The sequence below is a fragment of the Humulus lupulus genome, chromosome 8, assembly GCF_963169125.1.
Source record: "Humulus lupulus chromosome 8, drHumLupu1.1, whole genome shotgun sequence".
Lineage (NCBI taxonomy): Eukaryota > Viridiplantae > Streptophyta > Magnoliopsida > Rosales > Cannabaceae > Humulus > Humulus lupulus.
In genome coordinates, this window is record NC_084800.1 from 21,527,151 (window position 1) to 21,815,508 (window position 288,358).

The following is a 288,358-nucleotide window of genomic DNA, read 5'->3' on the forward strand; positions in this document are numbered from 1 at the left end:
CTAATTAGCCAGTACCATGCACAGGTAAGCAATGCCATCAATGTGTATCATATGCCAATTATCCAAGAATAGGGCATTCAGCATGCTTACTAAACAGTTGCTAGCATAATTATAATCACGCACAAACGCAGAGACTCAAGCTCTGACCAATCTCATATTCATCATTCATGGCATGCCCTAATCACATGTTTCTCGTGCCTCACATGCATCACATATAACCAACCAGCACGCCTTAATAACAACCATATGCAAATGGGCAAGATTTCCAAGCATTCTTTATGCTATCAATGTTTACATTTAAATATCTAACATGCATCAATCATAACCATGCATGTCACCTATGGGGTGCAGTTTTCTTACCTTGGGTTCGAGCGAGAATTAATAAAAGAAACGGCCTTTGAGAACGATAAGCTTTTAGTCCTTTAGCGGTCACCTAGTCATAACCAAACATATAGGATACCATTAATAAAAATGACCAACATAGGTTCCCAAACCAATATCTAGCCTCCGGGACATCAATCCACACTTAACCGGGTAGTAAGATCAACCCCGAGGCCTATGGCAAGCATCCCCAGGCCAAAAACCTATTTTTGGACAAATCTGCCTTGATGGGCCACGGCTCACCATAGCCATGCCGCGGCTCACCCTCAGACAGAAGCCTAAATTTACCCAGAAGCACACTCAGGCCACGGCACACCATAGCCAGGCCGCGGCACATTACCCTGATCAGCCCAAAAACCAGCAACGCACCAGCAAACTCCCCTACGTTTTTCCCTTGGAACCAGCCCCTTAAACTAATCCAAAACACCAACCTAACACCCAATTTAACCTCTAAACATCACCCATAACTCACCCACATCAAAACCCAAGTTAAACACCAATTAAACTCCCATTAATTCCAACTAACCACCAAGAAATCACAAGCTGAAACTTAAAAGAAAACAGAGTAAAACCAGACTTTCATGGCTAAGTTTCCTTACCTCAAGCTCGGTTTTCAATCCCCTTCAATGGCTAATTCAAGTTCCTAAGCTCAACCCTTGATTTCCTAGCTTGTTCCTTCAAATTGGCTCTCAAAATTCCAAAGGAAGAAAGAAGGGAAATGATGTACGGCAAAGAGAGAAGGATGAGGATGATGATGCTCTGTTTTGGTTCTGTTTTAATTCCACATGCTTCTACAGCCAGCAGCCAATTTAAGTCATACAAATCCAGCCCTAAATGACCAAAATACCCCTAAGTCACTTAAAGCCTCTAAAACCACTTCAAGGGTAAAATTGTCCTTTCCAACCTATACCGTTAATCATAATTAACGCTCTCCAATTCCCGCTATTCTCAATATTCTCAAATACCAATAAGTCACATCTCATTATCCCTTTAATTCCCGATAATGTTCTAATCATCAAAGTGACCCCGAGACTCACCCCGAGCCCCGAACTTAGACCCATTATGACTAGACCGAACACTTACATTCCCATGATCGTCTCATGCTGAATGGCTCGAACCAATCCACATATAATGTGGTAAAATTATAATTCACCCATATGCTTAAAATTACACAATCACGCCCCCAACGACCAAATTACCAAAATGCCCTTGCATTTAAAATATGAGCCCATATGCATGCATTCACCATCATATAATAATATAATTCACATAAGCATGCATATAATCATTGAATATCATAATAAATCAATTATGGCCCTCCCGGCCTCCTAATCAAGGTCCTAAACCTTATTAGGAAATTTGGGGCATTACATTGAAGCCCCCAAAGTTCCGACTGAACCTCCTACATCGGCAGCTCCGCTCGCCTCTGTCCCAGGGTCTTCCAAAAGGGTCCGAGCTTCTCCATCAGAGGATGTCTCTGATCATGGCCGTGATCCTGCCAAAGCCCATTCTGATTCCTCATAGTCACCTGATGTGCTTGCACCCAAGAAGAAAAGCAAAGGTTGGTTCCATGTCTCTTCTTCTTGAAAATCTCCTCGTTCGAAAGGGCCTGATCCTTCTGATTCCACGCCGAAAGCTTCATCTCTCGTGGGTTCCACTCCTCGTTCCAAGTTTAGGTCAAAGGTAAAGAAAATTCCTCCACCTTGTTCTTCTTCTGAATCTGACCCTTCTTCAGATTGTGTACCCTCTGATGAAGATCCCCTTGAAGACGAGCCCTCTCTTGAGGAAAATGTTGGGTCTGAAGAAGAATCTGACCCATCAGAGGACCCTCCTGTTTCACCAAAGGGCAAGAAATCTGTGAAAATTCCTGAGATTCGCACCAAGTCTCCTTTGGGTCCCAAAGTCTCTCCAGGTTCTTCCTTTAAGGCTCACTCTCTGAATTTTTGTTTCAATGACAATCAGAAAAATATGAAGCATTATGTGCATCGTGATTTTATCTGTGAGAAATTTTTTTCATTCTCGGCCCATAGAGTGTTTGGGGTCATAAAAAATATTGAGGATCGTGGGTGGTTAGGTTCTTTAACTGGGCTGGATGGTTTTGTTCCTAGAGTTGTTCAAGAATTCTATGCCAATATCAATGATGATCTGTTTGATAGGAAGTCTTTTATGTTTGGACAAGTTTATGTCCAAGGGAATTGGTATTTGTTCAATGCTGCTGAAATTGCCAAGGTTCTTAATTTGCCTCTTTCTGTTGATAATGTTGTTGTGGAGTTTAACAAAGATAAGGTGCTTTCGGAGTTGGTGGGACAAAATATGGTTTGGGAACCTCACTCTGTTCTCAAAGTAACCGATCTTACTCATTACTTTGCTGTGCTTCACAAATTTGCCACCTCCAATTGGATTCCCACTACTCATACCTCCACCATTACTTTTGACACGGCCTTCTTTCTGTACAAAGTTGGAACTGGTCTCCAAGTTGATCTTGCCTCTCTCATTTTTGACCAGATCACTGCCTTAGGGAATGCCAAAAAGAAAGGTCAATATTTGGTGTTTCCCCATTTGATCTACAAGGTGCTTGATTCTCAAAAGCCTCTTCGCTTGGAATATGAGATCTTGACTCCTCCTAGTGCCGGAGCAGACTACAAATTCAAGAAGAACCATCATCTGTTAAAGCAACTAAAGGGATTGCTCTCAAGGCTGGCAATGCTGATTCTGTTGCTGCTGAATTCGCTGGTGTCAAGGCCACCCTGGAATCTGTTCAAACAGAAGTGATCAGCCTCAAGAGTTGTCTCTCCACCATGGTGTCTCACTTTGCAGCCGGTCCTTCCAACTGAGTCCTTTTAGTTTTATTTTGCTCTTTTCTTTTTTTAATAAATTGTAAAAGAACGCTTTCTTAGTGTCTTTTTGTTTTTGGGTTACTCCTTTGGCTTCTTGCTAGACAACAAGGGGGAGTAATTGTGGTTCATTTTGATCAGTTTATCCTATTTTAAACTATTGGTTCCTGTTACATTTGAATTGCTTTTCGCAGGGGGAGTCATGCTATAATTTTTTGATCCTTGTTACATTTGTGATAATTTTTGTAGGGGGAGCAATCCATTGCTATCTTGCTATTTTCTCTAACCTATCTTGTCTTGCAGGATCTTTTCAAAATAAACACTTAAAATATTCTTGTCTATCAAGTTGCCAAAGGGGGAGATTGTAAAATCCTTTTTTGGCTAAACTTTAATTTAGACAAAATATTTTAATTGTTTAAAGAAAAATCAGTAGCATATCTCCATATTGATTTTCGGTTTTATTGGCAATATTTTCAGCTGGTTTTGTAATGTGAAAAGATATTTAAGTGTGAATATATTTGTTGCCTTATTTATCTCAAATAATCAATTTTTGGTAAAAATATATTGTGCAAATATCTTGAGATTATTTTCAGGGATTATATGGGATTATGTCTATTCTGGAATTAAAGAAGGTGTCGAAAATGAACATGGTCAAAAGAAATGACCATGTTCATTTTGCTAGATAAAACTGATTACGTTGCTGACTCATCAGTTTCATTTTCTGTCGATATAGAATCCATCTGGCTGACTGTATTCCTAAATCAAAGGAATTCGCAAATTGATTTCAAAGATACCAGAATATGATGGCCTTGGATGATTTCCCTGCCTATAAATATCTTGCCAAGGCCTTTGGAATTTTCACCTCTTCCATTTTGAATATTAGTAAACGTTATGTTATTTTGAAGAGTGTGTTTATTTGTAGAGATTAAGTTTGTTCACCTTAATCTTTGTGAGAGTGCTGAGTGTACTTGTGGATATCTATCTAGACCATTGTAATCAGATAGTGTCTATTGTGAACGTGTTCATAAGGATCTTCGGGAGAGGATTCTGTCTAAGTCTCACTTCGGGAGGAAGTGTGCACTCGCTATTCTTTGAAGGGAGTTCAAGAGAATCAACGTTTCATCAAACCAGATTCGTAGAGAAGAGTACAACAAGATTGCGACAATAGTTTAAGAGGGAGTCTTACATTGTTTAAGTCAATGCTTTTGTACACTTTGTTTCTTTACTAATTGGTTTATACTCTGGGCGTGGCCCCAAGGAGTAGGTTATCCGAAAGGGTTTCTGAACCTTGTAAAAATTCGTTGTGTTCTTTAATTTTTGCACTGTGTATTTTTTATGTTCAGTTCTATCGTGACAAGTTCGGATTCTGTCCCGACACAACTGTTTCTGTGTAAACAACTAATTTCCATTCCACATTTTAATTAATTCGGTGTTTAATTAATTTGGTAATTACTAAAAACAAAATTTCACAATGAAACAACACAATCTAATGTAAAACACATACAGCAGGGGAAAAATTAAAGAAGTTAATGTTAGTATGAAATTTTGTAAAGATCCAAGCTTTTTTTGATTGGTCGGCTTCAATTAGCATTTCCATCATATTATGTCATTATGCTAATTGAATAAGTGTTATGGGATTCATTAATTTAGTGGTGGCCTAACACAAAATTTGATAGTTACTTCACAAATTAATTCGTGACGACGTGACCAGATAATTGTTGCTAAAAAAAATTAGCATCTAATTCATTACATACAGAAAGAAATATCAAGTATGCAGCCAGAAAAAACTAGTGCATACAGGGTGGCATGCTTTACTAGACTATATGATCACAATTATCTTCTTCTACATATCCATGGAATTTGAGATGGCCGAAATCAGTAATGCATATATACATACATGTAACATTCATCTAATGAGGAAAAAAGATATAATTTCTAATATAAACAAGAAAAAAAAAATCACAAAGAAAAGCAAAACAGAAAATTGAATGAAATGATACAAAACCCCAGTACCTTAACAGAGGAAACCTGATCAATATTCGCAAGTGCATCAATGGAGCATTCAAAAAGTCCGTGCATCGAGTCCTGCTCAATTTCTTCCGTCTACAACAACAATTATCTAGTTTTAGTTTTGTAGTGATAACTAGATGTATAAATTTATAGCCTGCTAGTACTAGGATAGATCACCAAATACCTTATAACCAGCAGAAAGATCATAAACAGCTCCAAGCAATAGCACAACCATGTGCTCATTTAAAATGGAAGACTCCTGCATGTAAACAAACCAGTTAATATAACAATGAAGTTAATATAAAGCAGTCAATCTTAAGGTTTGTAACAACAAAATCTATCAGGATAAAAATCCAAATGTGTACCTTATTTAAAGAGGAAGAACTAGATGAAATTGCATCCTCTAAATCTAGTAGCAGTAACACAAAAGAGAGTTCTTGCAAACTCCTTTAGATACAAAAATATAGAAACGTATGAGCTCACAAAAGAAAGGTGGAGATGGAGAGAATTTGAAAAGAAACAAACTATTTAATACCTCAGAGTCCACAACAAACCATCATAACCTCAGAGTAGTCACTATCACAAGATTTCATTCTATAGTTGCTAAAATCATAAATGATGTTAAAGTGGTTACAAGATACTCTACAAAGATTACTTACAAGAGTCTCTATCAATTATGTTTTATATTAAAAAATATGATTTAAATTGTTTTTTTTGTGTTTTATTTGATACTTTTCAATATTAAATTGATATTTCTGACATTTCATCAATGTTTCCACAATATTTCTGCTATATTTTGACAGATAAAGTTTTACACTCAGAAAAATATCAGAACCTTGGAAAATTCAGATATTTCGACAGATTTCAAACTTTGAGCAACTATGCCTCAACTCAGAAGAAAAAAAACATGACCCAAATGATAGCCAATACTATTATACTATTGGACATATAACAACAACACACCTGCATGAATTAAAAAAGAAAATAATATATTAAATATATAATAATACCAATCTAAGCACTTATACTTGTAAGCAACAATAGACCTTTTTACAACAGAAGTAATGAATTAAAGAGGAAATGGATATTCTGGTTGGCCAGGTCGAGACCAACAGCTTAAAAAACTAGTTTGGTATAACTAACTTCTAGATTGAATTACTATTGGTTTGAATCAGAAGACCATATCCTACTTGCATAGAGTAAGCAAAGAAGGTTCTAACTTCAAAGATTTGGAAGTCTACTAACATAAAAGAGAGCATGCTATATCCAAAATGAGCAAAAAAAAGCATAAACACGATTATATTGAAACATACTATACAGGCTACAAGCATAAACACGAACCAAGACATAACTACTTATACTGATCAACCCAAACCTTCAATTATATTGAAACATACTATACAGGGCATTAATCAGTATTATTCATCGACAATTAAAATGACAATAATAACAGATTAATTCTTATGGATGCTTTGAGCAACCTGTAGTGATCTAATCTCATCTAGTTGGAGAGCATTGATAATAAACAAATGTTGATAATTAAAGAATATCTGAAACTAAAGAATAAAAAACTTTAAAGTAAATAATAACACTAATCAATATACTTATAAGAATGTGAAATATAATCTCACCTATAATGGTAGAACCTTTAAGGTTGCCCACACTCTAAAATTGCAACACCGTTTCTTTTAGTAATTTAATCCAGCCCTGAAACCACATCAATTTGTCATAAAACAATGATAAATAAACTGAGAACTTTTGATATTGAAAAAGACAAATAAAATTTTACAGCTTTACAAGACTTACTGATCATTTCATGACAATCTGTTTTAATACTTATCTATATATATACACATGTAAGACATGAATTATACTATGGAAAAAATAAAGATAAAGGTAATATTTAATTTGCTTTGAACACGCAAACAAGTATTTTTAAGCCAACACAACAGAGAGTAGAAATATTCATTGGAAAGAGAAAGGGAATATACATGAGCATATGTGCTAATATAATATATTAGCATGTGTGACATGGGAATATGTAGGCCAAGAATTTTGGTGATGAGAACATACAACAAACATATCATCATGTTAACAAGCATTTATATTTAGACACATGAAAATATAAGAAATCTGTATAGGGGTCGGCTGCATGGCAAATATTTCATTTCTTGCCCCCTGCACAACACAGAACGTCAATTCTGAAACAAACTAAACTGACGCATCAAGAAAAAAAGAGCAAATTCATACTAAATCTTAATAATTATGTTTCAAGGTTCTTTGACCCAATGTCACTCACTGGCTAACTCAAGCTATACTATACCTTAGTATAACCATTAAGATTGACAAGGATCTGTATTTTATCCTCGTTAATCATCCTGGCAATCATATCAGATGACATGGATGAGACATCTATAAAATGCTCCACTTCTGATTGGATACGCAGCCTCCATTCAGATCCATCATTTGCACTTAAAGCATAGCAAAAGACCTGCCAACAGATTTGTTTAAGTTCATGGTAGTTGAAGGAAATGGGTAAATTCAATAATCTTTGGAACAATCAACAAACCTCAAGATTCTCTCTATCGTGCATGCCAAAGACAGAACCCATCAGATGAGACAGAGGATGGTTACCAAAGTCACTGCTAACATACCTGAATTCAAAACCAGTAACATCGAATGAAAACAGACATAGGCAGTATGTACATACAAAGGAAGAGAGAATATATATCTCAAACTTACCCGACCCTTAGCCTTTTACTGCCACCTTCGCTCTTTATGGGCAAGGCTGCTGGATAATTGAAGGAAGGAAGAGAAAAATGAGATGCAATGACAAAGTAGTGTGCAACATATTTACGACCACAAGACCAAAAAGACAGTAAATTAAGTGAACATACTACTACAAGACCAAAAAGACAGTAAATAAAGAGAACAAACTAATGCAATATATAGGCAATAGAATACTTACCTTTTCTCCAGTGCAAGCATTGGATCAATTGGATAGGCTATTGCATGGAAAGGTTGCACACTAGGAATAAGAGACATCTAATAGCAAAGATTGAGTGATTTAGAGTGGAACCTGACTGGTAAAGTGGCAATTAGCATCAAATTAAACAACACTTTACCTTTATTTGTCTTCTCAGAATTCCTTCAACTTCAATAAACTTATTTTCATGATCATCCCAGTCACAAACACACTGGAGAGTAGCACAAATGCAAATATCAGATTAGATAAACCAACAGCAAAATTCCTGTATCTAAATTCATTCCAAACCTCTATTAAAAAAAAATCATACCAGAATTCACAATAAGCCATCAAAACTCCACCAAAAACTTGTTCAGATCTAAATAAGAAATAATCAAACAATGCTTCATTTCCTTACACCCTATTACACAAAGAAACACCCTACTACTAAAAGATACAGGGTAAATTTATTAACAAGAGGGACCTGAAATTCAAATTTGGGTACTGTAGTATTAAAAGACACCATCACAATTAGACTTTTAAAGTCAAAAGACTACATGACCTTTTCGATAATATTGAAAATAAACCAAGCAAGAAAGAGAAAAAAATTATTTTAAAAAATTTGCAATCATTTTCGTACTTGTTTGTTAATTTCCATTAAGAACTACTGGCTCAAGAGTCAGCAACAGGCTACTATTCCAACCATAACCTTAGCCCTTAAATGACAGGAGTACAGGACTAACAAACCAGATCAATGCAATCATTTATGGTTCACCATCTAAATTCATTTCCAGACAACAGTTTTTCAAAGAAGAAACCAGGATAACACTCAGGAACAATGAAGAAAACTTAATGTTTGGCAATTCATGTTGCAAACTAAATGAAACAAGCAACGAGTACAAATGTCAAAAATACAAGAATCAAGATGAAAGTATAAACAACACTAACATGAGGTTTATGCATAAGAATTTACTACAAGAAACTTAGAAAAGAACTCAAACAAAGCTAAGCTAACTTTTACAATGTTACCTCAACTCTAACTCTTATTTACAGTAGAATGGCTATCATAAATAAATTTCATAACAAAATTACCTTAAATTTCTCGTGGTATTTGAAATGCCTAATTATGAATCCATCAAGTTCCTTCCTTATAAGATCTAGTCCACCTACATCTTCCAATTTTACATTAGGAATGGCAGAAAACCCTTCTCTTCTAGTAGAAGGTTGGACAGTTTTTATAGCTTTCTGCAAAATACCACACAAAATTAAATTATTCATGCTAAAAAAAATCAGACACTAAATGGTAACCCGTTTTAATTGGCTATGATTGCTTTTAAATATATTAACAAAATATGAAGTATTTCATCACTATGACATTTGTATAATAATAATAATAAATAAAAGAGAAAATTGTGCCTACAAAAGGAAGTTAATTACAAATTTTGTCCTCTAGTATGCTTTGGGTGCGTACAACACCCAACTGATTCATAGAGATAATAACATTTAGTAAAATAGTTTCAAATAAATGGTGCATGGCTATTGGATGCAAATAAAACCTTCTTTTGGTAGTGAATATGAAAATGAAGAAGCACACAAATGAATTCTGTATAATTTTATAGGACTGAAGTCAGAGGAACAAATTTTGAAAGCAACAATGCCTAGAGTTTTTACCAAAGAAAGAGTAAGCAATAAAGAAACAAACAAACAAAGTACAAATACAACCAAGCTGAGTGAAAAAGAAAATGTGAGATCAAATGTGAAACACTTCAAGCTAGTTCTTAGAATATTTTAACCAATGGTCATGGCTATCACAAAATGTATCAAATTGCTTGGGGTAGAAAGAGGGTGGGCAGAAAAATCATCGTTGACTGAAAGCTCGTCTAAAGATGAAAGGTGTATAACTCTATGTGTGTGTTCATATAAATGAAAAAAAAAATGCAGGTATGAACTTTTAGATAGTGATAGAAAGAAAAACACACTGGCATCCACACAGATTACTCATGTCCTTTTTACATTTTTTCCCGATACATTTATAATTTAAATTTGTCTGACCATTGAAAGAAGTGACAAATTAGCTAAAACTTTAATTCCTTAACATAAATTTCTTCACGTTTCATCACAAAACTTTAATCTATCCTTGGTAATTACTCAAACATGAATGCAAACCTACACAAAGCAAAGCATTCCCAATAATATCCTTCCAGGTTAGTAATCTTAAGAGTACATTCAACATTTCACATATTCATTCTCCAAATTTTAAATCTCAACATAGTATCTAATAATCTCAAAGAACAATTGTCATTTAATCTCAATGAAAAATCAGTTCAATTTAATAAAACATGTCGCTGACCAATATGTACGATAGCCCAGCCCCAATACTTCTCATGTGAACTGTAACGCCCTAAACCCCAGGGACTGTTACGGTGTGCCTTGTAAACAGTGCTAAACTCGCTAACCGAGTCATTTGGCCAAAATTGTGAACTAAGTAGGATTAGCGGTTTAGGGATTAAAAACTTTGGTTAAGATGTAACGTTTCACTAGAACGTTTAGTTTATACATTGGGATCCCGAAAATAAAGTTTCAGAGTTTATTACAGAAAATATTTACAACAGGCCGAACTAAGCGGCAAAACAGGGTTCAACCCTAGTTCCACTTTAAACCTCGTCCGTGGCGGACGAGCAGCTGCATATGTACACATCATCACCTAAGCTCTCCAACTCAAGGATGGTCCAGCTTCCTCTTGCCTTTACCTGCACCACGTAGCACCCGTGAGCCAAAGCCCAGCAAGAAAACACAATAGAGCATGATATAATATCAACAACGATCATAATAACCATTCAGGACTATCAGTCCAAGCCAATAGGTGACAATTGCCAAAAGTCACAATAATGAGCATCGCTCCCTCTAGCCATGTGACGATAGGGTCACCAGGGCTTAACCGATAAGTGATTCTCTCTTAAGTTTGATTAGGACAGGTGCAAGGTGATTAGTCACCAACATAACCTTCCTCATGACTCTAGAGTCGAAACTATGGACAACATCCCTTAGCCATGTGACAAACGGTCACCGGGATCATATACCTTGGCTGAAAACATCTGGTCTTAGACCAGGCAAGCGCTTATAGTTCTCATTGACCTTCCGGTCGGTCCAGCATTAATACCCCATATGAGTCATTCAATGCCGACCTCGATTAGATCTAATCTTTACTTGGCCCGGTGTTCACAACGCACTGCCACCTCTGACCCTTGGGTCGGTAAAACACGACCAGTGCACAGCCCGTGGTGAACTTAACTAATAAGTCACAGCTTCACAGACGGATCTGACACCATTGTCGATTCTGACTAATAAGTCAGCGCCATACACAGGTAAGCCATGCCACCAAACACATATCACATGTCCAATATCTATAAACAAGGTATTCAACATGCTTACTTAACAGATATTAGTACAGTTAGGACTATGCATTAACACAGAGGCCCAATCTCTGAGCGATATCACACCCAGTATACAAAGCATGTCCTAATCACATGTTTCTTATGCATCATACGCAATATATCCACAAATCCAACATGCACCAATAACAGCCGTGCATGTCACGTTTAGTAGTCAACCAACATGCATCAAGAACAGCCATGCATGTCATGCATAATAATCAACCGACATGTATCAATAATAGCCATGCATGTCACAAATACACAGGGTGCAGTTTTCTTACCTCCGGTTCGAGTAGAAGTTAAAACAAGAACGACCTTTGAGAACGATCGATCCTTAATCCTTTGACGGTCACCTAGCCATAACCAAAACGATCTCCAATTAATGAAAATTACCAAAGATAGGGTCTTAACCCAAACCCCACTCTCGGGACCTCGAAACATGCCCTCACAGTGAGTAGATTCGACCCCGGGCCTTAAGGATTGAAACCCCAAGCCAAAAGCCCTTAAAAACACCCAAAACAGGGTTCTAAAGGAACAGGGAGCGCTACAGCACTGCCCTTCTAGCGCCCCAGCGCTCAAGACAGAGTCACAAACCGCCCAAATGAGCCCTGTGTAGCGCTATAGCGCCCTCTAATGGGCGCTGTAGCGCTACCCCCAGACAGCACCATCCCTGAAACTTCCTTCTTCGACTTTCTCAATTCTAACTCGATTCTAATGCTTCCAAATCCCATTTTTGGTGCCAAATGAACCCAAAAACCATCCCCACATGTCCTAGGGACCACAACCCCAAGAACCCTAGCCAAAACTCCAACCAATTCCTAAGTTTCCAACTCAAAAACCAGCTGAAACTTAACATAGAAAACAGAGCAAAACCAAGAGTTCTAATGGCTAGAAACTCACCTTAATCTCAACAACACACCCTCTTCAATGGTGGAGCACAACCCTAGCTTGGCGAAGCTTGGCTCCTTGGCTTAATTCCTCAAACTGAGCTTGAAAATCCAAAGAGAAAAGAGGAAGAAAATCTATCGGGAGAGAAGGAAAAGAAGCTCTGTTTTTGTTACTCTTCTATAGCCTTAATGGCTGATATATATCTCTTAGGGTAAAAAGACCTAAATACCCTTAGGTATAAAATAAAACCTTAGCAGCCACCAAGGGCAAAACCGTCCTTTCGCACCTATTTCATTAATCACAAATAACACCCTCCAATTCCCGCTATTCCCAATATTCTCAAACACCAATAAGCCATATCCCATTACCCTTTACTTCCCGGTAATGCTCTAACCATTAAATTCACCCCGAGACTCACCCCGAGCCCCGGACTTAAACCCGTTATGACTAGACCGAACACTTACATCTCATGATCGTCTCATGTCGATAGCTCGAACCAATCCACCTTATAATGTGGCTATATTAATTAATCACAATCATGCACCCAAAATATACAATTACGCCCACAGTGGCCAAATTACCAAAATACCCTCACAATAATAAATTCTCCCATACGCATGCACTCACCGTCATATAATAATATAATCCACGTAAATATGCATATATTCATGAAATACTATAATAAATCAATTATGGCCCTCCCAGCCTCCTAATCAAGGTCCTAAACCTTATTAGGAAATTTAGGGCATTACATGAACCGTCCTTGAAGACATTGAAACCCCTCCTCTGCAAGGACTACAAAGAAAACCCAAAAACTTATAGAAAATAAATTAAAAAACACCTATATATATTTTTATATATATATTACCTAATATAGAGAGAATGAGGTCTGACCAAGGGTTTATTGGGAGGTGACGACGATAGCAACGGGAGCTGCAAGGGAAAAAATCAAGGTTGGGTTGCGACGGCTTCGAGAGGCTGAATGCAACGACTTCGTGAGGATGGCCTTTAGGTGGATTAGAAGCATGAACAACCCTATTAATTAATAATTAGTAAAGAGAGAAGCATACCTAGCAAAGGATAATGGCAATCCACCGAGAAGAAGCCCAGCACCAAGTTCGAACAGCCTTCTCGACCGCCCCATGACCGAGATCAAAAGTTTCAGGATCAGGATCACCATTGTTATTAGAAGAAGAAGAGGAAGACGGTAACCTAACTGGGTATAGCTTGAGGGATGGTCAGAAGTGTTTAGAGGTTTGGAAGTAAAAAAGTAGAGGCAAATAAAAAAGTAAAAAGTAGAGACGCGGGCTACAAAATTTTGTTGCCGCCAATTTTCTTTCCCACATATTATTTTATTATTTGATGTATTATAATACTTTTTCAATACTATTATATTTATATGTTATAGAAAGGGGTATTTGGTGTAGTGCAACTTTATTGCATAGGACTGCAAGAAATTAGCCACGTGGTTGTCATTGGATTGTATAATTAATGGCATGTAGAGAAGGAATCCTAGTCCAAGTTTGTAATAACTCCATATATGTGAGGGTAAGTTAGAGTCAGAACAACTCCTGCGTAAAAGAGTGCTATTTTGGCGCCATTTTGTAAGCTACTCCATCAATTAAGCACCTTGTTCCAGCTGAAATTATGGGTATGTCAGTCTCTCTACAGTCCTTTCCCCGAAAATAAGGAATTACTATTTTTTTAGCTTCACGTTTCCTATTTGCACTGGTCTATTTTCTTTCAAGATTTGTGTGTTAGTATAAGCTTGTATTCGTTTCACACAAGAATAAGGTTATTAAAATTATGTAGCTAAACTTGCCTAACAAGTTAATTCCTAATTGTTTGATATTTAAATGGCCACCCCTAACCTAGTTTTCTTTATGTTCCATAACTCCGTCTATTAATCACATCCTGAATTTTTTTTTTGCCACCCATTATGAATAAGATAAGACGGTAAAATATCATTAGTTAATGTTGTCAGTTTTGAGCTCTTTCTCATATACCACTCTAATTTATTAAATTATTATGAATTACTTTAATGCTTGTATGTAATTTTTTAATTATATGTATTGAAGTAACCCCTGTTAATGGACAAGTATTTTAAAAAATCACAGTGTGCATGCACTAATTAAAAGACCTCTTTCTCCAAATTTGTTGTTTATATTTTGTTCTTTATAATTATTAATTTGAACGTGTTTTCCAACAAATGATTCAAGCTTCCCCAACCCTTTTATTCAACTGATTCCAAAATCTTAAGACTCACTTTCCCATATTTGAAGGAGTTGAAGTGGAAGGTGGAATTATATCAGTTACTGTACCAGTTAAGCTTGACAAAATTTTGATGGGACTATAATAATATCCAGTTTAGATGGTATGTTGATGGCACTATAATAATGTGTATAGAATGTACATAAGTGAAAAATGTCAAGTTGTGAAGTTCGTCTTCAAGTTTTGGTCTTCTAAAGAATACATAGAAAATTACTTAAATTTCTTCAAAATTTAGGGAATTCTTAGCCATATGATCAACAGGTCTTCTAGAGTATACATAGACAATTACTGAAATTCAAAAGTTGTGAAATACTCATCCACATAGTCATGTAGGAATGAATTGTCTGTATGCTCAGTTTCCAGGTGTGTTTTTAGTACACCTTTCTTTTTTGGCATGTAATTTCTTAAATCATTCAACAACCAGACTATTTCAATGATCACGACAAAATAATATTAACAAAATCTATCATCATAATTCATAAAATACAACGTCGATTGGTGCTACTACATTGATGAACAATTTAGTAGACACCTTTCATTGGACAGTTGATAGTCCAACCCCACCTAAATAAACCTGACCTATAGAAAGGTGAACCTCCAATCCATGTACTACATATTATGTGGTTGCAATGAACAAAACTGGATTGATAGAATAATATAGAGTGCTTCATAATAGTACTTGTATATTATATTACCAGACAATGGTAAGATTTTAGTAACCTAAGCTAGGTTTCTTGGATTAGTTAGGTGATGCGCATATGGTCTTGTCTCCTTATTGGTTTAGTTAATCAATATTGATGACCTCATTTGGCTCTTCGCTATCTGTGGCTTGATCAAAGATCTCTCCAGCAAGAGTTTTCATTCCATCAAGAATAATACCAGACTGATCCAGTAGCTGACGAATCTTAAAGTTAACTGTTCGAGCATCGAGAGCAAGACAGCGAAGCCTTTCTGTCTTAGTTGACACATTCCGCCTTATGAATTTTAGTGTCAAATTTTCAGCTTGTTCTCTAAGGAAAATTTTGCATTTCCCCTTACTATTTGATATTCTTGGACATCTCCCCTGGGTGGACTTGCTACCTCCAGATGAGGTGGGTGAGTTATTTTCCTTTTTCCCAAAGGATTGAGATTCAGGTAAATGTGGTTCTCCCTTAACCATGGAAGAGGAATGTGTTATGGGTGATGGGGAGATGTGGATACTCTTATATGGGGGGTGCAGGGTTGGATACACATTAGGGGGAAAACCATCTCCTGACAGATTAGACATTTTTGGATGTGTACAAGGATGTTTTGTGTACTAAAGGAAGATTTTGAGTGGATGTGGGAACTGTGTGATGTTGGATTCCGCTACTATCCCTATTTATAATTGTTTTAGAAACATTTAATCCACTTGTTGCCTTAGAAGTCGTTATTACCTATACAAATGCAATTGGTAAGCCCAATTTCCATTACACACGTGTTGTTTAATATGTGAGAACATATTTTTAAGGACTTGTATCATCAGCAACAATCCTTCCATTGAATTTAGTTAACAATTTCAGAGTTCTGACTATTCCGTAACAATTTTCAGTCAATTTCATTATGAATTGTGATTAAACTGACACAAAAAAGTTAGATTTCATTGAGGGAGACACATTCTATTTTTTGTCATAACTAGAGAATGTTATATAGCTAACTATGACTATGAAAAACTCTCGGCAAATGAACAGGTATGTTGCCGCCAAAAAAGTTCCTGTTAAATAACACATTAATCAATGACTTCATATGTAAAGTATAATATAGAAGAATTCTTAAATATGGTCAGCTTGATTTAATATGTTGTTTCTCCTGCAATAATTAACAACTAACATTTTCAACTATCTACTTTATTGAAACGTATGGATGTCTGTTGTCCGGTTTAAACTTTAATGTTCTCCTATTTACATAAACATCATCATTTAAATACCTTGCTCTTGACAGTTTATACAAACAATAACTTTGTTTTGAATAAACTACCATCCAAGATCCACCACAGTCTGATATGGCCTTGTTTTATCCATTTAATACTGTAATAGGTAAGCGTATATATTATTTCTGGAAGGTAGATTTACCAACCAAGCTAAAAATCATTAATTGAAATTAATAATGACACCAAATGTCTTTATAAAATAGGAAATACTTATGCTGGGGACTCTCGAAGATTAAGCACGGTTTCTCTCAACAAAGACATATTTTAAAATTTCTTTTCCTCAAAAAACTATTTCTGCCAAATATGAAGATATGATAGTGTTGTAAGTGGTCGAGAGGAAGAGGATATGGAATCTATTTTGCAGCAAGTGAGTGGAGTAGTCAATGCAATATATCCAAGGTTATACTCCAAAGGTTCAAATTATAGAGGCCAGTCATTATTAGGGAAAAAAGTTACTTTAGAAAACAGTTTAATGAACTGATTAATGTGTTTACGCTATGTATTTCAAATATCCCCTCCCCAATGTGCCTTAAATGTCCTACCTAAGTTCCTTAATTACGCTTATTATGATATTAAAAGGTATTGTTTATATTTTCATGACTTTGTACCCTGTCGTTTAAAGTTTTCTTTCTTCCCCATGAATTTTATCAACCATGTTCTTGTCCTTATCTTCTTATGGTCTTTCTAAGAATATAATATTGTCTTTCTAATTTTCAGGGAAGGGATATTATTATTTTTCTATAGGAAGTAGGTGTTAGTAAGGTGACCCTAATGGCTCAGCCGAAATATAGTGTTCATCCATCAATTCAAATTACAATCCAATTAGAAAAATAAAACACATGAAATAGTTGTTTATTTGTCCCTATAATGATGGTTCATAGATCAGTGAAATCATTTCTCAGAACCATGCTTGGTCATAGGCCTATCCCTATCGCTATATTCATTGAAACAACCAATGTGTGGTGTCGTGTGTAATGCCCCAAATTTCCTAATAAGGTTTAGGACCTTGATTAGGAGGCCGGGAGGGCCATAATTGATTTATTATGATATTTAATGATTATATGCATGTTTATGTGAATTATCTTATTATATGATGGTAAATGCATGCATATGGGTTCATTTAATTATAAGGGCATTTTGGTAATTTGGCCCGTTGAGGGCGTAATTGTGTATTTTCGTGCATGTGGGTGAATTATAAATAATACCATATTATATGTGGATCGGTTCGAGCCATTCGGCATGAGACGATCATGGAATGAAAGTTTTCGGTCTAGTCATAACGGGATTAAGTTCGGGGCTCGGAGTGAGTCTCGGGGTAATTTGGTGATTAGAACGTTGCCAGGAATTAGAGGGTAACAGGATATAAATTATTGGTGTTTGAGAATATCAAGAATAACGGGAATTGGAGGGTGTTAATTATAATTAACGAGATAGGCAGGAAAGGCGGTTTTGCCCTTGGTGGCTGTTAAGGGTTTTAATTTGACCTAGGGCAAAAATGGTCTTTTCACCCCTAAGATATATATCAGCCCTTTGAGTTTAGAAGGCTGTGGAATTATAAGAAAACAGAGCATCATCCTCATCTCTTTCTCTTCTTCCTGTACATGTTCTTCCCTCCTTCTTCCTTTCAATTTTTGAGAGCCAATTTGAGGTAGCAAGCTAAGGGAGCAAGGCTTGAGGGATTAGGACCTTGGTTCAATCATTGAAGGGGATCTAAATCAAGTTTGAGGTAAGAAATTCAGCCATGAAAACCTTGTTATACCCTGTTTTTTTCTAATAAGTTTTCAGTTGAGGATTTTGATGTGTTAGTTGGGAAGTAATGGAAGTTCTTGAGTTTGGTTGCTTGGGTTTTGATGAGGGTGTGATGTAGATGAGGTTTGGGGGTTGAATTTGATGTTTTGATGATGTTTGGGATTGATTTGGATGCTTGGTTTTCAAAGGGGATCGCAGGGGAGAAGACCAGAATTTTCTCTAGTTTGCTGATGGCGCCTCAGCGCTGGGCAGGGCAGATTCTGGGGTTCTCTGACTTTGTGGCAGCGCCCCAGTGCTAGTGAATTTTATAGCAACCTATTTTTAGGGCTCGGGATGACTTTTAAGGCTCGGGGGTTGGTTCCTTTACCTCGTTTGGGTAGATTGAGTGTCCCGAGAGTGCAGGATGGATTCCAGGAGTGTGGTTTTGGATTATAAATCTTTTTATGATTTATTTTATTGATGGGATTCTATATTTGGTTATGAATATGTGACCGCTAAAGGATCAAAGGATTGATCATTCTCAAGGGTTGTTCTTTTACTAGTTCTTGCTCGAACCTGAGGTAAGAAAACTACACCCTATGTATATGTGACATGCATGGTTATTCTTGATGCATGTTGGATGTCTAAATGTGATGCATGTAATGCACGAGAAACATGTGATTAGGGCATGCTATGAATATTGAGTATTGAGATTGTTCAGATCTTGAGCCTTTGTGTTTATGCATGATCTTAATTGTGCTAGTAATTATTGAGTAAGCATGTTGAATGCCCTGTATTTGGATATTTGACATATGATATATGTTTGGTGGCATTTTTTACTTGTATATGGTACTGACTAGTCAGGGATACTGATCTGAGAGTCAGAAATGGCATAAGCGTCCTGAACGCAGGGCCAAATGAAGATTAGATCTAATCGATATCAGTGTTGAATGACTCTAGGAGCATTAACGCTGGACCGACCCTAAGGTCGATGAATCCTATAAGCGCTTGTCTAGTCTAAGACTAGTTACTAGAGCCAGGGCCTAAGGCCTAGGTGACTGCTTGTCACATGGCTAGGGAACAGAGTTCCATGGTTATGACTCTATAGTCATGAGGAAGGTTATGTTGGTGACTAGTCAACATGCACCTATCCTGTTTAAGCTAGTGAAAGGCTCACTTATCTATAAAGCCTTGGTGACCCTATCATCACATGGCTATTGGGAATAAACCCACCTTAGTGACTATTACAACTGTCACTCTTCTATTTAGGGCTAAAAGCCCTGAATGATTATTATGATCATTGGTTGATGTATTATACTCAACAATACGTGAATCCATTTGCCTGCTTGAATATGGCTATATCTACTAGGCGTGTGCCTTATGATTTGATGACATGTTATTACTGTTCATGAGCATATTAAGTTTTCTTGCTGGGCTTCGGCTCACGGGTGCTATGTGGTGCAGGTAAAGGCAAAAGAAAGCTTGAACATCCTTGAGTTGGAGAGCTTAGGTGATGATGTGTACATATGCAGCTGCTTGACCACCACGACCAAGGTTTGAAGGGGAACTAGGGTTAAACCCTGTTTTGCCACCTAGATCGGCTGGTTGTAAATATTTCTTGTAATAGACCTTTAAATTATATTTTTGGGGTCCCAATGTATATAATAAATGTTCTAATGAAACATTACATCTTAACCAAAAATTTTAATCCCTAAATCGCTAATCATACTTAGATACACGATTTTGGCCAAATAACTCGATTAGCGAGTTTAGCACTGTTTACAAGGCACACTGTAACGGTCCCTGGAGTTGGGGCGTTACAACTTTGGTATTAGAGCGAGCCAAGGTTTATGGTTCCTGAAGACAAGCTGGGCATGTACTCCCGTCACTGAAGATAGCTTCACTCAGGGAATGGTAACTATTTCTGTAGTTAAGTGCTTAACTGCTTAAATAGAATGTAAATGCTTTACCTGCACATTGTATTAGGGAGCATGAGATTCTGATAGAGCCTGGCTCTTGACTAAATGATTATATGCTCAGTGAATATATATATATATATGAATATGATCATATGATTACCTGCTCCATGAATATATAATTGTGATATCTGCATGCTGGAGTTGGAGGCATGGTTTGAATATTGGAAGAGCAGGGATTATGATTGATGTATGAATGTTATGGGCATGTTTTTAGCACTGTAAGTGGTTTGAGATTGTGGTGTGGTAAGATTGATCCCGTGGGGAAAACTCTTGATATGCTCATCATGTTTAATGGGTCAAGTTATTGACTGCAGATTCAATCAGCAGGTTTATATCCAAGGCAGATTATGAGGCCTGGTGGTGGTTATACAGAGGCTGGGAGTTATAGCCCGGGTATTAGTTTTTCATCTGCTCCTTTGAATTTTCAGCAGATAATCACAGATTTTCAATCAAGGTTGCAGAGGCATGAGGAAGAGATTAGGAGTTTGAAGCAACAATGGAATCTGTTGGGGAGCACCTCTTCCTTTGTTGTGCCAGGAGTGGTGTAATTCCCCGAATTTCCCCGATGTGTTTAACGGCATGAATAGTAGGCCGGGAGGGCCATACTTGCTTAATTGTGTTATTAATTGATAAAATGCATGTATATGTTGATTATATTATAATATGATGTGAAATGCATGCATGTGGGTCCATATTTCTAATTACAGGGGTGTGATGGTAATTTGGCCCGTTGAGGGTAAATTGTTTATTTGGATGCATGTTGGTGATATATTTTGAGACCACATTATGATGTGGGTTTGTTCGAGCCATTTGGCATGAGACGATCATGGTGTGTTAAATATCGGTTTGGTCATAACGGGCTTAAGCTCGGGGCGAGGGGTGAGTCTCGGGGTGTTTTAATGATTAGAGTGTTACCAGGCATTAAAGGGTAACATGATGTGAATTATTGGTGTTTGAGAATATTGGGATTAGCGGGAATTGGGAAGCGTTAATTATGATTAACGGTGTAAGTGGAAAGTACCAATTTTACCCTTGAAATGGTTTTAGAGGCTTTTGATGACTTAGGGGTATTTTGGTCATTTGGGGTTTGGATATATGTGAAGTTTGGATGGCTGTAGAAACAGAACAAAAACAAAGTAAGAACTTTCTCCTTCCCGTACATCCATTTCTCTTTTTCCTTCTTTGGTGTTCTTGAGCTTAAAGGGTGGAATCAAGCTAGGAGATCAAGGGGCTGAGGTTTTAGGCTTGGTTCAGCTATTGGAGAGGATTTAATTCCAGGTTTGAGGTGAGTTTATCCATTGAGTTTCTGGTTATACCCTGTTTTCGTTTTAAGTTTTCAGCTTTTGATTTCTTGATGGAAGTGTGGATTTGAGGAGGTTTTAATTGATGTTTAGGTTGGGTTATGATGAGGGGAAGTTATGGGTGATGTTTAGGGGTTTAAATGGGTGTTTGGAGGAGGTTTTGAGTTGGTTTGAAGGGCTGGTTTGAGAGGAAAAATACAGGGGAAAAATTGAGTTCGCGTGCTGTCGTGTTGCTGGTCTGGGCTGGGCGCCGCAGTGCGGCTGTGGAGCGCCGCGACCCTTGGCATCTGGCAGGGGAGACCCTCTCTGTTTGAGGGGGCGCCGCGGCGCAGTTGAGGAGGGTCGCGGCCCTTAGGGAATTTTTGGCCAAAATGGGGTTTCTAGCATGGGGATTCAAGCCTAAGGCCTCGGGGTTGAACCTACTACCTAGTTGAGTAGTGTTTGATTTCCCGGAGGTTAGGTTTTGGTTTGGGAGCATTTTATTATTCATTTTATTGATGGAATCCCATAATTGGTTATGACCAGGTAACCGTTAAAGGACCAAAAGGTTGATCGTTCTCAGGGTTGTTCTTTTATTCATTCTAGCTCGAACCAGAGGTAAGAAAACTGCACCCCAAGTGTGACATGCATGGGTATTCATGAGGCATGTTGGTTGTGTAAATATGGACTTGGATTGAATATAGAATGTTTAGCATATGTTGCTCACTTGTGCATGGTACTGACTCATTAGTCAGATTTGGCAAAGGTGATAGTATCAGTTGTGAAGCTGTGGCTTATTAGTCAGGTTCGGTAGTGGTACTAGGCACTGGTCACGTTGAGCTGACTCATTAGTCAGGACGGCCTTTGCGTGTTAATGCAAGCCAACAAAGATTAGATCTAATCAACTATCAGCATTGAATGACTCAAAGAGCATTAATGCCAAGTCGACCCCGAGGGTCGATGAATGAAATAAGCGCTTGGAGGCTAGTGGCTTACCTAGCAGCCACTCTCCCACTTGAAACAGTGACATGCTTGTCAGTCACTCAGTATGGTTTACCAGAACCTGTTGAAGGCTAGTGGCTTACCTAGCAGCCACTCTTCCATTTGAATTAGTGACTTGCTTGTCAGTCACTCAGTATGGTCTATCAGGACCTCGTGTGATGTTCACTCATTTGTTTGAAAGCTTTATGCTCAGTGTGATTATAATGATAATCATTTGATAATGTTATTGAATAGTACTATGTTTTCTTGTTGGGCTTTGGCACATGGGTGCTATGTGGTGCAGGTAAAGGGAAAGAAAAGCTCACCTAGCCTTGAGTGGAGAGCTGAAGTGGTGATGTGTACATATGCGGCCGCTTGACCACCACGACCAAGGAGTTCTCAGAGGAACTAGGGGATTTACCCAATTTTTGTCGCTTAGGTCGACGGGATTGTAAATTTGAAACAGTGGTGACCATTTTGTACTGAGAACAACTTGTAAACGTTTTGTTTAGCTCTGCAGAGCAGTTTGTAATGAAAATCTCCATTTCCTTTTTATTGGTTTTATACCTTAACCTGTTAATTATACTTAGAGCACGTTTTGACCAAAGGACTCGGGTAGCGAGTCAAATTTCCGGTCCACCGTTCACCATAACTGTTCTGGGGTAGCCAGGGTGTTACAAGTCGCACCAGCTGTTGTTTAAAGTCGATACGCAAGTGCACGCAATCGTGACAAGTAATAATGAGTAAATAAGATCGTTCCCACGAGGACTGTATACTAAGTACCAAAACTTAGTTCCTATTTCTATTTGGCTTACGACAAATAAGTCTCAAGAATTAACTAAAATTGCAAAACCAAATTCTAAAATTAACTTCAATAACTGAAAATAAATAACGTTAAGAAAATTCAATGGATTAAAAACTAGGGCATAAAATTTCATCAACCATCCTCTTTAATTCTTCTTAACACAAATCTTACTATTCAATTTCTCTCTTGTGATAGCAGGTCAACAATAATAACTTATATTCATACTAGGATATATAAGTCTCAATCTTATGCAATTTTTCTACATCTCTGTGATTAATAAACATAAAATAGGCATTATGATTAACAACCCTAAAACTACACAGATCACACAGGTACTCTCGTCCTAATATGAAATCTATGTTTATTCAATTACAGCATATTCAATTCTCACTTTTCAGATTTCGAATCAAAATCATATATTTCATGTTAATGGTGATCAATCAGTCACAAGCATTAGAATCAAATTGAATAAATCACAAGATAAAATTGAAATCATAAAACTTGCATTAATTTAAAATAAAGGTTCAGGAGAATCCATTAACACCCTAGAAAGATAGTTTAGTTCATGATTAAATCCATAATAACCATAGAAGAAATAAAAGACATCCAAAATACACAAATTCAAAGTAGAAAAGAAGAAAAACTGTGATGTATTCTTCAATTCTGCTTTGCGATCCTCTCCAATGTGCCTTCAGTCGTCTCCTAGGGTTAATCTTCTTTCTAAAAACGTCATTAAGAAAGCTTTTATAATCCCTAATTAATTATGTGCGAAATGACAAAATTGCCCTTGAAAAATGCCCTAACTTTGGCTTCCGTACGGACAAGCGCCGCGGCGCTGATGAATAGAGCCGCGGCTCAAGTGCAATTCGCGATCCAAATTTCCTCTCTGACTTCGAGTAGCACCACGGCCCCAATTGATAGAGCCGCGGCTCAAATTGCCTTTCAATTGCTGCCTTCTCTGTAACTCTCAGGGTCGCGGCGCTAGTGCATAGAGCTGCGGCTCAAATTGCAAATTTCTACCAAATCTTCAATTTGACCCCCGATTTCACTAACTTCCATTCCTTAGCCCGTTTAACACCTTCTCTTCAAGAATTAAGCAATTTTCCTTCAATTTCAAACTTTTTCCTTCATAACCACACTTAATCCTGAACACACAATAAAAACCGGCATAATATCGCACAAAACCAAATAAAAGATTAAAATTGCCTCTTAAAACATGTCCTAAAACCATACCAAAACTAGTCCTAACACCAACTTTGGCTCAGCCTAGGGTTGAGAGCAGGTGGGAGTTTCTTTGTGGAAGATTCTAGGAGTATTACCCTCCAGTCTTCAAGGGAGGCCTAGATCCATTCAGAGCTAAGCAATGGATGGGCATGATTAGTTCCATTCTTGATAGTATGGGGCTGGTAAGTCACGATAGGGTGGCTTGTGCGACATTTGTTTTGCGGGATGATGCCCGGACGTGGTGGGAGGTAGTATCCCATACTCGAGACACAATTGTGATGGATTGGAAAGAATTCAGGCAGCTGTTTAATGAAAAATATTATTGTGATGCAGCTAAGACTGCTAAGATGAACGAGTTTCTGAATCTCGTTCAGGGTAATGCAACAGTAACCGAGTATGTTAGCAGATTTAATGGGTTGGCCAAGTTTTCTTTAGACATGGTACCCACAGATGTAGCTCGAAAGGAAAAGTTTGTCCAGGGATTGAATCCTGGAATAGCTCAGGGCATTAGAGTCGCTCCAGTGTATGAAATCTCTACCTATGCTCAGGTGGTAGAGAAGGCTCTTGCTGTTGAGAGCATAAAAGATGAGAAGAAGAGTGCTAGGGAGCATGGAGCTCGGATAACGATACCTCCACTTATTGGAGTACGTAAGAAGGAAAAGCTAGAAGACTTACCCAGAATGCGCTCAATGGCAGGAGAAGTGATTGCTTATGCAGCATGTTGGTTAAAGGATCTAACCAGAACTAGAGTAGAGTTTCTGGTGGGCCAGGTGGCCAGTTTTATGTTGGAGATTATCATTTCAAAAAGGATTAAAAAGGACAGATGACTAAGTGAACTACAGATAAGAAATATTGAGTGGAAAGTCTTAGCTGGATTAGCTAAGAGTTATGCAATGTCAGATATGAATTTATTGTAGTATAAGGTTGGATTTGGGATTGGCGTTGGCTAGAGTTAGTAAAAGAATTCGCCGATCGCCCGGCAGCTTTCAGTGCCCCTCAGCAAATCGTGGATCGGCCAGCTATCGAGATGGGTTTCTGCCCCAAGCTGGGGCAGGACACGGCCCCGTTCGCTGCAGATCTGCTGGATCAAGTGGGGAACACCATGTCTAATCTCCAATTGAAGTGATATGCCACCATCACCAACCCGGACATGTTGTTCATTTCCCAAGCTCTCTACCACCAAGCCACCACTGTAAGTTTTCTTGGCATCTTCTCTTTCTCCTTTTCCTTGTTCAGTAAGGACTCTTCTAACTTTGCTTTGTTCCATGATGCTGTTAGGAAAGTATGTATTTTTCCTCAATGGAAATAATAATAAATTACAACTCTATGCAATATATTACAAATAAATAATGATTGATTAAAAAGAGTTACAACTCTATAACTGAAAATTGCAAATAAACAAAGAAAATGAAGAAGATGATGAAGGAGAAGAGAATACTAAAATACAACTCTAAGCAAAAGGTTACAAATAAAGTAAAGTATTTGAAACAAAAGAAAAGAAAAGATTACAACTCTTGAACAAGAAATACAAGTAAATAGAGAAGAACAATATGAAGATGAAAATCAATAGAATGAAAGAAAGGAACAAGAAACAAAAGATAAACAACTCTCACTCACACTACCAAAGTGAAGAGTGTTGGAGATCACCAACTTGAACAAGGTTTGAAACCTTTGTCCAAAAACTTATTTCCCCCTAACTCAAGCACTAAGGGATCTCTCACAGATTATAGGAAATGCTTTATGGAATTATCAAGCCTCAAGGTGTTTCTAGCCAAGTGCTCTAATGGATAGAAATCCTGTGTCTTACAAGTGAGTTATAGGCTCCTATTTATAGAGTTTAGAGACACCCTTTGAATTTCAAATTCCACCAACCCTCATGGCTATTACCAATGTTTAATTGAATTAATATGGAATTAAAAATGAGGTTTGGGAGTTATTTGAGTTTTTTGAGCCGTTCAACAAATATTGAAAAAACTGAAAAATTTGTCAGTTTTTGGCCTGTGGCCGCGGCCACCAACATTCAGTGGCTGCGACCACCAACCAATTTCAGCACTTAAAAATGTGCTACTTTTCCAAACGGTTCCAAACCCTCCCAAATGATTTTGTAACTCCCAAAACACATTATTGGGGTTAAAATCATATCTCTAACAACCATTTCACATATGGCTTTATGAAATTCATCTCAATATTGTGTAACAACAAATTTACACAATAAAGGGTAATATTTGGAAGTTACAAATTTGTAACACCAAACATGTTACATTATTTGGATATATCTCATATATCTAAATATTGTAACTCTCTATTATATGTTACAATATGTGACACTCTTTGTCACATTTATTTAATCTAAAACATTATATTATAATATAATATAATATTACATTATATTATAAAATAATATAACAGATGCTCTATTATCCCATCGGAATGCCGACCTGGTGGGCGAGGCAGGCATGGAGATGGAGACGCTCTAGCTGGAGCTGGAGGCGGCCGTGAATCAAAGAGAAGCCGCCAAGGAGGCCTTGGCCAGGGAGACAGCCCAGGCCAAGGAGTCCCTGGCCAAAACTGTTGCTCAGGCCAAAGCAGACCGCGCGGAGTTCGACCGGGTCACTTTCCGGCTTGAAGAGGCTATGTCTCGAAAAGAAGCCGAGGCTGGTGAGAAGATATCCCTTATGAAGGCGGAGCTTCTCAGAGTAAAGGCCACACAGGAGGCGGTCGTGACTCAGTCCATCCAGGACCGGGAGAGGGTCAAAGGCTTGAAGGCCCGGATCCATGAGCTGGACGGCTTGCTTCACAAGGAGGTGAAGGCGCATGAGGAGACCCGCCGCAAAAAGGAGCAGGTGGAGGATTTGGTGGGCGTCACCTTCGAAGAGGCCATCTACATGGCTTGGCTCCGAGACAAGAACATGAACCTCCTGGTTTATCCTGATCCTGATTCAAAGAGAGCCAAATTTGAGGCCAAGGAGAAGGCTGACGCGGAGCCCCTGGATGATGAGGAGGTGGACGGAGACGTCCCGGGGCTACCAAGACCTGGCGAAGCCTAGGCCTAGATCTTCATATTTTTTTCCTTATTTTGTAACAATATTTTTACGGATGCGTATGCGTCTCAGACAATTTTTGGTGTTTTATCCACTTTATTTTTTGCCTATTGCTCTCTCGTTTTCACCCGCCAATCTTTCACTAAGTGTTTCACCACCGTGCATGAACGAGCTGAGTGTTTGGCCCCGGTTCCAACGGCCTGGACTAGATTACTCCTGACTTTAATTTATCAATTCACTTTAATCCTGTTATTAAGGATCCAACGGCCTGGGCCATTAGGGAGTTGATAATCATCGTTGAATCTACTGGTCCAGTCCCCAACTTCGAAAACCTGACGGCCCAGGCCATCGGGGCTTTTCGATTAACTTATTTTGAAATCTAGATGTTGAACCCCAAAGAGGGTGTTTTAATAATTATACTCGCAAGTGCACGAATCGTTTCGGAATATAATGTTCATGTAAGTACGAGGTCGAACCCATGGGAGTTGACTAACATCAAAAGAAACTATTTCAAACAAAGCAAGAAGATTCTAACCTAGTTCCAAATATTTGATGAGATTTTGCTTTAGAAAAATAAAAGACAAGTAATAAAAAGATTAATGATTAAATAGAAAAATGGTGTTCAAATGAGATATGTAAAATAAGATTATTAAGATATTAGAATCCACAAAATGTAAGTTCAATAATATTTATAAGTATATTGATTCCCAAGTTTAGATATAGTTGAAATAAATCACACTATATTTTTTTCAAAATACATTTTCTATTCAAGCACAAGTTACTTTTTAAAAAATGTAGGATTTTTCTTCACTTATATAAGATATAATTTCTAAGCATTAGTTGTGTTACAACCTAATGAAACTACAAAAAATCAAAGAGATTATGTTTAGGCAAAATATGATACTTATGCTCTAAGAATTAGATGTGAACAATTTAATGAAAAACATTTAATCAAAGAATATCATATTTTTGCATAATGAAGAACTAAGTGTAATATGCTTTAACAATCAATAATAGATGAAAAATGCATATCTTTGATAGAAAAATCCATAAACAATGTTGCACAAATGGGAAATCAACATACAATAAAAAATACTATCTAGTTACATTTTGCTTCATCATCATCTTAATAATCTTGAAAAAGATTAGAAGCTCATAACTAGATTGAAATAAAAATTACAAAATAACATACTTGATGTTGCGAAAATTATAGCAATTAAAATACGCAAGTATACGTAGCCGCACAAGTAATATAATGTAAAGTGAGATCGTCTCCACAGGGATTTTAAACTAAATTATTGTAAAATCAACTAAAAACAATTCAAAAAGACAATAACCAATTCAAGGGAATAATGGGTAAATGAATCTGGAATTAAAAGTATATATGCAGAATTAATTAAACTAAAATAATGGAACCAAGAGAAATCAATTCTGTGAGGAAATTCTATGTGAACACGTGATCTGGGTGGTTAATCCCCCTATAATTTCTTTCCAGTTGTTATAGCATAAGTTCAGCAATGGCTCAGCAATTACATCCAGAGTTAACAGATTTCAAAAACGCCCAGTAAGTCTTTTCCAAAACCCACTGTATAATGCTTACAACCCTCTCAACACACTCCTGTATTAAACCAGATTGCAAATAATCTATTAAGCATCAAATCTTGTGTTATACAAGATTTTGAACCTAAGTTTGAACCTAAGACTAGACTTGGGGTGTACCACCCCCTATGCAAGAAAATACATTGGCCTTCTTTCTCATGATCTAGTCAGTTTTAGAAATAAAAATAGCAAGAGAATTGAGCTGTATCAACTTCATTATTGTGGGTTAAGAGTGAAATCTTGGGTGAGAGCTTGAGAGAGAAATAAAAGTCCTTGATAAATTGAGGTGGTTAGGTTGTAAGCTAGTAGAAATATTATCTTTTACCCTACCCTAACCTAAGCCCCACATTATAAGCCTATTAAAGTCCTTTTGATCGAGGGGATAAGACTAGACTACATTAGTGGAGAGGAGTGCACTAATCCAACTTATGGGAGCAATAGTTAATTTTGAGGATCAAGGGGCAGTTGTTAGAGGAATTAAAGGTGTAGGTGGGAAGCATTTGTACATACTATTGGCTAGGTGACTTTAGGGAGGTATTAATGATATCCTTAGCATTGAAAATGAGAAATGCAGCATATAAAGTCAGGGCATATTCACTACCATCATTTCAATCCATTCCACGTTTCTAAGAGCAATTATTTTCACTAAGCCGTATTGGATTATTTAGATATCTCTTTCATGTGCAAGTTGTGTCTATTTTTATGTTTTAGTTGTGTGTGTTTTTATTTCTGTTTTCATCATTACTCGAGGACGAGCAATAGGTCAAGTTTGGGGTGTTGATAACTCTAGGATTTAGAGTTATTCTTATAATCTTTGAACTTGCTTTTCAAATTAAAAAGAGTAATGAGTCATTGTTTATTGTAAATTTGTTAGTTTTAGTGTATTATTCTCGGTAGTGAGTCCATGTAGGAATTAGTTATATATTGTAATATTTTTCAGTGTTTTTATGTAAATTACTGTGTTGTGTTCATCAGGAAAGGAACCTTAAGAAAATATATGAAAGGGAAAATGCTGGAAGCAAGGGGAAAACAAATTCTGAAAGGGGCGTGTTGCTACTTCAATGCTGCAAGATCAACACACAGCAATTCAAGGGATCAGACAGGTGACGGGGCAAGAGGCCAGCTGGACTTAATGAGTGATATCAGCGCCTATGTGGCGAGAATTTTAAAAAACTTAAGTCAGCTGGGTGATGTGGCACGTGGAGGACAAGGTGGGAATTGACTTTCCTATTAGGGTAAAGCAAAGTACCCTAAAAAGGAGGGGGGCAGCCGCAACATAGGGGAGACCCATATTTTTCTAAAAAAAGAAATATCACCATTTTTGAGAAAAAACAAGTACAGGGAGAAAAGCTGAAGAAAACTGAGAGAAAATACAAAAAGGAAAGAGGACCACGGCTAACGCCAAGGAGGATTTCAGCTCATCAACTCATTCTACTCTTTATTTCTTCCTTTTAATTGTGTATTATATTTTCTCTCCATCTAATTTGTGAACAAACTCCATGGATTTGCTAATGGCTACTAGTTTTGTATTTCTATTATTAAACATGAACTAATCCTTAGAGGTTTGGGTGGTTATGAACCCTACAATATTAATTAATGTTTTGATGCATGATTAAAGTAATTGTATCCTTGTTCAATTAAGTGTGACTATTGCTATTGATTGTTATTTACTGGCCATAATTAACAATTACTGAGCTAAATCTAAGTTTGGAAAAACTTAAGCTAGCTGAACCCATTTAATTGATGCAAGAAACTTGCCTATTTGTAGGTAAATTTTAGTGGTGAAATAGGGATATTTTGCTGCCTTGTATAACACAAGATTTGATGCTTAATAGACTGTTTGCAATCTGGTTTAATACATGAGTGTGTTGAGAGGGTTGTAAGCATTATACAGTGGGTTTTGGAAAAGACTTACTGGGCGTTTTTGAAATCTGTTAACTCTGGATGTAATTGCTGAGACATTGCTGAACTTATGCTATAACAACTGGAAAGAAATTATAGGGGGATTAACCACCCAGATCACGTGTTCACATAGAATTTCCTCACAGACTTGATTTCTCTTGGTTCCATTATTTTAGTTTAATTAATTCTGCATGTATACTTTTAATTCCATATTCATTTACCCATTATTCCCTTGAATTGGTTATTGTCTTTTTGAATTGTTTTTAGTTGATTTTACAATAATTTAGTTTAAAATCCCTGTGGAGATGATCTCACTTTACATTATATTACTTGTGTGGCTACGTATACTTGCATATTTTAATTGTTATAATTTTCGCAACAAGTTTTTGGCGCCGTTGCCGGGGATTTAAAATTAAATTCTGTTTTATCAACTAATTTGCAATTTATTTCTGTTGTTTTTAAATCTGTTTGTTCTGGCTGTATACTTTCAGGTTCTCTAGTGTATGAACAAACAAGAAGACTTTGAACTTGCTCCTATTGACCCCGAGATCGAACGTACTTTTAGAAAGAGGAGAAAGGCTCAAAAGGCTAACAGCCGAGGTACTATGGCTGAGCATGTTGATGAAGAGGGGGATGGCCAGCAAGTTACTAATCCCATTGTTTTGGCGGATGACAGATCCAGAGCAATACGGGAATACGCTGCCCCCATGTTTAATGAGCTAAATCCAGGCATTGTGAGGCCAGAAATACAAGCACCTCAATTCGAGCTCAAGCCAGTGATGTTTCAAATGCCCCAAACCGTGGGGCAGTTCAGCGGGATGCCAACGGAGGATCCTCATCTCCACCTCCGTTCATTCTTGGAGGTGAGCGATTCCTTTAAGCTTCAAGGAGTGAGTGAAGAAGCATTAAGGTTGAAGCTATTTCCATTCTCGTTAAGAGACCGAGCTAGATCATGTCTCAACACTTTTCCTCCTGATTCCGTCACAAATTGGAATGATCTTGCTGAAAAGGTTCTGCGCAAATATTTCCCTCCCACCAGAAATGCAAAATTTCGAAGTGAAATCATGTCATTCCAGTAGCTTGAAGATGAATCAACCAGTGATGCATGGAAGAGATTTAAGGAGCTTTTGCGGAAGTGTCCACACCACGGCATCCCGCACTGTATACAGATGGAGACCTTCTATAATGGCCTCAATGCAGCTTCTAGAATGGTGTTAGATGCCTCGGCAAATGGTGCTACCTTGTCCAAGTCTTATAATGAAGCATTCGAAATTTTGGAGAGAATTGCAAGCAAAAATTATCAATGATATCCTAGCAGTTCAACAAGCATAAACAACACATAAAATCCAGGCAGCATACACAAATGGAGTGAGCGGAAAAAAATCATCATCGAGCAGACACTAAGCCAGATTAAATCATCAAATCTCTCAAACACACATTTAACAAACACACAAAAACAGAACCACAAAAACAGTTATTGGACAACTAGATAACGAACAACTAGCAGAACACAACATATATACAAAACACAGTGCAGAAACAATAAAATAGATTCAGGGAAAGGAAACCCCCTTCTACTCGGAGTCCTCATCAGGGACGTCCGCATTTGGAACCGAGGAAGCGGTCCACGGGTTGAGGATTTGCTGGGGGAACTGAGGGAATTGGGGAACCACTCGGGGTGTTAATTTCTTCAGCGTGCGCTCCAGGATCACGTCACGATGTTGTTCATACGACCACAAAGACTGCAGTCGGCCACACATTTCCTCCTGCCTCCGATGCATTTGTTGCTGCATCTGCTCGAACTGAGTGAAGCGTTCCAGGAGGGGATCACTGCTAGAGGTAGAGGCGGAGGCAGGATAGGTCTTAGGAGCTTGGGCAGGTCCGAAAATAATGGGACCTTTGGTATGCAACAGCCCCTCTTCGGGCCACACAGGGACGCCTGCATCCCTGCAGATGGCTGTGACAGTTGAAGGCAGAAATAACTTCCCCTTTCCGCGATGGGCGCACTCAAAGATTTCCTGGGCCAATACCATGCCAACATCCACAGGGAGCCCTTTCTTCAGACAAAACAGCATCCAAGCGCGGTCGCGGTTGACTGTGGAATCATGAGAAGTGGGGCACAAGGAAGTTTGGACAAAACTGTATAAGCATTTCAATTCATGGTCAAGATCGGTGCGACGAAAATGAAGATTGCCATGGATGTCCAAATCCCATTCCGACTCAGGTTTGGCCAAGTCAGGCATGATATCTTGTAGGAGGTCATCGGTGACTTGGCCTCGATAGGCAGTGAAGGAACACTCAACCGCATCCAGCAAAAAGTAGTTATTTATCACCTCGGCAGAAAAGGGGACTTCCACCCCACGTACAATGATCTCGGCAGGCCACTCATGTGCAAGAAAATTGGCGTAGAATTCTTTGACTAGCTCCATAACTACGAGTTCGGGTGGCTGGCAAAAAACTTCCCAATGCCGGCCACGAATAATATCTGCCACCCAATCGGGCAGCTCAAAAAGTTTCGTATTTTTATCCATGAGGCCCCTTTCCATATAGAAATCACGGTTGGAGATGGTGGTGCGGTATTTGGCCTCTGCCGTGTCACAGTAGAACTTGGGCACTTCGGCAAAGGGCTTTCGTGGAGCTTTGTACGCACACTTCTTGACCCTCGGCATTGTTGTAGACTAGGAGTGAAAATTTCTGGAGGTTGGGTTGCGGGGTTGTTGTGGTTTCTGGGTTTTGGGTTTCGGCGTGAGCGGGTGCTGCGTGCGGTGTGAAGGGTTCGACGGCTTGTAGTGGTAGGGTTTTGATGGTGGCGGGCTGACAGAAAGGGAAGGCAAATAAAGGAGAATGGGGCCTAGCTGATTTGTTATTGGGGCCCAGTAAAAAAAAATTGTGCTGAAATGGGGCCCCATGATGTATACTGGCCCGCCTGTTGGGCCCACAAAGGGAGAATAATAAAAGGGCCCAGTGGTCTGTCTGAGCAAATGGGAGTGGACCTAATGATTAATTTTTTTTTTTTTTTTTACAGTAAAGAGATATATATGTATATACAGCAAGAGAAATATGAATGTTTTTATGTGAGCTCATTCCCACACACCCCAAACTGAAATCCCAACATTGTCCCCAATGTGGCTGTACAAATAAAACTAGGAATTGCTCACCACACTGTGCTAATTATTTCCTCACTTCCCGACCCAACAGTACTTGATTTGTCCTTGATAAATTGCAGCAATTAGGTTCGGGTAATGAAGGATGAAAATTTTGGGTATGGGGGTATATGAAACAGTGATGGGTGTTAAGAAAAATTAGGCAATTCAGCTCAAATGGGGGTGACTATTGACAATCATATTTCTCGGGTTAGCTTGAAAGGCTCAATCGTCCAAAAATGGCCTAGATCATTTCTAAAGGATAAGACTAGCTAGGATTTCGCCTCAAGGGGTGCACTAACCAATTCTAGAAGCGTAAAATTTCACAAACAGCAGTTATTCGAACAATTCAAAACATTGTGGAATAACAAAAGTACATCACTATTGACTAGTGCCTAAAAGGAAACATCAATGATATCCTAGCAGTTCAACAAGCATAAACAACACATAAAATCCAGGTAGCATCCGAATCTATCTTGGGGGGGGGGGGGGGGGCAAGGAGCAAGTTCCAGCAACGCACCAGCACAAGGGAAGCAAGCTTATCCACCAGGTTTTCTCAGCAGCCAAGGGCTCCACAACCGCAACACCCTCAAGGCTCTCAATCCAATTCTTTGGAAAGTCTAATGAGGGACTATATGGCAAAGAATGATGCAGTGATACAAAGTCAGGCAACATCGCTTCGTAATCTTGAAATGCAGCTGGGGCAATTAGCCAATGATCTGAAAAATAGGCCTCAAGGTTCTTTGCCTAGTGACACAGAAAATCCGAGAAGGGATGGGAAGGAACATTGCAAAGCCATTAATTTACGAAGTGGAAAAATTCTGGAAAATGCTGAGGACAAAACAAAGGGCAGTAGGGAGCCCACTTCAATCCAAATAGAAGGAGAATCTAGTAAAAAACCAGTAAGTGAAGCTACTGAAACTGGCCCAGTTGATACAGCATCAGGTCAGCAATCTGTTCCAGTAAAGTCTATACCAAAACCGCCCCCACCATTTCCTCAGCGGTTTCGAAAACAACAGCAAGATGGGCAATTCAGGAAATTTCTAGATGTTTTAAAACAGCTCCACATCAATATTCCCTTAGTTGAAGCATTGGAACAAATGCCAAACTATGTCAAGTTTTTAAAAGATATTTTGACGAAAAAAAGAAGGCTGGGAGAGTTTGAGACTGTTGCTCTTACAGAAGGTTGCATCGCCATGTTGAAGAGTAAAATCCCTCTGAAATTGAAGGATCCTGGTAGTTTTACAATCCCTTGTTCTATTGGGGGACGAGATGTTGGAAGGGCATTGTGTGATTTGGGCGCGAGCATTAATCTCATGCCGATGTCGATTTTTAAGAAACTTGGTATAGGTGAAGCAAGGCCTACAACTGTGACATTGCAGCTGGCAGTTAGATCTATGGCCCATCCAGAAGGGAAAATTGAGGATGTTTTAGTGCAGGTAGACAAATTTATATTCCCAGCTGACTTTATTATTCTGGATTATGAAGCTGATAGAGAAGTACCAATTATTTTGGGGCGGCCGTTTCTTGCTACAGGGCGAACATTAATTGATGTACAGAATGGCGAACTCACTATGAGGGTAAATGATCAGCAAGTTACATTCAGTGTATTCAAGGCTATGAAATTTCCTGATGAAATTGAAGAATGTTCTAGTGTGGATGTGATTGAGACGCTTGTGGCTGAGAAGTTCAGTAAGGAAGTTGATATGGCTGAGTTGGGAGTTCAGATTTTTGAAGATTCTGAAGACTCTAGCAGTGAAGAAGAACCTCAAGTTACTTGGGTAGACTCATGTAAACCAGCCAGAAAATTCAGTAAATATTTTGAAGCATTAAATCTGCCTGAAGGACATTTTAAGCCACCAAAACCGTCCATTCAAGAACCACCTCAATTAGAATTAAAGTCGCTGCCCAGCCACCTAAAATATGCTTATTTGGGGGATAATGACACACTTCCAGTAATTATTTCTTCCTGTTTAGAGGCTGATGCTGAGGGGTCTTTGCTGGAGTTATTAAGACGACATAAGAAGGCAATTGACTGGACTATGGCCGATATATAAGGAATTAGCCCAGCTTTGTGCATGCATAAAATCTTGTTGGAATCTGGCTGTAGCAACTCTGTGGAGCAGCAAAGGAGGTTAAATCCAGTGATGAAAGATGTAGTCCGAAAAGAAGTGATCAAGTGGCTAGACTATGGTATTATTTATCCGATTTCTGATAGTTCGTGGGTCAGCCCAGTACAGTGTGTTCCAAAAAAAGGAGGGGTTACAGTGGTGACAAATGATAACAATGAATTGATTCCTACTCGCACAGTGACTGGATGGAGGGTATGCATGGATTACAGGAAATTAAATAAAGCTACAAGGAAGGACCATTTCCCGTTGCCGTTCATTGATCAAATGTTGGACCGCTTGGCTGGGAAAGAATTTTTCTGCTTTCTTGACGGTTATTCTGCCTATAATCAGATCTCTATAGCCCTAGAAGACCAAGAGAAAACCACGTTCACCTGCCCCTATGGGACGTTCGCTTTTAGACGGATGCCTTTCGGTTTGTGCAACGCACCAGCCACCTTTCAAAGGTGCATGATGGCAATCTTCTCGGACATGGCAGAAAATATTTTGGAGATTTTTATGGACGATTTTTCAGTCTATGGCGATTCTTTTGAAGGCTGTTTGGCGAATTTAGAGAAGGTTCTAACAAGATGTGAAGAGACTCACTTAGTACTAAATTGGGAAAAGTGCCATTTTATGGTACAAGAGGGTATCGTGTTGGGCCACAAAGTTTCTAGAAAGGGGATCGAAGTAGACAAGGCAAAGCTGGAAGTCATTGAGAAGTTACCAGCCCCTGCTACAGTGAAAGGAATAAGGAGTTTTCTTGGACACACTGGTTTTTACAGGCGCTTCATTAAAGACTTTTCTAAAGTGTCTAAACCTTTGTGTACCTTGCTGGAACAAAACCGCACATTTGACTTTACTGCTGAGTGTCAAGAAGCATTTTTAAAGTTAAAAACAGCTCTCATAACAGCCCCAGTAATTGTAGCACCCAACTGGTCTTTGCCCTTTGAACTCATGTGCGACGCCAGCGATTTTGCTATTGGAGCAATCCTTGGACAGCGGAGAGGAAAAATCTTTCATTCCATCTATTACGCAAGTAAAACACTAGTTGATGCTCAGATAAATTACTCCACCACCGAGAAAGAGCTGCTGGCTGTGGTCTTCGCTTTTGAGAAATTCAGATCTTATCTAGTGGGTACAAAGGTTATTGTTTACACTGACCATTCAGCAATCAAATACTTAATAGCCAAGAAGGAGTCTAAACCAAGGCTAATCCGCTGGGTCTTGCTGCTGCAAGAATTTGATCTGGAAATACGCGATAGGAAAGGTACTGAAAACCAGGTGGCAGATCACTTGTCAAGGCTGGAAACCAGCAATCACAGCAGCATCACCAGTGAGGCAGAAACACAGATTCAGGACTCTTTTCCAGATGAGCAGCTGCTAGTTTTGGACCAGGAACATGTCCCATGGTACACAGATGTGGTAAATTACTTAGTCAGTGGAGTACAGCCACCTAATTTTAACAAACAGCAACTGAAAAAGTTCCTCCACGACACCAGATTTTATTTTTGGGATGAACCATACTTGTACAAACAATGTCCTGATCGCATAATGAGGAGGTGTGTACCTGAAACTGAAGTTGCTAGTATATTAGAACACTGTCATTCAGCTCCGTATGGTGGTCATTTTGGGGGACAGCGAACTGCAGCCAAGGTTTTTTAGTCTGGTTATTATTGGCCCTCCATTTTCAAGGATGCTCATGAATTTGCTCAAAAGTGTGACCGTTGCCAGCGTGTCGGCAATATTTCAGCAAGAAATGAGATGCCGCTGAATTGTATCTTGGAGGTAGAATTATTTGATGTCTGGGGCATCGACTTCATGGGGCCATTCCCTCAATCTTTTGGGAACCTCTATATATTGGTGGCTGTTGATTACGTATCAAAATGGGTGGAGGCCGTGGCTAGTCCCACAAATGATGCCAAAGTTGTGATGAAGTTTCTGCACAAGAATGTGTTTACAAGGTTTGGGGCGCCACGAGCATTAATCAGTGATGAGGGAACACACTTTGTCAACAAAATCTTGGCTGCTTTGCTAGCTAAATACAGTGTAAAACATAAGATAGCCACAGCATATCATCCACAGACCAACGGGCAGGTAGAGATTTCAAACAGAGAGATAAAAGGAATTCTTGAAAAGGTGGTGAACCCAAGCCGCAAGGACTGGTCTCAGCGGCTGGATGATGCACTTTGGGCATACCGGACAGCTTTTAAAACTCCTCTAGGCATGTCCCCTTATCGCTTAGTCTTTGGGAAGGCGTGTCATCTTCCCGTGGAGTTAGAACACAAAGCGTTTTGGGCATTGAAGAACTTGAATTTGGATCTCTCAGCTGCTGGAGATGCCAGAAAACTGTAGTTAAATGAGCTAGACGAGCTGCGATTGTTTGCCTATGAAAACGCCAAGTTGTACAAAGAAAAAACGAAGCGGTGGCATGATAGGAGAATCAAGGAGAAAGTGTTTGAGAAGAATCAAAAGGTGTTGCTGTTTAATTCCAGGTTGAAACTGTTTCCTGGAAAGCTTAAATCCTGTTGGTCTGGTCCGTTTACTGTAGTGGAAGTTTATCCTTTCGGAACTATTACAGTTAAAGAAGAACAATCCGGAAGGGAATTCAAGGTCAATGGACAACGACTGAAGCATTATTGGGGCGGAGAGGTCGATAGAGAGAAGACCTCTATCAGCCTGAGGGATGTTTGAAGAATGAAGTTTGGGGTTGCCTTATAATAATAATAATAAAAAAATAAAAAAAAAGGAGAAGGAAAAACAAAAACAAAATATAATAAAGGCAACCCAGAAAAGAAAAAAAAAAAAAAAAGAGAAAATATACATATAGTATAGTTATCAATAAATTTGTCAGGATGAAACTTAGAAATTGTTTTGTTCTTTGCAGGTCATCCAGTTGCTTGATAAACTGGAAGGAAGTTGAGAAAATACATCTGGGCAGAGGCGTTATTTTTCGGAATTGGGGAAGTTTGCCCAGTTGATACAGCATTCATTTAGCAATTTGGGGGCAGCAATCATTCGGGCACGGTGCTATGCTGAGGCCTTGCTATATCAATTGGGCCTAAAAAAAAACACGGAGATTTCGTATCGGGGCTGAGAAAGAAAGTCAAGTGGTCCAAAAAAAAAAATATCATTAGATCCACTCCCATTTGTGCTGAGAAAGAAAGTCGAGTGATCCAAAAAAAAAAAAAAATCAATCATTAGGTCCACTCCCATTTGTGTCTGTTTTTATGTTTTAGTTGTGTGTGTTTTTATTTCTGTTTTCATCATTACTCGAGGACGAGCAATAGGTCAAGTTTGGGGTGTTTATAACTCTAGGATTTAGAGTTATTCTTATAATCTTTGAACTTGCTTTTCAAATTAAAAAGAGTAATGAGTCCTTGTTTATTGTAAATTTGTTAGTTTTAGTGTATTATTCTCGGTAGTGAGTCCATGTAAGAATTAGTTATATTGTATATATAACTAATTCTTACATGGACTCACTACCGAGAATAATACACTAAAACTAACAAATTTACAATAAACAAGGACTCATTACTCTTTTTAATTTGAAAAACAAGTTCAAAGATTATAAGAATAACTCTAAATCCTAGAGTTATCACTTGACATGCTCTTCAAAAGATGAAAATGGTAGAGAGAAAATAGTGAAAAGAAGAGAAAAAAAATATGAAGTGTAGGAGAGGTTGAAAAGATGAAGAAGAGCCCCCCAAATGGTCTTACAAGACTCTATTTATAGGCAAAATATGGAGATTAAATTAATCAAATTAAAATAAATAAATTGATTAATTTAATTGTGTTGGGAAGTGGTAGGATAAATAGAGTAAGTGTAATGGTATTGGAAAGGTGAAATATTTGGTTGGATGGAAGATTAGTGAAAAACTAGGGTTAAAAAAATGAATTAGGAATGTTTATTTAGGTAAGAAAAAATAGGGAAGAGTGAATTGATATTTTGAGTGAAAAGAAAAAAACATTGGGAAGAAAAACATTGGGAGTGAATGCAAGGGCAGCAGCTGGCGGTTGGCTTCATGAAGGAGTGGCGTTGGGCCTGAGGTGGAGTGATTCGGTTGAGTTTGGAGCAGCTGGGGAAGCACTTGGCGTTGGGCCTTGGCTGAGGTCTTCAGGCCGTTGTGAGGATGCAGGAAGCCCAAGTGGGCGTGTGGGAAGCTGGATTGGGCCTGGGCCCGTGTGGCTGGAAGGAGCAGCTGGGAGAGGCAGGCTTCGGGCCTAAAGGCTGGCGGGCTGGGCCTGACGCGGGCCCAAGGGGGCTGGTGGTGCTTTTGTCTCAAAATTGCCATTTTTTTTTCTTCACTCTTTCTTGGCTCTTCAAGAACCAAAAATAAAACCATTTTCTACAAAATAAATATACATTAAGTCATGATAAAATATTTTTAATTATAAATAATGCATATAAATTTTTTGAAAATATTAATTATAACTTAATTTAAAATTTAAGTTCAACAATACCCATTTATTTATTTATATAAACAAAAAATATATAATATTTTACAACAAAATAATTATAAAAATACATAAAAAAATCTATAAAAATTAAAATGAAGCTAATAAATTCAAAAAGTAACTAAAACTTAATAATTTAATTAAAAACTTAAGAACTAAATCATTTTTAGCTTAAAAAATGTGGTAAAATAACTCTAATTTCTAGAGTTATCACACCCCCAAACTTAGAATTTTGCTAGTCCTCAAGCAAAAGAAAAATAAAAAACACACACATTTTTTTTTATTTGGTGATATCAAAAATGTCCTCAAAGATTGCACATTGAAAATAATTTATAAAAAATATGAATCAAAATTAACATTATGTAATTAATTCCATAGTCAATCTTGCTTTGAAAATATATTTTAAATTAGAAGTCCAAAACTATTTATCAAGTTATTATGTGAATTTTGGAAAAATTGTTGTAATAAACTATTTATTTCACATATTGTGATGAATAAATTTTTTTCAAAATTTCAATTTTTTTTAGCAAAATTGACCCAAGAATTAAACACAAAGCTTAAGAAAGATTCATATATTTTTTTAAATTAAAATCAAACTCAATCAAGGGTATTATCATAGGAAAAACAGATATCACCAAAAGGGGGGTTTTTTTTTTTTTGATAGAAAATAAAGTATAAAAGCACAAAACTATATATATATATATTACTAGAAAGATAATATTAAACATATATAAATATTTTTTTGTTTTTATAATTAATATATAAAATAGATACTCTACCATCCAATTTTTTGTTTTTTTAAAAAAAAAAAAAAAAAATCTACCATTTTCAAACACATGAAAGAAGTAACCATATAAACCCACTACCCCCAAACTTAATTTATGCATTGTCCTCAATGTATCAAAATACAAATATAAATTGAAGCGTGAAAGAGTTTAGAGTTTAGAATGGTCGTACCTCATCATGGAGCATTGTCAAGAGTGCAACAAAAAGGAAACAAAAATCAAAACAAGAAGTTAACCTAAACATAAATAAAACATACATTTACCAATAATTGATGAGAGAGATCAAGGACCATGGTAAATAGGATCCTCAAGAAGGATTTCATCCACTTTAGCAGTTTTCAATTCTAAAAATGGTTTCAATTTTTGTCCATTCACTTTGAATACATTACCATTATTAGGATTTTCAATTTCAATGGCTCCATGTGGAAAAACAGTGTGAACATGTATGGACCTACCCACCTAGAGCGTAACTTCCCCGGGAAAAGATGCAAACGAGAATTGTATAAAAGGACTTTTTGACCGGGAGAGAAATCTTTCCGCAAAATATTTTTGTCATGGTAAATTTTCATTCGATCCTTATATTTTTTGGAATAGTCATATGCATCATGTCTTAGCTCTTCTAACTCATTTAATTGAAGCTTTCTTCTCTCACCCGCTTTGTCTAAGGAAAAATTCAATTGCTTAATTGCCCAATAGGCCCTATGTTCTAGCTCAACGGGTAAGTGACATGCCTTTCCATACACAAGTCTATAGGGAGACATTCTAATGGGTGTTTTGTATGCAGTTCGATATGCCCATAATGCATCAATGAGTCTTAAGGACCAATCTTTCCTAGTTGGATTGACAGTTTTCTCTAAGATGTGCTTAATTTCCCTATTTGATATTTCAACTTGACCACTAGTTTGTGGGTGATAAGGTGTAGTGACTTTATGTGTAATACCATATTGTTTCATTAATTGCTCAAAAGATCTATTACAAAAGTGTGTACCGTTATCACTAATGATAGCACGTGGTGAGCCAAAACGGGAGAAAATATTTTCTTTCAAAAACTTAAGCACAACTTTATGGTCATTTGTGTGGCATGCAACAGCTTCAACCCATTTTGACACATAATCAACACCAACAAGAATGAACAAGTTACCAAAAGAGTTAGGAAATGGACCCATAAAATCAATGCCCCAAACATCAAATATTTCAACAATAAGGATAGGATTCAAAGGCATCATGTTTCTTCTAGTTACACTTCCTAACTTTTGACAACGTTCGCAAGATTTGCAATAAACATAAGTGTCATGAAAAATAGTAGGCCAATAAAATCTACATTGTAAAATTTTCAAAGCAGTTTTCTTACCACTAAAATGTCCACCACATGCATAATCATGACAAAAAGATATGATTTTAGTTTGATCACAATTTGGAATTCATCTCTTTATTATTTGATCAGGGCAATATTTAAACAAATAAGGATCATCCCACATGAAATTTTTCACTTCAGAATAAAATTTAGATTTGTCATGCTTAGACCAATGAGAAGGAATTTCACCAGTGACCAAATAATTCACAATGTCAGCATACCAAGGCAAAGAAGATATATGCATGAGTTGTTCATCAGGAAAAGTTTCAGTTATAGTGGTGGAGTCATTATTAGTCTCAACAACAATTCTAGACAAATGATCAGCAACAACATTTTCAAAACCTTTTTTATCTCGTATCTCTAAATCAAATTCTTGTAAAAGCAAGATCCAACGAATTAAGCGAGATTTAGCATCTTTTTTCGACAAGAGATATTTCAATGCAGCATGATCAGAATAGACAATTATTTTAGATCCTAACAAATAAAACCTAAATTTCTTCCATGCAAACACAACAGCAAGCAATTCCTTTTCAGTTGTAGAATAATTTAATTGAGCATCATTCAAAGTTTTGCTAGCATAGTAGATTACATGAGGTAACTTGTTAATTCTTTGTCCTAGAACAACACCAATAGCATAATCAGAAGCATCACACATTATTTCAAAAGGAATATTCCAATCAGGAGGGCGAATAATAGGTGCACTAGTCAAAAGGGATTTCAATATTTCAAAGGCAACATGGCAGTCATTATCAAAGACAAAAGCATTTTCTTTTCCCAGCAAATGACATAATGGGCGTGAAATTTTGCTAAAGTCTTTTATGAATCTTCTATAAAAACCGGCATGGCCTAAGAATGATCTAATTTCATTTATTGTTTTAGGTGGGGGAAGTTTTGAAATAAGGTCAACTTTTGCTTTATCAACTTCCATTCCCTCAGATGAGATTACATGACCTAAAACAATTCATTTTTTAACCATAAAATGACATTTTTCCCAATTAAGAACTAAATTCTTTTTTTTGCAATGAATTAAAACAAGAGAAAGATGGTGCAAACAGTCATCAAAAGAATTTCCAAACACAGAAAAATCATCCATAAACACTTCAAGATTTCTTTCAACCATATCAGAAAATATTGCAATCATACATCTTTGAAAAGTTGCAAGAGCATTACAAAGACCAAAAGGCATGCGACGATATGCAAAGGTTCCAAAAGGGCAAGTGAATGTAGTCTTTTCTTGATCTTCAGGGGCAATGGGGATTTGGTTATATCCCGAATAGCCATCAAGAAAACAATAATATGCATGGCCAGCTAAACGTTCAAGCATTTGATCAATAAAGGGTAAAGGAAAGTGGTCTTTTCTAGTAACATTATTTAGCTTTCTATAGTCTATACACACTCTCCACCCCGTTTGTACTCGAGTAGGGATTAATTCATTTTTCTCATTTTCAATAACTGTGATCCCAGACTTTTTAGGCACTACTTGGACTGGACTAACCCATTGACTATCAGAAATAGGGTAAATGATACCTACATCTAACAGTTTAAGTACTTCTTCCCTAACAACCTCTTTCATATTTGGATTTAACCTTCTTTGACATTCCCGAGAGGTTTTAGCATTTTCTTCTAGATGGATTCTATGCATGCATATGGATGGGCTAATTCCCTTGATGTCTCCAATAGTCCAACCTATGGCTTCCTTATGTTTTCTAAGGACATTTAACAATTTATCTTCTTGTTCTTTATCTAAAGCAGATGCTATGATAACAGGCAAGGTTTCAGACTCTCCTAGAAAAGCATATTTTAAATTTTCTGGCAAAGGTTTAAGGTTTAACTTTGGAGACTCGGAAATTTATTGAACATGATCTAAGGATGAAAAGGATTCAACTTTGGTTTCATTTAAGGGTATAGACTCTAACAAAGAATTCACATCATCATTAAAATCATCATTATGCAAGTTCATACCAAAGTATTTTTCACAAAAATCAAGTAAGTCATTTCCATCATCTTCACACATACTCTCTATCATGTTAACTCCATGCACTTCCTCACACTCAATAGATTTAGAAACATTAAAAACATTTAATTCAATAGTCATGTTTCCAAAAGATAATTTCAATACACCATTACGACAGTTGATAATTGCATCAGATGTAGCTAAAAATGGTCTACCCAGAATGATGGGTATTTGAGCATGAGCATTTTCAACAGGTTGAGTGTCAAGAACAATAAAGTCCACAGGGAAATAGAATTTATCCACTTTAATTAAAACATCTTCTACAATACCTCTAGGGATTTTCACTGAACGATCGGCTAATTGAAGTGTTATAGAAGTTGGTTCTACTCTCCTAGACCAAGTTGCTTATACACAGAATAAGGCAGTAAATTCACACTAGCTCCTAAATCAAGTAAAGCTTTGTTAATAAAATGATCGCCAATGATGCATGAAATTGTTGGACAACCGAGATCTTTATATTTCACAAGGCTTTTATATTGAATTATGGAGCTAACTTGTTCAGTTAAAAACGCCTTTTTTGGAACATTTGTGTTTCTTTTAACAGTGCAAAGCTCTTTTAAGAATTTAGAATAGGCAGGAATTTGTTTAATGGCATCTAAGAAAGGAATGTTGATGCTTACTTGTTTGAAAACTTCTAAGATGTCACTATATTGGTTGCCTTTCTTGAGTGGAATTAATCTTTGTGGAAAATGAGCTTTTGGGATGGAAGGAAGGATTTGAGCATCATCTTTTGAAAGGTCATTTGTGTTGGAACTTTGAGGTTGGCTTTGGTCTTTTTCAACTTGAGGTATGTAATCGGGTTTGACAATTTGTTTTCCGGACCTAAGAGTTGAAATAGACTTAGCTTCTTCTTTATGACTAGGAGCTCCTATTTCATATTGGCCTTTAGGATTTGGGATGGGTTGGCTAGGAAATCTTCCTTTTACTCTCTCTGTTACAGCATTAGCAAGTTGACCCAATTGTGTCTCAAGTTTGGCAATGGATTGAGACTGATTTTGTAAGATTTGTTGGGTGGATTGCATGAATTGTTGCCAGGTGTCTTCTAAGGAAGGTTTTCTTTGTGGAGGGTAAGGTTGACTTGGTTGGGCATGATTTGGATTTGGCATGTGGAATTGGTTTCCTTGATTCATTTGTGGTTGGTTTTGTCTCCAGGAAAAATTAGGATGGTTTCTCCAATTTGGATTGTATGTGTTGGAAAATGGGCTATCAGAATAAGGTTTTCCATATGAATGTAAAGCATTAGCCTCTTCAGAAAATGTTTCAATAAAAGAAGGACATGATTGAGCACTATAACATGAACTAGAACATAAAGAACAAACATCTTTTTTAGGTTGCACATGAGAATTCATAGATTGACTTATTACTAAGGCTTCTACTTTTCTTGCTAATTTATCAAATGATGTTCTTAAATCACTTTCTTCTTTTATTTCATATTTTCCTTCTCTTTTCGGTGAAGGGTTGGCTCTAGACCTAGGCTCAGAATAATTCCATTGTTGTGAATTAACAGACAATTCTTCAAGAGTGTCCCAAGCCTCTTGCCCTTGCAATTTTAGAAATTTTCCGGTATGCATAGATTGAATCATTTGTCAGTTGAAGGGGTTAAACCATCATAAAAATATTTTACAAGTCTCCATTTTTCAAAACCATGATGGGGACATTTTAATAATAGATCTTTAAATCTATCCCAACATTCATAAAATTCTTCGTTATCTTTTTGATAAAATTCGGAGATTTCTCTTCTTAAACCATCAGTTTTGGACATGGGGAAAAATTTAGCAAGGAATTTATTAAAAAGTTGATCCCAAGTAGTTATGGTTCCAGTTGGAAGTGAGTTTAACCAAGCTTTGGCTCTATCTTTTAAAGAAAAGGAAACAACCTAAGTTTAACCGACTCATCTGAAAATTTTTGAAAACGAAAGGTTGAGCAAATTTCCAAAAAGTCTTTTACATGCATGTATGGATCATCTCTTTCTAAACCATAAAATGATGGTAACAATTGAATGATTGATGGTTTAAGTTCAAAATGAGTGGCATTAGTAGTGAGCAAAACAATGCATGACAGAGCATTAGATAAAATAGGTGAAAAGTATTCAAGAAGAGTTTTTTCTTGCACAACATTAGGTTATTGTTCCATTATGCTTAAACTTTCAAAAACACTTTCAATTTCACGTAAAGACACTAATTTTTTCACCAAACGATTTTTTGAATTACGATGCCAATGATGCATACAATGTCACAAATTTCACCAAGTAACACAAACAATCACAAGAAAACAAATTTCTGATGTGGAAGATCAGTTAGAACCGCAACCACAGAGCATACTTATAACAAGAAGAGATTATAATATTTATATATTTTTTTTTTTGTTATGGTTTTTTTATTTTTTAAAATTTTCTTTTTGGTTTAACTTGTTCCCAGGCCTATTTGATTCCACTTACTCACAACTTAATAACAACTCCCCGAGCTTAATTAATAAGCGTGGATGGGAACTTTGCCAAATTTCCTTTAAGTAAAAATTGCTTATGTTGAAAAAACAAGCTTTGTTTTTTAGTTTTTTTTTTCAAGTATTTTCTTAAATAATAAAATTACAACTAATTAAATGCGATAATTAAGAAAAAAAATGACAATAGCAATAGTCAATAGTTATATAAAAATTATGAGGCACTAATGCCATCAACTAAATGATCAACAAAAAATAAAAGCAAGGAGGCACTAATGCCATCAACCAACACTAATAATAATAATAATGATAATAATAATAAAACTTAGGAGGCACTAATGCCATCAACTAAGATAATAAACAAAAATAAAAGCTAGGAGGCACTAATGCCATCACTAGAGGAGATAGATTGTTCAAGTATGTAGGAGGCAAAAAATGCACTCAACTATCAAGTATGTAGGAGCCACAAATGCACTCAACTAAAAAACATAAAAAGTAGAAGAAAAAGAAAAAGGGTTAGGAGGCACAAATGCACTCAACTAATAAGTATGTAGAAGGCACTAAATGCCATCAACTACCAAGCAATATATATAATATAATATATAACAATATAAATAAATATATGTATAACTTTCTTTTTTTTTTCTTTTTCAATTTTTACTCTTTTTTTTCGACTTTTTTTATAGAGATATATATTTTTTACTTTACTTTTTTTTAAGATGATAGTGCAAATAAAAATAAAATAACTAGTAGAAGAATGTTACTTACCTTGTAGAAAGATCGTTTCTTTCTAGCAACTCCCCGGCAACGGCGCCAAAAACTTGTTGAACCCAAAAGATGGTGTTTTAATAATTATACTCGCAAGTGCATGAATCGTTTCAGAATATAATGTTCATGTAAGTACGAGGTCGAACCCATGGGATTTGACTAATATCAAAAGAAACTATTTCAAATAAAGCAAGAAGATTCTAACCTAGATCCAAATATTTTATGAGATTTTTCTTTAGAAAAATAAAAGACAAGTAATAAAAAGATTAATGATTAAATAGAAAAATGGTTTTCAAATGAGATATGTAAAAAAAGATTATTAAGATATTAGAATCCACAAAATGTAAGTTCAATAATATTTATAAGTATATTGATTCCCAAGTTTAGATATAGTTGAAATAAATCACACTATATTTTTTTCAAAATACATTTTCTATTCAAGCACAAGTTACTTTTTAAAAAAAGTAGGATTTTTCTTCACTTATATAAGATATAATTTCTAAGCATTAGTTGTGTTACAACCTAATGAAACTACAAAACATCAAAGAGATTATGTTTAGGAAAATATGATACTTATGCTCTAAGAATTAGATGTGAACAATTTAATGAAAAACATTTAATCAAAGAATATCAGATTTTTGCATAATGAAGAGCTAAGTGTAATATGCTTTAACAATCAATAATAGATGAAAAATGCATATCTTTGATAGAAAAATCCATAAACAATGTTGCACAAATGGGAAATCGACATACAATAAAAAATACTATCTAGTTATATTTTGCTTCATCATCATCTTAATAATCTTGAAAAAGATTAGAAGCTCATAACTAGATTGAAATAAAAATTACAAAATAACATACTTGACATGCTCTTCAAAAGATGAAAATGGTAGAGAGAAAATAGTGAAAAGAAGAGAAAAAAAATATGAAGTGTAGGAGAGGTTGAAAAGATGAAGAAGAGCCCCCCAAATGGTCTTACAAGACTCTATTTATAGGCAAAATATGGAGATTAAATTAATCAAATTAAAATAAATAAATTGATTAATTTAATTGTGTTGGAAAGTGGTAGGATAAATAGAGTAAGTGTAAGGGTATTGGAAAGATGAAATGTTTGGTTGGATGGAAGATTAGTGAAAAACTAGGGTTAAAAAAATGAATTAGGAATGTTTATTTAGGTAAGAAAAAATAGGGAAGAGTGAATTGATATTTTGAGTGAAAAGAAAAAAACATTGGGAAGAAAAACATTGGGAGTGAATGCAAGGGCACCAGCTGGCGGTTGGCTTCATGAAGGAGTGGCGTTGGGCCTGAGGTGGAGTGATTCGGTTGAGTTTGGAGCAGCTGGGGAAGCACTTGGCGTTGGGCCTTGGTTGAGGTCTTCAGGCCGTTGTGAGGATGCAGGAAGCCCAGGTGGGCGTGTGGGAAGCTGGAGCTGTGGGCTGGATTGGGCCTGGGCCCGTGTAGCTGGAAGGAGCAGCTGGGAGAGGCAGGTTTCGGGCCTGAAGGCTGGCGGGCTGGGCCTGACGCGGGCCCAAGGGGGCTGGTGGTGCTTTGGTCTCAAAATTGCCATTTTTTTGTCTTCACTCTTTCTTGGCTCTTCAAGAACCAAAAATAAAACCATTTCCTACAAAATAAATATAAATTAAGTCATAATAAAATATTTTCAATTATAAATAATTCATATAAATTTTTTGAAAATATTAATTATAACTTAATTTAAAATTTAAGTTCAACAATACCCATTTATTTATTTATATAAACAAAAAATCTATAATATTTTACAACAAAATAATTAGAAAAATACATAAAAAATCTATAAAAATTAAAATGAAGCTAATAAATTCAAAAAGTAACTAAAACTTAATAATTTAATTAAAAACTTAAGAACTAAATCATTTTTAGCTTAAAAAATGTGGTAAAATAACTCTAATTTCTAGAGTTATCACTAGACTAGGTTCCCACGACCTGGGCTGTTAGACACTATTGCACACACCTGGGACCCGCACTATAACAGTGGCGAGATATCATGGGAGCGACGCGGATGGGTACGCGGTTGCTTTTTATCATGCCCTCGGACATCGTTCACCTGGGTGGGACCAGCCTGAGGCTTGGTCCTTTTTCTTATACCCCCGGACATCGTTCGTCTGGGGCGGGACTAGCCTGAGGCTTGGTCCTCTTTGCTATACCCCCGGACATCGTTCGTCTAGGACGGGACTAGCCTGAGGCTTGGTCCAACAGGGTTTGTATCCCCCAGACCTTGTCGGTCTGGGTTGGGACTAGGTCTGAGCCTTGCGCCCCGCCTGGTATTTGTTCATACCGGAGATACCCCCAAGTGAGTGGAGACTTGTCTGGGGTCACTTGAGTAGAATTTTCATTGTCTGATAATATTTCTTTATGGCGTTTTGTACACGCCATTTTGATTATTCAAGGAATCGCTCTGAGGCATACATTATTTACAACGAAAATATAAAAATGGAACATGTTCTCCTGACTACTGATAGTATTTACGGAGATGCTCCGCGTTCCAGGCTCTTGGGACTTCCGTGCCATCGAGCCGTTTTAAACAGTATGTTCCGAGGCACTCTTCGTGCTGGATTTCGTATGGCCCTTCCCAATTCGGGCCCAGAACCCCTACTCCCGGGTCTTGGGTAGCAGGGAAGACTCTTCACAGGACCAGATCGCCAGTTTCGAACCTTTGGCTTTTTACTTTTGAGTTGAAATGTCGAGCGATCTTGTCTTGGTACATCTTCAGTTGTACTTGTGACTCTTCCCGGATCTCTTCGATGAGATCTAGGGATTCCTGGAGTAAGGCGTGGTTCTGGGCGGGATCGTACGTGTCTCTTCGGTGGGACAGGATGGTCATTTCAATGGGGATGATGGCTTCACATCCGTAGACCATGGAGTAAGGAGTGTGCCTAGTAGATGTCCTTTCGGTGGTCCGGTAAGCCCATAGCATGCGGGGCAACTCCTCGGGCCACTTGCTCTTGCATGCTTGGAGATTTTTCTTCAATGTCCCTTTCAAGATTTTGTTGACGGCCTCTGCCTGCCCGTTGGCTTGAGGCTTGGCGACTGCAGAGAAGCTTTTGATGATACCATGCCTTTCACAGAAATCCGTGAAGTGGATGCTGTCGAACTACTTTCCGTTGTCGGATACAATCTTGTAAGGGAGCCCGTACCGACACACGATATTATTGATGATGAAATCCAGGGCCTTCTTCGAGGTGATTGTACTCATGGGTTCCGCTTCAACCCATTTAGTATAGTAGTCGACAGCCACGATGGCGTATTTCACCCCTCCCTTCCGGGTCGAGAGCGATCCTACCAAATCGATTCCCCACACCGCGAAAGGCCAAGGACTGGTCATCAAGGTTATTTCTCTTGGAGGGGCTCGCGGGACCTTCGCATACCTTTGGCACTGCTTGCACTTGCGGACGTAATCAACACAGTCTTTCTTCATGGTTAGTGTAACGCCCCAACTCCTGGGACCGTTACGGTGTGCCTTGTAAATAGTGCTAAACTCGTTAATCGAGTCATTTGGCCAAAATCGTGATCTAAGTATGATTAGCGGTTTAGGGATTAAACATTTTGGTTAAGATATAACGTTTCACTAGACCGTTTAACATATTCATTGGGATCCCGAAAATACAATTCAGAGTTTATTACAGAAAATATTTACAACAGGCCGTTCTAAGCGGCAAAACAGGGTTCAACCCTAGTTCCACTTTAAACCTCGGCCGTGACGGACGAGCAGCTGCATATGTACACGTCATCACCTAAGCCCTCCAACTCAAGGATGGTCTAGCTTCCTCTTGCCTTTACCTGCACCACATAGCACCCGTGAGCCGAAGCCCAGCAAGAAAACATAACACTTTTCATAAACATTATCAAATAATTATCATTATAATCACACTGAATATAAAGCTTTCAAACCAATGGGTGCACATCACATGATTCTAGCGGGAGAGTGGCTGTTACATAAGCCACTAGCCTCCAAGCTCTCTTTTCTAGCGGGAGAGTGGCTGCTAGGTAAGCCACTAGCCTCCAAGCTCTGTTTTCTAGCAAGAGAGTGGCTGATAGGTAAGCCACTAGCCTTCAAGCTCTGTTTTCTAGCAAGAGAGTGGTTGATAGGTAAGCCACTAGCCTTCAAGCTCTGTTTATTCATCGACCCTCAGGGTCGGTCAGGCATTAATGCTCCTTGAGTCATTAAATGCTAGTAATCGATTAGATCTAATCTCTGTTGGCTTGCGTGATTCACGCTAAGGCCGTTCTGACAAGTAAGTCAGCGCTTCCTGACCTGTGTCCAGTATCACTACCGAACCTGACAAGTAAGTCACAGCTTCACAGCTGATACTAACACTTTTTTCGATCTGACTAGTTAGTCAGTACCATACACAAGTAAGCAATGCTATCAATATGTATCATATGCCAGTTATCCAAGAATAGGGCATTCAGCATGCTTACTAAACAGTTTCTAGCACAGTCATGATCATGCACAAACTCAGAGACTCAAGCTCTGACCAATCTCATATTCATCGTTCATGGCATGCCCTATCACATGTTTCTCGTGCATTACATGCATCACACTTAATTATCCAGCATGCCTCAACAACAGTCATATGCAAATGGGCAAGATTTTCCAAGCATTCATTATGCTAACAATGTTTACATTTAAACATCCAACATGCATCAATCATAGCCATGCATGTCATACTCAATAGCCAATCAAAATGCATCATAATAGCCATGCATGTCATGCTCAATAACCAACCAACATGCATCCATAATAGCCATGCATGTCACATATACACAGGGTGCAGTTTTCTTACCTCAGATTCGAGCTAGTACCAATATAAGAACGATCCTTGAGAACGATCAACCTTTAAGCCCTTAGCGGTCACCTAATCATAACCAAGTATGAAACACCATCAATAACATGATAATCAAAGGTTTCACACCAATATCTAGCCCCCAAGAGATCAATCCAAACTAATCCAAGTAGTAGGGACACTCCCGAGGCCCATAGCTAAGTTCCCGGGGTCAAAACGAGCAAACGGGGTGAAAACAGGGCAAGGGCTGCGGCCCTAGCACCTTGGGCCGCGGCCCCTAGGGTTCTCTAAGGCAAGGGCCGCGGCGCCCTCCATCAAGGGCCGCGGCGCCCAACAAGGCTCACTTCCAGACACCTGCTTCTTCGAACCAGGGCCGCGGCGCACAAGAATAGGGCCGCGGCCCCCAACCCTGGGCCATTCCCAAATGCGTTTCAAGCACTCCAAATCCTCCAAAAACATACCCAAACATTCTCCAATCATCAAATCAAAGTTCCCAAGCTTCCCAATACTCCAAAACCCCCAAAACCCAAAGCTCAAACCGACCAAAAACTCAACAATTAACAAAGTCCAATTCTAAGCTTAGAAACTTTAGAAACTTAAAACCTCAAACTTAGATTACCTTTGATTGGGTTATTTCTCATCAAATCCTTCGATTAAGAAGCTTCTAATCTTCCCTAGGATCGCTATGCCTCGACCCTCGCTTGATTCCGACTCCCAGAACTCAAGATTCTCTCAAAAAGGCTCAAACGGTAAAACAGACTGTTTTGAGAGAGAACGAGAAGTTTCTAACGTATGTTCTTATCTGTAAAGCTACTTCAAGCTTAAGTAACCTCAAATAAAACCTAGTGCTTGGGGTCCCGAAAACACCCCCGGGGACACTATAGTCAAAACTTCCAGAATTTCACCCTGATCTCAAATATTCCCAATCTATCACCAAACAAACATTCCTATTACCCCATAATTGACCCCGTTATGATAAAACCGCTAGCTCATAATCTAAGATCGTCTCATGCCGCATAGCTCGAATATATCTCCATACTAACGAAATCTCATTCACATATTACAATATGCACCCAATTTTCAAATATGCCCTCAGCAGGCCAAATTACCAAAATGCCCTTATCATTAACATATAAGCCCATATGCATGCATTCACCATCATATAATAATATAATTCACATCAACATGCATATAATCATTAAATACTATAATAAATCAATTATGGCCCTCCCGGCCTCCTAATCAAGGTCCTAAACCTTATTAGGAAATTTGGGGCATTACAGTTAGCCAGAAATATCCTTGACATAGGATCTTTTTGGATAGACTGAGTCCAGCTGTATGGTCTCCGCAGAAGCCTTCGTGCACTTCGTGCATGATTGCGCTCAGTTCGGTCCCGGACACGCATCTAAGGTAAGGCATGGATAACCCCCTGCGGTAGAGTTTTCCGTCCATCATGACGTATCTGTGGACCTGGCACTGAAGCTTCCTGGCTGTGGCCTTATCTGCTAGTAACCTACCCGTTGTCAGATAGTGGATAAAGGGCCCCATCTAGGACGCAGAGTGGTCAACAGCGTTGATCGCGGAGACTCAAGATCTTGGTTTGGAAACTGGTATGCTCCTGGTCTGCTACATTCATAGAAATCTGATTGTAGCTAGAGTAAGCGTCCATGAAACTCAAGATCTCGTACCCGGATGTCACATCCACCATCTGATCGATCCGGGGGAGCGGGAAGCAATCTTTAGGGCAAGCTTTGTTGAGATCCGTAAAATCGATGCACATCCTCCAAGTCCCGTTCATCTTTGGCACCAAAACTGGGTTGGCTAGCCATATGGGGTATACAGCTTCGCAGATGAAGTTGATCGACGACAGCTTTTCGACTTCCAGCTTGAGGGCCTCGGCCCTCTCCGTTCCCAAGGGCCTTCGTTTCTGTCGGACCGGGGTCGCGTCTGGGTCGATGTTCAATGCATGGCAGATGATGTTACAGTCGATCCCCGTCATATCTGAATGAGGCTAGGATATCCTAGTTCTTCTTTACTTGGGCAATGATGGCGGCTCGGACCTCTGCTGGCAGATTTTTCCCAACTTGGATTACCCTGGTCAAAACGGTGTCACTAATGCACACCTCCTCAATCTCGTCCATGGGTTCCAGAACGCGGTCGTTTCCTATCCTCGGGTCCAGCTCGTCCTCCGCCTGAACCATTCTTCCAGCCAGGGGAGGAGGAACCGGGCCGACGACTTCCTTGAAGGGTTCCTCCCAGACCATGTAGATTGGTCGGGCGGACACGTGGTAACATTTTCGGGCGCTCTTCTAATCTCCCCAGACTGTTCCCACCCTTCCGTTATCGCAAGGGAATTTCATGCAAAGATGACAGATGGAGGTGATCACCCCGAACTCGACTAATGCGGGCCGACCGAAAATGACATTGTAAGCAGTGGGGCAATCCACTACTACGAATGTGCAGAACTTGAATGAGTGCTGCAACTCGCTCCCCAATGTTACGGGCAACTGGATTTTTCCCATGGGGAGTATTGCGTCTCCGTTGAAGCCGTAGATCTGGGTTGGGCATGATGCCAGGTCCGCTTCGGTCAAGCCAATCGCGGCAAAAGCGAGCTTGAACAGAATGTTGACAGAGCTTCCGTCGTCCACCAGCACCCGAGACACTAGCTTATTGGCGATCTGAGCGTCTATGACCAGAGGGTCATGATGCGAGAAATGGACGTTACGAGCGTCGTCCTCTGTGAAGGTGATAGGGAGGTTCATCAGCTTCGGGCGCTGAACCGGGGCCTAGACCAGAGCGCACACCTCCTGATCGTGGTCAAGCTCGCTAATGTAGCATTTTTTATCATTCCTGGACGGCCCTCCCAGGTGAGGCCCATCCGAAATGGTGGCCACATGGCCGTCCACTCGGGGGGCGTCTCGAATGGATAAGGCATTCCAGGTCCGAGTGTTTGCACAACGGGGACCCCGGACCCTTTGCATATCCTCCCTGAGGCAGATATGCTCCAGGCACACCCGAAACCGTGGGTTGTCTAGGGACTGCTGACAGACCTGGGACTCCCACGGGCATCCTGACCCACTGGTGGAGATGCCCCAGCTTGATCAAATTCTCGATCTCATCCTTGAGCTGTCAGCACTCTTCAGTCGTGTGGCCCGCATCCTTATGGTAAGCTCACCGTTTGTTGGTATCTCTCGGATTCCTCCCTCCTTTGAACATGGGGGTAGGCTTCCAGTAGTGAACCGCCCTTTCTGTGGCCAAGAAGATGTTTTCCCTAGTGTCCACTAAGTTGGTGTACTCCAAATACTGGGGCTCATAGGCCCTCTTGCCTTTCTTAGCCAGCTTAGACCGATTTTGGCCCTTGCTGGACCTCTTCCCCTGGGAGGGGTTTACACTCGCCTCAGTTCCCCCTGCCTGGGACTGCTAGGCTCCGACGGGGGCGGCACTGTACTTGATCAGTGCGGCCCCATATCCGGAAAAAGGGGCGGACTGGATCGGGGCGCATCCCGAAGAGGAAGGACCGTACACTGTTTGTGTGGTGAAGGTCACCCCGGGCGTAGCCGCCGATCCTGGGGCAATCGAGGGAGTAACGTAGGGTTGTGCCGAGAACTCACCTCGTATCCTGGGAACGCCTGGGCCTTGGGCTGCCACCCGAATGCCAGGATCTGCGCCTCCTCCCAGTTGATGAATCCCCAGGCCCTCCTTATGAATTCCTCTAAGGTAGCTGCCTTGCTACGCTGCATGTCATCCCAGAGGGGGGACCCGGCCCAGATCCCGGATTGCAATGCCACTAGGCGCTGCCCATCGTCTACCTTGGTCTTGGAGGCCTCTTCGGTGAAACGCTGGATGTAGGCCCTTAGTGTCTCCGCGGGGAGCTGTTTAAGGTTGGCGAGGGCACTGATTTGCATGTCCATTCTCATGGCGGCCACAAACTGTTTGTGAAACGCCATCTGTAGCCCTGACTAGGATTTGATGGATCCTGGCTTGAGTCTCTTCCACCACTCCTCCGCGGGGTCGCCTAGAGTGATCGAAAAACAGAGGCACTTGCTGTCATCACTAACATGGGCCACGGTCATAAGTCGGTTGTACCGGGACAGATGATCCCTGGGGTCGATGTTCCCGGTGTAGGCAGTGAGACTCGGCATCTTGAATCCCTTGGGGAGCACAGCGTCCAGGATGTGCCTCGCACAGGGCTCTTTGTCCTCCTCATCGAAGTCGGTGTCCGCTCCTTCCTGTTTGCGGACTAAACGGTCCGTGACTTTTTTCAAGGCAGCCAGCTGCTCCATGAGCTACCTGGCCATGCCATCCTCTAGGGGAACCCTCTCGTTCCTCCTGTCGTTGATGTTATTCCTAAGGTCGCCACCTCGGGGGCAGATCTTTTCCTTACGGGCCTGTTCCTTCCGAGCGTTCAGCCCATCGCACAGGTCCACCCGGGACGTGTCGTCCCCAGAACTGAGGGCGTGATGCTCCTCGTTATGCGGGCGCTCCGGCAATTTTTGTTCACTGAAGCGCTGGGGTGCAAAGACCTTTCTCGTCCGGCTTGCCCTGGGGCACACCGGGGCCTAGTACCTTGCGGATTGGTCGGGCGGCCCTGTCCTGGGATGGGGCGCACCGCGCACCTTCTCTTTCCTAGGGAGCGGCCAGGGACGGGTCCCGGCTCTCTGGACGTGGGGGGGGGGGGGGGGGGGGCTTTTCCCTGGGTATTTGCCCCGACCTTCTTTTCTCTCAGTCCGGGTTTCCTGGGCCTTGCTCAGGAGCCAGTCCCAAAGGAGGGATTGACCTCGCATCTTCAGGGGCTCCGGTTCTGGCCTGCGGAGCGGGCTGTTGTGCTCTCAGAGGCGGGTCAGCTGAGGGATTGGTCCCCAGACCCTGTGCGGCCACGAAAGCCTGCAAGGCTTGGAGGGACTCTTGCATCCGCCGAGATGCCTCCGCCTGCTCAGCAATCTTGGCTTCCTGGTCCAGGACTTGCTGCCTCAGTCTAGTCACTTCCAGATCCTCCTGGTTGAGGTTCGCTCCTCCTGGGATCTCGGGATCTTCAGCTTCGTCGTGGTACTCCTCCTCATTCCCCTCCTCTTCCTCGTAATAGTCCTCCTCGTACTCCGTTCCACCTTCGTAGTTCTGTGGCTCGTCAGGCTGGGACGGCTGATGAGGAGTGTCTTCAGGTGGACTTTGAGGAAGAGGTTGGGTGGGCAGTAGCTCTCCATTGCCCTGTTCTGGGTTAGTAGGGTCGAAAGCGGTATGTCTTGTATTCACCATTATTGTAGAGGTTTGATGTCAACGCTAGCTTTCTCAGGCTCTTAATGAAAGCACCAAAATGTTTACCGAGTTTTTCGGAAACTACAATAATAATAGATAAGAGAGATTAAAGAGAAAGGTTTTAGAAGTTAAAAGCAAGATTTTTACGTGGTTGGGGCATTAATGAGCCTTAGTCCACGAGACAATTGTATATTAGAGCTTAGAGAATCTATAACAATGGAGTTTTCTCTTAGTTTCAGCAAAGTAACTGTATACACGCTAAAAAGAGGTCCCTTCTTCAGTGCTCTGTTACATGTATTTATAGGTTCACAGGCGCACTGGGCGTGGGCCGGGCTAACCCAGGACCAGTAAAGGTATAAATACTACTGGCTTCTCTATTGGAAGCCCAATACAGAGGATTTAAAACATAAAAGAAAAACATTAACCTAAGCCCATTGGGCCAGCCCAAACCATACCTATCATCCGAAAAATTGGAGCTTTGATCTAGGCATCTCGAGTTACGAGGCAGATTCAGGGGACAAGATTGGTTCAGAGCAGTGGCGGCACAGGTCTGAACCAGCGGCGTACAATCCCGAGGTGGCCTTTTCTGCAAGTGAAACATGGGGACAACTCCCACGCTTCATGGGGCGAAGTCAGGGTCACGGATGCTTTATCCTGCCAACCTTGAGGACCCGACTCGGGTTCGTTTACCCAAGTCCCTCTCCGTTCCTCGAGGTCCCGTACCGTTTACCGTGGGCCCGGACCATCTACTAGGAGCCCGGATCATTTACCAGGCTTCGGGACCGTTTGCGTCGATCCTGACTGTTACCCCTAGCCAGTCGTACTGTCTCCCGGATGACCGTCCCAGACAATACTCCTCGGACACCTTCCAGGCCTCACCCAGAATTGGGATGTCGATATCCATTATACTCCTTGCCAAATGGGCATGGGCTAGGCCCACCCTCAATTGGCTAACTCGTGGGCCTGGAACGCGGTCCTGGGCCCACGGCAGGAAACGGGGATAACACCTAGTATCCAACTGCAGTCTAACAATCCCAAAAAATTCAACTCTGACTTTAGTATTGACTCCCATGTATACATGCTCCTTCAGCCTACTCGGTCTTCTTCGACTTGTCACTGCCTGCAAGGAATTTGTAACATTAATTGTAGCTCTAGTGTCTAACCACCAAGTGTTTGAAGGCACATCAATAATATTTGACTCTAAACAAACCATCACAAGACAATTACCTTTCTTCTCTATGTGAGCTTTGAGCTTTCGACAATCAGCTTTCTTATGCCCGAAGCATTGACAAAAGTTGCACTTCCCTTTGGAAAACTCATTCTTATGACCACTAGAAGATGAGCTTGCATGTCCATTGCCCTTAGGATTGATTGCTTTCTTCTTAGAATATTTTTGGTCACTAGAGTTATTGGAAGTGAACTTTCTCTTGTGAGGATTGTTTGGGTTCGTCACCATGGAGATACTTCTTTCCCTTTCCTTTCTTATGTCCTCTTCTTCCTTGGCAAGAATAGCAGTCATCTCCTCAATAGTCCATTGCTCCTTTTGAGCATTGTAGCTTGATCTGATTGAATCAAACTGGGAAGGAATGGTTTCCATCATAAACCACACCATGTAATCCTCACCAAGATCCAACCCCATAGCCTTAAGCTTTTGGTAACAACCCATGAGCTTGTCGATATGAGCTCTAATATCACCCGTATCAGCGTAATTGGTGCAATGGAGCAAGGTTAAGCACTCATTCTTCTCATTCTTTGATAACTTTTTGTACTTCTCCTTCATGGCAGCAAGAAAATCCTTTGCATTTTCAGACTGAGGAATACTATCACGAATGGATTCATCCATGTGATACCTCATAAGCATCAAACAACAATGATTGGAATGCTCCCAATCCTCATAGGATTTATTGTCCTTTTCAGTGGCATCATCAGTGGGCCTAGGTGGTGCATCCATTCTCAAGGCCAAGTCCACTCTCATAAGAGTCAAGTTCATCATGAGAGATTCAACCCACTGCTTGTGGTTGGTTCCATTCAGTGTCAACATGGCAGAGGTTCTCAAAATGCTTGCAGTTGAATGAGAAATAAGAGCAATAACTATTAAATACATGTTATGATAAATCATGTCATTTGTGCTCTTTTCTCAACAATATATGATCGCAAAATAACAAATGATCATCATGTATGCTAGAGTTCTTAGACAAATACACAAAATAGAACTCATACACAGGTAAGAACAATCTATTAAACATTATAATCAAATACATTGATTTACTATCGAAATGATAGATAAATTGTGATTCATAATGTTTAATAAATTTTCTTCACCATATTAAGCATCCTTATCAAGCAATTATTATCGATAGGATAATTAATTACTTATACGGATCTTAATGTAATTTTTGAGGAAGGTACAAAACTTAAATAAATTAATATTTAAATGTTCCTTATCACCAAACAATTTTCCATACTTAATCTTACGATAGGTAAGAAAAATAAGCACTAATTGTTGAAATAAATAAATAATTATGAATTTATGCCACAATAAAATTAATTACTAAAATTATGAATAAAATTCATGAATTAATATTGTGCATAAAAAACAAGATGTGGAAATGATAGAATGCTAAAAAATGAAATAAAATGGTGAAAATTGGCCCAAAAAAAGGGCCTTGCACGCGCCCACATGCACCTTTTTTTTTTATAATGTCCGTATGACATGTCGTTCGGCCAAACGACATGCAGCAGGCAGAAAACAACCCGTTGTTTGGCGCTGAAGTGAGGCTGAAGCTTCTGTGCGAACAACATGTCGTTCTTGCCTGACAGAGGCAAAACGACATGTTTTTCGTCGCCCCTGTCACCCAAATTGACCCGCGGGTCTGCATTTCGGGTCTATGCGACCTAGTCGAATAGGCTATCTCCGGCCACCAAATCCGACTCCGTTTGAGGGATTTGTTCTATTTTTAACCCTCTATCAATTTCCAACATCCATTTAACTCAAAAAAACACAAAATAATGGCCAAAAAAATATGAACCCGAAATGGGTTTTCCTCCATTAATGGGTTTCAAGAAAGCTTGGTATTTAATAATAATGGCATGGAAACAATCATCCCAACACAAAGATAAACTCATCCAAAAAACATAAATCTAATATTATCCATCAGCACATTAATCTGAAAATTATATCAAAAAATTAGATTTGAAGAAATGTGTTTAGATCAAAGAAATTAAGCCTAAAACCAATAACTTTGGCTCCAGATACCAATTGTTAAAAATAAACAAATATGAGTATTATATTCCACAACAATCAAAACAATAATTACAATAGTAATCATAAAAACAATCCAAGATCAAAGTATTTATTTAGAGCATTAATGATGATAAGACATACCTCCCATAACCATATTCTTCATTTGAGTCATATTGTATTATGAATCTCCAAATTGATTAATAGAAACACAAAATTTATGAGTGATTAAATTGAGAGGAACTAATGAAGAGCAACCCATCTTTCTATCACCATACCATCAATTAAACAACCATTTAATTTTAATATATCACGCATCCATCTAACCCTAAGAGATTATTGGACTAATACACACTATTAACGGTGAACCATAATTTAATGGGTCAATTATAGTCATAAGGGTTCTCTCTGTATCTCTGACGCAATTAGTAACTATTAACTATTTCATATTGGATTTGACATTATTAGACAATCTTATATTAACGAGTGTGGTTATGATATTTATGATTATATTAGTCTACGTAATATTCTAACACTTTCTACCTACTTGTTTGGTAAAAAGAGATTTATTTTTTCTTTCCGTTGACTTCAGAGTCCAGTGGTTTTTTTTTTTTTTAATGATAAATATTGGAACGCACCAAATTCAGCTTATTTGACTTTTTTGCCTTTTTATTGGTCTTCTATTTCGTTTTAATAAAAATGCAAATGAAGAGCTCCCAAAACACACTCACCACAGTCACAGAATATGGATATGGCCGTGGTTATGACTCATAAGTCGTTGGCAGTCTTTGATTGGTATCTTGTTTCGTCTTCCTGACTTTATTGCCCAAGTCAATCAGTCTTCGCCTGTGAAATTTTTTTTCTTCCTTGAGAGATAGAAAGCTTCTGTAAATTAAGCCAGAATGAAGTAGCTGGGGTTTTAAGCACAACAATTGTTGAGTGAGAAGGAATATTACCCTCCTAGCGTGGTAGAATTCCCGCAGAGAAAGGTTAGTTTTGTTGTTTATGGTAAAATCAAAGTGAAATCAGAAAAAATTATTTGATTTAATTCTGTATTCTCCAACTAGTCAACACTTGTTCTGTTCATTTCTTTCTACGGTAGTCTTCGGATTAATTTTTCTGATCAAGATTGTAGCGTAGGCTTGGATTTTCTTTTATAGAAAATGCAGTTAGTCCAATTGTTTAGATATTTGTTCAATTTCTTTAACAGTATGAAAAAAAAATTATTAGAAACACAAACAGTATACGTCTTTAATTGTTTTTTTTTGTTTACGTATTTAATTGGAAAATGCTTTGGGGCGTTATCACAACTAATACAAGCGAGTAAATTTAATGTTCTGAGATTTACCAGTATTAGTGTTAAGTCCTCTGTAGTAATGCTATGTTTTACTATTTGTTTATTTGTGTTTAAGCTTTGGTGGTTGTACCAAATATTGACTCGAATTGGATGTCCAAAGGAAGCTTCTCTGTATGGACTTCTTAAGTTTCTGTGGTTAATTGCTTGGATAAAGAAACCCCAACCAAATTCAATTTATTAACTTCTTTGCAATTTTTTTTCCCTAATTTTGTTTAGGAATGAAAATGCAGAGCGCCCAAATCACACTCAGCACTATATATATATATGCTTATGACCGTGGACACAAATCATTGGAATTGGAAGACTTTGATTGATATTTTCTTTAGTGTTCTTAACGACATTCGTTGACCAATCATAGTCTGCGCTTGAGTAGCTGATGCAGTTTAAAGCTCAACAATTCATTAGTGAGAAGGAATACTACCCACGTAGCATGGTAGTGTAAGAAGAAAAAGAAAGAAAAGGTGAGTTGAATTGTTTATGGTAAAAGCAAAGTGAACATAGATTAGTTTATTTAATCTCTGCATTCTACAACTACTCTTGTTCTATTTATTGGCATGGATTGCTTGAGCTGTGCGGGTCCATTATTAGACATAGGTATTCGCTTGTGGGATTGCTCGGCCAAGAGTATGGCTTACTTTCATGAACTTGAAGAGAATATGGTATCCTTGAGTGATGCCATGAATGATCTCAGGAACCTAAACCAAGATGTAAAGAGAAGAGTTGAATTTTCTCAGAGGCAAAACTTGCAGTGTACAAACCAAGTGAAGGGCTGGTTGGAAAATGTGGAAATTATGGAAGAAGAAGTGAATCTAATTCTGCTGAAAGCTCGTGAAGAACTCCAAACCCGGAACAACAAATGTCTTGGTGGTTTCTTCAAGGGTGGCTGTTTTAGCCACAAGCTTGGAAAGTTGGTAGCTAGAAGGCTAGATACTGTGAAAAGGCTACTGAACAATGGACAATTTGATGCTGTTTCTGACAAGTTGCCGTGCCCTCCGGTGGATGAGATGCCTATAGAGAGAACAGTGGGCTTGGACTTGACCTTGCGGGAGGTTTGGAGTAGCATCCAGAACAGAAGTGTGGGAATTATTGGCTTGTATGGCATGGGCGGCGTTGGAAAGACGACCCTTTTGAAAAGGATCAACAATGAGTTGTTTGGTACGAGAAATTATTTTGATGTAGTCATTTGGGTTGTAGTATCCAAAGAAGCAAGTATAACAAGAATTCAGGATGTTTTTCGTTACAAATTACAGATTCCGGATGAGATATGGAATGCCAATAAAGCAGAAGACAGATCCATAGAAATATACCAGACTTTAAGAGGGAAAAAATTTGTTCTTTTGCTAGATGATGTTTGGAAAAGGTTTGATCTTTTAAAATTTGGTATTCCTATTCCAAACGATGATAATGGGTCCAAAGTAATATTTACGACACGTTCCAAGGAAGTGTGTGGTCACATGGAGGCTGATAGGTGCATTAGAGTTGATTGCTTAACACAAGAGAAAGCTTTGGATTTATTTTTGGAGAAGGTGGGAAAAGAAGCTCTGAATTCTCATCCAGATATACCACATCTTGCCAAAGTTTTTGCTCAAGAGTGCCAAGGCTTGCCACTTGCTTTGATTACCATTGGGCGTTCCATGGCTAGCAGGAAAAAACTAGAGGCTTGGAAACGTGGGATTGAGTTGCTACAGAGCTCCCTATCACATTTTTCAGGGGTTGCTGATTATGTTTATCATCTTCTCAAATTTAGCTACGATAGCCTGCCTAGTACTACTCTCCAGTCTTGCTTTCTATATTGTTCCTTGTTTCCAAAGGGCTCTAGTATTGTAAAGAACAGGCTTATTGATATGTGGATTGGGGAGGGTTTTTTTGATGAGTTTGATGACATACATGATGAACGAAGACAAGCAGAAGAAGCCATTGAAACTTTGAAGCTAGCATGCTTGTTGGAAGAGGGTGATACAGAACAATCTGTGAAGATGCACGATGTGATCCGTGATATGGCCTTGTGGTTAGCTTGCGATCGCGGTCAAAAGAAGAACAAGTTTCTGGTTAGAGAAAATGCAAGGCCAGACAAATTTGCAAAATGGAAAGATGCAGAAAGAATATCATTATGGAGTCATGAAATTAAAGATGTTGCTGGATTAGTGTTTTGTCCCAAGCTTATTACATTGCTTATAACTAGTACCTTGATTGAAACTTTTCCAAGTGAATTGTATGAAGCCATCCATGCCTTGCGAGTACTTGACTTGTCAGGTAATCAAAGTTTAGATTTGCTACCTGAGGGAATTGCTAGCTTAAAAAATTTGCAATATCTTAATTTGTCTAGAACTGCTTTGAGGACTTTGCCTGTTGATATTAAGAATCTCAAGGAATTGAGGTGCTTCTTACTAAATGATACTTATAGTCTAATTGATATTCCAAGGGAAGTTATATCAAGTCTTTCATATTTGCAAGTGTTTAGTAAATTACAGAGCCCAGGTCAAATGCATTATTGTCCACTGTATGATGAAATAGTCTTATTGGAGGAGTTAGAGCGCTTGGAACACATGGATGACATATGCATAACCATATTTGATACCCTTTCTGTACAAAAACTATTGAGCAGTAGTAAGCTACAAAGGTGTATAAGAAACCTTACAATTATGTGGTCTTTCACTTCACTCGACTTTTCAACTTCGTCACTGAGCAGAATGAAACATCTGGAGGTTCTTCAGATATGGAATGCTGATACTCTCAGAATTTATCCGGAAAAGCAAAGGATTCAAGAATCTCTATGCATTGAAAGACTGTGCAACCTTCGTGTTTTGGTGGTTGTTCAGTGTGAAATGCCTGATATGAATTGGCTGGTTTATGCTCCATTCCTTGAGTTTCTTAGAGTTAAAGACTGTTCGTCAATTAAACAACTTTTGAATGAAGATTTTGGTGATGAAAGTGCATTCTCATGTCTCACGATGCTACATTTGCAAGACCTTCCGGAGCTGAAGAGCATCATACGTCCACAGCAAGCCTTGGCCTTTCCTGTTCTGAAGGAGATCGAAGTGTTGAATTGCTCAAGTCTAATGAAGCTCCCTTTTGATTCCAACAGTGCAAAAGAAAGTTTGATTAAAATTAAAGGACAGAGAGAATGGTGGGAAAAGCTGGTTTGGGATGACAATCACGTTGAGAGTTTCTTCAGTTCAAAATTTGTCTCATTGGATGAAATTGTCACCGGAAATGAAGACTCTCTCCCAACTCTCTCTCTTCCTTCAGATATGTTTACACTGTCGTCCCTATCTCCCCAAAAGTCATATTTTTTAAATTTGTAGAGTTCCCGAGTTAGAATTCATGTAAGATATCTTCAAAAAGTATTGAATTGATTAACTTTTTTTCTTTCTTTTTCTTTTTGGCTTGGAAGAACTGGATTTGGCCGACTTAAGTCACTTCAACATGTTAAAACAACATTTTCCCTTTTGTCCCTACAAATCCAGCTTTTTCCAGCAATATTTTCTCTTGCCCCAACTGATAAGCTCCGAGTATTCACATGTAGTTTTTAAAGACAATCCACAAATTCTAATTACTTGAATAAAGTACACCTTTTCTATGACAAGAAAACGAAGAGAAAAGCTATTGAAAACAACTAGTAAAGATGCATAAGTTGATCCGTGATATATGGTGTTGTTAATTGTGATTATTTTAGCTTGTGAAGAAGAGAAGAACAAACTTATGGAAAAAAGAGAAAGTGTAAAAGCCAGCTGGTGCTTACAAATTTGGAAAAGTTGCAAAAAGGATATGACATTGTGTTTGTGGGTTGTGGGGTCACAATGTCACATGAAATTGAAACAGTCTAGCTGGAGTAGTAAAGTAAGTGCTGTCCTGTCCTAACCTCATCATTTATTGGGTTTTTTTTTCATTTCATTCTATCTTTATATTTTTCATGTGAATCGTTTGAATCTATGGGATGATGATGCCTTAGGATTGAGGAATACCATGGACTTGTCAGGTAATGGCAATCTTGATCTGCAGCCTTGTTATCTCAGGGAAAACGCCTGCAATCTCATCATACAAGCCTGGCGTTTTTTCTTACACGCAACGGAAAATGAGGCCAATACATTAATTATGTCCATATTTTATTTCTTACCTCAATCGTGAGAGATTTCAGCTCCAAACATGGCACGAGAAAACGACAATGGGCCCGTGGACGGCCCCATAGTATGGATCTCCATAATCATCCAACGGCTAACATCGAACGTGGTTCTTTTGACTTTTATATTACTTGTATTAATTCACTACCACCAAAGGTCATATAACTTTAGTACAAAATTAGAAACAAGCCATGGAATTTAGCCAACCAATTTTTTTATATTTTACGTACTCAAGATGGAGAACTATTCATTTTTTACAAATTCATAGTTGAATTAAATGCCTAGAAAGCTATAGTGAACAATTTATCAACTCTAGAACAGTAAAGTAAAGGCATGGAACATAGCACAAATAAAGTAAACAAAATTCTTTATATACATAAATCTCAAAACATCTAGTGTCGACAACTAAAAACATGTTACATCCTCGGACTGTTTTTATATATATATATATATATATATATATTCTTTTAGAGCTCTAAGCAACACCCTGATTGAACATGACTCGAATACTCCTCTGGTACTAATGTTTTTGTCCACGTATACTCCTTCGTGTCTAACACGTAAGCAATGTGGGGCTCACCGAACATGGGCGAGCCAATCACCAGTAGCTTATCGTGCCAGGTAACAACATAAGCGATTTCTTGCATCTCATTAGGCAAATTGCCTATTACTTTCCACGTGTCATTTTCCAATGCCGCCACCTCACCTGTTCGACACATGTACATGAGTCCATTGCCACTGGAGACACAAGTCCTCGGGCATGAGCTGGCTCCCAAGAAGTCCTCGTGGATTGGGTCCCACTTCCACGTGGAAACATCAAAAGCTTCTGCGTTGCTCTCGAATTGGCATTGTATCTTGGTGTCCCTAGCATTATATATCTTGCATCAATACCACATTCCTATAAATATTTGGCAAAAGGCCTGGGGTTCCTTCCATTTTCATCATAACCTCCATAATACTCTCCACCTCTATTAGAGTTGACAGCTTTGATCATTTTTCCATTTTGAAGCTCAACATTCGTCTTGAAAATCTTAAAAGCATCCAAAGATTCAGATTTTTCACGAATGAGCCCAACATGGCCATACTAGAAAAAGTCATCAATGAAGGTGATAAAGTATTTATAACCACCCATAGCAGGCGGAACAAAAGGCTCATAAATATCAGTATGAATATGCTCCAATACATCTCTGCACTTGTCTGACTTGCTTTTTCTAACCTTGGCAGTCAACTTCCCTTTTATACAATCAACACATGCAGTGAAATCGGAGAAATCAAGATCCTGAAGTACGCCATCCTTCACCAATCTCTCCATTCTGTCTCTAGAAATATGGCCTAAATGTTTATGCCAAAGCATAGAAGATTTCAAATCCGATCTTGAACGTTTAGAACCAACAACAGTATTAAGAGAAGAAGAACAAGAAGAAGAAGCAACAGGAACATCTTGTAAATCAAGTTTATATAAGTTTCCACATAAAGTTCCATTTCCAACCAACATAGAGTCACGATACAAAGTTAGTTTTCCAGTTCCAAAAAGAAGACTATAACCTAGTCTATCCAAAATAGATACAGAGATCAAATTCCTCTTAATAGAGGGTAAATAAGCAACATCATGCAACTCCAAAAAATGCCTAGTGTTTACCGAGTTTTTCGGAAACTACAATAATAATAGATAAGAGAGATTAAAGAGAAAGGGTTTAGAAGTTAAAAGCAAGATTTTTACGTGGTTGGGGCATTAATGAGCCTTAGTCCACGAGACAGTTGTATTAAAGCTTAGAGAATCTATAACAATGGAGTTTTCTCTTAGTTTCAGCAGAGTAACTGTATACACGCTAAAAAGATGTCCCTTCTTCAGTGCTCTGTTACATGTATTTATAAGTTCACAGGCGCACTTGGCGTGGGCCGGGCTGACCCGGGCCCAATAAAGGTATAAATACTACTGGCTTCTCTATCGGAAGTCCAATACAGAGGATTTAAAACATAAAAGAAAAACATTAACCTGAGCCCATTGGGCCAGCCCAAACCATACCTATCATCCGAAAAATTTGAGCTTTGGTCTGGGCATCTCGAGTTACGAGGCAAATTCAGGGGACAAGATCGATTTAGAGCAATGGCGGCACAAGTCTGAACCAGCGGCGTACAATCCCGAGGTGGGCTTTTCTGCAGGTGAAACATGGGGACAACTCCCACGCTTCATGGGGTGAAATCAGGGTCACGGATGCTTTATCCTGCCAACCTTGAGGACCCGACTCGGGTTCATTTACCCAAGTCCCTCTCTGTTCGTCGAGGTCCCGTACTGTTTACCGTGGGCCCGGACCATCTACTAGGAGCCCGGATCGTTTACCAGGCTTCGAGACTGTTTGCGTCGATCCTGACTGTTACCCCCAGTCAGTCGTACCGTCTCCCGGATGACCGTCCCGGACAATACTCCTCGAACACCTTCCGGGCCTCGCCCAGAATTGGGCTGTCGATATCCATTACACTCCTTACCAAACGGGCCTGGGCTAGGCCCACCCTCAATTGGCCAGCTCGTGGGCCTGGAACGCAGTCCTGGGCCCACGGCAGGAAACGGGGATAACATTTACCCCCCAAGCCTTCATCTGGGCCTGCGCGGTGGAGGCTTGCTTTGGTCCCGGATACTCCTGGCTATCTCCCCGGTTCCTTCTCAGAATAGTTGGTCCGTGGCAAGGGGCATCGCGTGTCAGACGACTGCGGAGCCCGGACCGTTTACCAAGGCCCGGGTTCGTTTACCGATGTTCTGGTTCATGACGAGGGGTACACATGTCGCCTAGCAAATGTTGCATCGATGACACTTGACCCTGAAAGGTCAACAACCACCTCAAGGGTCGCTAGGCTTAGGCTATTGCGTCAGCTCGGATCTCGAAGCGTCCCATCCGCATGGGCGCTTTCCATTAATACTTCTACGCTAAGGTGGACCATAGGATGGGGCGACCTTTGAAGGGCCTTTTCCTCTAGGTCGTTGGATCGGAGTGGCGTGGATCCAGCACTCAAGTGGATTCATTAATGCCCCTGCACGATCCTAGACCGTCTGATGGGGGATCGATCCCATCCGCTGGATCAAAAAATCAGCATTTGGGTTCTTATAAACACCCCTCAGGCTTTCATTTGAAACCTTTACACTCTCGAGCCAGTCAAAGAACTCAAAGGATTTTTTTATGTCCGAGCTTGCCGACGATATCTTCCACCGTCTACTCATCTTGCGTCGTTGCCTTTTCCAACGGTTCCGGCATCTGCACCCTTGCCCGAGCATACGCCATCAGCCTACCCTATCGACGAGTTGCTAAACCGTCTTCATCAGTTCAAGACTGATATTCTGCCGTCCTTGCCACCGGACAACCACCATTTTTCGTGACCAGCAACTTACAGTAAGTTTCTCTGCCTTCGGCCTTTATATATATACAAATGCAGATTTCCTGTCATTTTTCTTATCTGCTTAGGCTGCTAGAACTTGTCTGTGCTTAGAATTAGTGCTATGGAAAGACTGCCTGGTCCGGGCCGCTCTGGGCCCTTCCGGGTCCAGAGGCTTCCTGGACAAGTGGTGATGGACCGACTTAGGAGTAGCCTATTTTTCGTTCCCGATCAGGATCTTGTGGATCTCTGGTGATCCCGGACCTGATCCGGAGGGGACTCCTCCAAGCAGTTCCTAGGAAAGCCCCCGTACCTTAACCGACTTTATTGTGTTTTGGTACTAACTGCTTGGTTTGTTTCTGTTTTAATCCCAGATCACCAGCCATGACATTGGGCGTCACTCCTCATTCGAAGGAGAAAGTTAACAAGGCCCATGTCCTTCTTCCCGGGTCCAAGACCCCTAAAGGCAACAGATGGGAGATGGATGTGGTACCAAACTTGTTCCGGAACTATCGGATGTTGTACGCCCTGGAAAAGTGCTTGGGCGTAGAGTCAACTCCCGGACTCTTCCATAACCTCCTGGCCAGGAAAGAGGAGCGGCCCCACACCTCCGTGAACGGGTTTGGGGCCTGGAGCGTAGGCCACATCAGTGCGGGAGCTACCCTCCCGCTCCATGATTATTTCGTGCGGTTCCTGACGTTCGTGGGGATCGCGCCTTTCCAGCTTCTTCCCCAAGCTTACTGATTGCTTGTGGGATGGCGCATCTTCTGCGCCACGAGGGAGATCCCGGAGCCGACCCCCGCAGAGATCTTGTACTTCTACAAGATGGAGTCGCAGGTCAGTGCCAAGGACAAGACCCTGGACGGCTTCTACAGGCTCAAACCGCAGGGTAACTACCCTGTTCTTACCAGTTCCTGGAAGCATCCCCCGGGCGTCTGACACTACTGGTTCATGATGTCTGGGTTTCTCATAGAGAATAACCCCACACTGACGCTGGACTTCCAGCGAGTGGGTAAGTGGTTTCCCGATCCTTTATATTGTCTGTCCTCTTTTTCTTTTATTCTCACCAAATCACCTCAAGTGGTAGGACACTTCGCCCAGACTCCCCTCATCCAGTTCATCTTGAATCGGAAGAAGCTCTACTCCGAGCTAAGCGCGGAGGGTTATGTCAACACTGACAACCTCCGATTGATCGGACTGCTCGCAGCCCACCAAACGATCCACGCCTCAAGCCTCCGGGGGATACAATGCGAGAAAGATCCTGCTTTGAGGGAGCAGCTAGCCCTGGATCACATCAGGGTCGTAGAGGCTGCGGCGCTCACGGACGCGGCCAAGCAAAAGAGGGACCTAGCTTAGTCGAGGGAGGCGGCCACCTCCGAGGAGCTAGAAGCCCTCTTCGACGAGGCACTACCGAACACGAGGACCCCTGGGGCTAGCGTATCAGGGCGAGGTAACTCACCTATGATTTTGACTTATGCTCCCCAAGTTGGGGACTTATCTAGGGATAGGCTAGCACACCGAGGCCCCGCGTTCGGGGCCGACGGGGAAACGAGACTTTGTCTCCAATTCCCGTAGGCTCGAAAATTCTCATGTACTTGTCCGGGTTCCTTCAGTACGAGAATTTTCTACACCCAGACGACATGGGGACTGAGTCTACTCTTTCGCGTTAAATGAATTGAGTCATGTCTGGGGCCTAGATAAGGGTTCGTCCCGGGTCACTCTTAGTCTTGACTTCCTTGTTTGCTTGTTAATGGTACTGACTCTTTTTATTTGTGTTTGTTTCAGAAGATTCCAACATGTCCGACCCAGTGGACGAGATGAAGCAGCCCCTCGAGAATCGGGCTGCCAGGGCGAGGGCCGTGGCCAAGAAGGCTGCCAAGAAAGCGTCCAAGGAGGCGCCAGGGCCGGAGCCTCGACCCAGCCAAGCTGCCCTGGCCACGATTCCGATCACGGCCGTTGTCCCAGATTTCTTCCCGACCTTCCCGTTCACCCCCCGATGATTGATCTAGAGTTGGAACCTGTTACACCCAGATTTAGAGCCATAAAGATTGTGACCTCGAAAGATGGATTCGTAATAAATGAACTCGTAAAGTCTGGAACATGTCCGAAATCTAAGCATCGAGCCGGCGAAGCAGAGACGACTTCGAAGATGATAGCCTCGAAGATCCTCACAAGCTCGAAAGACAGACCCCGAGGTACGTCTATTCTCGGGATGGCCTCGGATCAGGGCTCCGAGCCTGACGCGCGTATGAGCTCGAAGTCATGTAGCCTCGGGAAGATGCTATAGCTCGAAAGTCAATAAGAAACATGGGTGAATAGGGCCTTGGCGATACAAGATAATAATTTTAAATATCTTTATGAATCATCAATGAGAGACGCGGCCTACATTGATTGCTATAAATCCCCTATAATCAAGGGATATTATTTGTTCAGTTATACGCCCCCTGATCTTCAGGGGACGTTTCCTTATATATAGGATTACAGGCTTTTAATACCATTTAATTTATTTGCATATACAGAATAACTTCTCAAAATATGTGGGATAGTATTCTGAAATCTTCTCTATAAATAGAGATGTCATGCACCATTGTAAAGGACCGAATTTTTGTGATCTTGAGAGAAAACTCTGGAGAATTCATCCTTGAAGAATTTTCAGAGATCATCTTAAGTTTAATAACAAAGACTCGTGGACTAGGCAGATTTAACTGCTGAACCACGTAAAAAATCTCGTTTGTGTTATCATATTTCATTTGGCCATAACTGATTATTGTTTTCGTGCTCTTCTTTCACTATTGACGAAAAACAGCGTCAACAGTTTGGTGCTTTCATTGAGAGCCTTAAGCATTCAGTCCCTGAACAAGTTATGGCCGCTACTAATCAGAATGTTCCTGAAGAAAATTATCCAAGACGTCCTGGGAAACAGCCGATGGAAAACCCAGATGTTGAAGAAAGAAGCGGATCCTCCGATTCTCGGGGACCACCTGCTCCGTCAAGAGATGAGGATATGTATTACAATCCTGAGCGATATGTTCCCATTGTGGAACTTGAGAACCGACAACTGAAACAGCAGTTGGCAGAGGCCAACAAGCAGAATGAGGAGTTAGCGAGGATAGCCGCAGAGGCGCAGGTGGCACAGCCCCCGCCTCCGCTTGAAAACCAAGCTCCTCCTCCTAGGGACGTGCATGTTCCTCCCCGCAGGCCTCGTGGGCGTCCACGAAAGAATGCTGCCACAAGGACGCCGGCACAACCTCCGGCACCAGCAGAGCCATCCGCTCCCCCTAGGCCCCAGAGAAGTACTCGGGCTAGGGCCCCGGTTAATCCACATGTGGAAGTACCTGCGGAAACTAAGAACAACCAAGCCCCTACAGAGGCTCGGACTCAAGTCCCTGGGAGCGCACCGGATGCAACCAACCTATCTCGGGCGAACTCCGGACCGTCTAGGCCGCGAAATGGGTGGCAGCCACCGTCACCCATACGATTCCCTCCATCACCTATAAGATATCCTTCACCTCCTCGCAAGAATGCTCAATCAGTTCGAGATCAGGACGAAAGGCGTGCGGGGAGGAGACAAGGAAACAGGGAAGCTTTCCAGGAGCGGAGAGATGCCCTATCAGAGAGAAGTCAAACATCTCGGTCTAGCACAGCGGAAACGAGGCGGCACGGAAAAGACCCATCTCGAAATAACCATGCAACGAGTTTTACTAGTGACGATTCTAGAGATACCAGATCGGTCAGCATGCATGATCGAGGTCGTAAGAATACTGGAAGCTGCAGAAATCGCTCCGACCTGCGAGAGCACCTGAATCAAAGTCGGGGTAATGTTGACCCGATAAACTCGGACCTGAGGGATCGCTTGAATAGGCGCAAAGATCCCTTACGGAGGCGCGAGCCTGGAATTGTGATCGATGACAACCGATTCCAGACAGTATCCCTCGCGGACCCAGTCCAAGAAAGAATTGATCAGCTGGAAAAGGCCTTTAGGCTTTTGAAAAATGAGCAAGGACAGGATCGATATGAAGATTCTGATGAGGAGCTTGAACCTTTTGCTCCCCATATTTCAAACACTCCATTTCCCCAAGGATTTCGGATCCCTCACGTCCCAACGTTTGAGGGAAAGACCGACCCGTACAGCCATGTGAGTACGTTCAACACCATAATGAGAGCCAGTAACGTGGGTTACGAGCTCAGATGCATGTTATTTCCAGCATCATTGACAGGACCAGCCAAAAGCTGGTTCGAAAAATATAAGAGACACTCAATAACTTCTTGGGAACAGTTGTCTAAAGACTTCAAGAAACAGTTTAAAGCCATGATGGGGGTTAGACCTGAGGCGTCAACCCTAACTAACGTTCGGCAACAACCAGGCAAAACATTAAAAATTTACCTTACAAGGTTTAATTTTGAAGTTGCCTGAGCTCGAAATGTGGATGACAATGGACACCTAATGGTTGTCCAAGCCGGAGTAATGCCAGGAAGTGCCCTCTGGGACGATATGCAAAGAAAACCGGTGAGGTCCCTAACCGAGTTTAATAGACGAGATCAGAGGTTTGTCAATGTAGAGGAAGCGAGGTCGACACTTAATGTGACTTCCCAGCCCGAAACTACAACGATAAACATCAACTCTGCCTCAATCTCAGCGGACCCAGTAGCTTCAAAACCTGCTGCGGAAAACCCTTCCAAGAGAAAAAAGAACGAAGGGAGCAACCCCGAGGCCGAAGGAGGAAAGAAAAAGAAGGGGGAGAGATATTTCTCTGTGTACAGAGTGTACACCGAGCTCAACGAGTCTCGGGAGAACATATACCTGGCTAATGAAAACCAGGTCCCCTTCAGGCGTCCGGACGCAATGAGAAATTAGAAGTCCAAGAGGGATTCTAGCAAGTATTGCCGATTTCACAGAGGCACCGGGCATACTACTGATGAATGTCAACAGCTGAAAGACGAGATCGAAGGACTGATCTCGAGAGGTTACTTCAGACAATATGTCAAGAACCAGAGTACTAATCAGGCGACCGTGAGCCAGAGAGCAGCCACGTCGCAGCCCACACAAAACAATAATTCCCGAGCTCGGGAGGAAGATAGGCCCCCGCCGATAGATGGAGAGGATGTAATAACCATCTCGGGAGGGCCTCATCCCGCAGGCATGGGCAGGAATGCCCAAAAGAGATACGTTAACGAGCTGAAGACTGGGGACGGGTCTCCCTATGAACCCGAACCTAGAGCTCCAAAGTGTCAGAGGGTTGAATCTCAACCAATAACCTTCACTGAGGAAGACGCGTCCCATGTTCAGTTTCCTCACCATGATCTGCTGGTCATCACTCTCCAGCTGGCAAATAAAAGGGTCCACCGAGTTCTCATAGACAATGGGAGCTCAGTGAACATTCTCTATAAAGCAACCCTTGAGAAGATGGGACTCTCCTTTCGCGACCTAAAAATGTGTGCGACTACTTTATACGGCTTTTCAGGAGATGGGACCGCCTGCATGGGATCCATCGAGCTCCCCATAACCTTGGGAGACTACCCGGTCTCAGCAACCAAGATGATGGAGTTCATGGAAGTGGATCTACCTTCAGCCTACAATGTGCTGCTTGGGAGACCGGCCCTGGTTGGGCTGGGGGCAGTCACATCAGTAAGGCATCTGGCCCTTAAGTTCCCGACCCCTAGCGGCGTCGGGACATTGAAGGGAGATTAGTTAGCTGGGAGGAAGTGCTACAACATTTCCTTAAGAGGAAAGAAACAGACGAGCGCACAAGCTCTCGTCGTTATTCAAAGAAAAGACGGGACGGTATTAGAGATTGATGAAGAGATCGATCCAAGGGTTAAGGAGAAAGTTGACCTCGAACCCTTAGAAGAACTCGAAGAAATTCAGCTCGAGGAAACCGATCCCTCGAAAAAGGTGAAGGTTGGAAAACACCTCGAGGATGAGACAAAATAACAACTAATTTTCTTTTTAAAGAAGAACCAGGATGTCTTCGCATGGTCACATTCGGACATGGTGGGAATAAGCCCGAATATAGCAAGCCACGCACTAAATATAGACAAAATCTTCCCTCCGAAGCAACAAAAGCAAAGACAGCTGGACGACGACAGAAAGAAGGCACTGAAGGAGGAGGTTGACAGGTTAAAAGCAAACTGATTCATTAGGGATGCCTTTTACCCTGACTGGGTAGCCAATCCGGTGTTGGTCCCAAAGCCTAATGGGACGTGGCGAACCTGTATTGACTATTCAGACCTCAACAAAGCTTGCCCGAAGGACTGCTTTCCATTACCAAGGATCGACCAGCTCGTGGATAGCACGGCGGGGCATGAACTGATGTCGTTCATGGATGCCTATTCTGGATATAACCAGATTCCCATGCATGCCCCCGATCAGGAACATACAATCTTCATAACAGATAAGGGACTATACTGTTATAATGTCATGCCATTCGGGCTCAAAAATGCTGGGGCCACATACCAGCGGCTCATGAACATGATGTTTTCAGAACAAATAGGGAACAACATGGAAGTTTATGTTGACGACATGCTTGTCAAGTCTCAACTTAACAAGAACCATGTTGATGACCTCGAAGAGTGCTTCAGCGTGCTCCGAAGGTATAACATGAAACTAAATCCTCAGAAGTGCACTTTCTGGGTATCTTCAGGAAAATTCCTGGGCTTTATCGTGAATGCTCGTGGAATAGAAGCCAACCCCGACAAGATCCAAGCCCTGATTGACATGCCCTCACCTCGAAGACACAAGGATGTCCAAAGTTTGACCTGCAGGATGGCGGCCCTAAGTAGGTTCATTTCAAAATCTACGGACCGTTGTCTCCTGTTTTTCAACCTTTTGAGGGGAGGTAAGAAATTTGAATGGACAGAGGAGTGCGAGCTGGCATTCCAGGAGCTTAAAAAGCACCTCGCCGAACCCCCCATCTTATCAAAACCTGAAACGGGAGAAGTACTGTACCTATACCTTTCCACCACCGAACACGCAATAAGTGCAGTTCTCGTTCGAGAAGAAGAAAAGGTACAGAGACCCGTTTATTACATCAGTAAAAGGTTACTGGGGGCAGAGTCAAGATACCCCTTGATGGAGAAGCTGGCTCTCAGTTTAATTCATTCATATCGTAAACTTCGCCCCTACTTTCAAGCGCATCCCATCCATGTGTTGACTGATCAACCACTTAGGCAAGTCCTATCTAAACCGGAGGCTTCAGGTCGACTTCTTAAATGGGCGGTAGAGCTCGGGCAGTTCGAGATCACCTACCACCCGAGGACGACCATTAGGGCACAGGCATTAGTAGACTTTATAGTAGAATGTACTAGCATGACCAACGATGAAGTTATAACCCCGGCCCACGAGCTGTGGAAACTTTACGTCGATGGCTCATCCAATGAAAATGGATCGGGGGCAGGAGTCATTTTGGCTACCCCCGCAGGGAGCAGATTTCATTCTGCCTTAAGATTTGGCTTCAAAGCGTCGAATAATGAGGCCAAATACGAGGCTTTACTGGCGAGACTTCGTATAGCCAAAGAGCTCAAAGCTAAAGCTATACATTGCTACAGCAACTCCCAGCTCGTGGTTAATCAAATCTTGGGAGAATACCAGGCTCGTGGCACGAGGATGGCAGCTTATTTAGAGAAGGCAAAAATTGCATTAGAGCGTTTCGAGTTTTATGCGATCGAACAGGTTCCCCGAGAGCGGAACTCAAATGCAGATGCTTTAGCTCGGCTCACCACCTCCGCTGAGAATGATGAACTAAACGTTGTGCCCATAGAACACCTCTCGGCACCTAGCATTAACGAGCCAGAAGAGGAAGACGTGTGTATGATTGAGTCTGAGCCTACCTGGATGACCACGATAGTGGAATATCTCGAGACCGGCGTCCTTCCAAAAGACCGGAACCAGGCTCGAAAGTTAATGTATCAGCTACCCCGATACACCATGTTGGACGGAAAGCTATATAGAAGGGGGTATTCCATGCCATTACTACGGTGCGTAACTCCACCCGAAGCCAAGAAGATCATCGAAGAAATTCATGAAGGGTTCTGTGGAGACCATACCGGGGGCATAGCCTGTCCAAGAAAATCATACGCCAAGGATATTTTTGGCCCACCATTAAATCGGATTCTTTCGAATAAGTAAAGAAATGCGACAAATGCCAGAGATTTGCCACGATTCCTCGAGCTCCACCATCCGAGCTGACCATGTTGACATCCCCATGGCCATTCGCGGTATGGGGAATCGATCTCATAGGCTCTCTCCCAACAGGCAAGGGCGGTGTAAAATATGTTGTAGTCGCTGTGGATTATTTCACAAAGTGGACGGAGGCTGAACCGTTGGCAACAATAACTTCCAAAAAGGTCCTTGACTTCGTGGTAAAAAACATCGTATGCCGATATGGGGTGCCGAGGAAGATTGTATCCGACAACGGAACCCAGTTCGATAGCGACTTGCTTACCAACTTTTGTGAAAAGAATGGAATAATAAAGAGTTTTTCGTCAGTATCTCATCCTCAGGCAAACGGCCAGGTCAAGGCTGTAAAAAAAACTCTCAAGAGTTCATTAAAGAAAAAGTTGGAGGAAGCAAAGGGACGTTGGCCCGAAGAATTGCCCCAAGTCCTATGGGGATATAGGACCATAGCTCGAACATCAGCGGGGCATACCCCGTTCTCTCTAGCATACGGATGTGAGGCTATGTTGCCTATCGAGGTCGACATCCCTACAATTCGAACTCACGTTTATGACCAAAGCTCGAACCATACTCAGCTCGAAGAAACCTTAGACTTGATTGAAGAAAAAAGAAACGAGACTCACCTGAGGAACGCTGCCTACCAGCAACGAGCTACCAGGTATTTCAACAAGAGGGTTCGAGATCGAAAGTTCGGTGTGGGAGATCTGGTGTTGAGACGCGTATTTTTGGCAACGCGAGATCCAGCAGCTGGTGTGCTCGGGCCGAATTGGGAAGGACCATACCAGATAGAGTCATTTATCTGGTCCGGTGTTTACAAGCTAGCGAGATTGAATGGGAGCCTGGTACCGCGAGCATGGAATGGCGAACACCTTAGACCTTACTACCAATAGTATAGGAAAAGTGTTGCATGTAACCATGGTTTTTTCTATCTGTATTAATCTGTCCGCTTTTGAATTCCATCAAATAAAGATCTATTTCGTTCAATATGTTATGTCTCTTTTTATTTTTGCAATCTCTCTTAATTTAATAACCTATGGTCAAACTCATAGGATATTAAGGGGGCATCATTGGTATATATACCATCAGCTTAAAAAATAAATAACATACACGAAATACATACAAGTGTTTGGATATAACCAGATGCGCGAGCTTAGATAGTTTGGACGTAACCAAATTATCAAATACATACAAGTGTTTGGATACAACCAGATGCACGAGCTTAGATAGTTTGGACGTAACCGAATTATCAAAAACATACAAGTGTTTGGATATAACCAGATGTGCAAGCTTAGATAGTTTGGACGTAACCAAATTATCAAAAGATAAAAATGTTTGGATATAACCAAACGTGCGAACTAGGTTAAAAATGTAAGTGTGGATTACAAACCAAACACGAACTTAATAGGTTTGGAGCAAACCAGCTAAAACTAATCGACGATAAGTGGGAACCTAAATCTACTTCGAGATAAGTCGAGATCGAGGCTGGAATATCTTAAAGGAAAATAGTTTCGAACTCATAACCTCGGAGAAATAACTGAGGACAAGAAAAAGTAACTAAGCAATAAGATATAACTAAACCATTCGCATTACATACCATACAAGTACTTTTGGGTTCATGGTTGAAGTAATATCCGACCTTGATAAATAACGAGATCAGAAGCGGATAATTCGAGCAAATGATGCACGAATGCGTTGGGTTTCGAGCCTAAATCCAAACTATGTTTGTATGAATAAATAAACATAAATGATTCATTAATATAAAATGTGCAAAATATTTCGAGCCAAGAAATGTAAAGCATATGTATTAATATAAAAAGAAATTATATCAGCCCTACGAGCATAAATTAAAACAATTACAAAAATAAGGGGACGCAGCCCCAAGATAAGATTTCCCCGAGATCAGATTCAAGAAGGAGGAGTCTCCTTGGCTTTCTCAGCATCAGCAGCACTGGACCCCCCAGGATGAATAGCATGACTATCCTTCTGAGCAGCCTCCCGAGCAGGTTCACTCGCCTCGAGACGGGCATTCCACCGCTCTACATACTTGGCCTCAAGAGGACCCAGGAAGCTAGTGTCGAGGTCGGCATTGTCAACCCAAATTTTGTACATGGCCTGGTCGACCGCCTTCTCCTTCTGCTCTTTGAACTCGTCTAGGAGGCGGGCCTTCTCGCTTTCCATGATGTCGAAAGTGGCAGCTTTCTCCTCCTCGAGCTTAGCATTAGCCTTCTCCAGCTCCGCAAGACGAGTCTTCGCCTGTTCAAGCTCGGCCTTTATCTTATCCAGCTCCGCGAGATGAGTCTTCACCTTCTCGAGCTCGGTCTTCGAGTCCTTGAGTTCATCAGCCATTTTAAGCTGGAGATCCCTCGACTCTTGGGCCAGAGACATGCTCGTGTGCACCTCGTTGGTCAGCTTATAATTAAGTTGTGCTGAAACGACAAGGGCCTGAAATACAAAGAATGAATTAGCTCACGAGCCGAGACATAAGCAATTAAAGGAGAGTTGCGAAGATTACCGCGGCAATAAGTTCAATACTCTTATCATAAAGAATATTACAGTCTGAGGCCTTGTGCACAAGATTCCAGTGGTCAGCGCCGAAGCTTGAAAAACTCTGACCCACTCGAGAGAGAACGTCCGAGCTAAGCACAGCCCCTTGGGTCCCAGCAGCACCGTCAAGCACGAACTCCTCAACATGAGGTCGGGCCGTCGGCAGTAAAACCTTGGAGATGGAGGGTTTCTTCGGAGGCCGGTCGACTGTTATTTGAGTGTCGGCTAGAGGAAGCAATATGGGCGTTGTTGAAACAGGTGCATCAACCTGGACACTCGGCTCCTTGGATGTGCTCGTTGTAGCCTGAGCCGTTGGGGTCTTCTCAGAGCGTCTGGGGACCTTGGATGGTCGATCGGACCTCCGCGAGGCTCTCGGGCGCTTACTCTTCTAAGCTCCAGCTCCCTCGTCACTAAAAAGCACAGCGTCAAGGTCGGGTTCCATAGCGCCTGCACAGTATCAATCGAGGTTAAAGATAATTCTAATAAACTTGGAAAAAAAATAATAAAAACCAAGTAAAGGAGGACCTAACTAGAACTCTCCCCCGATCTTGAGCTCGGAGACCACGAAATTCCCCCATCTTTAGAAGAGGCGGGGGGAGTACCTTCCCTATAGGTGGACGTCAACTTCGAAAGGTCCCTATAGTCATTGGTCCCATATTGGACGACTATCCTGTCCCACACCTCGTTCAGACTATACATAATGTCATACTTCCCGAGCCAACTATCAAACCTATGAACTCGGTCATCTACCCAAGTCCATATATAGAAGTGGTCTCTATCATCGGGGCATAAAACTAACCTATCGAGTTTGTGTTTTAATAAGGTGGGGGACCACATTTTCGATCTAAGGATGACTTTACCTTGATCATCCGAGTCCGAGCTCGAGGCTTCATCGTTAGCCTCGTTCCCCGATGGCGGGCTTCTTCGGCGAGCTGGAGGCGGGGGCCTCACCTCTCTTCTTGGAGGGAGGACGCCTGTAGGCAAAGGCACGTGCTCCCACTGGTCATACTTCTTGTTGGACCAGTCCAAGGTGGACTGGCCATCTCCCAAAAGCCCGCAAGCTCGGAGCTTACTTTCATGCAAAAGGTATGAGAGAGACCTCCTGCCATAAGGGAGTTGGAGCAGAACCTCTCTATGCTCCTTCATTGCGTCGTCGGGAGTAGGACGGTGAAAATTGGCTGGAAAATAAGACACATTTCAACTAAGTACGGATCTACAAATAAAAGCCCGAGCACAGAGATAAAGAAAGTTGGAGTACTTACGAATCCGTCTAAATGAGTAGCATCGAGACGGGGACAAGCCATATGTCCAGAAGAAGGCTTTCTTAAAGTCAGGAGGATGGTTAGGAAGGTCCTCAAACACCTTTTTCTCTTTGGGGTAGCTCGAAAAATAGTAAAAGCCGTCTCCTCCCCGAGCTCAGGAGGGGTTGCTTTTCAGACAAAAGAGATACAAAATCTCTTGGGGTGAAGGTCTTGTCCACTTCAATTCATGGTACAACGACCTCAGGGCAGACAGAACCCTGTAAGAATTAGTATTGAGCTGGAACGGGGCCAACCCAACAAAGTCCGTGAAGTCCTTGAAGAAAGACTTCAAAGGCAGTAGCGCTCCTGCCTTCATGTGCTCCTGGCTCCATGACGCATACCTCAGCCTGATGTCAGGGTTTCCAATCCCTGGAGCATAGCAGCTTCGTTCACTAGAGGTCGGAGCTCGACATCTCAAGGAGCTTGACAACCTGAGACTATGGAAGGCCAGGATATCAGTTACCTGATTTATCGAAGTGACCGAGCTCCAGTAGTGCTCGGCCTCAAAGAATTCCCTCATCGGTTGCGAGGTAGAAGGCTCCCCCATGAGTGAGAATTGGAGCTCTCCCGGACTGTACGCAACGGTCACTTTTAACCTAAGATCGAGGGGGATCAGCCTGGGCCCTGAATTGGATTCTGGATAAAGATCCTCCCGAAGAGTTCTCCTCTTCTTTTCTATGACCTCAACGATTTGGCGGCGATAGTGAGCTCGGGTCTCCTCTTGTTCGCGCGCGAGATCGTACTCACGAATTAAATGTTGATTCCGAGCAAACAGCGACTCTGGGTTCGGGGTTATGGGCGAGTAAGGGATTGCCAGCAACGACCCCCACCGTCTTTCCAGATTCTGTGACATCTAGCGAGAAAGAGAAAATGGTGAGGCTCATGCATGCAAGGGTTCAAGAATTGCGAGCTTGACAAGACAAGCTCGGAACTTAAGAACGAAACGAACTCGATACTGAAACCCTTATTAAAGAGTCAGAACGTATATTCTACGAGAAAAATGAGGAGATTGGACAAAAAAAAATTTAAAAATCCTGAAATATCAAGGAAAAAGGGTGGCGGTTAGTCAGAAAAGGTAATCTTGGGTATCGTACGTTCTTTAAAACCAAGATTTTGTACCCGATATCTTGGTGTGCAAGATATGTCATTTAAATTTTGAAACCCAGAAAAAAGAAACCTTGTTCTACACCAAAACTGGATTTAGAACCAGTGATTTAAACCTAGCATGGAGACTTAAACGTGAAAGCCTATTGGTCAAAAATCTCCTAGCGTGACAAACTAAGAAAGTAAACTAGTGCATTCACAGAAATTGCATTCACAGAAATAACAAGAACAGCACAAACGCAAAACTGGCATATAGGATAAAAAGATAATCAGATGCTTACACAATGATGGTGATTGCAGAGAAATCGTTGATTGAAGGAGAGGTTGCAGGTATGAGCTTACGGTCTCGAACAAGCTGGCGGTCCTCTGCTTCCTCGGCTGAGAGAACATGCACAAGCAAAGAGTTCTCAGAGATAGTTTCTGGTTTGGCCTCTTTTTTCTTCTGATGAGTACAAGATAAAAGGAAGAAGATGATTTGGGGTCTTATATATAGATGGTAAAAGAGGATTAATCTGAGCCATTGAACATAATCCTTATAAAATCCAACGGATAGGGATTGATGACATGATGGTACCGAAAAGGCGGCAAACGAACGATCGTGGGTGGATTTTCAAGGTACTCAAGTACCTTGAATGGGAAATACCCAACTGACACGTGTCCATTTTCAAGTATGCGACGGTGCGGTTCCCGAAGAAAGTAGTTCAAAAGTTTCCTTCTCATAGGATTCAAACAAATACTTTTGAGGGGGAAAAATGTTACACCCAGATTTCGAGCCATAAAGATTGTGACCTCGAAAGATGGATTCATAATAAATGAACTCGTAAAGTCTGGAACATGTCCGAAATCTAAGCATCGAGCCGGCGAAGCAGAGACGACTTCGAAGATGATAGCCTCGAAGATCCTCACAAGCTCGAAAGACAGACCCTGAGGTACGTCTATTCTCGGGATGGCCTCGGATCAGGGCTCCGAGCCTGACGCGCGTATGAGCTCGAAGTCATGTAGCCTCGGGAAGATGCTATAGCTCGAAAGTCAATAAGAAACATGGGTGAATAGGGCCTTGGCGATACAAGATAATAATTTTAAATATCTTTATGAATCATCAATGAGAGACGCTGTCTACATTGATTGCTATAAATCCCCTATAATCAAGGGATATTATTTGTTCAGTTATACGCCCCCTGATCTTCAAGGGACGTTTCCTTATATATAGGATTACAGGCTTTTAATGCCATTTAATTTATTTGCATATACAGAATAACTTCCCAAAATATGTGGGATAGTATTCTGAAATCTTCTCTATAAATAGAGAGGTCATGCACCATTGTAAAGGACCGAATTTTTGTGATCTTGAGAGAAAACTCTGGAGAATTCATCCTTGAAGAATTTTCAGAGATCATCTTAAGTTTAATAACAAAGACTTGTGGACTAGGCAGATTTAACTGCTGAACCACGTAAAAAATCTCGTTTGTGTTATCATATTTCATTTGGCCATAACTGATTATTTTTTTCGTGCTCTTCTTTCACTGTTGACGAAAAACGGCGTCAACAGACCCAGCGGTAAGCCAGAGCTCTGGGAAAAGAGCCGTGGAGTTAGGCGCGGCGAAGGCAGAACCCGGAAATAAGAGGGCCCGGGATGAGGCGGGCTGGTTCGGCTTGGGAGTCGTCCGGGGAAAGCCGCCTTGCCGCTAAGGCCCTTCCGGCAGCACCGGCTCTTCCCGTCCACCCGGCCTTACCTGAGGAGGGGGAGGCCGTCTTGCGGGACGAGCAGTCCAAGCTTATTTCCCAGACCTGAGAGAGTGGCTGGGAAAGGAGGGATGAGGTCTACAAGGCCCTGACGATTCGTCGTCAGGTTGAATTCGCTGATCGCCCAGCAGCTTTCAATGCCCCTGAGCAAATCGTGGATCGGCCAGCTACCGAGATGGGTTTCTGCCCCAAGCTGGGGCAGGACACGGCCCTGTTCACTGTGGATCTGCTGGATCAAGTGGGGAACACCATGTCTAATCTCCAATTGAAGTGATATGCCACCATCACCAACCCGGACATGCTGTTCATTTCCCAAGCTCTCCGCCACCAAGCCACCACTGTAAGTTTGCTTGGCATCTTCTCTTTCTCCTTTCCTTGTTCGGTAAGGACTCTTCTAACTTTGCTTTGTTCCATGATGCTGTTAGGAAAGTATGTATTTTTCCTCAATGGAAATAATAATAAATTACAACTCTATGCAATATATTACAAATAAATAATGATTGATTAAAAAGAGTTACAACTCTATAACTGAAAATTACAAATAAACAAAGAAAATGAAGAAGATGATGAAGGAGAAGAGAATACTAAAATACAACTCTAAGCAAAAGGTTACAAATAAAGTAAAGTGTTTGAAACAAAAGAAAAGAAAAGATTACAACTCTTGAACAAGAAATACAAGTAAATAGAGAAGAACAATATGAAGATGAAAATCAATAGAATGAAAGAAAGGAACAAGAAACAAAAGATAAACAACTCTCACTCACACTACCAAAGTGAAGAGTGTTGGAGATCACCAACTTGAACAAGGTTTGAAACCTTTGTCCAAAAACTTATTTCCCCCTAACTCAAGCACTAAGGGATCTCTCATAGATTATAGGAAATGCTTTATGGAATTATCATGCCTCAAGGTGTTTCTAGCCAAGTGCTCTAATGGATAGAAATGTTGTGTCTTACAAGTGAGTTATAGGCTCCTATTTATAGAGTTTAGAGACACCCTTTGAATTTCAAATTCCACCAACCCCCATGGCTATTACCAATGTTTAATTGAATTAATATGGAATTAAACATGAGGTTTGGGAGTTATTTGGGTTTTTTGAGCCGTTCAACAAATATTGAAAAAACTGAAAAATTTGTCATTTTTTGGCCTGTGGCCGCGGCAACCAACATTCAGTGGCTGCGACCATCGACCAATTTCAGCACTTAAAAATGTGCTGTTTTTCCAAACGGTTCCAAACCCTCCCAAATGATTTTGTAACTCCCAAAACACATTATTGGGGTTAAAATCATATCTCTAACAGCCATTTCACATATGGCTTTATGAAATTCATCTCAATATTGTGTAACAACAAATTTACACAATAAAGGGTAATATTTGGAAGTTACAAATTTGTAACACCAAATATGTTACATTATTTGGATATATCTCATATATCTAAATATTGTAATTCTCTATTATATGTTATAATATGTGACACTCTTTGTCACATTTATTTAATCTAAAACATTATATTATAATATAATATAATATTACATTATATTATAAAATAATATAACAGATGCTCTATTATCCCATCGGAATGCCGACCTGGTGGCCGAGGCAGGCATGAAGATGGAGACGCTCTAGCTGGAGCTGGAGGCGGTCGTGAATCAAAGAGAAGCCGCCAAGGAGGCCTTGGCCAGGGAGACAGCCCAGGCCAAGGAGTCCCTGGCCAAAACGGTTGCTCAGGCCAAAGCAGACCGCGCGGAGTTCGACCGGGTCACTTTCTGGCTTGAAGAGGCTATGTCCCGAAAAGAAGCCGAGGCTGGTGAGAAGATAGCCCTTATGGAGGCAGAGCTTCTCAGAGTAAAGGCAGTACAGGAGGCGGTCGTGACTCAGTCCATCCAGGACCGGGAGAGGGTCAAAGGCTTGAAGGCCCGGATCCATGAGCTGGACGGCTTGCTTCACAAGGAGGTGAAGGCGCATGAGGAGACCCGCCGCAAAAAGGAGCAGGCGGAGGATTTGGTGCGCGTCACCTTCGAAGAGTCCATCTACATGGCTTGGCTCCGAGACAAGAACATGAACCTCCTGGTTTATCCTGACCCTGATTCGAAGAGAGCCAAATTTGAGGCCAAGGAGAAGGCTGACGCGGAGCCCCTGGATGATGAGGAGGTGGACGGAGACGTCCCGGGGGTACCAGGACCTGGCGAAGCCTAGGCCTAGATCTTCATATTTTTTTCCTTATTTTGTAACAATATTTTTACGGACGCGTATGCGTCCGAGACAATTTTTGGTGTTTTATCCACTTTATTTTTTGCCTATTGCTCTCTCGTTTTCACCCGCCAATCTTTCACTAAGTGTTTCACCACCGTGCATGAACGAGCTGAGTGTTTGGCCCCGGTTCCAACGGCCTGGACTAGATTACTCCTGACTTTAATTTATCAATTCACTTTAATCCTGTTATTCAGGATCCAACGGCCTGGGCCATTAGGGAGTTGATAATCATCACTGAATCTACTGGTCCAGTCCCCAACTTCGAAAACCTGACGGCCCAGGCCATCGGGGCTTTTCGATTAGCTTATTTTGAAATCTAGATGTTGAACCCAAAAGAGGGTGTTTTAATAATTATACTCGCAAGTGCACAAATCGTTTCGGAATATAATGTTCATGTAAGTACGAGGTCGAACCCATGGGAGTTGACTAGCATCAAAAGAAACTATTTCAAACAAAGCAAGAAGATTCTAACCTAGTTCCAAATATTTGATGAGATTTTGCTTTAGAAAAATAAAAGACAAGTAATAAAAAGATTAATGATTAAATAGAAAAATGGTGTTCAAATGAGATATGTAAAATAAGATTATTAAGATATTAGAATCCACAAAATGTAAGTTCAATAATATTTATAAGTATATTGATTCCCAAGTTTAGATATAGTTGAAATAAATCACACTATATTTTTTTCAAAATACATTTTCTATTCAAGCACAAGTTACTTTTTAAAAAAGGTAGGATTTTCCTTCACTTATATAAGATATAATTTCTAAGCATTAGTTGTGTTACAACCTAATGAAACTACAAAAAATCAAAGAGATTATGTTTAGGCAAAATATGATACTTATGCTCTAAGAATTAGATGTGAACAATTTAATGAAAAACATTTAATCAAAGAATATCATATTTTTGCATAATGAAGAACTAAGTGTAATATGCTTTAACAATCAATAATAGATGAAAAATGCATATCTTTGATAGAAAAATCCATAAACAATGTTGCACAAATGGGAAATCAACATACAATAAAAAATACTATCTAGTTACATTTTGCTTCATCATCATCTTAATAATCTTGAAAAAGATTAGAAGCTCATAACTAGATTGAAATAAAAATTACAAAATAACATACTTGACATGCTCTTCAAAAGATGAAAATGGTAGAGAGAAAATAGTGAATAGAAGAGAAAAAAAATATGAAGTGTAGGAGAGGTTGAAAAGATGAAGAAGAGCCCCCCAAATGGTCTTACAAGACTCTATTTATAGGAAAAATATGGAGATTAAATTAATCAAATTAAAATAAATAAATTGATTAATTTAATTGTGTTGGGAAGTGGTAGGATAAATAGAGTAAGTGTAAGGGTATTGGAAAGATGAAATGTTTGGTTGGATGGAAGATTAGTGAAAAACTAGGGTTAAAAAAATGAATTAGGAATGTTTATTTATGTAAGAAAAAATAGGGAAGAATGAATTGATATTTTGAGTGAAAAGAAAAAAAACATTGGGAAGAAAAACATTGGGAGTGAATGCAAGGGCAGCAGCTGGCGGTTGGCTTCATGAGGGAGTGGCGTTGGGCCTGAGGTGGAGTGATTCGGTTGAGTTTGGAGCAGCTGGGGAAGCACTTGGCGTTGGGCCTTGGTTGAGGTCTTCAGGCCGTTGTGAGGATGCAGGAAGCCCAGGTGGGCGTGTGGGAAGCTGGAGCTGTGGGCTGGATTGGGCCTGGGCCCGTGTGGCTGGAAGGAGCAGCTGGGAGAGGCAGGCTTCGGGCCTGAAGGCTGGCGGGCTGGGCCTGACGCGGGCCCAAGGGAGCTGGTGGTGCTTTGGTCTCAAAATTGCCATTTTTTTTTCTTCACTCTTTCTTGGCTCTTCAAGAACCAAAAATAAAACCATTTCCTACAAAATAAATATAAATTAAGTCATAATAAAATATTTTCAATTATAAATAATTCATATAAATTCTTTAAAAATATTAATTATAACTTAATTTAAAATTTAAGTTCAACATTACCCATTTATTTATTTATATAAACAAAAAATCTATAATATTTTACAACAAAATAATTATAAAAATACATAAAAAATCTATAAAAATTAAAATGAAGCTAATAAATTCAAAAAGTAACTAAAACTTAATAATTTAATTAAAAACTTAAGAACTAAATCATTTTTAGCTTAAAAAATGTGGTAAAATAACTCTAATTTCTAGAGTTATCACTAGACTAGGTTCCCACGACCTGGGCTGTTAGACACTATTGCACACATCTGGGACCCGCACTATAACAGTGGCGAGATATCGTGGGAGCGACGCGGATGGGTGTGCGGTTGCTTTTTATCATGCCCTCGGACATCGTTCACCCGGGTGGGACCAGCCTGAGGCTTGGTCCTTTTTCTTATACCCCCGGACATCGTTCGTCCGGGGCGGGACTAGCCTGAGGCTTGGTCCTCTTTGTTATACCCCCGGACATCGTTCGTCCAGGGCGGGACTAGCCTGAGGCTTGGTCCAACAGGGTTTGTATCCCCCAAACCTTGTCGGTCTGGGTTGGGACTAGGTCTGAGCCTTGCGCCCCGCCTGGTATTTGTTCATACCGGAGATACCCCCAAGTGAGTGGAGACTAGTCTGGGGTCAATTGAGTAGAATTTTCATTGTTTGATAATATTTCTTTATGGCGTTTTGTACACGCCATTTTGATTATTCAAGGAATCGCCCTGAGGCATACATTATTTACAACGAAAATATAAAAATGGAACATGTTCTCCTGACTACTGATAGTATTTACGGAGATGCTCCGCGTTCCAGGTTCTTGGGACTTCCGTGCCATCGAGCCGTTTGAAACGGTATGTTCCGAGGCACACTTCGTGCTGGATTTCGTATGTCCCTTCCCAATTCGGGCCTAGAACCCCTACTCCCGGGTCTTGGGTAGCAGGGAAGACTCTTCACAGGACCAGATCGCCAGTTTCGAACCTTTGGCTTTTTACTTTTGAGTTGAAATGTCGAGCGATCTTGTCTTGGTACATCTTCAGTTGTACTTGTGACTCTTCCCGGATCTCTTCGATGAGATCTAGTGTGACAGTCAAAATCCCGTGATCCGTAAGGGGAAAGACCGGGTAAGCTGTGCAATCCCACACCGCCTGGGGAAGGTCAAGTGTAATGATTCTAAGACTGTGTAGGTATGGGACTACACAGTTGAAGAGGGCTTAAATGGATTGATGGGTACTACCTATATCAGGAAGGTGCATCTTCTTTTCGGTAGCCCATCACTTGAGAACTCCATGGATAAGCGTGCTTGGCCTGGAGTAATCTAGGGATGGGTGACCTCCTGGGAAGTTTTCCCAGGAAGTGTGCGAGTGAGGACAAAGCACGCTAAAAAGACTTGTCTTGGTTTGTAGGGCTAGTCGTCATTCCAGAAAGCAGCCATAGTGACCTGGGACGTTACAACTTGGTATCAGAGCAATGCCAAGGTTAAGGTTCCTGTAGACTGGCTGGGCATGTACACACATCACTGAAGTCAAGCTCAACTCATGGTTTGGTAACTCTTTATGTAGTTATGTGCATAACTGCTTAAATGTGGTGCAAATGCTTTACCTGTATGCATGAGTCACTGTGTTGGCCTTGTGTCCTTGAAATATTATGAATTGTTATATGATACATGCTGAGTGCCATAAACATGTATCTGTATGTGCATATGGAATAACTGTGGAATATGATAACTGTCTGCTTGTTCTTGGACCGTGAGGCGGCAAGAGGTTTAGTTATTACTACCTGACTGGCCGTATTGGTTATTATTGTTTCAGTAAGGTATCAGTGACAGAATGAACCCAGAACAGACAGTCACTACAGCTGGCCAGAGTGGTCAGGGTCAGAATAATGACAATAGTCAGGGTCAAGAGAATGACCATTCCCAGATTCCATAGCCGGCACCTGCAAACTGGCAGCAGTTGTTTAGTGATTTGCAGGCTATAGTGTTGAAACAGGGAGAGGAGCTTCGTCTCCTGAGGCAGCAACAAGTGCCTGCAGTGGTTAATGTATCAGAGGCACCTTCTGTGTCAGTGCCAGTTATTGGGCAGCAGCCTGGGGTTGAAAACAGATTGGAACCTCTTTATGAGCGGTTCAGGAAACAGCAACCTCCTGTTTTTGAAGGCAGCGCTGATCCTATCAAAGCTGAACAATGGATGAGCATGCTTACCACTATGCTTGACTTTATGAAGGTAGTGGGTAGTGAGAGGGTGGCCTGTGCTGCCTATATGTTTCGGGAAGATGCCCGGATATGGTGGGAAGTGGTTGGTCAGACCAAGGATGTTAATCTCCTGAGTTGGGAGGAATTTCAGACCTTGTTTAATGAGAAGTACTATAACGATGCTATAAGAGCGGCGAAGGCCGATGAGTTTATGAGGCTACTTCAGGGAAGTTTATCAGTTACTGAATATGCCTTAAAGTTTGACCGTTTGGCAAAGTTTGCCAAAGAGCTGGTGCCCACTGATGGGACCAGGAGAGAGAGATTCCTCCAGGGGCTACAGCCCAGGTTAGCTCGTGACGTTCGCATCACCACTGTGGCAGGAGTTACTACTTATGCACAGGTGGTGGAGAAGGCACTTACAGCTGAAACTGCAGAGACTAAGATCTGGCGTGACAATGCAGCCAGAAGGGATTTCAGGAGGCCAGGTCCTCCATTTGTTGGTTCTGGTAGGGGTGTTGGCCCCAATGATCAGAAGAGGAAGGTTCCTGATACCTTCCCAGTTCCAGGTCCTGACAGGAGACCTCGTGGTTTTATAATAGGTCGTCCTGGGGGCAGTGAAGCCTGGAAGACTCATCCTGAATGCCCTAGGTGCAAGAGGCGCCATTTGGGGGAGTGTAAGGCAAAGGCCTGCTTCTTGTGTGGAGTAGTGGGTCACCTTAAGAAAGATTGCCCTCGAGTAGGGAAAGAGGAATCCAGAAAGGTGGACAGCTCGACCCCAGCTCGAGTGTTCACATTGACTCAAGCAGAAGCTGAGGCTTCCCCCTCAGTCGTTACAGGTCAGCTTCTTAGTGCATGAACCCCTTATCATGTGTTAATTGATTCTGGTGCTACACATTCCTTTGTTGCTAGTAGCATTATTGATAGGTTGTGTAGACCTTGTGATTTCTATGCTGTGGGGTTTGGTACTTTGTTACCCACTGGGGAGATAGTGGTATCTAGAAGATGGGTCAGATCTTTGCCAGTGACAGTAGAGGGCAGAGAGTTGTCAATGGATTTGATAGAGTTAGTTATGACTGACTTTGATATGATACTGGGTATGGATTGGTTGGCAAAGTATGGGGCAACTATTGACTGTAGAAGGAAGATGGTCACCTTTGAGCCTGAGGGTGAGGATCCTTTTGTATTCGTTGGTACTGTGCATGGACCCCGTGTTCCTATGATTTCTGTGTTGAGGGCCAGGAATCTTTTGCAGAAAGGATGCATTGGATTCTTAGCCAGTGTGGTTGATACCACTCAGGTCGTGCCAGTGAGACCAGAGGATACTAGACTTGTATGTGAGTTTCTGGATGTGTTTCCAGAGGATTTGCCAGGGTTGCCACCACACAGAGAGATTGAGTTCGTTATAGAACTGGCACCAGGGACGGAGCCAGTGTCTAGAGCACCGTACAAAATGGCCCCAGCTGAGTTGAAGGAATTGAAAGTGCAGTTGCAAGAGCTGCTGGATATGGGTTTCATCAGACCTAGTTTCTCACCCTGGGGTGCGCCAGTTCTGTTTGTAAAGAAGAAAGATGGATCTCTGAGAATGTGTATAGATTACAGGGAACTGAATAAGCTGACAATTAAGAATAAGTATCCTTTGCCAAGGATAGATGATTTGTTCGATCAACTGCAAGGTATGAAGGTATTCTCTAAGATCGACCTTCGTTCTGGTTATCATCAGTTGAGGGTCAAGGAGGGAGATATACCGAAGACTGCTTTTCGTACCAGGTATGGGCATTATGAGTTTCTAGTCATGTCATTTGGATTGACTAATGCCCCTGCTGCTTTCATGGATATGATGAACAGAGTGTTCAAGGATTACTTAGACCAGTTTGTGATCGTCTTCATCGATGATATTCTGGTATATTCTCAGACTGAGGTAGAGCATGAGCAGCATCTGAGGTTGGTTCTACAGAGACTGAGAGAACACAGATTGTTTGCAAAGTTCAAGAAGTGTGAGTTCTGGTTATCTCAGGTATCCTTTCTTGGACACATTGTCAGTAAGGAGGGGATTAAGGTAGATCCAGCAAAGATCGAAGCGGTCAGAGATTGGCCAAGGCCAAAGAATGCTTCTGAGGTTAGAAGTTTCCTTGGATTGGCAGGTTATTACAGGCGGTTCGTGGAAGGGTTCTCGAAGATTGCTAGTGTTTTGACTGAGCTGACACGCAAGGGCCAGAAGTTTGTGTGGTCAGATAAGTGTGAGAACAGCTTCCAGGAACTGAAGCAGAGATTGATTACAGCTCCGATTCTGAGTCTTCCGACAGATCGGGAGAAGTTTGTGATTTACTGTGATGCTTCTCATCAGGGTTTGGGCTGTGTTTTGATGCAATCAAAGAAAGTTATTGCCTATGCTTCTCGTCAGTTGAAGGAGTATGAAAAGAGGTATCCTACTCATGATCTGGAGTTGGCGGCTGTGGTTTTTGCCTTAAAGATATGGAGGCACTATCTCTATGGAGAGAAGTGTGAGATTTATACAGACCACAAGAGCCTGAAATACTTCTTCACCCAGAAAGACTTGAATATGAGGCAAAGGCGTTGGCTGGAGTTAGTAAAGGACTATGACTGTGAGATTTTGTATCACCCAGGGAAAGCCAACGTGGTAGCTGATGCCTTGAGCCGGAAGGGTCCGGGGCAGATTCATGGTATGAGGCTGTTAGCCAGAGAGTTAGCAGATGATATGACCAGAGCTGGAATAGAGTTGCTGGTGGGCCAGTTAGCTAACATTACGCTACAGTCTACATTGTTGGAAAGGATCAAAGAGGGTCAGTTGAGTGATCCTCAGCTGATCAAGATCAGGGAGGATGTTCTGGCTGGAGCATCCAGGGATTATACAGTGTCTGAGGTAGGTTTGTTGAGACATAAAGGGCAGATATGTGTACCGTTAGACACTGCATTGAGACGAGAGATTATGGATGAATCTCATACTACACCTTACTCTTTGCATCCAGGCACCACGAAGATGTATCAGGATGTGAGATCGTTATATTGGTGGCCGGGGATGAAGAGAGATGTAGTAGAGTATGTGGCTAAGTGCTTGACATGTCAGCAAGTCAAGGCTGAGCATCAGAGGCCGGCAGGGTCACTGCAGCCTCTGGATATTCCTGAGTGGAAGTGGGAAGACATCACGATGGATTTTGTGGTGGGCTTGCCCAGGACTACTGGTCAGCATGATTCCGTTTGGGTGATAGTGGATCGCTACACCAAGTCAGCTCACTTCTTGCCAGTGAGGACTACATATACGGTTGATCAGTATGTAGATCTCTATGTGAGAGAGATCGTGCGGCTCCATGGTGCACCTAGGTCGATCGTGTCAGATCGGGACCCTACCTTTACTTCCAAGTTTTGGGGGAGTTTGCAGAAAGCCATGGGAACAAAGTTGAAGTTCAGTACAGCTTATCATCCTCAGACAGATGGGCAATCTGAGAGGACGATTCAGATTTTGGAGGACATGCTGAGAGCATGTGTACTGGATTTCGGTGGTTCTTGGAGTAAGTATTTGCCTTTGATAGAATTCTCCTACAACAACAGTTACCAATCTACCATTGGAGTAGCACCTTATGAGATGCTATATGGTAGGAAGTGCAGATCTCCCATTCATTGGGATGAGACAGGAGAAAGGAGATACTTAGGTCCTGACGCAGTTCAGAGGACCAGTGAGGCTATAGAGAAGATTAGAGCTAGAATGCTTGCTTCTCAGAGTAGACAGAAGAGCTATGCAGATCCCAAGCGCAGGAACGTGGAGTTCCAAGTAGGAGACTATGTTTTCCTCAGAGTCTCGCCATGGAAAGGGGTGAGAAGGTTCGGGAAGAAAGGCAAGCTGAGTCCTAGATTTGTAGGTCCATTTGAGATCCTGGAGAGGATTGGTCAGGTGGCTTACAGGTTGGCTTTGCCTCCGGCGTTGTCTGCCGTGCATAATGTGTTTCATGTGTCAACTCTTCGGAGGTATGTATCTGATGTGGGCCATATTCTGAGTTATGAAGATCTGGAGCTTGAGCCAGATCTCTCCTTTGAGGAGCAGCCAGTTCAAATACTTGATAGAAAGGACAAGGTCCTCAGGAATAAGACAATACCTTTGGTTAAGGTATTGTGGAGGAACAGCAAGGTCGAGGAGGCGACCTGGGAGCTGGAATCAGATATGCAGAGTCAGTATCCCGAGCTGTTCAGGTAAATTTCGGGGACGAAATTTCAGTAAGGAGGGGATAGTTGTAATGCCCCGAATTCTCCGATGTATTTTAACGACGTGAACAGTAGGCCGGGAGGGCCGTACTTGCTTAATTATGTATTAATTGATTAAATGCATGTATATGTTGATTATATTATGATATGATGTGAAATGCATGCATATGTGTCCATATTTCTTTATACAGGGGTGTGATAGTAATTTGGCCCGTTGAGGGTAAATTGGTTATTTGAACGCATGTTGGTGATATAAATTGAGACCACATTATGATGTGGGTTCGTTCGAGCCATTTGGCATGAGACGATCAAGGAAATGTTAAATATCGGTTTGGTCATAACAGGCTTAAGCTCGGGGCTCGGGGTGAGTCTCGGGGAGCTTTTAATGTTTAGAGTGTTACCGGGCATTAAAGGGTAACGGGATGTGAAATATTGGTGTTTGAGAATTTTGAGATTAGCGGGAATTGGGAAGCGTTAATTATCATTAACGGTGTAGGTGGAAAATGTCAAAATTGCCCTTGAGAGGTTTTAGAAGCTTTATTATACCTAGGGGTATAATGGTCATTTGTGTTGAGGATATATATGATGTATGGGTGGCTGTGAAATAGAACCCAAAACAGAGTTTTGTTTCTTCTCCTTCCCGTAGGTTCAATTCTCTCTTCTTCCTCTTTGGAGTTTTGAGCTCAAGGTGTGGAAATAAGCTAGGAAACTTGGAGGTTGAGGTTGTAGACATAGTTCAGCCATTGGAGAGGGTTCAATACCAAGCTTGAGGTAAGCTTTGATCTTTATTTTTACTGGTTTTGCTCTGTTTTCATTCATGGTTTTCAGCTCTTGATTTAGGTGTGGAAAATTGGAATTAAAGGGAGTTTTTGAGGTGTTTTACTTGGGTTATGATGAGGGAGAGTTTGAGTGTTGTTTAGGGGTTTTAATGGGTGTTTGAGAGAGGTTTGGGAGGTGTTTAAATTGGGTTTGAAAGGTTGGTTTCAAAGGAAAACGCAAAGGAAGAAAAACAGGGGTTTTGGCTGAAATGGGCGTTGCGCCGCGGCATGGCCAGGGTGTGCCGCGGCCCTTGGGAGCTGCTGGGTTTAGCCGCCTCTATTTGAGGGGCGGGCCGCGGCATGGCCAAGGAGGGCCGCGGCCCTTAAGGCATTTTTGGCCAAAGAGAGTGTTTTGGCTCGGGGATGCAAGCCTAAGGCCTCGGGATTGAACCTACTACCCGGTTAAGTAGTGTTTGAGGTCCCGGAGGTTAGGTTTTGGTTTGGGAACCTTTTATTATTCATTTTATTGATGGAATCCCATGATTTGGTTATGACTAGGTAACCGCTAAAGGACCAAAAGGTCGATCGTTCTCAGGGTCATTCTTTTATTTGTTCTTGCTCGGACCAGAGGTAGGAAAACTGCACCCCAAGTGTGACATGCATGGATATTCCTGAGGCATGTTGAATGTGAGAATATGGACATGGATTGTATATGGAATGCTTAGCATATGTTGCTCATTTGTGCATGACACTGACTTATTAGTCAGGTTTGACAAGAGTGCTAGTATCACTGTGAAGCTGTGACTTATTAGTCAGGTTCGGCAGTGGTATTGGGCATTGGTCACGATGAGCTGACTTATTAGTCAGGACGGCTTTGGCGTGTGTCACGCAAGTCAATAAGATTGGATCTAATCGATTATTAGCATTGAATGACTCAAGGAGCATTGATGCCTGACCGACCCTGAGGGTCGATGAACAAAGAGAGCCTGGAGGCTAGTGGCTTACTCAACAGCCACTCTCCCGCTAAAATCATGTGATGATTCATTTGCTTGTTGAAAGCTTTATGCTCAGTGTGATTATAACGATAATCGTTTGATAATGTTTATATAAAATGTTATGTTTTCTTGCTGGGCCTTGGCTCATGGGTGCTATGTGGTGCAGGTAAACTGAAAGAAAAGCTCACCTAGCCTTGAGTGGAGAGCTGATGTGGTGGTGTGTACATATGCGGCCGCTTGACCGCCACGGTCATGGTGTTCTCAGAGGAACTAGGGGGTTTACCCTATTTTTGCCGCTTAGGTCGGAGGGTTTGTAAATTTAAAACAGTAGAGACCATTTTGTACTGAGAATAACTTGTTAATGTTTTGTTTAGCTCTGCAGAGCAGTTGTAATAAAATCTCCATTTCCTTTTCATTGGTTTTATGCCTTAACCCGTTAATTACACTTAGAGCACGTTTTTGACCAAAGGACTCAGGCAATGAGTCAAATTTCCGGTCCATCGTTCACCGTAACTGTTCTGGGGTAGCCAGGGCGTTACAACTTGGTATCAGAGCCTTGACCCAGCCGGAAGTGTGGCCGACGGGGACGTCGGGCCCGTAAGGGGGGGTGATTGTGACAGTCAAAATCCCGTGATCCGTAAGGGGAAAGACCGGGAAAGCTGTGCAATCCCACACCGCCTGGGGAAGGTCAAGTGTAATGATTCTAAGACTGTGTAGGTATGGGACTACACAGTTGAAGAGGGCTTAAATGGATTGATGGGTACTACCTATATCAGGAAGGTGCATCTTCTTTTCGGTAGCCCATCACTTGAGAACTCCATGGTTAAGCGTGCTTGGCCTGGAGTAATCTAGGGATGGGTGACCTCCTGGGAAGTTTTCCCAGGAAGTGTGCGAGTGAGGACAAAGCACGCTAGAAAGACTTGTCTTGGTTTGTAGGGCTAGTCGTCATTCCAGAAAGCAGCCATAGTGACCTGGGACGTCACATCTAGGGATTTCTGGAGTAAGGCGTGGTTCTGGGCGGGATCGTACGTGTCTCTTCGGTGGGACAAGATGGTCATTTCAACGGGGATGACAGCTTCACATCCGTAGACCATGGAGTAAGGAGTGTGCCTAGTAGATGTCCTTTCGGTGGTCTGGCAAGCCCATAGCATGCGGGGCCACTTGCTCTTACATGCTTGGAGCTTTTTCTTCAATGTCCCTTTCAAGATTTTGTTGACGGCCTCTGCCTGCCCATTGTCTTGAGGCTTGGCGACTGCGGAGAAGCTTTTGATGATACCATGCCTTTCACAGAAATCCGTGAAGTGGATGCTGTCGAACTACTTTCCGTTGTCGGATACAATCTTGTAAGGGAGCCCGTACCGACACACGATATTATTGATGATGAAATCCAGGGCCTTCTTCGAGGTGATTGTACTCATGGGTTCCGCTTCAACTCATTTGGTATAGTAGTCGACGGCCACGATGGCGTATTTCACCCCTTCCTTCCGGGTCGGGAGCGATCCTACCAGATCGATTCCCCACACCGCGAAAGGCCAGGGACTGGTCATCAAGGTTATTTCTCTTGGAGGGGCTCGCGGGACCTTCGCATACCTTTGGCACTGCTCGCACTTGTGGACGTAATCAACACAGTCTTTCTTCATGGTTAGCTAGAAATATCCTTGACGTAGGATCTTTTTGGATAGACTGAGTCCGGCTGTATGGTCTCCGCAGAAGCCTTCGTGCACTTCGTGCATGATTGCGCTCAGTTCGGTTCCGGACACGCATCTAAGGTAAGGCATGGATAACCCCCTGCGGTAGAGTTTTTCGTCCATCATGATGTATCTGTGGACCTGGTACTGAAGCTTCCTGGCTGCGGCCTTATCTGCTAGCAACCTGCCGGTTGTCAGATAGTGGATAAGGGGCCCCATCTAGGACGCGGAGTGGTCAACAGCGTTGATCGCGGAGACTCAAGATCTTGGTTTGGAAACTGGTATGCTCCTGGTATGCTACATTCATAGAAATCTGATTGTAGATTGAGTAAGCGTCCATGAAACTCAAGATCTCGTACCCGGATGTCGCATCCACCATCTGATCGATCCGGGGGAGCGAGAAGCAATCTTTAGGGCAAGCTTTGTTGAGATCCATAAAATCGATGCACATCCTCCAAGTCCCGTTCATCTTTGGCACCAGAACTGGGTTGGCTAGCCATATGGGGTATACAGCTTCGCAGATGAAGTTGATCGACGACAGCTTTTCGACTTCCAGCTTGAGGGCCTCGGCCCTCTCCGTTCCCAAGGGCCTTCGTTTCTGCCGGACCGTGGTCGCATCTGGGTCGATGTTCAATGCATGGCAGATGATGTTACAGTCGATCCCCGTCATATCTGAATGAGGCTAGGATATCCTAGTTCTTCTTTACTTGGGTGATGATGGCGACTCGGACCTCTGCTGGCAGATTTTTCCCAAATTGGATTACCCTGGTCAAAACAGTGTCACTAATGCACACCTCCTCAATCTCGTCCATGGGTTCCAGGACGCGGTCGTCTCCTATCCTCGGGTCCAGCTCGTCCTCTGCCCGAACCATTCTTCCAGTCGGGGGAGGAGGAACGCATCCATCTAACCCTAAGAGAATATTGGGCTAATACATATTATTAATGGTGAACCATAATTTAATGGGTCAATTATAGTCATAAGGGTTCTCTCTGTATCTCTGACGCAATTAGTAACTATTAACTATTTCATATTGGATTTGACATTATTAGACAATCTTATATTAACGAGTGTGGTTATGATATTTATGATTATATTAGTCTACGTAATATTCTAACACTTTCTACCTACTTGTTTGGTAAAAAGAGATTTATTTTTTCTTTCCGTTGACTTCAGAGTCCAGTGGTTTTTTTTTTTTTTAATGATAAATATTGGAACGCACCAAATTCAGCTTATTTGACTTTTTTGCCTTTTTATTGGTCTTCTATTTCGTTTTAATAAAAATGCAAATGAAGAGCTCCCAAAACACACTCACCACAGTCACAGAATATGGATATGGCCGTGGTTATGACTCATAAGTCGTTGGCAGTCTTTGATTGGTATCTTGTTTCGTCTTCCTGACTTTATTGCCCAAGTCAATCAGTCTTCGCCTGTGAAATTTTTTTTCTTCCTTGAGAGATAGAAAGCTTCTGTAAATTAAGCCAGAATGAAGTAGCTGGGGTTTTAAGCACAACAATTGTTGAGTGAGAAGGAATATTACCCTCCTAGCGTGGTAGAATTCCCGCAGAGAAAGGTTAGTTTTGTTGTTTATGGTAAAATCAAAGTGAAATCAGAAAAAATTATTTGATTTAATTCTGTATTCTCCAACTAGTCAACACTTGTTCTGTTCATTTCTTTCTACGGTAGTCTTCGGATTAATTTTTCTGATCAAGATTGTAGCGTAGGCTTGGATTTTCTTTTATAGAAAATGCAGTTAGTCCAATTGTTTAGATATTTGTTCAATTTCTTTAACAGTATGAAAAAAAAATTATTAGAAACACAAACAGTATACGTCTTTAATTGTTTTTTTTTGTTTACGTATTTAATTGGAAAATGCTTTGGGGCGTTATCACAACTAATACAAGCGAGTAAATTTAATGTTCTGAGATTTACCAGTATTAGTGTTAAGTCCTCTGTAGTAATGCTATGTTTTACTATTTGTTTATTTGTGTTTAAGCTTTGGTGGTTGTACCAAATATTGACTCGAATTGGATGTCCAAAGGAAGCTTCTCTGTATGGACTTCTTAAGTTTCTGTGGTTAATTGCTTGGATAAAGAAACCCCAACCAAATTCAATTTATTAACTTCTTTGCAAATTTTTTTCCCTAATTTTGTTTAGGAATGAAAATGCAGAGCGCCCAAATCACACTCAGCACTATATATATATATGCTTATGACCGTGGACACAAATCATTGGAATTGGAAGACTTTGATTGATATTTTCTTTAGTGTTCTTAACGACATTCGTTGACCAATCATAGTCTGCGCTTGAGTAGCTGATGCAGTTTAAAGCTCAACAATTCATTAGTGAGAAGGAATACTACCCACGTAGCATGGTAGTGTAAGAAGAAAAAGAAAGAAAAGGTGAGTTGAATTGTTTATGGTAAAAGCAAAGTGAACATAGATTAGTTTATTTAATCTCTGCATTCTACAACTACTCTTGTTCTATTTATTGGCATGGATTGCTTGAGCTGTGCGGGTCCATTATTAGACATAGGTATTCGCTTGTGGGATTGCTCGGCCAAGAGTATGGCTTACTTTCATGAACTTGAAGAGAATATGGTATCCTTGAGTGATGCCATGAATGATCTCAGGAACCTAAACCAAGATGTAAAGAGAAGAGTTGAATTTTCTCAGAGGCAAAACTTGCAGTGTACAAACCAAGTGAAGGGCTGGTTGGAAAATGTGGAAATTATGGAAGAAGAAGTGAATCTAATTCTGCTGAAAGCTCGTGAAGAACACCAAACCCGGAACAACAAATGTCTTGGTGGTTTCTTCAAGGGTGGCTGTTTTAGCCACAAGCTTGGAAAGTTGGTAGCTAGAAGGCTAGATACTGTGAAAAGGCTACTGAACAATGGACAATTTGATGCTGTTTCTGACAAGTTGCCGTGCCCTCCGGTGGATGAGATGCCTATAGAGAGAACAGTGGGCTTGGACTTGACCTTGCGTGAGGTTTGGAGTAGCATCCAGAACAGAAGTGTGGGAATTATTGGCTTGTATGGCATGGGCGGCGTTGGAAAGACGACCCTTTTGAAAAGGATCAACAATGAGTTGTTTGGTACGAGAAATGATTTTGATGTAGTCATTTGGGTTGTGGTATCCAATGAAGCAAGTATAACCAGAATTCAGGATGTTTTTCGTTACAAATTACAGATTCCGGATGAGATATGGAATGCCAATAAAGCAGAAGACAGATCCATAGAAATATACCAGACTTTAAGAGGGAAAAAATTTGTTCTTTTGCTAGATGATGTTTGGAAAAGGTTTGATCTTTTAAAATTTGGTATTCCTATTCCAAACGATGATAATGGGTCCAAAGTAATATTTACGACACGTTCCAAGGAAGTGTGTGGTCACATGGAGGCTGATAGTTGCATTAGAGTTGAGTGCTTAACACAAGAGAAAGCTTTGGATTTATTTTTGGAGAAGGTGGGAAAAGAAGCTCTGAATTCTCATCCAGATATACCACATCTTGCCAAAGTTTTTGCTCAAGAGTGCCAAGGCTTGCCACTTGCTTTGATTACCATTGGGCGTTCCATGGCTAGCAGGAAAAAACTAGAGGATTGGAAACGTGGGATTGAGTTGTTACAGAGCTCCCTATCACATTTTTCAGGGATTGCTGATTATGTTTATCATCTTCTCAAATTTAGCTACGATAGCCTGCCTAGTACTACTCTCCAGTCTTGCTTTCTATATTGTTCCTTGTTTCCAAAGGGCTCTAGTATTGTAAAGAACAGGCTTATTGATATGTGGATTGGGGAGGGTTTTTTTGATGAGTTTGATGACATACGTGATGAACGAAGACAAGCAGAAGAAGCCATTGAAACTTTGAAGCTAGCATGCTTGTTGGAAGAGGGTGATACAGAACAATCTGTGAAGATGCACGATGTGATCCGCAATATGGCCTTGTGGTTAGCTTGCGATCGCGGTCAAAAGAAGAACAAGTTTCTGGTTAGAGAAAATGCAAGGCCAGACAAATTTGCAAAATGGAAAGATGCAGAAAGAATATCATTATGGAGTCAGGAAATTAAAGATGTTGCTGGATTAGTGTTTTGTCCCAAGCTTATTACATTGCTTATAACTAGTACCTTGATTGGAACGTTTCCAAGTGAATTGTATGAAGCCATCCATGCCTTGCGAGTACTTGACTTGTCAGGTAATCAAAGTTTAGATTTGCTACCTGAGGGAATTGCTAGCTTAAAAAATTTGCAATATCTTAATTTGTTTAGAACTGCTTTGAGGACTTTGCCTGTTGATATTAAGAATCAAGAACTTGAGGTGCTTATTACTAAATGATACTTATAGTCTAATTGATATTCCAAGGGAAGTTATATCAAGTCTTTCATATTTGCAAGTGTTTAGTAAATTACAGAGCCCAGGTCAAATGCATTATTGTCCACTGTATGATGAAATAGTCTTATTGGAGGAGTTAGAGCGCTTGGAACACATGGATGACATATGCATCTCCATATTTGATACCCTTTCTGTCCAAAAACTATTGAGCAGTAGTAAGCTACAAAGGTGTATAAGAAACCTTACAATTATGTGGTCTTTCACTACACTCAACTTATCAACTTCATCTCTGAGCAGAATGAATCTGGAGGTTCTTGAGATATGGAATGCTGATACTCTCAGAATTTATCCGGAAAAGCAAAGGATTCAAGAGTCTCTATGCATTGAAAGACTGCGCAACCTTCGTGTTTTGGTGGTTGTTCAGTGTGAAATGCCTGATATGAATTGGCTGGTTTATGCTCCATGCCTTGAGTTTCTTAGAGTCAAAGACTGTTCATCAATTAAACAACTTTTGAATGAAGATTTTGGGGATGAAAGTGCATTCTCATGTCTCACAATGCTACATTTGCAAGACCTTCCGGAGGTGAAGAGCATCATACGTCCACAGCAAGCCTTGGCATTTCCTGTTCTGAAGGAGATCGAAGTGTTGAATTGCTCAAGTCTACTGAAGCTCCCTTTCGATTTCAACAGTGCAAAGGAAAGTTTGATTAAAATTAAAGGACAGAGAGAATGGTGGGAAAAGCTGGTTTGGGATGACAATCATGTTGAGGGTTTCTTCAGTTCAAAATTCGTGTCATTGGATGGAATTGCCACTGGATATGAATGCATTCTCCCAAAACTCTCACTTCCTTCGGATATTTATACACTGCCATCCTTATCTCCCCAAAGTTCATATTATTGAAATCTGTAGAGTTCCAAGTGTAATTTTTTCACATGGAGAAGACATAGAAAAAGAGAGCAGATTTAAAATCTTAAATATTGACTCCAATTGTTGGTCTAAAGAAAGCTACTATGTCTGGATTTCAGTCTCCTGTGGTTGATTGGCTATATAAACACGCACCAATTTCAATTAATGTCTTTTTTTTTTAAAAAAATTATTAGTCTTTTATTTTGTTTAGACAGCATATGGATATGGCCGTTGGCAGTCTTTGATTGGTATCTTGTTTGTTTCGTCTTCCTACATCCATGTCATAACTACGTAAAAGAACTTATCTATGCAAGAAACTATCTTAGATACAATTATGAAAGTATATCAAAGGCTTGCAAAAGTTACCAAGCTTTTAGAATCAAACTTTATTCATAGGAAGGAGTTTACAAGATTTGAATCAGAAAGATTACAACTGATAACAAAATTTTAACAGAAAAACTAATTGCAACTAACTTGGACAACTAATTAACTAACAGTAAGACTACACTGTTTATCATCCCCCTCAAGCGAAATGGTGTTGTGCACACTTTGAGCTTGGTCTTTAAGTAGAGATAACGTTCAGTAGTCAATGCCTTAGTCAGTACATCTGCAACTTGATCAACAGAGGGGACATATCTCACCTAAAGTTGTTTAGCCAAAATTTGATCTCTGACAAAATGGAGATCAATTTCTATGTGTTTTGATCGTGCATGGAAAACAGGGTTGGCAGCAAATGAGGCAGCGCCTTGATTGTCAACCCATATTACTGGAGCTGTTGGAAGAGAGACACGAAGTTCACTTAAAAGAGAAGAGATCCACTTTACTTCAGCAGCTGTATTAGCTAGAGAACAGAACTCACTTTCAGTACTTGACCGAGCAACAACCTGCTGTTTCTTGGCAGACCAAGAGATGAGATTTTCACCTAAAAAGACTGCATAGCCTCATGTTGAACGTCTGTCATCAGGACAGCTGAATAAGCATGAAGACAAAGATCAATGGCAGGTTTGTAGAGTAACCCCTCATGTATAGTGCCTTTAAGATACCTTAACAACCGTTTGCAAGCTTCCCAATGTACTGTGGTAGGAGCATGGATAAATTGGCTCAACTTATTGACAATAAAAGCAATGTCGGTCCTGGTTATTGTCAAGTATTGTAGAGCTCCTAGGGTGCTTCTTTACAACTTATGATCAGAAAAATGGTCACCAAGAGTGAGAGATAATTTGTGAGTACAGCTGGTGGGGTTTGGACTTGGCTTGGCACCTTCCATATGAAGTTTGAGCAATATGTCTGTGATATATTTAGACTGTGAGAGATACAATCCAGTAGATGTACGTGCAACTTCAACTCCTAAAAAGTAGTGTAATGGCCCAAGATTCTTGACAGAGAACTCCTTGTTCAAATTGTGAATGAGTTGAGATACTAATAACTCATTAGGACTAGTAACTAAGATGTCATCAACATAGACCAACAATATAATTAAACTTGCACCAGATCCATAAATGAATAAGGAATTATCTGACCTTGATGCAATAAAACCCTTTTGAAATAAGGTGTGTTTGAGCTTGTCATTCCATGCACAGGGGGGCTGCTTTAAGCCATACAAGACTTTGTTGAGCTTACAAACATGATTTGGCTGATTGATCAATGAAACCTGGAGGTTGTTGCATGTACACCAGCTCTTGTAAGGTACCATTTAGAAAAGCATTACCAACATCCAACTGAGTGATTTGCCAATTTGAAGAAACAGCTAGTGTGAGAACAATTCTTACTGTGGCCGGTTTTACAACTGGAGTAAAAGTCTTAGTATAATCATTACCCGGATTTTGCAAATACCCTTTGGCAACAAGATGAGACTTGTATTTTTCTAAGAAGACATCTGGTTTGATCTTCACTCTAAGGACCCATTTGTTGCCAACTAAATTCATCTGCCTAGTACTATTCTCCAGTCTTGCTTTCTATATTGTTCCTTGTTTCCAAAGGGCTCTAGTATTGTAAAGAACAGGCTTATTGATAAGTGGATTGGGGTGGGGAGGGTTTTTTTGATGAGTTTGATGACATACATGATGAACGAAGACAAGCAGAAGAAGCCATTGAAACTTTGAAGCTAGCATGCTTGTTGGAAGAGGGTGATACAGAACAATCTGTGAAGATGCACGATGTGATCCGTGATATGGCCTTGTGGTTAGCTTGTGATCGCGATCAAAAGAAGAACAAGTTTCTGGTTAGAGAAATTGCAAGGCCAGGCAAATTTGCAAAATGGAAAGATGCAGAAAGAATATCATTATGGAGTCATGAAATCAAAGATCTTGCTGGAGTAATGTTTTGTCCCAAACTTATTACAATGCTTATAACTAGTACCTCGATTGGAACGTTTCCAAGTGAATTGTATGAAGCCATCCATGCCTTGCGAGAACTTGACTTGTCAGGTAATCAAAGTTTAGATTTGCTAGCTTAAAAAATTTGCAATATCTTAATTTGTCTAGAACTGCTTTGAGGACTTTGCCTGTTGATATTAAGAATCTCAAGAAATTGAGGTGCTTCTTACTAAATGATACTTATAGTCTAATTGATATTCCAAGGGAAGTTCTATCAAGTCTTTCATATTTGCAAGTGTTTAGTAAATTACAGAGCCCAGGTCAAATGCATTATTGTCCACTGTATGATGAAATAGTCTTATTGGAGGAGTTAGAGCGCTTGGAACACATGGATGACATATGCATCTCCATATTTGATACCCTTTCTGTCCAAAAACTATTGAGCAGTAGTAAGCTACAAAGGTGTATAAGAAACCTTACAATTATGTGGTCTTTCACTACACTCAACTTATCAACTTCATCTCTGAGCAGAATGAAACATCTGGAGGTTCTTGAGATATGGAATGCTGATACTCTCAGAATTTATCCGGAAAAGCAAAGGATTCAAGAGTCTCTATGCATTGAAAGACTGCGCAACCTTCGTGTTTTGGTGGTTGTTCAGTGTGAATTGCCTGATATGAATTGGCTGGTTTATGCTCCATGCCTTGAGTTTCTTAGAGTCAAAGACTGTTCATCAATTAAACAACTTTTGAATGAAGATTTTGGGGATGAAAGTGCATTCTCATGTCTCACAATGCTACATTTGCAAGACCTTCCGGAGCTGAAGAGCATCATACGTCCACAGCAAGCCTTGGCATTTCCTGTTCTGAAGGAGATCGAAGTGATGAATTGCCCCAGTCTAATGAAGCTCCCTTTCGATTTCAACAGTGCAAAGGAAAGTTTGATTAAAATTAAAGGACAGAGAGAATGGTTGGAAAAGCTGGTTTGGGATGACAATCACGTTGAGAGTTTCTTCAGTTCAAAATTTGTCTCATTGGATGAAATTGTCACTGGAAATGAAGACTCTCTCTCTTCCTTCAGATATGTTTACACTGTCGTCCCTATCTCCCCAAAATTTATATTTTTTAAATTTGTAGAGTTTCCGAGTTAGAATTCATGTAAGATATCTTCAAAAAGTATTGAATTGATTAACTTTTTTTCTTTCTTTTTCTTTTTGGCTTGGAAGAACTGGATTTGGCCGACTTAAGTCACTTCAACATGTTAAAACAACATTTTCCCTTTTGTCCCTACAAATCCAGCTTTTTCCAGCAATATTTTCTCTTGCCCCAACTGATAAGCTCCGAGTATTCACATGTAGTTTTTAAAGACAATCCACAAATTCTAATTACTTGAATAAAGTACACTTTTTTAATGACAAGAAAACGAAGAGAAAAGCTATTGAAAACAACTAGTAAAGATGCATAAGTTGATCCGTGATATATGGTGTTGTTAATTGTGATTATTTTAGCTTGTGAAGAAGAGAAGAACAAACTTATGGAAAAAAGAGAAAGTGTAAAAGCCAGCTGGTGCTTACAAATTTGGAAAAGTTGCAAAAAGGATATGACATTGTGTTTGTGGGTTCTGGGGTCACAATGTCACATGAAATTGAAACAGTCTAGCTGGAGTAGTAAAGTAAGTGCTGTCCTGTCCTAACCTCATCATTTATTGGGTTTTTTTTTCATTTCATTCTATCTTTATATTTTTTATGTGAATCGTTTGAATCTATGGGATGATGATGCCTTAGGATTGAGGAATACCATGGACTTGTCAGGTAATGGAAATCTTAATCTGCAGCCTTGTTGTCTCAGGGAAAACGCCTGCAATCTCATCATGACAAGCCTGGCGTTTTTTCTTGCACGCAACGGAAAATGAGGCCAATACATTAATTATGTCCATATTTTATTTGTTACCTCATTCGTGAGAGATTTCAGCTCCAAACATGGCACGAGAAAACGACAATGGACCCGTGGACGGCCCCATAGTATGGATCTCCATAATCATCCAACGGCTAACATCGAACGTGGTTCTTTTGACTTTTATATTACTTGTATTAATTCACTACCACCAAAAGTCATATAACTCTAGTACAAAATTAGAAAGAAGCCAGGGAATTTAGCCAACCAATTTTTTTATATTTTACGTACTCAAGATGGAGAATTATTCATTTTTTACAAATTCATAGTTGAATTAAATGCCTAGAAAGCTATATTGAACAATTTATCAACTCTAGAACAGTAAAGTAAAGGCATGGAACTTAGCACAAATAAAGTAAACAAAATTCTTTATATACATAAATCTCAAAACATCAAGTGTCAACAACTAAAAACATGTTACATCCTCGGACTGTTTTTTTTTTATATATATATATATATATTCTTTTAGAGCTCTAAGCAACACCCTGATTGAACATGACTCGAATACTCCTCCGGTACTAATGTTTTTGTCCACGTATACTGCTTCGTGTCTAACATGTAAGCAGTGTGGGGCTCACCGAACATGGGCGAGCCAATCACCAGTAGCTTATCTTGCCAGGTAACAACATAAGCGATTTCTCGCATCTCATTAGGCAAATTGCCTATTACTTTCCACGTGTCGTTTTCCAATGCCGCCACCTCACCTGTTCGACACATGTACATGAGTCCATTGCCACCGGAGACACAAGTCCTCGGGCATGAGCTGGCTTCCAAGAAGTCCTCGTGGACTGGGTCCCACTTCCACGTGGAAACATCAAAAGCTTCCGCGCTGCTCTCGAATTGGCCTTGCATCTCGGTGCGGTATCCACCGATGACGTGGACCTTGCCACAGTGGAACACACCTTTGCACTCGTCACGTTCTCTTGCCATGTCGGGCATGGGCAACCACACATCTTTCGCCACGTCATACGCCATGGCTGACTTCAAGGCATTTTTCTGATCATCGTGTCCACCTGCGACGAAGACCATAAACTCAGACGCCACGCAACCGAAGAACGACCTCGGTACACCTGGCATGTCGGTCCCACGGCGCCACTGAGCCTGGACAAAATCGTAAATATACACGGCAGTGGAGGCCGTCCAGGTCCTCGGGTCCCACCCGCCCATAACAATAACATCGGATCCGACCCGAACGATCTGGCAAAACAGGGGAAGCCCTTCGGTCAATCCGAAACTGGGATTCAATTCCGACCAACGACCCGTCTCCGGCTCAAAAACAGTAAGACGGTAAGTCGGGGTTGCTAAATACTTGGTGGTGGCGGAACGGGACTCACGTCCGGGTTGAACCATAGCTTGCGCCATGACAATCAGATTCCGGCTTAATCCAACGGCCTTCCTTCGCTGGAAAAAATCGGGGTGCTGAATCTCGGCCATCCAAGCTCGGCATGTGGAAGCTATCGTGGGAAACTCTTGGTGGTTAGCTCTAATCAAACACTCACGGGCGATATCATCTGGAAGACCCGGAATTAGTTCCATGGTTGGGGAATGAAAGAAAGAGAAAAACAGAGATGGTGTATAAATAAGGTTAAGTTTGGCAAGAAAATCCAATGACAGAGAGAGAAGAAGATGATGATATTCTAGAAGAAATTATGAGAAGTGGTTAGTTTGTGGAGGGAGAAATATATAGGGAGGGACCCCTATACGAACCAAAAAGAAGAAATTGGGGGAGTACTAGCAGTAGTGCTTGTTGTGATAAGATCCAACTTCAACCTTCTAGAAGGTTTATTATTGTAGATGTATTGCCCTAATTGACCTTATGAATTAATTAATTAACAATTAACCTGGAGCGGCCGTTGCTTTTAATTTTTTCTTGGCTTTATTGACATAATTGGTTTTGAAGTTTTCTTTTTTTTTTTTATCACTAAAATTTATTTTTTATATTTTGTAAAACTTACACTATGAAAATCGATTTTTTATTAGTTAGATAATTCATCTTTTCAAATTATATTATTTGCGTACACTTAAAATATACACAAAAACATTACACATAGTGATATGGCAGTTTAGTCTAATCAATCACAATCCACCATTTTAAAAAGCAGTGACACGTCATTGTGTGTAATATTTGAGTGCATATTTTGAGTGTACATATCATTACTCATATTATTTAGGTTCCTAAATTGATTTTACATTAATTAGATCCTTAATTTTTTTAAATTGTATTATTTAATTTCCTAAATGTTATTTTTTTTTCTTTCAAAATACATAAAAAAATATTAAAAAATGTGAATCAATTTTAAAATAAATTAGATTACTTAACTTATATTTTTTTTAATATTAATAACTGAACTATCACAAAATTATCAATATTTATTATGTACATATTTATTTTTATTTTGTAAATTTTTCCTAATACAACTTATAACTAATTATATATATATACATACTATTATATTAGATAACTTTATATATTCGTTTAAGTTTTAAAAAGTGTATCAAGCATAAATATAATAAAAATTGATAATAGAAAAATTATTAATATTAATTATACAATAATAATGTAGCTAAAATTTTTTTTAATGAAACATTAATTTAATTTATAAAAATATTAAATATTTTTAAAAATGACATAAAAATATATATTTTTTCATATCATATATATTATTATCATAATTAAATGTCCAAATATTTTAATAATAATTCACCATTTATTTTATATTTTTATGAATATTAAAAAAAATAATAACATTTAGTGATGTAAATAAGACAATTTAAAAATATATGGGGCCTGACTAATACAAAAGGGAAATTTTAATATGTATGCTTGATAAAAGTTATAATTACAAAAAAATACTAGACATATTAAAATTTACAAAATAATGCTAATTTTTTGCACATTACCCAAAATGCCCTTTTCACTTCTTCCTCATTCTCATTTCTCTCTTCTCTCTTCTCTCTTCTCTCTTCTCTCTTCCCTCTTTCTCTCTCTTATTTCACTCTCTCTCACCTCACAACACCACCACCACACTAAATATTATATTTCGAACAGATTTGGACATGATTTTTGGGTTTTTTTTGCGATTTTTTTCAGATCTGAAACTCTGAAATCTGCAAAAAATCGACATTGCTCGATGGTGGTTCGATGGTGCTCGATGCCAGCTCGATGAGACCTTCAAAATCATGATTTTTCATGAAAAAATGACTTTGCTCGATGGTGGTTCGATAGTAGTTCAATAGTGGCTCGATGGTGCTCGATGCCAGCTCGATGAGACCTTCACAATCATGATTTTTCATGAAAAAATGACTTAGCTCGATGGTGGTTCGATGGTAGCTCGATAGTGGTTCGATAGTGCTCGATGGTGCTCGATGCAATTCTTGTAAGAGACATAATTTTTCACTCGGGTGTCCATTTGGGGTGATTTTTTTTTTGATTTTGGGTATTTTTTCAAGATCTACACGTTTGACATGTTAATATGCACATTTGTGAAGTGTAACACTTGTAAAAAATACAAAAGTGCAAACATACCTCATGGTTAAGACATCTTTTGGTATATTTTTATGTTTTAAACTTCCTAAATGTGCATATTAACATGTCAAACGTGTAGATCTTGAAAAAATACCCAAAATAAAAAAAAAATCACCCCAAACGGATACCCGAGTGAAAAATTATGTCTCTTACAAGAATTGCATTGAGCACCATCGAGCACTATCGAGCTACCATCGAACCATCATCGAGCTAAGTCATTTTTTCATGAAAAATCATGATTTTGAAGGTCTCATCGAGCTGGCATCGAGCACCATCGAGCCACCATTCGCTGGGGCCTTCAAGATCAAGATTTTCATGAAAAAATGACTTAGCTCGATGGTGGTTCGATGGTAGCTCGATAATGACTCGATGGTGCTCAATGCAATTTTTGTAAGAGACATAATTTTTCACTCGGGTGTTCGTTTGGGGTGATTTTTTTTTTGATTTTGGGTATTTTTTCAAGATCTACACGTTTGACATGTTAATATGCACATTTGGGAAGTTTAAAACTTAAAAATATACCAAAAGATGTCTTAAACATGAGGTATGTTTGCACTTTTCTATTTTTTACAAGTGTTACACTTCCAAAATGTGCATATTAACATGTCAAACGTGTAGATCTTGAAAAAATACCCAAAATAAAAAAAAAAATCACCCCAAACTGACACCCGAGTGAAAAATTATGTCTCTTACAAGAATTGCATCGAGCACCATCGAGCACTATCGAACCACTATCGAGCTATCATCGAACCACCATCGAGCTAAGTCATTTTTTCATGAAAAATCATGATTTTGAAGGTCTCATCGAGCTGGCATCGAGCACCATCGAGCCACTATCGAACTACTATCGAACCACCATCGAGCTAAGTCATTTTTTCATGAAAAATCATGATTTTGAAGGTCTCATCGAGCTGGCATCGAGCGCCATCGAACCACCATCGAGCAGTGTCGATTTTTTACAGATTTCAGAGTTTCAGATCTGAAAAAAATCGCAAAAAAAACCCAAAAATCATGTCCAAATCTGTTCGAAATATAATATTTAGTGTGGTGGTGGTGTTGTGAGGTGAGAGAGAGTGAAATAAGAGAGAGAGAGAGAGAAGAGAGAAGAGAGAAGAGAGAAGAGAGAAAAGAGAAATGAGAATGAGGAAGAAGTAAAAATGGCATTTTGGGTAATGTACAAAAAATTAGTATTATTTTATAAATTTTAATATGCCTAGTATTTATTTGTAATTATAACTTTTATCAAGCCTACATATTAAAATTTCCCATACAAAATCAGGTTCCTAAGTGTTTTTATGAAAAAAACTTTTTTTTTTAATTCAAATAACATTCTTGCGTTGAAAGTGGTAAAATAAATTGTATGCTCATCGCTTTAGCAGTTCAGACCTTGTGTGGGACCACCACGTGGCTCGAGGGGCATTTTTCTTTTTCTTTATTAAAAAATAACTAATATTAATAATGTATAGCATGGGTCATGGGCATAGAATTCTTTTGAAGATATTTTCTAAATTTGGATAGCGCTCTTTGAATTATTGGTATTTTTTGCCGGGATGAATTATTGGTTTTGAATAAGAGCATATATATATAAAATATTATTATATAATATTGAAAGAGAATAATATCACTTTTGGTATCTTATTATATCACAAATCCCTTTTTCTTTCTCTTCTTGATCTTAGTCCCCATAAATTAAATTGGGTTCAAATGACCAGGGCACAAGAAATCAGTAAGAAAAAAGAAAGAGAAAAATAAAAGTTAACACTTCAAAAGTCTAATTGGCTAGAATCAATTACCCATAGGATAAGACTGACCAAAAAAAATAACCATAGGATAAGACAATTATAGTGTATAACTACAATTCAAATAAATTAAAACACAGGATATATACAACATCTCTTTATGTACCAATCACACCGACTTTTGGGTCTAGTTGCTGTAATTTCACTTAATATAAAATAATTTGAAAAAGACATATATATTGTATATTTTTATTTATTTGGTAAAGTTAAAAAAAAAGATGTGAAGAGTCATCACAGGTCCCAGCACTATAAGAGTTCTAGAAGCTTTTGTTAGCTTTTTTTTATTTATTATTTTTTTATTGGGATATTGAAAGCAACTTATGGGTAAGTGGATACTTACAATTGTATAGCAGTGGCATTGATGAAACCGTCTCTATTAATTGATATGTTCGTCCAAATCGTTTAAGCAAAGTTGGATATAGATCGATGGATGGTGGTGAATTTTTTCCTAATTTTCTTTTCCACGACCCAACTTTATTGACTATTATTTAAATAGAGAGATTGTGACAATTCACAAAACTACTATTTTTTATATTTTTGTCCATATTGAAAAAGAAAAAAGAAAAAAGTGACCCGCAACTTTTTATTATATGGATATTATACTGTGACCAATTGGCTAATGTTAAAATGTCAAATCAATTGGATTGAGATAATTGTAAAAATAATTTACTCTAATTAACCAGATATAATATTCAATTGTTGTTTGTTAATTATTTGTTTCAGAACATGGCTAGCTATGTCATAAGGTGCCTTATAGGTTCCTTAGGGAATAGCTTTCAATTACTCAATTTTATTGATATTTTTTTATACAGCATTATATTGGTTGCGTTTTTAATATATCAACCTATATAAAAAGTCCCATTATAACTATTATACTTTAAGAAATTTTACTTAACGTGGAAATGTAAGGACAATAAAACTCATCATTAAGATAGCTTATATAAAATATTGTTTGACATTTTAAAGTAGCAAGCAATGGTTCAAGCATAAGTTATATCACATATTTAATTTTTAGATTAGCTTTTGTTGGTCTAGCTAATATTATTATATTATGCACATAATATATAGATAGATATATATATATATATTGATAAAGAGACAAGTTGAGGGTGAAGATGCATGTTTACATGCATGATTCTTTGATGGAAAGAAACATTTATATATATATATTTATATATGTGCTGACACCCGAAATCACATGCATTGAGAAATATAAGAAACAAGGGGTACAATAAATTACCTAATTTAAAAACAATTAACGAGGAGAGACTTCGATAAGAATGAGGCAAGTGATTAAATCAATTAAAGAATAAAACAAACCAATTAGAGTAAAGCATCGCAATTCATTATCTCTATGACGATTCATTATATTATAATCGATTTACCAATGGCGAATGTCGGGTTTTCGGCCATGAAGTAAGCAAAGATTTTAGGGTTTATTTTTTTATGTGCATAATTCCATAACCACTTGTTTTATATTTGGAAAAAAATTTATACGCATAGTCCAAAAATTGTGACTAATATGGCTAGAATTATTTGATGTATAGTGGGACAAGACCCTTGAATTTGTTTCATTAGTTTGTCTAGCTAGGACCAATATCAAATTATTCAAAATAGCTTCTATCTTATTACAATTTTCAAGAGACAAACAATTGCTAATATTTTTTTATCTTAAATCACGGAACCCAATAAGGCATTATGAAAGTAGAATTATGAGGAAAATGAGAAATTCGAGTGAATTTTTGTTAGGTTTCTAGATTAAATTGCCCATCTCTAATTATAACATATGTGCAAAATAAGTCAAATTTGCTATCATTAATACTTTTTTTTTTTTGCAGCATATCATTAATACTATATATTTATATATTAATGTCAACACTATTTTAAGAACAGTAATAAATATTTCTGCTGTTAAACAGTGTTTGCCTAGTGGCACATTCATGACACATATTTATCGCCATATCATCATCACTATACACACACGTCATCAGATTGGACACGTAGGAGTACCTGTCAACACTATTTTATAGGCCAACTAGGTAAACACGTGGAGTAGATCAAGCAATCACTTTACAAATTTAATAGAGTGAATCTAAAGCTCAAAACAAATAACAATAAAATTGCATACTAAAAATGGCAAGTTCAACTTTTAAATAGAAGAATTTGAAAAACTTCATATTTTGTTTTAAAAAACAAATCAATATCTGTTTGAATTATTAGCCGTTGGATTAATGCTACGAATACTGTATTTATCGAACCGTTTTTTCTCATGGTATTTATTTGCATAAACATTCTATCCATGATATTTTTTTTTTAATATTGTCAAAATTTTCTGGTAACACTTTTATTTAAAAAAATTAAACAATGGGAGACCACAGTAACCAACTTGAACTTCCAACTTCCCGTTCATGGGATTTGTTGCCCATAGTCATTTTAACTAAACATTTTTTTTAAAATGACCTTATACTAATCTTCATTTATTATATATATATAAACGTCATTTGATAAAGTAAATTCTATTATAAAATACACTTGTCAAAATTTTAAATATTTATATGCATATTACAATGCAGAGGACTGAAAGCTCTATAATCAGTGTATTCCCATCGAACACGTAAAATACCGGTTTGAAAGTTACATTTATATTTTATCAACAAAAAAAAAACATTTTGTCATGGTAAGAATTAGTCGTATGACGTGTACAGACAATTACACGGTAGGCCAATGAATTAAACATTTTTTTGTGACCCAATTTTGAATTATATTTATTATACACGGCGGGAGAAAATAAAAAGGCCAATAATTTTGGAGACAGAAAGTCTTGGATCCTTAAATGTGAATTATGTGATTTTTGTTCAATCTCTTATTACATTATTTTATATACAGACAATTATTATTTAAATTCAAGGAAAAGAACGACAACTATGATTGTTTCATCATCATTTTTTCTTCAAAAATTAATTAAGGCTTGTGATTCATAATTATATTTGTCAAATTCAATAACCAACTTAATTAATGTCTTCAAGAGACGACGACGTTTGAGTTTATCTATTCTTAATTTAGAGAGACACCTATCACTTATTATTTCATCAAGTGGCTAAGAATCTATAACATGGTTTTTAGTTGGACAGGCATTTGTATTAATATTTTATATATATATTGATCAAAATAGTTGAAACTAATAATTTTTTAGTAACAGCTGTTTCTTTCTGCGGAATAACATATATTATTTGAAAATGAAATAATTTATAGACCATCATCTTTGCCTAAGGTGAAATAATATTAGTTGCCGGAGAAAATTACTTTGACATCACAGTCTAAACCTGCTGCATTTTAATAATATAAACATACATAGATTTTTTTTCTTCTTATGACCAATTTTTATTAACATGAAAAATTGAGCTAAAATACTCCAAACAAGTAGCTCGTTTTGAATGTGATAGAGTTACTATAATTTTGTGTTCTTTCTAATATTCCTAGTCATTTGTATATATATAAAATTAAAAAAAAAAAACAATTAGAAGAAGAAAAACGTGAAAACACCGGTCAATGGACGGTACGAGAAATTTAATGAATAGAGACCATGTATATTAAGGTGATTTTCAAAATATATACATCCATTCCTTGATGTATGTATATATTGATTTCACTAATGTTTAAATTGAATAATGCAAGCCAAAGAAGCACATAAGGTCAGTAAGTCACCCCAGGTATATTATGAATGACAACACGGTTTTGTATTATCACACACATTTATCTCATACCAATCCAACTTTGTCCCTAAAATTAAAATGTTTTTTATGATAGGAAACACCAGTTTTTTTTTAATTTTAAATTAAATTAAGTACATAAATAAATAAAAAAGAGGGAACCATCATAAATTCCAAAGTCACGTCCAAATTATATTGACGCATTTTGAAAGACCTCACACCAAATAAAAAGAAAGGTAATACAAGATAGACCATTCAAAAGGAAATGGGACAAATAATTACAAATTCAAAAGGAAAAATCCACAGAATTTAAATGCAAAAATATGCGCTGTTGTTGGATTGGTCATTAAAACCTTACTGAAGCAAAACTTAGAAAAGAGTGCGTTGGACTTCCAATAGAAATTGGTGATGATATTGTTTTGTCTCAAATGTTTATGACCAGCTTCAGCTTCAATTTTTTAAATAATAAATTTGTAGATGAGGCAGCCACCAATCAAATAGATATATTTGAATACATGTTATAAAAACAAACAAATCAATAAACTTGTGATCTGTAGCCTGTAAAGCATCTTTTGAATAATGTGTCCAGATAAGAATATTCCATTACACATTTACTTGGTTCATTCATCACTTATATATGCTTTAATAACAAAATCCTAGCAACAGTTTTCGATTACATGACATTATTTGTATTTGACTAGATGATAAAAAAACTATCATATTTATATACTAGCAGCTAACAAAACCTGCAAAGTGGCAGCTCGAAAAAAGTTGAGGTATCTTGTTTGTGAAAGTTGAAAATGCTAAATTATTAACATAGTTAGGTACAAGAAAATAATTTTTAAATTATTCTCTCTCTCAAAACAATTTATTTTATTTTTCTAAAACCGAATGTGGTAGACTAACTGACTCTATTTTCTTTGGACCATATATCTCTGCATGAAATTAACTTTCTTCAAAAGTTTCAAAGAAGAGAACTTTCAAAATAATTATTTGTATCAGGAAAATGGAGTAAAAACGCGCTCTATTTCAACACAACAGAATCCCTTTGATTAAGCAAGTTGAGAACTATGTATGTTTGGAAGAAATAAATAAAACTCCATTTAAAAAAGCAATAAAACAAAAATGTGGAAACGCCCGATACAGGAAAAGAAAATTCAATTAGTTTCCAAATTCTTCTCAAATAATTGGTATTATTTCTAAGTACATATTATATTAACTATTATTATTGGTCTTTCTTAGAAAGGTTTATATATTTTTAGACTATATTTTGTCTCATCACTTAGATTTTATATTTTAACAAATTATTTTTTGAACTCTGTATTTTCTAAACTAGTTCAAATAGACCCCTAAACCCAATTTTGATCAAAGTTTTTTGAACTGAAATCACAAATAATTCATCAAACTAATAACTCAAAACAAAAATATAGTTATTCTCCTTAAAAACTGTGTTGTTATACTCAATTTTTTGTTCATCAAAATCAGATTTAGGGGTCTATTTGAACTATTTTACAAAACACAGAGTACAAAAAATAATTTATCAAAATACAAGGTCCAAACAAATAATAAAGCAAAACACAAACTCTAAAAACATATAAACCCTTATCAGAAATACACCCCAAAAAAAACAACAAACGTTCAGTTAACGGTGTGTAAACTAAAACTAGATAATAAAAAAATAAAAACTCTCAGAAAGTTTGTAAAGGCCCAAAAGAAAATGGAATTTTCTCTTCTCTAGTAATCTGTAATTTTTAGGGGCTAAAGTGGTTTACTCACAGCGTGTAACCAAAAATAAACTTGGCAATCCCACCTTGAATTCTGTAAAAAAAATTCTGAATTTAAGAAGTAGATAATAGACCTAATTCTATTGTGATTTTGATAGAAAAATGTTGAAGTTTTAAGTGGGACCAAAAGATGGGGAGAGGCCAAAATAGTATTGAAAAAGACACAAAGGTTCCCAAAATTGAAATTATGACCAAGATTGCCATTATGAATACATTTGCAAAAAAAATAAGTAACATTATGACTTAAATGTGCATTTCAAACCTTACATTTGAGATGAGAAACAGTGGTTATACATTTTTTTTCCTTTACTTTTCTGTTTTGATATGCTACATAGAAATGACTGATCAAGAAACAGTAGTTTTGCTAGTAAAGAAACACGAGTCAAGAATTGCAAGAAAGATTTTTTTCCAATTGACACAATGGTACAGTACACTTTACAATATAAAGCATGAGTAAAATTAATATCATGGTTCTAAATATAAAACAAGTCTCGAATTGAGACTAAATTCCACTTGGTGATTAGCTATAAAACATGAAACTGTTCAATAGCTAGTACTCAATCTCCTCTAATAATGCAAAGCATAAATCTTAATGCAGAGCAGCTAGCTCAAGAAGCTCTTTGTGTTCATCAGAGACATAAGACCTCACCTTAAGAGCGAGCTTTCCGTTGCCCTTATCCGGGGAAGCATACTTCAACCCAATAACAGTTGGAAGACCTGCAAGATGATACAACACATTTTAACTTCTTTAGCCTATGAATTTCAGTATTTCTTTTTCTATTTTCAAATAAAACTGAATTTATAAGCATGAAATATGTTAACACTCTTTGTCAGTACATTATATACTCATAACATGTAACAAATTTGCTCACACTAAAAAAGTGAATACTCACTCTTATGTACACGTCCATATAATAATTTCTCCCCTTTCCAGAACTCCAAAGGTCTGCACCTGATTCTGGTGCTTCGCCTTACTCCAGATTCCCAATTTGTACCAGCCCCTAAGAAGACAGCATGTGTACAAAAATTAAACAGAACTAGAAAACAAAACAAAACTATTGTAATGGCAACAAAAACAGAAGCTGCAATAGAGACATAAAGATAAATGCTGCATGTGCATGTGCATGTGTATATACCCGCAAGGCTTTTCCTCCCACTTCCTGAAATCTCTCTTCTCTTTTTCACTTTCTGTGAATCTGACTTTTCCTTGCGTTTCTTAACTAATGGAATCCTGGAATTTTCTTCAATCATCTGTTTCAAAGGACAAGTTCAGATTTAGTTAGCAAAATAGCAAAGTTCAGAAGAGGAAATTCACTGGTTAAGTCTTACAGAAGATATCTTCTGGAAGAAAAAAAAACAATATACATGTGGACGTGTGTGAATAAATTAGTACGATTTAAAAGTCTAATGAGGAAACAACCTCAGTATGCTGTTCTGAACCATCATCGGGGATTCTGGAGTGCATATCTGTTGACCTGCCCTCAACTGAAGCTGGTCTTGGTTCATCTATTACAGGAACAAAAACGCATGCAAACATTATCATGTAGAGTGAATAAATGTTTACAAAGAGAAGCTAAGCGCTGTTGTTGAAAGAGAATATAATGTATTGTGAAAGGAACTGATACTATTGTTGACTTATATGTATTACATGCACAGATTGGCATACTAGCAAAAGAAGTAAAAGATAAACCTTATACCTAAATGACTCTGAATCGCGTTCGAATTATCCAGAGTTAATTCCTCCAGGTGAAGACCGGAATCTGTGGAAACTACTGTTTCCTGTTGTATGTCTTCTACCTGTATCTTTCAAAAAAACATATAAGATTAAAAAGTCAAACATTCATGAACAAATAAAGCTAGATCAAAACTAGCAAAAGGTAACTCACCTTATCATCGACTTTAGCTCCTCTTGCTTGGGCATCCCTATCAGCATCAAGCCCGCCTAAATTTTCAATCATAGCACTATTATCCATATAACTGTCCGTCATGTTATCATTCATAGTAACTTGAGATGCACTTGAGCCCACATCAATTACCCCATCTAGTTTACTTCTATCATCATATACGGATTTTTTATGTGTATTAGTTAAATCACTGATAGCAGCCTCTGGTGATCCAGTAATAGAATCTTCAACATTCTCATCTTTTTCAAACAAAGGTGACTTCATTACAGACTGTGTTACTACATCAAACAAAATAGTATTATCATTGCATTCAATAGTTGGAGGATTTGGAGCTGGAGAATTGTCAATATCATGAGGTGAAAACAAATCGTTGAATGAATTTGAACGAGAAAGTCTCTGTTTTAGCGCTGACAATGACGCAAGAGGACTCTTGGACGGGGTGGGAGAAGCAACATGATGAAGAGGACTTTCAGGTTCAGCCCCCTGTTTGTGCTGCATAGGTGTTTTGCTACTTAGCCCCTTTAACATATTATCTATGTTTGATAAGACATGACTACGCTTTGGCAACTTTCCACCTCTAGAAGACTTCAAACCCACTTTTGGGATATCTTGGAAATCTGGAAGGCGTAACTTCTCTAGCTCAATTGGTTTTATTTGCAAGTGCTCTTGTAAGAGATTCAATGCCCGATTTCCGTCAAGTTCTTCAGCATTACAAGAAAGTAGTTGATCCAAAATCTCATCAGCATTGCCTTCTTCATTTTGGATTGAACCTATTTAGATTACAATTAATCATGAAATGAGACATATCTAAGAAAAGGGATACGAACAGCAAAGTTTAGTTCAACAGAAAACATAAAGAAACAAATATATGGTAGAAATAAATATATAAATATATGCATGTAAAAAAGCTGTTTTCTTATATGCTCTTACCCGTTAATTCTGTTTCCTGGGACATAAAATCGTGATCACTTTCTGGTTGAGAGATGTGATGATCTGGACTGCAATTGCTTGAGTCAACAGTCTCCTGTGAGGACAGAACATTCTTATTGGTCTCAGAAATCTCCGATGAATAAAGATGCTTGTATTTAACCGATCTCCTGTGTTATGAATAGTAAGACTGAGTTAGATAACAAAGAGTTGAATGAATGAGCGAATCCAATTAGGGAAACAGAGGACAGTATATAAACAGCCATAATGTCGTAATTATGATAAATAAATTTTTCTATACTTCAGCATCCCTGGTCGACGTGATCGCCCAATCTTAGATGGATTCTCCTCATCAGACTCTGATTGAGTGCCACCCATCTGCTTACGTATTTCTTTTATGGCATCTATGCAAGAATCAAAACACAGTTAAACTAGCGTGGTTAAACGATGGCAGTGAAAAGTCAAGATAAGATGAACACGGAACTTACTTTCATGTCTTTCATAAGCCATGAAAAACTCATTTGGGTCTTTCAGGTTCTTTAAGTCCAACTTTGGTTGTTCAAAACTCTTAGCAGGCTGGCTGTAAATGAATATAGAGTATGAATCAAATAGTAATTGGAGAATGACTCCCGAAAAAATAAGGAAACAAACTTTTACCTGGAATTGGGCTTCAACGAAAACCGAGCTCGTTTACGACCCAAAGCTGGCCTTCGTTCTCGGGGATTACCCTCAGCAATGCCAGGAACGGTGACAGTACTGTCCACCGTAACTTTAGAGTTCATAGTTTTGGAATTACCATCCACAATGACTTTTGCCTGGTCTCTTAACTTAAGGGGACTTCGTAATGCCTGGATAGCACGGTTTAAGATGAACAACAATCAATATCTTACCATCAAATTGACGTTATAAATATTGGAGAAGTAGAATCAACATGTCAAATGAGCTTAAAATCTTAAATTCTTCGTTCTCACTCAAATTACCCGAACCCAAAGTCGTTCTGTCTCTCAAAATTCTACACAATTTCTCAGCTACCCCACAAGAAAATGAAGCACGGAAAGTTACATCGATTTTCTCAGTCACCAGACAAAATATGCAAGTTAAGTAATGACATTGTACAGAGCCCTAGAAAGCTTAAAATCATTAAGTGAGAGAGTACCGCGGAATTGAGGTGGTTGTGGATGGCTTGAAGTTCGCGGTCGAAGTCGTATGGGTAGGAAGCTTCTGGCAAAACCTCAAAGGTATGGGGGAAGAGAGCAAGACCTGAGTATTCCTGAAGTGGATCAACAAGATCGGAGGCACGGTGACCGGTCACCATTTTCTCATTCTAGGCTTTCTGAAACGAGTCTAGACAAAACCCTAAAATTGCTAGAGGGAATGGGCGAATTCGAAAAAGAGAGAACGAGCGGGAGAGTAAATATATTTTAATTGCAGATGTACCCCTGAAATGATCAATTATTACTTGAGAAAATTACCGAATACACCTTATAACTCAAAAAAATTAAAATCTACAAATACCAGAAAACATTTATTAATTATTTTAAATCTTAAAAAATATATTTTTTAAAAAAAATATTGGCATTATTAATTTTATTTATATAATTTATTCATTATATTTATTAAAATTGCATTATTATCATATAAATATTTCAAATAAATAAACAATATTATATATAAAAAAATAGCATAAACATATTAAATAAAAAATTAAACCAAATCATTGCTTACGATTTTATATATATACATATAATATAATAACATTTTTAAACATAAATTAAAAATTAAAATTGTGCATCATATATTATTATAATAATAATATTTTATAATATTTAAATTTATATTGATATAAGTATTAAATATCTAGTCTTGTATTAAATATTATTATAATAATATTTGAATTTATATTAACATAATTAGTAAAAATATATGATTATTTATTATTATCATAATATTATTTTATAACATTTAAATTTATATTAATATAGTTATTAAATAATTTTGTATTATATATTATTATAATAATTATATTTTATAACATTTGAATTTAAATTTAAATTTATATTAATATAATTATTATATATGTAGTTTTATATTAAATATTATTATAATAATGATATTTTATAATATTTAAATTTATATTAATATAATTGATAAATATCTATTTTTAAGTTAGCTTTAAATGTATACTCTGTTAAATATTTAGAATATTCCGTTAAAGTTAACATAACAAACAATTAAAACCAATAATTTCCGTTATCTACACACTTATTATATAGATCAAGAGATATAGATATAGATTATAAGTTGAATAAGAATAATTAAAAATGTGAAAAATTTAGAAAAAAAATTACATTTATTATTATAACGCGTATGGTAATTTATTAGTGTAATTACATTTAAAAAATAACATGTGAATAGTTTTTAATTTTAGATATTTATATATATATAGATGGTTTAGATATTTTAGTTTTTTCTTTTTTAATTATTAACTAATAATTATAAATTTGAAAAAGAATAATTAAAAAATGTAAAAAATTTAGAAAATAAAAAGAGTGATTTGAAGCAATTTTAGAGTGTCACATCATCTATTTGATGCTCTCATTTATATAAATATATAAATACGATTTTCTAAAGAAAAAAAACTAGAGGTAAAAGTAAAAGTAAACTAATAAAGTGCAGTGCGTGTGTAGAAATTTCTCTCATATTCTCTTTCTTTCTCTTATCTCTCTACTTTTCTCTCATTCTCTTCATCTTTTATTTTCCTAAGTCACTTCTCTCCATTTTTCTAAGTGATTTTACCATTTGTACTGCTCAATGGTGCCATTTTCGTTAGTTTCAACTCAATTATTAGGGTTTCAAGCTTTCTTCTCTTGATTTTTCATTTTTATTTTTTATTATTTGGATTTCAACTCTCATTGAGTATAACCAAAAATTTCACGGTCTGTTGGTGCATCATATTTTAATCTTAGGTTCAATTTTATATGTTTGACCTTTGTGAATTTTCTGTTTAAATATATTATTTATGTAGCATTCTCTTACATATTTGTAAAGTATGTTTTTCTGATGATGAAAAGCTTGCTTTCATTTTTTCTTTGGTATTTGATATTATGTTTTAAAATATCTATTATATACGTGTTGTTGATATATGTAGCTTGCAAGTTGGGGCTAGCATAGGAGATACTATGCTATGATGTTGGGTTGTTGTGATACTTTGCAGGTGACTTAGTGATTATATATCTATGAGTTAGTTTGCTTTGATTGTGATTTGTGATAAAAGCATCGCTTGCTTTGATTCTATAATTCTTTGTAAAGAGTTGCTAGCTAGTACAATAGTTTAATTTTATTTTTTCGTTGGAGTAGATAAATTTACACATTACAATTATTTTTTAAGCTATATTATGGTTTTGTAAAAATCTGTTACAAATTTGTTAATATGTTTTATACATTGTTGTAGTTGCAGTATATTAACGCTTAACAAATATGTTAATTATTTTTTGTTCTGTAACGATCTATTTCAAGCTTGTTAATACCTATTCTGAATCTATAATGATCAATTACATGTGTTGTTAATGTGTGTGTAGTTACAGTACGTTAATATGGCAAAAAAAAAAAATTTTAAATTACATAATTAACAAAGGAAAGTTGTCACCAATATTTATGAGCATAAACACTTTTTCTATTTTATAGTTGTTTTTGTTGGGGTTTTGTGCCCTAATTAAAACTCAATTTATTTGTAATCTCATTTATTATCAATAGAAGAATAGATATCATTCTTTGACTTGATCAATCACTTTGCTCACATGTTTTATTTTCATGATTATTTGTTTAATATAAACATCTATTAATAAATCCCGAGCATATAACTAATTGTATTTACAGTGACGTAATCACAGTGGAATATAAATATGATTATATGTTAAAATATAAGTTAGTCCTAAGATTAGTCAGTGCACAGGATTTACACTAACTTGCCAATCTGCGATATGATCTATTTACACATTGTAGTGTTATGTTCTTTCCAAAACATTAGCAAAGTAGATAAGATCAGATGTATTTGTTATATCGGACAGGACCGATATTGACAGCATATAGGATAAGTAAACATACGGTTGTTATCTATTCTAGTCGTATCATATAGTTGACCATACGTCAATTCAATCTCAATTCTTAGCGGTTAGTATTCTAACTGATTGTATTATTTGAATTCTTTGACTTGTTTGTTACCTGCTTACCTTACGGACTAGCCCATACTTACATATTGGGAACTCGGTAGTATAATTGAGTGGGAGTGTTAATCATAGATATGAACATCTATAACTTCTGATGAAGAAGTGAAACGATGGTTTCCTTTTAGTTTGGTTCAATGTGCTAAATGATAGAGATCTCATTTCAATAATTAATATTAGTTTACTGAAATATCATTTACAAAGAACTAAGTGTTTTAAGGATAAAATACAATGAGTGGAAAAACGATATTTTAGTCCTAACTCATTGTAGACCGTCTATAGAGGATTGAGTGAAAATTATGGTTGTAACAATGGATAATTAATAATGTATATATATTGCTTATAGAGCGTTCTATGAATTCAAGAGTGCAATTCAAAGTCTTTAGTGGAGTCACGAGGAATTAATAAGTTAGTAAATTTATTTGTTAGATTTATGATAACTTATTGGAGGTTGATTTTATAGGCTCATGGTCCCCACTGTACCTTGAATAAAATCATCTAGATAGTCTCAATTAAACGATTTAATTATCAATTAGAATTATCAAAGTTGACCAAGTCAATTTTGCATAGTCTCACAAAGTTATGTAATTTAGAGAAGAACAGAGAAATTATGGTAGATTTATTAATTAAGATAAATTGGTATCTAAATTAATAAATTAGTTTAAATCAAGGTTCAAATTATAAATAATTAATTTGATAAAATATTTAAATAATTAATTAATTAAATCAATAGAAAATAATACAAGCCTTGATTTTAAGTCTGATGGGCTTATAATCAAATAAGAAATTTCACGGGCCTAAAGTCTATGATAATTCGACCTAGGGTTGTTGATTGGCTATTATTTTATTGATTTTCAATTAAATAAATGACCTAATTGAGTCTATAAAATGAATACTAAGAGAGAGTTGAAAACATAAGTCAAAACACAAGTTCAGAAAGCTGAAACACAAGTTTTTGATAGGTTTTAGATTCCCTCTAAACATAAGTCATTTTCTAAGTCTTATTGTTCTGTTCTCTTCTTCTCTCTGTATTTATCTCATGTGTTGAGAATTGCCCACTCTAGTCTAGGTGATTCTAAGAATACTTTGGAAGACTGTGAAAAAAATTGAAGATCGGTTCAATTTCTTGGTAATACTCTGTGACAGAAAGGATACAAAGGTTAAAGAAAACTGAATGAATGACTCTATTATTCCGCTGCATATAATGTAAGTATTCTTATCATTATTTCTCTTTGAATTCAATTTTAGAAACCTGTTATAGGTTGTCTCATATTAACTTGTTTAATATTAGATCTACATGAAAATAAATAAATATTATGTATAAGTTTCCTAACATTTTTATGTTTCCCTATCTGTACTAGGGGTGAATATCTAGCCCGAAAAACTAAAAAACCCACCTAACCCAAATGTGCAAAACTCAAAATTTCGAAAACCAGCCCAAAATCGGGTTAAATCTGATCCAACCCGAGTACAATTGAGTTCGGGTTCGGGTTTGGATTTTTCAAAATTCAGATTTCGGGTTTAAACCCGAAACTCAAAAATATATGGTATTAAAAAAACACTCAGGTATATATATAACCTATTTCCCTAACCCTAACCCTCACTTTCTATCCCATTTACTCTTTCAGCCATCGCCCTCTTCTATCTCCTTCTTCCACAAGTCTGAGCTTTCCTTCCCCTAAGCCCAAGCCTTCTCCCTCAAGTTGCCCCAGATCCGGTCGTCTCCATCGACGCCGACATCTTCCTTAGGCCCACGATCTTAACTTCTCTCTCAGGCACGCCGATCCCTCTCACGCTCGACCCGCTCATGCTGACCCCGCACTCATTCGATCACGATCCTGGGGCTTTATCTCTCGAACTCTCACAGTGGTGATTGGGGTTAGTTAATTTTTTTCTTTGTGGTGAGATATTTATTATGGTGTCTTTGGAATCAATTTCCAAGTTCCATTCTTAACTAGTGCTTCATACTCATTCATCACAGCTCATTTCCATCCACCGTGAGATAAGGCTTCCTCTACTGAATAGGGTTCCTCACTTATAGGTTGCAATGTGATTGTGTTGAGTAGAATTTTTGTTTGAATATCCATGCTTTGGACCGAGTTACCATAGGATGAATGGATGCATGTTCGTCTATGTGTGTTACTGGTTGTTCAAGTTCACAATCTGCTTGAAAAGGTCCTGTATGGTGACTTTCAGATGATGATGTAGAGGAAACTTTGGAGCTAGAAGAGGCATCATGTGAGTTATTAGTCATATCAAAACCATAAATAATGTGATCAGTTGAGTCTACCTAATTGTCGAGTGAAGTGGATGGTTCCAAGTCAGGTTGTAACGTCTCAAATTCTCTAATGTGGCTTAGCTCCTTGATTAAGGGGTCTGGAGGGTAATAATTGGTTTATTGTGTTATTACGTGAGTTATATTATTATATAGCTGTATTTGCATGCATGTGGGCTTGTTTCTTAATAGAATGACATTTTTATAATTTTGGCCCGTTGATGGCATGTTTGTATATTTGTGTGCATATATATAATATATGTGTGAGACCACATTATTATGTGGATATATTTGGGTTACTCGACACGAGGCGATCCTGTTAGGATTAATTCCCTAAAAGCATGTAAAAACATTTTATTAATTTTAAATAAAAGTACAATTTTATTATATTTGAATGTTATAATTATTGTTTGAATTAATTATACAATAATATCAAGAAAATTCCCTATTCATTCATGAGAATATGATCTTGTATTAGTACGAGAGAATTAAGATCATATATAATGAATAAAATAGTTAGTAACATATTAAAGTAAGGAACCTTTAATGAATGGTTACTAGTATGGTTTGCTAAGCATACGAGATGCAAGTAATCTAGATTCAGATTACTGATGTGGATAGACATCTTAGTAAACGTGTTGTATATAATAGAGATTATACATGACAAGACAGATGAGAATTAATTATCTTTATAAACTTATCGTTTGACGTAAAGACTTAATTCTTGTCATAATAGATGATCATTTGTAGATCAGTCTAAATCCTGAGTATTCATGAACTCCTGTTTATGTTTATTGGATATTTTGATTCACTCGTTAAGTTCTCTTAGAATAATGAGGCTGATGACTTTTGTTTTGGAGATTCAATATCATGGATGGTTGGGAACATGAATTACAATATACGAATCTATGCTTTCCTAACAGATTGAATATTGGTTCCCTTAAGGGTTGACTTTGGAACTGAATAGTTATTGACCTCAATTCTATAATTAAATCATAGATTAATTATTCGCTAGTGAATTAATGGTACTTAAGGATCAATAGGTAATTAAAATGGTAAAATGGTAATTTTGACCAGCTCTAATTAACGAACCAATAATAGAGGACAGAACTACATATATTGATTATATCAATGGACTACTATAGAAAACTCTGTAAATATGATTATATAAATACTTAGAGTACAATTCCATATTTATAGTGGAGAAATCATGGAATTAATAAATAAGACTATTATATTAAAGAGTTTAATTAATAACCTGGTTTATTGGATCTTCGTATTATAGGTCAATGGTCCCCAGATCACCTATGTCCTACACTGTCAAGGCTAAAGATGTCAAAAGAAAGATTTGTTAAGAGAAATGACTAAATTGCAAAGGAATTAATTTTCCAGGGCAATAAAATAATTATTTGACAATTATGGGTAATTGATTAATTGTGAATAAATTTATTATTTAACTATATAATTTTTATTTTGAAAAATTATAGGTTAAAATTAATATTAATCTTGTTTGGATTAATATAAAGAGATAAAATAATAAATATCTTATTTATAATATGATATTTATTTAATTTAAAACTGATATTTTAAGATAAAGTTAATTTTAAATTAACTGATATATATGTTGGAATAAATATATTGTCTTAAAAGTTGATTAAATAAACAAATGAACAAATTAGGGCAACCCTAATAGGGCTGGGCGACATACACTGTACAGTACAGTGTGTGGCGCCTAACATCAGAGGTTTTATCCCTGGGATTTGGACTTTGAATTTCAAATAAATTTGTTTAATCAGTTATTTAATTATTCTTTTTAAATATGATTTCAAAAAATAACTAAATGAAAATATATAATCAGATTTAATTTGAATTATATTTAATTAAATAAAGATTATTTAATTAAGTTTAAATATCTTTATAAATCTTATATATGTGATATTCAGATAATGATGGTTAATCAGACTTTCTCTCCAAAGCGATAGTTTTCTCTAAACCTGAAAACTATTCTAAATCTCTCTCTGTCAAAATTCTCTAGATCTCATGTGTTAAGTACATCTAGGGAGTCACATAAATCAACATTTTTTAATCCTACGTGCCCACACACGTCCTTGTGTGTTTGAGGATTGATCTGGAAGATCAGAGAGTGAGATCTCAGTACACTAGATAGGAAGATCATTGATTTATACAAAAAGACTCAATGACACTTGATAGGCTACAAGAGGTAATTTCTGATCTATTTGTATGTGATTTAATATTTATATATGTATATGATATTGGCTGATATTAATATTTATTAAAATGGATCTATACATTCCGTTGTGTACCTTTGATTTGATCATTTAATACAATAGATTCCAGGGAGCAAGTTAACGGTTTAGTCATAACGGGGTCAAATACCGGGCTCAGGGTAAGCCTAGGGGTAATTTGGTTCTTAGTACATTACCGGTGTTATCCCCATTTCCTGCCTTGGGCTCGGGACGGTGGTCCAGGCCCGTTTAGCAGGGAATGACCGACATCGACGGCCCAAGTGTGGGTTCAGACCTGGACGGTGTCCAGGAAGGATGATCCGAGACGATCATCCGGGAGACGTACAACTGTTTGGGGTTACGGTCGAAATGTATGCAAACGGTCCCGGAGCCTGGTAAATAACCCGGGCCCTATGTAGATGATCCGGGCCTTATGTGAACGATCTGGGCCTACAGTAAACAAAGAGGGACAGAGGTAAACGAACCCGGGTCAAGTCCTCAGGGTTGGCAGGATAAAGCATCCGTGACCATGACTCCGCCCCATGACGCGTGGGAGTTGTCCCCACTTTTCACATGCGGAAAAGGCCACCTCGGGATTGCACGCCGCCGATTCAAACCTGTGCCACCACTACACTGACTGATCTTGTCCCCTGAATCTGCCTCGTAACTCGAAATGCCCATACCAAAAGCCCCATTTGGCGGGTGATAGATAGGCCTTGGGCTGCCCCAGTGGGCTCTAATCATTTTTTGTCTTTCATATCTTTATCCTTTGTATTGGGCTTCCGATAGAGAAGCCAGTGGTATTTATATCGTTGTTGGGCCCGGGTCAGCCCGGCCCAAGCCCAGTGCTCCTGTGAGCCTATAAATACAGGTGACAGAGCACTGGAGAAGGGACCTCGGTTTGGCTGATATACAGTTACTCTGCCAAAACATAGAGAGAAACTCCATTGTTAAAGACTTTCCAAGCTCTAATACAACTGTCTCGTGGACTAAGGCTCATTAACGCCCCAACCACGTAAAAATCTTGTTTATATCTTCTAAATCCCATATCATTAATCTCGCTTAATTTTTATTAATATAGTTCCCGAAAATCTCGGTAAACAGTTATAATGCCAAAATTTATATATAGATTATTTTACTATGTTGTTATAATGGCAAAATTTAGATATAGATTATTTTACTATGCCGTTATAATGCCAAAAGTTATATATAGATTATTTTACTATGCCGTTATAATACTAAAATTTATATATAGATTATTTTACTATGTCGTTATAATGCCAAAATTTATATATATATATAAATTATGTTACCATGCCGTTAAAATGCCAAAATTTATATATAGATTATTTAACCATGTCGTCATAACTTACAATGCCAAAATTGAAATATAAACTATTTTTTTTATGTATCTTTATAATACTAAACTTATATAGGCTATGGTCACACTTTGGACTATTATGGACTTTTATTATATGACCTTATTCCCTATTATTATGGACTGATTGTAATGCCCCAAATTTCCTAATGAGGTTTAGGACCTTGATTAGGAGGCCAGGAGGGCCATAATTGATTTATTATAGTATTTAATGATTATATGCATGTTTACGTGAATTATATTATTATATGATGGTGAATGCATGCATATGGGAGTATTTATGATTATAAGGGTATTTTGGTAATTTGGCCACTGTGGGCGTAATTGTATATTTTGGGTGCGTGGTTGTGATTAATTAATATAGCCACATTATAAGATGGATTGGTTCGAGCTATTTGGCATGAGACGATCATGAGATGTAAGTGTTCGGTTTGGTCATAACGGGTTTAAGTTCGGGGCTCGGGGTGAGTCTCGGGGTGAATTTAATGATTAGAGCATTACCGGGAATTAAAGGGTAATGGGATATGATTTATTGGTATTTGGGAATATTGAGAATACCGGGAATTGGAGAGCGTTAATTATAATTAACGAGATAGGCGGGAAATGACGGTTTTACCCTCGGAAGCTTTTAGAGGGATTTATTTGGCTTAAGGGCAATATGATATTTTGACCTTAAAGATTTATATCAGCCTTAGGAATTTTGGAAGGCTGTGGATTGATATTAAGACAGAGCCTATCCTCTCTTTCTCCCTTCCTTCCCGTACAAGTTCTCCTTCACCCTCTTCTTTAAGTTTTGAAAGCCTATCTTGAGGAAGCAAGCTAGGGAGTCAAGCTTGGGGAGGTTAAGCTTGAGTTCAGCCATTGGGAAGGATTCAAATCGTGTTTGGGGTAAGTTTCTACCATTAATTTCTGGTTCATACTCTGTTTTGAGTTTTAGCTTTTGACTTGTGAATCACTTGTAGAAAGTTTGAATTAATGGAGGTTTGGGTGATGTTTACTTTGGGTTTTGATGAGAGTGAGTTGTAGAGGATGTTTGGTGGTTGAATTGGGTGTTAGGTTGGGGTTTGGGACAAGTTTGAAGGGCTGGCTTGAGAGGAAAACGCAGGGGAGAGTTGGCTGGTGCGTGCTGGTTTCTTGGCTGGTTTGCGAAATGAGTCGCGGTCTGTCTATGGTGTGCCGCGGCCTGTGATGGATTTAAAGGTGAAAATGGCTCTGTCAGGAGGGTGAGCCGCGGCATGGCTCTGGTGAGGCGCGGCCCATCAAGGCAGATTTGGCCAAAAATGGGTTTTTGGCCTAGGGATGCTAGCTTAAGGCCTCGGGGTTGATCCTAGTACCCAGTTAGGTGGGGATTAATGTCCCGGAGGCTAGATATTGGTTTGGGAACTTATGTTGATCATTTTTATTGATGATACCTTATATTTGGTTATGGCTAGGTGACCGCTAAAGGACTAAAAGTTGATCGTTCTCAAGGGTCGTTCTTTTAATCGTTCTAGCTCGACTTTGAGGTAAGAAAACTGCACCTTGTGTATATGAGACATGCATGGTTATTATTAATGCATGTCGGTTGATTATTATGTATGACATGCATGGTTATTATGATGCATGTTGGTTGATTAATGAGTATGACATGCGTGGTTATTATTGATGCATGTCGGTTGATTATTATGTATGACATGCATGGCTATTCTTGATGCATGTTGGTTGACTATTAAACGTGACATGCATGGCTGTTATTGGTGCATGTTAGATTGCTGGATTTATTGCATATGATGCATGAGAAACATGTGATTGGGACATGCTTTATATACTGAGTATGATATCGTTCAGAGCTTGAGCCTCTGTGTTTATGCATGGCCCTAATAGCATTGATACCTGTTTAGTAAGCATGCTAAATGCCTCGTTTATGGATACGGAACATGAGATATATGGTTGGTGGCATGTCTTACTTGTGATTGACACTGACTAGTCAGGGACCGACTCTAAAGTCGAGAATCACGCATTGAATGGCTCTATGGCATTAATGCTAGACCGACCCTAGGGTCGAAGAACTTATAAGCGCTTGCCTGGTCTACAACCAGATGACTATAGCCAAGGTATATGACCCCGGTGACCGTTTGTCACATGGCTAAGGGACGTTGTCCATAGTTTCGACTCTAGAGTCGGGAGGAAGGTTATGTTGGTGACCATTCGCCATGCACCTGTCCTAATCAAACTAATGAAAAGATCACTTATCAATTAAGCCCTGGTGACCCTATCGTCACATGGCTAGAAGGAGCGATGCTCATTATTGTGACTTTTGACTATTGTCACCTATTTGCTTGGACTGATAGTCCTGAATGGTTATTATGATCGTTGTTGATATTATATCATGCTTTATTGTGTTTTCTTGCTAGGCTTTGGCTCACGGGTGCTACGTGGTGCAGGTAAAGGCAAGAGGAAGCTGGACCATCCCTGAGTTGGAGAGCTTAGGTGATGACGTGTACATATGCAGCTGCTCGTCCACCACGGCCGAGGTTTAAAGTGGAACTAGGGTTGAACCCTGTTTTGCTGCTTAGAACGGCCTGTTGTAAATATTTTTCTGTAATAGACTCTGAAATTATATTTTCGGGATCCCAAAGTATATATATTAAACGTTCTAGTGAAACGTTACATCTTAACCAAAGTTTTTAATCCCTAAACTGCTAATCATACTTAGCTCACGATTTTGGCCAAATGACTCGGTTAGCGAGTTTAGCACTGTTTACAAGGCACACCGTAATGGTCCCTGGAGTTTGGGGTGTTACACTGATACTATGACCTGGACATTTCCGTATGACCATGACCACGACTTTTAGATCGGAATCTTGCCATGGACAATTATAGTATGACCATACACCTGGACATAAAATAAACAATAAAATAAGAAAAATGGAATAATAACAATTATAAACTAAAATTACATCATGTAGATTTTATGTAAGTTAATAGTTTGTGTTTTTATGAGGAAGCTAACAATTTCGGTTGTTTTATCAAGACGCAAGGTAAGTAGAATCCTCATCTACAATACAAGTATTTTATGTGTCTTATGTGCATTTATATGCTTTATATGTTATTCTACCATGTTGTTATGCATAAGTTATTTTTAAGAATGTCATATTTCTTATGCATAAGCACGCATAATGTTCACAAACAAGTTATTGAAAGCGTTAAAGTAGAGGTGCTACTTGGGAGACCTACGTCCCAAAAATGTAAGGAGGGAGATGTACTTCCCTATATAATGAATGTTTATGAGGGATAAATTCCTTATTATCATGTTTATGTTCAGGTGGGAATGTGATTCCCTATGTAATGCCGGCAGCAGCATCCTCTAGGGCCCAAAAGAAAGGAAAGTGAAAAAAGAAAATACATAACATGTTGCACGTTTATTTTAATGCATATGAGGTAGTTATTATGCTTACTGAGCCTTAGCTCATCAGATAATGCTCTATATTGTAGGTAAGATGCCCCAAATATAAATCGTTGATGAGTATACGCGGAGCTAACATGACTGTACATATGGGACTGACCTGAAGGGAGTGGAGTTCTGCTATGCTATTTTATAAATAAACGAGAAACTTGATTTTATATTTATATTTCATAAAAAGTATTTTGTGAACTTTATAATTTACATAAAGCTTTAAAAGTATTTCATGAACGTTGTAATTTACATAAAGCTTTTAAATTTATCGGTTGGATTCATCTCTAATTCTATGTTAAGGTGTAGTAATGCCACGAAAATTATTTATAAAAGTATTAAGATTTGTATGTAAGATAAATTTTTTTATTTAATTTGTGGGTATTATATGATTTGAAGTTATGAACATTAGTTTATGTATTGTTTAATAAAGTTTTTTTTTGTAAATTCAGAATTTCAGTATTGTCGTATTCAGGTTAAACTTTGTTTTTTTTACACTATATATGTATGTTAAGAAAGGAGGTCGTTACAGTGATGTTCACTGTAACCAAGGATTCACACATTTAGTGGAGTGATACTTGTTGTGAAAATTTATTCAATTAAAATACGCAAGTATACGTAGCCGCACAAGTAATATAATGTAAAGTGAGATCGTCTCCACAGGGATTTTAAACTAAATTATTGTAAAATCAACTAAGAACAATTTAAAAATATAAGAACAAAATTAAATGAATAATTGGGATATGAATCTGACATTTAGTGTGTATATGTAATTTGAATTAAAATAAAATAAGAAAGAACAGGAGAAATTAGTTTGAGAGAAAATCTATGTGAACAAGTAAGTCTGGGTGGTTAATCCCCCTATAATTTCTTTCCAGTTGTTATAGCAAAGATTCAGCAATGGTTCAGCAATTGAGCCCAGAGTTAACAGATTTCACAAATGCCCAGTAAGCTTTTTCCAAAACCCACTGATAAACGTTTACAACTCAACTCAACACATTCCTGTATTAAATCAGGTTGTACACAGTCATTTAAACACCAAATCTCATGTTACACAAGGCAGCAAAACATCCCTATTTTACCACTAAGATTTACCTAAAAACAAGGTATTTCTCTTGCATCAATTAAGTGGGTTCAACTAGCCTAATTCCTTCCAAAATTAGATCTAGCTAATTAATTGTTACTCATGGCCAGTAAACAACAATCAGTTAACATTAACAACACTTAATTGAACAATGGCACAATTACTACATCCATGCATCAAAACATTACTTCATTATATAGGGTTCATAACCACCCAAATCCTTAGAATATTAGTTCATTTATGAAATTAGAGGTACAAAACCAGCATCAATTAAAGTATCCATGAAGTTTGTTCACAACTTAGATAGAGAGAAAATACAATACAAAATGAAGAAGGGAGAAGAAAAGTTAGAAGGAATTGTTGTGCTCAATCCCCCTAGTCGTCAGCTCGTGGTCCTCTTCCTCCTCTGTATTCTCTCTGTTTTCTTGCTTTTCTTTCTTTGTACTTCTTTTTCTCCCAAAATGGTGCTCAGAATCAGCTCCCTTCCAAGAATGGGGTCCTCCCCCTATTACGGCTGCCTCCCCCCTTTTTAGGGTACTTTCTTTTACCCTAATAGGAAAGTCATTTCCTACTTTGTCCTTCACACGCCACCTCGCCCAGCTGACTTAATCCATTAAAATAATTGCCACATAGGCGCTGATGTAATTACTTAAGTGCGGCTGGCTTTTGTCCACGTCATTTGTCTTCTCCCCAGGATTGCTATGCGGTTGGCCTACAGCATCGAAACAGCAATGCTCCCCTTTCAGTCCCCGTTTTCTTTCTGTTCCCTACAATTCCCTTTGGCGCTTTGAAGGTTCCTTTCCTGAATAACAAAACACATAAAATTTACATAAATATTTATAATTACTAACAACAACTCACAGACTCTTAAATGGACTCACTACTTAAAACATAAAGGCAAAAGATGAACAAATTTACAATTAACACACTTTCATTACTCTTTTCAGCCTAAAAACAAGTTCAAAGATCATAAAAATAACTCTAAATCCTAGAGTTTTCAACACCCCAAACTTGGCATATTGCTCGTCCTCGAGTAATGAAGAAAACAGAAATAAGAACAACACACAACACACACACAACTCAAATGACAACACAGACACAGACTTGTACATGAGAGAGTCCTGAATAATCCAATATGGCTTAGTGAAGAAATGCGGAATGGAATGGAATGATGTGCTGGCAGTGCTTATGCCCTGACTTTATATATCTCATTTCCCATTTTCAGTGTTAAAGATATCACTAATGCCTCCCTAAAGTCACCCAGTCAATAGTGTGCACAAATGCTTCCCACCAACACCTTGAATTCCTCTAACAACTACTCTTGATCCTCAAGTTTAACTATCTGCTCCCATAGGTTGAATTAGTGCACTCCTCTCCACTAATGTAGCCTAGCTTTACCCCTTAGATCAAAAGGACTTTACTCGGCTTGTAATGTAAGGCTTAGGTTAGGGTAGGATAAAAGATAATATTTCTAATGGCTTATAACCTAACCACCTCAAATTATCAAGAACCTCTCTCATTATTATTTATTTTTTTTCTCAAGCTCTCGCCCAAAATGTATTTTTAACCCACACTAAATAATTTGATTTAGCTCTAATTCTCTTGCTATTTTTATTTCCACATTCAACTAGAACAATAGAAAGAAGCCTCCAACATTTTCTTGGATGGGGTTTGTACACCCCAAACTTAGTTTCAAAACTGCCTCTTTCTCTCTCTTTTTTTTTTGTCTTTTTTTTTTTTTTTTTGTTTTTACTAAACTCATTGTAACAGTAAAGAGATATATATATATAGCAAGAGAAATATGAATATTTATGTGAGCTTATTCCCACACACCCCAAACTTAATTCCCATCATTGTCCCCAATGTGGCTAACAAATGAAACTTGGAATAGCTCACCACATGGCTAAAAACTAACCCCACTCACCCCAAACTTACTGCAAATAATCTGTTCTTGATAAATTTGAGCAGCTAGGTTTGGTTAATGAAAGTTAAAAATAACAATTTAAGCAGGGGGTATCATTAATGATAGGTATTAAGAAAGAATAGTCAAATTAGCTCAACTAAGGGTGACAAAGGGAAATTAATATACAAAGGGACAGCGTGAAAGGCCCAAACGTCCAAAGATGGCCTAAATCATTTCTAAAGGGCAAAACTAGCTAGGATTTCACCTCAAGGGGCTCACTAAACAATTCTAGAAGCTTAAAATTTCACAAGAAAGCAGTTGTTCGAACAATTCAAAGTATGGTGGGAGAGTATAAGTACACAACTATTGACCAGGGACTAAAAGAAAGCAATACGGATATCACTAGCACCTAAACAAGCATATTTAACATATAAAATCCGGGCAACACACCAAATGGACTGAAATGGAAAAGTTCATCATCGAGCAGGACACTAAGCCAGATTAAATCACAATATTTCTCATGCACAAAAACAACTAACACAGCAACACCAAGAAAACAATTAAAAGCTAACACAGAAACTAAACAACCTAGACAAACAACAAACTAAGAACAATCACATAAACAGAAAATAACAGAAAGTAAACAAACAAAAGGGAAAGGAAACCCCCTCTACTTGGAGTCCTCTTCAGGGAACTCCGCATTGTCGCCAACATCGCCAGGCCAGGTACTCAGAAGTTGCTCAGGGAATGCGGGGAATTGTGGACCAGATTTAGGCATAGCCTTTTGCAGCACATTCTTCATGGATGCTTCCCGTTGCTGCTCATAAGTCCACAAAGTTTGCAGACGCCCACAGATTTGCTCCTGCCGCTTATGCATTTGCTGCTGCATTTGTCCAAGCTGGGTCAATCTCTCCATGATGGGGTCACTGGAGGTGGAGGAGGATGCAGCATATGCTTTAGGGGCGCGGGCCGGGCCAAAGCTAATAAGCCCTTTTGGTAAGATGAGCCCCTCTTCAGGCCATACAAGGACGCCAGCATCTCGGCAGATGGCAGTGATAGTGGACGGCAGAAACAATTTTCCTTTTTCTCTGTAAGCACATTCAAAGATTTCCTGCGCCAAGACAGTCCCAACGTCAATGGGCAGCCCTTTTGCGAGGCAGAACATCATCCATGCACGGTCTCGGTTGACAGTGGAGTCATGTGACGTGGGGCATAAGGTCGATTGCACAAAACTATAGAGACACTTCAGCTCATGCTCCAAATCAGTTCGGCGGAAACGCAAATTCCCATGGATGTCGAGGTCCCACTCAGATCCGGGTTTGGCCAAGTCGGGCATGATATCTTGAAGCAACTCATCATCTACATGACCCCGGAGTAGAGTGAACTGGCATTTGACGGACTCCAACAAGAAGATGTTATTTATCACCTCGGCCGAGAAGGGGACTTCTACTCCTCGGACAATGAACTCGGTGGGACACTTATCGGCTAAGAAATTAGCGTAAAGCTCCTTGACCAACTCGGACACAGCTGGCTCAGGTTGTGTACACAATGCTTCCCAGTGGCGATCTCGGATCATAAGGGCCACCCAACCGGGCAAAGCACTTAGGTTGGTATTCGCTGCAATGAGACCCCGCTCCATGTAGAAATCACGCTGGGATATAGAAGTGTGGTATTTGATCTCAGCTGTCTCGGAGTCAAACTTTGGGACATCGGAGAAAGCCTTCTTTTTAGCCTTTTGTGCGCAGTTCTTGATTTTCGGCATGGTGAGTCGATGAGTGTGGTTTGGATGACAGCAAGAGTGAGACAGCACAGAGTAGTAGAGTAAACATTGGTAACCAAGAATCCACTAGCTGACTCCCCAAAAGACACACGAATAGAGAAAACCAAAGCCCCAACAATAGCAACACACAGCCACAAGTGTATATTCTGAATAAAGGACTAGTACCCCAACTGGTTGGACTGAGCTGAGAGTGCCGTGGCTGAGTAGAGGCAGGCACGGTCTGGGTTGTGCCGAGTGGCTTGAGCTGGAGAGAAGTTCCTCTAGGCCGGTGACAAGGGTCTCGTTTGGTTGGGCTACGGCGAGTGCAGAAGCAAGGGCAGGGCGTCACGGGGTGCGGTCGGTGGTAGTTGGGGTGGATTTCGTGATGTGGGGTCGATGGGTGGATCGGGGTTGTTTCCGTGAGTTTGGGTGCCGACGGGGTCCGTGAGGTCGTGGGTCGGCGGGGTGCTGGTTCGTGAGCGGCGTGAAGCCGTGGGTTGGGTCCGTGAGGTGGAGAGGGGGAGCTGGGGTGGTGCGGCCGAGATGGGTTTCGTGAGGTTGATGATGAAGATATGGCCTCCCCCTTTTTATTAGGGTAAGGAAACATTTGGGGGCCTCTTTTGTCTTCTTCTACCCTTTTGTTTGCTTTTCGTACAGAGGGGCCCATTTCGAATTATCTGCTTTCTTGACCCCTCTTTCACCTGTTGTGATTGCTGCCCAGAATGCTAAATGAATGCTGTAACAACTGGGCAAGCCCCCACCATTCCAGAAAAACTTCTCTACCTTCTTGCCCTGCTTCATCTAACTCCCCAGCTTTAAAGCCTTCCCGCACACCATATTTTTATTTAATATTAATATATATATATTTTTTCTTTTACCTAAATATATATAATTCTTTTAAAAGAAAATGCTACACCCCAAACTTAGTTACATTTATTGTATATTTACAATCTGCCTTTTACTCATGGGCTGCCCAAGTGTGATACAAGAAATGCAGGGCAACCCATAGTCTTTCTCCTTCAAGCATCCTTCAGACTGACGGAGGTCTTTTCTCTGTCGACCTCCCCACCCCAGTAGTGCTTCAGCCTTTTCCCATTAACTTTGAACTCCCTCCCGGACTGATCTTCTCGAACTGAAACAGCTCCGAAAGGGTAGACTTCAACCACTGTAAACGGGCCAGACCAGCGGGACTTGAGCTTCCCAGGGAACAGCTTCAACCGTGAGTTAAACAGCAGTACTTTCTGGCCTTTCTCAAACACTCGCTCTTGAATTTTCTGGTCATGCCACCGCTTAGTCTTTTCTTTGTACAACTTGGCATTTTCATAGGCAAATAGCCGCATCTCTTCCAGCTCATTCAGCTGCAGCTTTCTTGCTTCCCCAGCAACTAAAAAATCCATGTTCTACTTCTTCAATGCCCAAAATGCCTTGCGCTCCAATTCCACGGGAAGATGACAAGCCTTCCCAAAGACTAGGCGATATGGTGACATACCCAATGGGGTTTTGAAAGCTGTTCTATACGCCCAAAGAGCGTCATCTAACCGCTGTGACCAGTCCTTCCGACTAGGATTTACCACCTTCTCCAAAATCCCCTTTATCTCTCTGTTGGAGATTTCCGCTTGCCCGTTTGTTTGAGGGTGGTAAGCGGTGGCGATCTTGTGCTTGACACTGTATTTGGTTAACAAAGCAGCCAATATGTTGTTGACAAAATGGGTTCCTTCGTCACTGATCAAAGCTCTTGGAGTCCCAAAACGTGTGAACACATGTTTATGTAAAAACTTCATCACCACTTTAGAGTCATTAGTGGGGCTCGCCACTGCCTCCACCCATTTTGACACATAGTCGACAGCTACCAAAATATACAGATTTCCAAATGACTGTGGGAATGGCCCCATAAAGTCGATTCCCCAAACATCAAATAACTCCACTTCCAGAATACAGTTCAAAGGCATTTCATTTCTTGCTGAAATGTTTCCCACACGCTGGCAGCGGTCACACTTTTTAGCGAACTCATGGGCGTCTTTAAAAATGGATGGCCAATAATATTCGGATTGGAACACTTTAGCTGCTGTCCGCTGTCCACCGAAATGGCCACCATATGGGGCTGAATGGCAATGTTCTAAAATGCTGGCAACTTCAGTTTCAGGCACACACCACCTCATTATCTGATTGGGGCACTGCTTGTAAAGGTACGGTTCATCCCAGTAATAAAATCAGATGTCATGAAGAAACTTTTTCAGTTGCTGTTTGTTGAAGTCAGGTGGCTGTACTCCACTTACTAAATAATTCACAACATCGGCGTACCATGGGACACTTTCCTGGTCTAAAACCAGCAGCTGCTCATCTGGAAAAGAATCATGAATCTGTAGTGTTACCTCACTGGTAATGCTGCTGTTAATGCTGGTTTCCAGCCGCGACAAGTGATCCGCCACTTGGTTTTCAGTACCCTTTCTGTCGCGTATTTCAAGGTCAAATTCTTGCAGCAATAAGACCCAGCGAATGAGCCTTGGTTTGGACTCCTTCTTGGCTATTAAATATTTTATTGCTGAATGGTCGGTGTAGACTATAACCTTTGTGCCCACTAAGTAAGATCTGAATTTTTCAAAAGCAAAAACAACGGCCAGCAACTCTTTCTCTGTGGTGGAGTAATTAATCTGGGCATCAATCAATGTTTTACTAGCATAATAGATAGAGTGAAAAATCTTTCCTCTCCGCTGTCCGAGGACTGCTCCAATAGCGAAATCGCTCGCGTCGCACATAAGCTCAAAAGGTAAAGACCAATCAGGCGCTACAATTACTGGAGCAGTTATTAGAGCTGTTTTTAACTTCAAAAATGCTTCCTTACACTCATCGGTGAAATCAAAGGGGCGGTTTTGTTCCAGCAACGTACACAGAGGCTTAGACACCTTGGAGAAGTCCTTAATAAAACGCCTATAGAAACCTGCGTGTCCCAGAAAACTCCTTATCCCTTTTACTGTAGTTGGGGCTGGTAACTTCTCAATTACTTCCAGCTTTGCTTTATCGACTTCAATCCCCTTTTTAGATACTTTGTGACACAACACGATACCTTCCTGCACCATAAAATGGCACTTTTCCCAATTGAGGACTAGATGGGTTTCTTCACACCTTGCCAAAACCTTCTCCAAATTAGATAAACAGCTCACAAAAGAATCGCCATAGACTGAAAAATCATCCATAAAAATCTCCAAAATATTCTCTGCCATATCCGAAAAAGATTGCCATCATGCACCTTTGAAAGGTGGCTGGTGCGTTACATAAACCGAATGGCATCCGTCTAAAAGCGAACGTCCCATAGGGGCATGTGAATGTGGTTTTTTCTTGGTCTTCGGGGGCTATAGAGATCTGATTATAGCCGGAGTAACCATCAAGAAAACAAAAAAATTCCTTCCCAGCCAGGCGATCCAACATTTGATCAATGAACGGCGATGGGAAGTGATCCTTCCTTGTGGCTTTGTTTAGCTTCCTGTAATCCATGCATACCCTCCATCCAGTCACTATGCGAGTAGGAATCAATTCATTGTTATCGTTTGTCACCACTGTAACCCCTCCTTTTTTAGGAACGCACTGTACTGGGCTGACCCACGAACTATCGGAAATTGGATAAATAATACCATAGTTTAGCCACTTGATCACTTCTTTTCGGACTACATCTTTCATCACTGGATTTAACCTCCTTTGCTGCTCCACAGAGTTGCTACAGCCAGATTCCAACAAGATTTTATGCATGCACAAAGCTGGGCTAATTCCTTGTATATCGGCCATAGTCCAGCCAATAGCCTTCTTATGTCGTCTTAATAACTCCAGCAAAGACCCCTCAGCATCAGCCTCTAAACAGGAAGAAATAATTACTGGAAGTGTGTCATTGTCCCCCAAATAAGCATATTTTAGGTGGCTGGGCAGCGGCTTTAATTCTAATTGAGGTGGTTCTTGAATGGACGGTTTTTGCGGCTTAAAATGTCCTTCAGGCAGATTTAATGCTTCAAAATATTTACTGAATGTTCTGGCTGGTTTACATGAGTCTACCCAAGTAACTTGAGGTTCTTCTTCACTGCTAGAGTCTTCAGAATCTTCAAAAATCTGAACTCCCAACTCAGCCATGTCAACTTCCTTATTAAACTTCTCAGCCACAAGCGTCTCAATCACATCCACACTAGAACATTCTTCGAGTTCATCAGGAAATGTCATAGCCTTGAATACACTAAATGTAACTTGTTGATCATTTACCCTCATAGTGAGTTCACCATTCTGTACATCAATTAATGTTCGCCCTGTAGCAAGAAACGGTCGCCCCAAAATAATTGGTACTTCTCTATCAGCTTCATAATCCAGAATAATGAAATCGGTTGGGAATATAAATTTGTCCACCTGTACTAACACATCCTCAATTTTCCCTTCCGGATGGGCCATGGATCTATCTGCCAGCTGCAATGTCACCGTTGTAGGCCGTGCTTCACCAATACCAAGTTTCTTAAAAATAGACATTGGCATGAGATTAATACTTGCGCCCAAGTCGCACAATGCCCTTCCTACATCTCGTCCCCCAATAGAACATGGGATCGTAAAACTACCAGGATCCTTCAATTTCGGAGGGATTTTACTCTTCAACATGGCACTAAAACCTTCTGTGAGAGCAACAGTTTCGAACTCTCCCAGCCTCCTTTTTTTCGTCAAAATATCTTTTAGAAATTTGACGTAATTTGGCATTTGTTCCAATGCTTCCACTAAGGGAATATTGATGTGGAGCTGTTTTAAAACATCCAGAAATTTCCTGAACTGCCCATCTTGCTGTTGTTTTCGAAACTGCTGAGGAAATGGTGGGGGCGGCTTTGGTACAGACTTTATTAGGAACAGATTGCTGACCCGATGCTGTATCAACTGGGCCAGTTTCAGTAGCTTCACTTTCTGGTTTGTTACTAGATTCTCCTTCTGTTTGGATTGAAGTGGGCTCCCTACTGCCCTTTGTTTTCTCCTCAGAATTTTCCACAATTTTTCCACTTCGTAAATTAATGGCCTTGCAATGTTCCTTCCCATCCCTCCTCGGATTTTCTGTGTTGCTAGGCAAAGAACCTTGAGGCCTATTTTTCAGATCATTGGCTAATTGCCCCAGCTGCATTTCAAGATTACGAAGGGATGCTGCCTGACTTTGTATCACTGCATCATTCTTTGCCATATAGTCCCTCATTAGACTCTCCAAAGAATTGGATTGAGAGCCTTGAGTGTGTTGCAGTTGTGGAGCCCTTGGCTGCTGAGAAAAACCTGGCAGATAAGCTTGCTTCCCTTGTGCTGGTGCGCTGCTGGAACTTGCTCCTTGACCCCCCCAAGATAGATTCGGATGCTGTCTCCAAGCTGGGTTATACGAATTTGAGTATGGGCCACTGTTTCGGTTAAAATTCTGGTTTCCCACATAACAAACTGTTGCTGGGTTAGAAGGGCAATTTTCAAACATGTGCCCATCTCCACAATATACACAGGAAATGTCTCCACTTTGAATAGCAGCAGCTGGCTGAATGTTGTTCCCCAAACTCAGATTTTTCAGAATATTAGTCATGGAGGCCATTTGGGCTGTCAAAGCTGTTAATGCATCTACTTCAAGAACCCCCGCCACTTTTCTACTTGTTGGAGCTCTTGTATTAGACCACTGATAATTGTTACTGGCTATCCTTTCCAGAATTTCGAAAGCTTCATTATAAGACTTGGACAAAATAGCTCAGTTGGCCGAGGCGTCTAATACCATTCTAGAAGCTGCATTGAGGCCATTATAGAAGGTCTCCATCTGTATACAGTGCGGGATGCCGTGGTGTGGACACTTCCGCAAAAGCTCTTTGAATCTCTCCCACGCATCACTGGTAGATTCATCTTCAAGCTGCTGGAAAGACATAATTTCACTTCTGAATTTTGCATTTCTGGTGGGAGGGAAATATTTTCGTAGAAATTTCTCAGCTAGATCATTCCAATTTGTAAGGGAATTAGAAGGCAAAGTGTTGAGCCATGATCTAGCTCGGTCTCTTAATGAGAATGGAAATAGCTTCAACCTTAATGCTTCTTCACTCACTCCTTGAAGCTTAAAGGAATCGCTCACCTCCAAGAATGAACGGAGGTGGAAATGAGGATCCTCCGTTGGCATCCCGCTGAACTGCCCCACGGTTTGGAGCATTTGAAACATCACTGGCTTGAGCTCGAATTGAGGTGCTTGTATTTCTGGCCTCACAATGCCTGGGTTTAGCTCATTAAACATGGGGGCAGCGTATTCCCGTATTGCTCTGGCTCTGTCATCCGCCAAAACAATGGGATTAGTAACTTGCTGGCCATCCCCCTCTTCATCAACATGCTCAGCCATAGTGCCTCGGCTGTTAGCCTTTTGATTCTTTCTCCTTTTTCTGAAAATACGTTCGATCTCGGGGTCAATAGGAGCAAGTTCAAAGTCATCTTGTTTGTTCATGCACTAGATAGACCTGAAAGTATACAGCCAGAACAAACAGATTTAAAAACAACAGAAATAAATTGCAAATTAGTTGATAAAACAGAATTTAATTTTAAATCCCCGGCAACGGCGCCAAAAACTTGTTGTGAAAATTTATTCAATTAAAATACACAAGTATGCGTAGCCGCATAAGTAATATAATGTAAAGTGAGATCGTCTCCACAGGGATCTTAAACTAAATTATTGTAAAATCAACTAAGAACAATTTAAAAATATAAGAACAAAATTAAATGAATAATTGGGATATGGATCTGACATTTAGTGTGTATATGTAATTTCAATTAAAATCAAATAAGAAAGAACAGGAGAAATTAGTTTGAGAGAAAATCTATGTGAACAAGTAAGTCTGGGTGGTTAATCCCCCTATAATTTCTTTCCAGTTGTTATAGCAAAGATTCAGCAATGGTTCAGCAATCGAGCCCAGAGTTAACAAATTTCACAAATGCCCAGTAAGCTTTTTCCAAAACCCACTGATAAACGTTTACAACTCAACTCAACACATTCCTGTATTAAATCAGGTTGTACACAGTCATTTAAACACCAAATCTCATGTTACACAAGGCAGCAAAACATCCCTATTTTACCACTAAGATTTACCTAAAAACAAGGTATTTCTCTTGCATCAATTAAGTGGGTTCAACTAGCCTAATTCCTTCCAAAATTAGATCTAGCTAATTAATTGTTACTCATGGACAGTAAACAACAATCAGTTAACATTAACAACACTTAATTGAACAATGGCACAATTACTACATCCATGCATCAAAACATTACTTCATTATATAGGGTTCATAACCACCCAAATCCTTAGAATATTAGTTCATTTATGAAATTAGAGGTACAAAACCAGCAGCAATTAAAGTATCCATGAAGTTTGTTCACAACTTATATAGAGAGAAAATACAATACAAAATGAAGAAGGGAGAAGAAAAGTTAGAAGGAATTGTTGTGCTCAATCCCCCTAGTCGTCAGCTCGTGGTCCTCTTCCTCCTCTGTATTCTCTCTGTTTTCTTGCTTTTCTTTCTTTGTACTTCTTTTTCTCCCAAAATGGTGCTCAGAATCAGCTCCCTTCCAAGAATGGGGTCCTCCCCCTATTACGGCTGCCTCCCCCCTTTTTAGGGTACTTTCTTTTACCCTAATAGGAAAGTCATTTCCTACTTTGTCCTTCACACGCCACCTCGCCCAGCTGACTTAATCCATTAAAATAATTGCCACATAGGTGCTGATGTAATTACTTAAGTGCAGCTGGCTTTTGTCCACGTCATCTGTCTTCTCCCCAGGATTGCTATGCGGTTGGCCTACAACATCGAAACAACAATGCTCCCCTTTCAGTCCCCGTTTTCTTTCTGTTCCCTACAATTCCCTTTGGCACTTTGAAGGTTCCTTTCCTGAATAGCAAAACACATAAAATTTACATAAATATTTATAATTACTAACAACAACTCACAGACTCTTAAATGGACTCACTACTTAAAACATAAAGGCAAAAGATGAACAAATTTACAATTAACACACTTTCATTACTCTTTTCAACCTAAAAACAAGTTCAAAGATCATAAAAATAACTCTAAATCCTAGAGTTATCAATACTCAAACTTATGTGTACATGGGTAGCAAGTTGAGCTAAATACCTTAAGGAATTTATAGTCAGGTAGTTTGGAATGTAATATCTCAAAGGGTGATTTATTATTTAGAGCAGGAGTAGGGAGCCTATTAATGAGATATAGGGATGTTTGGAAAGCATCCCACCAATATTTTTGTGGAATTCCAGCTTAAGCCAACAGAGTGAGACCCATCTCTATGATGTGTCTATGCTTTCGTTCTGCTCTCCCATTTTGAAGAGACGTGTGTGGACAAGAGTGCTGAAAACCTATTCCCTTTTCTGTGACAAGGTTGGTGAATGCTTGATATTCACCACCTAATCTGTTTGAAGCTCTGTCAAACTAGTTTTCAGCAAGAGAGTTGAATTGAACAAAAGCATTTAATGCTTCAGACTTGGCTCGCAAAGGGTAAATCCAAGTATAGCGAATATAATCATCTACAAAATGAATGCAGAAGCGGAAATTGCTGTTTGACATGACGGGAGCTGGTCTCCAAACATCAGTGTGTATGAGTTCAAGAGGAAAATTGGCACGATTATGATTAGTTTTAAAAGGAAGAGAGTGAGACTTTCCAAGTTGTCATGAATCACAGAAAAACTATTCTTCATTACTGATGTTTCTTACATTGATTTGACTCAAAACTAACCCTAGGACTCGATTGGATGGATGGCCTAGCCTTTTATGCCATTTCTCCTTGATTGAAAAGAAGACCTCTCAACCACTGGTTGAGTTACATCGGTTTTTGACTCAGTAGAAAAACTAGAAAAAGACTTAGACACAAAATAGGACTGAAAAGAAGAGCTCGACTTGGATTTATAAGTAGAAGCTGACTGATTGCTTGGTAGAGTGAATTGATAGAGTCCATCCTTAAGTTTCCCTTGGAGCACTGCCTTCTTGGTTGCCTTGTCCTTCACAAAACAACAATTAGAGAAAAATTCAACAAATACATTATTGTCTGAAGTTAGTTTTGAAATTCTAATAAGATTTTTAGATACCTTAGGGACCTTAGGGACATGTAAAACTTCATTTAAAACTAGAGAATGGAGAGAGAAGTTTGTTTTCAAGTTACCACCACCAATGTGAGAGATGGTTAGTTTGTTTCCATCTACCACAGTGAGATGCTCCTTACCATTATTGTAATATCCCAAATTTCCTAATAAGGTTTATGACCTTGATTAGGAGGCCGGAAGGGCCATAATTGATTTATTATGTTATTAAATGATTATATGCATGTGTTAGGTGTATTGAATATGCATGTGAACCCATTCCTGATTAATTGGGTGATTTTCATATTTTGGCCATTTCGGGCATATTTGGCATACATGTGGTATATGTGTGGTGCTTATTTATTATTTGGTTATGCTAGGGTTACTCAGCACGAGACGATCCTAGGAGGTAAGTGTAATGCCCCGAATTCTCCGATGTGGTTTAGTGGCAGGATTAGTAGGCCGGGAGGGCCATAACTGTTTAATTATGCCATTAAATGATTATGTGCATGTTTATGTGAATTATATTATTATATTATGTTATATGCATGCATGTGGGTCCACATTTGAATATTATGATTTTTTGATAATTTGGCCCATTGAGGGTAAATTTGTGTGTTTGGGTGCATAATGTAATTTGTGAATGAGATTCCATTATTATGGAGATATATTCGAGCTATTCGGCATGAGAAGGTCCTATATAATGAATTAGCGGTTTTGTCATAACGGGGTCAATTATTGGGTAATAAGAATGTTTATTTGATGATAAATTGGGAATTATTGAGATCAGGAAGAAATTCTGGAAGTTTTGACTATAATATTCCCGGGAGTGTTTTTGGGACCATGAGCACTAGGTTTTATTTGAGGTTACTTAAGCTTGAAGTAGCTTGTCAGATAGAACGTACGTTAGAAAACCTCTCGTTCTTCCCCGTTAGCTCATTTTCACCGTTCGAAGCGTTTTCAAAGATATCTTGAGTTCTAGGAGTTGGAATCAGGCGAGGATCGAGGCATAGCGATCCTAGGAAATATTAAAAGCTTCTTGACCGAAGGATCTGACGAGAAACAACCCAATCAAAGGTAATCTAAGTTTAAAGTTTTGAGTTTTTAGAGTTTCTAAGCTTTGGATTGGCTTTTGTGAATTGTTGAGTTTTTGGTTCGATTGAACCTTGGGTTTTGATGGTTTTGGAGCATTGGGAAGCTTGGGAACTTTGATTTGATGATTTGGTAATGTTTAGGCATGATTTTGGAGGCTTTGGGATGTTGGAGAACAAGTTTGGGCATGTTCTAGGTTGGGCGTCGTGGCCCTGTTCTTGGGGTGCCGCGGCCCTAGCTTGAAGAAGCAGGTGGCTGAGTTTGTGCCTGCTGGGCGCCGCGGCCCAAGGTGCCAGGGCCGCAGCCCTTGAGCAGGGTTGAGCCCGTTTGAGTGTTTTGGCCCCGGGAACATGGTTTTAGGCCTCGGGATCGTTCCTACTACTTGGATTAGTTTGGATTGATGTCCCGGAGGCTAGATATTGGTTTGAGAACCTATGTTGATCATTTTATTGATGGTATCCTATAATTTGTTATGATTAGGTGACCGCTAAAGGACGAAAAGCTAGACTGTTCTCAAGGGTTGTTCTTCTATTCATTCTAGCTCGAATCAAAGGTAAGAAAACTGCACCCCATATGTGACATGCATGGTTATTCTTGAGGCATGTTGATTGTGTAAATGTGGACATGGATTGATTATTGAATGCTTAGAAAATCTTGCTCACTTGTGCATGGTACTGACTCATTAGTTAGATTTGGCAAAGGTGTCGGCATCAACTGTGAAGCTGTGACTCATTAGTCAGGTTCGGCAGTGGTACTGAGCATTGGTCACACGGTGCTGACTCATAAGTCAGGACGGCCTTAGCGTGTTCAACGCAAGCCAATAAAGATTAGATCTAATCGATATCTGCATTGGATGACTAAAAGAGCATTAATGCCGGACCGACCTCAAGTTCGATGAATATTATAAGCGCTTGTGTGACTTACCTATCAGTCACTCATCTGTTAAGTTAGAGACTTACCTTTCAGTCTCTCGTCTATTTAAGGCTAGTGGCTTACCTAGCAGCCACTTTTCTATTTAAATTAGTGACTTGCTTGTCAGTCACCCAATATGGTTTTCTAGAACCTCAAGTGATATTCATTCATCTGTTTAAGAGCTATAAGCTCTGTGTGATTATAATGATAATCATTTGATAATGTTTATATTCAATACTGTGTTTTCTTGCTGGGCTTTGGCTCATGGGTGCTATGTGGTGCATGTAAAGGGAAAGAAAAGCTCACCCAGCCTTGAGTGGAGAGCTTAGGTGGTGATGTGTACATATGTGGTCGCTTGACCACCACGGCCAAGGAGTTCTCAGAGGAACTAGGGGGTTTACCCTATTTTTGCTGCTTAGGTCGGCGGGTTGTAATTTTGAAACAGTAATGACCTTTTGAGTTGTAAATAACTTGTAAATGTTCTTGTGGGCCCATGAACAGTTTTATGTATTAAATAATACATATCCTTTCCTTTTTGTTGTTTTTAACCTTAGCTTGTTAATAACACTTAGAACACGTTTTTAACCAAAGGACTTGGGTAGCGGGTCAAATTTCCAGTTCACCGTAACGGTTCTGGGGTAACCAGGGCGTTACAGTAAGCTAGTGGGAAAGTCACAACGGGATTTATACTTGACTCGGAGTGAGTCAAGGGGTATTTAGTGCATTACCAGGATATTGGGTAATAGGAATAAATATTTGATGATAAGTTGTGAGTTAGTAAGATCAGGGGGAAATTCTGGAAGTTTTGACTATTTTGCCCCCGTGGACGTTTTCGGGACCCTGAGTGTTAGGTTTTGTTTGAGGTTACTTAAGCTCGAAGTAACCTCTTAAGAAATAAATGTTAGATAATATATGTTATTGCCTCAATGGAAAAGGTAAGATAATACAACTCTATGCAATATATTACAAATAAATAATGATTGATTAAAAAGAGTGTTACAACTCTATAATTGAAAAATACAAACAAACAAAGAAAGGAAGAGGAAGAAGGAGAATAAAAGAATGGTGAAAGATACAACTCTAAACAAAAGATTACAAGTAAAGGAAATGTGTTTGAAACAAAAGAAAAGAAGATTGCAACTCTAAACAAAAGTTACAAGTAAATAGAAAATGAAAATAAGAAGAAAATAAATAGAGAAAAATGCAAGAACAAAACAATAGTAAACTCTCACTTACACAACCTAAGTGAAGAGGGTTGGGGATCACCAACTTGAACACGGTTTAAAACCTTTGTCCAAAAGCTTATTTCCCCCTAACTCAAGCACTAAGGGATCTCTCACAAATTTTTGGAAATGCTTTCTGGAATAATCAAGCCTCAAGGTGTATTTTCCAGCGAGTACGAAGTAACATATAAGCCACGGACTTCCCTCAAATCTCAGGTATTAGCTGACTTCATTGCAGATTTTACACCTAACATACATGTGCAGGCAAAAAAAGAGCTTTGCTGTCTGACCAAGGGATAGTCAGCCGAAATTTGGAAGTTGCAAGTAGACGGCTCAAGTAACACTAGAGGAAGTGGACTCGGACTCGTCCTGACTTCACCCCAAGGTGACGTAATCGAACAAGCAGTCCGATGCGGGTTCAAAGCTACCAACAATGAAGCCGAATACGAAGCAATGATAGTTGTACTCGAACTAGCCAAGGAAATGGGAGTCAAAAGGATCGTGGTCTTCAGTGATTCTCAGTTGATAGTCAACCAAATGCATGGTAGCTACCAAGCTCGGGATAACAAGATGACAGCCTACCTCAACAAGATTAAAAAGTTGCAGTCGGTCTTCGACGAGTTTACTATCAACCAAGTGCCAAGAGGGGAGAACAATCATGCGGATGCATTAGCAAACCTTGGATCCTCCATCCAGACAACCGACCCTAAGACAATACCTGTAGTATATCTCCAATGGGCAGCTGTCTGGAAAGATGAAGAAGAGCAAGTTAGTGACATCTTCAACAATCAAACATGGATGACTCCAATAGTCGAGTACTTGGGGCAGGACATACTTCCCGAAGATAAGAATGAAGCATATCGGGTCAAGGCTCAATCAACCCGCTTCACTATTATACATGGTAAACTTTATAAACGTTCATTTTCTGGTCCATATTTGAGATGCATTGACCCTGCAGAGGCCAAGTACGTACTGGCTGAGTTGCATGAAGGAGAGTGCGGCAACCACTCTGGAGGACAAAGCTTGGCGCACCGTGCCCTAACACAAGGCTACTACTAGCCAACCATGCGAGCCGATTCCTCCGACTATGCAAGACGATGCGACAAGTGCCAACGGTTCGCCCAAATATCCCACCAACCTCCAGAGCGTTTAATCTCCATCACATCCCCTTGGCCATTCATGAAATGGGGGATGGACATTGTAGGCAGGCTTCCAACCGCACCAGGACAAAAGATATACATGCTTGCAGTGACTGACTACTTTAGCAAGTGGATCGAAGCAGACTCATTCCACCAAGTCCGAGACAAAGAAGTAAAGGGCTTCATTTGGAAGAATATGATCTGCAGGTATGGAGTACCAAAAGAAATCGTGACGGACAATGGCTCTCAATTCATCAGTTTCGACTTCCAAGACTTCTGCAAATTCTGGAACATCAAGCTCAGCTTCTTCACACCAAGGTATCCCCAAGAAAATGGACAAGTAGAGTCATCCAACAAGACTATCATGAAAAACATCAAGAAGCGCCTCGAAAAAGCTAAGGGAAGATGGCTGACGAGTTGTCGGGAGTCCTATGGTCCTATCGAACCACAACCAGAATTGTGACGGGGGAAACACCATTCTCATTAGCCTACGGGATGGAGGCAGTCATCCCTACTGAGAGTGAAGTTCCGACAGCCAGATATGAGCTGACGACGGACGAAGAAAATTGGGAAAACATGTGCCATGAACTCGACACCATCGACGAAAGAAGGGACAAAGCACTCTTAAGAGTCTCGGCCTATCAACAAGGCATAGTCAGACATTACAATAAGAACATTCGCGCTCGGACATCCAAAGTGGGAGATTGGGTACTACGAAGGGTGTTCCAGAACACTAAGAAAGCGGGAGCAGGTAAGCTCGCCCCGACATGGGAAGGTCCCTACCTGATCACAAAGGTAGTCGGACATGGAGCATACAAGCTACAAACTAAAGACGGACGTGAAATCAACAACAGCTGGAACGTTGTCCACTTAAAACAGTATCATTTTTAACTCAACCCAGTCTTCTTTCATTTTCTTTCATCATTGATCTCACGGTATCTTCATTCAAGAAACATACTGACACTAAATCATTCCAACACAGCCTAGTTTCAGCACAAAAATTGTCATTTTCCAAATCGTTCTAAAACGTCCCAAATCCTTTCCCACATGATTTTGTAACCTCCAAACACCTATTGGGAGTTAAAAACATGTCTCCAACAGCCATATTTCATTATGGCTTTATGAAATTCAATCTCAAATGTGTAACATATAATATACACATTATTGGGTAATATTTGGGAGTTATAAATTTGTAACTCCAAAATATGTCACATTTGGGCACACACATGTGTCCAATTTTGTGACTCTCAATAATATGTTACAAGGTGTGACAAATCACATTTGTGTGACAAATTATATTTTGTCACATTATTTAATATAATATTATATAATACGAAATAATATAACATTCCCTCACTAGATTAAATAATCACTTTTTGTAGCACTTATTTAATCAATCAAACATTATATTAAAACATAATATTCCCCCACTTGATTAAATAATCACTCTCTATAGAAACCTTTGCATTGGTGAGAATCGGGGGATTGAGGCTAAGTTATCTTGAAAGGAATAGCCAGTCCAGATGTGAGACAGAAAGAATAAGGTCCCGAGGAACAAAGTGATACCTTGAGTCAAGGTATGTTGCAGAAACAATAAGGTCGAGGAAGTGACCTGGGAAACTGGAATCAGTTTTGCGGAATTCTTATTCCGGCAGTTTAGATAAATTTCGAGGATGAAATTTCTGTAAGGAGGGGATAGTTGTAATGCCCCGAAATCCCTAATGCGGTTTAATGGCTGGATTAGTAGGTCAGGAGGGCCATACTTGTTTAATTATTCCATTAAATGAATATATGCATGTTTATGTGAATTATCTTATAATATGATGATATATACATGCATGTGGGTCCACATTCGTTTATTAAACTGTTTTGGCAATTTGGGCCGTTTAGAGCATAATTGTGTATTTAGGTGCATTTTGTGATTCATGAATGAGATTCCATCATTATGGAGATATATTTGAGCTATTTGTCATGAGACGGTCATATATAATGGATTAGCGGTTTTGTCATAACAGTGTCAATTATTGGGTAATAAGAATGTTTATTTAATGATAAATTGGGAGTATTTGAGATCAGGAGGAAATTCTGGAAGTTTTGACTACAATATCCTCGTGGGTGTTTTTGGGACCCCGAGCACTAGGTTTTATTTGAGGTTACTTAAGCTTGAAGTAGCTTGTCAGATAGAACCGTACGTTAGAAAACATTTCCTCTCTCCTTCGTTAGCTCATTTTATCGTTCGAAGCCTTTTTGAAGAAATCCCGAGTTCTAGGAGTCAGAATCAAGCGAGAATCGAGGCATATTGATCCTAGGAAAGATTAGAAGCATCTTAACCGACGGATTTGACGGAAAACAACTCAATTGAAGGTAATCTAAGTTTAAGTTTTGAGTTTTTAGAGTTTCTAAGCTTTGAATTGGATTTTGTGAATTGTTGAGTTTTTAGTTCGTTTGAACCTTGGGTTTTGATGGTTTTGGACCATTGGGAAGCTTGGGAACTTTGATTTGATGATTTGGTAATGTTTAGGCATGTTTTTGGAGGATTTGGGAAGTTTAAAATCGAGTTTGGGCGTGTTCTGGGTTGGGCGCCGCGACCCTAGCTCGAAGAAGCAGGTGGGCGGTTTTGTGCTTGCTGGGCGCCGCGATCCTTGCTTCAGGAATGGCTGGGGGCCGTGGCACAAGGTGCCAGGGCCGCGGCTCTTGAGTAGGGTTGAGCCCGTTTGAGTGTTTTGGCCCCGGGAATATAATTTTAGGCCTCGGGATTGTCCCTACTACTTGGATTAGTTTGGATTGATGTCCCGGAGGCTAGATATTGGTTTGGGAACCTATGTTGTTCATTTTATTGATGGTGTCCCTTATTTGGTTATGGTTAGGTAACCGCTAAAGGACTCAAAGTCAGATCGTTCTCAAGGGTCATTCTTTTATTCATTATAGCTCGAATCAAAGGTAAGAAAATTGCACCCCATATGTGACATGCATGGTTATTCTTGATGCATGTTGGATGTTTAAATGTAAACATTGATAGCATAATGAATGCTTGGTAATCTTTCTCACTTGCATATGGTTATTATTGAGGCATGCTGGATGATTAAGTGTGATGCATGTGATGCACGAGAAACATGTGATTAGGGCATGCCATGAGTATTGACTATAGGATTGATCAGAGCTTGAGTCTCTGTGTTTGTGCATGGTCATAATTGTGCTAGCAACTGTTAAGTAAGCATGCTGAATGCCCTACGTTTGAATATTCAACATATGACATATGTTTGGTAGCAATGCTTACTTGTGCATGGTACTAACTCATTAGTCAGAATTGGCAAAGGTGTTAGTATCAACTGTGAAGCTGTGACTCATTAGTAAGTTTCAGTAGTGGTACTGGGCACTGGTCACACGGTGCTGACTCAGGACGGCCTTAGCGTGTTCAACGCAATCCAATAAAGATTAGATCTAATCGATATCTGCATTGAATGACTCAAAGAGCATTAATGCCGGACCGACCTCAAGTTCGATGAATACTATAAGCGCTTATGTGACTTACCTATCCGTCACTCATCTGTAAGGCTAGTGGCTTACCTAGCAGCCACTCTTCTATTTAAAGTTAGAGACTTACCTATCAGTCTCTTGTCTGTTTAAGGCTAGTGGCTTACCTAGCAGGCACTCTTCTGTTTAAAGTTAGAGACTTACCTATCAGTCTCTTGTCTGTTTAAGGCTAGTGGCTTACCTAGTAGCCACTCTTCTGTTTAAATTAGTGACATGCTTGTCAGTCACCCAGTATGGTTTACTAGAACCTCAAGTGATATTCACCCATCTGTTTAAGAGCTATAAACTCTGTGTGATTATAATGATAATCATTTGATAATATTTATATGCAATGTTGTGTTTTCTTGCTGGGCTTCGGCTCACGGGTGCTATGTGGTGCAGGTAAAGGCAAAAGAAAGCTGGACCATCCTTGAGTTGGAGAGCTTAGGTGACGATGTGTACATATGTAGCTGCTCGACTGTCACGGCCGAGGTTTGAAGGAAAGGAACCAGGGCTAAACCTTGTTTTGCCGCTTAGATCGGCTGGTTGTAATTATTTTGTTGTAATAGACCTCTAAATTATATTTTTGGGATCCCAATGTATACAGTAAACGTTCTAGTGAAACGTTATATCTTAACTAAATTTTTAATCCCTAAACCGCTAATCATACTTAGTTACACGTTTATGACCAAATGACTCGATTAGCGAGTTTAGCACTGTTTGCAATGTGCACCGTAACGGTCCCTGGAGTTGGGGCGTTACAATATAGGTAGAACTCTTACATTATTTTGTTACCCTAAAATACTTGTCTTTTCAAGACTGAGTTCTATTAAAAAACCTTTCGGTTTTAACCCTCATTTTGGTAACACTCTAGTACTCATATCTTAGACGGGACAAAATTTGAGTACCACTACTTATTCACTTGATTGACTTGTTATTACCTATTGAACCTAATACTAGTTTGGTTACTAGTATTAAGATAGGTTACCATCAACCGTGAATCTCTTTAGAGAGTCTAAGTCCCATCCCTTGAGATGTAGAAATGATTCCATTTGAATCATTTCTTTTCTCATGTATGCATACTTAGACACTCTCATTATTTTATTCAAACTTTGTTGCTAACCATAGTTTGATTAAAATAGTTACCCCTTTAAAATAGTGATTTTGACCATAGTCAACACCCTCACTATTTTATAATTTTAATATCCAAGATAAACATTTGAATATTAATTCTAGAAACCTATTTGTTTATAGAATTCTCCTTTATGTTTTAAATTGATTCCTTCTTGAATCAAAATTTTACAAAATAATAGCTTTAAACACCAAACATGTCTAGATTTGTTCATTCTATACACATATAGCCAATGTGATTTAGAATGTGAAATTCCAAATCACATATTTGATAGGATGACCAAATTAATCAATTATTATCAACAAAATAAATTGATTAACTTTTGGAGCATCACCCCCACATTTATCACATAGTGATAATAAAATATCACTTTAAAATAGAAATCTCTTCATTTCTATTAAGTCATTTATCCTCTAAGATAAATCTAGACCTATGATTCTCAAAATTCATCATGAGTCCTCTATGCCACATGATAAACTCTCAAGATAAAACCTCAAGGTTTATCTTGATTTTTTTACTTGCTAAAGCAAGGTACACTTATTTGAAAGTAACTTTCACTTGGTTGCTTTATTTTTATACATTTCACAAAATAAAATGTGAACACAAGTATAATGTGAGAATTTCTCAAACAAATAATCACATTATGAAATAATAGGTCTACACACTTACCTATTATTTTAAAAAGTTCATTTTGAAACTTTGTTAATGTCTCATAGCAAAATAAAGAATTATCATAGAATAATACTTTAATTTTATTGATAGCTTTCAAGAGTACAAGCTTTATTACAAAATAACAATTTTCCTAACAAGGCACATAAACATGGTAATCATGCTAGGATATCTTCTTCCTTTTCTATAGCATTTACCTCATTCTCATGTGGGTCCTTTCGGTACCTACATACTCTAGCATAGTGCCCGGGTTTTCCACAAACAAAACAATGACCTCTCACGTCTTTGAATTGTCCATGATCTTTCTTTGGACCTAAAGGGTTCCCACTACCCTTTTTGTTGTTGTTGTTGCCCTTTGGATGCTTGTGTGAAACTGCACTGGCCTTGGAAGTCTCATCTTTAGACTCACTCACACCCTTGTCTTTTATTCTCGATTCCTCTCCAATTCTAATGTGTTTTTGGATCTCTTCCAAAGTGTAATCCTCATTCTTATGGAGGATTCTTTTCCTATAGCTCCTCAAAGTTGGTGGTAATTTTGCCACTATTGCACCAACTTGGAAGGCCTTCGGGAAGATCAATCTTGAGAACTTTCAACTTGTTTACAATCACTTGTAACTCATGAATTTGAGGTAAAAGAATTTTCCCATCAATGAAAGAAAATTCAAAATATTGAGAAATTAAGAAATTTCTTATACCTTCTTCCTCGGCCTTGTACTTACTCTCCAAGGCATCCCAAATCTCCTTCGCGGATTTGGTATTGGTATAGAGGTCATATAGCCTATCAGATAGGGCATTAAGGATATGACCCCTACAAAGAAGGTTGTCCTCTTCTCTCTTCCTTCTTTTCTCCACTTCCTCGGGAGTATCTTTGTCGGATGGCTCGGCTAGAGGTGCCAAGGATGACTCAAGGATGTAGGCTATCTTGAGTGTTGTTAAAAGGAATTTCACCTTGTCTTGCCACCTAGTGAAATTGGATCCATCAAACCTATCCAACCTCACTAGGTCTTGGTTCATGATCTTGATGGTCTCCCCTTCCATTGAAACAAAAAAGGGATAAACTTTTGATTGTTAGAGAATATATGTTATTGCCTCAATGGAAAATGTAAGATAATACAACTCTATGCAATATATTACAAATAAATAATGATTGATTAAAAAGAGTGTTACAACTCTATAACTGAAAAATACAAACAAACAAAGAAAGGAAGAGGAAGAAGGAGAAGAAGAGAATGGCGAAATATATAACTCTAAACAAACTATTACAAGTAAAGGAAAGGTGTTTGAAACAAAAGAAAAGAAGATTACAACTATAAACAAAAGTTACAAGTAAATAGAATATGAAAATAAGAAGAAAAGAAATAGAGAAAAATGCAAGAACAAAACAATAGTAACTGATTTTGTAACTCCAAAATATGTCACATTTGGGCACACATGTGTCAAATTTTGTGTCTCTCAATAATATGTTACAAGGTGTGACAAATCACATTTGGTCACATTATTTAATCTAATATTATATTATACGAAATAATATAATAATAAAAAGAACGTTCAAAATGTTCTCTCTACCTCAAAGTTCCATTTTCGTCTCCTGATCGCATTTTCGAAGGAAACTTGAGTTCTAGGACTCGGATTAAAGCGAGGATCGAGACATAATGATAACTCTACAAAATAGAGTTATTTTACCACTTTTTATGTGCTAATTGTTGCTTAATTCTTGAGTTTTTAATTGATTTATTAAGTTTTAAAGTAATTTTGAATTTATTAGGTTTATTTTAATTTTATGCATTTTTGTGTATTTTTATAGTTATTTTGTTGTAAAATGTTGTAGTTTAATTATTTGAATTATTGTTGTGTGTTTAGTGGTAAAAATAAATGCATATTTATTCAACTTAAGTGTCAAAACAAATTAAGTTTAAATTAATATTTTCTTTAAATTAATGAGATGTATTTGTATTTTGAAAATATTTTATTTGAAGTTAATTTATACTATTTTATAGAAATTAATTTGCATTTTTTTTTAAAGGAAATCAAAGAAAGAAGTGGCATTTTTGAGAGAAAGGCAAAGAAAATGGTACCTCCAGCACTAGGCCCAAAGCCCACCTGCCCAGGCCCAATTTCAGCTTCAGCACCCCACGGTTTCCTTCCACCACCCAGCCAAAGCTCCTTCACCAACATCACCCAGCCAGCTGTCAATCGCCTAGCACACCACAACTCCAGCCCTTCACGTTCAAGCCACCTGGGCCCGTTTGCACCAACCGAAGCCTCCTGCCTTCAGCACGCCAGCCACCAAAGCAGCCTTCACCTAGCGCATTCGGGCCTCTGCCCAACTGAACCATCTGCCAACCTTGAGCCCAACAATGTACCCTTGTCCCATTTGTTAAAAATACAACATTTTTACCCCACTTTCTACACATTTTACCCCAAAACATCATTATTACACCCTATAATTTACCCCTATTTGCCATATTATAATTAATTAAATTAATTTAATCAATTTAATTAATTTAAATTGATTATTTTAATCCCTTTTTTGGCTATAAATAAGGGAGTTTGGTGTCAATTTTGGGGAAGAGATTACCATACAAAAAATTCTACACATTTCAAAACCTCTATATTCTCTTCATCTTCTTCTTCTTTTTGGTTATTTTCTATGTATTTTTAGAGGAAAAATTTGGGGGTTCATCCTCCAAATTTTCCTATTTATGTTTGTAATTTTTAGTTTGTATTTGCTATTCTAGTTATGAGTTTATAATCTTTTTAAGATTATTAAGGTGGTGATGAAACAATATGTAACTAGATAATATTTATTTTGTATGTTGATTTCCCATTTTGTGCAACAAAGTTTATGGAATTTTCTTCTTCAAATATCTTCTTTCATCTTAAATATCATGTATTTTGGATTGTTAGCACATATTTACACTTTGTTCTTCATTAGTGCAAAAACATAATATTCTTTGTGTAAGATGTGTCATTAAATTGTACACATCCATGCTTAGAACAAAAATATTATGTTTTGCCTTATAAATAATGTTAATTGATTTATTTGTTATTTCATTAGATTGATTTACACTAAATGCTTTGAAATTATAACTTTTTGAAAAGTGAAATTTTTTTTTATCTTTTTAGAAGTAATTTGTGCTTAAAATTATAAATCTATTTGGAAAATGATAGTTTGATTTATTTTAACTATCACTAAAACTTGGGAATCAATGTACTTGTAAATATTATTGAACTTATATTTTGTGGATTCTATTATCTTAATAATTTTTATTTTACCATCTTGATTTCTATTTTAATTTATTTTTATATATTGTCTTTAATTTCTTTATTATTGTCTTTTATTTTATTTTTATTGTTACAAATTTTCATCAATCTTTGGAGCTAGGTTAGAATTTATTAATTTTGATTTAAAATAGTTTTCTTTTCGACTTTAGACAACTCCTTTGGGTTCGATCTCGTGCTTACACGAACACTATATTTCATATACGATTCGTGCGCTTGCGAGTTATAAATATTTAAAACATATCTGTTTTGGGTCCATCACATAACGATTCTAGGGAAGATTAGAAACTTATTAGTCGGAGGATTTAGTTGGGAAATGTCATAACTGGAGGTAATCCAATTTTTAAATTCTAAGTTTTTAAGCTTAAATTGGATTTTGTGTTTTGATGAGTTTTTGGATGATTTGAGACTCGGGTTTTAATGGTTTTGGATGATTAGGATGTTTGGGAACTTTGATTTTGGAATTTGGAGATGTTTGGGTAGGTTTTTGGAAGGTTTTAAAAAGGAGAAAATGTTGTTTTGGCTAGGTTTCGAGGTGGGGCCGCGGCTCGAGCTTGGTGCAGGTGGGCGGTGGAGCTGAAGGGCCTGGGGGCCGCGGCGCTTGGTGCAGGTGCCTGAGGCTGGCGCCTCTGTCATGGCTGAGGGCCACAGTGCTTGAGGCCATTTGTGGCCAAAATGGTGTTTTGATTATGGGAGCTCAAACCTTAGGCCTCGGGATCGTTCCTACTACCTGGTTTAGTGAGATTCGACGTCCCGGAGGCTAGGTCTTGGTCTGGGAACCTTTTATTACTCATTATGATGAGGTTTTATATTATAGTTATGACTAGGTTATCACTAGAGGCTTGGAATCAGGATGGTGCTTGTGGCTCGTTTATTGGTAACCTATGCTTGGACCAAAGGTAAGAAAACTACACCCAGTGTGTGATGCATGTGATGAACGAGAAACATATGGTTAGGGCATGCCATAAATGTTTAATATGAGATTGATCAGAGCTTGAGTCTCTGTGTTTGTGCATGATCATAATTATGCTAGCAACTATTAAGTAAGCATGTTGAATGCCCTACATTTAGATATTTGACATATGATATATGCTTGGTAGCATTGCTTACTTGTGTGTGGCACTGACTAAATAGTCAGAATTGGCGATGGTGTTAGTATTAACAGTGAAGTTGTGACTCATTAGTCAAGTTCGGTAGTAGTACTGAGCACCGGTCACTTGGTATTGACTAATAAGTCAAGAACGGTCTTAGCGTGTTTAACGCAAGCCGACAAAGATTAGATCTAATCGATATCTGCATTGAATGACTCAAATGAGCATTAATGCCGGACCGACCTCAAGTTCGATGAAAACTAAAAGCGCTTGTCTAGCCTAAGGCTAGTCACTTAGATCCAGGGCCAGAGAGCCCCAGTGATTGTTTAGTCACATGGCTATGGGTGTTGAGCCCGAGTGACTTACCCAACAGTCACTCATTTGATTGGAGCCAAGGCCAGAAGGTCCAAGTGACTGTTTAGTCACTTGGATATGGGTGCTGAGCCTAGGTGACTACTTCGTCACATGACTGTGGGTGCCGAGCCCCGTAGTGACTTGTTCGTCAGTCACTCATCTTATTAGAGACATTGCCAGAAAGCCTAGGTGACTGTTTTGTCACATTGCTATGGGTGCTGAGCCCCGTAGTGACTTGCTTGTCAGTCACTCATTATGGTTAAACAGAACCTCAAAGTGAGATTCACTCATCTGTTTAGGGCTATAAGCTCTATATGATCATAATGATCATCATTCGCATGGCTGTGGGTGCTGAGCCCTGGTGACTTGCTTGTCAGTCACTCATTATGGTTAACGGAACCACCAGTGTTAAATCACTCATCTAATTAGGGTTGACTTGATAGTCATCCAATCAGGAGGGCAGGATTTCTTATCCTGGATACCCCATCATTATCTGAATTTATTTGCATGCTTGAATACAGCTATAATTGTTAGGCATGCTAGATATGATTTTGTGACATGATATTACTGTTCATGAGCATATTGAGTTTTCTTGCTGGGCTTCGGCTCACGGGTGCTATGTGGTGCAGGTAAAGGCAAAAGAAAGCTAGACCATCCTTGAGTTTGAGAGCTTAGGTGACGATGTGTACATATGCGGCTGCTCGACCGCCATGACCGAGGGTTGAAAGAGGAACTAGGGTTAAACCCTATTTTGCCGCTTAGATCGGCTGGTTGTAAATATTTTCTTGTAATTAACCTTTAAATTTAATTTTTGGGATCCCAATGTATACAGTAAACTTTTTAGTGAAACATTATATCTTAACCAAAAATTTTAATCCCTAAACCGCTAATCATACTTAGTTACACGATTATGGCCAAGTGACTTAATTAGCGAGTTTAGCACTGTTTAAAAGGCACACCATAACGATCCCTAAAGTTTAGGGCGTTACAATTATACTTCATCTTAGACTTCATTTTTCCAGCTCCAGTAATGATGTGGTTGCTAGCACCACTGTCTGCATACCAAGCGTCATGGGCCAGCATATCAGGTGTGGCCACAAATGTTGAAGGATTCTGTGAGCTCTTGTCTTGATTGTTGTTGCTCCCTGATACTGAGCCCATGTAGGTTTCATCAAACCTATTATAACAATATGCTGCTAAATGATCATACTTGCCACAGACTTGGCAAGTTGGTTTCGAACCATTGCTCATACCTCCTCGAACCATCCATGTCCGCCTTTGTTGTTGCCACCATAGGGGTTTGAACCAGTTCCATGACCTGTTCTTGGAATGTTAGGCTTGGTTGCTAGGTTAGCTGTAGGATTAGTCAAGCCATTAAGGAGTTTTGTTAAACCAGATAATGCATTGAGGCGCTCCATCTTGGAATCGTAACTCAAGAGGATATCCTGAAGTTCTTGCCATGTTGTGGACTGTCTAGCTTCGATAAGAACGATAATAGACAGGTAGTCTACATCAAGGCCAGATAACACGTTAGTAATAGGCTGAGATTCAGGGTAAGAATCACCTGCAAGGGCGAGTACGTCATCCCATTGTCGTTTTTGTCTGAGATAGTCAGGCATGGTGAGGGAACCCTTTCGAGCTGTTTGGATTTTTGTTTGAAATTCTTCCATCTTCGACTTGGAGTGTGCTCCATATAACGCCTTGAGTGCACGCCATAGGGAAGCAGAAGAGTTGCATCCCATAACTTCACCTGCAATCCCTTTCGTCATTGAGCCGTAAAGCCAACCTAGCAAGAGTTGATCGTTCACAATCCACTGTTCGAAATCTGGGTTTACTTGTTGCTCCGTGTTTTCTCCATCGTCACCAGCAGGGGGTTGTCAAGATGAATTCTGGTGGTTTCGTTCTTGTGCCTTTCAAGTAGCCGTCGAGTTTGTGACCTTGAACTATAGCCGACACCATGGTTTTCCAAAAACTAAAATTCTTGCTGTCGAGTTTGAGGGAAAATGGCTGGTTTAAGGTGCTCCCAAACTGAGGCACAACATTGTTCGGAGGCTGAGCCTGAGCAGTCATGGTCGTTTGCGGTTGAGCGCCGGTGCTTCCAGCTACTGCAGAGCTGCCACTTGCTGGTGGTGTTTGGTCTCCTCCGGTCGACATGGCTATCGCCAAAACCTTGCTCTTGACTACAACTTAAAAAATATACTGCTCAAGAAAATGTAAAACTCAACTCAATGATAGTTGGTGTAATGCATTGATATTTATATATGGTACATTATACATTGTACAGAATATTCCAGACCTTCATTCCCTCACCTCACACGCACACTCAGAATGTACAAAAAATCATAACAAATAAATGTGAATGTTATAACAGAAAAGGTGGTCCCTATAACTTGCCAATGATGGTATGACAAAGGTGTACACAAACGGTTAGAACAAATGACCAGGCCTACCCCTACTATATCTTTATTTCCTAACATGGGGAATAATCCCAGTTTTATTTGGAGAAGCATGTGGGAGGCCCAAATCTTAGTGAAGGTAGGGGTGTAGAGAAGCACAGGGTCGATAGTAGAAGTGAACATTCTCAAATAACCATGGTTGTCGGATGACCAAAACCTTTATGTGAACACAAGCCATCTTGCTATTGAGGATAAGAAAGTGGCTTGTTTAATGAAGATTTGGGGGAGAGTGTGGGATGAGGATATCATGGAAAACCTATTTAGTGGGAAGGATAATGTTGCGATAATTTTGCTATGCAAGTGCACACAGTCGCAAACTTGTAATAAAATAGTAAAACCAAGTATCGTCCTCAAGGACTGAATTATCAATTACCAGTCAATTAATCTCTTGTTCTATTTGATGAATTAAAACTTCTTGATTTTTGTAAAATACAGCAAAAGAACCGATAAAGTGCAGAAATAATAATCGACAATTAAATAGCATAATAACTAATAGTAAAAACTCTTAATTCAATCACTGAGAAACAATTAGGATATTCAATCTCATCAACTATCCTTCCTATTATTCCCTAATGCCAAGTATGAATTCTTCTTATTTTTACCTAATTCAATTAACAAGTTGAGACAGCAGCCTATAATCATTCTATGAATTATAAACTCAACCTAGGTGACAATTTCCTATATTTCTATGGTAAATTGAACCACAAAGGTAGCATTAAATTCCACAACTTAATAACAGTTACACAATTAATTCAGATACTTTCGTTCTAAATTAGAATTATGTCCAATATAACCACAGCATAATTAAATCTCACTTCTCAGATTTTGACTTAAAAACATATATATATATGACTAAAGATGGCCAATCAATAATCAATCTATAAGGACAGGTTATAAGGAATTGAAGAAGATTGAAGAAGAGGAAATTAAAATTGCATTAGGTCATAATAGAAATTCAAGTGATTCAATTGAACATCCTAAACAGAAAATTAGTTCATAGTCATAGTGCTAATCACAACAGAATTTAAAGATAACATCAAGAAGAAAAACATGTAAAAATACTCTAAGCTTGAGCCTTCAACACCAGAACTCCTCCCTTCGTCCGTACGTCCTTCTCTCTTCTTTTTCGTCCTTTAAAACCTAGGATTTTTTAGATTTTAGAGAGGCGGGCCGCGGCTCTACATACACTATGCTGCGGCCCGTGTCAAAATTTCTGGGCAGACTATCCTTTCAATGCCGCGGCTCTCTGAAACCATGCCGCGGCCCGCATCATTGTCTTCTGGGCAGAATGCCCATCCATGCCGCGGCTCTACCTAGCCATGCCGCGGCCCGAAGATGTCCTCAAAAACCATGCTTCTGTTTCTCCCCCTAGCCGCGGCCCTACTTTGATCAAGCCGTGGCTCTTAAGGAATTCTTCAATTCTTCAAGTTTTCATCCCAAAATTTCACCAACACTTCCAAATTGTGTTGAGAACCATTCTTGATCAAAATATGATGAAAAACTCGATTATTTCTTCCATTTCTTTGGCATTTCCTTCCACATGCTCAATTCTTCCTGATATTCACAAAAACAACCAAACAAAGCGTAAACCCGCGCTAAAACAAAGAAAAACAAAATAAAAGACTACTAAAAACATCACCAAAACATCATAAAAACTAGACTCATCAAACTCCCCCAAACTTAACCTTTACTCGCCCTCGAGTAAAGACCAAGTTACACTAACAAAAAGAAACAAACACAAAAACGAACAAGCTAAACCATCATTACCATCTACACTGCTTTGCCAACACTCATGAAATCTCAATTGCAATATTTATAACCAGAATTTCAGCTCAATTGCCTCAAAGTCCAACTTATACAGTTCAATTAGGAAAATCAATAATATATCATGAAAATGACTACAACACTTGCATTCTATCATATATGCTCAACTCATTCCAGATAATTCCACAAACCAAATCTACAATATGCTTGCATTACTCGACCTTCTCCACTAATGTCAACAACACATGTTTTGAAATCAACAGGACTTTCACAGGTTATAGTGTTAGGCTTAGGTAAGGGTAGATGAAATTCTCATTTAAGCTCAATCGTTACCATAAGCATAAAACCTTAAAACCAACCAAATTTTTCTTTACCACACCCAAAATCACCCTTTTATACAATTAGAGAGAGAGATGACAACACTTTTCATTATTTTCTTCTTTTCTTTTTCTAGACTTATCACTTCTTTTTTTTTTTTTTTTTTTTTCAAATCACACTCCCCCAAACTTATTATTTTCTATATATAAATATGATCAAGGAGTGTGACAAAGTGATATTATTCTTTTTTTTTTTTCTCAAAGACTTCTCTCTCTCTTCTTTTTGTACAATCATACTGTATTCCAATCATAACAACCTCTTACTATTTTTCCTTCTTCTTTCCCACAGATTATATGCTTATGATAACAAAAGGAAAGGAAAACAAAAATAAAGAAGTTAAGAAATTTAGGCTCAAATAGTATGATCAAGAACAAAAACCAAATTCAAGGCTCAAAAGGGTAACTAAGGATAATTAACTCAAGGTCGGCTTGAAAGGCACAATCGATCCAAAAAAAAATTGCCTAAATCACTTTTCTAAACACATGTCATCAAGAATTTCGCCTCAAAAGCCAAATAATGCAAGTTCTATTAGATTCAAATTGTCATTCCACCAACCCTAGTCAAACACATATAATACAATCCAAAATGTTATCTTTTCAAAACATATTAAAAATTTCCCACAGAACTTTTTAAATTCAACTCTAAAACAATTGAACCAAGCACACAGTTGAATTCAATTTCCTTTTCACGAGCAAAGACAAAGCAAGTACAGACAAGAATGATGGTTTAACTTTTACACTACAGAAAACTAAACTAAACTAAACAACGCAGAAAACAAAAATAAAACAAAATAAGCTCCCCCCCAAACTTAAGACGCACATTGTCCCCAATGTGATAAAGAAAAAGAACAAAGGAAGAGAACTTACCTGACGCCACATCAGTATGGCGGTGGAGGTGGTGGAGGTGGCCACTGATATGGAGTGTACTGTGGCGGTGGAGTGAAATAATTCTCATCGGCTGAACTCATAGTCCACCTCGTGACCAAAGTATTCAACTCCTCAATATGAGCCCGGCCATATTCATTTTGTTGCACCATAAAGTCATTATAGTGCTGATTTTGCGCCTGCTGCGATTGGATTAAATATTGATTTTGTTGAATAATGTAGTCCAATCGAGCATGCGTACTCTGCGTGTGCTCGTCAATCGGTCCTCCAATTGCCAAATTTTCATGTGGGTTGCTGGGACCCGCTTCTTCTACTTCCTCCTCCTCAGCGCGATCAGGGCCCCCTGTTTCATCAGCCCGGCTGCGCTTATTTGGCTGAGTAGAGTCAGGCTGCGTAAGACAGGCTGGAGGAAAGGCCGTAAACAAGGTCTGATTGATGGCCCCCATTGGCCTCCGGACTAGATCGCTGGAAAAGGTTGGTACCTCATAAGTGCTACATAAAGTCGAAAGGAAGGTACCATGGGCGACACCAGCGGTAGTGTTGAATCGACTGATGTTGCGTATGCTATATCGAATAATGCGGCCCACATCGACCTTCTTTTGAGTCATGATAGCGTACACTAACAAACAACGCTCTCGATCAACAGAAGACAGGTGAGACGTCGGCAGTAAACGTGCACACACAAAATAAAACCACGCCTTCGCAATTGGGTTTAGCTGCCACCTGAACAACTCTTTGGGCCTCCCATTATGATAACTGAAACGTGCCCCTTCCATACTTAAGACCTCAGCCACCGCATCATAGTCTGGCTCCTCGAAATGGGCTAACTGCTAGTATTCATCCTCTTGTGCAGAAAAAGAGGGAAGACCCAGTAATTGGTTGAATGCATAGGCTGATGTAGGCACCAATTTGCCTCTGACAAAATTATTCTGCTCTGCATCTTGATAGGAGAAATTGGCGAAAAATTCATATATAATAGAGCAGTTGGCTGAATCCACATGGTTCGAGTCACAAAACAAATTCCATCTTCGACGCACTATTTCAGCTTTTATAAGTTCATAACCAGGGTGCTGTACAGCAGGGGCCTCATCAAAGTCAAACCCCCTTTCCCTTACCACCGATCTTTTATAAATCTTTTTAAACAACTCGGCAGCATCCTTACTCACAAAAATATTCGTGTCATACTCAGCTGGGGCAGGTGGTGTTGGTGGTGGTTGAGTGCGTGATGAGGATGCTTTCTTGGAGGAGGTACCTCTAGGGGGATTTCGCTTAGGACCCATAATATCTTTCAAAAATAACCAACTAAACCCCCAAATATGCTCTCAAGAACTTGAGTATACTTTCCTTTTTGGTGTCACTCCCCCCCAAACTTACTAATTACCACAATCAACACCCCAAACACTAATTCCCACAATCAATAGCCTTTAACAATAATGCCCACAATCAATAGCCTTTAACAATAATTCCCACAATCAAAAATTGGCAAAACCCTTAATCTTCTCACAAGAACAACAAAGAACAATCCACAACACCACAATGCAATCTAATCTCTAATCAAAAGTATTAGATTAGAGAAGATACACTTACTTGAATGGCACAAAAATCCTTCTTGTGGTCTCCTTGACTGATGGAAGTCTCAAACAAAATTAGAGAGAAAAGAAGTTTTGAGTGTGAGTAAGATTGTGAGAGTGAATGAATGGGATAATGGCTGATTTAGGGCTTTTTATCCCAATTTTCGGACTAGGGCCGCGGCATTACCTTGACTATGCCGCGGCCCGCATCAAATTTCCACACTGGAATGCCGTGGCCCTCTCAGACGTATGCCGCGGCCCGCCTTGTGATTCTGGGAAAACTTGGGATCAATGCCGCGGCCCTCCTCATCTATGCCAAATCCGTGAGCCTTTGGAACCCCCCAATGCCGCGGCATCATAGGGCTATGCCGCGGCCCTTAAGGAATTTTTAATTTTTTTGATTTTTTTGATTTTTTAAAATTTTTTCATTTTTCACGTTTTTCACGATTCTAAAAGTCCAAAAATAAACCAAATATCCATTGTTTACAAATACAAAAGTATAAAAAATAACAAGTAAAATATAGGGTGCCTCCTACAAGCGCTGTCGTTAACGTCATTTAGCCGGACGCGGAACCCTCTTCAGAGAGGCTTCAGAAGGAGGATAGACTTCGCTTGATCAAAACTACCACCCAAGTAGGGCTTCAATCTCTGGCCATTGACTTTAAATGAATCACCTGAGTTGCCCCGAACTTCTACAGAACCATAAGGAAAAACTTGAACTACAGTGAATGGTCCGGACCATCTTGACTTCAATTTGCCAGGAAACAGTCGAAGTCTTGAATTGAACAGAAGTACCTGCTGCCCTGGTTGGAACTCCCTTCTGATTAAGTTCTTGTCATGCCAAGCCTTTGTTCTTTCTTTATAAATCTTAGCATTCTCATAAGCCTCATTTCTGAACTCGTCAAGTTCATTCAGTTGCAACAGTCTTCTTTCACTAGCGGCACTCCAATCATAATTTAACTTTTTCATAGCCCAAAATGCCCTATGCTCCAATTCAACTGGTAGATGACACGCTTTACCAAACACCAACCTATAAGGAGACATGCCTATTGGTGTTTTGAATGCAGTTCTGTATGCCCAAATCGCATCATCTAACTTTTTCGACCAATTTTTCCGCGAACTGTCAACAGTCTTCTCAAGGTTGCTCTTGATTTCTCTGTTCGAAACTTCAGCTTGCCCATTTGATTGAGGATGATAAGGCAAAGCTTTTCGGTGATAAACTCCATAACGAGCCAGCAGTGCATCCAGTTGCTTATTCACAAAGTGTTTCCCTTCATCACTGATCAGAGCTCGGGGAGTGCCAAATCTAGTAAAAATATGTTTATGCAGAAAATTAAGCACAGTTTTACCGTCATTGGCTCTAGTTGCTGCAGCCTCCACCCATTTGGATACATAGTCCACTGCCAAGAGAATATATTCATTGTTGTAAGACGGTGGAAAAGGCCCCATGAAATCGATGCCCCATACGTCAAACATTTCCACCTCAAGAATCCCTTGTAGAGGCATTTCGTTTCTCCTCGAGATATTGCTAGTTCTCTGACATCTATCACAGGCCTTGACAAACACATTTGCATCCTTGAATAATGAAGGCCAATAGAAACCACTTTGTAATACCTTAGCCGCCGTTCTTGATGCACCAAAATGCCCTCCGCATTGTTGAGTATGACAGTGATTAAGAATGGACTGCGTCTCTTCTTCAGGAACGCACCTTCTGATAATCTGATCAACACAGTGCCTATAGAGAATAGGTTCCTCCCAATAGTAGTGTTTCACCTCATAAAAGAATTTCTTTAATTGCTGCTTTGACATTTCAGAAGGCACAATTTTTGCAACCAAAAAATTCACTATGTCTGCAAACCACGGGACAGCTAAAGTCTCACTTACCCCAAACAACTGCTCATCAGGAAAATGATCATTGATTTGCACTGCTTTCTTATTTTCAGTCTCCTCCACCTCAAGTCTAGAGAGATGATCAGCTACCACATTCTCGCTGCCCTTCTTGTCACGAATCTCCATGTCAAATTCTTGAAGCAACAAAATCCATCTAATCAAGCGGGGCTTGGCATCTTTCTTTGACATCAAGTATTTAATGGCAGAGTGATCAGTGTAGACAATCACCTTGTTACCAATCAGATATGGTCTGAATTTATCGCAAGCAAACACAATAGCTAGCAACTCTTTTTCTGTAGTGGCATAATTAAGCTGAGCATCATTTAGAGTCCGACTAGCATAGTAAATAGACCTGAATACCTTATCAATCTGCTGTCCCAGAACTGCCCCCACTGCGTAATCACTGGCATCACACATCAACTCAAAAGGCAATTCCCATCTCGGAGCTATCACAATTGGAGCAGAAATAAGCTTTTCTTTCAAGAAATTGAACGCCCTCAAACATTCGTCATTAAAATCAAAGACAACTCCATCCATAAGCAGATTCGAGAGAGGCTTAGACACCTTTGAGAAATCTTTGATGAATCTTCGATAGAACCCAGCGTGACCAAGAAAACTTCTAACTCCTTTGACTGAAACTGGTGGAGGCAGCCTTTCAATGGTAGAAATTTTCGCTCTATCTACCTCAATTCCCTCACTTGAAATTTTATGGCCAAGGACAATCCCCTCTTTCACCATAAAATGGCATTTCTCCCAATTCAACACCAGATTAGCCATCTCACAACGACGCAGCACGTTCTTTAAATTACCCAAACAGAGGTCGAATGATGAGCCAAAAACAGAGAAGTCATCCATGAAAATCTCAATACACCGGTCTACCATGTCTGAAAATATGGCCATCATGCACCGTTGAAATGTTGCAGGGGCATTGCATAGTCCAAATGGCATTCTCCTGAAAGCAAATGTGCCATAAGGACATGTGAAGGTTGTTTTCTCTTGATCCTCTGGTGCAATAGCGATCTGATGATACCCAGAATACCCATCCAAGAAACAGTAGTAGCTGTGGCCTGCCAATCTGTCAAGCATCTGATCAAGAAAAGGCAAAGGAAAATGATCCTTCCTTGTTGCCTTATTGAGCTTGCGGTAGTCTATACAAATCCGCCACCCCGTTACAGTCCTTGTTGGAATGAGTTCATTGTTCTCATTTTTCACCACAGTCATTCCACCCTTCTTAGGTACCACTTGCACAGGGCTCACCCATGCACTATCAGAAATTGGGTAGATCACCCCAACATCCAACCATTTAAGAATCTGATCCAATACTACATCCTTCATGGCTGGATTGAGTCTTCTCTGGGCCTCTATGGATGGCTTGCTATTCTCCTCCAATAAAATTTTATGCATCACTGTCGCTGGGCTTATTCCTCTAATATTTGCCAATGTCCACCCAATGGCCAATTTATGCTCCCTTAGAACCCTCAACAGTTTCTCCAATTCTACCTTTGACAGGTCAGCTGACACAATGACCGGCAAAGTTTCATTCTCTCCCAAATAAGCATATTGCAAGTGATCTGGGAGGACCTTTAATTCCAACGGTGGTGGCTGCTGAATGGAGGTTAGCGGTTTATCAGTCGCATCCGCTAATTCTTGGAACTTTTTCCAATATGGTAAGAAAGAGTTGATCCAGTTTACACATTCTCTGATCTCAGCGTCCTCATCATCATCGCCCTCATCACCCAATAATACTGCCTCTAAGGCATCACTGCTCATCCTTCTCTTGGAGACTGCCTTTTCTATCATATCCACACTAAAGCAACTGTCACTAGCCACCTGATACTTCATAGACTTGAAGACATTAAAGACCACCTCATCTCCTTGAACTCTCAGCTTAAGCTCTCCTTTTTGAACATCAATAAGAGCTTGGCCTGTGGCTAAAAATGGTCTACCAAGAATAATAGGAACATCTGTGTCCTCCTCCATGTCCAGAACAATAAAGTCAGCGGGAAATATGAACTTATCCACTTTCACAAGAACATCCTCAATAATACCTCGTGGATGTGTTAACGATCGGTCTGCGAGCTGTAAAGTTACAGTTGTTGGTTTTGCCTCCCCCAAACCAAGTCTTTTAAACACAGATAAGGGCATCAAATTGATACTTGCCCCCAGATCACATAAGGCGTGCTTACATTCAAACTTGCCAATGGTGCAAGGTATGGTGAAACTCCCCGGATCTCTCAGCTTTTGGGGTAACTTCCTTTGTAAAATAGCGCTGCACTCTTCAGTGAGTGCTACAGTCTCATAGTCCTCCATTCTCCTTTTCTTTGACAGAATCTCCTTCATAAACTTAACATAACTGGGCATCTGCTCCAAGGCCTCCGCAAAAGGAATGTTTATGTGCAGCTTTTTAAACACCTCAAGAAACTTAGAAAACTGTTTATCAAGGGTAGTCTTTCTAAGCCTCTGAGGGTATGGAACTCTAACTGGCTGCTCAATGACAACTGGGGGACTCTGTTCTGACTTCTGATGGTCTTCAGTAACCCTTTCTGAATCAGACTGTGCACCCATCTCTTTTTTCTGAACCACTGCCTGTGGAGGTCTAGGTTGCTCTGTTTGCTTCCCACTCCGCAAAGTGATTGCTTGAACTTGCTCCTTGGGGTTGACTTCAGTATTACTTGGCAAGTTTCCCTGGGGTCTGTTATTGAGCATATTTGCCAACTGCCCAACCTGTGTCTCAAGGTTTCGAATGGAGGATCTTGTCTCAGTCATAAATTGAGTCTGAGTGTTAGTAAGAGTCAACAGGGCTGCTTGCAGTTCATTAGGTCTCTCAGGTTGAGGCATTGATTGTTGAGGCCTAGGCTGCATTGATGACGAAGCTTAATTCATAGGTGACTGAGGCATGTTATTCTGAAATTGACCCTGAAACTGAGGTTGTTGGCCTTGATTATTCTTCCACAAAAAATTGGGATGATTTCGCCACCCAGGATTGTAGTTGTTGGAGAATGGATTATTGAGTGGCCTCTGAAAATTTCCCACCGCCTGAACTTGAGCATGATCCATGGGGGTGTTATTCATACAGATAGGGCACTGATCGACAGAATGAGCACCACCACACATTTCACATATCACTGCCATCTGAACCGCATTAGCAGACACACTACTCTGTTGCAACTGCTTGGTCAAAGAGGCTACTTGCGCTGTTAAGGCAGTGATTGCATCTAGCTCATGCACCCCAGCTACCTTTCTGACTCCTGATGATCTTTCCTCAGACCACTGATGGTTGTTTGTAGCCATGTCCTCCAGCAGCTCATAAGCGCCAGTTGCGCTCTTGCTCATAAAAGTGCCACCCGCTGCAGCATCTATAATGGTTCTGGTTGTCGGACATAAACCATTGTAGAAGTTCTGTACTAGCATCCACTGTTCAATGCCATGATGAGGACATCTTCTAAGGAGTTCCTTAAACCGTTCCCACGCCTCATATAATGACTCTCCGTCATTCTGGCAAAAGTTATTTATCTCTCCCCTTAATTTAGCAGCTTTGGACGGAGGGAAGAATTTGGACAAAAACTTCTGAGCTAGATCTTGCCAAGTGACAATGGAGTTTGGCTGAAGAGAATTCAGCCAACTTTTAGCTCTGTCCCTTAGAGAAAATGGGAAGAGCCTAAGCTTGATTGCGTCATCACTCACCCCATTATATTTGAAGGTTCCACACAACTCCAGAAAGTTGGACAAATGGGTGTGAGGATCTTCAGAGGGCAACCCATTGAATTGCACAGAGGACTGCACCATTTGTAAAATAGCAGGCTTTATTTCGAAGTTGTTGGCCTCTACAGTTGGTGGGCATATACTATTTTGTACTCCCGTCAGAGTGGGTAGCACATAATCTCTCAGACTCCTCTCAGCGTTGGTCTGAGCCTGAACCCCTTGGAAAACTCCTGGATTTAGACCATTCCTGCCATCCCCATCATTCTGTGCCATCTTCACAGAATTCTGGGTCTCTCTCTTATTCTTTCTGATTTGATTGCAAGACTTTTCGATCTCGGGATTCAGAGGAACAAGTGTGGCTTTTCCTTTTCTGCCACGCATATACCAAAATTCACCTGAGATAGACAAATTAAGCAACTAAACAGATTAGAAACGAGAGAAATTAAAATCAAATTAGAATAAAAATTAATTAGACTGATATTGATAATTTTCAGTCCCCGGCAACGGCGCCAAAAACTTGTTGCGATAATTTTGCTATGCAAGTGCACACAGTCGCAAACTTGTAATAAAATAGTAAAACCAAGTATCGTCCTCAAGGACTGAATTATCAATTACTAGTCAATTAATCTCTTGTTCTATTTGATGAATTAAAACTTCTTGATTTTTGTAAAATACAGCAAAAGAACCGATAAAGTGCAGAAATAATAATCGACAATTAAATAGCATAATAACTAATAGTAAAAACTCTTAATTCAATCACTGAGAAACAATTAGGATATTCAATCTCATCAACTATCCTTCCTATTATTCCCTAATGCCAAGTATGAATTCTTCTTATTTTTACCTAATTCAATTAACAAGTTGAGACAGCAGCCTATAATCATTCTATGAATTATAAACTCAACCTAGGTGACAATTTCCTATATTTCTATGGTAAATTGAACCACAAAGGTAGCATTAAATTCCACAACTTAATAACAGTTACACAATTAATTCAGATACTTTCGTTCTAAATTAGAATTATGTCCAATATAACCACAGCATAATTAAATCTCACTTCTCAGATTTTGACTTAAAAACATATATATATATGACTAAAGATGGCCAATCAATAATCAATCTATAAGGACAGGTTATAAGGAATTGAAGAAGATTGAAGAAGAGGAAATTAAAATTGCATTAGGTCATAATAGAAATTCAAGTGATTCAATTGAACATCCTAAACAGAAAATTAGTTCATAGTCATAGTGCTAATCACAACAGAATTTAAAGATAACATCAAGAAGAAAAACATGTAAAAATACTCTAAGCTTGAGCCTTCAACACCAGAACTCCTCCCTTCGTCCGTACGTCCTTCTCTCTTCTTTTTCGTCCTTTAAAACCTAGGATTTTTTAGATTTTAGAGAGGCGGGCCGCGGCTCTACATACACTATGCTGCGGCCCGTGTCAAAATTTCTGGGCAGACTATCCTTTCAATGCCGCGGCTCTCTGAAACCATGCCGCGGCCCGCATCATTGTCTTCTGGGCAGAATGCCCATCCATGCCGCGGCTCTACCTAGCCATGCCGCGGCCCGAAGATGTCCTCAAAAACCATGCTTCTGTTTCTCCCCCTAGCCGCGGCCCTACTTTGATCAAGCCGTGGCTCTTAAGGAATTCTTCAATTCTTCAAGTTTTCATCCCAAAATTTCACCAACACTTCCAAATTGTGTTGAGAACCATTCTTGATCAAAATATGATGAAAAACTCGATTATTTCTTCCCTTTCTTTGGCATTTCCTTCCACATGCTCAATTCTTCCTGATATTCACAAAAACAACCAAACAAAGCGTAAACCCGCGCTAAAACAAAGAAAAACAAAATAAAAGACTACTAAAAACATCACCAAAACATCATAAAAACTAGACTCATCAGATAATGAGCTAATTCTTAGTATTCAATTAAGTTCATCTATTGAAACAGATTACTAGTCTTGGAGAAAAGAGAATTCGGGTTTCTATTTTGTGAAAAGTGCATACAAGATTTTACAAGTAACTAAAGATAACTGGTTTGCTGAGAATAACTACATGTTTTGGAGGAAACTTTGGAACCTTAAGATCCCACCAAAGGCAAAGAATTTTCTTTGGAGAACTACAACGTTGTTTCTTTTCACAAGAGTCCAATTACTAATGAAACATGTGAATGTTGAATCAACTTGCCCAATTTGTCAAAATCATGTAGAAACAATTCTACATAGCTTGGTTTCATGTTGTTTTGCTAGGTCTTGTTGGCATTAATCAGCTTAGGTGCAGTTGCTTTTTAGTAAAGATAATGATGATCTTTTGGTAGAAGCAGCTATTATGATATGTTGGATGATTTAGAAGGCAAGGAATGATTTTGTGTGGCAACAAAAGGAGACATCAACGACGAAAATAGTTCTATTAGCGAAAGTAGTGCTTGATCAATGGAGGAGTGCTCAAACTAAGAAACTAGAGCTGTTGTTTGGGTCTATATGGCCCAATGAGGGCAATGAGCGTTGGACTAAACAACCTGTGGATACAATCAAAGTTAACATTGGTATAACCGATTTTGATGATGATGGGAAGTTTGGATACAAATATGTTGCATGGGATCATGAAGGGAGGCTTGTTGAGGCAAAGGTTGGATGTAAAGGCGGTAAGGTACAACTAGAAGTTGCAAAAGCTAGATTAAAGATCAATCATGGAATAAAATCATTATTGAATCAGTCTGCTCAATCATTGTGCATGCTGTTGGAAGAGATGATTTCATCTTTTTGCTTGATTATTAATGACAATAAAATGTTGTTGTTTAGCTTGTCTAATGTCGTGGTTGTTGTTTGTTAAACGATATGCAAATAGAGTAGCTTAGGGTGGACCAATATGCACTAAGTGCATATTTCATATTTTGCATCCCAATCCAATACTTTTTAAGAAAAACTTACTATTTTATCACTAAAGTTTATAATTTATTTTTTTGTAAAATAAAATGACAATTACCATTTAATTATACAATAAATTATTTTGAAGTTTACAAATTAAAAACTTAAGTATTCATTTAATATATTTTTTAATATTTTTAAAATTATTTCAAAATATTTTTTTATCATAACAATGTCGTTTTTGATATCAAATATATTAAATTATATATATATTTTAAATATAAATAAAATGCAGATTGTGTTGGTCACTTTCAAAATTTGTCCATGTGGATTGAATTGGATCGTATTAAATTTTCAACACCAAAAAGTTTTCTATTTGAAAAAAATATCATGTAATAAATAAAACTTAATTTCTAATGGGAAATTTGAGTTTTAATGCAATAAGTGACACTTCATTTGAAAAATACCCTATCCCTATAAGCCTCTCGTTTTGGTGCTACTAATGCCGTTACTACCCAAAATACCCCTGGCATAATTTTCTCAAACTCTCCGTATTCTCTCCTAAAATACCCGAACCAAGCAAACTTTGAAATCGATAGGCCTCGATTGAATCCGTAGAACCCAACCTTCATTGTCTTCCACAACCACGAACAAGGGCTCCCAAAGGGTCAGACTTGACGATCGGAGAAGGGGAAGGAGAAAACGTCGAGCAAGCCGACCAAATTTTTAGGAAACAACCTCAAAGAAAGCGAAGGTGAGGGATTTCGTTTTTAATCTGCAAGTGCCTGGTTTTTTTTGTTGATTTTTGTTCATAGGATAGATCGGGGCTGGGAATGAAGAAATCTGAGTTTTTTCGATATTTTTCATGCAACTCGATAGAAATCGATAGGACTCGATAGTATAGGATAAGGACTGGATTAAACTGTGCCTCAATAGGCCTCGATAGGAATCGACAGGAATTGATGGGACTCAATATACAAAGCTTTGGGAATTTTAGAACCTACCTCGATATGAATCGATAGGACTCGATATACAAGGCTTTGGGAATTTTAGAACCTACCTCGATATGAATCGATAGGACTTGATAGAACCTACCTCGATATGAATCGATAGGACTCGATGATACTCGACTTTGGGAATTTTAGAACCTACCTCGATATGAATCGATAGGCCTCGATAGGACTCGATGATACAAGGCTCTGAGATTTTTTAGGACCTACCTCGATAGGAATCGATAGGCCTTGATAGGACTTGATATTACTAGACTTTGGTTTTTTTGCCTTACCTCGATAGGCCTCGATAAGACTCGATAGTAGCCCGATGATATTATTCTTTGTGATTTTGGAACCCACCTCGATAGGCATTGATAAGACTCGATAGAACTCAATAGTTTCTGCCTCGATGGGACTCGATAGGCCTCGATAGTAACTGCCTTACCAGATTGTTTTACATTTTTAACATTTTTCTTAACATTTTTTTTGTTTTTTTTTTCAGATGCCTGACCTTATTGTGTTGTTGGAGAAACACTTTCCTGGCCATGTCACTTATAGGGGTAGTGCCTACTTGGATACCCTTATAGAGTAGTTTAAGAGGCATGGTCTTATTGAAAGGGCAGAGGCATGCCCGTTGGGACAGTTCTTTAAGGCGAAGCCGTTTAGTTTTTCTGGGGTTCTGCTGCATCAGCTAATATTGCGTAAGGTAGAAAGTAAGAGGGTCAGTTCTACCTGGGCAACACTCTGTGTAGATTAGGTATTGCAGAGTTTGCCCTAGTTATCGGGCTAAATTTTGGGAAATCACCGTCCCCAGATGAATTGAAAGAACATCTTTCAAGTGATCGGATCATCTAGGAATATTTTAATGGTGATTCGAAGGTTAGTTTTGGTCAGTTGGAAGATGCACTGAAGGCCTCCACAAACCCGGAAGATGCATTTAAGCTGGGTTTGTGCTATTTGATAGAGGGGGTACTGAATGCCCCAGAGAAGACAACAACGATATGGGGAGATTCCCTGAGGATGGTTGAGGATATTGATTACTTTTTCAAGTATCCTTGGGGGAAGTTGTCATTTAAGAAGGTTAGCAAAGGCCTTCAAAAGGACATGAAGAAGCAATTGAAACACTATGAGGAGAAGAAGAAAGAGGGGTCAAGCAAAAAACAGAAGGAGGCGAAGTATAGTTTCAATTGTTATGCACCCACGCTTCTTTACTGGGCTTTTGAGGCCATGCCTTCTCTCGGGAGTAAGTTTGGTGAGAACAGTAGGAATCAGATTCCGAGAATGCTTAGCTGGGCTACGAAGACTGATATCACTATTCCGACAACTCTGTTGGTTCCTATATTCGCCAATCGTCGAGTAAGTTCCATTTTATCTTGTTAAATGTCACAAATTAATTGATTAATGATTTATTTTATTAAAGTTTTTTTGACACATGTTATTCAACCATGCAGTTAGTGGTATTTTCCATGCTGAAGCCACGTCCTGGTGAGGTAGTCTACTACAATAGCCTCCCAGAAGTTGATTCTAGGTTATTCCCTGAGTTGGAGGCTGGGACTGCAGTGGATGAGGTAGTGGTACCTGAGAAGGAGGCAGAGAAGCTAGCAAAAGTTGCAAAGGAAGCCTCCATTTTTTATGAGGATGTCCCGAGGGTTGAGGAGGGCACTTCACAGGCATGTGCAGCTTCATCTAGTCAGGTTGCCCAGCCTAATTATGAGCAATTGATGCAGAGGCTCAAGAGGGTTGAGGAGGGCCAGACAACCTTACTACAAAATTAGACCACGATCATGGCTCAGTTGGCGCAGCTGCTTTCACTGGTCTCAGGTCGATCCATCGACGTAAAATCAGATACAGACTCTGATATCTTGCCTACAGACTACGAGCGCGGTGATCAACCCTCCACTCCACAGGCCCAGACATCAGTAGCTGCCAGTGATGCTGATAGTCCCAGTGCACGAGTACTGCAGCCCGAGGAGGCAGCTGGCCTTGAAGTTGTCAAGAAGAAACGCAGGCCCAAGTGTTTTGATGACTTCACCAACCCAACAAAGAAGATCAGACTAGATAAACAGGAGCTAGTTGTTGAACCACTGAGGAAGTGTGGCCCACAGCAGGAGAAGAACTTCTATAAGTGGATCATCGGGAAGATCGACAATAAGAGAGATCGGAATGTGTATACTGGGACGCACGGTGTGGCATGGTTCTTACAGTTGCACACAGTCCAGACTTGGCTTTGGGATTCGGTATGTAAATTACATTCATGTTTTCAATTCAATCTTAAAATATATTGATGGTACTAACGAATTTTTATGTTTTTTTTGCATATTGATGCCGCTTTGCACATGCTACGCCGCCGACGCCACTTTTACCATGCTGCATTTTGGCAGGATGCTGCGATCATGAACACCACCTTCCCCCAGGCGTGCCTAGGTCATTGGAATCATTTCAGAGACACCGACACTAAGTATACATGGGACGACGATGTGCTGAGAATGTTGAAGGGCGATGATAATCAATTCCTTGTATCATGGCAAAATGTGAGTGAAGTATATTTTTCCTTGCACGTCGAGAAAGCCGCACATTGGATCGCCATTGAAGTCTCCATTCCAACGTGGTGCATCAACATTTATGATTCCAACCATAGTGTGCTCAGTCCTACTCTGATGGAGGAAGCAATCAAGTCTTGGTGCTTATTGTTGCCTTCGTTGTTATGGTGTTCTGGCATGTTTGACGACCATGAGGACCTCCAGGTATATCCTGAGCAGAATGCAAAGCCTTTTTCATATTGTCGTATTCCTCCAGAGGAGTGTCCTCAGACTAAGACAAGGTATTCCCCTATTTAATTAGTGTATTTTGAAATCTGAAAATTAAAGTTATTTTTATCTTCTATTGACACAAAATCGATTATATGCAGTGGGGATTGTGGTATGTTTGCCATCAAACATATCGAGCATCTGGTTGCCAGGCTACCACTAGATACTGTTATCGATGAGAACATCCAGCATTTCAGGACCAAGTGGTGTGTGGACCTGTTCTATCAGAATTTGGCCCCGTGATGCTCTTTACATTTTTGTCTTACACATCTTGTATAGTATAGCATATAGTTAGTTTTGTATATTATTTTTTATCAAACAATATTTTTTGAAAAAATTATTAAATAAAAAAGTATTAAATTCACATAATGTGTCTGCCTTGACATCCAAACCAACAAAGTATTAGAAGAAGTATTCCACATGATAAATGCAGCAAAATCAATTAAATAATTGCATAACACAATATTTTAAATCCTAGCCTTACATGACTTCCTATTGTGCCCACTACCACCACATCTGCTACTGTAACGCCCCAACTCCAGGGACCGTTACGGTGTGCCTTGTAAACAGTGCTAAACTCGCTAATCGAGTCAATTGGCCAAAATCGTGTAACTAAGTATGATTAGCGGTTTAGGGATTAAATTTTTTGGATAAGATGTAACGTTTCATTAGAACGTTTAATATATATGTTGGGATCCCAAAATTATAATTTCAGAGTCTACTACAAGAAAATATTTACAACAGGCCGTTCTATACGGCAAAACAAGGTTTAACCCTGGTTCCTCTTTAAACCTCAGCCGTAGCGGATGAGCAGCTGCATATGTACACGTCATCACCTAAGCTCTCCAACTCAAGGATGGTCCAGCTTTCTTTTGCCTTTACCTGCACCACATAGCACCCGTGAGCTGAAGCCCAGCAAGAAAACACAATATAACATGATATAATATCAACAGTGATTGTATTAAGTACTCAGGACCAACAGTCCAAACAAATAGGTGACTATCACAAAAAGTCACAAATATGGGGACAACACCCTTAGCCATGTGACGATAGGATCACCAGGGCTTAACTGATATCAAAAATCACCAATATGGGAACATCACCCTTTAGCCATGTGACGATAGGATCACCAGGGCTTAACTGATAAGTGAGCATCTCACTAGCTTTAACAGGATAGGTGCATGGTGATTAGTCACCAACATAACCTTCCTCCTGACTCTAGAGTCATAACTGTGGAACAGCGTTCCCTAGCCATGTGACAAACAGTCACCGGGGCCATATGCCCTGGCTCTGAATAACTGGTCTTAGACCAGACAAGCGCTTATAAGTTCATCGACCTTAGGGTCGGTCCAGCGTTAATACCCCATATGAGTCATTCAACGCTGATATCGATTAGATCTAATCTTCATTTGGCTTGGCGTTCGCTACGCTATGCCATCTCTGACTCTTAGGTTAGTAAAACACGACCAGTGTTCAACTCATTGTGAACTTGACTAATAAGTCACAGCTTCACAGATGGATCTGACACCATTGCCGATTCTGACTAATAAGCCAGTACCATACACAAGTAAGCCATGCCACCAAACATATGCTTACTTAACTAGTACAAGTACAATTAGGACCATACACGAACACATAGGCTGAAGCTCTGAACGATATCATACTCAATATATAAAGCATGTCCTAATCACATGTTTCTCATGCATCATATGCATTACATTTAATAATCCAACATGCACCAATAATAGCCATGCATGTCACATTTAATAGTCAACAAACACGCATCAAGAATAGCCATGCATGTCACCTTTAATAATCAACCAACATGCATCAAGAATAGCCATGCATGTCACATATACACAGGGTGCAATTTTCTTACCTTAGATTCGAGCTAGAATAATTAAAAGAACGACATTTGAGAACGATCAACTTTTAGTCCTTTAGCGGTCACCTAGTCATAACCAAATATAGGATACCATCAATAAAAATGATCAACATAGGTTCCCAAACCAATATCTAGCCTCCGGGACATCAATCCACACTAAACCAAGTAGTAGGATCGACCCCGAGACTTAAGGCTAGCATCCCCAAGTCAAAAACCCATTTCTGGCCAAAAATGCCCTTATGGGCCGCGGCTCACCACAGCCATGCCACGGTTCACCCTCAGACAGAGGCAAAACCTCCCCAGAAATCAACATAGGCCGCGGCTCACCATAGCCATGCCGCGGCCCTTTACGCAAAACAACAAGTATCAACCTTTCTTCCCCTGCGTTTTTCCTTGAAACCAATCCCTCAAACCGGTCACAAACATCATTCAAACACTCAATCCAACCCCCAAAAATCATCTATATCAAACCCTCATCAAAACCCAAGGTAAACATCAATCAAAACTTCCATTAATCCAAACTTTCCACAAAGAATTCACAAGCTGAAAACTAAAGCCCAAAACAGAGTATACCACAAAACTAATGGCTGGAACTTACCTCAAGCTTGCTTTAGGCACCCCTCACTGAATGAACCAAAGTCCTAATTCCTCAAGCCTTGCTCTCCTAGCTTGTTGCCTCGGTTTGGGTTCTTAAAATTCAAAGGAAAATGAAGAGAAGAACATGTACGGGAGAGAAAGAAGAAGATGAGGATGATGCTCTGTTTTTGTTCTGAATTTCCACAGCCTTGAAAGTCAATATAAATCCAAACCAAATGACCTAAATGCCCCTAGGTCATTGAAAGTTCCTTAAGCCTTCCCAAGGGCAAAATTGTCCTTTCCAACCTATATCGTTAATTATAATTAACGCTCTCCAATTCCCGCTAATCTCAAAATTATCAAACACCAATAATTCATATCCCGTTACCCTATAGCTCCTGGTAACGTTCTAATCATTAAATTCACCCCGAGCCCCGGACTTAAACCCGTTATGACTAGACCGAACACTTACATTCCATGATCGTCTCATGCCGAATAGCTCGAACCAATCCACCTTATAATGTGGCTATATTAATTAATCACAACCATGCACCCAAAATACACAATTACGCCCACAGCGGCCAAATTACAAAAATGCCCTTATAATTATAAATACTCCTATATGCACACATTTATCATCATATAATAATATAATTCACATAAACATGCATATGATCATTAAATAGCATCATAATTCAATTATGGCCCTCCCGGCCTCCTAATCAAGGTCCTAACCCTTATTAGGAAATTCGGGGCATTACAGCTACACTTACGTGGCTTGACAATCTTTTCCCCGCGTGAAGCATAGCGATTTGTCTTTCGCCTACCCACTTTCTGTTTCCTGGGCCTTCCTACAAGGGTTTTCTTAGCGAGGACGCCGACAACCGTATCTCTGATGTGATCAGGGATTACCCATTCATCCTCGTTCCCAACAGGATAAATAGTATCTTTATAAGTGTCCTTCAATGCCTCGATTCTATAGTAAGGGGAACACAATGAGTAAATGTTTATGCTTCTTTTTCTGGCTGCAGCAAAAGCATGTACACAAGGTATCCCAATGGTTTGGAACATGCCACAAGAGCATGATTTTGTGGCCAAGTTCACCTCACCATCACCATTACCATCGACCACAAGAAATTCGTGATGACCAAGGACTTGGACATCTAAAAAAATTGCTTTATCACCTATTTGCTTTAAATCTTTTTCCATCTTAGGTGATAACACAGTTGTTGCTTTTGCAGCTCTTTCACATCTATCTGCAAACCAAGACTGAAGAGTGAATCTTATGAATTCAAGAAAAGTGGCGATTGGAAAGCTCCTTGCCTCCTTGGTCTAATTGTTAAAGCTTTCTACGTAGTTACTCGTCATGATATTGTATTTGTTACCAGGAAAATAAGCACTACTCCACCTTTCAAAGCCAATTCCCTCTAGATATTGAGCAATGGGCGGATCAATTACCTTAATCTTGTCAAAGAACTTGTGAAATTCCGTTCTTTGAAATGCGTACGCTGCACACCCCATGATGTCTTGCACGTGGTCAGTTTTGAATTTTGCCACAACATTCATACAGATATAATGGTAACATGCACCGTGATACGCATCTGGGAACACAAGCTCCAAAGCATGATTAATGCTTGTATGCTTGTCCGATACAAAAGCAAGGTTCTCAACGTCCCCTATGGCTTCCTTCAATTTTCTCATGAAATAAGTCCAAGAGTTATGGTTTTCACTGTCCACCAACGCAAACGCAATTGGAAACAACTGGTTGTTTGCATCCAACGCAGCAGCACAGAGCATGGGGCCACCATACTTATTCTTCAAAAATGTGCCATCAACACAAATTACAGGACGACAATACTGGAAACCACACCTAGAAACACCGAGGGAAAAGAAGCAATACAAGAAACGACCATCTTCTGCTACAAAATCAGTAATTGTACCTGGGTTCTTATGCTCCAACTGACACAGGTATCCAGGTAACTTGGAGTATGATTCCTCAGGTGTCCCTCTGACATACATAAGAGCTTTTTCTCTGCATCTCCACGCCTTCTCATAGCTCATTTCAACCCCAAAATGGTGCTTCATGTCCTCCCTTATGTTGTTTGCCATGTACCGAGTACCATCGGTAGAAAATTTCCTCTTGATTAGGTGCCCAACAACCCACGGTGATGCTTGACGGTGGTCCTTATCTCGAATTTCTTGTGAGCAAGTGTGTACTTTGTTGTATACAGTAATCTCGAACATTTCAGATCACATTTTTTTCTTACCCCTCAATCTCCAACCACAATCAGGATACTTGCAGGTAATGTACCACACATCAGTCCCAGATTTCTTCACCATAAACTCAAAATTATTCTTCATCGCAAATATGGATGCTTTAGTTTTCAATTCAAGCTTGTTCTGAAAGAACTTCCCAAGGTGCAATTCTCCTGAAGCTTTGTTAGTTGAGGAATGATGTTGATGTGAGGCCTCTATATCCTCTTTGGTGAACATGGGAGCACTCCATGTTCTACGATCTTCACCTAAGTCCAATGGAGAACTCCATCTAAAACTATCATCGGTTCTACTTGGACCTGGACGACTACTGCTGGTCCCAGGTGTTTGCCGGTCTTCTATTCTGCGCTCCTCATCTACCATAACATCTGAACTCTGTGTTGGAAAATCTGCCCTAACATCTGGCCCACCAAGATCTGTTGCATCAGCAACAAGATCGTCGTTGGCATAAGGTTCGTAGCCATAGGGATCGTACTTCGCCGTGTCATGCACATATGAAGGATCTCTAACCGGGATATCATCATGGACTATGACATTTGGATTTGTCTCGGGAACACATGTTCCAACGTCACCTTGAGTTCCTTTGAAACCATGACATGGAGGAGAAATGTTCTCTTCAAATCGAACTTCTTTATTAATGCTGGCAGAAGCCGATGCATTTCTTACACCTCCCTTCTTAATCAATGTGACACATAGAGGAATGAGCTTCTCTACAGATTTCGATGCTAACCCAATGAATGCACGCACATGCCTATCATTTTTTATAACGGTAGGTTTGACGGATTGTGATAGGCATGTGTACGGGACCTCAATTTTCAAGTCATGCACACATTTATTCACTTCAAGCTCATCGTACAGAATGTCAAGCAGTTGCTCATATGTCACACCTTTCTCCATGGGCAGAACTTGATTTTCAGCATCTCTGAAAATCCAATCCCTATTTTCGAGTTCCCAAACACCATTGAATGCAACAAATACAGAAACAATTGAATCTGCAAAAAAAAACAAAAAAAAACAAAAAAAAAGGTCAAAAAGTTAAACTACAACATAAAACAGAAAATATCGATTTCTATCGATATATGTCGAATCCTATCGAGGTCACACATATCGAGTTTTATCGAGTACAGTCGAGGACTATCGAGGCAAACAATCCAATAAAATTCTTATACACGTATCGAGTTTTATCGAGACAAACAATCCACTTAAACTCTTATACATCTATCGAGTGTTATCGAGTACAATCGAGTTATTAAATCCAATTAAACTCTTATACACCTATCGAGTACAATCGAGTACCATCGAGGTTCTAACATCCTAACACTATTGAGGCACGTCGAGGTCCATCGAGGACCATCGAGCCAGCATGCATGCAACACATCGAGACCTATCGAGTTTCATCGAAACTTATCGAGGCAGGAAAAAAATCTAGAAAAAAATGCACGAAGTATCCAAAATTCATTCCGTGAAAAATTACAATAAAACATGAAGGTATACACAGATTTGTTCGAAATAAGACAAGTAATGTAACTAGACAAGTTTCCTCACTACATATAACAAATATATACTTACCCATACGATTTTTTCCCCTAGATCCGAAATCCAAAATGAAGTTTCTTGACTTGAAAGGACTCACAACTTGCCCCTAGATCTGAAATGCAAATTAATGATGGCTGGCTTTTTTTGTGTGTACGAGAGTTTGAGAGATAGAGAGGGAAAACATAAGGGTCTGTTTGGTTCGCGATTAGAAAACTGTATTTTTGAAAAGTGGGATTCTGAAATGAAAATCTGAATTTAGTGACTGAAAACATGTTTCTAAAAATGTGATTGGTTTAATGTCAGTAAACTGTTTTTGAGTTTTAAAAAACTGAATCTGTGATTGAGATTAAATTTTAAAATATAACAGAAACTGAATATGTGATTGGTTTAGCTGAAAGTAAAATTTAATTATATTGATAAATTAAAATTTAATAATAGTGCATTAATTAAATTCATAACAATATTGCATTGTCATTAACTTTGATTTTTTTTATATTAAAGTTATATTTTTTTAGGACATGATTGATTAGTGATTTAAAAATTGTATTTTGAAAAAGTATGATTCTGAAAAAATAATCTAGATTTAGTGTCTGAAAATATGTTTATGAAAATGTGATTGAATGTATTGTCCGTTAACTATTTTTTAGTTTTATAAAATTGAATAATTTTTTGGTAGAAAATCTAAAAATTGAATATGTAATATATACATATATTTTTTATTTTTGGTATAATAATAATTGAAGTGAAAATATTTTTTTATTTATTTGTTGTAATTTTTATTTGATCAATGATTTTTTTTAGCAAATATATTGTAAATTAGAATTAAATTATATTCTGTTATATAATTTTATAATTAATTATTTTACTAAATTTATATAGATAAAAATTTTAAAAAGTAGATTGACTTGTAAAAATGACAAAAGAAAAAAAATCAAGACTATAAGAAAAATAAAAGAAAATTAGCAAGAATTTTTTTTTTTAAATAGTAAGATTATACTGAAAACATTAAGGGGCTAATTGATAGTTAATTCAAAAATATAATTTTAGAAAATTATTTTCAAATCAAATGATTTGAAAATATTGAATTTAAAAATAAATTATAAATTTTTGAGATCTTGAATGGTTGGGTGTTTTTAAAATTTAAAATCTATAGAATAGAAAGAAAACAACAATTTGTTGTTTTCTCTTTTGCTGAAGGATTTTAACTTAGTTTTCAAAAATGGTTTTTTTTATTTTCTAAAACAAGTGTGCCAATCAAGTTTTCATTGCTGTTTTCATTTTTTAAAATCTGAAAATGATAAAACTGTTTTTGAATCCCCTACCAATCACACCCTAAGAGATAGAGTGAAGACTATAAGAAAAAGAGAAGGAAAATTATGACAGGGGTATTTTTAGTAGTAACGTCATTAGTAGCACAAAAACGAGAGTTATATAATGATAGGTTATTTTTTAAATGGATTCTCACTTATTACATTAAACCTCAAATTTCCCTTTCTAATTCCTTGAAATTCAAACTGAAACTATGTCAAGTGTTAGGACAAAAATGATGAAAGCGTGGACGGCAGGATTCGAACCTGCGCGGGCAAAGCCCACATGATTTCTAGTCATGCCCGATAACCACTCCGGCACGTCCACACAATTGTCAACAATACGCAATACATTAATCAAGTAACTAAAGTTGTATAGACATTAACCGCCTAAACATCTCGTGGAGTGGCAACCAGGAAAATGTAAATGAAAGCTCAGAAAACCCCACAAGTAAACCCAGATTCTCCACGTTGTAGTACCCTTCACAATATACAAGCTTAGTTATTCCAGTTTTTTATTCAGTTCCTTCTTCAACAACTACAATAACAGTAAGGTTCATCCGTTTCCCTATTTATTTTTCTTTGTTTAATTCAACTTTTTCCTATTTACTTGAATTATAATCGTTATTTTACTTGTTTAAATTTTATTTGATATTGATAATACGTAGTTCCAATTGTAGAACTCCGCATTACTTTCATTCACTTTATTTTTTCACGATCACGCCAGGGAGTATTGGCTACTCTCTTGTTGATGAAAATTATAGCATGAGTTATGAGTATTAAATGATATTCTGTTCAGATATTTGCCTGCCTGATTCTTATTTTTTTTAATTTATTTTAAAGTGCTCAAATTGTTTGCAATTGATTGCTTGGTTTGACAATTTGAGTGCCGTTTTATAGAACTTTCTCACCCAAATTTATGATCGGGCTGTAGATTTCACTTGGGTAGCTTTCTGTTTTAGCGTTGGTTGAAGGATTTTTGGAGTTTGAGTTCTCAATCATTGTGTCAAAATGGGGATGGATGGTAATTCTTGTTAGCCCAGCTGAGATCATTTCAGCAATCCATTTAAGCATCGATTAGAATTTATAAGCATTTTTTTGGGTGGTTTGACTTTTGAGTAGCTTTTGACATGTTTGTGTCAAATCCAAGCTAAGATGATGTTGGGAAGAGAAACCTTCCTTCATGGATGAATAAGAATGAATCTTCTGTAAACCAACTGGGGTTGGTGGAAGTGAGGAAAGTAGTGAAAGTGAGAGATCAAAGCAAGTCATAGGGCATAGTAAGAGAGGTTTGGGTGTCAATGACATAGAGACCAACAAGAAATCTTCTGCATCGAGTTCTGGAACTGGAAACTTTTCCAAACTTCTGCTAACTAGTCTTTATTGAATCTGGTTTATCAGCTTGCCTTTTCTTTTTAGGTCATTTGAAATTGGCAAAAACTAATTTGAAATCACAATTGTGTTATTGTCAAGATGGGGTAGTGTTTGTGCTATCTGGGTTTGTCAATCCCGAGCTTAGTATTTTGCAATCGCTGACTTTGGAGATGGGAGCTGAGTACCGGCCTGACTGGAACTCAGGTTGCACACTCTTAGTTTGTGCATTTTCTAATACCCTGAAGTTTCGACAAGTTCAGGCTGATTGTGGGACTATTGTTTCAAAGGTTTATTTTATTCATCTTACTTCCAAGTTTCTCCTTGTTTGTTGCTTCTTTTGTTTATTTATGTGTATGTTGAATTTTGTTCATGCATTATATTATATATTATCCACGTTGTAAAATACATACATTTTGTCAGCTTAACTTGATATGATCCATCTTAACTTGGCCCTTTATAGGAAGGCTTTTTTAGTCAGCCTCCTTCAATGTTATTTGCAAATCTACTTCTTTGTAGATTGTATGTTTTGGCTACTCCAACTTCCAGAAGAATGTTATAATAAGATTTGGCAACATAGTTTTTTCCTGTGCTTCGTTTATAATCTAAAAATATTCCCTAACAATCAGTCAGATTTCACTTATTTGGAGCATCATTAGATTATTTGTGATGCTAGTGATGCTGCATTTGTTTCTAAAATTTCTAGACTACTTCATGGTAGGAATGAATATCGAAATGTCATTCACAGAAGAAACTTCTTGACATTGATAGTTACCTGATGCATGCTGGGAAACCATGGCGTAGAAGCAGTGTTGTGCATGAAGCCAGTAAAGGTAATATAATGGTTTGGACATATTAGTTAAAATTTATTGGTGGTTATGCTGAATTATTTTAATTTGACATAAATAAGGACTGATTGAAAGAGTTGACTTGTACCTGGTGAAGTTACATAAATGTCTTTAACCTTTACAAGATTGAATCTCTGTTGGAATATTCCAGTTGTTGCTTATCGAAAGTGCAAAGGCCTGTTAGAATTTAGTGTATATTTCAAAGTATTGTGGTTCTTGTGTTTCAATCCTTTCATATGCTCTGTGTATGACTAATTCATGTCGTGAATTCAACTGTGCCTGCAGAATCAAAAGAATCCCCACCTAGAGGATCTCAGAAGAAAGATGGAGGATCCACTCTAAAGCAACTGCAGCAGCTGTTTTGAAGGTACATTTTTTAAAACTTAGTATGGGGCTGTTAACTTCTATCTGTACTGAGTGTTTTTCCTATTCTATACAAAACAGAACAAGGATTCTAATCTTGCCAAAGCACACTTGTCTCCTTCCAAAGTGAAGAAATGGGCAATTGATGATTTGGACAATACAATTTCCTGGCTGGAGAGTCAAGAAGAAAAACTAAGCCACTAAGTTATCTACATAATGCTGTTTGTGCTTCAGATAGTTTATCTTTGCTCTCTTCTTTTATAGTCAGAGCTGAGTGAGATAAAGAAAATAGCAGCTGAAGGGATTTTAACTTGTTTGCAAGATGCCATTGATGCTCTTGAACAAAAGCAGGTAATATTGCAAAAAAACCTACGTTGCCTGTGTTAATGTAAAGGGGAGGAGAAAAATTTCAAAGAAAAAGAAAATAAATCTATGTGGATATAAATTTAGACATTGATTCGGTGTCATGTATAATTCCCATGAAAGGAAGTTTGGTTCTGAGTAGTTAACAATATATGCATGTAGAACTTTAATTTGGAACCCAACAGTTAACAAAATTCATTCTCAACCCCTCTAATAATGATTAGCTTCTTGATTATGTCCTCTAGTGTTTAGAGCTCTATTGAAAATATTGATTTGTTTTTCTAAATCATTATATCCTATGAACCATTCACAGGAGGTAGGAAAATAACTGAAGAATGGAAATTCGTCCCTCGAGTGGTGAAAGAGCTAGCAAAACTGGAGGAAATGGGAGACAATGGCGCCTCGATATCAAAGGGAGATCTTTACAGGCAAGCTATGGAGTGCAAAAGGGCTTATGAGGTGGAATTTGGTAGTTTAGAAAATTAGAAGATGATGAGAAAAAGAAAAAGCCCAAGACTAATGAACAAAAGAGAGGCCAAAGAGGGACTGGGGGCACCAGAGGAGATAGATCTTTCATACAATACTGTATCTTCTAAGCTCCATAAATATTAACTCAGTTACTGGACTCTCTCTTCTTAAGGAAGAAAGTCAGTATTTTTGCTCAAATTTCCTTGTCGTTTTTTAATTTTTTGAATGAATATATTGTCGTTTTCTTACCCGTGAAACTTTTGGCAAGGATAAGGCTAGTTTAAACACCATGTCCATTCCATCAAAAACTTGTCTTTTTCATTGAATGATAACCAAATTTAAGGCTAATACATTGTCGTTAAATGCTTTAACCAATCAAACGTTATATAATATCCAATTGAGAAAGACAGCCGTTTCAATCTAAATCAAGTATTGTCACCAAAGGTGGAGACCCACTTGTAAAGAGTTATTAATTGAATAATTTAAATTGGAATCCAAGTTTTCTACATTAAATGACACAATCCACTTTATTGTCTAATTTATGAGCATTTAACTATGTGAGCTCGCATCATTATAAATAAATAGAGGGGCAAACCCCTAATTAGAAATACACAATTATTTAGGCACATAAAAAGCTTGATCATAAACCCTAAAAAGATAAATGTGAATTATAGTTATATAACCATTTTTTGGTGTTTGTTCTAGTACTTGTCAAGTAGTGTTGGATAACATTAGTACTCTTATAACAATATTCTTTTATGAATGCTCCAATAAAAAAATATATATATATATATATATTTGTGAAAATTCATCAATTTTCTCAATCTAAATTCATAAATTACATAAATTAATATCTTGATCGCATTAGTAATTTAGGATTTTAATTTTTTTTAGAGCATAATTCACTTTGGTTCTTAAAATAAGTTGTTCACTCACTATCAAAATTGAATAATCATATTAATGAGTAGAAATGAATTAGAAGATACTAGCTCAAAAGTGACATGTCGTTTTAAACTAAACGACAAACAATACATAAGAGTCATAAACCCTAAGAAAGCCACAAAAATTCAACATGTCGTTCTATCATAAAGTTCACAAGGTAAACTCGTGGTCGTTTCGTAGTAACTACAATACAATAACTTGTTGGGTTCTGTTTTTATGTATAAATGTAAATATATATATATATATATATTTCTTTTATTTAATTTTAGCGTCTTCTTCTTCTTCACAGTAGGGTTGGGTTGCAGCAGATAAACGCCACCACTCCTTTCCATCATCGTAGCCCTCAATACCACACCTCGATTCTTCTCTACTCTACTTCACTTTCTATCCCTCTGCAACAATGGGTGCCTCTCTCCCTTCCAAGGAGGCCAACCTCTTCAAACTCATCGTCGTAAGCTTCGATTCCCTGCTCTTCTTATTTTTCTTCCCTTTTAATCGCTGGAAGATCGAACTGTGTTTTCTCTATCTTTTTCACTACCAAAATAGAATCAAAACCCTAGTTTATTTATCTATATATTTATATTTTGATTTCGTTTGTTGATTGTTTCACTTCTGTTCTGTTTTTTGAATACTGGACGAATTGACAGACATGGAAAAGTTTTGATATTTGTGATCGCTTTTGTGCTTTTATTACAAAATAAATGATTGAATCAATTGGGTATGGTTTATTTTGGCGAATCGAATATAATTTTGGGTTATTACGGCGGAAGTGCATAGTGGGGGAAGGATCGTAATGTTCAAATTTGTGATTTTTTTCTTCTTCTTATTTAAGCGTAAGTTTTGAACTTTTTTATTGGACTAGTTATTAGAATTGTGTGTTTGACTGGGAGAATATAGAGAAGTGGAAATGTGAACTGGGTAGTGGTTATAGCGAATTTTTTAATGTTATATTTCATTTTTGGTAGTTGATGTAATGTAGTAGATAGATTCTAAATTTTAGCGTACTTCTTATTTCGTGCACTCAAAACTAGATTATCTACTATCTAGTGAACCTGACAAGGACAATGAAGTCAGACTCGTGGCGTTATCATGCTAATGTCGATTTTTTATATTTATCCATTTGATTCTGCTTCAAGTTCAGATTTTAAAATTGTCTGAAAACTTAGCTACGATATTAAAGTCCAACGAGCTTGATTGCTTGTATTATATCAATTCAAATTCCTGTATGGCTTTAGTATTTCAGGAATAAATTCATTTAGGATTGATAAAGAATGGCTGCTGCAGTAAGCTGCCAGTGTTTTTAGTATATAGTTATGTTGTACTACCTATTTGTGCTGGTTCACGCAGTAAATCACATAATTTTTTTTAACTGGCAAAAGGCAATTTAATTTACATAATCCAGTTGATACCATCTCCTTTTTTTTGCCAAAATGTTCATTAAATCTCATATTTTTCTTTCAGAAATCTTATGAGACAAAACAGTATAAGAAGGGGTTGAAGGCTGCGGACACTATATTGAAAAAGTTTCCAGACCATGGAGGTATTTTCTGTTTCATGCAATATGTAATTTGGTACTGCACAATTAGCTGATCTAACGACCACTTTATTCAGTTTTGTTTCCTCTGTCCGCGTCCATTGGCTCTTGTCTACACACCTATATGTATATATATATATATATTTTTTATTTGCTTTTCACATATTGGAGAACTTGACAATTTCATCATTTTTTTTGTTATAAATTTTATGAATCATTCTGATGCATGAACCTCATGCTTATATAGGATCCACATTTAGCTGCTGAGCCACAGTGCTTCTTGAAGATTTACACAGTCATCTCTTTTTTTTTTTTAAAAAAAAAAAAAAGATTTAAACAGTCATCTTGCTGTTTTATTATTATTTTTTAATTGAAATCATTTTCAAACAAAATTAACTTCTCTTACATTTCCTTTGTGTTTATATTGGTCAGAAACTTTATCAATGAAGGGGTTGACATTAAATTGCATGGACCGTAAATCTGAAGCATATGAGCTTGTTCGGCAAGGATTAAAGGTGAGGGTGTTGTCTAAAATTTTAATGTTCTATTTTGTTTTCAAAATCAGTAGGGTCTTTAGTTCTCTAAGGCTTTTTTGTCTCTTTGCAGAATGATCTTAAAAGTCATGTATGCTGGCATGTTTATGGTCTTCTTTATCGGTCCGATAGAGAATACAGGGAGGCAATCAAATGCTATAGAAATGCACTGAGGATCGATCCAGACAATATTGAAATTTTGCGGGATCTGTCACTGTTACAGGTATGCTTTTGATGTTAATTTTCTTCTTTTAGAGACTTATGCTCTGTTGGTAACTTAAAAACAATATTGAAGTTTAGCACTTATATTTTCTGTTTCAAAGTTAACTGGAATACATGACACTTGTTAAATATAGCTGCTAATATCATGCTTGTTTATTACATCATTTTTTGTGAGTAGTGCCTTTTTCTGGATTTAAATCCTTAATTTGTTTTGGTTAATGATGGCTCTTTATCTATTGTGGTACAGGCGCAAATGCGAGATTTGGCAGGGTTTGTTGAGACAAGACAACAGCTCTTGTCTCTAAAATCAAATCATCGTATGAATTGGATCGGCTTTGCTGTTGCTCATCATTTAAACTCAAAGTACGAATTTGACCTTATTTATTGATCCTTTATTTATATATATTTATATATTTATCTTTCTAGTGGCCATCATTTACAGTGACAAACTTAAATTGTTTTTCTTGTTGGTCCCACTTACTAATGTTACTCAAATACTTAATGTTTGATATAAACAACCAAGAAGTTTCCAAACTTATGTTCTCTCATTCATAATTCAAATTGATTTGTGCTTTAAACACAACTGGAAATTTCTAGACTATAGACTGTAGATCTATGACTTCATATTTTCAAACAGTGGTTTTGACATTGGTCATGCCATTGCTGTTAATTTTTTGCTAATATGCTGTCATGGTTCATGCAGCTGTTCTCAATAAAAAATTACACTTGTAATTCATGTTCTGAATTTATTGTCAAAAAGTCTGTTACATAGTGTGATGTAAGCTGAACCTTTTAAAAATCTAGATCAAATAAAGCATGTGGAAGTTAATACAGTCCATCTTACAGTACACGTGTTTAAGTATTATATATGTATACAAACAATACTTTTTTTTTCTTTCTATACAGCATATGTAAATATGTAAGAATAGTTCCTCTTTACATTTTCAGTGAATAAATTCTTCTTGGTTGTGTGTTTGGGTTATTAAATTTGAGTATAAGTTTTGGTCTATTAAATTTTATTTTTTCTTGTTAGTGCTTTAAAAGCAGTTGAAATTCTGGAAGCATATGAAGGGACACTAGAAGATGATTTTCCTCCTGATAATGAACGTTGTGAACATGGGGAAATGCTTTTGTATAAGGTATTCTAAGTGGTATCTTCTGTATATTGTTTCTTATGTTATATATTAATGTAGATCTTATAGGTGACTAGCTGTCTATTATGTTGATTTTTAGGCTTGTTTTTTGATATGGGTTTTAGTTATTGTTAGGTTTTGTAGTTGTCTAGAAGTTTTGTGTGTATTGGAGCTGTTACTGGCTATTTATGTTTCAGGTTTTTCCCCACCTATTCTTGTGGTCTCTTTTTTAGGTTCCCTTGGTTTTGTGAATGATTAATGCTAATGGGCACCATTGGTGCACAACACCATCTTACATAGCATACCGTTATTGGTGCAGTATAGTATCGAGTCCCACAACACCACCTTACATAGCATACCGTTATTGGTGCAATATAGTATTGAGTCCCACTTATTTTAATTTAACATAAAAATATGTGGGACCCGATACTTAATTGCATTGCACCAATCAACCTAAGGTGTTGCTGGGCATCATGGGTGCCATATAGCAATGCTCTTTGTGAATGCATGAACATCTCTTAAGTTATTTGACTTTTTAAAAAGCTGCTTTTATATGGTAAATACGAAAACAGTTATTTATTTTTCCTTGTTAGTCTAGTTTGATGCCCTTTCAATCAGTGGGTTCTACGTTTCACACTTCAAATGAAAAAACTTATTAGGTTTTATGGTCCCTTCCCATCATATGGTTTTAATAGTGGCCTTTATCAATTTTATTCTCCAGATTTCTTTGCTAGAAGAATCGGGTTCTATTGAGAGAGCTCTTGATGAGCTGCACAAGAAAGAGCCAAAAATAGTAAGTTTGAACTATTATATTTCTTATGAGGTTATGTTTTTAGCATGCGAATCTCAAGTGCTTACCATTTCTTGTTATGTATTTCAAGGTTGATAAATTGGCTTTTAAAGAACAAGAGGTTTCTCTTTTAGTAAAGCTTGGTCGCTTTGAAGAAGGTGCCACTTTGTTCAAGGCTCTACTTTCTATGAATCCTGACAATTACGGGTATTTAGTAATGCTAATGCTATATTTCTTTTCAAAATATCAATTCCTAGTGAAAATTCGATTCATATTTTGAACTTGTTATTTTGAGTTCAATTTCAGATACTATGAAGGCCTTCACAAGTGTGTTGGGCTCTATTCTGAAAATGGTCAGTATTCACCCGACCAAATTGAACAGTTGGATTCGTTGTACAATTCTCTTAGGCAGCAATACACTTGGTCTTCTGCTGTCAAGGTAAAATATTGAGTGATCTGAATTTTAACTTTGCTGCTTTCCTTGTAATGGTTGCCATTTTATCTGAATGCTGGGAAGCCTATTAGCTATTACACAAACTTGTAATAACACCGGGCTTTATTCTATCAAATATTGTGCACTGCTATGATGGAGTTGATTTTAAATTTATACACTGGATTCTTTCTGTTCTGCATGTATCTGTTGTTGATATTATTTTTGGTAAATTTTAACTAATAAACTGCTATTAATTAGTTTCAAAGGGGGAGAACTTCGATAATTTTTCAATGGGTTGACCTATTGAACTTAATATTGATTTATTATTAATTTCCAAATTTCTTTCATGGTACACCATTCCATTTTAGACGCGACTTTATCATATTTACTTAATATTAGAAATGCTTAGCTGAAAAGTCCTCAGGTGATTTATGAGTTGAATGCAATTAAATTAGCTTCTTGGTACTACTTTTTGGTTACTACCGCATTAGAATGACCATCATCATTATTATTATTTTTTTATGCTCTTCTTATTTATGGACTTTTTCGAGTTATCACTGAATCTTGTTGGGTTGGGTGTTTCAGAGAATACCGCTCGACTTTCTGCAAGGTGTCAGGTTTAGAGAAGCAGCTGAAAATTATATTAGGCCCCTCCTTACTAAGGTATTTATGCTTCCTTTTTTATCACTCTGACTCAGTCTTTTATATTTTATGGCAACGTATATTCTTGATGCTTTCAGGGAGTTCCATCATTGTTCACTGATCTTTCTCCATTGTATGATCATCCTGGAAAGGTATGCTCCTCATTCTTCTTGATTGTTTTACACATTAATTTTTTGATTTTTTTAGGACCTAAGAAAATATTAGTTCTGTAGGTTTAAGTTATGCTTTGTCACACTGTTTTCCAGGCCGACATTCTTGAGGAACTTATTATTGAGCTGGAGCATGCTGTTAGGACTTCTGGTCAATTCCCTGGAAGGTAAGCTGTGGTAGCACTTATTTGCATTAATGCAAATCATGTTGAAACATTCATACACTTCAGTGATGCCTATTTATAAGAGTTGTCTTCCGGGTGTGGTTTAGTTGATTAGCCAATGGGTAGTGGAGCTTGTGGTTTGCTTCTTCATGGTGTGAGGTTGTTTACAGTTTATAGATTTCTGTATTGTTTTTCCTTGTTTTGGTTTTGTCGAGTGATAGACTTATCTCTTTCCTGCTCTCTTTATATACTGTATATATGAACAGTCAATCATGTTTCTGTTATACTGAAGCAGATGATCTAAGCAACATGATTTTAGATTTGTGGTCACTGAACGTGTCATAATATTATAAAACTATCTCCTTGCTTTTAGATTTTAGTTGTGAATGGTGAATGCTCTGATTTGCTCTAATTTTTTATCTTGCAAGTGCTTTTTTAGTCTGGCACATGGTTTTGTTGCCAGAGGCATTCTTTTGGTAATTCTTATTGATGATGTCACTTTTTAAAAAAAATTTTTTTTACTTTAAATGCAGGTCAGAGAAAGAACCTCCTTCAACTCTTATGTGGACCTTATTCCTATTAGCACAGGTTAGCCACCTTTATTTTTCTTCTTTTTGCTACCCCTTAAATATTTTTTGTTGGGATATTTGTTTTTGCTTAGAATTTCTGTTTGGATCCAGCATTATGACAGAAGGGGACAATATGAAATCGCTCTTTCTAAAATTGATGAGGCCATTGAGCACACCCCAACCGCGATTGATTTATACTCGGGCAAGGTTGGTTAGGATTCTTAATGAAAGTTTTTTTAATGTAAATGTTTTCTGGAATAAGTTTTATGGATTTTTTTCTTAATATGATCTTATGATTTTTTTCCCTTCTTAATCTTGTAGCAGAGATATTTTGCTATTGAAATCAATGTTATACTACAAGATATAGTTTGTGCACGTGTCTGTATCTATAGATACACTTGACGATATATTTTGAAATGATCTTTCATGGTTTATTCTTTTCTTAAAGAGATTTGATGTTGTTGGCCAGTGGCCACAATATCTGAGATCTTTAGTAAGTTTTTGTTTATAGTCTAGTGGTTTTCACATGCATTTACCTTGGAATTTTTATGGTTTACTTGTGTGAACCGGTTTAGCTTAATTGTGAAGGGCAGATATCTTCTGGGAGCAGTTTAACTAGAGTTGTCCATGGGAAATAGGATTTGATTACTGTACACATTCCACTATCTTTCAACTTTTATTGAACTTATAACGTTTTGAGTTTTTTTGGTGAGATATTGTTTTCATGCACTTACCAAGATTCTTTAATTTTGTTTATCTTTTTTCTTCCAAATTTTTAATTTTGTTTTTTTTTATTACAGAGCCGAATTTTGAAGCATGCTGGTGATTTGGCTGCTGCTGCTGCATTGGCAGATGAAGCTAGATGTATGGATCTTGCAGATCGCTACATCAACAGTGAATGTGTTAAGCGTATGCTTCAGGCTGATCAGGTATTGTGACAGTCATTTTCATCATCGATTATTTGATCTTATTATGAATTATTGCTTTCATGCTGCTTTAAATGTTTTGTATGTGCTTCATGCTGTATTTTCTCTTTCGAAGGTGGCTTTAGCTGAGAAAACTGCAGTGTTGTTCACTAAAGATGGAGATCAGCATACCAACCTTCATGACATGCAGTGCATGTGGTTTGTCTCTGTTTACTGCTGGATCTATTTACTTGTTGAAGCAAGTTATGTTGGTTGTTGCTTCTAAGTATTTTCTGTTGTACTTTGAAGGTATGAGCTGGCTTCTGGTGAAAGTTACTTCCGTCAAGGTGATCTTGGACGGGCTTTAAAAAAATTTCTGGCTGTGGAGAAGCACTATGCTGATATCACTGAAGACCAATTTGACTTCCATTCTTATTGTTTGAGGAAAATGACTTTACGTACATATGTTGAAATGCTTAAATTTCAAGATCGATTGCATTCGCATCCATATTTTCATAAAGCAGCAGTTGGTGCAATTAGGTAAAGCATTTATATTGGGTTCCACATATTGGATTTATTTTTTTATGATGTACTATCAATTAGTCGTTGATGGATTTTCATAGCTTGACAATAAATGTTAATTTCTGTAAAAAAAAGCACTTGCAATTGTGGAATTAAGACCCCTTTAGAGAGGACTGAACGAGTTTCAAGGGAGAAATTGATGATTATTATGGATTAGACATCTGACCTTGGTTTATTTTTAGGTTTTAAATGCAATTTGGTGTATTGTCAGTTTTGCTGGATTGTCATTTTCTTGCGGTGTAATACATTGTTAATTTTTGCTCTGTATTTATATGTTGGTTGTGGGTTTTCATCTGCAGATGCTATATAAAGTTGTATGATTCCCCTCCAAAGTCAACCACTGAGGAAGACGATGAGATGTCCAAGTTGCCTCCTTCTCAGAAAAAGAAAATGAGGCAAAAATTGAGAAAAGCAGAGGCTCGAGCTAAGAAAGTAATGTTTCTGACTTCTGTAGCTTTTCGGACCATTCCCCTACATTTATTTTTATCCTAATGTTTAGCATTCTTTCAGGAGGCTGAAGGTAAAAATGAAGAATCCAATGCTAATAGTGTCTCAAAGACTGGGAAACGAAATGTGAAACCTGTTGATCCAGATCCCCATGGGGAGAAATTGTTGCAGGTTCCGTGTGCCTTTATTTATTTATCAGATTCCTGAATTGTGTTTTGTATTTTCCTTAATTGTTTGTCGGACATCTCTAGGAAAAGTGTTGCCCTGTCTGATATTTACGTGTTTATTCAGGTAGAAGATCCACTTTTAGAAGCTACGAAGTACTTGAAGTTGCTTCAAAAGAACTCCCCTGATTCGTTAGAAACACACTTGCTTTCTTTTGAAGTGAATGTGAGAAAGCAGAAGGTTTTGCTTGCCTTTCAGGTAAGCTTTTGTTTAAGTGTGTGGCTGAGAAGCTTTTATTTTGACCCCTCTTTTTGTCTTGAGCTGCATAAGGCCAACTGATGACTAAATTGTCTTTGGAGTGCAGGCTGTAAAGCAACTACTGAGGTTGAACGCTGAACACCCAGATACACATCGCTGTTTAGTATGTATCTCTGTTATCTATGACCATCGTGTTTGTATATGTTCTTATCAGTTTGTGGTGATCTGTCTATTCCACTCGAACTTATTGTTAACTGCTTAAATATAGATTAAATTCTTCCATAAAGTGGACTCGATGCCCACTCCAGTTACAGATGCTGAGAAACTCATTTCGAGTGTCTTGGAAGCAGAACGCCCAACAATAAGGTTCTTTTTCTACTTTCCTGTCTCTTTTTTGTGCCTGTACATAGTTAGCATTAAATTAACTGTTTTCTTTCCTTCTTTCTTCTTTTTTTCTTTCTCTTTTAATAGTATTTTGCATGAGAAATCTCTGATCGAGGCGAACAAGATTTTCTTAGAGAAACATAAAGGTGATTGTCAAACTTGTTCAGTGTAATTCAGTGCATAATCCATCATGTCTTATGCCATTTTGGTTAACCTTTTCCCCTTTGTCATTGGCTTTCTGCAGATTCCTTAATGCACAGAGCTGCTGCTGCAGAACTACTGTATGCTTTACAACCTGACAAGAAAGCTGAGGCTGTTAAGCTAATTGAGGACGCAACAAACAATCCGGTGCCAAGGTGATAGATGCTGTACATTGCTTTGAGGAGTTTCATTTTTGCTCAACATGTTTTGTCATGTTACATGGAAACTTGACATGTCATCATTTTGTAGAAACGGAGCACTTGGGCCAATCGGGGAATGGACACTTGAGGACTGTGTCCGAGTCCACAAACTCCTAGAAACAGTTCTTCTTGACCATGATGCTGCTTTAAGTGAGCACCGGAAATCTCTATATATATCTAGTGAACATGGTGCCTGGTGGTACACATGGAAAATTGTTGCTGTTGCCTTACATTGTGTTAAGTAGGATTATTATTTAGAGACTGGGATGAGGGTTATTATTAAGCCAAGTACTTGATAGAAGATGCTTATTTGATCAAAATGATACAGGCATTTAAGAGGCATAATGTTATGTTTTTTTTTTTTGTAGGATGGAAGGAGCAATGTGCCAAGTACTTTCCTTACTCCAGATACTTTGAGGGCAGACTCAGCTCTGCCATGCCCAACTCTGTGTACAACCAAAGTAACAACTCAGAAAATGGAAACCATTCGGTAGTTGGACAAACTGCAGAATCTCTTGCATCAAACGGTAAGCTCGAGGCATTTAAAGATCTTACCATCTGACTATGATGTTGAGGCCGAAGTTCAGTTAAAACATTTTTAGAGTTGCACTCTCCCGGGGGACTGTCGTGAATCTAGCTGAAGCTCAGAAACAATCATCCAGTATAGGGTGTTGCAGCTCATAGGGAGAGGACTGTGCGAGTTACGGTGATTCCAGTTACCTTTGCTCTTGAGATTAGTTTTTCTTTAAACCCAAGTTCTACCTCGCCAATTGTGAAAATGTATTCCTTCCGCAAATGTGTATAAATACTCTTTATTGTGCTTCTTGAGTTGGAATTTTCTATCATTTCTCAAAATTTTATCACTTTCATCTTTAGACGGGGTGATTCTTGGGTTTTTGCTCTCAGAATTGAGTTTGCTTAGATGCAGGGATGAGCTGAATTTTTTTTCTTAATTTATTTTATGGTTCTGGTCCGGTCAGCGTAGATACCGGGAGCATGTTGTATTATGCCCATTTCATTGACTTAATTGGTATGTACAAACAGCTTATTATGTGAAAAATTTTGCCATGGAATTTTTAAATTAGCCAATGTGTATTGCAATATGCAACTTTTTTAAGTATTATTATTCAGTTCAATGGGTTTTATAGGATCCATTTAGTGTATTTTTAAATTTTTGTTATTAATGGGATTATAGGATCCTTTTAGTTGGGGTTATAAAACAGATATCTCTATCAGATCGTATTTGGAAATTTGTCATCCAAACAAAACACTGTTTTAATCTAAAATACAATCGACTTTTCTATAAAATAAATTATATGACCAGCTCGGCCTCTTGTCTACCCTGGTTTCTATAATGCGTCATTTATGTAAATAAACTCATTTTCCCATCAAAACGAAATTCTTCCTTTGCTTCCAGGTAACTACATCAAAAAGAAAAAATGTAACTCTTTTACAAGACTGGCACTTGGCTACAGAAACTAGAGCAAATGGAATGGAACTGTCTCAGCTCTCAATCGTACATGGCTATTGCTAACTCGTGCAAAAACATGGTTTAAGCATAAAAGTTTAAATTGTCAACCGAGGAAAGCTTAATCTGCATTTTTCAGCAATCACTTGATTCAACAAAAAAAAAATTGTAAGGACTTCATTTCAGCCAATGATGGAATATAATGACCTTAATGAGCACCCATAATAATATATTATATAGTAAACTTGCAACTTACAAGGATCAAAGTTCATCCAACCACGACAGGATTATGATGTAGCAGTGGAAAGACAGCAACATCTGAAACGTGTTCCTGTCAATTTTCACAAAGCTCCATAAATGTCAAAATGGAGAGTTGAAGAGAAACTCAACTTCTTTAACAATATAGCAAAAGCTTAGATACAACTGTTCTGCATATCCCCGTTTTATTCTGGGCCCAAGCTTAGTATCAGCGACGGCCTTTCTCATCTATCTCACTGCATCACTTCTGTAATACAACAACAGGGATTTCTGGGGAATTTGCATTTGTTGTACCAATCCCTGGCATGCAGCTCCTAGAGGATTGAGAATTTGGGGACTAAACTCCATGCTTTTATGTATGTGTAAACCGCAGCTGACCCATAGCCCATCCCTTCCTTACTATTGCTAGCTGGACTCTCTTGCCACCGGTGAACCTGGGATGAGCTCAGCAAGCTCTGCTTTACATAGAGGACATGATGCGTTGATTTTTAACCATTTGTCCACGCATTCAATATGGAAGACATGAGTACATGTTAATTCCCGCAGCTCGTCATTATCTGCATATCTTGCCAAGCATATACAGCAAACCTGCAGTAGATTGACAGAGGACAAGAACATCTCAAGTGACAATTGTAAAGAATTAAGAAATCAAGTTGGGGATCCAGGGGACAAAAAGGGAAAAAAGTTCCTAATAATCTAAATAGCTATTCATTAGGATAGAAATCTGTCGAATACAGTAAACTGATACTAGCAACCTACTAAAAATGACCAAAATTAGATAATATTTGGCAGAAAAAGTAATTTCTTAATTTTGGTTATGTAGTGGTTTTCACCATATCATAATTTGAGTAGCACTCTGCTCAAATTTTATACCACAATATCAATTTGTACTAAAATTTGCTTAAATCAACTCACCGCATCTTCCCCTGAAATTTCACGCTCCTTTTCCGTACCCGCAGCCAAGATCCCACCTTCACCTACCCCAGAATCAAGGTCATCTTCATCAACATTCCCATGCTTCTTTAACTTGAACTTGTAGGTTGGCAGGGCATTAATTGTTTCAACAGTGGCTCCCCTTGTTTGAGAAAGATCCTCTCGAATGCCCAGCACAGAAATTATGCAAGGCAAGCAGCAACATATTGTTGCGCACAATATGAAAGGCATAGCATATCCTATGCAACTGAAGGTAAGGAACACTATGCATAACCTGTATAAGGCCCAAAGCATAGTCAACTTAATCATTCTTTCCAGTAAAAATAAAGAATAAAGTTTTTGATAAGTACCTATATAATTTAGGAGCATCAGAGGGGGAAGAGTGACCTCCAAAAATCCACACATTGCCCACCACAAACCAGACAGCAAAGAAGCAATCCAATGCCATCTTGAAATGGTCCACAAAGCCATTAAACCTACAAAATAATAATTAATTTATGGTTTCGGATATGCCCACTGTAACCAATTTTTTTTTCCGGTTTCATCACAATCCAAAAGGAAAATAATATAAATAAAAATAAATCCAGACTGGGTAGAAAAATACAAACCATGATTAAATAGTCAACACCCAAAATGAAAATAAATTGAGATGAGAGAACAAAAGGTAGAATGAACAAATCATAAGTGATGGAAGTACCTTGTACTAAAGGATCCTCCTGTTTGGTTATTCCTTGTGGGTGACTCAGAAGGTTGATTATTGTCTAGGTCTGATGGTTGATTAACCAAAATAGCTGTATAAGATGTCAGCTCAGGAGGATTATTTTGTGAAGAGCCTTGTTCGGGTCGAGTAGAATCTTGTTGAGTACTCCGATTGCGGTTACGAAAACGCCAGTAAAGGATAGGAAGCATTGCAACACAGCCAGATGCATAACCAACAATCCAAGCAAACAATGGGGCTTGTGGGTTCTCATCTCTTGACAACGACAAAACAACTACAGATGCTATAATCTGACTCACAGTGACAAAGAGCTCCACTGAAATCCATAACGCAGAATTCAAGGGGCTCCTTCGACGACGACCATATCCGTCCCCTCTCCTCATAAACGAAGAACTCCTTGCGTTTAACCGGTTTGTGGAAGAGGACGTAGCTTGATAAGTGGGGACATTTGTACTGCTTGATGGTCTGTTGTCAACAGGAGGAGCTGCATCCACTGTTGGAGGTTGATCATCATGAGATGAGCTCGATGATGCATCATCGTTTCTAGTTATGTCAATTGTGTGCTCACGACTTGTATGGCCTTCCATTCGCTCCAGTAACAAAGGGAATTGATCAGTTTCAGTCTCACTATTTGGTTCTAGAGAGGAAACATCCATCTAAGTCCACCACCAAATTAGAAGGCGAGAAAGCATAGATTGGGAACGTTCACTTTTCCAACTCACTTTATCCACTAATTCTCTCTCTTAACATATAGATTGGGAAAGCCAATCTTATATGAACAATGAGTTACACCATATACCTGATCACACACCAAACAATCTGAAAGGTTCAACAAACTCTTTGCGTTTCATTTACAAGCTGCGATAGAACAAAACTAGAATTAACTCCTCTGATTCCTTCAAAATCCAAACCATGAAGTAGACATACATTTACTCAAACAAGTTCTTGTTCTTTTCTGATACGTACAAAGCAACATTGCATATGCAAACAGAAATGGGCAGTTACATTTTCACTTTGTTGGCATACACACTAAGGAAATCACGTAAGAGTTGCTTCGGGGGATAATCACCACAGTCACCACTATAAGTACAACCGGAAAATACTTGAAAACAATGAAAGATTAGAGATTCACTTTCAAATTTCACAAAGAAATGCAAAATAATTATGATGAATTATACACATTTACTTGACAGCCAAATTTATGAAAAAAGTAAGAGATGCAACTCAAAGATTTGATCAAATTTGCATACTTGAAACCAAATTACAGGGTATTATGAACCCCTCAAACAAATTAAACTCTCAAACAAAAGTCAATGCCCAACAGCATCAAAACACAGAAGCCCACCAAGTGGAATACGAAACTCAAAGGTCCAAATCCACAAAATCAAACTCAAACGCAAAAACCCAGATGGTCAAAATAATCTAAAGAGCAAAAAAATCTCTATCGCCAAACCAATCGAATCAACCAATGACAAAAATCACTCAAATACTTAAAACCCACTAAAAACTTTCGAAATTAAGCAACAACACAACAAAGATCACATGGCAATCGAAACCCTCAACTCAAATTTTAAAACACACCAAAATGACACAAATTCAGTGAAAATTACAAAACAAAATTCGCACCGTATTCAAGTTTGATGCGACAATAGAGTGTCAAGGAATCCCAGCCGACTTTCTTCGCCTTTCTCTTCTAGATTCTCGGTTTATCACAAGAAAAGGGGGAAGAAAAATGTACAGCGTCAGCTTTTGTGCTCCATAGCTCACGCAAGCTCGTTTGGAAAGAGAGAGTAAACGTTCAGATCATATGAGCTGTGGCAGTGATTATCAGATGATCTGGACCGCTCGATTATAATGTGTGATATCATCAAATGATCGAGTGGTTGTCGTTCACTTTATTTGGTTTAGGAGTTTGCACTTAATTTATCATGTGGGTCCTACTTGCTCACAGTTGAGATGGTTCATAACCCTTGATCTTTAAGGCTATTCATTTCAATTGGTGGAGGCTTGTTTAGGTATTTGATCCGACGCTTGATATTGATTTTGTGAAATTCAATTTAGCTTTTTAGTTATAGTTTTAGTCGTTTCAAGAGTCGTTGATTTTGGACCGTTGGATCATTTACCTTGCCTTTAGTTGTCGAAGACTAAAAACAAGACGATCGTGTCTAGACAAAACAACAAACAACTAACAAGTTGTCGTTTTCAAAACACAACAATAGTGCATACGAAATTTGAAGTAAGAACGACACGTCGTTTTTATACTTAAACGACGACGAAACAAACGACAATTAAATTAAAATATGTAAGAAACAATTAATTAATAACGCAAACTATCGGTAATCGTTATGTTAAGTGTGAACCTAAAATTTTGTTTGAGAAACAAATTATTAATTTTGTGTTTATAACAAATATTTTTGTCTTACTGTTTTTTTAAAGTAAAATATCAAACATGTCCTTCCATTAGAGCAGCTAATAACCATTATTCATATTCAGTTGATATTTAATTAAAAATTTATAATTATCTTTATTTTTTATAAAATTATTAATATTCTTACAATAATTATTATTTTTTACTTTCTATTTTGCCTTTATTGAAAAATATTTCTAGCACCACTCGTGTATACGTGCATATATTATATATACTAGATACAAACAACGTGCAATATGCACGTTTGCTTAGTTTTATTTACAGAATATATTAATTATTTTTATTAAATTTATATTAATGTCATATAAAATTTAAATAAGTATATTGTTTTATTTAAATAATTTATTTATTTTTGTGTAAGTTTATGTTTATTATAGTTTTTGAATTTGGGAGTGACAACAAGAGATTATATATTATATATTTAATATAATATTAAATATTATACATTTCTTGCTAGTTTTTAAAAAAAAAAATTAAATTTGTTGCTAATTCACAGTAGAATATATTATATGTTTAATATGATATTATTCTAATAAATGCGTTTAAGTTTAATTAAATTTTATTTAAGTTATAAAACGTATGATTTTATTATTTTTAAATAATTATCATTGTAAAATATCTCAAAAATATCATATTTTAATTTGTTTAATTATTTATTATTTTAAAATAATTATCATTGTAAAATATCTAAAAAAATATCATATTTTAATTTGTTTGATTATTTATTACTTTAAAATAATTATCATTGTAAAATATCTCAAAAATATCTTATTTTAATTTTTTTTAATTATTTATTTTATTTTATTTATGTTTAAGTACTTACAAACTACCGTTAAATATAAGAATATTATGTTAAATATAGGAATATTCCGTTAAAGTTAACATTAAAAAAATAAAAAACCGTTAAAACCAAAAATTTCCGTTATCTACACACTTATTATATAGAAGAGATATCCGATGTCAAGACTAAAATCTTTCATCTCAATCAAAAGAAAATATGACAAATTGGTATAAAGATCAACATCAATTAAAATACAAGCAAGAAAAAAACATTAAAGTTTAAAGGAGGATAAAAAAAACACGTGTTTCATGTAAGACTGCTTTTTCTATTCTATTGTATTTTTCTATGTGATGTACAAATATCTATATACCTACATAAATTATCGAAAATATTAAAAGATTGTGGTCGGTTTTATTAGTTGAAAATACAATAAATATATATTATTATCATGCCAGCAAGTTTGAGATGTACAATACGCAAACTGCTGCAAAAAGTCTCAACAAAATTATTAATAAATACTATATATATTATATGATATAACATGTAATTATTAATTAGTTGTATAAAACTATAGGATACTTAGCGTGCATATATTTTGTGTTTTTTGGGTGGTAAATAATTTTTAAAGTAATTTTTTTATTATTGTTTATATTGTAGTTATTTATAGTCTTCTGCAAATTTTTAAGAAATTCTGAATAATTTACCGTATCAAAATTTAAGTTCAAATAAGTTGTTTTTCATGTACATAAAAAAAATTAGTCACGCGTACAATAATCTATTTGAACCTAATTTTTGATATTGTAAATTATTCAAAATTTCTTAAAAATTTGCAGGATGCTCTAAAAAACTACAATAAACACAATTATAAAAAAAATTGTATCGAAAACTATTTATGAGCTGAAAATACTTAAGATATGCACTAGTGTATATTTTTTTTTTGGTATACACCGTAGAATTATCCTAAAACTATATGATTAAGGATATTGGTTAATAAATAATTATGCTTTGCCTCTCGCGTATATTATCAAAAATATTTGTCACATGAAACTACTGTGGAAACTTTTTTTTTTGAATTAAAAATCCACTTAATGTGTTTGAAGGAAGAGGATTTTTTTTTTTTAAAGAAATCTTTATTTTGACCTTTGACCTCATCAACTCGTTAATCAGATTCTGTTCATGTTGAAATTGTCATTTGCAATTTTATATTTATCAATCAATCTGTTCAATAGATAAGCCATTGAGATACTCATAAGTTTGAAAACATTAAATATATTAATATGTGTATGACTGTATGACGTGTATCCAATACAACTACGTTGTTACTAATAATTAAATGATTTAGTTTAGAGAGAAATTAATAAAATGTTTTATATATTGATGTCTTTTTTAGAAGGTTTTTTTACTTTTGTAACTACTATAAGTATATCATCTTAAATATATTTTGCATGAGGGGTGTGCGTCTCGGTAGCTAGTTCGACCTCTTTATTTATTAATTTGTTTAATTATACGTGTCATATGAAATTACTAAAGTAGCACAAAATTAATAATTGATCCAATGCCAATTTTGCCAAATAACAATGAGAAAATATGTTTATCTTTTCGGAAAAAAAACCAAGATAATAAAATTCAGATTTACTCTCAACAATGCAATCATTATTAATTTTGAAAATAAGATTAAATTGTAGGGATTAATTGTGGGTCAATACAAATTCATGTCATGCTTAATGCCCTACAAAACCATACGTACCATAACAGAACATCGAACATGATATAAACTTAGGATCAAATGTATATGATTTTATAGTAGTCATGGTTAAGGGATTACTAAAAGAGACAATAATTAATCTTCTAAATAGATAGTAGTCTTAAAATTCATGTATAACATTCTGAACTACATTAAATGTCAAATATGTAATTTACTTATAAAAGTGACATTTTTGAAAAATATGGGCTTCAACATATTAGACTGAGGACTCATATTACTAATCAATACTATTTCTACAAACCTACATATGCATGTTTTGGTTTGATTAAATAGTAGGTAGATTATATAATTAGCACAAGTTCAACTATTAAAATTGACGTGGTAATATTTAAAAGTAAAATATATGATAAAAATTAACACATCACAGTATATAAAAAAATGTGTGCAATTTGAGTTTATGTGTAGCATTACTCTTAGAAATATAAACATGCATGTTGGCAAAAATTATGAGCATTGCTATACTCATGAGGCTTAATACCGCCATATGTTGGCAAAAGGATCATTGGAATTTGGACGCAAACATTGGAAGTAAATAAACAAAAATTATAATCAACAAGCTTCAAGTCTTATTGTTTATCTCATCTGCTTATTATATAATTAGTTTCATACTATACAACGAATATAATGATCATTTTGCAAACTCAATCTCAACTTATTAATAAGAGCATGGCTATATGGTACTTATGGTGCTCAGTACCTCAAATTGATGAGTCCTATATATATATATATATATATATTCTATTTTAACTTAAAATGTATGGGGCCAATACTAATACTGAATTGCTTTGATATGTTATATAAATTAGTGTTGGATACTATGGGTGTCCTTTAGCATTAATCTATTAATAAGGCTCTTACTAACTTACAAACCCTAGCATTTGCTGCATACATAGTCAAATCAGGTGAGGTTTCTTTCCTCATCAATACTAAATCAATTAATTTTAGATAACTCATCATTCAATTAAAAAAATTAATTAACTGAACTGAAGTAAGAGCAAAAATATTCAATTCAGCTCTGCACATTCATGTCATTAACTAGATTTTTTATTCCTCTCGTACAGGACTAGCTAGGTGTAAGTGCATGAATATTGGTGAAATTCTGAACTATAATGGCTGTGACTGTCCTTATCATCATCGACTGCATATATATCATCAAGTGCCGGGGTCATATATATATGTATATATATATTCATTAAACATTTTATCTGGTGTCATATTTTGCATGATTATATATATGTATATATAAATATATATATTTATAGATACATCTAAGAGACTAACGACATGGAGATCCCTCCTCACATGATGTATAATTCACTTTTGTTTTTATTTACATGTCTGTTATTCCCTTTAAAAAAAATCTCTTACACTTTCCCGTATACTATTACCATCTCCAATCATTTTATAGTAACTTAAAAACTCTACCTGCTTTAGATAACTATATTTCTAATCACGTCTGCAAGTATTTAGTCTTGTCATAAAAAGAGATTGATTATTATTTTTTATAACTATACACTAGCAGTATATATTGACCACCTGATCATCATTACCATGGCGTTTTACTTGGCTTCTCCGACACCTTTCTTCCTAGCATCACCCTCATCAACCTTGCCAACCAACAAACTAACCATATCTACGTCTTGTAGTGGAATTATAAATCCAAATCATTTGAAGTTCAAACTTAATGTTGTCAAAAACAGAGGTACGTATTAGCTTATCTATATAGATATTAGATAATATATATGTCAATCAATGTTATAGCCTATAATAATATTTTATAAAACTCTCTTGCGTATTTTGCAGCCTCAGGAGGAAGAACAACTGGGAAAGTTGAAGAAAATAGTTGTGGTCATGATTTATTCGGCGGAAAATTGGTGCAGGGGAAGCTTATTTTCCAGCAAAACTTCTTGATTAAATCATATGAGTTAGGCCCGGATTCTAAAATCTCCATTGGAGCCTTAATCAATCTTTTACAGGTAATGATATTATGTTATAGTATATGATAGAACTATATGATCAAACATGTTAATTTCTTGGATGTGTGAAGGAATCAGCACTGAACCACTTCATAAGCGCGGGGCTGGTGGCGGAAGGTTTCGGTTCTACGCCGGCGATGTGCCTAAAAAATCTGATTTGGGTTGTCTACAAGATGCAGATTGTGGTTGATAGCTACCCTTCATGGTAAATTATTAAAACACCTTGGAAAGTTATAAATAGTAGTAAAGTGTATATAACTAAGTGATGGAATGTTAAATGAGGTTGAGTAAGATAATTGTTATTTTGTATATGAATTATTTAAATTATTATGTATGGAGGTTGTATAGGATGGATATTAGGTAGTGTAGTATGATGATGTTGATAAGTTGATAAGTTGGATGATTGGTGGGACAAGGAAGAGTTATGTTTTAATTTTTATGTGGGTAGGAAAAGAGGAGACAAGGTAGTAAGTTAGTAGTAAAAGACTTGATTTGGCTACTCAAGCTTGGTTACAATTTGGAAGCTTGATGGGGTATTTATAGTTGCTTACCCCTACATTTAATTTTATCTAGATTATTCTAGTTCTATATGATTTACAACTTTTCTAGACTTTTCTAATTGATTTACATTCTTCTACATTCTTCTTGATTGGTTACTTCTAGTTTTCTAAATATTCTAGGCTTTTCTAGTTTATTTATTTTACTAGATTTCTACAGTTTTCACTAGAATATTCTAAGATACAAATATTCTAGAAATGTGTAGCACATTTTAACACTCCTCCTTGATACACATTTCGGTAACTCCAATCATGTCTCGCAGTAGCTCGAACTTGCCTCTTGGTAGTGCCTTTGTGAATATGTCTGCTACCTGCTCTTCAGTCTTGCAGTGCTTGAGCTCGATTTCTTTATTTGCTTCTGCTTCCCTGATGAAATGGTACTTGATGCTTATATGCTGCTTAGTTCTACTGTGAAATACTGGATTTTTCGCCATTGCTATAGCTGATTTACTATCGCAATATATCTTTGTAGCTTCCTTCTGTGATTCTCTCATGTCTTCTAGTATTTTTTTAAGCCATATAGCTTGGCTTGTAGTCATTGCTGCTGCAATGTACTCTGCTTCAGCTGATGATTGTGCAACTGTTGCTTGTTTCTTTGAGGCCCATGAAAATATTCCAGATCCAAGTGTGAAGGCATATCCTGACGTGCTTTTCATGTCGTCCATGGATCCTGCCCAGTCACTATCTGTGTAGCCAATCAGTTTTGACTCATTCATGACTACGTATCAGATTCCGTAAAGTTTTGTTCCTTGTAAGTATCGAAGGATTTTCTTGGCTGCTCCGTAGTGAACTTGACTTGGATCATGCATGAATCTTGATAGAAGACTAACTGCGTACATTATGTCTGGTCTTGTAGCAGTTAGATAGAGTAGGCTGCCGATTAGACTTCGAAATTTTGATTCATATGCTTTTGGTGAGCCATCTTCCTTCTTGAGAGCTTTGTTGTTGTCTAATGGAGTTGATACAGTTTTGCATCCCTCCATTTTGAATTTCTTCAATAGTGTCTCCGTATACTTCTTTTGTGAGATGAAGATCCCATCTTCTTTTTGAGTTATTTCGATCCCAAGAAAGTAGTGCATTAATCCCAAGTCGGTCATCTCAAAATTTTTCATCATGTCTTCTTTAAACTTCTTTATCATCTTCTCATTATTGCTTGTGTAGATGAGATCATCAACATATAAGGAGACAATAAGTGTTTCATTCGTACCTTGAGTTTTGATATAGAGTGTTGGCTCACTTTTGCTCTTCCTGAATCCTTGTTCAGTGAAGTAGTGGTCGATTCTACTGTACCAGGCTCGCGGAGCTTGCTTTAAGCCATACAAGGCCTTTTTCAACTTGAGAACTTTATCTTCCTGTCCTTGCACCACGAATCCTTGAGGTTGTTCCATGTATATTTCTTCTTCGAGAAAGCCATTAAGAAATGCCGACTTAACATCGAGTTGAAGAATCTTCCATTTCTTTTGTGCGGCTAGAGCTATCAATGCCCTTATTGTGTCGAGGCGGGCAACTGGAGCAAATGTTTCGTTGTAGTCAACTCCGTATTGTTGTGAGTATCCTTTCGCAACTAATCTTGCTTTGTGCTTTTGGATAGAGCCATCTGCGTTTAGCTTTGTCTTGTAGACCCACTTGACTCCTATAGTATCTTTGTCTTGTGGACGATCTACAAGCTCCCAAGTCTCATTCTTTTCAATCATCTTTATCTCTTCATTCATGGCTTGTCTCCATACTTTTTTCTGTTGAGCTGCTTCAAAACTTTCTGGCTCCATAAGCACTAGGTTGCATGTCTCATAAATCTCAGCAAGCGGTCTTGTTCGCCTTACTGGTGAGTCTGGCGGGGATTCTATGACTTGTGTCGGTTCCTCTGTGGTTGGCTGAGTTGGAACTTCATTTTGATCAGTTTCTTGTCTTGGCGGTAGAGGAATATTGACTGTCTTTCTTTCAACTTCTTGTGTCTCCCAGTTGTATGCAGCATCTTCGTCAAATTTTACGTCTCGGCTGATTATTAGTTTATTTGATTCCAAGCTATAGACTCGATAACCTTTTGATTGAGTACTATAGCCTAAGAAGATTCCTTTTTCAGTCTTCTCATCAAGCTTGCCTTTTTTCTCTTTTGGAATGTGAGAGTAGCATATGCAGCCGAAGACTTTGAGATGCTTTGCTGATGGCTTACGTCCGTTCCAAGCTTCGATCGGCGTCTTATTCTGCACGGCTTTGGTTGGACATCTGTTGAGCAAGTAGACTGCAGTGCTTACTGCCTCTGCCCAAAATCGTTTTGGGAGACCTTTCTCTAGTAGCGTGGCTCTTGCTGCCTCCATAACAGTCCTGTTTTTCCTTTCAGATACGCCGTTTTGTTCTGGTGTGTATCCAACAGTGAGTTGGTGCTCCATCCCTTCATCTTCACAGAACTTGTTGAATTCATTAGAAGTGTATTCTTTGCCTTTATCACTTCTAATTATCTTGATGTAGTGACTGCTTTGTTTTTCGACACGGGATTTAAATTTTTTGAAAATATCGAAGACTTGCGACTTTTGTTGCATAAAATAAACCCATGTCATTCTAGTAAAGTCATCAATGAAGAGAATGAAGTACCTGTTTTGGTCATTTGATGGAGTGCGCATTGCCCCGCAGACGTCAGTATGGACCAGCTCCAGTGGCTTTTTGGCTCTCCAAGTTTTGCCGGATGGGAAAGGTTGCCGATGTTGTTTCCCGAGCATGCATCCTTTGCAGACTGTGTTGATCTCCTTAATTGCTGGGAGGTCTCGCATCATATTCTTCTGCTTGAGGATCTTTAGCCCATGGAAGTTAAAGTGACCGAACCTTCTATGCCATAACCATGACTCATCTGTTTGTGCTTGCATTGCCACACTGCTTGCATATCTCCATTGTATAGGAAAGCATCTGTTTTCTTTCATTTTTACCTTTGCAATTTGAAAGGATTTATCTTGCTTATCATAGATTGTGCAAGAATTTCCTTCAAAATGCAAAGAGTACCCTTTTTCAATCATTCGGCCTACACTAAGTAGGTTTTGATCGATGTTGGGTACCAAGAGTACATCATTGATGTATCTCTTGCCTTTTTTAGTGTCAATGGCAATGGTGCCTTTGCCGACTGCTTCCATGAAGTCACCATTACCGATTTTAACTTTAGTCTTGGATTTATCAAGACTACAAAAGATGCTTTCATTTTTCGTCATGTGGTTACTACAACCACTATCAAGATACCAAGTATCTTTTCCTTCTTCTGTTGCAGCTTGGCAGACATAGAAGAGATTACTTTCATCATTTTTCTCTTCCGGAAAATTAGCTTGATGGGATTTCTTTAAACGACAAGTTTTTTCAGTGTGGCCAAATTTTTTACAATTTTGGCACTGTGGTTTTCCTTTAAACCAGCAGTCTTTCTCCAAGTGACTTTTTCTTTTACAAATGCCACATGGAGGATACTTGTCGTTATTTTCTTTTTGTTTTTCTTGTGTCTTTTTCCCATCAACTTTTGGTTTTTGAGACCGCGGATTGATTTTAGACTGAAAGGCATTTTCAGCTTCACTTTCCTTATGCCTTTCTCGTCTACTTTCATAAGCTTCAAGAGAGCCCATTAGTTCAGTTGGTGATAGAGTTTCTAAATCTTTAGTTTCCTCTATCACAAAAACTATTGAATCATATTTTTCTGTACAAGAAATTAGTATCTTTTGTACTATATTCTTGTCAGAAATTATTTCTCCATAGGCTCCCATTTGATTTACTATTTCTTTAATTCTAGAATAGTAATCTTTTGCAGTCTCATTATCTTTCATTTTAAGATTTTCAAAATCTCTTCTAAGCTTTTGTAGTCTAACAGTGCGTACCTTAATTGTTCCTTGGAACTCCTCCTGCAGCGTGTCCCATGCTTCTTTTGCCGTTGCTGCGCCCATAATCCGTGGAAAAAGATTGTCTGCCATAGCTTGCTGCAAGCAGTATAATGCATGAGAATCCTTTTGTTGACTATCCTCCATTACCTTCTTTTGATCTTCCGAAAGAGATGTAATGTCTTCCGGAATAGTGACTCCCTCTTCAATAATTTTCCATAGATTTTGTGATCGAAAATAGGTCCTCATTTTGATGGACCAAAAATCATAGTTTTTTCCATGGAAAATTGGAAGAGGTAGAGAAGAGCGGTTGGACTCCAAACTCATGTTGATGAACGGAAAAGATTACGCTCAGTGATATGATTGAACGGAGCTCTCATACCACTGATGGAATGTTAAATGAGATTGAGTAAGATAATTGTTATTTTGTATATGAATTATTTAAATTATTATGTATGGAGGTTGTATAGGATGGATATTAGGTAGTGTAGTATGATGATGTTGATAAGTTGGATGATTGGTGGGACAAGGAAGAGTTATGTTTTAATTTTTATGTGTGTAGGAAAAGAGGAGACAAGGTAGTAAGTTAGTAGTAAAAGACTTGATTTGGCTACTCAAGCTTGGTTACAATTTAGAAGCTTGATGGGGTATTTATAGTTGCTTACCCCTACATTTAATTTTATCTAGATTATTCTAGTTCTATATGATTTACAACTTTTTTAGACTTTTCTAATTGATTTACATTCTTCTTGATTGGTTACTTCTAGTTTTCTAAATATTCTAAGCTTTTCTAGTTTATTTATTTTACTAGATTTCTAAAGTGTTCACTAGAATATTCTAAGATACAAATATTCTAGAAATGTGTAGCACATCTTAACACTAAGTAGTAACAAATTATTTATTTTGTGTTGTTATATAAAGGAGTGATGTTGTTCAAGTAGACACATGGACTTGTGCATCAGGAAGATACGGCGTGCGCCGTGACTGGCTAGGCCGTGATTACAAGACAGGAAAAACTCTGTTTCGAGCTGTGAGGTTAGCTAGAAAAGAAGAAATAACTATATATTTATACATTTACTGAGTTGAGATTTTGGTAAGATTAATCGATTAAGGGAATTTGTATGTTGTTGGGGATGAAAACAAGTGTGTATGTGATGATGAATAAGAAGACAAGGAAATTATCCAAGTTCATTGAGGAAACTAGAGAAGAAACAAAGGCAGTGTTTATGGAGTGTGATCCAATAATCATTGATGATGGTAGAAAGCTAAGGGACTTGGATTTTGACACTGCAGATTATGTAATAACAGATTTGTCGGTATGGCACATACATTAACCAGTTAATCAAATAATAATATCCTAATTAAGCCACTCTGCTAATTCATTTATGTTTACTATAAATTGCAGCCTAACTGGACGGATTTGGATGTCAATCAACATGTGAACCATGTCAAATATATCAAGTGGATCCTCGAGGTAGCTCTTTTATTAACTCAATCATAATATCTCATATATATCGATACATGTTCAACTAAGTGGTCATAATAAGTTGGTAAAATGTCAGAGTGCTCCTGACTCAATATTAGAGACTCAAAAGTTGTGCGCATTGAAGTTGGAGTTTCGAAAGGAGTGTGGAAAGAACAGTTTGGTGCAGTCTTTATCTGCCATCTCCAGAGAAGCTGAAGGGATTGAGTTAGAACACACTCTTCGTCTTCAAAATGGCGCAAGAATTTTGAGGGGAAGAACTCTTTGGATGCCAAGAAACTGAATATATTTATATATTACTTTACACTTCATTATACAATTTTGCAGATTTATTATTCTAAAAGTTGAGATTCAAAATTGCATAATTATTATGGTAAAAAAAATAATCTATTTGCATTTGCAAACACAATGGGGCTGCTATATGTTATGCTTCATTCACCAAAGACATGGAAGCAAGCTACTAGCCCCAACAATCTCATGTGGTCCGCCAAGCCCGGCCCATGGCTAAGAAACACGCACATATAATTGGACTTTAGAGCAAAATAGCGCTATTGTAAGAAATATATATATATGTTTCTATTTTAAATTTATTAGTAAATGGCATAAATAATTTAATAATTAATAACATATTATTTTTTATTAATAAATATCATTTTTTGACTGATCATTTAAAAAAAAAAAAGATTTGAATTCTTTAGAGATTGAGAATTTTACTTGGCTAATTTATTTGTTAGTTTTATCAGCATATTTATTTTGCTTTTCGTATATTTTTTTTGGGCTCTAGTATATCTATATGTTTGGTCAATATATGTACGTTTTTCTCTGTTATATCTACCTTCTTGTTTATTTGACTAGATTTTTCTTAAGTATATATGTTTATTTGGTCGGTATATCTATTTTTTTTCTCTCCTATATTGCATTTGGTATATTGTGTTTGTAGTGGTAAAAAATTGCTTAAAACGATAATGTGCTTAAAGCCAAAGAAGGCAATCATACGAATCAACCGAGTTGACGCTAATACGAATGAGTAAGTCCATACTCGTTGAAAGTCCATGCAGCCAGCCCACACAACCTACTCGGTCCACATGCCTACTCGGCCTTTTCAGTCCTTACATATCCTTATCTTTGAAATTCATACCCAGATCTGCATCCATATCTACCCCGTCAGTCAAAGGCGTCGAGTCAGTTAACTATAGAAGGAGTCAAAGGGATGTATCCCTTCTGATGATATTCCAGGGACAACCCCTTTGGAGCGAGTCAGACAGGACGATTAGGAAAAGGGCCAACGATACTATGGAATACTCTATAAAGTGAAGTCAAAGATCATCGAATAATCACACTAGACCCTAACACTTTCACTGAGATAGTCGAACGAGCCATCCTACCTTGCCATCAAGCTCCATCGCTATCATCATTTTTCTCTTACTCATCATTTTATAATTTATTTTTTCGTTATTTCATTTTTACTATGTTATTTATTATTGCAATCAGACTAACTTGAACATCAGAGTTGCTTTGGTTAACATCCTACCGATCCTCCCAATTGAACTCTTATATCTTTTTTTTGTTCTTGAACAAGTTGTTGTGCCCAAATTAATGAATTGTAAGCTGCTCCTACAATATTTGTCTATAGTATATTTGCTTTTTTGTTTATTTGGGTAGTTTTTTTAGTAGGTATATCTGTTTGTTTGGTCGATATATATTTATTTTTGTCTCTGATATAATTATTTTTCTTTTTGGTATATTTAATTTTAAAAGGTTATTTACTTACTAAATCTAAAGATGGATATTTATAAAAACATAATAGAGAAAGGGGTCATCTTTTATTATTTCTCTATATAATTTCAATTACTAGATCAGGGCTTATCACGCTTGCACTAAGTTTATGTTTATTTCCCTCAAATAATCATTGGAGGGGAGAGTTTATTTTTATACAGAGGTTATTTTAGTGTTTAGTTTATAACATAAAAAGAAAATATTTATTCTTCTAAATTGTAATATTTGACTTCATTAAAAAATGAATTATTATTCTAATAATGTGGCTTCTAATATTTATTTATTGGAGCACTCTTACCATCCATATATAATTTTAAAAGAAATGACTACTTTACTACTCTTATTTTAACAATTATAATTTTAACAGATATGATTTACTCCTTCTCCCACACACTGACAATGTCACACGTACAAGTACAACTATTTAGAAGTACGTATTTTTTTATTATTTGATAGACATAAATTGGAAACAATTCTTTGACAGCAGAGTTGAATTTATTTATTTTGATAGATCAAATACCGCCTAAGATAATTTTGCTTACCAATATTAATTGAGTGTATTTCTTGAAAAAAGTGAAGTATAAGTTTTTTTAATAATAATGTTAAGGAAATCTTCTTTTATACTTTCTTTTTCTTTTGTACTCTATTCATGAAAATGATTGATAATATTATTATTTTCGATATTTGATTATTTTGTTGTTTTGTTTGAGATGATTCCAATATCATTTTGTGTATTTCTCAATTTTCTCACCATCTCTTGCTCTATACCTGCCAAGTCTGTATTCTTCATCAATCCTTCTGTTTTATTTTTTTCCAATTACAAAACTTGGATTACTTAGATGTTGATGGTATTAATTGATATATTTATATAAATATAAACTATTTTTATTTCAATAATCAACTTGAAAATCTTCTAAAAAAAAAAACGTGAAAATCGACTTAAAAATCTAACAGTATAAGCCACTCTTTCTGTAAGGCACATGGGAAAATACAATACGCGTTTGAAAAGAAAAAATACATATATAAAGAAAAAAAAGTCGTTGGATGAAAAGACATGAAGAAATTATGATGGGTTTTTTTCGTTATAATTTCAAAACAAGAATATAATTTGATTTGGGGCCAACAGTAGTAGTACTAATGTGTGTGTTAGGTTGGGTCGTTTATTAGAAGTAGAACAAAATATGTACTAGTTCGTTAAAAAAATTTAAAAAGTTGAATACTCTTTTTTTTTTTTTTTTAAATCTGCAATAAAACATATAGAAAATACCTTAGTAAGAGGTTTATACAGATGTTAATGCTAAAACTTAAAACTGGTATTTATATATTTATTATTACATAGATTTTTCAAAATATAATAAAAAAAATTATAAAAAATATTTTTTATTTTAGTAATTTTTTATAAATCATTTTAATTATAAATTATAAACATTATAATATTATAATTTGATGTTTCAACTGTTTTTTTTCTCCTATAAAGAATTTTTTTTTTTTCCCAACAGATAACTAATGATGATTGATAAAGAAACTATATATAACCTCACCAGACATATAGTATAACTCTATATATTTTGTGGTGAAGCAGAATCACAAGCAGAGTATCTGACCACAAGCATGAATATGATAGTGGTACTAGATTAGTGGGTCTCTATATTACGAAGTCACTACTAAATTTCCTTGAAAATTGAAATAAATGGCAGTGTCGTGTGCCTGCTGGGTTGGGTGCAAGAGTGGCTCATAAAGATTTCAGATATATGGGCCTACGTATTCCCTTATAACAAATTCATCTAACTATAAATCTTTTTTGGGAAAGTGATACTAAAACCCTACCTTATTTATAAACAGGTCACTCATACTAACCAAATCATATATTGGTCACACAATAGTCAACAATCCATGAAACAAATCATGTGCATAAGATAGGAGAAAATTGCAAATTAGGCTACACTGTACCGTCATTATATATATTATAATAAAAAAAAATCATATATACTACCCAACACTATTTTGATGCGATTAAATTACCCTAATGACATTAATTATACCCGTTAAGTGGTGTAACAATATTTGTAAATTTATTGAACATCATTACAGAAATTCCAAAATTTGGAGGCAACAAATTTTTAATTATTGCGCGTTACCCCCATTAACCCATGAATTAGATATGTAGTTTAAATTCAAAATTTCAATTGAATGGATCGATTTTCAGGCAGCCTGACCCGACCAAATGGGTGTGATATGTCATAATTAGATTGTCTATATAAATTGTGTTTGTTCTTATTTTCAAAAGAGTTATATATGTATATAAAAATAAAATAAAAGAAATAGAGGGTTGGTTGGTTGAGTTTTTGGTGGGATCTCAACTCAAATTTTCTCAACCCAACAAATGAAGACTTTGGGCAGAAGAGAAGAGAAGACCCAGTAATGTGGCGGAGACAACTCCATCACGTGTGGGGATATGCCCTACTATTACTCTTCTTCTCTTGTCAAACCCAACCCCATTACTAAAGTATCTAATGCTCGGTTGGAAAGAAACATTTTTTCTTTTTTTAACTCATAATAAATCATATAATAAAATTAAACTATTTTTCTGATCGATTAATTATATGGTCGAATATTTCAGTAATAATAACTCTATACATATATAATATATATTACTAATTTAAGAAAGAATAAAATCAAGTATATATATAATATAATTCATTTTTAATTAGATTATTGTGTGTTTAACCATTGGTGGGATTATCGGAGACCAATACAACTTGGATAACTCAACTTAATTCGATGGAGGACATTGATGTCAGAAGCTTAGTTCGACATTGTTGGCCAACTTATAATTGGTTGATTTTTTTGTTTTTAATTTTGGGGTTTTCATGATCATATCGATAACTTTAAGATCAATTCATCAGAATTAATATATATATAATTATTATTAGAGTTTTTGGTCTTTATTATAATGATTATATATGTATAAGCAAATTACTGATAGTCCTTATCAATCATCGTCAACTATATGTATGTTTTGTAAATCTAGAAATATAATTTGAAGGATTCTAAGTTCTGAAAACTATATATGTGCATGAACTACTATAGTTGATCTATTTTAATGTAATCAACTGGATTACATTATTTATAAAATAATGGATATATATGGCCGTGACAATATCCCATTTAGCCAGGTACAAACAATTGAGCTTACGTCAAAAGCAATTAAATGTTGGACCAAAAATTGACAGATTAATTAATAATGAATAACTATAATAAGCTCACATCCTAGTCCTACACCAATATTAGAGGACTTTCCCTTAGTTGCATACATAGATGAAAGTTTCCATCAATATGTACGTACCATGTTTTTTTTAAATAATAATAATATTAATAATTAATTTAGATCACGATCTCTCTTTGGATGTATGTATTGACCAATATATCATAAGAAAGTAAAAAATAAAAAAATAAAAAAATTGGAAGTACATGTGGTATTTATACCATCTAATTAATATACAAATTTGTTCATATAATAATAATAATAATAATGATGAATTAAGTTCATCATCTATATATTAGTGTGCGATAAACACCTCGCTATAGTATCCCATAACTTTGATTAAAATAGAAAATATATATAAATACATAACTAAAACTTTATAAATAACTCAAATTCAATTCAAGAAATAGTAGTGTATAATAATAAAAATATCCATCCAGCCAAATAAGAAACAGGATATATGTGTATTTTTTTTATAAAAAAACAGTCATATATATTATTTATGTTTTAACTAATTTTGATGAACTAACATCATTTACAATGAAGGGCCAAATAGTGCATTTCTATATTTTAGTACATTTAAAAATATATTATTGCAATGATGTTCTAAAAATTATGTCAAATTTGACATAAAATATAGCATGAGTTAAATTTAGCATAACAATAAATTTTATATTTTGTTATTTAATATGTTACCATTGATTATTATAATTTATTAATTGATAATTAATGACTAAATTTTTAACATATTTTATTTATTTATTTATTTAAATTTGTGCAAGGTTGAAAACAGATTGGAGTCTACAATTTATAAATTAAATAGCTTTTGTGTATTTCACTTAAAACTAATTAAAAGTCATTAATTACTATGAACTATTTTTAATTAATTTACATCGTGTGCATTAAAACATAATTATAAAAAATATTCGACCAAATTTGATACAAAATTTATATCACATACATCGGAGATGAAGAGATGGTCTATATAAATTGTAGGTAAACTCTGGAGAAATTACAGCTTTTGTCATAAAATAAAAGCATCACTTAAACCTATATATGTATTGATTTCTCTTATACATTTATTAGTTGTTTGTTAATATCGATCTATATAAACAGTACTAGTACTAGCCCTAGTCCTGAATTGGAATATTGATATCTCCCCTTTCCCGGCAGTAGTAGTATAGTACTCAATAATGTTGAATATATATATATGATAAAGTTGTGTATATTGAAACTTGAAATGCAATGACATTTCTCTTTTAGCCTCCCATGATCTAGTGTCTGTTGTTATTCATTGCTTTTCCCGGCTTTCGAAAATCACAACTACTTTATTTCTTAACACATTATATAATAATAATAATAATATTATACACTGCACAGTTATTGGCCCCGTACGTACATTGAGAGTTAGCAATAATATTTACTTAACATTTATTACGTACCTAAAAATAGTGCCCAATTTAATTAATAAAATAGTAATTAAGATTTAGGCATGAATGAATATGCATATATAGTTATAGAAAAACCTAACCATAAGATGCTGTCTCTTCTCTATTTTGGTTCTGTACGTAGTATTGGTTACGCTATCTCATTCATTCGATTATGCGTTTTGATGAGTTCAACTATCTTTTTTACATATAAATATATACATATGGGTATACTAAATATATATATATATAAATCACTACTATGTAATCTTATCATCTCACCTTAATTATATAATAAGATGCTTAAGCACATGGCGCATATGAAAGGCATAAGATCATGTGGCGACTAATAAGTAAAAGTTTAGTTTATGATTGCGTACCCTTATTTGGTCCAACACACTACCAATTTACTAACATTAATTAATAATGTTAAAAGTTTGAAACTGAACTACACACATTAGTTTGAACAAAAAAAAAATCTTCTAAGGCATATATATATATGGTGTATGATTAATTAATGCATATATATATATATGGAAATCGAGGATAGATATTTTGATTATTAAATTAGGATCATATGATGTTAGGTATATGTTTTATGCACTAAAACAGGGAGCTGCTAGGAACAGGTAACTGAAGCCACAGATATTGTTGAAAATATTTCTTGATTGAGATCTATTAATTGAGTCTGTTTATTTGAGGTTCTTGAACACTTTAACTACTATTTCCCCCCTAATTCGGTGTTATCTATCTATATATATATATAGTGCCGACTTTGATTATGTTGTAGAATTTTGACACATGATATCAAATAATTGATGTTCGATCGTAAACATTCAATATGTGTTCATGTTATCCGTATATCTGTTTCATTGTATTGATTGAGGGTAATGTACAAACATTGATACATATTTTTAACTATATATATATACTTCTAATTAAATTGTTTTTAATAATGGATTTGGAACTTGTTATTCAAACGAGATCTTGATCAGTATTTTATTTACGTGTTGATTTTTCCACAAATAGGGTAGTCCTTAAAAGTTCAAAACACACTTTATATAGACATATATATGTATACATTTGAAAGTTAGACCAAGAGATCATGGCCATTAATTCGGGTCCCTTAGTTGAAACTCGAAAAAACAGCACCACCCCAACTTGCGCGTTGTCTAGCCCCATACGCATTATAAAACCTCGCAACTTGGCTATATTGTCTAGACGTGTGTATTTTATTTTTAATTAACTTATTAATTGGTATCTTATTTATAACTAAATTAAAATTCTATAACCCTATATATATGGATAGTGCAAAAGGAATCCTGCTAGAAAAGTAATATTTATTTATTTATTTTCCCATATTTATTGCTTATTATGATACTTTTACACAAACATAGAGATACGTGAAAGGTTTTCGTACGTATAGTAACCGAAATATTAATTAAAACATGGATGATGAGGACAAGAATCAAGACCATTCGGCTCTATGAAAAACAATAAATATTTATGTCAATATTTTCAGACATATTCGTACGTACGTACGGACATTATGAAAAATTCAATTAATTAGTGATGAGATTCCAGACTTGTGAAATAACCGTTTGATATATGTAGTAACGCACTTAGCTATATTTCCAATTTATCTCTATCATTTTCATATTATGCAAATTTATATGAAACACATTTAAAACGATGTTTGGACACCCACGAGCTTTGTCTCATATACTTCTAAAAAAAGAGATGCAAGTAGATGATGATCCATATAATTGTAGCCATTTCAAAATGCACACTTATATATATATATATATATATAAATATATATTCACATTCAAATTAATAATCAATGCTAGTTGTTTACTCCTGTCATGTATTTGTTTACATCTTTTTTTTTACCAGCATGAAGATTTATCAACCATAAAATTTCACACACTAAAAAAAAATTATAATTTAGTAAAAAAAAAATTAATTGCATTTAAAAAATTTGTAATAAAAAATATCTACAAGTATTTACAAATAATTAATTACTTATACAACGATAAAATAACTTATGACATAATTAAAATATATATAGTCACACTCACCAAATTATATATACGTGTTTGTCACATCTTTTAATTAATATATATAGCATTAATTAATAGCAATATCGTTGGTCCAAATTGTGACATTTATTTTTGTACTTATTAGGTTTAATTCTTCAATTTTTTTTATATATATTTTTGTTATATATGATGATATGAGTGTAATTTGGATTGTTTCGATATTTAAAAATAGTTACTGTACTAGATAAACTATTTGTGGCCCGCGAGATAGAGTTGGCTGTTATCGTCCTTTTTTTCTTCCTACCCTTATCTACTTCCTATTTCGGCGATTTAATGTAGATATGTAATTTACAATAATACATTATTATTAACATAAATTTCTTCGTTAAAAACAAAAAAACATTATACACATGATCTTTATTAGCTCCAAGCTCTTGAAGCAACGTACGTAGCTAGGCTATAGCTATAGGTTAATTAGCTATTTATTGGCAACTATTTTACGTGGATTAATAATTATGTAAGTGGAAAAACACATTTACGTATTCCTTTATATATAATAAAAACATAATTATTAGATGCATATGCATATATGTACAGGTAAATAGATAATAAATATTTGGTCCCCAAAAACAGAAGAGATAAGTTTTTCGATGGGTATAGCTCAAGGTTTTAGACTTGAGAGAGTACAGTTTGTTGATTCGCATTATGCAAGGGTCCATTAACTTGTATGTGATGGCAACTTAAGAGAGTACAGTACTTTTACTGAATTAATCCAAAAAACAAAGGTTTGTGAAGTTAATATATATATATATATGTATATACATATATCACTATACTAGCTGACTCAGACACCCCCAAGAAAAGGGTTTCCATAATGGGTTCCTATCATAATGTATGTATATACATGTATAACTGTTATGTGACATATGATATAGATAATGCATAATAATATGCAATCATGAAGATATAAAATTATGTGGCAAGTCCGTTTCATGTATGTCCATTCCATACATTATATCAAACAAACCCATAATGCACTCACGATAAACAGTGACATTTGTGTTACATGTGTGTGTGTATATATATATATATATATTAATATGATATACATATGCATGCGCATGTTTATAAACATACTACCGTGTTGGCAAGGGTACACTAATATAAGCCCTACCAGCAAGGTTTACCATAATTTTTATATAAATTGTGAGAGATATCCCCCACAATCAGGCAAATCACATGGCATGTACCAAGTCACCGAATCGGACGGTGTAGATCAAATCTCACCCAATCACTAAAAGAATACAGCCTTAGGATCTGTCCCATATCCAACTTATGGTGCCGGCCTTTATTAGTGTTTTTAGGGGGCAAATAGTCCCTACATTTGCCCCTCATTTGACCGACCATTAAACCATATTTGACCTGTAATTGCTCCCACTTTGTCCTCTCTTCTCTCTATTCTCCATTTTTATGACTATAACTACTAGCCCTTTTTCTCAACTCGTTCATATTATAAATCAACTCAACAAAAAAAATTAAAGAGAGAACTGAAAAGGAAAAAAGAAAAGAAAGAACCACTACTATAGTACTACTAGCTAGATCGTTACCAATTAACTTTCTATAAAAGAGTAGTGCTCTAATATATAGTATTATTATTATCGATCATCAATAATATTATTGTTATGGGAAAAGATCAAGGTCTGGGACTTGAAATTACGGAGCTGAGGTTGGGTCTCCCCGGAGCGAGGGGCTCGAAGAGGGTTTTCTCGGAGATGGCCGGAGAAGGAGACGATGAGAAAAGCGAGAAGAAGAGCCAACAAGTGGTGGGATGGCCTCCGGTGTGTTCTTATAGGAGGAAGAACAGCTTTCATAGTAGTGATCAGAAAGTAGTGTACGTCAAAGTCAGCATGGATGGTGCTCCTTTTCTGCGTAAATTAGATTTGAGCAGCATGCATAAGGGGGGCTACTCTGATCTTGCCCTTGCATTGGAGAACCTCTTTGGCTGTTTTGGCATAGGTAATTAAAGCTAATTATTCTCTTAAATCATGCATATATTTCCTTAATTGTGTTATTAATTATTATTTGTGACTGCATAGATCAAACTATTGATAGAGCTATATATGTCCCTAGCTAAATATTATAATATGGATAATTAGAGTTATAAAAGATATTTAAAGGGTTTTTGTGTGGTTTTGCTTTACATATCAAAAGAAATTTAATTAATACTTATTAATCTTGGAATTATTTGTATATATGTACGGAGGAAAATAGTAGACAACCAAAAACAAGAGAAGAAAGATTCATTAATTGTCCGATATATAATATTCTCTCTATATATAATTAAAATATATTATTGAAGAACAACAATTATTGTAGTGCATCTATATATATATATATGTATATATATGTGTAGGATTAATAAATTTCATTAATTTATTGAAAAATTAAAAAAAAAGATTAAAATATTGTATACATCGAAAATTGAAAGTATATTTTGGGTATTTTGGTTGAGCAGGAGAGGGGTTGAAGGATTCAGACAATTGCGAATTTGCGCCCATTTATGAAGACAAAGATGGAGACTGGATGCTAGTGGGAGATGTTCCCTGGGAGTAAGTCTTTCCACCAACCCCTTCTTTATTATTATTAGTAGTATTTATTTATATTTTTCAACACCACCTAAAAAAATATGACCCCATCCCACTTTTATATATAAGAGATTTCAAATTTTGAAATTTAATTTATATATTTTTCACAAGATCTATATGTAGTATATTTTCTTCTTTTTTATGGTTTTATTTTATATATAATTTTTTATACCTTATTATATAATTTGGTTGCTTATATGTAGTTATTGGTGCTATAGGTAAATTTAGAACAATTAATTGTGTAGAAAATATATTCATTTATTTACTCATCCTGATGTTTATATTTGAGTCCTTCAATATATATATATATATATATATATATATTAATATAAATATAAATTTCTGATGAAATTTTGGTAAATTATTAAGCAAGTTGGCCATTGACCCTAAGTCAACGGACCCAATCGAGTCAAATATTCTCGAGGCGTGTCCACTAAGCTGAAAGACTTGACAAATAAATAATCGACATAAAAGAGGTCGAGAAAAGAGAAATAACGTAATAAGTTTACAACTGGAGTGGAGAGTGGAGAGTGGAGAGTGGCTGTCCATAAAGTTCACACAACAATCATAACCAATGACTAATTCTGTAAAACGTGGCATGTACTTAACAGTAACTAATTAAGTATATATATTAATGGTCAACAAACTAATTGCAAATTAATAAATTCATTATTATTGTTCCTTGTTAATTTTCTTGCTTAATCAACATGCATGATTAGGATTATAATCTTTCGGTTTTATATATCTTGGACCACTTATCATATACCCCAGACATGAGAAAATTCGTACCATAGTGGTGTCGGTAGGAATACAAAACGAAATTATTGTTTCTGTACAATAATTATTAATTGATCATATATAAATTTACAAAATAATATACTTTTAATTTTAGGGTAACTAATATTAATATATTGGTGTATTATTTTTCAGGATGTTTGTTGAGTCATGCAAGAGGCTGAGGATAATGAAGAAATCTGATGCCATGGGATTTGGACTGCAGCCAAATAAGAGTTTCCTCCTCAAGGGAAGCTTAAAAAATGAGACCAAATAAGCAGTAATACATATATATATAGAGATCAGATCAGATCAGATCATGTGGCTTTTCCCTCAAATTCAATCACGTCCGTCCATCAGATACATTATTTTTCAGTTTAACTATATTGATTATATGTCCCTTTTATTTCTTCAGAAGACGTACGGTTTATTAATCCTTGATGATGATGATGATGATGATCGCTTAATTAATTACAAAGTAATGTGAAAGTGTTGTCTTTAATTACTAATATATTGTTTAATTAATAGCAAAAAGTACTAGATATGGAAGACATTTTTTTTGTCCTGTTTATTCACATAAATGCATGCGTATTTGTGATCATGTGTGTTTCAAATTTTCTCAAACATAAATGAAATATTGTTTGATGTTTTTTTAATTTCTGATGTTTCTTATTTCTTTGAATTTCGAAATACATATATTTATATATATATATATATATGTATACATCGCTTTTAGTATATAATTATAACCTCTATAGCTAGTTAATTAAACAATTGAAGTATTATTAACAACAAATAACACAAATTTTATACTAACATTTTTGGTCCCTATACATATATATATTTGTTATGTAAAAACAACGTGCAATAAAAATAATATATAATGTATGTTTGCTTAATTTTATTTAAAAAATGTATTTATTTATGTTTATTATATATTTTTTTAATTGTCATATAAATTTTAATTAAATAAATAATGTCATATATTATAAAAAATAACATAAACATAATAAAAAAATTAAACCAAAAACTACCTATAGATTTTTAAAAAAAAAAAAATATGATAAATTTTATTTAAAAGAAAAAACTGTTAAACCAAGTATCTATTGGATACACATTTTTTATATATAAAAATATGGTGTATTTTAGTAATAAAATTAAATACCTTTTTCTAATTTTCTTTTAAAAATAATACCTATGAATTTAAAAAGTTTATTTGATTAAATTTAAATTTTTTTTAAAACCAACAAATATAAATAAATATTACTTAATTAATGGCTAAATCAATTAAAATAAGTAATTTCTCATTTAAAAAACCATACGACAAAAATCAATCAGAAAATATATGTATTTATATCTTATTTCACTATTACAGATGTTTGGATAAACAAAATTTGTTAAATGACAAAATAAATAATTAATATAAAAAAAAAAAGAATAAATTTAAGCAAATAAATATTTTTCAGTTATCATTTTAAAACATAATTGGTAGATGTATTTAAATACTTTAATATGAAATTTTAAAATATGTGATGAGAAATTATTATGGCTCATTTATTATTATTTATCTTATTTATTATATGAATTTTTTATTTTTTATTTATTTACCTTTTATAGATTACTTTAAAAATAACGTGTTAAAAAATAATAAAAAAATGTTAAACTTAATAGAAATAAAAAATTTCTGATAAACGCACATGTTTAATATATAAATATATTTGAAAACAAAATAAAAGGAAGAATAAGATTATTATTACATTATATATATATATATAGAAGAGGAGTCGATAATTATTATTATTAATTTTTAAAGATATATAGTGTTTAATTTTTTTGTCTTAAAAAAATTGAATTTAATATTTAATAGGATTGATAATATATACATGGATCAAAATTAGTTTATTATTATTGTCAGATTAAAAGATTTTGAATTTTTTTTAATCGATGGTTATGTAGTATAAAGACATTTTTACTCAAAATAAATATTTGATGGAGCTTTTAATAATATTGACGTCAAAACCATCTTTAATAAGCATCAATGTGACGCATTACATCGATACATTATAAAGATTTTTACCGACGTCTTTATTGGAGTAATTAGTACGAGAGGCATATATGATATAAACTTGATTGTGATCGTATATTTACTTGATTGATCTATATTCATAGAAAATTGAAAGAAAAAAAATCATATACTAAGTAATATAAAGTAAGAGTAATTAAATTAATATTGTTCGTATACTCAATTATGCAAAAAAATTAATTGATACAAAATTGAAGAAAGAAAAGATTATTGTCTCACACCAATGATATACATAATAAGATAATAATTTTTTATTTAAATTTCTCTAACAATATTAAAATTTCCCATGCTAATTGGCTAATTCTTCTAGTCTACATACTCTTTATAACATAGCTTAAACAAGAGCATTAATTAATATTGTCTCTTTTTTCTTATTTTATGTAAAATAATTAATGATTAGTGGACATAGAATAAATATTGAAAATTAAAAGAGAAGAACACCCTGGAACAAAATAATAGCCGATATATTTCTAAGGTCCCACAGTAATTATTTTGGGGGATACCGTAATATATATTTAAATGTGCGTCCGTGTAAAATGGTTTAATTATAGCAATTAATTTGTCGAACTAGTTTACCCAACATAGTGAGTGAAAATGATCGATATATATTTATATATATATATATAAATGTGACCCCACCCCACCCTCCATGCCATCCCATCTCATCTCATGACCCATCCCATCTGGTTATTATTACAGCTCAGTTTATATACTGGAATCTCGTCAGACTAGCTGCGACTGGACCAAAAGTTCAAAACTCTGCTGTTATCTTTGAATGTATACGAAGGCAAAGGAACACTCTACAATTCTTATTGTCGATCGATATATTTATATGCTTGTCATCGATTTTTCCAGCTAGCACCTTAATGGTACTTATGATTATATTACAATTTAATAAGTAGAATTATATACAAATCACTGTGCTATTTAGATGTATTACCTAGTACGTAGCTATATTAATTTACCAACTGCCTCGTGGGCATATGTATCGTTGGTAAATTTAAATGAGAAATTTCACATTCTGTGCATTATACATCATTGAGGGTGCAAATTAAAAAAATGTGAGTCATTTTAAAGATTTCAACATAATGTCATTCTTTGACACTTTATCCAAAATATCTTTGTGATTTTTCCCATCACTTTTCTCTTCTTTCTTCTTTCTTCCCCGTTTCCCTCTCTCTCCATTCACTCTCTCTCACCTCATGGCACCACCACCCATGGCAACGACAGCACCATCAACACCAGAAAAACTTCATAACTTCGGCCACCTTGTAGAGGTAAACACAATATTCCCAAAGAAACATACATTTTGATGATTCTTTTAGTATAAATTTATGGGTATTTTTATCAAATATAATGATGTTTATTTCACTTAAGACACTAAATACTGCATTTTGAACAGATTTGAACATTATTTTTGGATTTTTTTTCAGATATGAAATTCAGAAATATGCAGAAATTCGATATTGCTCGATGGTGCTCAATGTCAACTCGATGGGGCCTTCAAAATCAAGATTTTCATGAAAAAATGAGTATTATCGATAGTGGTTCGATTGTGGCTCGATGATGCTTGATGGTGCCCAATGTGATTCTTGCAAGTGGCATAATTTTTTACTCGAGTGTCTGTTTGGGGTGATTTTTTTTTATTTTAGCTATTTTTTCAAGATCTACACATTTGATATGTTCATATGCACATTTGAGAAGTTTAAAAATTGAAAACATACCAAAACATGTCTTAAACATGAAGTATGTTTGCATTTTTTTTAGTGTTACACTTCAAAAATGTGCATATGAGCATGTCAAACGTGTAAATCTTGAAAAAAATACCCAAAAAAAATCACTATAATCGGACATCTGAGTGAAAAATTATGTCTATTACAAGAATCGAATCGAGCACCATTAAGCTACCATCGAGCAAAGTCGTTTTTTCATGAAAAAATCATAATTTTGAAGGCCCCTTCGAGCTGGCATTGAGCATCATTGAACCACCATCGAGCAATGTTGAATTTTTGCAGATTTCAGAGTTTCAGATCTGAAAAAAATCACAAAAAAAAACTCAAAAATCATGTCCAAATATGTTCGAAATGCACTATTTAGTGTGGTGATGGTGTTGGAAGTGTCATGAGGTGAGAGAGAGTGAACCGAGAGAGAGAGGGAAGAGAGAAGTGAGAAGTGAGAAGGAAAAATGGCAAGAGTATTTTGAGTAAAGTGCCAAAAAGTTGCATTATTTTGAAATCTTTAATATGTCTAGTATTTTTTTTAATTAATACCCTCTATATGAAGCATAGAAAGTGAAATTTCCCATTTAAATTAATCATATCAAAGTTGTGATGATATGTACAATTTAGACTATTCAGAATAATGCAAAGAGATAATGTCATGAAAGGATTTCTTTCATCCAAATTAATAAATTTAATGTGTAACCTAAAAGCATGATAAGTAGGGACAGATCAACTTATTTAGAAAAATAATATATGTCCCAAAAAATTATATTTTGCGTTTTCCTTCAATCAAAAGTCTGTCTTCATCCATGTTGTTGAACTAGTCCATGAATCGTTTATCTTAAAAATATATTAAAGTAGAGAAACCCCAAAAATTAGACCATAAAAATTTAATATCATAAAAAACAAAATACTCATTTCATATTTTTGATAATCAAACTTTTGATATTAATTGTCAAAATTAGAACAATAGAGTCTAAGAAGGCAGCGCTTGAACTAGAAATCCACATATTTGAACCCAATTAAGTCCTACTATAAAGACTAAAGACTTGAGTGACCTATAAGCTAATTGAAAGAAACAAGTATGATTTCTCAGTCACAGAAATGCAAATGAATTGAAATAGTCGATATATAAATATAGGGAACAACTACAACGTATTCTTTCTTTTTTGCAACACCGGTGTATCATTTTTCTATTTCGGCACCTGAATAGATATAATCCCAAAAAAATTTATATGACGGTGTACATTGTAGGTATTTAGAATATCCTGCAAATTTTGAAGAAATTCTGAATAGTTTACGAAGCCGAAAACAGAGTTCAAACTGTCAAATTTTACACGCGTACACAAAAAAATAGGCACGCGTGTAACAAATAGCTTAAACCTTGTTTCGATACCATAATTTATTCAAAATTTCTTGAAATTTTGTAAGATGTTCTAGATATCTATAATGTACACCATCATATAAAAAAAATTGAGATTATAACTATTCATGTGCCGAAATAGAAAAAGGATGCACCGGTGTTACAAAAAAATGGGATGAAATGTAGTCGCTCTTTATAAATATATATTTATGTTGATAATTTTATAATAATTAATGCAATAGTATTAGATTAAAGAGATTAGATTAGTGTCAACTGAAGCTGGGACAGGGACCTAAGGTCAAATTTTCTTCTTCATTGAACAAACAAATATTTAAAGGCACTAAAAAATAATAGAATTAGGCAAGGAACTGAACTCCTAGAACAAGCCCCACGTTCTGATCATATATGTATTCTCAGTGGGATACATGTATTTATATTCCATTTGTCCATATCATCATTAACTAATAATCCATTTATTAATATTAAATTGATCAGTTCCTCCACGTACAAAGAATCTAATTTAGACTTTGTTCTCTCTACACATAAATATATATATATATATGGATAACAACTATCCTTAATTAATTTCACCAGTTTCAAAATTATGTGTATTATATTGGCAGTTAATTGATTTTATAATGCAGATTAGCTTTTTTAGAGATGTGTTAATTGTTCAACAATTAATTACAAATTAAATTGCTTAAAGAAGGTATGATTCGTGTACCCTAAGCTGAATCTGTTTCTAGTATTGTACATGCACTGTTACTTTGGTGTTTATCTATGTAGAGCTAGAGTACACTAAATAATAAAATAGAATAAATTGTGCCTAAAATACTTAATATTTTTAAAATGCTATACTTTTATACCTAATTTTTTTTTGCAGTAAATATACTCAATATCTTCAAAATGTTGCAATTTTATATCACTTTTTTCAGTAAATATACTAAATATTTTTAAAATGTTGCATTTTTACACTTTCTTTATTATTATTTTGAGGAATAATAAAAAATATTTTTTTTTAAATTTATATTATTTTCCCTTTTTTATTATTCATCATAATAATTATTTTAAATTAATAAAAAATGATTTAAAATAATTAAAAAAATATTTTCCCATCAATTTAAAATGTAAGTTTTTTAAGAAAGTAAAGGAAAAATATAATTTTTAATTATTTTGATTAATTTTAATATATTAAATTATTTTGTATTATTTTGAGAAAAAAATAAGAAAGATAAAATAATTTAAAGTTGAAAATATAATCTATTTTTCTTTCACTTTTTTATTATTTCTCAAAATAATAAAAAAAAATAGGTATAAAAGTGCAACATTTTAAAAATATTGAGTATACTTACCTCAAAAAAAAATTAGGTATAAAAGTGCAATATAGTGAAGACATTAAATATATTTACTACAAAAAAAAATTAAGTGTAAAAGTGTAATATTTTGAAAACATTAAGTATTTTAGCCACAATTTACTCTAAAAAAAATATATAAATCAGATATACACTGTTGTCTGTGTTTTCGCCGAAGGACACGTGGACAGGACGTGTGTCTCTTCAAGTGAGGCCACGCCCCGAGGGTCAGTCCTCGAAGGGTGGATATCTCGGCTAGAGGCTACGTCCCTCAGATAAAGTTAGGGCACAAACGTCTCTCCGAGGCCATGCCCCGAGAACTGGTCAGTAGTCCTCAATTTCCTTACAATAGTTGTCTTCCAGGTCAAGGATCTTGTCCTCAGGACCTAGAAGGCTAGCTAGGTGTCAACTGATGCAGGTTTGCAACGTCAGAGGATCTCCTGACAACCTTTTTGGCGATCCGTCCTTATTGTTGTCAATTGTACGATTCAACAATCCGCATTCCCACTACGCCGCTTGACAAGGAAATACATGTGGCGTACCCTAACGGTACCAGGGGCGTGTTCTCCACAAAATATGTAACTCTCTGAAGTGGGCCCCGCGTTTATCGCCTGGGCTGTGGTCTCTAGTTAATGCAGCCCAATGCATTAAAATAGTATTAATACCCCCAATAACGGGAGGAATTGGTATTAATGAGCCCAGTGTGTATTAATTGTAAATGATTAGTAATTAATGACTCCAACTTCTATAAATAGGGTTGTGGATCTTATTGTAAAGGGTTCGAATTATATATAGAAAGAAAGTCTTGTTCTCAAAGCAATATAAATGCTTCTTGAGAAACTTCATTGGAGATTGCCTAAACAAACTTCCAATACCAAAGACTAGTAGACTATGACTATTTTATAGCCTAAACAAACTTCCAATACCAGAGACTAGTAGACTATGACTATTTTATAGCCTGAACAACGTAAAAAAAATGTTGTCTTCTTGTTATTTATTTCTCTAACCTCTCATATTTAAGTTGATAGAGAAAAAGATACTCAACATGCATAAATATATATACATATAATACTATAATTATAACAAAGTAATAATCATATTAACATACCTAAACTCCCCTAAATAAACATACCCCTAAACATTGTAATATGATTAATAAAATTATTAACGGATGGATGCATACGTATATAACATCGTTTATTTTTTTTTTGAAAGGATAATCTTCGTATATATAACATCGTTAACTTTTGGGAGATTTATATCCGGCCCTATCAAATATTTAAGTGTCTAATCAGTGTTCACATTTTTTAACACATTAACTATTAACCTTTTTTTCCCTCAATTTTTTTTATGAAAGTCTTCTCTTGTCACATCATTGTCTAAAAATAATAATATATATATATAGGTTTATACATATTTAGAATATGGAAATTGCTTTTTTGTTACTTGCTGATGTTGTAATTTGATAAATTATTTTTTTAATTTTGTGATTTGTAAAATAGTTCAAATAAGTTACTAAATTTGATTTTGATGAACAAAAAATTGAATATAACAACACAATTTTTAGGCTGAATAACTGTATTTTTATTCTGAGTTGTTAGTTTAATGAATTATTTGTGATTTTAGTTCAAAAAAATTTAATCAAAATCGAATTTAGAGGTCTATTTGAACTATTTTAAAAAATACAGAGTCCAAAAAATAATTTATCAAAACACAAAGTCAAATTAGCTCTAAAAAATCATAAACCCGATATATATAACAACGAATAAACAGCAAGATTCAATTTTTAAATAAAATAATGTTATAACATAAGAATAGATACAAATATATTGTTTTGTAAATATTTTAAAATTATACATACTATACATATGAAAATAATTGGAAGTGCGCAGGAAATACTTTAAAGGGTCTTGACTATATATATTAGCGTTTTTAGTATATCAAAAACAACAAAAATATTTAAATAAATTATGTCATTTTAATTATTTGGTTAGATACAAATATATTTGAGATGTGATTTGAATCCATTAGGAATCTTTTGCTACGAACAAGGCTAATTGTATTTGTCGGACTGTCTACTTGCAGTGAATATAAGATGTTCATATAAAAAACATATAGAAATAGAATACAAGTACTTAACTATGGGCGTTTACAATTCGTTGCACGAGGTCAATTTTTTATTTATATTAATTAATTCTTATTAGTCAAGAGCTTACCAAATTGGACTTATTGCAAAAGCAGTAACATCAATTTAGAGTAATGTTTCAGCAACAGAATATGAAACATATATAAACAATGAGTATATATAATACATCTATTTATTTAAATAATGTTACTTTTAAATATAATTTCGCGATTCTTTAAACATACATTTATTATGATATAATTGAATTAGTCAAATCAATCAACATTATATAATTTAACAATTAGACAAAATATACGAGTCTGTCATCTTTCTATGATTTTGGCTTCTACGGTTGTTGTGAGATCAATCAGTTAGTTTCATTTATGATATAACTAATTTTCGAGAAGATTTGTGAACTAATAATTCATAGTCATTATCCTTCCCAAATAATAATAATAATAATAATTTATTACACTTAATATATATTTTCAGTTATAAACATTTAGCATCAACCATGTTCATGAACCTCAATCAATATAAAATATATATATATATCAAACCTTAATTAGTTAATTCTGACGTTCCCATTAATTAATTCATGTATTATACATATTTGACGGTCTGCTCCATTGTTATATGCGTTAGAACCTGCAATTAATAATAAAGTAAATTGATCTTTAAAATATATCTATATAAAGTGTCAAAATCCAATTAATTTATTTATAAGAACATGACTCATCCTATAATTAGTTTTGAGATCAAATTAATCTTACAAAAATCTTAGCATTTTTTGCGCAATAATTTTAATTATTTGAATTATAATTTTTATCTAATACCAATTAATTTCAGTACATAAATAATATGATAATGTTCTCAAATAATAAAAACAACAATTATGATGTCTACATACAAATGACCAAAACAAAATCAAATTTGGTCGAGCATATATATAATTAAGGTAGGACTATAATAATGTATATTTTTGTACACTACCACGGCGAATCATACATTTTTACATACGTGGATCTGAATTTTTTTACATGATAGTGTTCATTATAATCTAAGCTAATATTTTGTAAATTTTTAAAAAAATATGAATAATTTAGAATGCAAAAAATAAAGTTGAAAATAATATATATTTGACGATCTGAAAGTTGGAACCTTGTTTCGACATTTCAAATTATTCAATTTATCTTAAAAAATTTGCAAAAAGTTTATTGTGGCTACAATAAACAATATCATGTAAAAAAAACTAGAATTATAACTCATGCGGGTGTGTAAAAATATACAATCCATAGTGCATAAAAAACATACACATTGTAGGCATGCTCTATATAATGAGGATGAGCGCCATTTGAAGTTAGCTAGTGATTAAGTGTGTGGAAGAGGGAAAGAATTAAAATCCTTGCTGTATAAAAAAATACTAGAAACAAATTATTGGTTTCTTTAAAAAAAATCAAACAAAGAAAACAACAACACATGCAATCCGGATTAATTAAAATAAGATCGAATTTGATCATGTATGCATTAATCAGAGAGGAAAATATAAACAAAATAAATTTACATATTCTGTTTGTTCGTAACCTGATATTGGTCCATATAAGTACCACAATATATATACTTGGCACATGGAATATTTCTAACAAATATGTAATAAGTACCAGACAGTGTGCTATCATTTTTTGATTTTATGTTACTTTCTTTTTAAAGAAAACAAACTACACATGGATGGCTTCTATTTTTCTTATTATTATTTTTTTTGCTTTGATTGGAAAATTAGTTTCAATTTTAAAGATATAAACATAGTTTGTGGTTTAAACACAAGCTACAATAGAAGTACTAATAGTGTAGCTCTTCCAGCTACAGCTAGGCCAGGCCCCCTTACCTAGAAGTAAGTGGGACTCAAAAAAAAAAAAATTAAAGCACGAATTTTATTTTTTTAGAAATAGAAATATTTTATTCAACAAAAAATATATAATTATATTTCTTTATTTTTATATTTAATTCATAGGGTTGTAAAGTATATTTTGTGCCCTGGCTGGCTTCTTTTTTCCTATTATTATAAAAAGTTATAAAACCACACAGTTTAGTTTCATTCTCTCATGTTAGATATATTCTATCTCTCTCTTTCTCTCGATATCTCCTGAATTATGCTCAAACATGACCATGGCATTATTATGTGCGAACACAAATAGTTATTTACTATAATATACTATGATTTTAATTTAAAATGATTAAAAAGTGGATATAATTAAAATGGATACTAAAATATCTCATGTAATAATGCATAGAAAGTTAATACATAACAATTTGAGAATATTGTTTTTATGTATAATATATTAGAGATTCAGTTTTACAGATAACACGACCCACAGTTTGTTCACAATTACGTGTCGAATGGGACTTGTGATAGTTAATCAGAAATATTTATATATATTTCAAGAATCTCATGATGAAGGCATTCCTATAAAAAAAAATTCTTCTTTATTGTTGATTAACTTTTTATATGGAATTTGAAATTTAGGATTTATATTATTTATTGATTGAACAATTTTTTAGAGTAATGGGCTTATTCAATTTTTTTTTTTTAAATAAACTAGTTTGAATTTTGATAAAAAATTTGGTAGGAAACAAGCCCTGCTGGTTGGTTGGGCTCTTTTGTATTCTCAATCTGTAAACAGCTTTCAGCACGATTTTTTTTATAACCGTATATATTGTAGTTATTTATAGCATCTTATAAATTTTCAGAAAATTCTGAATAATTTACAGTACCGAAAACTAGTTTAAAAATAGGTTGTTGCACGCATGACTAATTTTTTTATGCGCATGAAAAATAGCGGGTCTGTTTGGTAAAATTTTTGTTTTTGAATTTTTTAAACACAAAAATGAAAATATTATTTTATTTTTGTTTTTTATTTTAAAAAAATAAAAATATGTTTGGTAACTATTTTTGTTTTTTGTTTTTAAAAACAAAAAATAATAAACGTGTTTGATAACTTTTATTTTTTATTTTTTGTTTAACAATATGATGTGTTAATTTGAAGAAGAGAAGAAAAAAATGAAAACTGTTTAAAAAAAATTTGAAAGTGAAAAATTTTGGTTTTCAAAATTTAATAAATTGTAATTAAAATTTAAAAAAATAATAAATAAAAATAGAGTTATCAAACATATTTAATGTATAATTTTCAAATTTTTAATTAATTAAATAAAAAATTATTTTTTTAAGTATTACCAAACAGCCCCAGCATGTTGTAACATTGTTTTTGGCACTGTAAATTATTTAAAATTTTCTAAAAATTTACAAAATCATCTAAATAATTATAATATACATGATCATAAAAAAATAATCACGATGAAAATTATTCACATTCCGAAAAATAAAAAAACCTTACTCATAAAACTCTTTTTAGAGGCCTTACCGTATAATCTTCCAAAAATTTATATTATAATAAATTAGATGTAAAAAAATAATAATTATATTAGAGTTTATTTTGTAATGAAGCTGATATTAGAAGGAAAGAGACAGAGGGCGTAAATTGCGGGAGATGACGCGATATTAACTGACTAACAACGGTAAACTGCGGGCGAAAACCTGTGGAGTCCACCACGTGTCACTCAAGCAATAAATTAAATAATAATAATAAAAAAGGAAGATTCTTTTGCAATAAGAACCGACAAACCAACAGGATCACATGGTAGAAGGTGAAATAGGCCCCCACGTTTTTTTATTTATTGACTCTCTGAAATGTTGACTTCTACTAGAGCAACTCGACACGTGGGCCCCACTCTCTCTCTTTTGCTTTCATTCTTCTTATACACACGAGCACTCCTCACTATCCTTTCCACTGCTTGCTCCCCCACCGCTTTACTCCTGGACACTCTACTATGTACTAATCCATTCATCTTGTTTGTTATTTTATTGGAAGAAAAAAAAATTAGCAATTGTGTTGTGAATTTAAATTGTAGTTTTCCTTCTCTAAATTATTTTGAACATAAAATTAAGAAGGTAATTTGTGTTTGGACTTTTTAGCATAAATGTCTCGAAATTTTATATACCTAATAATTCGATCTCTAAGAAACTTTTTCGACAATTAAATATTTGACTATATAAAAAACAATAACAATTAATTAATTTTTTTTAACAATTTTTAAAAAAATTATGAGTAATTTGATATTTTTCTAAACTGAATTAAGAATTTAAAAAAATAATACCTTAATGGATAGTGTTTCTAAATTGAAAAACTGAATAACCGAACATCAAAAAACTTAGAAAACGTTTATATTAAAATATTTTTATATATATTTTATACTAAAATAAAAAAATAATATTGTGATTGTAATAAAACTTTAATTCAATCAAAATTGAACCTAAGTGATTAAAAAAAGATTAAGATTAAGGGTCTGATGGGACCAATAATGTAGGGCGTAGCGAAACTTGTGATTGTGCAAGACAGAGGATTATAAGCGGTGATGAATAGAGTAAAAAGAAGGGTGAGGAAACAAGGAAAGGCGACCGCGGGCCCAAACTCTCAAGCATTCAAATCAGACACACGCGCTTCTTTCATATATATTGTCTGTTACTTACGTGGACGATGACTCGCCACGTGTCGGAAGAAGAGTGGTTCAATCATTTCGCCCAAAATCAAATTAATATCTCCCCTTCCTTAACTCCCCCAATCCTAATATATAACCCACAAACCCAACCAACAGTTGGTCACCTCCAAACTTTTTCTTATTCCCAAAATCTCACAACCAATAAAAAAGAAAAAAAATGTCAGCTGAAAACGGAAACCACTCGTCGTCGGAATCAGACTCCGTCGAGCTCAATTTTGAAGAGACGAAATTGACCTTAGGGTTGCCGGGTGAGACACGTGGCACCAAACGTGTATTCTCCAAGACCATTGATCTTAATCTTGAGGATGATGATGGAGTTGTTGTGGATGAATCGAGCTCTGTATCAAAACCTCCGCCATCAAAGTAAGATCGATACACAGTTCTTTATATGTATATCTATATAGTATAATATATATTCATATATAAATGTGTGACTAATAATGGAAATGAATGAAATATATAAATAGGGCACAAGTGGTGGGGTGGCCGCCGGTGAGAGGGGCGAGAATGAACGTTATGAAGAAGTGTAAATTGGTAAAGGTGGGGTTAGATGGAGCTCCATTTCTAAGAAAAGTGGATCTTCAGATGTACCAAAGCTATCACCACCTTTTAATTGCTCTTCAGGGCATGTTTTCCAGCTGCTTAACCATCCGTAAGTTTTTTTTTTAAAAAGTAATAGGAATTTATATATATATATATATATGTGTGTGTGTGTGTGTGTGTGTGTGTGATTTTAATGAATTTATTTGATTTAATTGTTAACAGGTAATTATGTGAATGAAAGAAAGCTTATGGACCCAGTAAATGGAATGGAATATGTACCTACTTACGAGGACAAAGATGGTGATTGGATGCTTGTTGGAGATGTTCCATGGAAGTAAGTCATAAAAACAAAACATACAACTCTTTTCACTTTATTTTTTGTTTTTTTTTTCTTCAAAATTATATGAAATATATTTATAGAAACGTGTTACTAATCTTTTTTCTGAACAGGATGTTTGTTGACTCATGCAAGCGACTAAGATTGATGAAAAGCTCAGAAGCAATTGGACTAAGGTAATTATAACTTTAATTATATAACATATAATCTTGTTATTGTATATCGATGTAAGTTATAATATGGTATAATTGATAAAAATATTAATATGTGCATATTTATGTTATGTTTTTGCAGCTCCAAAGAGCTCGACCTCCAAAATTTAGAAGGCCGGAGTTGAATTGATATATTATATATAAAAACAAAATGATCGAGCTACATCACAATCACATGATGATCATGTACAGAGGCGGCTTTTGTTTTTATGGTTTTTCATTAATACCAAATATATTAAATATATATATAAATACCACTCAATCTATTGGTTGGGTGGGAGGAGAGTTTTGTTTATTGTTAATTAGGACAAAATAAATAAGAGAAGCTTTGTGTAATTGTTGTTTGTCCCCATTAATGATCATGAATCATGATCAATTAATGGATTTATTAACCCACTTTGTTATTTTATTCGTTGTTTGACATGAATTGAAATTGTACTGTAATACTTGGAGACAGATTATACTCAACAAGATATACATGGAACAAGAATTTCTTTTTTCTTTTTTATGGGATGAATTTCTACTATTTAATTTTCCTGGTAAAATGTGATGTTGATTAAAAATGGAGAAGTTTACATAATTGCACAAAATATGGTAATAAATAGAGTTTCTATATCGTTCTTATTCCTTTTTTTTTTCTTCTTCTTATTCTCCTTCTGTTCATTCTTCTACATCGGGCTGATCTTGTTTTATTTTTAGATTTGGTTTTTTGTTTATTTGATTTCTTTTAAGAACTAGTTAGCATTGTCTTCTTCTTCTGCTGCAATGGTTATATTTAGCTTTGTTTTCAGATCTAGTTTCTTTTTTTTAGGCTCATTAAGTAACCAGTTACTACGACGATTTAGTATTGTTTTCAGATCTATATTTGTTTTAGATTTACCTGTAACCAGTTACCATCACGATGGGTTTAGGTTTTTTTTTGTTTAGATCTTATTTTAAATATTTTAACCTGACTAAGTAACCAGATACCATCTTTGATTTTCTTCCTTCTTCTTCTTAGTAAAGGTTGTTTTCATATCCGATTGGTTTTTTAGATGTGAATTTTTTTCCCCATATATGGTAAGTAACCAGTTATCTTCTTCATGCTTGTTTTTTTTAAAAAAAATTATAACTGATTTGCTCTTTAGATGTAAGATATGACAAAGTAATCAATTACCATTCAATTGTGATTTTGATAGGGATAACCAGTTACCACCTTCTTCTTCTTCTACTTCTCATATTTATTTTTACTGGCTTAATAATCAGTAATCAATCAACTATTATTTTGATAGGGATAACCGGTTACCATCTTCTTCTGAAGTCTATTTTTTTCGAACTAATTTTTTATTTCTAGATATGTGGCTTAGTAACCAGATACAATTCAGTTTGTTATTTTGATAGGGGTAACCAGTTACCACATCATTCTTCTTCTTTAGTGGTTATATTTTGATCTTGTTTTTTTTCTTCAAATCTGATAGTAACCAGTTACAATTCACTCTAGTACTTGCATGGCAAACACTAACAATCACTATCCTCATATTTTTTTATAAAAAATATATATATGAAAAAAAGAACAAATTTTTTTGTAAAACATGAATAATAATAAATATTATATTTATATTAAAAATATATCAATTAAAAAAGCGTTATATAAATTTTGTTTAATAAAATTATAATCAATGTTACTACAATATCCTCACAAAATTTTTACTAAAATTTCATACAATAAAATATGAAATTAATACTAAATTATTACAAAAATATGGGAAAAGAAACCCCATAAAAATGTAGAAAAACAGAAAATACCATATAAAATGCACAATATTTATCAAACTTTTAAAAAAATTCTCATATTTCATGTAAATTCCACTTAAAAATGTAACCTTTGCAGCCCATAAAAATGCTTTCTCTGGCCCAATTTGGGCTCTTGGCAATCCAGCTTTTTTAGTCTAGCAAGTAAGATCTCACATCCACCTCTTATTTTATCTTTCTAATCTTGTGCTAAAGTAGCAATGAATAATATAAGCAGTAAAGTAAAACGTAGACCAAATTTACAGTTAGAAATCTCGACTTTATAAATATAAGGAAAGAATTTCCTAGGCATCTTAATATATTTCTAAAAAAATATTTTATTACATATATATGAGAGAGTATTCCAACTTGGGACCATATAGAAATGTAATAAAAATGTTATTATAATAGTTCGCAAAAGGTGTGACTATTGGCACATATTTTTTTCTCCTTTCACTTTCCCCTTTTGATAATTATTGGGTAATTAATTAGTCATTTACCAACATAACTATGTGTAAATTGACATAAATATCCTCAAACAATTATAATTATAAACCCTAATTCTTAACACATCCTCTCAACATATTAGGTACAAACATTCAAAAAAGTTAGATCATCAATTTAAAAAATCAACTAAAAAAAATAAAAGGTAATAGATGAACAAAATATAGATATGAATATGGATGTAGATGTGGAGATGCTAATAATTTTTATTCTAATGATGTATTCATTTATTTTTGTATTTTATTGTTTGTAAACTTTGTATCATATGTATGAACTTTTTTATTGTATTTCATTCTTAAAATTGGGTATGATAACAACAAACCACTCAAGATTGACATCATTAAAAAAAATTAAATAAAAACATAAAAAGGAAAGAATTGTCATTAAGTCGTGAAAATGATATGAAGTCACTCATCATCATGGACATTTTACGTTAATGACAATGATTTAAGTTTTAGTTTTATTTAGGAGATAGTGGTTTTAATAATACTTGTATTATTTAGTGATAATAATATAAATAGCTCTGGGAATAAATTTTTATGGAAAATATTGTACTTATTCAAAATTTAAGAGAGGGTGTGAAAAGAACTTTTTTTTATTTTTAAATTTTAGGAAGTGTTTAATTAGAAAATGTGTGAGATGAGAAAAAAAAAGTGTATCAATAGTCACACCCATTGGCAAAATAATCTTCATATTTTTTTTAGCAATTAAGATTTTCTTATTAATGACAAATTTAAAGACTATGATACAAATTTACTACGAATTAAAATGAGAAAATTATTACAAATTCAATTATACAAAGTTAATTGTTGCTGGGATTGTTTGGCAAAGTACGTTTTTTTTAATAATTATTTTGCACAATGATATATCTTTTGAAATTCTTTGCAATTTGCTTTCTAGAAACACTCTCGACACCCTGTTACCATTTATATATTTAAGAACTTTTTGTTTTGTCGGGAAATATTTAAGAACTTTATTGTTGAGAAGAAAAAAGGTGGAAAGTCGTTTTGCTAATTTTGACAAATTCAAAAAACAACCATGCTAAAAACCCATTCTAAAATAGTGATTCACTGCCTCCAAATTCCAATATTTATAAAGTGTTACGACTCACTGGTCACACAATATAACATATATTGAAAAGGGTGTAAATGATTCTCTGTTTTTCCTATTCACTATACCATTTCATAATTGATGATTTCTTATATTACATACACGAGTACTTTTGTAATTTGTATAATTAGAAGGTTTAACTCAATGATACATGATGATATATACGATGCCTCAATCAGCCATGTCCCAACATTAAAAGCAATCATGTGGCAGTTCCACCTGCATATGTCTATGAAAGCTGGGCAATTATTTAATGCATTGTTGGATAGCGAAAGGGAACATAAGAATTTAAAGAAAAGAGACTTTCCTACTAACCACCAAAATTTAATGTGGTGGCCATCTCACAACTGCTTTCATTTGCTGGAAATTTACAATATCAACGGTTTCACTTTCCCAACAATATATATGATCACTCATTTAGTTGCAGAATACAGAGTCACAAGAAGAAAAGAAAAGAAAGAAAGAGATGGATACTGTTAGTGCACCACAACCACCACCCCAGCAAAAGATGTCATATACTGATCTTGTCAAGAAACGACAAGAGGAAAAAGGGTGTCTCTCTGCCTGGTATATAAATACGTATACATTTTTGTTTTACCATTTTTCATATAATTTAAGCTTGTTTTCTCTTTTCGTTTTCCATAGATATTCCATGTTGCTCATGAATGGAGACTTTATTCTGATGCAGGCTGTTTGTGCTGTCCTGTGGTTGTTGCTGTGAGTGTTGTTGTTGCTGCTCCGGTAAAGCCTGCTGTTGCTGTCATTAAGATATATTTACTTCTAGCTATCACAGCTGTAAGAACATAGGTTTTTTTATTCCTGGAATAAGGTTGTATTGATTTGATTTTATTCTTTAATGAGATGTCAAATAACAAAACATGATATCAAAATTTAAGTAATTTATATATTCTGACTACAAGGTACTTATTATGTCAAACAAAAGAAAAATATAACAATATATATATCATTTCCATTCTCTTACGCGGTACATTTACAGAAACTTTCCCCACAATGAACTTCAATTGGGAAATTTGACCCATCGGATTGAAGAATACAGAACCCAGATTTTTCTCATCTAGACTTTTTTCTTCAAGAACTACTTGAGGAGCTTCCACGTCTTGGTTGAAGCTCCTCAATTACTTGGAGTTTTTCAAAGTGAAATGCAAACTATGATACGAGCTTCCTGCACAATTGTAAAATAAATGTCTAAAAGAACAAAAGTATGCTGGGTTCATTCTTCAACTGAGAGGAGATTTCATATTTATTCCCTCTTCAACACCAGCCTCTCCTGCAAACTTCATCAGCAGAAAATAAAAAATTGGCTTCAGGGTAATCTTGATTTGAAGTTATGCATCATCATGTATTAGTTGCTAAGGATAGGGTTTCTCCCTTCATCAATTTCAATGAGGAGGTAACGTTTTGGATCTGATCCACTTGGTCCTTCAGAGTAAAGGGTGGGAAGATAAGCATAGTATGCTGGAAGATACCGTGAAACAAAATCTTTAACCTGCCAAATTATGCCCCAAATACTTCAGTTTCCATTATTAGTAATAGCCAGTTCTGTTAAGACGTGGTAAGTTCCAACAATCATCGGATAAACAAAAATGTATGAGTATGTCAACAAACTCTCCCACCTCTTCGTCAGACATTCCTGGTTTTCCTGCATCCCTCATGGCAATCTCTGCCTGCAAGTTCCAAAAGGTATAGGTGGGAATTGTGATAAGTAAAATGCAAATAATTATAGCAAGTCAGCACAAATCCCAACCTGCAAACGCCACTGGTAGACACAAGTTGGATCTTTAATCTTAATAACAATCCATGCCCCTACGAATTTGTCCCATGCATCATAATAAGCTTCAAGATTTTTGTTCACTGTCTCCAGCTGCGGAATCAAAATTCAGATTTTGAATCAGCACTGGGCACAAAACTAGCAACAGGCTCTCAAATATTCCATGTTCAATTACCTGAGGATCGACAGCCCTCACAACTTCCATTGGAACAGGCTTGAAACCAAGCATCCAGCCTTCAAACAGGATAACCTAAATGACCAGCCAAAGCACAAAATAAATTTTACATGAAATATTGCTTTCAAGAATTTCAACAATGGTAATAAAAACTAATCGTATTGATGGAACTTGGATAAGTGCACTACTAACATTCACATGGTCATTCTCTAGATGAGTAAAATTGTCGTGAGAATAAACAAATTTCATATTGCTCTTTAAACTGAAGTACTCATACCGAAAGTGGCCCCTCAACCTCTGGCCATGTTGAAGGATCAGCTCTGTCCCCCTTCCCACTATATGCAGACTGCAAAAGAATTTGTGATCAGCAACTTTGGGCTTCAATTTGTTCAAGAAACAAACAAATTGCACTCTATTGTCCTAACCTTGTCATATCTGGGCAACTTCATCTTTGTACCTGAATGCCACAATTTTTAAATAATAAGACATACTAAACATGCATCCTTTCAAAAAAAAAAAATTAAACTAATATTTTTGAGTTTATTTCAATTTTTACGCTTCCATGTCCTATATACAACTCATTTTTCCCAATTAACAAAGGGACAAACCTAATCCAGAATATGAACCTTAAATGAAAATACCTATTAAACCGATCCCAACAATACCAGAAATTTAATAGAAAAATAAATGAAATGTGAAATTCTAAAGTAGTCTGCATTAAATTATGAGAACAACTCACCTTCTTTGCTCAATTTTTTTAGAGCCGTCAATGTTTCAACAGAGAACGGAAGATCATGGCTGCCAGCATTTCCACGATACTTGAAATGTGAAGGATTAGATTATAGAAATTCAGTATGTTGCAATCAACTCCATTGGTCCATAAATTGATTATAGAGAAAGTGTAGATTACTACCTCTAGAAGCGCATTTCCAGGATTCCCTTCCCTTAGTTTAGCCTACATTTAACACAATCTTGAATAAGAAAATGGAAACACAATCTTGAAGTGCAAAAGTCCTGAAACATTTACCTGGCCCTCTGCTGTCAAATAAAAGTCGTCAATGGATATTGTGGCAGATTTCCTGAGATTTGAAACTACTTCAGCAGTCCCACTATCAAATTTTTTAGAACTGTAAATAAAAGCTATAATTATATGCCTTACCTGCCAGTAATTTTAAAAAGATAATCAAGAGCAAAAACGAGTGTTGTCTTTCCACAACCTTGTGGTGCACTGAAACCAATCTGCAACACAGAAACTTTCAGCAAGCATATGATTAATTTAGCACGTATAACAGTGACGATGGTGGACTCCCCGACATTACCTTGAAAGCCTTTCAAAATATACCAGCAGAATGAGACCCAACAAAGTAATACTCAGAACAAGAAAAAAGGTAGTAGGCAGTAACAGTAGTAGGAGCTACAATATAAAAAGTCTTACCACTAAAGGAGGTATATCTTCTCCCTCCTTAAACCCGGACATGTGTTGGGAAATCTGATCTTCACACCATAAAAACACAGGTATATAATAGTGATAGAACCTCACTTTCTGATTATAATTAAGTTCAAATTCACTGAGCTGAAATAGTCGACACAAGTGCAAACCATAAGCCAACCACTTGTCAACGGACTCAGCTATTGAGTCTGGTGTAAAACCCATTTTTTCTAGCAAGGGACCTGAGCATATAAACTCATAAAGGTCTTGCACAGAAGAGACTTGTGCAGGCTTCGTGGGAAGCATAGAATATACCAGGCTCCGTCGCCTTTCATTGCCAGCAGCGGCATTGAGACATGTGGAACTTCCTTGCATCCATGAACATCCAGTGCCTGCAGTAGTCCCTGAAATATAGAAAGATAAAAGGTCAAGTTTGTAAAGGCAACCTATTTTTCAACCGCAGGCTAGATGTAGAGTAACACTAACTCTTCACTAATTTGACCCTATTAAAACATATTTGAGATAAACAATAATCTATCACAAGATCTTGAGATTACCCATGGTTGACCAATGTCATTGTCAACCTTATATTTGAAGCTTTCAAGAAAGAAGAAAATAAAGAAAAAGCCCCTTTCACAGACACCCTAAACAAGTGGGCAAATGTCACTCCTATACACTAAAACACAATTTTACTACTTTGAGCCATGGGTTTGTTCTGTATACTGCTTAAACCAATACAAACAAGTGGGTTTAGAATGATACACATTTTCAAAGCACTGCGACCAGCTAAGATCTTTGCTTCAATGTGTGGGTACATATATGAAAAAAAAACAAAAAACAAAAATGAAAAAGAAGTGCAAAAAGTTTAGGTCTACAGAACTTTAATTCGCAGAGCATAATTTATCCCGATATATATAAGGAATTATAAAAAAAAAATTATAGTTAGAGCATTTTGCCAACTTATATGAGTTTCTGTTGAAATTTATTTAAAATCTATCAGTGTAGGATTGAATTGTCAAGGAAAATAGAGAATTTACCGGATTGGGAGAGCTGCTTATCCACCGAAGACAAAGTTGGCTTATTGGGGACATAAAGAGAAGATGAAGAAGAAGACGATGGTAATTTACAATAGAGAGTTCCATTATCAAGAGAATTCTTAATTTTAAAATTAAGGAATGAAGAAGTTGGTGGCTGAGATATGATGTTGAAGGCAGCCATTGTTGAGCTTCACCAAGCTGAAATGCGGATAGAATTGATGGCAAACGGTTACGGTTGAAATTAATTCAAAAGAAAATCCTAGAAAATGCAAAGATTTTCTCAAAAGACTCTTGTCCAATCCATAATTATTACTACAAGTACACTTGTGGCGTTGTGTTGGAGTTGTGTTTGTTCATAAAAACAAATAATACTTTTTTATAAAAATAAATCTAAACTTATTTTTAAATGCGTTGGTAAGAAAAATATTATTATGGGAAAATTTAGTGGTATATCTATTGTCTGGTTATTATTCCTTATCCATTCTCAAGTCACCCTCAAAGGAAGTAATATTTCTACAAATAAATAATGAATTGATATATGAAAAAAAAATAGACAATAAATTTTTACAATCTAAGTTGATAAATATTTGTAGAAGAAGATGGTTGATAAATTATAAGTACATTTAAAACAAGTAAAATATATTATAATGAAGATAAACTTTGGATAACATGCCTCACCCACGTTGCTAAAGTTCTATGTGTCAGGATTAGTTAGGCATGCTTTTATGTTGTGTTTTAAGATGCAATTTTAGTCTTTTATTTGGTTTTGTGCGATATTATGTGAGTATTTATTGTGTTTTCAAGATTATGTGCGGTTATTAAGGAAATAGCTTGAAATTAGAGGAATATCGCTTAATTCTTGAAGAAATGATGTTAAACGGGGTAAGGAATGGAAACTGGGCAAAACCAGGAGATCAAATTGGTGATTTGGTGAAAATTTAGAATTAGAGCCGCAACTCTATGTTGTAGAGCCGCAGCCCTAAGAGTTACAGAGAAGAAAATGAAAGTCAGTCATAATTAGAGTTACAGCTCTATCAGACAGCGCTGCAGCGCTACATACTCTAGAGACAAAATCTGGAACCCGAAGCACATTAGAGCTGCGGCTCTACACAGCGCCGCAACGCCAGTCTGTACAAAAGCCGAATTTAGGGCATTTTTCAAGGGCAATTTTGTCCTTTCGCACAAAATAAATTAGGGACTATAAAAACTTTCTTAATGACATTTTAAGTGGAGATTAACCCTAGGAGACGGATAAAGGCATATTGTGGAGGATTGCAAGTGGAATCAAAGAACTCATTATAGTTTTTCTTCTTTTCTACTTTTAATATCTATATTTTGGATGCTTTTTAATTATTCTATGGTTATTATGAATTTTTTCATGAATTAAACTCTTTTTCTAGGGTGTTAATGAATTCTCCTGAAATTTTATTTTGAATTAAGGCAAATCTTATGATTTCTATTCTATCTTGTGATCTATTCCAATTTATGTTTAATGTTTGTGATTGACTGACTATCTATTACATGATTTATATGATTTTGATTCGAAATTTGAGAAGTGAGAATTGATTATTCTGTAATTGAATAGACATAGATTTCATTATAGGACGAGAGTACCTATTTGGTCTATATAGCTTTAGGGTTGTCTTACTTAATGCCTGTCTTATGTTCATTTATCACAGAGATGTAGAAAATTTACATAAGGTTGAGACTTGTATATCCTAGTACGAATATAAGTTATTTTTGTTGACCTGCTATCACGAGAGATAATTGAATAGTATAATTTGTGTTACTGAAATATAAAGTGGATGGTAGATGTAATTCCCCTAGTTCATTTAATTATTGAATTATTTTCCTTTGCTATCTTTTATTTCTACAATTACGTTCTTATTTCAATAGTTTTACTTAATTCTTATAATCAAATTATTGTTAACCAAATAGAATATTAGGATTAATAATTGGTACTTGGTAGCAGCTTTGTGGGTTCGACCTTTCTTACATTATATTACTTGTTAAACGAACGTGTATACTTGCGTATAAAAAACCCATAACACTGTAATGAGTCTCATTTATTAATTTTATAAGTATTTGGAGATGGTTGATAAATTATAAACCATATGTTACATTTAAAAGATGTAACAATATTTAAGACAAGTAAATATATTATAATGAAGATAAACTTTGGATAACATGTCCCGCGCACCTTGTTCAAGTTCACGAGTCTCATTTGTTAATTTTATAAGTATTTTACTTTATAGTTTGGATAAAGTTGTATTTTTTCTTGTCAAATCTTTTACATGTTCAAGCTTATATGTTCTTTTTATTAAGTATTTTCTAAAACTGCAAATCAATGAATTGCTCATTCACATTATTGGCATAAACGAGTTTATATAAGACTTTTTTTCGTTTATTTTTACATGTTCTCGTGATGATTAAGCATCTATTGCAGTATCACAATTTTGCATCTAATGGTCTCCACTTTTAACTCTAGAAGTAGTCGAGGCATATATTTGGCATTGAGACAAAACTTGTCTGGTGAAAGCAAACAAAATCACAATACAATCAAGTCTTTATTCTAGTAAGTTTGGTTGGTGACAGTAATGACTATTTGATGATTATATAGTAAGATGCCAAGATGCATCATTCAATTTTACTCAAAAAAAAATTTGCATCACTTAATGATGCCTCATTCCCAAGCCACGCCACGTTTATGTTTAAGTGGAGTTGAGACATTATGTTTTAAGAACTTAATGATAATAACAGAATAACTTTATCATGAGTACAATAAATGCTACAAGATGATTTCAATATAGTGTGAGTTTGTAGAAGTATTAAATCAATAACTAAGAATTCTTTAACTCCTTAATGAGAAGAGTTTGGCAACTTCATTTTTAAGGTCTTTGTTAGTTGGGGATTTCACATAAGCACCCAAAGTTGCTAACATAAGTGAACCAACTGGACTTGATTACTATGTTCATTATTTATACTCCTTTATTCTTTATGTGCATTATCTAAATCTCTTATTATATATACTCCTTTATTTATAACTAATTCATTTACTACGGCGATTTTATGTACCTTCCAGCTAACTTTTCGGTCTATTCATTGGTATCTCAGATCTTCCTAACATTACTCTCATTTTGGTCATTTTCTACCTCAGGTGAAACATAGTTTGACTAGGCACCAACCTAAACATAAGTTGTGTTTCTCATCTTCAATCTTTCTTAGGTCATGTACAATCTTTCATGTCTTGGGCACACCTACCTCCCTAAATATATTTTTAAATTAATAAAGTATAAAAATTTCACAAGTAAATTATAAATTGAACATGATTGGTTCCATCATTTGGATGATACTAAGAATTAGCAATGGAATGAAATGAAATGAAGTTTTGACAAAAGAATATTAGGATGAAATGGTTATGATACACAATTCCAATCATCATCACCATCTCATAATTGTAATTAAAAAGTAATCATTTATTTAGTATATTCGTAAAATGCAAAGCAAATGAATAAATGAGTATTCTATTGAAATGACTAATTTACAAGTCTACACCTTCCAACCAAGCTTACCATTAAACAACATCAAGGGCATGACCACTTATGCAATTACAAGGCATGATCACTATATATAAAGATAGTGGCAAATAAATAGTTATTTAAATTCTGCGCTACATTGATATAGTTCTTATCTCTCTCGAAAATTTACAACTCAAGAGGAACTAATTCTATGTGCTGGTTAAAACCAAACAATTTTGACAAATTTTTACAGTTTTTTAAATCCCAACTTAGTGAACCTATCCTAAATTTGACAGAAGGTCAGTGAACCTATACTAAATTGGGAAAAATGAATGGAGTTGGAAAGTGGAGAGAACTAAAAATTAGACAAATTAAGCACTAGCTCAACGTGTAAAAGACGACAGCCAGTGGAGACACACCTATCTTGTTAACAGTCATTGCATAATCCATCACATCTTCAAAAAAGTGTTTCAAGTAGTTTCGGAGAAGATAACATGGCGATAGATTTATACTGCTAAAAACAAAATTCATTGTATTAGAAACTTTGAAAAAAAAAAAGTATGATTTCATAAGAACTAAAGTTTCTTTCTCATCACAAATGTGATTTGATACCTCTTCTTGTCTATATTTTGTTCGTGTAGCACTTAGAGGACAACCACTGGAGTTTTGCTGTAATGATTGTAAAGCAACAACGGCTGTTTTCAAATCTGATGCCTTGTAAGAGGTGTAGTATTCTAGCGTTGGATTCTGATAAAAATTAAGAAAATTAAACTTCTACTGCATTTTTGGAACTCACATCAAAAGAAAAAAGATAAGGAGCAAAGGCTAACCCATGGATGGCTACTCTGATCTAATGTCCATCGGGAGAGAAATATGGCTGATGCAGCAATGACAGAAGGAAGGAAACTTAAGAAGCCATAGTCGATCAATGTTAGTTCTGTTAAATAATTGGCCAAGTACTCCAGTTCAAGACTAGGATTCTGAAAATTTGTGATTACACATGTTAGAGTCCAACTAAAAGTCTTGAATATCTTACTACAATACAAGCCCGGCAACAACTTAGCACTGTGTTATGTTACCTTATACGAAGCTTGAGCTGCTCGAAGAAATCTCCTGGAGGAAAAAAAACCAAATCAAAATGAGAATGTGCATCAAGCTAACAATTAGTTTGGAATAACCCATTCACATGCTTAAGTACCTGAGGAAAGTAGTTGCTGTGGGTGCATACAGTTGAAAATTGAAATACTTCAACACTTGAATTTCCATTTCCAAGACCTGCCACTTACTAAATTCAGGAATACAAACGAAAAGAAAATTTAATGGGAAGAGTAGAACTATGTGGTGGGTGCAAAAATTAGAGATGTGGCAATATATATCATCCTTGTGAGCTCATTCAAGAAAAAGACAAATTTTACAACGCGGCTTGCTTGCATGTAGAAGTACCATGGTTGAGAAATAGGAGAAATTAATATATATAAAATCTACAGCCAAGAAAGAGAAATCAAAGAAAGGTACCTCCTCTCTCGTATAGGTGTTGTCTGTGATAAAGCAAAAATCTTCTACACGCGGTGCACAAATTTCTTCATACTTCCTTCAAGAAAAAAACAAAACCACATTCACTTTACATGTCAAAACAAAGACAGATATTGCTCAAGGTAAAATCAAGTCACTCAAAATATAAGGTGTTTATTGATGTATCAATTATTATTAATATTATCATAAATTCATAATATCAGTCATGTACATTATATCTCTAAATTTACAATACGAAGTTTAAAGCATTCGATTAGAACTCATGCAATTAACTTTGCTATTGATATGAAAGCTTACGAGGATATTAGCATGCAAGTGATGCCAATAAGTTGAAGCCTGTGTCTCTCTATGTAGTTTTCGGAGAGATATCGATCAATCAGATATACTGTGAGGTAAAGTGTATCTGGCACCAATTTATATTCTACTGATACCTGAAAACAAGATGATCATGATTAACTATTGTTGCGTCTTTTAAATAATTTCCTAGAAAATTATACAAAGACATTTGATTCTTGAATATCCAATCAAAAGACCTAAGCATGGAAAGCTAAATGAAACAGAAATTAGAAAGTGACAATGAGAAGCCTGCATTAAATATAATTTGATCAAATATATGACCAACCCAGATCCATTACACACACACATATATATAAATGACTTAGCCTGAAAAATAGCTGACCTCCACAAGCCAATCAACCAAGATACCCCGCATACATCGGGTGATATCTTGCTGTGTTGTTTCCATAAAATTAGAACATGGCCTCCGGGAAAGCTGTATGGAGGAACAAAGAAATTTCAATTTTAAATCAGGTACTCGCTCTAATAAACAGAGCAAAGAAAGACAAACAAAACTATGTTAATTAAGCCTCGCTCTAAAGGAGCAAAAACAAAATATTGGTCGCACAAACCTCTGAAATACGAAAATTGTCATAGATATCAGGAGCATAGATGCAACACAATTGAGGGTCATTGTTATTTGCATCAACATCAACAATGTCTGGATTTATTGATGTAATGATGTTCCCAAAAGAATAAGTTTTCTCATCCTTAACATCTGAAACAAAAATGCCAACAGTTAATGAAATTCAATCATGCAATCACTTCTCGACCGCCAGAAGATATTGCTCTACTCACTTAAAATAGAACTGAAAAAATTAATACTAATACTATGTTAGTCAAAGTACATGCATAAGCATCGCAGTATTCCAAACAGACTCAGCACAGTCAAACAAAGTACAAACATGTCACTTTTCTAACCTTCCTTTGAAGGACTTTCAAGTTCTGAAGTAAGTTCAGATGTTTGACTTCCAAACAGGTCCTCATGTTTGCCAAACCCATTTGAGCTAGTTAACCAATGAGGCATGTTCTCTTTCAATCTTTCTGAAGACACAGCCCCTTCAGTTTTAAATTCTGTGTTGTTTTTCAAATCAGCTCTTAAAGAAAGGAGTTCAGTGGAAACTGTAGGGGTCACTTTGTTCACCTTAGCCTGATCCTTTTTAGCAGGCTTTCCGTTCTTAGCCTAATAACCACCAAAATTATGCAAATGTCAGGCCTTACGTAAGAGCAAGATTGATCTATCCGTTAATTTTCCAAACAAGCAGACACCGTGACACAGACATCACGATCCACACAATGATAATCTATATCAACACAACTAGAAGACTAAGAAAACTCAAAAAAAAAAAAAACTAGTATAATATAACTTTCGAATACGATATCTAGTGAAAACAATACCTGAATTATTTTAGTTTTGTTGAAGTAATTTGGATTACAACAAACATTAGTCACATCCTGAAGCACCATCTTCTTCTTCTTACATTGAGGACGAGGATTATCAGGATTGTTGTTATTCTCATCATTAGTAGCCATATTTAGATTTATCGGCGAAGCCCTCTTCTTGTTCTGTTTAATAGGTGCTTTCGAAGGGGGCAGCTGTCCTGATACTACTAAGGCCGCTGTTCGAGAACGTGTTATTCTACCCGGAAATTCTCTAGCCTTAGTATTTAGCAAGCTCCCCCTTTTCATCTTTTCTGGCTAGGAAAAGTAAGCTTCAAATTTGTATCTTGCTTCTCAAATCTGGTAAGTGAATTTGAATTTGAATCAACAAATCAACGAACCAATATAATATAAAAAATAAAAATAAATAAATAAAGACTTCAAACAGTACCAAACTCCAAATAAAAACTACATAAAACATCTGAAAACTATAAGCCAAGGAAATGGCAGAGGATGAATGAGCAGCCTATTTTGAATTGATTCGGTAATTCATGCATAATATGCATCGATCGAACGTAAGATATTTTTAATAAACCAAATTAAGGTCATAATGTCGGGGCAAGAGCATATCGAAATTTGATTCTTCTCAAGTTAGTCAATAAGTTAGTGTAGAAAATTTTCATTTTTTGTTTTAAAATTAAGCTAATTGCTCTTTAATTTTTTTTTTTAAAATAAAAAAAAAAAAAAGAAAGCTCAGCTCAAGTAAAGATTTAAAGAAAGCTCAGCGTAAGTAGAGTTTGTGCGGAAAATAATTGTTCTCATGAAATAAGTTCTGCGGACCAAAAACGATGATGGAGAAGAAGAGAAAGAAAATGTTCGACATATTATTTTCCAAAGTCGAACTTTTGTGTTCTTTCCCTCTCCTCTCGATTACGCTAAGATGCAATACTTCAGATATCAAACCCCATACATATACGATCCCCAATCTTTTAATAATACTACTACAAACATTCAAAAACTCACTAAACCCTAATCGATTTTTTCCCAGATAAACCATATATAATTACCAGAATCCAAAATTGGAAAGATCAATAAACAGATACACTACAGTTATCGTAAATGTATATTGATTCGTCAAAAGAAAATATTGACCTGAAACTCTCTTCTTCCAAGCCCCAAGTCCTCCATAGACCAAGATGGAAAGCTTGAAGATATAGAGAGAGAAAGTGTGAGAATGAGCGGGATGTTAGGAATTTGAAAAGAAAGAAAAAAAATCTGAGAATGAATAAGAAGGCAGGAGATTTAATATAAAAAAGATTAAAGAAGAGAGAAGCTTTTATATTATACAAAAATGTTTACTAACAGTTTTTTATGCGAGACATTGACTGTTTGACTAACCAGGAAATACAGCTCATTTAAGTATTTGTTTATGAATATATTTATTTTTTATACGTTTTATCAAAAATAAATAAATGAAAAATAAAAATGTATCCGAGTTACAGTTTGCCGAGTGCGATTAACCCTAACTTTATCCATTATTATAAGTGTCATGATATTTTTTTCAGTTTTCTTTCCAATTATAATTTATACTTTTTATTATGAATAGTTTTTATTAGATCCGGTACGCTAAAAGACAACCATTCTGACAGGTGGACAAATCTCTGAATGCCATGTGGAAGTATATTATAAAATAACTAATATTATTTAAGGTATAAAATTTTGATCCTACGGCTAGTTATACGATTGTACTTTGATTAGTGTTTAATCAAAGCTGTGTATTTTATTTTATATGTTGTAGCTGTCAGAAAACGTAATAAGTATTGCCATTTGCCACAAGAGAATATGGTTTATTAATATATTAATGTCATTATGAGCCTATGACTAACCATCCAATATCCATTGAAAATTAATTATCAATTTTTTAATTCAACTTTTAGAAGAGAAAAAAAAAATTGTATAGTAGTGCTTTCTTTGTTAAGTTCAATCTTTCCCTGTTTTTTATTAGGTTTGATTTCAAATTTGTCCAACATGAGTAATTGTAGGTTTAGTAAAAAAGGTAGTTGTTTGACCTATTATCCATAAATGCAAATAATTATCAATTCCCTATGTTTATGAGTTTTGATTTCAAATCAATTCAACATGTATGATGAGTGATTGTAGGTTTAGTAGTGTGACTAATTAGCCATAAATGAATAATAATTATTTATTTTACAGGTGTATAACTAATTAACATATATTTTTGGAAATATTCTTACATTGAACACTTTTTGATCAAGTTTATTTTACAGTTAAAATTAAATACTTAATAAATAATATCTATTTATAAAATAATTTGTATTTTTAACATGCATGTTAAATTTAATTATTAGAACAATTTGATCTAAAAATATTTGTTTGTTAAATATATCTTATAATCAAACACTTATAAAATATAATTTAATACTGTATAAAATAATTAATTTTGAATCTATGTACATAAAATGTAAAGTAAAAGTTAATAATAATTTATTTATCACATTTTCAAAAGGTAAAATAAGATATGTTTGGATTTACAGTGATATGAATTTAATTATCTCTCATCACATTTACAATCAAAACTCATGTCATATCACTAGGTTCCAAACTGTAATTAAAGATTAAATTATTATGATATATATATATGTTATCCCCATTTCTTGCATGGGCTCTGGGCCTTCGTTTTTGGCCCGCTGTCAGAGAGGGCAAGCTCGGCACGTGGGCCCGGCCCAAAGTCTCTTGGTATGGAGAGTGCCCAAGGGGACAGGTATGGACCAGGGACTCAGGACTCGGCCCATTGGAGGGTCCGGGATGCCCCTCCGGGTTCGTCCCCGACGAGGATGATCCGGGCGATGCCCGAAGCGCTCGAACCATCGCGGCCTACGCGTCCTGGTCCCAGATCTTGATATGGTCCAGGCTCATGGTAAATGGAGCCGGCCCACGGTAAACGGACCTGGATCACCTAATCCCCTGCTGAAGGGGCCAAGCGTCCAGGACCCTGAAGCCGCCTCATTTCGCGTGGGCGTTGTCCCCACTTTTCGCCTGCAGAAAGGGTCACCTCGGGATTGCACACTGATGTGTCAGGACTGCGCAACCAAGTACTCTGACTGGTCTTGTCTCCTGAATCAGCCTCGTGACTCGGAGTGGTCAGAGCCAAAGCGCCGTTTTGTCGGGCGAGGCATAGTTCTAAGATCAACCTATTGAGCCTTAGCTGGTTGGAGTTTCGGATAGTGTATATCTTTTTGTTTTGGGCCTCCATGACAGAGGTCGCTTGTATCCGTCTCCCCGATGGACCTGGGTTTGGCCCAGCCCAGATCCGATGTTCTCACTGGCTTATAAATATAAGTTGCTGAGCACTGTAAAGGCTCTCAAAGAAAAGAAAAGGGAAAAAGACAGAAACTCTGTTCAGATATTGATAGAAAACTCCATTGTAAAAGCTTCTTCTAGCTCTAATATATTGACTCGTGGACTAAGGCTAGTTAATGCCCCAACCACATAAAAACCCCGTGTCAATCTCCTACTTTCATTATTATTACCAGTAAATATTTTTAATTAATAGAGTTGCCGAAAATCTCGGTTAACAGTTTGGTGCTTTCATTGAGAGCTAAAGGAAGCTAGCGCCAACGTCAGGCCTTTGTTACGATGGTGAACACACGACACACCACCTTCGACCCTACCAATCCAGAGCAGGGCAACGGGGACCCGCCGCCTTCTCAGAATATTCCTCAGGACCCGCCTGAGGACGAGCCTCCTCAGACATCTCACCAAGACGAGTCACAAGACTACGAGGGTGGGACAGAGTACGAAGTAGAAAACGAAAAAGATTACTACGAGGAGGAAAACGAGGGGGAGTATCACGACGAAGCCGTGGATCCCGAGATCCCCCGCGACGATCAGCAGGACTCGGAGGTGATTAGACTAAGGCAGCAAATCCTGGATCAGGAAGCCAGGATGGCTGAGCAGGCGGAGGCGCACCGCCGGGTGCAAGAGTCTCTACGAGCCCTACAGGCGCTAATGGTCGCGCAGGGCCCAGCAGCCGACCCCACAGCTGGCCCTCTTCCAGAAACGCAACAACCCGCTCCCCCAGAGCAAGCCGGGGGCCCCGGGGGTGCTAGCTCGGTCCGTCACCCAGAGCCTTTTCCCGATCCGGCTCCGAGAGTCCCGAACAAGGAGCGACGGAAGACCCGGGAGAAGACCACCCTCGTCGAGAAAGCCAGGGCACGTTCAAGGCCGTTGCCTAAGAAAGAGAAGGTGCGCCCCGTCCCAGGACGAGGCCGCCCAATCGATCCACAGGGAGCGCGGCCATGGACCGAGCAGCCCCGGCACGCCCCAGGGCCAAACGGGCGGGAAAGGTCTTTGCACCCAAGTGCCTCGGTCAACAAGAACCGTCGGGAACGGTCTCGCTGCGAGGATAGTCATGCTCTCAATTCAGGGGACGACACTTCCCGGATAGATTTACGCGATGGACTGAATGCCCAGAAGGATCGGGCCCGCAAGGAAAAAATCCTCCCTCGAGGCGGCGACCTCAGGAACGACATTAACGACAGGAGAAACGAGAGAATACCCCTGGAGGATAGCACGGCCAAGCTGCTCATGGAACAGATGGCCGCATTAAAAAAGGTCACTGATCGCCTGGTCCGCAAGCAGGAAGGCGCAGACACTAACTCCGACGAAGAGGATAAAGAGCCGTGCGCGAGGCACATCCTGGACGCCGTACTGCCCAAGGGGTTCAAGATGCCGAGCCTCACTGCCTATACTGGAAATATAGATCCTTGGGATCACATATCCCGGTACAACCAACTCATGACCGTGGCTCACGTCAGCGACGACGACAAATCCCTCTGCTTCTCCATCACGTTGGGCGATCCCGCCGAAGAATGGTGGAAAAGGCTTAAACCGGGGTCCATCCAATCATGGTCCGGGCTGCAGTCAGCATTTCGGAAGCAGTTCGTGGCCGCCATGAGATGGACATCCAAATCAGCGCCTTCGCCAACATTAAGCAACTACCCGCGGAGACATTGAGAGCCTACATCCAGCGCTTTACTGAAGAAGCCTCCAAGACAAAGGTCGATGACGGACAGCGCCTGGTGGCACTGCAGTCCGGGATCCGGGCCGGATCACCACTTTGGGATGACATGCAGCGCAGTAAAGCCACCACTTTGGAAGAATTCATCAGGAGGGCCCAAGGATTCATCAACTGGGAGGAGGCTCAGATCCAGGCCTTCAGATGGCCCCCAGCTCCTCACCCCATCCCTCAGACGGTTCCGGGAGGCGCGGGACAGTTCCCTGCACAGTCCTACGCCACGCCCCCCATAGTCCCGGGGTCGGCCGTCACGCCCGGCATCAGTTACACCCCTACGGTATACGGCCCTGCCACCTCGGGGTATGCCCCAGCCCAATCAACCCACTTCTCCGGTTATGGCGTCGCGCCGGCAGGGCACAGCATGGCCCCCGTCGTAGCCCAGCAATCGCAGATGGGAGTAACTGAGGCAAGCGTGAATCCCTCCCGGGGGAAGCGATCGGGCAAAGGCCAGAACCGGCCTGAGCTGGCCAAAAAGGGGAAGAGGGGCTACGAGCCCCAATATTCGGAATACACCAACTTGGTGGACACCCGGGAAAATATCTATCTGGCGACAGAGAGAGCGGTCCACTACAGGAAGCCTAGCCCCATGTTTAAGAGGGGAAGGAATCCGAGAGACACCAGCAAATGGTGCGCTTATCACAAAGACGTGGGCCACACCACCGACGAGTGTCGGCAGCTCAAAGATGAGATTGAAAACCTCATCAAGCTGGGGCACCTCCACCAGTGAGTAAGAATGCCCGTGGGTGTCCCGGGCATGTCAGCAAGCCCCGGGCAATCCACGGCGCCGGTGACGACTCGTGCATACCCACCCCAGGGGAGGGTATGCACAGGGACCTCCAGCACAGGACCCTCAGGGGACCATCGCTGCGCAAGCCCCCGGCCCCGGAATGCCCTATTCTTCCGGGACAGCACCCCATCGAGTGGACAGACATGTGGCAACCATCTCGGGAGGACCTCACCTAGGAGGACCTTCGAGGAATGACCAAAAGCGCTACCTGAGCGAGCTGGACCACGACCAGGAAGTTTGCGCCCTTGTCCAGGCCCCGACACAGCACCCTAAACTGATGAACCTCCCCATCACCTTCACGGAGGAAGATACCCGCAGCGTCCATTTTCTGCACCATGATCCGCTGGTCATAGATGCCCAAATTGCCAACAAATTGGTGTCCCGCGTGTTAGTGGATGACGGGAGCTCTGTCAACTTGTTTTTCAAACCCGCCTTCTTCTCCATTGGCCTGACGGAAGCAGATCTGGCGTCCTGCCCGACCCAAATTTACGGCTTTAACGGAGATGCGCTTCTCCCCATGGGAAAGATCCAGCTACGGGTGACGCTGGGGGGTGAATTGCAGCACTCGTTCAAGTTCTGCACCTTTGTTGTGGTGGATTGCCCCACCGCTTACAACGTTATCTTTGGCCGGCCCGCACTGGTCGAATTCGGGGCCATCACCTCCATCCGCCATCTTTGCATGAAGTTCCCATGCGACAGCGGAGGGGTAGGGACTGTCCGGGGAGACCAAAAGAGCGCCCGAAAGTGTTACCACGTCTCTGCCCGTCCCATATACATGGTCCGGGAGGAGCCCATCGAGCCGGCTCTCCTTCCTGCCGAGCAAGTAGTCCCGGAAGAGGATGATCTGGACCCGCGAATAGGAGACGATCGCGTCCTGGAGCCAATGGACGAAATAGAAGAAGTGTGCATTAGCGAAACTGACCCGACCAGGATCATCCAAGTAGGAAAGAGCCTGTCGGCAGACGTTCGGGCCGCCATTCTTGCTCAAGTACAGGAAAACCAGGACCTCCTGGCCTGGTCCCACTCTGACATGACCGGGATCGACCGCAATATCATCTGCCACGCCTTAAGTATCGACCCAAACGCGACTCCGGTCCGCCAGAAGCGCAGGCCTTTGGGGACGGAGAGGGCCGAGGCCCTCAGGCTGGAGGTGGAGAAGTTTTCTTCCATCAACTTCATACGCGAAGCTGTATATCCCGTGTGGCTGACCAATCCGGTCTTGGTGCCGAAACCTAACGGGACCTGGAGGACTTGCATTGACTTCACGGACCTCAATAAAGCGTGTCCGAAGGACTGTTTCCCGCTCCCCCGAATCGACCAGATGGTGGATGCCACGTCCGGCTACGAGATCCTGAGCTTCATGGATGCTTACTCCTGCTACAACCAGATCTCCATGCATGTGGCGGATCAGGAGCATACCAGTTTCCAAACCGACAAGGGCATCTACTGCTACATAGTCATGCCTTTCAGACTCAAGAATGTCGGAGCAACATACCAAAGGCTCATCAATTGAATGTTCCGGGCCCAGCTAGGGCGAAACATGGAGGTGTACATCGACGATATGCTGGTCAAGTCCAAGACGTCCCGGGACCATTCGGACGACTTGGCGGAGGCTTTCGCAGTTATCCGGAAATACGGGATGAAGCTGAACCCTAAGAAGTGCACTTTCGGTGTGGCTTCCGGGAAGTTCCTGGGTTTCATTGTGAGCTTCCGAGGAATAGAAGCCAACCCATACAAAATCAAGGCACTAATCGACATGGCCTCTCCCCGGAAGCACAAGGACATGCAAAGCCTGACGGGGCGGGTGGCCGCCCTGAGCCGTTTCGTTTCTAAAGCCACGGACAAGTGCGTCCCTTTTTCAACATCCTTCGGGGGGGCCAGCGTTTCGAGTGGTCGCCCGAGTGCGAAGAGGCTTTCCGGAAGCTGAAAGAACACCTGGCCAAAGCCCCAATCCTGGCGAAACCCATAGAAGGAGAACCACTGTATCTATACCTGGCCATGACCGAGCACGCGATTAGCGCCGCGCTGGTGCGAGAAGAAGAAAATACGCAACTCCCGGTATACTATGTGAGCAAGCGGCTACTAGACGCCGAGTCTCGATACCCATTGATCGAAAAGCTGACTTTCTGCCTGTTGATTGCGTCCCAAAAGCTTCAACCTTACTTCCAGGCTCACGCTATAAAGGTCTTCACCAACCATCCCCTGCGGCAGGTGTTGCAGAAACCCGAATCGTCGGGAAGACTCCTGAAGTGGGCAATGGAGCTGAGCCAGTTCGATATATCTTACGTGCCCCGAGTGTCCATCAAGGGACAGGCCCTGGCCGACTTCATCGTCGAATATTCCGGGATTTCCCCGGAAGAACATCTCCCCGAGAATCCCGCGACGCCCGTATGGAAAGTCTTCGTGGACGGAGCCTCGAACGAGAATGGGGCCGGGGCCGGGATCATCCTGGTGTCACCACAGGGGCACCAGCTGCAAAATTCCCTCCGTTTCCGGTTCAAAGCATCGAACAACGAGGCGGAGCACGAGGCTGTCCTCGTCGAGTTACGCCTGGCCCGGGAGGTAGGGGCAGCTAGCCTGGAAATTTACAGCGATTCCCAGCTGGTCGTCAGGAAAATTTCAGGGGAGTATCAGACCAAGGGAGAGAGAATGGCGGCATACGTGACTCAAGCGAGGGAAATGCTCCAAGCGTTCACAGCGCATTCCATCCGCCAGATCCCCCGAGAGCAAAATGTCTTCGTGGATACCTTAGCGAAGCTGGCGATCGACGCAGAGGCCAAGCTGGCCGGATTGGTTCCCATCAACCATCTCCCCGTCTCGAGCATCAGGGCACCCGCCGTCCACACCGTCGACCATTCCGCTTCTTGGATGGGACCGCTGATCCGATTCCTATCCACAGGGGAAGTTCCAAACGACCGGGCCGCAGCCAGGAATCCCCTATACCAGGCCTACCGATACGTCATGATGGATGGGAAACTCTACCGCCGGGGACTGTCTATGCCTTACCTCAGGTGCGTGTCCGGAACTGAGCTGAGTGCCATCATGCATGAGGTCCATGAGGGCTTTTGCGGAGATCACACGGCCAGGCCCAGTCTGTCCAAGAAGATCCTGCGCCAAGGATACTTCTGGCCCACCATGAAGAAATACTGTACAGACTACGTCCGCAAGTACGAACAGTGCCAGAGGTACGCGAAGATCCCTCGGGCCCCCTCGACAGAGATAACCTTGATGAACAGTCCCTGGCCCTTCGCGGTGTGGGGGATCGATCTTGTGGGATCTCTCCTGACCGGGAAGGGAGGGGTGAAGTATGCCATTGTGGCTGTGGACTATTACACGAAATGGGTTGAGGCAGAACCCATGAACACGATCACTTCCAAAAAGGCCTTGGATTTCGTCATCAACAGTATAGTGTGTCGGTATGGCCTCCCCTACAAAATTGTATCCGACAATGGGAAACAGTTTGACAGCCTCCACTTCAAGTATTTTTGCGAAAGACACGGTATAGTGAAGAGTTTCTCAGCGGTTGCCAGACCTCAGGCGAACGGGCAGGCAGAAGCCGTGAACAAAATCCTAAAAGGGACACTGAAGAAAAAGCTCCAGGCCTGCAAGAGCAAATGGCCCGAGGAACTCCCTCGCGTACTGTTGGCCTACCGGACGACCGAGAAGACGTCAACCAGGCACACCCCCTACTCGATGGTTTATGGATGTGAAGCCGTCATCCCAATTGAAACGACCATCCCGTCCCATCGACGCGACACATATGATCCCACCCAAAACCATGCCTTACTCCAGGAATCGCTGGATCTCATCGAAGAGATCCGAGAAGAGTCGCAAGTGCAGTTGAAGATGTACCAGGGCAAGATCGCACGACATTTCAACTCCAGAGTCAAGAGCCGTAAGTTTGGAACCGGCGATCTAGTCCTGCGGAGAGTCTTCCCTGCCACTCAGGATCCAGGAGTAGGGGTTCTGGGCCCTAATTGGGAAGGGCCATATGAGATCCAGCACGAGGTCTGCCCCTGAACGTACCGCATGAAGCGGCTCGATGGTTCGGAAGTTCCGCGAGCCTGGAACGCGGAGCATCTCCGTAAATACTACCAGTAGTCCTAGAACTAGTCCCAGTTTAATGTTTTCGTTGTAAGCAATGTACGCCTCAGGGCGAATTCCCTTTTTAACAATGAAAATGACGTGTGCAAAACGTCATGGAAATGTACGCCTCAGGGCGAATTCCTTTCGGATTTCTTTCTCATGTGACCCCAGACCCATCTCCGCTCACTTGCGGGGGGTATCATCCCAGGTACAAATGAAATACCCAGCGGACTGCGCCCAAGGTCGGTCCCGCCCCGGACGAACGATGTCCGGGGGTATATAAAAAGGGCCCGAGCCCAAGGCCGATCCTGCCTCGGACGAAACGATGTCCGGGGATATTATAAAGAGGACCGCGCCCAAGGCCAATCCCGCCCCGAACGAAACGACGTCCGGGGATATTATAAAGAGGACCGAGCCCAAGGCCGGTCCCCACCCCAGACGAGCGACGTCCGGGGGTATAAAAAGGGGCCACGCCTAAGCTTGGTCCCGCCCGGACGAACAATGTCCGGGGGCATATAAAAAGGGACCGAGCCCAAGGCCGGTCCCGCCCCGGACGAAACGACGTCCGGGGATATTATGAAGAGGACCGAGCCCAAGGCCGGTCCCCACCCCGGACGAGCGACGTCCGGGGGTATAAAAAGGGGCCACGCCTAAGATTGGTCCCGCCCGGACGAACGATGTCCGGGGGTGTATAAAAAGGGGCCACGCCTAAGCTCGGTCCCGCCCGGACGAACGATGTCCGGGGGTATAATTAAAGGGACCAAGCCCAAGGCAGGTCCCACCCCGAACAAATGACGTCCGGGGTTATTAAAAAAGAGGACCGAGCCCAAGGCCGGTCCCGCCCGGACGAACGATGTTCGGGGGTATATAAAAAGGGCCCGAGCCCAAGGCCGGTCCCGCCCCGGACGAAACGACGTCCGGGGATATTATAAAGAGGACCGCGCCCAAGGCCGGTCCCGCCCGGACGAACGATGTCCGAGGGTATAATTAAAGGGACCAAGCCCAAGGCATGTCCCACCCCGAACAAACGACGTCTGGGGATATTATAAAGAGGACCAAGCCCAAGGCCGGTCCCGCCCAGACGAACAATGTCCGAGGGTATATAAAAAGGGACCGAGCCCAAGGCCGGCCCCGCCCCGGACGAAACGACGTCCGGGGATATTATGAAGAGGACCGAGCCCAAGGCCGATCCCCACCCCGGACGAGCGACGTCCGGGGGTATAAAAAGGGGCCACGCCTAAGCTTGGTCTCGCCCGGACGTTTTCCGGGGATATAAAAATATCCGGTTCGCCCCAGGGTAAAGCCGGGGCCTAAAACTGAAAAGGAGGACAAAACACCAAGTTGAGCCAAGCCCCGAGAGCCCTGAACCGAGCGCCAAGGCTAGAGACTTGGATAATTAAGTCGTTGGGTCTAGTCCCGGTCGTTGGAACCAGAACTAAACCCCTGCAATCAGTTAGTCGCGGCAACAAATCGAAATTTCTACTGAACAATGGAAGGAAGCTTTCTTAAAAACCAAAGAAAGTAGCAAGGTTCTAAATTTAATTACAAGCCAAAAACACTAACAAAAGTACAAGGACGAGGCTCGGGCCTACAGCGCATCCGCCCGAAGGTCCGCATCCTCCCTCTCCTTGGCCTCATACTCGGGACGCTTTGATTCAGGATCAGGGAAGACAAGGAGGTTCATGTTCTTATCCTTGCACCAGGCCATATAGATGGCCTCGTCAAAGGTGACATCCAGTAAGTTATCGGCCTCCTCCTTCTCCTGACGGGTCGTCTCATGCGCCGCCTTTTCCTGAAGCAGGGAGTCGCCCAGTTCGCAGACTTAGGCTTTCAGGGCCAGGATCTCCTCCTTGTCCAGGGCGGACTGTGCCGCGGCCGTCTCCAAGAGCGTCGCCCTTTCGTCGACAACTTTTGTCTTCCTGGACACCTCCTCTTCCAACCCGACCTTGGCGCGGCCAATCTCCTTGCGCTCCGCCTTCAGATGGGCCACTTCTTCCTGGAGGTGGGCCGTTTCCCGGATAAGGGTCTCCTTAACGGCCTCCCTCTGGTTCACAGCCGCCTCCAGCTCTAGCTTGGTCGTCTCCATCTTTATGGCAAGCTCGGCCACCAGATCAGCACTCCTCTGGGACAGCAAATCAACCTGGAGCAAAGAAAAGTTAGAAAATAGAACCACCACCAACAAATGATGGAAGGAGCATGAGTAAGGTGAAAGTTACCGTGGTGGCCTGGTGGCGAAGAGCCTGGGAGATGAACAGCACGTCCGGGTTGGCTATCGTGGCGTACCTCTTCAGCTGAAGGTTGGACATAGTGCTCCCAACCTGATCCAGCAGATCAGCAGCCATGGGGGCGATGTCCTGGCCGAGCTTGGGGCGGAAGCCTGCCTCGGCAGCTAGCCGGTCCACGATTGGCTGGGGAACGCTGAAATCGGCAGGACGATCTGAGAACTCGACCTGACGCCAGATTGTCAGGGCCTTATAAGCGTCGTCCCTCCAGCACCGGCCGTTTTCCCAGGTCCGGGTGACCAGCCGGGACTGCTCGTCCCGCAAGGCGGATTCCCCCTCCTCGAGAAGAGTTGGGCGAAGGGGAAGGACGGGCAGAGCAGGGATTTCCTTCGCGGTTAGCCAACTCTCCCCGTGCGACTCCTCAGTTGAGCCCGCCCGCGTCGTCCGGGGCCTCTTCCCGAGGTTGCCTTCCCCGGCGTCGACTTCCGGGCCCCTCTTCCCAGAGCTCCTGATGACGGCTTCGCCCGCCTCCAAATCAATCATGGGGGGCTGGTCGAAAGCGACGCCTGCAACAGGCTCCATGCCCTGGAAGGGAACCACGGCCAGATCTTCGCCTGGACAGGGCGCTATCCCGGGTGCTTCACTGGTGGGGAGGGGCTCCGTGCCCGTTACATCATTTGCTCTCCTGGCCTCCTTCTTGGCCGCCCGTTCCTTGATGAGTCTCCTCTTCTCGCTGGCCAGGTTAGACATGTCGGAATCCTCTGTCAAAGTATAGAAAAAAGGAGTTAGGACGGTAAGCCAAACAGAGGAAAATACACAGCAGTAAAAAATGGCCCGGGACGAAGCCTCATCTAAGCCCCGGGCGAAACTCAATTCCCTCAAAGTAAATGAATGGATCTGATCTCCTACGTCGTCCGGGGTCAGAAACCCCCCGTACTGGAGGAACCCGGATAGGAACATTAGGACCTCTAATTCTACAGGGACGAGAGATGAAGGCCTCATCTCCCCATCTGCCCCAAACGCGGGGCCCGGCAGTTCTAGCCTATCCCTAGCGAAGTCCCCGACCTGGGGAGCATAAGTTAAGATTAAAGGGGAGTTACCTCGCCCCGATACACTAGCCCCAGGAGTCCCAGCGTTTGGTAGGGCGTCTTCGAAAAGCTCCTCCAGCTCTTCCGAGGTGGCCGCTTCCGCCGTAAGCGGGTTCTTCTTACGCTGGGCTGCATCGGCCCGCACCGCTCTCACCACCTCGGCGATGTGGTCGAGGGCCAACTGTTCCCGGATGTCAGCGTCCTTCTCGCAGGGGATGCCCCGAAGGTTCGGGATAACAATGGTCTGGGTGGCCGCAAGCAACCCAACTAGCCGGAGGTTGTCATCCCTAACGTAGCCCCCAATGTCCAGCTCCTCCGCGATCAACTTAGCATAGAACCTCCTCCTTTCCAGGAGGAACTCGGTAAGGGGGGTTTGAATGAAAGGCCCTACGACCCGGAAGACACGAGAAGAGATGAGAGCAAAAGATGAATAAAAAAGAGGGGTCCGAAGGAATACTTACCCACTCGCTGGAAGTTCAGCAGCAGTGTGGGGTTCTTGTCAATAAGGAACCCGGATGTCATGAACCAGTAATGCCTGACATTCGGGGGGTGCCTCCAAGTGCTAGTAGGAGCAGGATAGCCGCTCCGCAGCTGCAGCCTGTAAAAGTCGTCCAGGCTCTTGTTTTTTACGTTGACCTGCGGCACCAACTTGTAAAAGTACAAGACTTCTGCAGGGGTAGGCTCCGCGATCTCCTTCGCAACACAGAGCACCTTCCACCCAGCGAGCAGGCGGTACGATTGCGGCAACAGATGGAACGGTGCGATCCCCACGTACGTCAGGAACCGCACGAAATAGTCATGAAGCGGGAGCGTAGCTCCCGCGCTGATGTGACCGGCGCTCCAGGCTCCAAATCCGTCCACGAACGTATGCGCTCGTTCCTCGAGCCTGGCCAGGCGTTTATGAAAGAGGCCCGGAGTTGACTCGATGCCTAGTCGCTGCTCCAGGAGTAGCATCATCCGGTAGTTCTGGAACGAGTTGGCTGTTACGTCCATTTCCCACCTGTTGTTCTTGGGCGTCTGGGATCCGGGAACGACGACAGGGGCCCTATTGACCTCTTCTTCGGAGTGGAGCGTAACACCCGTTGCCATAACTAACGATCTGGGAACACAGAAAGAAAGACCAAGCAGTCAGTACCTAAACCAAAGAAAGTCGGTCAAGGTACGGGAAGTCTCCTAAGGACTGCTTGGAGTCCCGTCGGATCAGGTCCGGGACTCCGGGGAGCCCCGAGGCCCTGATCGGGAGAGGAGACTACTAAGGCCAGCCCCTCGTCCAGGAGGCATCCCGATACGAAGCAACCCAAACCAGGCAGCCTACCTAACGATTTCTAAAGCATAGCCTAAACGCACGCATCAACGGAACATAAGTTCACAAAGGTGGCAAAAGAGTTAAAAAAGACTTACTGTATGGTGTCGACCGTTGAAGGTGATGGATGTTCGACTGTAAGGATGGTAGAACCTCGTTCTTGAAGTGGCGCAGCCGGTGCAGTAGTTCGTCGACGGGACAAACCCGAGAAACGTCGTCAGGTAGAATAACGGAAGCGGGGGTTCTGGGGAACAGGTGGCGGTGCAGAACTAGTAGGTGGCGGTATATGTCGTCAGCGATGTCGGACATATAAAACTCGAAGAGTGTTTGCGTTTTCTTGAGCTGGTTAAAGGAGGAAAAAGTGTCAAACGTGTTTTTCTTGGGGTATTTATACTGGCCCCCAAATTCTGGCCCCCGATCCAACGGACAGGTGTCTCTTCATCAAACGGTCAGTAGTCGCGCAGGGGCATTTGTGAGTCCTTTTAGATTGGATCCTCGCCATCTCGGATCCGACGGCCCAGGAGTGGTGGAGGCCAAAGGGCGCCCCATCCTACGATCCACCTTGTTCCAGGGAATTTAATAATGGCCCCCCCGTGCGGATGGGACGCCTCTTGACGTGCACTGACACCCTAGTCTAGACCTAGCGACCCTTGGGAGGTCTAGGCGACCCTTCAAGGCCCGTGCAACAATCACCCGGTGACACGTGTATCGTTGCCATGAAGCGGGCCGAAGGTAAACGGTCCGGGCTAAGCATCCAACCAATGTCGCGGCCTTTTGACCGAACCCCCGAACTCAAGCAAGCACTGGGGAGGCAACCTGGCGAGCGCCGCGGGGACGATGCAACCCTCCTCCCGGCGAGCCCAGGCGAAGGCTTGGGGGGTAAATGTTATCCCCATTTCCTGCATGGGCTCTGGGCCTTCGTTTTCGGCCCGCTGTCAGAGGGCAAGCTCAGCACGTGGGCCCGGCCCAAGTTCTCTTGGTATGGAGAGTGCCCAAGGGGACAGGTATGGACCGAGGACTCGGGACTCGGCCCATTGGAGGGTCCGGGATGCCCCTCCGGGTTCGTCCCCGACGAGGATGATCCGGGCGATGCCCGGAGCGCTCGAACCATCGCGGCCTACGCGTCCTGGTCCCGGATCCTGATATGGTCCAGGCTCATGGTAAATGGAGCGGGCCCACGGTAAACGGACCTGGATCACCTAATCCCCGGCTGAAGGGGCCAAGCGTCCAGGACCCTGAAGCCGCCTCATTTTGCGTGGGCGTTGTCCCCACTTTTCGCCTGCAGAAAGGGTCACCTCGGGATTGCACATTGATGTGTCAGGACTGTGCAGCCAAGTACTCTAACTGGTCTTGTCTCCTGAATCAGCCTCGTGACTCGGAGTGGTCAGAGCCAAAGCGCCGTTTTGTCGGGCGAGGCATAGTTCTAAGATTAACCTATTGAGCCTTAGCTGGTTGGAGTTTCGGATAGTGTATATCTTTTTGTTTTGGGCCTCCATGATAGAGGTCGCTTGTATCCGTCTCCCCGATGGGCCTGGGTTTGACCCAGCCCAGATCCGATGTTCCCACTGGCTTATAAATATAAGCTGATGAGCACTGTAAAGGCTCTCGAAGAAAAAAAAGAAAAAAAAGGGAAAAAGACAGAAACTCTGTTCAGATATTGATAGAAAACTCCATTGTAAAAGCTTCTTCTAGCTCTAATATATTGACTCGTGGACTAAGGCTAGTTAATGCCCCAACCACGTAAAAACCCCGTGTCGATCTCCTACTTTCATTATTATTACCAGTAATATTTTTAATTAATAGAGTTGCCGAAAATCTCAGTTAACAATATATATATCATTATTGTATCATCATATAAATAACAACAGCAAAAACTATAATATAAAATTCATTTTTCTGTGATAAGTAAAAATTCATTCGAATTAAAAATAGAGTTTATACTTTTTTGGACCTTGTATTTTTTCCCATTACCTATTTGGACCTTGTGTTTTGACAAATTAATTTTTGGACCCTATGTTTTGTAAAATGGTTAAAATAGAACCCTAAACTCAATTTTGATGAAGAAAAAATTGAATATAACAACACAGCTTTTAAGCAGAATGATTTTATTTTTATTCTGAATTGTTAGTTTGGTAAATTATTTGTGATTTTAGTTGAGAAAACATTGACCAAAATCGGATTTAGGGTTCTATTTTAAATATTTTACAAAACATAGGGTTCAAAAAGTAATTTGTCAAAACACAGGGTCCAAACAGATAATGGGAAAAAACACAGGATCCAAAAAGGTATAAACCATTAAAAATAACATGTTCCCCTTTTAAAAAAAAACTACAATATAATATATTTACACGTATAAACCGTATAGTACACGAATCAGTAATAAACACTATAGGAGTATTAAACGTAACTAGATACGCATAAATAATAATAATAATAATAATAATTTTATTACATTGATTTTTTTTAACACATAGAGATATCAATTTATATTTTAGATTCGGTAAACATTGTCTATAATTTTAATAAAAGGTTTATTATTTTTTTTAAAATATATATAATAGAATGAATTATAATTCTACATATATGACATCTAAATAAAACGTTGAGATATATATTTTTATGACAACATGACTGTTGACGCCGTTTTTCGTCAACAGATAAAAGAATAGAGCACGTAAACAATTAAAGACAATGGCCAAAAGAAACAAACGAATCAAACACACGGTTTTTTACGTGGTTCAGCAGTTAAATCTGCCTAGTCCACGAGTCACTGTTATTAACCTCAAGATTATCTCTGAACAATTCTTTAGCAAGAATTCTCCAGAGTTTTCTCTCAAGGATCAGAATTTCGGTCCTTTACAATGGTGCATGCCTTCTCTATTTATAGAGAAGGGTGCAGAATACTATCCCACATATTTTGGGTAGTTACTCTTTTGTGAATAAAAATAAATGGCTTTAAATGCCAATAATCAGATATTAAAGGAAACGTCCCCCAAAGATCAGGGGGCGTATAACTGTATTAAATAATATCCCACAATTCTTGGGGATTTACATCAATTAATGAGGACTACATCTCATAGTTATTACACTTGTAAATACTCAAGGTGGTTATAGCGTATCTTCAAGGCTCCAGCATTTCTGGTCTCGTGTCATTGTGCGAGCCACTGACATCTCCCGAGCTAACGTTTATTTCGAGATGGGATATCGAGCTCAAGAACCATGCTCCGAAGTTCCTGAAGATGAAGGTGTTCTCGGAGCTACCTTTCGAGATCGAGGTCATTTCGAGATCACTGCACTCGAGATCATACATCATACTTTGCAGGCTCGACTTACAATCCTAGATCACTCTAATCCTCACGAGACCATTTGTTGCGAACTCAACTTTCGAGGTCATATTTACTATGGCTCGAAATCTGGGTATAACAATGACATATAATGTTTAAAAAGAAATTAATAATAGAAAAAGTCATATTGTACGTAGACAGTAATATACATGTATTAACTATTTTTAGTTTATAATGTATCTCACAATGTTCTTTGGTGAATTTGATGAAGAAAAAGAGCTACAATCACTTGATAAAAAATAAACTATCACACAAATTTATAAGATAAAAAAATATGATGTATGCTTTTATTATTTTTAAATAAATATGATTTAATTATTTAAATTATCATAAAATATCTTAAAAATATCATTTTCAATTAATTAATTAATTTATTTTTGTTTAAGTTTATATTTGTTCTAATTTTTAAATTTGATAGTGACAACAAAATGTTATATATTATATGTTTAATATAATATTAAGTTTAATTTTAATTAAATTATATTTAAGCTATAAAATATATGGTTTTATTATTTTTAAATAATCATTATTGTAAAATATCTTATTTTAATTTGTTTAATTATTTATTTATTTAATTTGATTTAAATTTAAGTCAGGTTTATAATCTACCGTTAAATATAAGAATATTTCGTTAAATTTAAGAGAAAAAAAATAAAAAATCGTTAAAACCAAAAATTCTCATTATCTACACACTTATTATATAGAAGAGATATAAATGTTATTAATTTTATTTTCTTCAATTTTTTTCGCTATGAAAAAAAAATAACATGATGTTTACAATTTTTTTATGCTTCTTAATATCTCCTTTATATAATAAGTGTTGATGTTGTTTTTCATCAACTTAAATAGTAGAGCAATTAAACAATAAAATATTTGTGCAAATGAATAAAGAGAAAAACTAGAGAATTTTTAGGTGGTTCAGCAGTTAACTCTGCCTAGTCCACGAGTCTATGTTATTAAGACTTTGGAGTTTTTTTGTAAACTTTTCAAAGAAGAGTTGCCTAGAGTTTTCTCTCAAGAAATCAGAAAATCGGTCATTTACAAATGGTGTTTCCTTCTCTATTTATAGAGAATGTTGCAGAATTCATTCCCACATATTTCAGGAAGATATTCTGTAAATCAATTAAATTAATGCTATTTAATGCATTATTTCCTTTATACACAGAAACGTCCCATGAAGACCGGGAACGGATAACAGATTAAGTGATATTCCTTTAATATTTGGATTGTACAACGATAAACATGTTCACACATAACCGATTATCCCAAATGGTTCGTCAAATCTTCGAGATCAACAATTGGCATTGAACTTGCCGAGACTATGAGATAACCACGAGCAATTCCTTACGATCCCAAATCTCCGAGCCCGGAATCGATCTTTGCCCGGAACCAGCGTCAGATTAAAGAATACGAGATCGCACGCGAGCAAGAAGGCATTCGAGCCCACTATCGTCGCCAGATAGACGAGGTCGTTGAAAAGAAGATAAGGGTTCTTCGGGAAGCCATCTATCCGGAGCCTAACCCAGGACCTAGGCCAGTTCCCCTCGACCCTGCGTTAAAAGTCACGGTAGCATACCACCCGGGGGAACTCCAGTTTTCCTTAATGGCGGAGCCTTCGTCTTCGCAGCCTAGGAGGGAGATGTTTGAAGCCGAATTCTACCAGAGCTCGGTTACCACCACCGACCAAATAACTGATATCTTGGCCCTCCATGGCCTTAGCTCGTTGGACACACTGAAGTGTCGAGCTCCGACAAGGCATGAACGGAGCTGTTTCGCTCTTGGGGGCCGCGATTCCAGTGTGAAATACGCGGCCTGGAGCCAGGAACATATAAGGGCAGGAGCTTTGCTGCCCCTGAAGTCCTTTTTCAGAGACTTCATTGATTTCATTGGGTTGGCTCCATTCCAACTCAACAGCAACTCATACAGGGTGCTGTCTGCCCCGAGGTCCTTATTCCACGAGCTGGGGTGGACAGGGCCTTCACCCCAAGAGATTTTATATCTCTTTTGTTTGAAGAGTAATCCCTCCCGAGCTCGGGGAGGAGATGGTTTCTACTATCTTTCGAGCTACCCCAAAGAGACGAAGATCTTTGAAGATCTTCCGAACCACCCCCCTGACTTCAAGAAGGCTTTTTTCTGGACAGACGGTCTGTTCCCATCTCGAAATCGTTCGTTTAGGCGGATTCGTAAGTATCCATGTTTAGTTGAAGTGTATCTCGCCTTTCAGCTAACTTTCAGCGTCCCACCCCTGACGAGACAATGAAGGGGCACAGAGAGAGCCTGCTCCGACTCCCTTACGGCAGGAGATCTCTCTCATTTCTGCTACATGAGGACAAGCTACGAGCTTGTGGGTTATTGGGACAGGGCCAGTCAACCTCTGACTGGTCCAGTAATAAATATGAACGCTAGGAGGAAGTGCCACTGCCCACAGGCATCCTTCCTCCGAGGAGAGAGAGGAAAGCATCTCTCCCAATTCGCTCGAGAAGTCCGCGGTCGGGAAATGAGGCCAATGACGAAGCCTCGAGTTCGGACTCCGGAGGAGGTAAAACCCTTCCTACTTCGCGAATGTGGTCCCCCACTCTGTTAAAACACAGGCCCAATAGACTAGTCTCGTGCCCACAGGATAGATACCACTTCTACATATGGAGTTGGGTAGATGACTGTGTCCATAGGTTTGATAGTGGGCTCGGGAAATATGATACCATGTACACCACGGACGAGGTGTGGAATGGGATAGCGGTGCAGTATGGGACCAATGACTATAGGGACCTCTCGAGGTTGTCACCAACTTATAGGGAAGGCACTCCCCCCGCCTCTTCTGAAGACGGGGGAATTTCATGGTCCCCAAGCTCGAGCTCGGGGAAGAGTCCCAGTTAGGTTTTTTCTTCAACTTGTTTACATCTTTTCCCAAAGTTATTATCATTGTTTAACTCACTGTCATTATGCAGGTGCCATGAATCCCGACCTCGACGCCGTGCTCTTTAGTGATGGGGGAGCTGGCGCCCAGAAGAGCAAACGCCCGAGGATACCAAAGAGGCCCGACCGACAGTCCAAGGTATCTAAACGTCACGAGACGACTCCCACGGCCCAGATCACTGCGAACACCTCCAAGGAGCCGACTGCCCAGGTTGATGGGTCAGGCTCTACTGCATCCATCTCGCAGCTTCCCACCGAGACCCGGTTAATAGTTGCTCGGCCTCCGAAGAAACCTTCTACCTCAACGGTTCAGCTGCCAACGGCCCGAACTCATACTGAGGAATATGTACTTGATGGCGCCGCTGGGGCAGAAGGGGCGCTTCTCAGCTCGGACGTCCTTTCTCGGGTGGGTCAGAGCTTTTCTGGCTTTGGTGCCGACCACTGGGACCTCGTGCGCAAGGCCTCGGACTGCAACACTCTTTATGAGAAGAGTATCGAACTCTCCGCCGCGGTAGCCTTCTCAATTCTGTTTAGAGTATTTATGTCTTAGAGTATTTATGTCTCTGATTATAATTCTGATTCATTCTTTGTGTTTCAGGCCCTTGTTGTTTCAGCGCAACTCAACTACAAGCTGACCAACGAGGTGCAAACGAGCTTTTCTCTTGCTCAAAAGTCGAAGGATCTCGAGCTGAAGATGGTTGACGAGCTCAAAGACTCGAAGTCTGAAATTGAAAAATTGAAGACCCGTCTCGAGGAGCTTGAAAAGTCAAACGCTGAGCTCGAGAAGGCCAAAGCCAAGCTCGAAGAGGAGAAGTCTGCCACCCTCGATTTCATGGAGAGCGAGAAGACCCGTCTCCTGAATGAGTCTAAGGAGCAGAGGGAGAAAGCGGTCGACCAGGCCATGTACAAACTTTGGGCCGACAATGCCGATCTTGACACCAGCTTCCTGGGTCCTCTCGAAGCCACATATGTTGAGCGGTGGAATGCCCGTCTTTTGGCAAGTACAGCTGCTCGAGAGGCGGCCCAGCAGGATAGTCATGCTATTCGTCCTGGAGGGTCTGGTGATATTGATGCTGAGAAGGCCAAGGATACTCTTCTTCCTTAAATCCGATCTCGGAGAGATCAGTTATCGGGGTTGCGTCCCCTCATTCTTGTAACTATTTAAATTTGTGCCCGCGGGGCTGACACAATTTCTTTAACCTTTTCTTTTTATATGCTTTACATTTCTTGGCTCGAAATATTTTGCATTCTTCATTTTATATGCTTTACATTTCTTGGCTCGAAATATTTTGCATTTTTCTTGCATTGATGAGTTATGTTTATTTAATTCATACAAACATAGTTTAGATTTAGGCTCGAAATTCGATGCATTCATGCATAGTTTATTCGAATTATCCGCTTCCAACCTCGTTATTTATCAAGGTCGGACATTACTTTAACCATGAACTGAAAAGTACTTATATGGCATGTAATATGAATGATTTGGTTATATCTCTGTCACTTTTCCTCATCCTTAGTATCTTGGCTCCGAGGTTATGAGTTCGAAACTATTTTTCTAAGATATTCCAGCCTCGATTTCGACATATTTCGCAATAGGTCTAGGCTCCCATTTATCATTGATCAATAATTTGGCTGGTTTGTTCCAAATCTGTTGTTTGCACATCTGGTTAACTCCAAATATTTAGGTTTTTTGATGGTTCGGTTATGTCCGAACTATCTAAGCTCGCGTATTTGGTCATGTCCAAATACTTTATGTTTTTGATGGTTCGGTTATGTCCGAACTATCTAAGATCGCGTACTTGGTTATGTCCAAATACTTTATATTTTTGATAATTCGGTTATGTCCGAACTATCTAAGATCGCGTACTTGGTTATGTCCAAATACTTTGTACGTTTTTGATAACTCGGTTAAGTCCGAACTATCTAAGCTCGCGTATTTGGTTATATCCAAATACTTCATGTTTTATTTATTACTTTTTATTTTTTAAGCTGGTGGTATGTATGCCAATGATGCCCCCTTAATATCCTATGAGTGTGACCATAGGTTATTAACTTAAGAGAGATTGCAAAAATAAAAAATAAATTACATGCGGAACAAAGTAGACATGTCATTCAAAAACAAAGAAACATAGATAGAAAATCATGGTTACAGGGAACACTTTTCCTATACTATTGATAATAAGGTCTAAGGTGTTCGCCATTCCATGCTCGTGGTAGGAGGCTCCCATCTAATCTCGCAAGTTTGTATACGCCAGGGCGGATGACTGATTCTATCTGGTATGGTCCTTCCCAGTTTGGCCCGAGTACTCCTGCTGCTGGATCTCGAGTTGCTAAGAATACGCGTCTCAATACCAGATCTCCTATTCCGAACTTTCGATCTCGAACCCTTTTATTGAAATATCTTGTGGTTCGTTGCTGGTAAGCAGCATTTCTCAGCTGAGCCTCCTCCCTTTTTTCTTCGATCAAGTCTAGGGTTTCTTCGAGCTGGGTATGATTGGAGCTCTGGTCGTAAATCTGAGTTCGAATCGTTGGAATTTCGACCTCAATGGGCAACATTGCCTCGCAGCCGTATGCTAGGGAAAATGGGGTATGTCCAGTTGATGTCCGAGCTGTAGTTCTATATCCCCAAAGGACTTGAGGTAATTCCTCAGGCCATCGTCCTTTTGCTTCTTCCAACTTTTTCTTCAAAGAACTTTTGAGAGTTTTATTAACGGCTTCGACCTGACCATTCGCCTGAGGGTGAGCTACTGACGAAAAACTCTTTATTATACCGTTCTTGTTACAAAAGTTCGTAAATAAGTCGCAATCAAACTGGGTTCCGTTGTCAGACACAATCTTTCTTGGCACTCCATATCGGCATACGATGTTCTTTATCACGAAATCTAGGATCTTCTTCGAAGTTATGGTCGCCAATGGTTCAGCCTCCGTCCATTTTGTGAAGTAATCAACCGCGACCACAGCATACTTTACTCCTCCTTTGCCAGTTGGGAGCGAGCCTATGAGGTCGATCCCCCACACTGCAAAAGGCCATGGGGATGTCAACATGGTCAGTTCGGAAGGTGGAGCTCGGGGTATCGTGGTGAATCTCTGGCATTTGTCGCACTTTTTCACGTACTCGAAAGAGTCCGTTTTAATGGTTGGCCAGAAATATCCTTGGCGTATAATCTTCTTGGATAGGCTATGCCCCCCGGTATGATCTCCGCAGAACCCTTCATGAATTTCTTCAATAATCTTCTTTGCCTCGGGGGGAGTCACACATCTGAGCAATGGCATGGAATACCCTCTTCTGTATAGCCTTCCGTCCAGGATGGTGTAATGAGGAAGTTGATACATTAGTTTCCGAGCCTGATTTCGATCTTTTGGAAGAATTCCATTTTCGAGGTACTCAACGATCGGGCTCATCCAGGTCGGTTCTGTCTCGATCATACACACATCTTCCTCGTCTGGCTCAGTAACGCTGGGTGCTGACAGGTGTTCTATGGGTACAACATTCAGCTCCTCATTTTCGGCGGAAGTGGCGAGCCGAGCTAAGGCATCTGCATTTGAGTTTTGTTCTCGGGGAACCTGTTCGATCGCATAAAACTCGAAAAACTCCAATGCGGATTTTGCCTTCTCCAGATAAGCTGCCATTTTTGTGCCACGAGCCTGGTATTCTCCCAAGATTTGATTTACCACGAGCTGGGAGTCGCTGTAACAATGTATAGCTTTGGCCTTGAGCTATTTTGCTATTCGCAGTCCCGCAAGTAAAGCCTCATACTCAGCTTCATTATTAGATGCTTTAAAGCCGAACCTTCAAGCAGAGTGAAATTTGCTCCCTGCAGGAGTGATCAGAATAACTCCTGCCCCCGCTCCATTTTCATTTGACGACCCGTCGACGTAAAGTTTCCACAGCTCGTGGGCCGTGGTTGTTACCTCGTCGTCGGCTGTACCGGTGCACTCCACTATAAAATCCGCCAACGCTTGTGCCTTAATGGTTGTTCTCGGATGGTAGGTGATCTCGAACTGTCCGAGCTCAACAGCCCATTTAAGGAGTCGACCAGACGCCTCTGGTTTGGACAAGACTTGCCTTAGTGGTTGATCTGTTAGTACATGGATAGGATGCGCTTGAAAGTAAGGGCGGAGCTTGCGAGATGAGTGGATTAGGCTGAGGGCGAGCTTCTCCATCAGTGGATATCTTGACTCTGCCCCCAGTAATCTTTTACTGATGTAGTAGACGGGTTTCTGTATTCTCTCTTCTTCTCGAACTAGCACCGTGCTTATCGCGTGTTCAGTTGTTGAGAGGTATAGGAACAGTACTTCTCCCGTCTCAGGCTTCGATAGGATGGGTGGTTCGGCTAAGTGCCTTTTGAGCTCCTGAAAGGCTAGTTCGCACTCATCTGTCCATTCGAACTTCTTACTTCCTTTCAATAAGTTGAAGAATGGGAGACCGCGGTCCGTTGACTTCAAAATGAACCTGCTCAGAGCTGCCATCCTGCCAGTCAAGCTTTGAACATCTTTATGCTTCCGAGGTGAAGGCATATTGATCAGGGCCTTTATTTTATCGGGATTAGCCTCGATTCCACGAGAGTTGACAATGAAACCCAGAAATTTCCCTGAAGACACCCCAAAAGTGCACTTCTGAGGATTCAACTTCATGTTGTACTTTCTGAGCACGCCAAAGCACTCTTCGAGGTCATCAACATGGTTCTTGTTAAGTTGAGACTTTACAAGCATGTCATCAACATAAACTTCCATGTTGTTCCTTATTTGCTCTGAGAACATCATGTTTACGAGCCGCTGGTACGTGGCTCCGGCATTCTTGAGTCCGAATGGCATGACATTGTAGCAGTAGAGCCCTTTATCGGTGATGAAGCTCGTATGCTCTTGGTCGGGGGCATGCATGGGAATCTGGTTATATCCAGAATAGGCATCCATGAACGACATCAGACCATGCCCCGCAGTGGCGTCTACGAGCTGGTCAATTCTCGGCAGGGGAAAACAGTCTTTCGGGCAGGCCTTGTTGAGGTCTGAGTAGTCAATGCACGTTCTCCACGTCCCATTGGGTTTCGGGACCAACACTGGATTGGCCACCCAGTCCGGGTAAAAAGCGTCCCTTATGAAATTATTTGCTTTCAGCCTGTCCACCTCCTCCTTTAGTGCTTTCTTTCTGTCTTCATCTAGCTGCCTTCGCTTTTGCTGCTTCGGGGGAAAGCTTTTGTCTATATTCAATGCGTGGCTCGCTACATTAGGGCTTATTCCCACCATGTCAGAGTGTGACCACGCGAAGACATCCTGGTTTTTCTTCAAAAAGCAAAGTAATTGCTATTTTGATTCGTCTTGGAGGTGTTTCCCGACCTTCACTTTCTTTGAGGGGTCAGCTTCCTCGAGCTGAACCTCTTCGAGCTCTTCCAAAGGTTGGAGGTCAACCTTCTCCTCAATCCTCGGATCGATCTCCTCATCAATTTCTAAAACTGTCCCATCTTTATTCTGTATGA

The 288,358-nt window shown here is 38.0% G+C and overlaps 13 protein-coding genes, 1 long non-coding RNA gene, 4 other non-coding genes and 1 pseudogene across 25 annotated transcripts; 12 read left to right on the forward strand and 7 right to left on the reverse strand.

The window, feature by feature from the left end:
* The first annotated feature begins 35,048 nt into the window (after nt 1–35,048).
* On the forward strand, nt 35,049–36,470 carry LOC133795128 (uncharacterized). Its single transcript, XM_062232576.1, has one exon. It carries the CDS (start codon nt 35,049–35,051, stop codon nt 36,468–36,470), a length of 1,422 nt encoding a protein of 473 aa, XP_062088560.1.
* Nucleotides 36,471–43,231: 6,761 nt separating this feature from the next.
* LOC133795129 (uncharacterized) lies at nt 43,232–173,523 on the reverse strand (annotated as a pseudogene).
* LOC133799013 (small nucleolar RNA R71) lies at nt 46,773–46,879 on the forward strand. Its single transcript, XR_009876222.1, has one exon. It is a non-coding gene; the product is annotated as a small nucleolar RNA R71 (small nucleolar RNA).
* LOC133796111 (disease resistance protein RPS5-like) lies at nt 62,340–66,538 on the forward strand. 2 transcript variants are annotated; one of them, XM_062233592.1, is made up of 2 exons: nt 62,340–62,645; nt 63,230–66,538. In XM_062233592.1, the coding sequence occupies exon 2, from the start codon at nt 63,568–63,570 to the stop codon at nt 66,316–66,318; it is 2,751 nt and encodes a 916-aa protein (XP_062089576.1). In that variant the 5' UTR covers nt 62,340–62,645; nt 63,230–63,567; the 3' UTR covers nt 66,319–66,538. The 2 variants fall into 2 exon arrangements, with proteins under 2 accessions (XP_062089576.1, XP_062089577.1); XM_062233593.1 differs by having other exon boundaries at nt 63,244–66,538.
* On the forward strand, nt 100,707–108,351 carry LOC133793529 (disease resistance protein RPS5-like). Its single transcript, XM_062230858.1, has 6 exons — nt 100,707–101,015; nt 101,600–103,773; nt 103,853–104,518; nt 104,892–104,971; nt 106,754–106,999; nt 107,122–108,351. Exons 2-6 carry the CDS (start codon nt 101,938–101,940, stop codon nt 108,143–108,145), a joined length of 3,852 nt encoding a protein of 1,283 aa, XP_062086842.1. The 5' UTR covers nt 100,707–101,015; nt 101,600–101,937; the 3' UTR covers nt 108,146–108,351.
* On the reverse strand, nt 109,299–110,604 carry LOC133796121 (F-box/kelch-repeat protein At1g80440). Its single transcript, XM_062233602.1, has one exon. The coding sequence runs from the start codon at nt 110,481–110,483 to the stop codon at nt 109,413–109,415; it is 1,071 nt and encodes a 356-aa protein (XP_062089586.1). The 5' UTR covers nt 110,484–110,604; the 3' UTR covers nt 109,299–109,412.
* Nucleotides 120,149–123,976, reverse strand: LOC133796129 (centromere protein C). 2 transcript variants are annotated; one of them, XM_062233609.1, is made up of 11 exons: nt 123,754–123,976; nt 123,255–123,445; nt 123,086–123,177; nt 122,899–123,001; nt 122,601–122,767; nt 121,653–122,440; nt 121,464–121,569; nt 121,187–121,272; nt 120,903–121,017; nt 120,660–120,767; nt 120,149–120,483 (listed from the first exon to the last, which is right to left on the reverse strand). In XM_062233609.1, exons 1-11 carry the CDS (start codon nt 123,910–123,912, stop codon nt 120,356–120,358), a joined length of 2,043 nt encoding a protein of 680 aa, XP_062089593.1. In that variant the 5' UTR covers nt 123,913–123,976; the 3' UTR covers nt 120,149–120,355. The 2 variants fall into 2 exon arrangements, with proteins under 2 accessions (XP_062089593.1, XP_062089594.1); XM_062233610.1 differs by having other exon boundaries at nt 121,464–121,563; nt 123,754–123,975.
* On the forward strand, nt 146,706–146,812 carry LOC133798978 (small nucleolar RNA R71). Its single transcript, XR_009876189.1, has one exon. It is a non-coding gene; the product is annotated as a small nucleolar RNA R71 (small nucleolar RNA).
* A 3,232-nt stretch (nt 173,524–176,755) lies between the features above and the next one.
* On the forward strand, nt 176,756–176,862 carry LOC133798903 (small nucleolar RNA R71). Its single transcript, XR_009876119.1, has one exon. It is a non-coding gene; the product is annotated as a small nucleolar RNA R71 (small nucleolar RNA).
* Nucleotides 176,863–191,533: 14,671 nt separating this feature from the next.
* TRNAS-AGA (transfer RNA serine (anticodon AGA)) lies at nt 191,534–191,615 on the reverse strand. Its single transcript has one exon. It is a non-coding gene; the product is annotated as a tRNA-Ser (tRNA).
* Nucleotides 191,616–192,660: 1,045 nt separating this feature from the next.
* Nucleotides 192,661–194,950, forward strand: LOC133795130 (DNA-repair protein XRCC1; the record flags this gene model as incomplete). Its single annotated transcript, XM_062232578.1, is given in 7 exon segments — nt 192,661–192,948; nt 193,380–193,491; nt 193,792–193,848; nt 193,851–193,873; nt 193,951–194,062; nt 194,135–194,228; nt 194,553–194,950. Coding segments are annotated over 7 exon segments (852 nt in total), but the record flags the coding sequence as incomplete, so codon positions are not given.
* A 941-nt stretch (nt 194,951–195,891) lies between these two features.
* Nucleotides 195,892–206,058, forward strand: LOC133796154 (N-terminal acetyltransferase A complex auxiliary subunit NAA15). The gene is made up of 26 exons (XM_062233635.1): nt 195,892–196,093; nt 197,104–197,182; nt 197,609–197,691; nt 197,783–197,932; nt 198,179–198,294; nt 198,965–199,070; nt 199,786–199,857; nt 199,946–200,061; nt 200,161–200,293; nt 200,873–200,950; nt 201,028–201,081; nt 201,196–201,266; nt 201,797–201,851; nt 201,944–202,039; nt 202,633–202,761; nt 202,874–202,956; nt 203,047–203,277; nt 203,619–203,751; nt 203,830–203,937; nt 204,058–204,189; nt 204,296–204,352; nt 204,458–204,555; nt 204,661–204,719; nt 204,818–204,929; nt 205,024–205,124; nt 205,343–206,058. The coding sequence occupies exons 1-26, from the start codon at nt 196,043–196,045 to the stop codon at nt 205,534–205,536; spliced, it is 2,697 nt and encodes an 898-aa protein (XP_062089619.1). The 5' UTR covers nt 195,892–196,042; the 3' UTR covers nt 205,537–206,058.
* Nucleotides 206,059–206,336: 278 nt separating this feature from the next.
* On the reverse strand, nt 206,337–210,141 carry LOC133796155 (E3 ubiquitin-protein ligase At1g63170). 5 transcript variants are annotated; one of them, XR_009875413.1, is made up of 6 exons: nt 209,978–210,141; nt 208,331–209,209; nt 207,984–208,109; nt 207,616–207,907; nt 206,699–207,288; nt 206,337–206,395 (listed from the first exon to the last, which is right to left on the reverse strand). XR_009875413.1 is itself a non-coding variant. In XM_062233636.1 (5 exons), the coding sequence occupies exons 2-5, from the start codon at nt 209,005–209,007 to the stop codon at nt 207,106–207,108; spliced, it is 1,278 nt and encodes a 425-aa protein (XP_062089620.1). In that variant the 5' UTR covers nt 209,008–209,209; nt 209,978–210,141; the 3' UTR covers nt 206,559–207,105. The 5 variants fall into 5 exon arrangements, 4 of the variants coding, with proteins under 4 accessions (XP_062089620.1, XP_062089623.1, XP_062089622.1 ...); XM_062233636.1 differs by lacking the exon at nt 206,337–206,395 and having other exon boundaries at nt 206,559–207,288; XM_062233639.1 differs by lacking the exon at nt 206,337–206,395 and having other exon boundaries at nt 206,559–207,288; nt 208,331–209,150; nt 209,978–210,140.
* Nucleotides 210,142–214,837: 4,696 nt separating this feature from the next.
* LOC133795131 (palmitoyl-acyl carrier protein thioesterase, chloroplastic-like) lies at nt 214,838–221,466 on the forward strand. Its single transcript, XM_062232579.1, has 7 exons — nt 214,838–215,027; nt 215,129–215,301; nt 215,373–215,506; nt 220,622–220,756; nt 220,845–221,016; nt 221,106–221,174; nt 221,263–221,466. Exons 1-7 carry the CDS (start codon nt 214,877–214,879, stop codon nt 221,464–221,466), a joined length of 1,038 nt encoding a protein of 345 aa, XP_062088563.1. The 5' UTR covers nt 214,838–214,876.
* A 9,701-nt stretch (nt 221,467–231,167) lies between these two features.
* LOC133796162 (auxin-induced protein AUX22-like) lies at nt 231,168–233,768 on the forward strand. The gene is made up of 3 exons (XM_062233645.1): nt 231,168–231,709; nt 232,209–232,302; nt 233,269–233,768. Exons 1-3 carry the CDS (start codon nt 231,376–231,378, stop codon nt 233,387–233,389), a joined length of 549 nt encoding a protein of 182 aa, XP_062089629.1. The 5' UTR covers nt 231,168–231,375; the 3' UTR covers nt 233,390–233,768.
* A 12,424-nt stretch (nt 233,769–246,192) lies between these two features.
* LOC133796161 (auxin-responsive protein IAA17-like) lies at nt 246,193–247,970 on the forward strand. The gene is made up of 5 exons (XM_062233644.1): nt 246,193–246,733; nt 246,838–247,022; nt 247,136–247,247; nt 247,364–247,426; nt 247,545–247,970. Exons 1-5 carry the CDS (start codon nt 246,528–246,530, stop codon nt 247,585–247,587), a joined length of 609 nt encoding a protein of 202 aa, XP_062089628.1. The 5' UTR covers nt 246,193–246,527; the 3' UTR covers nt 247,588–247,970.
* Nucleotides 247,971–250,987: 3,017 nt separating this feature from the next.
* On the forward strand, nt 250,988–251,751 carry LOC133796163 (uncharacterized). The gene is made up of 2 exons (XR_009875417.1): nt 250,988–251,413; nt 251,535–251,751. It is a non-coding gene; the product is annotated as an uncharacterized LOC133796163 (long non-coding RNA).
* A 43-nt stretch (nt 251,752–251,794) lies between these two features.
* On the reverse strand, nt 251,795–255,643 carry LOC133796160 (D-glycerate 3-kinase, chloroplastic). The gene is made up of 12 exons (XM_062233643.1): nt 255,277–255,643; nt 254,246–254,643; nt 253,970–254,049; nt 253,838–253,889; nt 253,724–253,765; nt 253,550–253,628; nt 253,236–253,267; nt 253,088–253,156; nt 252,811–252,885; nt 252,612–252,728; nt 252,481–252,531; nt 251,795–252,353 (listed from the first exon to the last, which is right to left on the reverse strand). The coding sequence occupies exons 1-12, from the start codon at nt 255,455–255,457 to the stop codon at nt 252,210–252,212; spliced, it is 1,320 nt and encodes a 439-aa protein (XP_062089627.1). The 5' UTR covers nt 255,458–255,643; the 3' UTR covers nt 251,795–252,209.
* Nucleotides 255,644–258,731: 3,088 nt separating this feature from the next.
* On the reverse strand, nt 258,732–263,351 carry LOC133796164 (cyclin-A2-3-like). 2 transcript variants are annotated; one of them, XM_062233647.1, is made up of 12 exons: nt 263,196–263,351; nt 262,062–262,403; nt 261,585–261,846; nt 261,236–261,381; nt 261,007–261,099; nt 260,625–260,758; nt 260,310–260,385; nt 259,993–260,069; nt 259,874–259,907; nt 259,625–259,774; nt 259,407–259,541; nt 258,732–259,305 (listed from the first exon to the last, which is right to left on the reverse strand). In XM_062233647.1, the coding sequence occupies exons 2-12, from the start codon at nt 262,350–262,352 to the stop codon at nt 259,252–259,254; spliced, it is 1,452 nt and encodes a 483-aa protein (XP_062089631.1). In that variant the 5' UTR covers nt 262,353–262,403; nt 263,196–263,351; the 3' UTR covers nt 258,732–259,251. The 2 variants fall into 2 exon arrangements, with proteins under 2 accessions (XP_062089631.1, XP_062089630.1); XM_062233646.1 differs by having other exon boundaries at nt 258,732–259,308.
* Nucleotides 263,352–288,358: the final 25,007 nt, after the last annotated feature.

Bases quoted from the DNA above. Each gene is read 5' to 3' on its own strand.
- LOC133795128 (XM_062232576.1), top strand. From the start codon at position 35,049: ATGGCAAAGAATGATGCAGTGATACAAAGTCAGGCAACATCGCTTCGT.
- LOC133796111 (XM_062233592.1), top strand. From the start codon at position 63,568: ATGGATTGCTTGAGCTGTGCGGGTCCATTATTAGACATAGGTATTCGC.
- LOC133793529 (XM_062230858.1), top strand. From the start codon at position 101,938: ATGGATTGCTTGAGCTGTGCGGGTCCATTATTAGACATAGGTATTCGC. The intron at 104,519-104,891 runs GTTTGGGATGAC...TATTTTGTTTAG, and splicing joins GAGAATGGTGGGAAAAGCTG to ACAGCATATGGATATGGCCG. The intron at 107,000-107,121 runs GTTTTGTCCCAA...ATCAAAGTTTAG, and splicing joins AAAGATCTTGCTGGAGTAAT to ATTTGCTAGCTTAAAAAATT.
- LOC133796121 (XM_062233602.1), bottom strand. From the start codon at position 110,483: ATGGAACTAATTCCGGGTCTTCCAGATGATATCGCCCGTGAGTGTTTG.
- LOC133796129 (XM_062233609.1), bottom strand. From the start codon at position 123,912: ATGGTGACCGGTCACCGTGCCTCCGATCTTGTTGATCCACTTCAGGAA. The intron at 122,441-122,600 runs GTAAGAGCATAT...TAATCTAAATAG, and splicing joins CCAGGAAACAGAATTAACGG to GTTCAATCCAAAATGAAGAA. The intron at 121,018-121,186 runs GTTGTTTCCTCA...CCTTTGAAACAG, and splicing joins GTTCAGAACAGCATACTGAG to ATGATTGAAGAAAATTCCAG.
- LOC133796154 (XM_062233635.1), top strand. From the start codon at position 196,043: ATGGGTGCCTCTCTCCCTTCCAAGGAGGCCAACCTCTTCAAACTCATC. The intron at 197,183-197,608 runs GTATTTTCTGTT...TATATTGGTCAG, and splicing joins AAAGTTTCCAGACCATGGAG to AAACTTTATCAATGAAGGGG. The intron at 197,692-197,782 runs GTGAGGGTGTTG...GTCTCTTTGCAG, and splicing joins TTGTTCGGCAAGGATTAAAG to AATGATCTTAAAAGTCATGT.
- LOC133796155 (XM_062233636.1), bottom strand. From the start codon at position 209,007: ATGGATGTTTCCTCTCTAGAACCAAATAGTGAGACTGAAACTGATCAA. The intron at 208,110-208,330 runs GTACTTCCATCA...ATTATTTTGTAG, and splicing joins GGAGGATCCTTTAGTACAAG to GTTTAATGGCTTTGTGGACC. The intron at 207,289-207,615 runs GTGAGTTGATTT...AATCTACTGCAG, and splicing joins AAATTTCAGGGGAAGATGCG to GTTTGCTGTATATGCTTGGC.
- LOC133795131 (XM_062232579.1), top strand. From the start codon at position 214,877: ATGGCGTTTTACTTGGCTTCTCCGACACCTTTCTTCCTAGCATCACCC. The intron at 215,302-215,372 runs GTAATGATATTA...GGATGTGTGAAG, and splicing joins CCTTAATCAATCTTTTACAG to GAATCAGCACTGAACCACTT. The intron at 221,175-221,262 runs GTAGCTCTTTTA...GTAAAATGTCAG, and splicing joins ATATCAAGTGGATCCTCGAG to AGTGCTCCTGACTCAATATT.
- LOC133796162 (XM_062233645.1), top strand. From the start codon at position 231,376: ATGGGAAAAGATCAAGGTCTGGGACTTGAAATTACGGAGCTGAGGTTG. The intron at 231,710-232,208 runs GTAATTAAAGCT...TTGGTTGAGCAG, and splicing joins CTTTGGCTGTTTTGGCATAG to GAGAGGGGTTGAAGGATTCA. The intron at 232,303-233,268 runs GTAAGTCTTTCC...ATTATTTTTCAG, and splicing joins GTGGGAGATGTTCCCTGGGA to GATGTTTGTTGAGTCATGCA.
- LOC133796161 (XM_062233644.1), top strand. From the start codon at position 246,528: ATGTCAGCTGAAAACGGAAACCACTCGTCGTCGGAATCAGACTCCGTC. The intron at 246,734-246,837 runs GTAAGATCGATA...ATATATAAATAG, and splicing joins TCAAAACCTCCGCCATCAAA to GGCACAAGTGGTGGGGTGGC. The intron at 247,427-247,544 runs GTAATTATAACT...ATGTTTTTGCAG, and splicing joins TCAGAAGCAATTGGACTAAG to CTCCAAAGAGCTCGACCTCC.
- LOC133796160 (XM_062233643.1), bottom strand. From the start codon at position 255,457: ATGGCTGCCTTCAACATCATATCTCAGCCACCAACTTCTTCATTCCTT. The intron at 254,050-254,245 runs GTAAGACTTTTT...TCTGTGTTGCAG, and splicing joins AAGATATACCTCCTTTAGTG to ATTGGTTTCAGTGCACCACA. The intron at 252,729-252,810 runs GTAATTGAACAT...TTGATTCCGCAG, and splicing joins TGAGGGCTGTCGATCCTCAG to CTGGAGACAGTGAACAAAAA.
- LOC133796164 (XM_062233646.1), bottom strand. From the start codon at position 262,352: ATGAAAAGGGGGAGCTTGCTAAATACTAAGGCTAGAGAATTTCCGGGT. The intron at 261,847-262,061 runs GTATTGTTTTCA...GGTGGTTATTAG, and splicing joins ACAAAACTAAAATAATTCAG to GCTAAGAACGGAAAGCCTGC. The intron at 259,775-259,873 runs GTAACATAACAC...ACAAATTTTCAG, and splicing joins CAGCTCAAGCTTCGTATAAG to AATCCTAGTCTTGAACTGGA.